The 288,358-nt window shown below is 40.1% G+C and overlaps 2 protein-coding genes and 1 long non-coding RNA gene across 13 annotated transcripts; 1 reads left to right on the forward strand and 2 right to left on the reverse strand.

The window, feature by feature from the left end:
• Window positions 1-18,326: 18,326 nt before the first annotated feature.
• ppp1r21 (protein phosphatase 1, regulatory subunit 21) lies at window positions 18,327-103,125 on the reverse strand. Of its 5 annotated transcripts, none has more exons than XM_072264937.1 (22): window positions 102,589-103,125; window positions 100,541-100,609; window positions 97,051-97,197; window positions 91,873-91,974; window positions 76,282-76,446; window positions 74,135-74,193; window positions 73,940-74,034; window positions 72,774-72,826; window positions 68,684-68,833; window positions 66,899-67,000; window positions 66,699-66,787; window positions 61,017-61,153; window positions 55,871-55,963; window positions 46,854-46,981; window positions 41,319-41,471; window positions 40,206-40,298; window positions 39,482-39,736; window positions 37,335-37,370; window positions 36,895-37,011; window positions 28,464-28,562; window positions 25,170-25,298; window positions 18,327-21,376 (listed from the first exon to the last, which is right to left on the reverse strand). In XM_072264937.1, exons 1-22 carry the CDS (start codon window positions 102,640-102,642, stop codon window positions 21,347-21,349), a joined length of 2,355 nt encoding a protein of 784 aa, XP_072121038.1. In that variant the 5' UTR covers window positions 102,643-103,125; the 3' UTR covers window positions 18,327-21,346. The 5 variants fall into 5 exon arrangements, with proteins under 5 accessions (XP_072121038.1, XP_072121037.1, XP_072121039.1 ...); XM_072264936.1 differs by having other exon boundaries at window positions 91,873-91,977; XM_072264938.1 differs by lacking the exon at window positions 91,873-91,974.
• Window positions 103,126-109,773: 6,648 nt separating this feature from the next.
• Window positions 109,774-173,859, reverse strand: foxn2a (forkhead box N2a). Of its 6 annotated transcripts, none has more exons than XM_072264944.1 (9): window positions 173,609-173,859; window positions 172,270-172,421; window positions 170,241-170,282; window positions 155,588-156,140; window positions 138,550-138,677; window positions 133,490-133,554; window positions 126,729-126,794; window positions 123,919-124,033; window positions 109,774-117,302 (listed from the first exon to the last, which is right to left on the reverse strand). In XM_072264944.1, the coding sequence occupies exons 4-9, from the start codon at window positions 156,125-156,127 to the stop codon at window positions 116,894-116,896; spliced, it is 1,323 nt and encodes a 440-aa protein (XP_072121045.1). In that variant the 5' UTR covers window positions 156,128-156,140; window positions 170,241-170,282; window positions 172,270-172,421; window positions 173,609-173,859; the 3' UTR covers window positions 109,774-116,893. The 6 variants fall into 6 exon arrangements, with proteins under 6 accessions (XP_072121045.1, XP_072121043.1, XP_072121044.1 ...); XM_072264942.1 differs by having other exon boundaries at window positions 170,202-170,282; XM_072264943.1 differs by lacking the exon at window positions 173,609-173,859 and adding an exon at window positions 173,441-173,456 and having other exon boundaries at window positions 170,202-170,282.
• A 280-nt stretch (window positions 173,860-174,139) lies between these two features.
• On the forward strand, window positions 174,140-231,205 carry LOC140201211 (uncharacterized). Of its 2 annotated transcripts, XR_011886792.1 has the most exons (4): window positions 174,140-174,340; window positions 175,253-175,416; window positions 208,883-208,962; window positions 230,601-231,205. It is a non-coding gene; the product is annotated as an uncharacterized lncRNA (long non-coding RNA). The 2 variants fall into 2 exon arrangements; XR_011886791.1 differs by lacking the exon at window positions 208,883-208,962.
• The last annotated feature ends 57,153 nt before the right edge of the window (window positions 231,206-288,358 follow it).

Genomic DNA, 288,358 nt, shown 5'->3' on the forward strand with positions numbered 1-288,358 from the left:
TCCTTGTGACATCTGACCCACTACTGAAGTTGACTGTCAACAGATATTTGTTAATCCTCGATTCCAGACAATTGGAAGTGGGCAATAAACGTCAGAGACTCGCAGTGAGATAAAACACAGAAACAGGTCCTTTGACCCACCAAGTCCGCTTGTCAGGGGTAATGTTAGGGGCAAGTACATTAGGTCCATTCAAAGGGCTGAAAGCCACGTGGATGAAAGAATAGAGGGCTATGTGGGAGGGAAGGATTAGAGCAGGTGAAACGGTTGGCACAAGTTCATAGGTTGTACTGCATTGTAATCTTCTATGTTCTAACATTCTTAGCGACTGGATGTACTTATATCTTGGGGGGGGGGGAATGGACCTATTGGGGATACTAAGATTAGTTTTGTTCAGGGGAGGTCCTGTCAAAGAAATTTCATTGAGCTTCTTGAGTAAGTGATTGAAGAAGATTGGGTAGTGGATGTTGTCTAGGTAGACTTTAGTAAAGCTATTGACAAGGTCCCTCAAAGTAGATTGGTCCAAAAGATTAAGCTTTTAGCTGGATGAAAAAATAGCATAGTCATTCAGGATGAAAAATTAGCATGGTCATAAAGCTATAGGCATGTTTTTTTCTGACAAACGTGATTCAGGTGAAAATGTATGCAGTCTGATTAATAAGAGTGCAGATGTCACTAATGTTGGAGGGATTGTGGATGATGATGAGGGTTGTCAAAGGATACAGCAGGATATAGATCAGGTGGAAAACTGGGAAACAAAAATTGCAGATGGATTTTAATCTGGGGAAGTTTGAGGTGATGCCAGGGTAGGGGGATTGGGAGGCATGAGTGGATCAGGTAGTCAAGTAGAGAGTGGTCACTGTAAAGCAGAAAGGGAGGAAGATGTGACTAGCAATGTGGCAAGGTAATTCTGTCACTAATCTCTTTTGGGATTGAAAGGACAGATTTGTAATGATGGCATGAACATTGACTTCTCTAACTTCCGCTAATGCCCCACCTCCCCATCGTACCCCATCCATTATTTATTTTTATAAACACATTCTTTCTCTCTCTCTCTCTCTCTCTCTCTCCTTTTTCTCCCTCTGTCCCTCTGACTATACCCTTTACCCATCCTCTGGGTTTTCCCCCTCCCCCTTTTCCTTCTCCCTGGGCCTCCTGTCCCATGATCCTCTCGTATCCCTTTTGCCAATCACCTGTCCAGCTCTTGGCTCTGTCCCTCCCCCTCCTGTCTTCTCCTATCATTTTGGATCTCCCTCTCCCCCTCCCACTTCCAATCTCTTACTAGTTCTTCCTTCAGTTAGTCCTGACGAAGGGTCTCGGCCCGAAATGTCGACTGTACCTCTTCCTAGAGATGCTGCCTGGCCTGCTGCGTTCACCAGCAACTTTGATGTGTGTTGACAGATTTGTAAACCTGCTAGGGGCAACACACAGACGGGTTGGGCTGTTTTCATGCAGTTTCACTCTATGACTCCAGTGGTTAGCATAACAGTATTACAGTGCCAGTGACCAGGTTTAACTCTGCCACTGTCTGTAAGGATTTTGTATGTTCTCCCTGTAACCACGTGGGTTTCCTCTGTGTGCCCTGATTTCCTCCCACATTCCAAGGATGTATGAGTCAATAGATTAACTGAACAAATGAACACTGGAGGGGGGTGGTAATAGGGCAGCGTGGCCTCATTGGGCTGGAAGGGCCTGCTACCATACCATATCTTTAAATAAATATGTATAAACTGATTGGCCGCTCGAGATATGATTTGCAATGTGATGTGACCATAAGACATATACATCAGCCAATCAGAAGACAGTGGAGGTATGTTATTTGATCTACAGTACGTCAAAGAGACAACACTAGCTAAGTTATTTGTATGATTGTAATTGAGATCAGGGAAGCTTTCAGACCAAACTGATTTTGTTACCTAGTGCATCAAACATAGTCATGGGCATATTTGCTCTTTCGATAATTGGAATATTTATGTATTCAGAGAACTAGTCCTCACAATAGCAATCAAGAATATCTGAGTTCTTGGTCTTCAGAAGCTTTTAGACCATTGATGTGAATTACTTCGACCCAACAGAAATGTTTGAGCATTTGGAAGTGTCGTCCTTTGTAGATATATATCTCAATGGCAGCACTGTCAGACTCAAACTATTGAAGGAAACAATGTCATTTTAGCTTTCTAAATTGTAAGGAATCACCTGCTGTTGCCTTTGTTCTTAAGAGGGTAAAATCGTGATTACTTTGAGTCTTCTGCCAAGAGAATGCCTGTTTGTCACAATGAATGAAGACCATTTATGTCAATAGCTTCAGTGTCTCCAGTGACTCAGGTCCCATTCACAACAAAGAAGTGTCAGAAATGATCCAAATGAATTTGAAGGTAGAGTGGAAGTTGGTGACATAATGTGATAAAAGTAACAAGTTCCACACAAATTTAAGAAGTAACACCAATATGGCAATCAATATAGCTAAAATAGAATTAGGGAGGGGTTACCAGATTAGATCGGTACATGGATTGTTTCACATGGTTAAACAAAAAGACAGGCATAGCTAGGTCTCAAGTGAGTGCATATGGCTATATCCTTGACTAGTCAAAACTGGAAGTAATCAAAAGAGAAACTGTTGCCAATGAGAATAAGTTCTGCCAGGTTGCTGAAAGGAAACTTTCGTTGGTCCAGATAGATAAAGAGGGACCTAAAATGTTCTTGATGGGAGGATAGAGATGTTATAAAGATTGGACATCCATGGTTAAGATGTAGCGGTGGGGGCTAGGAATTAGGAAGTGGTTAAAATGGTGTTGAGCTTAGGAGGTGTCCCAGATATTGGTGGGAAGGGATTGGATAAAGGGAGACATGACAGGGTCAAGGCATGAAGTGGATAGTCCTGTTTGTGGATCTTGGGTAAGAGATAGAAACAGGCAATGAATGGTTTGGGTACTGTCAGACTATGGAAGGGACTCCTGATGTGATGAGATCTCTAACTTTGTCGGAGACAGTGGCATGATGTTCATTGGTAGTTCATGGTCCAGGGAAGGTACAAGGTATCTTGAGAGTTGTTGCCTGGCTCTGCAAGGAGGTGGTCAGTCTACCAGAGTACAATGGCACAGTTCTTTTCTGTGGGTTTGATGATGACTTTGGGATTGATATTAAGTGACTGGACTGCCACATATTCAAAGTGGGCTAGGTTGGAGTAGGGAAGGGGATTGGAGAAGTCAACTTGGTTGATGTCACATTAGCAATTGGAAATGAAAAGTTCAAGAGAGGATATAAGGCCAGAGGAGGGTCTCCATGAGGGAGAGTGTGGAGATGCAAGAAAGGGTTGTCAATGTGGGGGAATCCTTGCTAAAGAAATAGGTTTTGAAGTGGAGGCAATGGAAAAAAGAGCTTGACATCAAGTCAGAGACAACATTTGTTGAGTTGCAGGTATAGGCATAGGGGGAGAAAGATGAGACTTCTGCAGGGGAAAGACTGCTCAGTGTCAGAGAGGGGTAGTTGGAGAGGGAGATAGGATAGGAGAAACGGTGAAGACAACGCAGGGTTTGAAGCTGGGGTAGGGAACAGATCAGAAAGGGGCAATGGGAGAGAGGGCTCAGGGAATTGTGGGGAGAAGGGAGTTCGGAGGAGAGAGGGGAGGGAGAAGGGTAGAGGATGGTGAGACTGTGAGTAGGGTATGGGATAATAGGTCTGTGCGGTGGAGTGTAGTGGGATCCCTGGCAGGGAAAGGGTGAAGGAGCATCCTGTGGAAGGGGGTCAGTGTTGTGAAAGCGTTTGTTTTTCCATGTAGCCATCTATTACTCTCTCTCTCTCTCTCTCTCTCTCTCTGTTCCAGCTCTGTGGCCTCCCCACTTACCCCAGTTCTGCCAGACCAGACCCACAATTCTTCCCATCACTAACTGGAACCTCATGTCGATGTGTTGACCCAGTCACAATTTATAGCTTGAAACATATCTCAGCTGTCAAGAGAGGCAGGGAAGGGAGCTATTCATTTCCTCATTGGTGGTTCTATTATAATAATTGTAAGCAGAATCAGTAAGTTACTGAGATAAGTAAGGGCAAGGAAATGGCAAAATATCACATGATACACCAAGTACTTGTGACAGAATGAGTTTTTTTGGGGGGAAATACTGAACAATTTCTTAATCATCTAGCTTATATTTTGCCTATATTACTCTCACAGTTTTTGGTCAGTAAATTGTTAATAGTCACATAAGGATCATTGAAAGAATACCTCACAATCTATGTCTATGTTTTCTTCCAAAGTCATCAGACAACGTAGCCTCATTCCAATCTAAAATGGCCAGCTGGGTTTGCCTCAATATAATTTCCGGTTGAATTATCTAGATCTTTTCAAACATGTGGCTTTCAGCTCGAGGTAATAATTTATAAATAATCTTCTATATTTCCTGGTACTGAGATTCAATTTTCTTGATGCTAGCATTTAAAATTAAGGATCCTGGATCCTTACCAAATCATGAGGCCAAATTTCTGGGGAAAAAAATTGAAATATTTCAGGAATTTTGTTTTCTATGGCCTGCTCATTTCCTTCCATTTCCATATGATCTGCCAATTTGCTGGCTTCAGACATTCATGTAGAAAAGTTTAGTATAGACATTAAACTAGACAGTTTTCTCTCCCATTGCCCTAAAGCCCTTTCTATTCCTTCAGAATTGTCAAGGATACTTGTTAATCTTTTGTAGCTTTCTAAAAATGCAAATCATCTGTTAGACAAGGAAGCAAGTAAATACAAATCACTTGGCCATGAGTTTTCAAGTTGGACCCAACATCATTTTCCACAAAATTCCTTTGGTATATACTTATAAGGAAGAATGGCCTTAGTTTGGGAGCTAATGAATTCTTACACCACTCTGAGATAAGTTATGTAGCTGAAGGGCAGGTTAACAGAAATAGGTTTTTTTAAAAAAAAAACCTGGGAGCTGCTGTCAAAGCCGGCATTTATTGCTGAGCCTTAATTGCACTTAGTAGTGAGCTGCCTTTTAGAAGGGCTATAGGCCTTCTCTTTCCACAGTGCCATTTGGCAGGTGGCTCTGTGCTTCAGGTCCAGCTACAATGAAGGTCTTGCAAAATATTTCAGAGTTAACATATACAACTTTAATGGAATCAGCAGGTACCATACATTTATTGCCTTTTTCCTACTTGGTGGGTAGAGGATGCAGGCTTGGGGGCAATGGTGGAGGGAATGTAGTCTATGTTAACAGTTCTGTCAGTTTAACTAATCCTGTGTTAGCAAGGAGGATTTTGCTAAGTAATGTCAAGGAGAAATTTTTCCATATCCATATTTGCACCAACATTGAGATCTCATAGTCATACTTTATTGATCCTGGGGGAAATTGTTTAATCTGATGATCTGTCCAGTTTTGCTCCTCCTTTGTTTGAACATATCACTAATGATACAACTGAGTGATTTGCCAGGCTACTTCAAAGTGCACTTAAGCCAACGACATGGGGTGGGTCTGGAGTCAAATGCAAACGAGATTGGGAAAAGAGGACAAATTTCTTCTTGCTGGATATTAGCAAATCAGATCTTTATTGAATTGAATTGACTTTATTACTTACATCCTTCATATTCATGAGTAAAAATATTTACATCTCTGTCTAAATGTGCAATGTGCAATTTATAATAAATAGTATGTACAACATATTATTGGTCTTTATGCCAATCTAACAGTTTACATGTTTTTGTTATAAAGATTAGTTGATGCTTTTTATCCTTACAAATTATTAACCACATTCAAAACCAGATTATAATTTGGTTATTATGTCACCATCATATCTATCAATAGTGAGATATTGACTATTGGTAAGTATGATGGTGGCATAATAGACAACTTTTTCACCATAACTTTATAAATGTACAGTCTGGTCACTCTGTTGTAAGAAAGAAGTAATTTAACTGGAAAAAGTGCAGAAAAGATTTACAAGGATGTTGCTGGGACCAGAGGACCTGAGTCATAGGGAGAGGTTGGCCAGGCCTGGTCTGTATCCCTTGGAACAAAGGAGCATGAGAGGTGACCTATAGAAACATGTAAAACTATGAGGGGCATAGATAAGGTGGATGGTAACAGTCTTTTCCCCAGGATAAGCAATGGAGATTTAGAATGAGAGGGGCAAGATTTAAAAGGGACCTAAGGGGTAACTGTTTCACTCAAAGGGTGGTGACCAAGCTGGCGCCAGCAAGCAATGTGACCAAAGGCGACATCCTTCAGACAGTTCACAAAACTACTTCTTTCACTTTCTTCATTTACTTCAACTTTTTCCTTCATTTCTGCTACTGTTAGAGCCTGTGATCTACATTTGGGTTGTGTGTTTTTGGGCCAAATGAGTTCAGAGACATTTTAAGTGAAGGTGGCCAAGAAGCCTGGAGATTGGGCATAAGCCCATGATTGACTCCATTTCTGGCCGATCAAAGTGTTGAGGAAGACTGAAATCGATGAGAGCGGAAAGCTGGTGGTGTTCATCACCGTCTACCTGCGTGTAAATGGTCTCTGTCTCTCCCTTTCGCTCACTGCTCCCAGAGGAAGGTGCTTACATACGAACGGTGTGTGTGTCTCTCTCTCTCGCCAGGGCCCATAGGTCTTGGGCAAGGTTTAATTGAAGCAGTTTGTGAATTGGATTCTGTAGTTCGCGTTATGATTTGTTTCTGGTCATTCTTTTTTGTTGCAGTTTTGTGTGATTTTGATTGGGGTGGACTGGCGCTCCGGCTTGCAAATAGTGAGGAACATGGTGCTGGATTGAACTGAACTGAACATGCCTGGACTCTTTTAATGTTTTCGTGATTTGGTTGTTTTGTATTCTGTGTTTTTCACTTTTTTTTAACCATTCACATAATTTGTTTTTTTTTTGCACATTAGGGGTTTTGACTTTTTACTTTAAACAGGTTCCAGTGTTTTCTTTGTTTCGTGGCTGTCAGTGGGAAGACAAATCTCAGGGTTGTATACTGCATAAGTACTTTGATAATAAATGTACTTTGAATCTTTGAATATATGGAATGAGCTGCCACAGGAGGTGGCTGAGGCAAGTACAGTAGTGACACTTAAAAACTACGTGGATAGGTGCATGGAGAGGTGGGGCTTAAGGGGAGATGAGCTGAACTTAGGGATTTGGAACTAGCTGGCTGGGTACCATGGTCAGAAGGACTCAATGGGCTGAAGGGCCTGTGTCCATCTGTATTGCTCTATGATGTGGTAACCTACTAGGCAAAAAACCCCTGAAACTCACAATTTAATATGGTATTTGAATATCTTGGTGTTTTGCAACATAATGCTGCAGCATTAAATTTAGAATGTTTTGGTTAATTGAAGAAAAATCTGAAATATTGCCAATAACTGTACAGTACTCTCATTACCACAGCTAGTGGTCATGGGAAGCAAGTCTCACATTTTCCAATTACATCGTAAATGACACAGAGGCCAATTATAACATATGTCGCATCCAGGAAAACAGCAACAGATCAGTGGTCAGGAAGTCAAATAAGGTTACATGATCTATGTGGGTTCATGTCAGATTCAATGCATGATAGTGTATCACCTTAAATAGTACTAAATTATACTGTACAAATTTATGAAAACCATAGACTGTAATGATAATGTTGCAGTTTATACATTTGATATAAAACAGATGGCAAAACTATTGCCCCAGCATGAGTGAGAAGGAATTTTGTCCATTTCAGTCATAGTATGTAGTATGCTGGGATCTTGCCAATTTTGTATTTAGCAAAGAAAAGTAAATCAAACTTATGTCTCGTATACACAGACATTTTAAAAATATTTTGGGTTGGGACAAAACAAAGATTCAAGTCAACAACTTGCATAGATATAGCACATTTTATAATAAAAAATAGATGGATAATGAACAGAAGACTTTATACAGGCGGCCAAAAGTCATAAAAGAAAGCAAGGTGGAGAGTTATAAGTATTCAGGTCCAGAACATATTGGCCAGGAGATCCAGGATTAGAGCCAAGGGCGAAGGAAGGCTAATAAAGCAACTGAGTGCAGTGGTCTCAGCTGTTGGGGGAGGTGAACTCATTCTGTGGCATAAGGCATTTGAATGCATACAGTAAACGGAATAAGGAAGAACAATTTGTAGCACCGTTATAGATTGGCCCGTATGACATTGTTGGCATCACTAAATCGTGGCTGAAAGATTATAGCTGGGAGCTTAACATCCAAATATCAAAAGGAAGGCGGGTAGGCAGAGGGTTGGGGTGGTTTTGTTGATACAACATGAGATCAAATCATTAGAAAGAGATGACATAGGATCGGAAGGTGTAAAATCCGTTGTGGGTAGAGCTAAAGAACTGCAAGGATAAAAAGACCCTGATGGGAGTTATATACAGACCTCCGAATAGTAGCAAAGATGTGGTCTGCAAATTACAATGGAAAACAAAAAACTCTAGTCAAAAGGGCAACGTTACAATAGTCATGGGGTATTTCAATCTGCAGGTAGATTGTGAATATCAGCTTGGTGCTAGATTCCAAGAGAGAGAATTTGCAGAATGCTCACAAGATGACTTTTTAGAGCATCTTGTGGTTGAGCCCACTTGGAAATCTACTATTCTGAACTGGATGCTGTGCAATTAACCAGAATTGATTAGAGAGCTTAAGGTAAAGGAACCCTTAGGAAACAGTTATCATAATATGATAGATTTCACCCTGCAATTTGAGAAGGAGAAGCTAAAGTCAGATGTACCAGTATATCTAACGAGGATGTCATGAACAGAGCAAGCACAAAGAAGAGAAATAATGTGTGAGATCATGAAAAGGAAATGTAACTTCATTGGACATTGATTAGGAAAGAGGAGTTAGAATGCACAGTAATTATGAGAAAAATTGAAGGGAAGAAAGCAAAAGGAAGGCAAACACAAATGATGATGGAGACAGCAGCCAGAGAACTGGAAATGAATACCAATGAATACCACTTGACCCGAAACAGGAGTGTGTGGGCCATGACAGTCAAAGCTCAAACTGGGCATGGCACCTGGTGATGATGATGATCAGTATTACAGTGGAGTAAAAGGAATTACAGAGGCATGAGAGAGGAGACAGCCAAAATTAATTGTTAGGGCACACTAGCAGGGATGATGGCAGTGCAGCAACGGCTGGAGTTTCTGGGAGCAATTCAGAAGGCACAAGATAGATAAATCCCAAAGTAGCAGTATTCTAAAAGCAGCATGACACAACAATGCTTAAAAGCCAAAGAGAGGACATATAATACAGCAAAGATGAATGGAAGTTAACAGATTGATCAGCTTTTAAAAAAACATAAGGCAACCAAAAAACTCAGAAAGGAGGAAAATATGGAATAGGAAGGTAAGCTAGCCAATAATGTTAATGAGGATACCAAAAGTTTCTTCAGATATACAAGATGTAAAGGAGAGGTGAGAGTAGAGATCAGATTGCTGGAGAGGTAGTAATGGGGACAAGGAAATGGTAGATGAACTAAATAAGTACTTTGTGGAAGACATTAGCAGCATGCTGAAAGTTTGAGAGTGTCAGGGGGCAGAAGTGAGTGAAGTTGCAATTACTAGGGAAAGGAGTTCCTGGGAAACTGAAAGGTCTGAAGGTAGAATGTTATTGCATGAAAGAAGTCACCGAAAAGAAGCACTGGTACACATGAAGCAGTCACTTTATTTGACAAAATAAGGTACACCAGGCATCATATTGAAACTTCTTTCAGTGGAAGAAGGTCTGCTTCACCCAAAACTAGCAGACATTTTATATGCTAAAGATCAAAGAAAAATTCAGGACAATTCAAACAAATCCATATTTACAATTCTTCCTTTGAACTTCATGTAGCAGTTTCAAATGCCTGGATTTTCCCACTATCACAGAGAAAATAAGTGTTAATTACTGCTGTGTCCAGGCAATGGGATATTGATTGGGTTCATGCATATATAGACAGTTAGTTAAGTGCCTGTTTCCTGGTCTGTCTGGTATGCATTTTACTGCATTTTAAATTTAATCTTCAATGCATAATCATATCTGAAGATTAGTGGCTGAAGTTAGTTAAATTTATTTGCTACATGTGCTAACCCCAAAAATTGCTCTAACAGTAGATCTCACCTGGACCAGATGGTCGAGATTAGATTCAACTTTATTGTCATTGTGCCAAGTACAGATACCAAGCCAATGAAATGCATTTAGCATCTGACCAGAAGTGCAAAGAATGGTGTTATTTACAAAATAACTGAATAAAAAGTGCTACAGCACACAAATATAAAAGTACTGAGACAGTACAATATGGGTGCATTACTGCTTAGCACTGTGATGTGAGGTTCAGCAGGGTCACAGCCTCAAGGAAGAAGCTCTTCCTGTGCCTGCTGGTGTGGGAGTGGAGGCTCCTGTAGCGCCTACCGGATGGGAGGGTGAGATGCATCCTTGATAATGCTTTTTGCCTTTCCCAGGCAGTGTTTATGGTAGATGTTCTCAATTGTGGGCAATTGGGTGCCGATAATCCGCTGGGCAGTTTTCATCACCCGCTGGAGTGTTTTGCGGTCCGATACGGGACAATTGCCATACCACACCAAGATGCAGTTGGTGAGTATGCTCTCAATGGTACAGCAGTTAAAGTCTGTCAGTATCCTGGGACAGAGGTGAGCTTCCTTGATGCTCAGCAGGAAATAAAGGCGCTATTGCGCCTTTTTGATCAGGATGGAGAGTTCAGGGACCAGGTGAGATCCTCGTAAGTGTGGACACCAAGGAATTTGAAGCTTGATACATGCTCCACTACAGCGTTGACGTAGATGGGGACATGAGTGTGGCTCCTAGCATGCCTGAAGTCCACAATGATCTCCTTGGTCTTCTGGGTGTTAAGGGCCAGGTTGTTGGCACACCACGCGGCCAGGTGCTGGACCTCATCCCTGTAGGCCGTCTCGTCATCCCTTCGGATCAGGCCAACCACCATGGTGTTGTCTGCGAACTTGATTATGGAGTTAGAACCATGTACAGGAATACAGTCATAGGTGAAAAGGGAGTACAGAAGAGGGCTCAGCACACAGCCTTGAGGCACGCCGGTGTTCAGGGTGAGAATGGAGGAGGAGAGGTTATCTAACTTAACTGATTGGGGTCTGTTAGTCAGAAAGTCCAAGGTCCAATTGCAGAAGGATGAGCTGATACCAAGCTGGTGAAGTTTGGAGGGGATCACAGTATTGAATGCCAAACTAAAGCAATGAACAGCATTCTGACATAAGAGTTGGGGCTGTCCAGGTGGGTCAGGCCAGAGTGAAATGCCGTGGAAATGGAATCCTCTGTTGACCTGTTGGTGCGATAGGCAAATTGATGGTACAGGGTGGTGGGCAGACAGGATTTCAGATGTGATAGAACAAGTCTCTCAAAGCACTTTGCAATGATGGGGGTGAGTGCAACTGGACAGAAATCATTCAGGCCCGTGGCAGTGGAATGCTTCAGCACTGGCACAATGGTAGCGATCTTGAAGCTTGTGGGGACAACTGCCTGGGCCAGGGACAGATTAAAAATGTTCGTGGAGACCCCAGCCAACTGCCCTGCACAGACTCTACACCCCGGGGTTCTAAAATAGGTGGCTGAAGAGATTGTGAAGGCATAAGTAATGATCTTTCAAGAATCAATAATTCTGGAATGACTCCAGAAGACTGGAAAATTGCAAATGTCACTCCACTCTTCAAGAAGAGTGAGAGGCAGAAGAAAGGAAATTAAAGGCCAGTTAGTCTGACATGACTCTCCAATGGAATCCCAGATGGGGGCCCCCCCAGGGCTGTGCGCTCAGTCTACTGCTGTTCACTCTGCTGACCCACGACTGTGCTGCAACACACAGCTCGAACCACATCAAGTTTGCCGATGACACGACCGTGGTGGGTCTCGTCAGCAAGAATGAGTCAGCATACAGAGAGGAGGTGCAGCAGCTAACGGACTGGTGCAGAGCCAACAACCTGTCTCTGAATGTCAACAAAACAAAAGAGATGGTTGTTGACTTCAGGAGGATACGGAACGAACACTCTCCGCTGAACATCAACAACTCCTCCATAGAGATCGTTAAGAGTACCAAATTTCTTGGTGTTCACCTGGTGGAGAATATCACCTGGTCCCTCAACACCAGCTCCATTGCAAAGAAAGCCCAGCAGCGCCTCTACTTTCTGCGAATGCTGAGAAAAGTCCATCTCCCACCCCCCATCCTCACCACATTCTACAGAGGTTGTATTGAGAGCATCCGCATCACTGCCTGGTTTGGAAATTGCACCATCTTGAATTGCAAGACCCTACAGCGGATAGTGAGGTCAGCTGAGAAGATCACTGGGGTCTCTCCTCCTGCCATTACAGGCATTTACACCACACGCTGCATCCGTAAAGCAAACAGCATTATGAAGGACCCCACGCACCCCTCATACAAACTCTTCTCCCTCCTGCCATCTAGCAAAAGGCACCGAAGCATTCAGGGTCTCACAACTAGACTATGTAACAGTTTCTTCCCCCAAGCCATCAGACTCCTCAATACCCAGAGCCTGGACTGACACCAACCTACTGCCCTCTACTGTGCCCATTTTCTTGTTTATTGTTTATGGTAATGTCTGCACTGTTTTGTGCAGTTTATGCAGTCCTGGATAGGTCTGTAGTCTAGTGTGGTTTTGTGTTGTTTTACATAGTTCAGTTTAGTTTTTGTACTGTTCATGTAGCACCATGGTCCTGAAAAATGTCTCTTTTTTTACTGTGTACTGTACCAGCAGTTATGGTCAAAATGACAATAAGGAGTGACTTGACTTGACTCAGTGGTCAGGAAGATGTTGGAGTCAATTGTTAAGGATGGGATTTTGGGGTACTTGCAGGCATATAATAAAATAGGCCAAAGTCAGCATGATTTCCTCAAGGGAAAATCTTGCTTATCAAATCTGTTGGAATTCTTTCAAGAAATAACAAGCAGGATAGACAATTGACAATCAGTTGATGTGTATTTGGATTTTCAGAAGGCCTTTGAGAAGGTGCCACATATGAGACCACTTAACAAGAGCCAATATTATTACAGGAAAGATACTAGCATGGATAGAGCATTGGTGGAGGCAAAAGTGGGAATAAAGGAAGCCTTTTTGGATTGTTTGCTGGTGGCTCATGGTGTTCCAATGAGGATCTTTTTACATTATATGTTACTGATCTGGATGATTGTATTGATGGTTTTGTGGCCAAGTTTGCAGATGATATGAAGATAGGTGGAGGGAACAGGTAGTGTTGAGGAAGCAGAGAGGCTACAGAAAGACTTAAGACAATTTAGGAGAATGGGCAAAGAAGTGGCAGATGGAATAGAGTTGGGAAGTGCACTTTGGTAAAGGAAATAAAAGCATAGACTATTTCCTAAATGAGAGAAAACTCAAAAATCTGAGGTGCAAAAGGACTAAGAAGTCCTCATGCAGGATTCTTTAAAGGTTAATTTGAAGATTGAGTCTGTGGTGAGGAAGGCAAATTCAATATTAGCATTTGTTTCAAAAGGTCTTGAATATAAAAGCAAGGATGTAATGTGCCTTACAAGGCACTGGTGAAGTTTTACTTGGAGTACTGTAAGCACTTTTGAACCCCCTATCTAAGAAAGGATGTGCTGACGTTGGAGGAGGCACAAAGGATGTTCACAGAAATGATTCCGGGATTGAAAGGCTTATCATATAAGAAGCTTTTGATGGTTCTGGGCTTGTATCCACTCAAAATCAGAAGAATGAGGGCAATCTCATTGAAATCTATCAAATGTTGAAAGACCTTGATAGAGTGATTTGATCAATCTAAGCACCAGGCCAATTTGGAAAGAATCGTGCAGTGGGGTCCAGGCCCAGAGCATATCGTTGTGACTGGGCCTAGGTTCTAGTTCAAGGAATGACCTGATGTTTGGACGATTTAAGCGCCGGGCTAGATGGATTGAAAAGGCAAGTTTTTGGGTCAAGAAGCAAAGGTTGGGCCAGTTCTGCCTGCTGCTCTGCGACAGTTATTCAGCTCTGCACTGAACTGAGGCGGAGGATGTGGCCTGCTCTGGACTTCATGTCTATGGACTCACTTTTGATCTGAATGCTACTTCCTTACTTTTACTGTTTGCACAATTTGTTGTTTTTTCTTCTTGTTCATTGCGTGTTTGATAGTCTTTTTTTAAATGGGTTCTTTTTGGTTTCTTTCTTTGTGGCTGCCTGTAAAGAGACAAATCAAGGTTATATAACGTATACATTGATGATAAATGTACTTTGAACAGTAATTTTATATATTGCACTGTATTGCTGCTGCAAAAAAAAATTCATAACGTGAGTAATGATAAACATGATTCTGATATGGGTCTCTTAAGTGGGAAAAGTGCAGGGAGAGAGGAATCATGGTTGGGAAAAGAGGAAAGGAATGGGGAGGGAATGGGAAACACTGGAGAATCACTCTGTAATAATCAATTAACCTATTGTTTAGAATCAAGTGATCTTGCCTGGTGTTTCAGGGCTGGGTGTGTCTGCAGCTGCACCAACCTCAATCCCCCCCCCCCCCACCCTCCTCGCCCCGGCACTCCTCCTCTGCTACCTGTCCAAGTCTCACCATTCCCAACATCCTTTGCTCCCGCCAGATTTACAAACTCACTCTCCAGTCCATATTAACATATACAGTACTGTGCAAAAGTCTTAGGCATCCTTGCTATATACAGTGCTTTTAAAAAGTATTCACTCCCACCCCCAGGGTGGCTGAGATAGGAGAGACTGTGCATACAACAACTGCTGACCGTGTGGCTTCACCTGTCACAGTTTTATGGGAGAGTCACAAAGAGAAAGCCGTTGGAAAAAACTCAAATGAAATCTTGGCTAGAGCTTGCCAGAAGGCATATGGGGTACTCTGAAATCAGCTGGAAGGTGGTTCTTATGGTCTGATTAAACCAAAAATGACCTTTTTGGCCAGACTAAATGCTCTATTTGGGATAAGCAGAACACTGCACATTATCAAAAACACACCGTTCCTACTGTGAAACATGTTGGTGGCTGCATCGTGCTGTGTGAATACTTCACTACAGCAGGCCCTGGAAGGCTTGTGAAGGTAGAGGACAAAATGAATGCAGCAAAATATAGGAAAATCCTGGAGGAAACCCTGATGCCGTCTGCAAGGGAACTGCGACTTGTGAGAAGATTTGTTTTCGAGCAAGATAATGACCCCAAGCAACAAGTCAAAGCTACACAGGAATGACTTAAAGAAAAAGCACAAGTTAATGTTCTGAAGTGGTCAAATTAGAGTCCAGACCTCAACCCAATTGAGAATTCGTGGCTAGGCTTGAAAAGGCTGTCCACTCGCAATAAAACAATAAAACATGAAAACTTCTGGGGAGGGGGGGTGAATAATTTTTATAGGCACTGTAAATATGCTCAAGACTCTTGGACAGTACTGTAGTATGTGACCACACAGATCAATACATGTGATGGCAGAGTGGACCTGGAAATCAAAAGGATTGGCACTCTTTTTTTTTGCTATGAAATATTTTCCAATAACTTAGCTGAGATAATAACAGTGCAGCAACAAATCAAGTACAATTCCAGCTGTTTACAATTGCATTAATAAAGGCTTGTGGTGCAAAACTGTGCAATTTAAACTAATGAAATGTTACTCCACAAATCTTGTCAGCCCCCATTCTTTTGTCAGTTGCTGATTCACAAATGTACATTCCACCCTTTTGTTTTTAATTGGGAGTCATCATTTACAAGTTTTGATTTTCTCTCCTCATAGTACCTTGTAAATCAAGGTATGATATCTATATGGTGACATGGGGAATGAGGCCATCTAAAACTCACAAGCTGGTTATTTGACATTTAGTATTGAAAGAGTCCAATGGGTACAACAATGAATTGGTCCGAATTATTGTACTGAAGACAGCTGATAACACTTGAAACCTTTCAGCCTGGATATAACAAGTAAGATCATGATACTTTCATCTATTATTACTTTGGTGCAGATAAACTAATTAGGCGGTCTTACTGACTCTTCTGGACTTATCCTTGAGACGATACGCATATTTAAAATTGCTGTAAAAGTATTTAAAATATGGAAGATAAAATAGAAATGTTGTATACATAATGTATTGATGTACATAATTCAACAATTCTAGTGCCTCAGAAAAGAAGCCAGTGGCCCCTCCCACCCCAGATATTCTTTCTCCTCTCCCCTGTCATCAGACAGAAAATACAAAGGCTTAAAAGCACACCATAGATTCAATACCGCTTCTATCCCACTGTTATAAGACTCCTTACTGATGGTATAAAGAACTCTTGACCTCAGTCTACCTCATCATACCCTAGTACCTTATTACACTGCACTCTCTGGGAAAACTACATTCTGTTATTGAGTTTCTCTTGTACAACCTCAAAGTACCTATTTTTTAAATATCTATATGCACAGTTTGCAAAACTCAATTTTTCAGTTTATCTTGGTACATGTGACAATAATAAACCAATACCAGAACAGTCTCAAGGAGTGAATTTGGGTTACTCCTTGTAATCAAATTTCAGATCCTAAGCAGTCATTAAGGATCTGTATTGGTGCAGTTTGAAGAAAAATATTCTATGAATAACATGCAAACATAGAATTATTACACTGCCGAATCCTTAAAACGGCACTATGACATTGATTAGTTTCCACTCAGTTGAACTGTTTTCTTTTCCTTGTTGTTTCCATCTGCCCAGCATTCCTGCCTCATCTAGTTTAACTCATTGTCTGTTCTTATATTCACAATGTGCAACCATTTGTTGTCTCCATTAACCACCTGCCAGCCTCTCCATCTGCCCATCAACTCCTCTTTACCTAGACTTAGCTATTATTTGCCAGCTCCCATCTCACACCCCTTCCCCCCCTCCCTTTGACATTGGCCATCATCCCTCTTCACTTTCATCTAGTCCTGATAATGGATCTCAACCCAAAATAAAGAACCGTAGTCTTGGGTCCTTCTGCTACCAGATGCAGAAAGGGTCAGTTGGGAGGGGAACCCCCCAAATATTGAAAGGGTATACTATCTTTGGGGGCCACTTGAGCAGCAATGGTTTAAAAAAGTGTTAACACTAAATGTATTGACCAGACTTCAAAGTACGAAGTACATTTATTATCAAAATATGTATACATTATACAACCTTGAGAGTGGTCTCCTTACAGGCAGCTACAAAACAAAGAAACTGCAAAAGAACACATTTATAAAAAACTGTCAAACACAATATGTGGAGAGAAAAATATCATGCAAACAATAAAAGTAAACAACTAGCATTCAGAACTAGAGTTTTATGAAAGACACAAAGTCAGACATCACTGCAACAGCCACAGTTCATAACAAACCTGAGTAAACGTTGCAAGACCGCAAACACGAAGCCAGGCATCAATGCAGGCAGCACTGCAGTTCAGTGCAGAGCTAAGAAAGCATCTCGAGGCAGCGAACAGTACCAGCGCTCGCCTCTGGCCCCAACATCAGCACCATCTTAAACCCTGCTACACTAAGAATGTACTGTATAAAGATATTGCACTGCTATTTATTTCACTTTTAAGCTGATCTTTGAAATAAGAATACCACTTTGTCTCCACAGATCCTGTCTTTTAGCAGTTTGTGTTTTGCTCCAGATCCCAGAATCTGAAGACACTCTTTCCTTTCTACTGCTCCATACTTCACATCCGCTGACTTATTTACTACTGTAGAAAAAAACAGATAGAATGCCCATAACTTTTTGTTCAGCTTTACCGGGTGCTGCTTGGAAATTCTGTACAGCAGCCAAAAGAAATGCTTGTTCTCTTTGTGGTGGTGGGGGGGGGGGGCACAACTGGCCTCCATTGTTTTTCCCTCAACATATTAAAATAAGCACATCAGAACATAGCAGGAAAGATATCTTCTTTAAGGAAACTTCAATGCCAGCATTGAACCAGCAGATACATTACTCAGTCACTCCAGAATTTAAATCTCATTAATTCTAATAGATTTATTGTATAGAATCCTAAATATACCATAATTTTGCCAGAATATTTGTAACATTTTAGCAGTGCATGCAAGTAAAAGAAAACAGCTGAATCCTTTCCTCTCTATTGATAGAATTTTCTGGAGTTGATGGATCAATTTAAGTTAAAAATATGACTGATGACAGAGTCTGCTTATTGAAACAGGTTTATAGTAACCCCTACTTCCATTAAATTTGGGATTGAGTTTAAAGTTCATTATTGGCTGTTGGGTAAAAAAATTACATGAATTCTAAGAAAGTCATTAAATTATAAACCAAAATATAAAAATACAATATAAAATTAGGCACAAATAATAGGTATGTTACAATTCTGATCCAGCAATTTATTGAAGCAAGCTTATAAGCAACTTAATATCACCATAAGCCAGCATTAATGAACTGAATATAAATTATAGTAGTCAAATTGGTAAAATTATTCAAGTAACTTCTTAAATAACTGACAATTAGTTATTATCAAAATATCAAATGATTAACAAAGCTTTGTAACCTGCTTTTCATGAGTACAGTTGATTAAATTTCTATTTGTGTTGACATACTATTGGAAAACTAATATAACGCAGATAGTGATATACTCTTGGGGGGGTGGGGTAGAGACTTTTGGATGCTATTTCACCCAAATTTTCTGGCCGTGCTGAATCATTCTTTAATCTTAATCAGCTACATCCATTCTGGTTTCTTAACATCAGTCTACTTGCAACTCTGTCTTTCATCCAGTTACAGACAAAGGGGTTTAATTTGATTTTGATCGTTCTGCCCCAAGTGATTAGATGCTAGAGAACACAAAATCTCTATTCAATAAAATTACATTTAAAAATTGTTAAGAAACCTTCTGCTCCAACGGGCTGTAGATGGTGCAAACCCCTCTATTGTTATGAGAAAGCTTCATAGATTCACAGAGCTCTACAGCACAGAAAAAGGCCATTCAGACCATCAAGTCCATGCTGAACTAGTCTCATTGACTTGCAGATAGACCACATTCCTCCATATCTCACCCAATTTGGATATATACTTATCCAAGTTTTTCTTAAATGTTGAAATCGAACCTGCGTCCACCACTTCTACTAACAACTCATTGCACACTTGCACCACCCTCTGAAGATGTTCCCCCTGGGTTTCCCTTTAAATATTTCACCTTTCATCCTTAACCAATGACCTCTAGTTCGTGTTTCACCCACCTTCAGTGGAAAAAGCCTCCTTGCATTAATCCTAAAATCCATAATTTTGTATACTTCTATCAAATCTCCCTTCATTCTCCTGTATTCCAGGGAATAAAATCTGACCTATTGAACCTTTACTTATAACTCAGGCTCTGGCAACATCCTTGTATTTTTTTTCTATACTCATTGAATCTTATTGATGTCTTTCCTGTAGGCTGGTGACCAGAACGGCTTGCAAAATGTCAAATTTGGTCTCACCAATTTCTTATACAACTATATCATAACATCCCAACTCCTGTACTTAATATTTTGATTTATCCTTTCTTCCCTTTTCTTAATTAGCCAATTGAACTATCTCTACCCTACAGCAATCAGAAATGACAAATGGGAAATTTTAATATTTGCAATCATCTTGCATTTTATTTTTTCACCTCTCACAATGCTCTACCCAAGCAGAAATGGAAATACATTGCATTTATAAAACTTATCATACCAGCAAGGGATGTCCATAGTATGGATGAATAAAGAAAACAGAGGGATATATAGAAGGGTTAGATTGATCTTGGACTAAGTTAAAAGGTCAGCACAACATTGTGGGCCAAAGGGCCTGTACTGCACTATACTGTTTTGTTCTATGTTCTATAAAAAGAGTTCTTTCTGGATTCCTCGCACAGAGTTTTATATGAACTTAATGCTTTTAAGCTTTTTCAGTTCAGTTTCAAAGATCTTATGCTAGGTCCTGAAAGGTCTTTGCTAAGTGCAACAACATACTGAATATTCTTACTATTCAGTGCTCATTCAATATGAAATAATGAAAATACACTGATAACCAAATCACATTAATTTTTCAATTATTATCAGTGACTGAATGTCGTATTCACAACATACTGGACATTTCCAAGATAACTCAGTGAATGAGCAAATTAGCTATGTGAAGGAAGAAAGTGGAAAAGATTGAGCAGCAAGACATAAAACTGCTAGAGTAATTAATTTAGGTTTTAAAATGTATCATTAGAAACATTTAACTTAATGAAAATATATTATTAACCAATTTGAAACACAAAAAAAGCAATTTTAAAATAACTCCAGGGTAAATTATTTTACACAGCATGTGTACTTAATGAATGACTAGGGAACAATACTTCTGTTTGAATAAATTTCTGTTGTAGAAAATGAAAATCCAAACTATCAAAGGAAGCTGACAGGAAGAATAAAATGGGATTTGTGCAGGACTGGTGCATATGGATGTCCCAAAGGGTGCTTTTTCATGCTATATGACTCTATGATAATAAATATTGTCTGTGAAAGTCTGCATAAATATTAAGATAGATATTGTCTTGGTCAAATATTGTATCATTCGACAATAAAATTATCTAGTCATTATATCATTGTTGGAATGTGTTCAGATTGGTTGAGAATTCTGTAAGTAATTATATTTCAAAAAGGTATTTTGTTAAAGGTCCCAAAGTGCTTTTTAGTCAGAGGTTGTGAAAAGGTGCTGCGTGGATGCACCTTTCATCTAAATAGTGCTGAGAAATGCACAACAAGCTGGTGTTTCAGTTGTATAATAATGCAAAACTCTAAATGTGCAGTACAGTGTTCTTTTTTATTGACTACTTTCCCATTAACATTATTCCGTGAATAGATTTTTGCAGTCAGATGTTCTTGGGGGTGGGAGGAGTAATGGGGAGGAGGGAGGAAACAGGAGGAGAACAATGTGAGTCATTGGAAAAAATTGCAGGATGAGCAGTCTATAGACATTCAAGAAGAAAAGCAAGGTAAACCACAAAGGTTATAGTTGTGCTCCACATTTCAAGAAAACATCTGCCAGGCACAATATGCTGGATTTTTTCAGTTCAGAAATAGTTACATAATTACCACACAGTTTGTCACATAATTCAATGTACAAAACCATCTTTATGGATTTACACAAATAAAATGACTTAAAAGCTACCATTACAAATTACACAGTGGGTGGAAATTTCACAGGTACATTTTTGGATAGGTCTTAAGTGCCAGAATATGTTCCTAAAATTTTAGGGAATGGTATATAAAAAATCCTGTGGATAGAATATTTTGATTTCTCAGCTCTACAATTCCACTATCATTACACACCTTTACTCCCAGAATGAAATCATTACAATTCTTCATTTGGCATCAAACTTCCCTGTGGAAAACAATATTTGCATCTTTTGTGTATAAATCTTCAGTTGAATGATGCTTCAGACATTATCGATTTCTGTTTTTCTTAGCATTACCCTGAAGGACAGAACAAAAATACAAATGGTTGATCATTGAAGAGTAACACACATCAAAGTTGCTGGTGAACGCAGCAGGCCAGGCAGCATCTGTAGGAAGAGGTGCAGTCGACGTTTCAGGCCGAGACCCTTCATCAGAACTAACTGAAGGAAGAGTGAGTAAGGGATTTGAGAGGGGGAGGGGGAGATCCAAAATGATAGGAGAAGACAGGAGGGGGGGGGATAGAGCCAAGAGTTGGACAGGTGATAGGCAAAAGGGGATACGAGAGGATCATGGGACAGGAGGTCCGGGAAGAAAGGCAGGGGAGGGGGAGACCCAGAGGATGGGCAAGAGGTATATTCAGAGGGACAGAGGGAGAAAAAGGAGAGTGAGAGAAAGAATGTGTGCATAAAAATGAGTAACAGATGGGGTACGAGGGAGAGGTGGGGCCTTAGCGGAAGTTAGAGAAGTCGATGTTCATGCCATCAGGTTGGAGGCTACCCAGACGGAATATAAGGTGTTGTTCCTCCAACCTGAGTGTGGCTTCATCTTTACAGTAGAGGAGGCCGTGGATGGACATGTCAGAATGGGAATGGGATGTGGAATTAAAATGTGTGGCCACTGGGAGATCCTGCTTTCTCTGGCGGACAGAGCGTAGATGTTCAGCAAAGCGGTCTCCCAGTCTGCGTCGGGTCTCGCCAATATATAAAAGGCCACATCGGGAGCACCGGAAGCAGTATATCACCCCAGTCGACTCACAGGTGAAGTGTTGCCTCACATGGAAGGACTGTTTGGGGCCCTGAATGGTGGTAAGGGAGGAAGTGTAAGGGCATGTGTAGCACTTGTTCCACTTACACGGATAAGTGCCAGGAGGGAGATCAGTGGGGAGGGATGGGGGGGGACGAATGGACAAGGGAGTTGTGTAGGGAGCGATCCCTGCGGAATGCAGAGAGAGGGGGGGAGGGAAAGATGTGCTTAGTGGTGGGATCTCGTTGGAGGTGGCGGAAGTTACGGAGAATAATATGTTGGACCCGGAGGCTGGTGGGGTGGTAGGTGAGGACCAGGGGAACCCTATTCCTAGTGGGGTGGCGAGAGGATGGAGTGAGAGCAGATGTACGTGAAATGGGGGAGATGCGTTTAAGAGCAGAGTTGATAGTGGAGGAAGGGAGGCCCCTTTCTTTAAAAAAGGAAGACATCTCCCTCATCCTAGAATGAAAAGCCTCATCCTGAGAGCAGATGCGGCGGAGACGGAGGAATTGCGAGAAGGGGATGGCGTTTTTGCAAGAGACAGGGTGAGAAGAGGAATAGTCCAGATAGCTGTGAGAGTCAGTAGGCTTATAGTAGACATCAATGGATAAGCTGTCTCCAGAGACAGAGACAGAAAGATCTAGAAAGGGGAGGGAGGTGTCGGAAATGGACCAGGTAAACTTGAGGGCAGGGTGAAAGTTGGAGGCAAAGTTAATAAAGTCAGCGGGTTCTGCATGCGTGCAGGAAGCAGCGCCAATGCAGTCATCGATGTAGCGAAGGAAAAGTGGGGGACAGATACCAGAATAGGCACGGAACATAGATTGTTCCACAAACCCAACAAAAAGGCAGGCATAGCTAGGACCCATACGGGTGCCCATAGCTACACCTTTAGTTTGGAGGAAGTGGGAGGAGCCAAAGGAGAAATTATTAAGAGTAAGGACTAATTCCGCTAGACGGAGCAGAGTGGTGGTAGAGGGGAACTGATTAGGTCTGGAATCCAAAAAGAAGCGTAGAGCTTTAAGACCTTCCTGATGGAGGATGGAAGTATATAAGGACTGGACATCCATGGTGAAAATAAAGCGGTGGGGGCCGCTTGAATTGAAGAGTGTTAGTAATAACAAAGTAAATATTTTTTTAAAATGTCAGTTGGGATTTTTAGAACATGCAATGCTCAATGCTGAGAACAAAGCTATGCACATTAATTGTGCATTTTCTTCACGTCCTTTTTAACAGGAAAAATTCAATTCAAGTGGAAATATCAGACAGTTGCTGACTTGCTACAGAAGGTACAGTAAGTTACAGTTTACATGGTGTATATCTTATCAAAACAGTATAGGCAGATTGGGTCTAGATTCCTTGAGGGTTAATGATGGGCAACCTTACTTAAATATACACAATCCTGTAGGAGCTTGACCAGGTAGTCTTTGAAATACTTTCACTTGTGGGAGAATAACATCAGCAAATTAAGAAGCTGGTTATTTACAACTGAGCTGTGCAGAAATTTCTGTCATCCGAGGGTAATGAATTTATTCAATTCTCTGCCAAGGGTGGTGGAGGTCAAATTAAATATTTCAGAAGTTTTTTTAAAGTAGGGATAGATGAACATTAAGGATCAAGGAACTGAAGGTTATGGGAAATGGCACAGAAGATGGATTGAGGCCAGCATGGATTAGCCATGATCATACTGAATGGCACAGTAGGTTTGAGGAGCCTCTTGGCCTACACATGCTCTAGTTTCTAGCGTTCTTGTCAAGATTTCACAACCTGCAATTATCTGTCTTTAGGTTACTGGGGAACACTCCATTCAATGCAGGTTGGCACTTCTATTATATCCTGGATTATGGACTACCTGACTGACAGACCACAGTTTGTGCGGCTTCAGAGCTGTGTGTCAGACATAGCTATAAGCAGGAATGGGGCCCCACGGACTGTTTTGGCTCCCTTCCTGCTTACCATGCATTCCTCTGACTTCAGATACAACACTGAGTCAGGTCATCTGCAGAAATTCTCCCATGACCCAGCAATAGTATAAAGAGAGGATGGGAGGATGACTACAGGGCCCTGTTGGAGGATTTTGTCAAATGATGCAAGCTGGATCATCCGCAGCTCAGCATCAGTAAGACAAAGGAGATGGTGATGAACTTTAGGAAGACAAAGCCTGCACTGCTCCCTGTAACTATGGATGGTGAGGAGCTACAAGTACCTGGAGATGGACCTGGATGACAGACTTGAGTGGAGCACCAACAGAGAGGCAGTGTATAAGGGCCAGTGTTGCCTCTACTTCCTGAGGAGACTGAGGTTCCTTGGAGTATGCAGGTCTCTCCTTCACATGTTCTACCAATCTATTGTTGCCAGTACAATCTTCTATGCGGTGGTGTGCTGGGGCAATGGTATCAACACAGGTGACGCTAACAGGCTCAATAAACTGATTAGAAAGGCTGGTTGTGTTATAGGAGTCAAAGTGATTACACTGGAGACTGTGGTAGAACAAAGGACCCTACAGAAAATCCTGGCAATTCTGGACAATGTTTCTCACCCTCTGCCTACCACCTTGGCTCAACAGAGGAGCACTTTTAGTCATAGACTAAGACAACTACGCTGCTCCAAAGAGCACTATATGAGGTCATTCTTGCCCCCTACCATTAGGCTCTATAATGAGTCGACCTATAGCCGGAGAAGTGATGACCCCCTCTTGTCAGACTGTTTGAGGTGACTGATTTTTTAAAATTCTTTCTTACTTCTCTTCTAATATTTGAGTATCTGTGCACTTGTAATGCTACTGTGACACTGTAATTCCCTTTGAGATCAATAAAGTTTCTATCATCAATTTTCAGTTCGTCGTGATAGATCTTTGCTTGTTTCATGATCAGCATGCTGTTAAGCGGCACGTATTCACTCCGATGTTGACGAATTCAGTACCCAACCTGTATTATATTCATTAATATTGGGATCAAATTTGCAATTTTGTAGTGGTTTATCAGCTCATTGAGCAAGCTAACGGAAAAATAACTTTTATGATCAAAAGACACAATAAAGGAAACTAACAAGCCATTGTGCACTGGTTTACCTTGCTGCCCATTCGAAGAGAGTCAATTTCTTCCTTTTGTTTTGATAAAGTCTCATTTATGCTGCAGAGGTGATCACTCATCATACTCAATTGATCTTCATAACTTCTTTTTGTTGTAGTCAGCTCATCCTACATCAAAAGGCAGACATATTAAATAGATTGTTCTGCCTCAAAATCACCTCTCCTGAAGCTAGTCATGTGTAATAAAATGGATCCTATTAAATTCATTCTATGTTGCATAGAGATTATGTCAGAGTATTCAGAAAGTATTCCTTGAAAATATTATATTATTCAAAAACATTAATTTATTGTTTATAAACACTCAATGATACATTTCCAGAAAATTAACACAACAAAAACTTTGGCTAGGTGAACTGCATGAACTGCCGTGAGGACTGAATTTTGCACTCTGGTTTTTATGTGTACACTTCTGTCTTCCTTCATTGTGTCTTTGTTCTGGGTCTGTGCATAAATGCAGAAAGTTGCACTACTATAACAAATACTAATAGGCCTGAAACTTGTGACCCTGTTCAGTTGTAGACACCTACTTTATTAATAAGGAGGCTCAGCAGATATTTACAACTACAAATCACATAAATTTGAATCATAAAATAGAAATAGTTTGATTTTCTTCCTGGAGGAAATGCAATAATGACCATTCTCAGGCAATTTTCCAATCTAGAAATTCAACCAGGCATCCTTGTGCTTCTGTGATTTCCAACTCAGGAACACATGGGATGATGTTACTTCATATAAAAATCTCTTCTGAAGCATACAGGAGACTAGGATGTTCCTAAAGTAACTGTTGTTAGGTACTTCTGAGACACAACTGGCTATCACTGTATACCTTTGAACACAGACCCTTTATCAGATAGATCATTAATAAAACTTTTCATCCTTTGCATCCCTCCACTCACCACATTTTCAACACTGCCCAACAAGGTCCACTACTCCCCAACCCCATTTCAAATGGCATTCAGTCTTCACCCTGAAGTCATCCCCACCTTCTATCTGGACATTTTCCCAATGGGTACTCTGATCGTTTAAACTCCAACCTATGTGCAGAATTGATCAGAATGTGGATAAAATAAATTGGGAATTAAGGATGAGTACAAATCTGGCAAACTCAAGTTTATGTTGGCAGCTTTGGTGTATAAGAATGTATGCTAACATTTATGTAAAACTCTAATTTCTTGGCTATTTTGGCTTCAAAATATTTTCACAAAGGTGCCACCATTGATATTTGAAAAATACCCTGACATGTAACTAAAAACTACATTTATTCTTGTCCATAATTGGAAAAAATCTTAATAATTGCTATTAATATCATTTTTAAAATATCACATTTTTGATAGGTTGGAAGGTTCTACTTCATACTTAACTAATGCCCTATCCAAAATACTAGATGTATACCAACACTGTATACATCATAAAAGAATGAAATGATCAATATCATTCTAATTTAATGCACCAAAGCTTTAGCTTCTGTGATTTATTTCTATTTAATGACAATTTCCGTTTCATTGTTATTTATCACAAATTCTCTATTCATCTATGGATGTTTCCAATCAAGCTTTCAATAACTAAAACAGAATGCAAGTGACTTCTGCTGAAACAAAAACAGAAGATGATGGAAACACTCAGCAAGCTAGGCAGCACCCAGACAGAGAGGGAAACAGATTCAACACCCCAGACCAAAGACAAAAACATCATTAGTCTAGGGTATTTGTTCTTTTCACTCAGAAGTACTGCCTGGCCTGCTGAGTACTTCCCACACCTACACTTTTTCAATATAATCATGGACTTAAGTGTGAGATTCTTTACAAAACATTGAGAAATCCTGTCTCTTTCACCATTCCATATAAAGTTGTGTTAGCTGCACTAACACAATGAGTTACTTTTTGAATGTTGAACTCAATTAAGTTAGCATTTCAAATGGAAGCTGTCATTCTTTTTATTTTAAAAATGTGGCTGACTGTAAAAGCTGGATGGAAATTTGAATGCTTAAGTGCACATGCATCCAGACAATTTAAGTTACTGGAGATGTTTCACCTCATCTTAAAAATAATTTAGTTACATACATGCACATGGACTAGATCTAAAAATAGTATATTATATGAAATTGCAGGTTATATTAGACAAGATTTGTTTAGAACTCCATATTCTTTTTTTGACACCAAGACAAAAAGGGATGATATAAGAAATTTGACCAATGGTGAGAGGGAATGTAAGTTAGCAAGACCATTAAGCAAGTATGGACAGTGAGATCCAATCCTTAGAGCAGTGCCCCAATAGTGTTTAAATGTTTTATTCAAGATTAGATATACAGAGTTCATTTAGCAATTTTGTAAATATAAATATTGTGATAAAATAGAAGTTTGGGAACAAATAAACATGTAACTTATTCGGAATTAAGTTAAAGCAAGACTGGAAAATAACCTGATTATTGTTAATTGTGTGTCTCATATATAGTTCCAAACAGGTAAAAGATACTTTGACAGAAAGATGTCGAACAATTTGTTTCAGGATCTCAACCCAAAACGTCAACCATCCCTCTGCCTCCACAGATACAAACTGACCTGATGAGTTCCTCTGGCAGTTTGTATTTTTTAACTCCAGATGATAACATCTTATGTATTTGCTACAGTTTATATCTGCTGCAGTTTAGAACAATGAACAACAACTTGAATTGAAACAAATTCTGTGTGGCCCTGACAGGGTGAATACAATGATGTTTTCACTTGTGGGAGAATCTGGGGAAAGGGGTCATTTTAAGACAAGGATCTTCCACTTAAAGAGCTGAGATATTAGTTTCCTGTCAGAGGATACCAAAGTCAAGGGAATAATTTTCCTTAAAGGGCAGTGGAAGCAGAGCCTTTGAATATTTTAAAAGCAGAATTAGATAGATCCTTGACGGGGGATGAAGAGGTTGGGGGAGGATAGGTCCAAGACTAGACAGAAATGCAGAATGAGTTTATAATCAAATCAGTTATGCTCTCATTTATAGGGGAGCAGAGATGATGGGCAGAGTGGTTTCTTTCTAGTGCCAATTGGTATGGTCAAAATTGGGGACAGCAAGGAAATGTGGCTGTTGGATTGCACAGCAAGGATTTGGCACAGATTCAATGATGTGACAAACCACCTCCTCCACTGTAACTATGATTCTACAGTTTAGAAATAATACTCCACAGTTTAATCCACAAATACACACATCCAGGCAACAAAATGTACAAAAAGCTCACTTGCTATTGCAGTTAGCCATAAAACTTACACAGGCTTCTACTTCTTTCTTACCTGCAATCGCACAATGTTCTGATTGGCAACTTTTACTTCTTCTGAGAGGGCTTCTCTGGACTTCTCTGCAAGTGCTAAGCGTTTAGCAAGGGCTCGGCACTACAAATTTAAGATGACAATAATTCTGTATCAGTGCTTCCAATCTCACACAGTAAAATACACTGTTGTCCTGTGGATCTATTATAGGATTCTGTGTTGAGAAGTCCAAAAGGAAGTCTGCAACACCATTTTACAGCTGCAGGAGTGGTGGCAGAGGACTCTGCTCTCAACCAGGCTCCCAGTGCAACAGCATAGAAAGCAGAGATTTGTGATGTGTCCAGCACAGCAGCATCTACAGTAAAATGTCAACATGATATAAACATAACACTATATTTATCACTTCAGTTGCTGATTCTGTTGGTGCTCTCAATCCAGGGAATTAGCATCACCATGGTACCTGTGTAACCAGAAAGCATGTATACTTTGCAAACTGTCGCATTTGCTGGAGCACAATGGCATTAAGATATCTCATAACACACCTGGAAGGTATTATATAAAAATTTATATACAGGTTGAGTATCCCTTACCCAAAATGCTTGGAGCTGGAAGTGTTTCAGACTTTTTCAGATTTTGGAATATATAATGAGATAGTTTGTGATTGCCATCATTTCCAACTCAGAAATTATGTGCTACTGGTCAGCAGTCTTTGTCTTACACTTGTTCATCACGCATATGTACTTAACAGTAAGAACTATTACAACCCATTAATATAACAAAAGTATAATGTGTGCAGGGTAACAAAAGCAGCACATAAGCATCAGGAGAATACGTGAATCTGCCATTGAACAACAATAAACAACAGTAGGCTTTCAGACTCCGCCTACAATGCTGTGTTTTGATTAAAAGGTTACAGTACACTATTTGTATTTTACTTTTTTTTTTAGGTAAGGTATAAAAACAATCAGCATTGTAGACTTGTTCTGGTGTTAAAGATTTTCAACAGCGACAATCTTTAAAATTTTTTAAATCTTTAAAAATTAAATGCCGTGTCTTTTCTTAAATTTTTACAACCAGCCTGCTGAATATTCATAATCACTTTCAATTTTCAGTTCATCATGATAGATCTTTGCTTGTTTCATGATCAACATGCCATTAAGCGGTGTATGTTCATTCGGATGCTGGCGAATCCTTTCTTTCAATACACCAACAAAATCTTTATTTTTCGCTTTATGCCATGTTTTTCTATTTTTCATTAATTTATTTTCATTACATGAGGTAACTCCTCCAAAATATTTGTGACGCAGAGACCTACACATTGCCTGGAGCCTTCCCAATGCCTTGTGGAATTTTCAATTTGTAACATCGTGTCAGCACTCAAAAAAAAATTTTGGAGGCTTTGGGATTTTGGAATTTGGGATAAGCGGTACACAACCTGGAGTATCTTTCAGAGTTCTAAGGTCACTCCATTATGATGTACAATTCACAGTAATCATGTAATTATAAATTGGAACACCCAGAATAACACATTTGCTTTTTTTAAATTAGCACCTTCTTTGAAACTTACTGGAACTTAAGGTGACACTCCAATTTAACATCATGCCCAAAAAACGGAACTATTTCATTAATTTTTCAAATACTGCGTATCGCAGTCAGTAACAGTATTTATTATACACTGTTAATTACCCTCAAATTGTTGTTGTGAGTTGGACTGCTGGTAAAGGGCTATTTGGTAGAGTTCCATGATTTAGAGCATAAAATGTTGAAAAAAAAAAAGGAGATATTTCCAAGTCAGGATAGTGTGCGACTTCATGGTGGAATATACATGTTGGAAAATAAATGTGTTTAAACCCTTATCCTTCTTGGTGGTAGAAGTCATGGGTTTGACAAATCAATTAAAGTTGCCATAGTGAGTAAGGTCACTGCATCTTATAGTGGGTACACATTGTAGTTCCATTCAAGTGAGCTGTTTGGTTCTGGATGAGATTGAGCTTTACGAGAATTGTCAGAGCTAGACTTAAACAGGCAAGGAACAAGTATCTTACCACTCTGGATTTGCATTTTGCAAATGATGGAAGAGGTCTGGAGTGCTACTAGGCAAATCACAGAAATGTCTTTAAATCCACTGTATTTACGCAGCAGCCCAGTTGAGCTTCTGGTCATTGTTGAACCTAGGATTTTGAAGCTGGAAAACTGGCAATGGTAATGCCATTGAATACAAGGAGTAGATGGTTAAACCCATTGTTGTATATGGTCAAATTCTGGAATTTCTATACCACAAAAGTGTATAATGAAGCCAATGAACAAAATGCAAAGTCTTCCACAGATAGGACGGATTGTGGCAGGTAGAGCGGACAGACAGGTAGATGACAGGTTTCCCCCACCATCCGAAGGTACAGCGTTCCAATGAAACGGTTCACAAGCCGAAATGTCGTAAGGTGAAGAAGCAATTACCATTTATTAATATGGGGAAATTTTTTGAGTGTTTCCAGACCCAAAAAATAACCTACCAAATCATGCCAAATAACACATAAAACCTAAAATAACAGTAACATATAGTAAAAGCAGGAATGATATGATAAATACACAGCCTACATAAAGTAGAAATACTTTTCTGCAATCATTGAAGCACTGTCTAGTGCAGTGAAAATCTCACGCAAGCGCTGTTGGCGGAAGCACTGTTGGCGCAGGCGCTGTTGGCAGAAGCACTCTCTCCAGTAACCTTTAAGCTATGAGGCTGCCAAATCATACTAAATAACACAAAAATACACAACCTATATAAAGTAGAAATAATGTATGTACAGTGTAGTTTCACTTATGAGAATCTGGATGGTGTGTTAGGCTGAGTTGTCTGAAGTTGGGGTGGTGGGAAGTGTTTTCTTATCAATGCCTTTAAGTGCCCTCGGATTTTCTGAATTGTACACTAGTAGAGGCTTAAGGACAGCATCACCAGTGGCGTTAATGATAGGCATTAGGGTAAACCTGTCCTTCCATACCTTGTGTCCCTTCGCCTGCTTTTCTTCTTTGGAAATAAATGTCTTACTCGGCAATTTTTTCCAATAAACTGCAGTTTCGTCACAGTTAAACACTTGCTTATACGAATAACCACCTTCTGTAATTATTTTCTTTAGTTCTGCTGGGAACCTTTCGGCAGCTTCAGTATCAGCCGAAGCACTCTCTCCAGTAAACATTAAACTATGAAGCTGCCCTCGCTTCAGAAACCGATCAAACCAGCCGTGACTACCTTTAAATTCCACTTTCGCAATACTTTCATCACCATTGGCCAGTGCTTTCTGCTTCAGCTCCTTTCACTACTGTGTGCTATTGATGCAGGGCCTTACTATGAACCGAAATACTACTCCCGCACTTACAATGGTCAGGAACCAGAGTTTCTCAAGGGGTATCAGTGGAGATGTTCAAAGAGACTTTATCATGGGAAGAGATTATCAGGAAAACAGAGGAAAGGATTCAAGTATATTCTCAGCCTTGCAGGTGAGTGTCTCATGTTGGTGTGATAGTTTTCTCTGATTTGACTTAAGCCCAAGCTCTTTATTTTCAAATGGCATTGCTACCAATTAAGCCACTGCTGAGACAAAACTTGAGACTGATAAATAAGGAAATATCAAGCCATGTAATCAAAAGCTGAAAAATGGAAATAGGACAGGGGTCCCCAACCTTTTTTGTACTGTAGACCGGTTTGATATTGATAATATTCTTGAGGACCGGCTGACCCGGGGGGGGGGGTTGTTAATCACGGCCAGAATATAGGTGGTAAGTTAACTATTAGCCACTTATAAGTGACTTATAAACTCACTTTTGTTTCTAAAAGGGTTTATCTAACGAATTTAATATTAAACACACAGCACATATTTTCCTGGCATGAATATAGTGGTAAGTCAATTATAACAGTGGTTCCCAACCTCGGGGCTGCGGACCGATACATTGCTGCGAAGAATGCAGCGGTGGCCGGAATGCACCCAGCACACCTTTAAGAAAAAAGCCGAAATAAACAAACTAATTAATTAGGTGCCGCCCGGCACGTAAATGTTGGCCCAGATCAGAGGCGACGCAATCAGCTATTGCCTCTGATCTGGGCCGACATTTACGTGCTGGGCCGCACCTAATTAATTAGCTTGTTTATTTCGGCTTTTTTCTTAAAGGTGTGCTGGGTGCATTCCGGCTACCGCTGCATTCTTCGCGGCAATGTGTCGGTCTGCAGCCCGGAGGTTGGGGACCACTGAATTATAAGTCACTTATAAGTCAATAGCATCATAACATTTTAAATAACGTTTGGATATTAAACACACGGTGCATATTTTCCTCTTATGAACATATAAAATCATTGCAACACACCAAGATTGCTGAATCAGTGGGAGCCCTGGGCTTGTTTTCCTGCAACAAGACGGTCCCATCGAGGGGTGATGGGAGACAGTGATACTCGAAGCAACACTCACAACATGTTGAAGGAACTCAGCAGATCAGGCAGCATCCATGGAGACAATCAGTCATGTTTCGGGCCGGAACCCTTCGTCAGGACTGAAGAGGGAAGGGGCAGAGGCCCTATAAAGCCTCCAGCGTGTTGTGAGTATTGCTTTACCCCAGCATCTGCAGAGTATTTTGTGTTAGCCGTACTTGAAGGGGGTTCCTTATGTCCAGTCTATTCCGCAATTTAGTTTGCATTGCATTCATTGCAGAAAACTCCGCTTTGCAGCGATATGATGTTGGAAATGGAAGCAACGTTTTCAGTGCTTTCGTGGCTATCTCAGGACATTCAGCCTTGACTTTGATCCAGAATGCCGGAAGAGATGTTATGTCAAACATACTTTTCAGCCCACTGTCATTTGCAAGCTCGAGGAGTTGATCTTCTTCCCGCGCTGATACGGATGATTCACAGGGAACATTCACAAATGGGTCACGAACCCATTCCTTTGCATGCCTTGGGTCATTTGCGTCTTGGGTCACTGATGACCTCGCGTGTGTAATGACCTCGTGTGCGTTCAAGTTCAACAGTAGGTGTGATAGGGAATGAGGAAAGGTGCAGCTGACTCCTATTGTTTCATATCGCCAAACCATATCGTTTCCTTGCAGCCCGGTAGCACATGCTTTGCGGCCCGGTGGTTGGGGACCACTGAAATAGAACACTAGCACTCAGGCAACTGGCAGCTTAAAGTATGATCTCAAATGATGGAACCATTAGATTTGGAAGATCAAGATACCAAAGCTGGAAGAACAGAAAACTAATGCTGGAAGGGGTGACAGAAAGTGGTGGGGGGGGGTGGGGTAAAGCCATGGATATTATTGAAAACAAGGTAAGAATCTTTATATCAAGTGGTTGCGTAACTGGGATAGAATGTACGTCAGCAAGCACAGTTATAAAACATACATGAGACCTTGCACAAGTTGGAACACAATTTTGAATTACCCAGTCTACAGAGGGCAGAATTGGACAAGATAACTGGTAGCTTATTGGAATAGTGAGGCATGATCTAACAAAGGCAGGGAAGAGCACTTCAGATGAAGGTGAAGCTGGCCAAGGGCAGCATTAAGGAATTGAAAATGAGAGTGTGGTGGGTGTTAGTCATAGTCATAGTCATACTTTATTGATCCCAGGGGAAATTGGTTTTCATTACAGTTGCACCATAAATAATAAATAGTAATAAAACCATAAATAGTTAAATAGTAATATGTAAATTATGAAATAAGTCCAGGACCAGCGTATTGGCTCAGGGTGTCTGACCCTCCAAGGAAGAAGTTGTAAAGTTTGATGGCCACAGGCAGGAGTGACTTCCTATGACGCTCTGTGTTGCATCTCGGTGAAATGAGTCTCTGGCTGAATGTACTCCTGTGCCCACCCAGTACATTATGTAGTGGATGGGAGACACTGTCCAAGACGGCATGCAACTTGGACAGCATCCTCTTTTCAGACACCACCATCAGAGAGTCCAGTTCCATCCCCACAACATCACTGGCCTTATGAATAAGTTTGTTGATTCTGTTGGTGTCTGCTGCCCTAGCACACAACAGCAAACATGATAGCACTGGCCACCACAGACTCGTAGAACATCCTCAGCATCGTCCGGCAGATGTTAAAGGACCTCAGTCTCCTCAGGAAATAGAGACGGCTCTGACCCTTCTTGTAGATAGCCTCAGTGTTCTTTGACCAGTCCAGTTTATTGTCAATTCGTATCCCCAGGTAGTTGTAATCCTCCACCATGTCCACACTGACCCCCTGGATGGAAACAGGGGTCACCAGTATCTTAGCTCTCCTCAGGTCTACCACCAGCTCCTTAGTCTTTCTCACATTAAGCTGCAGATAATTCTGCTCACACCATGTGACAAAGTTTCCTACCGTAGCCCTGTACTCAGCTTCATCTCCCTTGCTGATGCATCCAACTATGGCAGAGTCATCAGAAAACTTCTGAAGATGACAAGACTCTGTGCAGTAGTTGAAGTCCGATGAGTATATGGTGAAGAAAAAGGGAGACAAGGCAGTCCCCTGTGGAGCCCCAGTTATTACACATCTCAGGGATGAACATGATACCAAGGCTTCAAAGTTTCTGGATCAGTTTTGAATTATTTCTAACAAGATTGAACAATAGACAATAGGTGTACGAGTAGGCCATTCGGCCCTTTGAGCCAGCACCGCCATTCACTGTGATCATGGCTGATCATCCACAATCAGTACCCCGTTCCTGCCTTCTCCCCATATCCCTTGACTCCGCTATCATTAAGAGCTCTATCTAACTCTTTCTTGAAAGCATCCAGAGAATTGGCCTCCACTGCCTTCTGAGGCACAGCATTCCACAGATCCACAACTCACTGGGTGAAAAAGTTTTTCCTCAGCTCCGTCCTAAATGGCCTACCCATTATTCTCAAATTGTGGCCTCTGGTTCTGGACTCCCCCAACATCGGGAACATGCTTCCTGCCTCTAGCGTGTCCAATCCCTTAATAATCTTATATGTTTCAATCAGATCCCCTCTCATCCTTCTAAATTCCAGTGTATACAAGCCCAGTCGCTCCAATCTTTCAACATATGATAGTCCCACCATCCCGGGAATTAACCGTGTGAACCTCCGCTGCACTCCCTCAATAGCAAGAATGTCCTTCCTCAAATTTGGAGACCAAAACTGTACACAATACTCCAGGTGTGGTCTCACCAGGGCCCTGTACAACTGCAGGAGGACCTCTTTGCTCCTATACTCAACTCCCCTTGTTATAAAGGCCAACATGCCATTAGCTTTCTTATTCCCCTTGAAGTCAGGAGTTAGGGAATAGATTGCAACAGGTAATTAAGACATCAACTTTGATCTTTTAAACTATTTGTTGTAGACAATCTCGACTCATCCAGTGCTGAATGACAGATAAGCAATTTTAATATTTCCAAAGCAATGGAACAGTTAAGGCATCGAGTGTGAGGCAAAGTGGTCGTCATTAGTGTATTTAACGATGGAGTAAACAAGTTGGATATGAGCAGGTGTGGCTGTAATTAGTGGAATGACAGAGTATTTTTGCATGATTTTGCTGAAGGGAATAGAAGGGAGATAAGAATAAATTTTTGGGGAATACAAAGATAGTGAGTATGGTTAACTAGCTAAGGAAACCAAATGAAAATAATCCCAACGAACGAAACTAGAGAAGCAATGAGACAGAATTAATTGTGTCTTTGAAGCCCATCAAATGTTGAAAGGCCTCAGAACAGTGAATGTGGAGAGGGTGTTCCCTATGGTGGGAGTGTTTCAGACCAGAGAACACTGCCTCAGAGTAGAGGGGTGTCCTTTCAGAATGGAATTGAGGAGGAATTTCTTTAGCCAGATAGTGGTGAATCTGTAGAATTCATTTCCATACGCAGCTGTGGAGGCCAAGTCATTGGGTATATTTAAGGCAGAGAATCATATATTTTTGATTATTCAGGGCATGAAAGGATACAGGGAGAAGGCAGGAAAAGAAATGATAAGAGGCAGGAAAAGTAATGATTGTTGTGGAAGCAAGGTCAGAAAACATAAGATTGTTCAGTGCATGCTTTGGTACTGGAGTGGGCATGAGAAGGAGACAGACTAGAGAAAACAACAAACAAGTGTGTAAGTTCAGGGCTTAGACTGGCAATTTCATTTTACAATTCTGGCCTGAAAGGGAAGAAAAAGATGGCCACACTGTTCTCAATCACAGTGGCTGTGCCAGGCTTATCGCCCATCTTGGATGTGATTATAAAAGATATAGAATGAGTGGCAGAACAAACTATAATAATAAGATAAAGAGTGAAAAAAATGAAGTCTTGAATTGCTTTATACAAATATAGGTTCTTTCTTCACTGTAAAAGTGCAAAATGCAGACTCATCGAATCTGAATTCTTGTGCAACATGTTCAATTTTTTTTCCATTACCTGAAATGAAATCTTTCACTTTGAACAAAATTGTTTAAGTGTTCAACACCAAGAACCTATTACATTAATATTACCTCTGCATGAAAATGCACCGACTTGCTATCTGCTATCTGAAGCTGTGATGTTAGCTCTGCCACTCTCATCATGTAGTGACTTTTGATCAAGTGTTCCCGTGAGTCCTCATCTGGAATCTAAGAGTACAAACATGGAATATTCTTTCTTACAGAAACTTCAAGACCTGTTAAGTCATTTCAACTTTAAAAATACTTCATGCATTAACATTAAACCATTAGTCCATACAATGTCAAAGCTAAAATTTCATGCACTTTTATACATAAACCTCTTGATTTGACACATTAATCTCAAATTTTACTCCCCCCCCCCACACAAATTCTTTTAAAGTTCCTTAACTTGGTCACAATCTAATATTAGTGCATTCACATAAGAAACTACAAGCATTCCTGGTACATTTAATTCAATTAACTTCGTAAGAGTTTGAATGGCGTCACTGTACCTCATTGTTACTTGTGTAAGTGGTCAACATTCCAACCTAACAACAAAAAACACATTCAATTCACGACAAAGTTCAAATTGAAGCTACAAAATACGTTAAATGGATTATTATATGGCAAATGAAATATCTAACTTGAATATGTATTTGTTTTGTAAGGGATCATCTTTAAAATAATCCTTTTTTTCCCATGAGCAATTAAATACAAACCCCATTTCCAGAAAAGTTGGGATATTTTCCAAAATGCAATAAAAACAAAAATCTGTGATGTGTTAATTCACGTGACCCTTTATTTAACTGACAAAAGTACAAAGAAGAGATTTTCAATAGTTTTACTGACCAACTTAATTGTATTTTGTAAATATACACAAATTTCTAATTTGATGGCTGCAATACATTCAACAAAAGTTGGGACAGAGTTAAAATAAGATTGAAAGGTGCACAGAATATTCAAGTAACACCGGTCTGGAAGACTCCACATTAAGCAGGCTAATTGGTAGCAGGTGAGGTATCATGCCTGGGTATAAAAGTAGCGTCCATCAAAGGCTCAGTCTTTGCAAGCAAGGATGGGTCGTGGCTCACCCCTTTGTGCCAAAATTTGTGAGAGAATTGTTAGTCAGTTCAAAAGGAACATTCCTCAACGCAAGATTGCAGGGAATTTAGGTCTTTCAACGTCTACAGTACATAATATTGTGAAAAGATTCAGAGAATTCAGAGACATCGCAGTGCGTAAAGGGCAAGGTCAGAAACCACTGTTGAATGCGTGTGATCTTCGAGCCCTCAGACAGCACTGCCTAAGAAACCGTCATGCTATTGTGACAATTATAGCCACCTAGGCTCAGGAGTACTTCAGAAAACCATCGTCACTCAACACAGTCCGTCGCTGCATCCAGAAATGCAACTTGAAACTGTATTACGCAAGGAGGAAGCCATACATCAACTCTATGCAGAAACGCCAGCGAGTTCTCTGGGCCCGAGCTCATCTCAGATGAACCGAAAGACTGTGGAACCGTGTGTTGTGGTCAGAGGAGTCCACATTTCAGCTAGTTTTCGGAAAAAACAGGCGTCGAGTTCTCCGTGCCAAAGATGAAAACGACCATCCAGATATTCATCAGCGAAAGGCACAAAAGCCAGCATATGTGATGGTATGAGGATGCATCAGTGCCCACGGCACGGGTGAGTTGCATGTATGTGAAGGTACCATTGACTCTGAGGCATATATTAGGATTTTAGAGAGACATATATTGCCATCAAGGCGATGTCTCTTCCCGGGACGTCCATGCTTATTTCAGCAGGACAATGCCAGACCACATTCTGCACGGGCTACAACAGCGTGGCTTTGTAGACACAGAGTGTGTGTGCTTGACTGGCCTGCTGCCAGTCCAGATCTATCTCCTATTGAAAATGTATGGCGCATCATGAAGAGGAGAATCAGACAACGGAGACCACAGACTGTTGAGCAGCTGAAGTCTTATATCAAGCAAGAATAGACAAAATTTCCAATTGCAAATCTACTACAATTAGTATCCTCAGTTCCAAAACGATTAAAAAGTGTTATTAAAAGGAAAGGTGATGTAACACAATGGTAAACATGCCTCTGGCCCAACTTTTGTTGAATGTGTTGCAGCCATCAAATTCTAAATTTGTGTATCTTTACAAAATACAATTAAGTTGGTCAGTAAAACTACTGAAAATCTTTTCTTTGTACTTTTGTCAGTTAAATAAAGGTCCACGTGAATTAACATATCACAGATTTTTTTTTATTGCATTTTGGAAAATATCCCAACTTTTCTGGAAATGGGGTTTGTACATCATGAAACACAATTTAGATTATAATCTCACAAATTTCTAAACTGCCAGCGTTTAAGACATTCAGATGTGATTCCTTAATAATTTGCTAATAAATTATTGCTCAATATAAAACTATGCCACAGGATTAATATGGCCTTGTAAGATTCAATACTCTCACCCAATATACACAATGAACTAGGAGTGATTTAAGCATTTGGGCAATTTGTACAGATTGCAGGGGGTTGAAGTGGAAATGATAGATGGGATGGTAAAAACCAACTAGTTCCCTCTCCATTACGAGATCAAATATAGACATTTGGTTTGATTGTTATATCACGTTAGTAAAAAAAATCACTCACTTGACTAGTACTTCGGATTGGTTCATTAGAGTCCTTTTCAACACGCTCCAAATCTTCAATTTTGGAAATAGTGCCATTTGTTTGTAGAGAATCAACTGAAGGCATCTGCCCAGAAAGTGTTAATCTGTATTGATTTTCTAAGTCATTTATACGCTGACTCTCCTTCTCCAGTTTTATTTTGGCTAACTGAGCCTCCAACATCCAATGCTCTTTCTCCTGCTCCAGTTTTGTTATCTTCTCTTGGCTTTGTAGCACCTGCAGAAATTGAAAAAAAAATACATGGTTATAAGTTTCTTCTAAAGGTAACCATGCTATCTTTCAGACCAAAGGTAATGGAACAGGGCTGAACTGTTCATGTGCATGATCTACTATCTGGGAAATAAAGAAAGCTTCTCTACTTTTATTCCTTGCCCCACTACATTTAAGAAGCACCACATGGGAGCATCTATTAAGTCACTCCCTTTAAATAAAACTTTTCTGTACATTAATTCTGACACAAAAATCACTCTGTGATATTAGCTAATTTATAATCAAAAAGCAAAAAATGAAGAAACTAAAAATACAGTCTTGATAGTTCAGTTTAACTGATGTCATATTGTCTTTAACTACACAATTTTATCAAAGATTACTTTATGATTTCAACAGGATCAATAATTTCAAGTGTCGGTTTTTATACCAACACTTGAAATTATTGATCCTGAAGCAACATTAGATGCACCTTTACCTGTTGTGAAAGTCCCTCGCGGCTCTCAGTGGAACTTAAAATGATCTTGCGATTTGCTAGAGCTTCAGCGTATGGTACTGATTCTGGACAAGACTGTAACAAAACAACTCAATTGTATTACCTCCAATAATTTAATAACTCTACACTACAAAGCAAATAGTATTCAATGAACATTCCAAACTCTTCAAAACATAAGTTCCACCAACTATACCCTTTGTCACTTCAAGCTCTTCTAATAAAAAAGTTCTGAATATTAAAGCTGACCATGGCTTCACCCACTGATGTTACCCAAAAATTATTTGATCAATTTCTACAATTCCCATTGTGTCTCCAAATTTACTCCACATCAAACACTCATTAATGAGCATAATGCAACAACCATTGTTTGCCTGTTACCCCAACAATACTAATGTCAGCATTTGTACATACAACACCCAAAATACTGCAAAAACTCAGCAGGTCAGGCAGCATTTATGGAAATTAATAAACAGTCAATGTTTTAGGCCAAGACCTTTCATCAGGAATGGAAAGGAAGGGGGTGGGGTGAAGAAGGGGTACATACAAAACAGTTCACATATTAAGTGCGTTATTCATACATTGCTTTTAAAATTCACTAAATTATATGCATCAGCCATTAGAAAATTTTAGCAATTTATTGACAGAGGTGACAGAGAAATAGAGAATAATGTTAGTCAAGGCCTTCATAATCCAGTTGATCACTACGTGGTGTTAAGTATCAGCTAATCTGTAGCTCTTAAATACAAGACATCAGATCTATACTGGCATACATAAAAGAACCTGTTACAGATTAGAAAAAAATTGCAGTTGCTGCAAATCTGAGAGAACAGAAAAAGTGCTGGAAATATTCAAGTCAGGTAGCACCTGCAGGGAAACAGTTACCTTCTCTGCACATGTTGCCCAACCTCCTGGGTATTTCTACAATTTTCTGTTTTCATTTCTATTTCAAAATATCTAACTATTAAACAGAATTCTCATTAACAAGAGCACCATAAAACACTTGTTCTATTCTGTGCTGTTTCCTTCCCCATTCCCAGCATTAAACGTATCATAAAATTACATGAATAAATTTAACATATTTATATATTTACAAACCTTCTTTAGAGACTTAATGTAAGCAGCTGCTTTCTTCTTATTCTCCAACATACACTCTGCTGAAAGAGGATCTATTACACCCATTCCTCTCTTTGAGCCATACACTGAAGGAGCCGTAAAGAAATCTAAGTTGTTGCTGAAGAATGTACAAATCTGGAGACAAAAATATGAATCAAAACTATAAATTAATGCAAAGAGATACTACTGAGATTCATCAAACACAATACTTTTCTCTAACAGTAAAACATGCTCTAATCAGTGCTGTATCGCCAGTGTCTATCGGAATGACCTGCCCAAGCTCATTAGAATGAGCACCTGTCCAAATTTAACAGTACTGACACAGAAAATCATAATGAAATAGACAGAGTCACTTACCCACCATTCTTTGAAACAGTCATCCAGATAATATATTCATTGATATATAATCTTCTTGGCCAAAATATACAGTGAACAGTTTACTCCAATGTCATAAAAGTTTATACAACCCTATTTAGTTTTTCCAATCATCTGATTTGAAAATATATTTTTCCCCTCAATTAATATTTCAACAATCAAGACAAACAATATTTTCTTGCAATATAAATGCCAATGTAAGAAGAGAAGAGATGCCTTACTTCAATTATAAAGGCCCCTGGAATATTGTGTACAGGTACAGTGGCAGGCAAATGTTTGGGCACCCCTGGTCAAAATTACTGTTACAGTGAATAGTTAAGTGAGTAGAAGATGAACTGATCTCCAAAAGGCGTAAAGTTAAAGATGAAACATTCTTTTCAACATTTTTAAGCAAGATTAGTGTATTATTTTTGTTTTGTACGATTTTAGAGTGAAAAAAAGGAAAGGAGCACCATCCAAAAGTTTGGGCACCCCAAGAGATTTGAGCTCTCAGATAACTTTTACCAAGGTCTCAGACCTTAATTAGCTTGTTAGGGCTATGGCTTGTTCACAGTCATCGTTAGGAAAGGCCAGGTGATGCAAATTTCAAAGCTTTATAAATACCCTGACTCCTCAAACCTTGTCCCAACAATTAGCAGCCATGGACTCCTCTAAGCAGCTGCCTAGCACTCTGAAAATTAAAATAAATGATGCCCCACAAAGTAGGAGAAGGCTATAAGAAGATAGCAAAGTGTTTTCAGGTAGCCGTTTCCTCAGTTCGTAATGTAATTAAGAAATGGCAGTTAACAGGAACTCTTGAGATCTGGAAGACCAAGAAAATTTTCCGAGAGAACTGCTTGTAAGATTGCTAGAAAGGTAAATCAAAACCCCTGTTTGACTGCAAAAGACGTTCAGGAAGATTTAGCAGATGCTGGAGTGGTGGTGCACTGTTCTACTGTGCAGCGACACCTGCACAAATATGACCTTCATGGAAGAGTCATCAGAAGAAAACCTTTCCTGCGTCCTCACCACAAAATTCAGCAGAAGTTTGCAAAGGAGCATCTGAACAAGCCTGATACATTTTGGAAACAAGTTCTGTGGACTGATGAAGTTAAAATAGAACTTTTTGGCCGCAATGAGCAAAGGTATGTTTGGAGAAAAAAGGGTGCAGAATTTCATGAAAAGGACACCTCTCCAACTGTTAAGCACGGGGCTGGATCGATCATGCTTTGGGCTTGTGTTGCAGCCAGTGGCACGGGGAACATTTTACTGGTAGAGGAAAGAATGAATTCAATTAAATACCAGCAAATTCTGGAAGCAAACATCACACCGTCTGTAAAAAAGCTGAAGATGAAAAGAGGATGGCTTCTACAAAAGGATAATGATCCTAAACACACCTCAAAATCCACAATTGACTACCTCAAGAGGCGCAAGCTGAAGGTTTTGTCATGGTCCTCACAGTCCCCTGACCTAAATATCATCGAAATACTGTGGATAGACCTCAAAAGAGCAGTGCATGCAAGACAGCCCAAGAATCTCACTAGAACTAGAAGCCTTTTGCAAGGAAGAATGGGCGAAAATCTCCCAAAGAATTGAAAGACTCTCAGCTAGCTACAGAAAGTGTTTACAAGCTATGATACTTGCCAAAGGGTGTGTTAATAAGTACTGACCATGCAGGGTGCCCAAACTTTTGCTTCAGGCCCTTTTCCTTTTTTGTTATTTTAAAACTGTAAAAGATGGAAATAAAAAAGCAATCTTGCTTAAACTATTAAAGAAATGTGTCATCTTTAACTTTATGCCTTTTGAAAATCAGGTCATCTTTTACTCACTAACTATTCACAGTAACAGAAATTTTGACCGGGGTGCCCAAACTTTTGCACACCACTGTATCTTCTTAACTGTGGCAGAATGTATTTTCAACTAAAGCAGCACAGCCAAAGGTTCACCTTATTGATTCCTGAGAAGCAAGACTGACTATGAACAGAGATTGTACCATACAAAGTTTTAAAATGAGTAAGGGAAGTCAACACAGAGTTGATGATTCCCATTGCAGAAAATACAAAATCAAAGAGTCCACAGGAAGTATTGAGTTTTTAAAGAAGTGCCTACTCAATGGGTCTGTGTGGACTTAGTTGCCAAATATGTTCAAATCAAAGATCAATAGATTTTTAGATACAAGAAAATAAATGAAAGAAAGCTTACTCTCAGAAAACAGTGCCAAAGTAGCTATAATTTTATTGAAGGGTAATTTGATTTTTTTTGTATGGTAAAATGCCATCAGAAATTTCTGCGTATGAGAAACTCTTCCTTTTCTAAGAAAACTTCAAAAGGTTATTATTGCTTGGGAATTTTTGGCAATATCCACAATGCAAAGTTACAGTTATAAAGCAGATTAGTTAGTGTTAGTCATTCTCAAAAGGAATTTACAAAATTGATGAATACCAGCTAAGCTGAAAGCCTATCTCTCAAGTGAACAAGAGGCCTCTGGAACAGGCTAGCTGCTTGCTTAGAAGCCAAGTTGAATTCTTTCAAAGATTTAGCCAATTTCTAACAGATCAAAATTCAGGCTCTCCCCATAACTCACATCTCTAATGTAAAGAGTCAAGCTTTGACATTCTTTTCATCAGCAGCTTCAACTTGTCAATCTGAAATGGATGTAGCACTTGGAGCATAATCTACCAGTACTGGTGCATCTTCCATTTTAGAATCTACATTTTTGACAATGAAGCTCAATATTGTTTATTGACTTTTTATTGACTGATTCTCTGCAACAGTTAGTCATTCTTAGTTTAACAGTCTGAGGTCTTACCAATTTCATCATTAATAATGCCAGTTGAGGAATACACACATTGTTTGCTTTCACTACAGAAGACTTTGACCTTGTCTGTATTATGTTTCATTTGCCTACAAATTATTGTATAATTGATCTGTGTAATTCTGTCCACAAGGGAAAGAACAGTTTCTTCAGTTTTCACAGTTCTTTATGTTTGCTATCAGCAACATGTGTTTAATTAGCACTGAATAATTAAATTCAAATCATAAATGCAAATGAACAGCAAGTCATTTAATCAATCCAATTCATCCACCCAAAGGATGCAAACACTGTACACATCATTTCTCAATGGGACTGAATTTTGCAGTGTTGACACTGCAGTATTGTGCTGAATAGTTGCTTACACTCACATTCTTCCAATTAATGCCATATACATAACTATTAATAAAAGTATGCTTGAGACAGTGGATGGAAGTGGAATAGAATGATCACATTTGTAAAATGTGGCTTGCAAGTAAACTGACTTATGATCGGTAAATTGCAAGCTCCAATTAACTGGCTGGTTTAATGACCCCATCTTCCTCTTTGCAACTGAATAGATCTGATTTTGTTTGAGAGTGACCCTTCACCCCAATACAATTTTACTTATGTCATGAATAGAATGATGCCCAAAGCAGATTTAAGTAGCTCACTGACAGCTAGTGTTATTTTATAAATGTAATTATAGTGAAAGACAGTATTCAACTGCTCATAATAAAAATGAAGATACTGCATTGAAAATTCTCTAGCTACAATTAGTTAGCCAACTAGTATGAACAGAAGACTGGCTGCCTAACAGGAAAGAAGGGATATGAATGGGTCTTTTTGGTTGGCAAGATGTATTTACCACAGGAATTGTTGTCTTGGACTTGCTTGAGTGACGTGGATGAAGGTATTGAAAGTGTGATAAAATTTGCTGATGGCACAAACTTACATAAGAAAGCAAGTTGCAAAGAAGACAAGAATGCTAAAAAAGAATATTGATAGGTTATGTGAGTAGGTAAAGATCTGGCAAATGGGGTACAATGTGGATAAATTTGAAACTGTATATTTTGGTAGGAAAAATAAAATCTAAAATGCAGAGGTGAGATATAGCTGGGTAATGCACAATTCACAAAAAGCCAGTATAAGAAGTGCAAGCAATTAGGAAAGCTAATAGAACATTATCAATTACTGCTACATAAAATTAATAGGACATTAGAGGGGAGGGGTTTAGTAAGCTTCAGGTAAATAGGGTTTAACGCGAGCAAATCTCAAGTAAAGCAGTTTCCTTAAAGAATTATGCAAATACATTAAATGCATAGTGAGCAGTTCAGATCAGTTTATTAGACTGATACCTGGAACTAGCAGTTTTGGCATATGACAGAAGGTTGAACAGAGCATGTCTGTATGCTGTGGAGAAAAGACAAGTTATAGGAAGCCTAAACAACAGGAATTCTGCAGATGCTGGAAATTCAAGCAACACACATCAAAGTTGCTGGTGGACGCAGCAGGCCAGGCAGCATCTCTAGGAAGAGGTACAGTCGACGTTTCAGGCCGAGACCCTTCGTCAGGACTAACTGAAGGAAGAGTGAGTTATAGGAAGCCTGACTGAAAGGTACAAAAGCCTGAGTGGTCTTGATTTGGTGGATGCTGAGAGGGTGTTTCCCCTTCTGGAAAACTCTAAAACAAGGAGTCACTGTTGAAAAACATGTTGTCACCTATTTAAGACAATTGTGAGGCAATTTTTTTTCCCCTCTCAGGTATTTTTGGAATTTTTCTCTTCAAAGTGTCAGTGAAAGTCCAGTTTTTCAATATTTAAGGCTGGAATAGATAGACTTGTGAGCAAATTGGGGAAGGTTTCAATAAGGAAGAAAGAATGTGGAGTCGAAATTACCAGCATCTGTCCTATGATCTTATTCAATGAGGGAACAGATTCAAAGAGAAAAGTGACCTATTCACACTCTCAATTTGCATTTTCATGATTTTCCTACATGCCTCTGTTGCAAGTGGTTAGTCAAGCATACACATAGAAAATTGTTAGGAACATTTCCACAAATAAAGTTAAGAAAAATGAAAGGTGCATTAACATTTCAAAAAGGTATTTTCAGTTTTGAGTTCTGTACTACTTTTTTTCTACTCTATTGGATGAAGGTGTACACAGACAATACAATAAACAACCACCCTCTGTTCTGAACTCCCCATAAGGCTGGGTGGCTACTTGAGCAGATTACACACTTCAACTGGCTTTAAGTTGGTCTTGCAAGTTATAATTCAAATAATAACGTGTTTGCAGAGAAAAACACCAGCCACTTAAAAAAATGTATAGCATTTGCCCAATTTTGCAGCATTTTGTGGTCATGAATAGTTACCTTTCCTGTGACATTTGACAGTGCTACAATAGAAGATAAAATGCAGTCATTGGTAGTTTTAAGCTTCTGTGTAATGGTGGGTAGTTCTTGTTCCAATGAAACCTTCTGATTGTAATGTTTGGAAATATCTAAGGATTAAGAGAAACAAATCAGCTCTACAAATACATTTGTCAAAAGACAGTAAACAATATTTTTTTGGATTTTAAAACAAAAGATTTTGTAGACTTCAATGATACACATTAAAATTTATGATATATCCATTCCTACAGAAGATGGTGAGTGTCATACTGATAGTATTACCACTTCAACAAGGAAAAAGGAAGGTCATTCTATCCAATAGGCACCCCTGTGGAAATCAGATCTTATGTCCACTAAAAATGCTCCCATCTTTTTGCAGAGTTAGAGTTGCTCTAGGTAGCCAAAGATGCATTGATCTTATCCTTGAATATACAGTAGTTCATTTCTTAAACACTCTACATGGGGAAATCTAAAAGATTCATGACTGTCCAGGTGTTAAAATCTCTTCATGATGGTTCTAGCTCCTCAAATTGAAATTATGATCCATAAATGTGAACCTTGAGAAAGATTTCTCAAGGGCATGATGAGATACTCACCACTTCTCTGGATAACTGCAGAGCCAACAACTCGGAAGCTCAGCAGCATCCAGAACAAAGACAGCTTGTCCAACACCTCATTATCTACCCAAAACATTCATTTCTTCTACATCATCTTACATCAATGTACATAATTTACAAAAAGCACTGCAGTTACATCCAAGAAACTCCAGCTGTACTTCCCAAACCTATAACCACCATCACCAAACAGGCATGGATGAAGTTAACAGACAAAGGTACCATCACCTGTGGATTCCCCACCAACTCCAACATCTTCAGGGCATCAAAATCTGTTTCTTGTCATTGGACTTAAAGTCTAGAGCTCATGAATCAACAGCACTGTGGGAAACTTTAATGAAATGACTACGAGGTAGATGCTCACCACCAGGAAGCAAATTTAAAAAATAGCAAAATATTAAGTACTTAAGCCAATTCTGAAATATTCCTGACATTGATTTCTGAGTGATTCAATATTGTTACTGCAATGGAACAAAGGCTACCAAAACAAAATGACATGTTATAATTCTGCATTAATACAGTAAAAATAGAGAGGCAAAGTATCAAATAGTAGTGTAAAGTTAGCTAAGCGGCTTAACTGAAGGGACTTTTCATGATTACAAGTCACCGGAGGTATGTGTGAGAATCACCAATTTATTAAGTTGTATTTAGTACCAAAAAAAAAAATTTGACAATTAACCAATTTGCAACAGAACAAATTTGGACTGTGGGGCAACGTTTTCTAGTTTGACAGTAAGACAGGGACAGAAAATCTACCAGGAACATGCTAATAAAGTATAGTCCAAATGGAGCCAGGGTACAGAACAAAGGAGGGATAAAATATTTAAAAGAGCCAGTCATGGAATTTATATCAGAGTCCTATTCAGTCCTCAAATAATAGCAACAAATAGTTCAGCATGCAGGGAAGTAATAGATGAAACAAAGTATATTTTTGAAAGGAGGGTTAAGATTATTTTGGGAATTGGTAGATAGCAAATAAGATCAAAGAAAAAACATAAAAAATGAGTTCTGAGAGCGTAAGTGAGAGCATGCAAATGTAAATAGAAAGAAGGGAATCTATAGTCAACAGAAGAATGCGTAAAGAGAAAAGATTTGCACCACAGTTGCTCAGAGGGAAAGCCTCTGAGAATTTGACGAATGGACAATGACTGCTACCTTTGTCAAATATTGCTTTTTTGTACTAAATACAACTTAATAAATTGGTGATTCACACACATACCTCCAATGGCTTGTAATCATGAAAAGTCCCTTCAGTTAAGCCACTTGGCTAACTTTACACTACTAATCTTTCAAGGGCAATTAGGGTTTCTACTCTTGCCTGTAGCACCCAGATCCCAAAATTAAATTTCAAAGTGACTAAGAATGCAACTTAAATCACAAGAGTGCAGTTTTGTTTTCAAAACATCTGGCTCAATTTTAAATGACTGAAATGTTCATAACAAACTGTTTATACATAGCTGCAGTTCACTGGACTCTGCTAGTGGTGGTATCACTTGCTGTTAAAATACATTGTGGAAAGGGCCCAAACAACAGCACTGTAATCTAAAACAACTTGGATAAAATTCAAGTTTTAAAAGGAACACTCTCCATTTCAAAATCAACTTTAATTAGAGATTATTGCTTAGAACACCTAGTTCTGAGAGCCACAGTCTCAAAATAAGAAATCAGCCATTTAGGCCGAAGTTGTGAAGAAAAACCTCCACACAGAAAAAAGTGAATCTTTGGAATTTGCCTGCAGAGTGGTGAGAACCATCAATTTTTGAATACAAATGATATCAAGAGACATGTGATTAGAACTGAAAACTAAAAAATTTTCCCCAAGAAAAAAGAAATCAGGCTCTAAAAGATCAGATAATATCTAAACATGCATACACATTATTTAAAACTATGGGCAAGATTACATTTTACCCAAAACTTGATTACTTCAATAACACCCTGACCACTGTCACACCATGTGAGGGTCACATGTCCTCATGAAGGTGTGGGCTTGAAAAATCAGACGGCTGGCCACAATAGCACATTCAGTGCAAAGGCACTAAATGGTATGCTAAGAGGTGAAAAACTTTTAGAAAAAGTGCAAAAATATTTATAGTGCATAAAATGGCAAAATAACAAAAATGACAAAAAGAGAAAATGCAGATACATGCCAGATCATGCAGATTCGGGCTGCAGCTCTCAACATCGGTCAGAAGTAATACACACCTCACCCCCTCTCCCCTCACTTACACCAAAATGAACCTTTAAGAAGGGATCTCCTTACTTGAGGAGAAAAAGGATATTCTATACTTTGGAATTCCGGGAATTGTTACCATGAGCCAGAACAGTTACACAAAACCAAACTCAGGAACTCACATCCTTCTTCACAATCACGTCCACATAAACATTCATCACAGTAAGATCACAATGACACTGCACAACAAAATCTATCAACAACAAAACATTTTCCAGGAGCTGCACTCTCTTCATCCCACAAAATGAACACTTTCACTGAACACAAAATACTCTGCAGATGCTGGGGTCAAAGCAACACTCACAACACGTTGGAGGAACTCAGCAGGTCGGGCAGCATCTGTGGAAACGAACAGTCAACGTTTCGGGCCGAGACCCTTTAGCAGGACTGAAGGGGGAAGGGGCAGAGGCCTTATAAAGAAGGTGGGGGGAGGGTGGGAAGGAGAAGGCTGGTAGGTTCCAGCTGAAAAACCAGTAAGGGGAAAGATAAAGGGGTAGGGGAGGGGAAGCAGGGAGGTGATAGGCAGGAAAGGTGAAGAAGGAATAGGGGAAAACACAATGGGTAGTAGAAGGAGGTGGAACCATGAGGGAGGTGATAGCCAGCTGGAGGAGGGGGCAGAGTGAAATAGGGATAGGGAAAGGGAGGGGGAGGGAATTCCCTCCCCCTCCCTTCCCCATCCCTATTTCACTCTGCCCCATCCCCCATCTGCCTTTCACTGAGTTAGCACAGAGCCTGTGCCACCACAAACAGGCACTTCAAAAAAAAAAACACCCACCCATCAATCGGGTCCCCTGTCTGAAACTGGAAGCAACAACAAACAGGACGCACAGAATGGCCCCGTCCTGGAGTGTGCAAGTACAAACAAAAGTGTCCATGCTCCAAGTTAGCCTAGTGTGTGTACCCGATAAGCATAACGTCAGCACTGCCATACAGGGATAATGAGAATTATGGGGCTTCTGGATGGTGGGGGGGGGGGGGGTGGTAAGCAGGGGGAGAAGAAATCACTTGTGGCAGATCCGCTCTGTCACACCAACCTTTTCCCAAGTAGAAGAGGAATTTGCATAGGGACACCAAAAATAGGCAATACTTCTGGTGTGGTCTCACAATGGCCCTAACTAAGATGGCCCAGCTCCTGTACGCAAATCCTCTTACTATTAGGTCCACGTGTTACTTACCTATTGCAATTTTTTGAGGAAATTACAAATAGGCTAGACAAGGGAGATGCAGTGGATGGTGTGTATTTGGATTTTCAGAAGTCCTCTGACAAGGTGCCGCACATGAGGCTGCTAAACAAGATAAGAGCTCATGGAATTACGGGAAAGTTACTTATGTGGATAGAGCGTTGGCTGATTGGCAGGAAACAGAGTGGGAATAAAGGGATCCCATTCTGGTTGGCTGCCGGTTACCAGTGGTGTTCCACAGGGGCCCGTGTTGGGGCCGCTTCTTTTTACGCTGTACATCAACAATTTGGATAATGGAATAGATGGCTTTGTGGCTAAGTTTGCTGATGATACAAAGATAGGTGGAGGGGCTGGTAGTGTTGAGGAAACAGAGTCTACAGAGAGACTTGGATAGATCGGGAGGATGGGCAAAGTAGTAGCAAATGAAATACGATGTTGGAAAGTATATGGTCATGCACTTTGGTAGAAGAAATAAATGGGCAGACTATTATTCAACCAATTTCCCCCGGGATCAATAAAGTATGACTATGACTATTTAAATGGGGAGAGAATTAAAAGTTCTGAGATGCAACGGGGCATGGGAGTCCTCGTGCAGGATGCCCTTAAGGTTAACCTCCAGGTTGAGTCGGTGGTGAAGGCGAATGTAATGTTGGCATTCATTTCTAGAGGAATAGAGTATTGGAGCAAGGATGTGATGTTGAGGCTCTATAAGGCACTGGTAAGACCTCACTTGGAGTACTGTGTGCAGTTTTGGGCTCCTTATTTAAGAAAGGATGTGCTGACGTTGGAGGGGGTTCAGAGAAGATTCACTAGAATGATTCTGGGAATGAGAGGGTTAACATATGAGGAACGTTTGACCGCTTTTGGACTGTACTCCTTGGAGTTTAGAAGAATGGCGGGGGGGGGGGGACCTCATAGAAACATTTCAAATGTTGAAAGGCATGGACAGAGTGGATGTGGCAAAGTTGTTTCCCATGGTGGGGGAGTCTAGTACGAGAGGGCATGACTTAAGGATTGAAGGGCGCCCATTCAGAACAGAGATGCAAAGAAATTTTTTTAGCCAGAGGGTGGTGAATCTATGGAATTTGTTGCCACGGGTGGCAGTGGAGGTCAAGTCATTGGGTGTATTTAAGGCAGAGATTGATAGGTATCTGAGTAGCCAGGGCATCAAAGGTTATGGTGAGAAGGCGGGGGAGTGGGACTAAATGGATCAGCTCATGATAAAATGGTGGAGCAGACTCGATGGGCTGAATGGCCGACTTCTGCTCCTTTGTCTTATGGTCTTATTTGCCTTCTTAAATGCTTTCTGTACTTGTATATCTGACAAGTATACAAGAACAACCAAGGCTCTTAATACTTCAATATCTTTCAATCTACTATTAATTGAATAATGTGCATTTCTGTATTTCCTATAAAAATGGATAACTTCACATTTATACATATTATATTGCATCTGCCAAGTTTGTGTCCATTCATTCAGTCTGCTAGGGGCCTCCTGGGTCTCTGACACTATTAAAAAGCTACCCAATTATATTTTGTTCCCTCAGGCAAAGCATTAATATGTATTTTGAATTGCTCGGGCGCCGAACATTGATCCCTGTGATACCCAACTAATTACCTCCTGCCAACTTACAAAGACCCATTTATTCCTTTTGTTTTTTGGAAAAGGATTTTTGATCCCATGCCAAAGCATTCCTTCCATATCATATAGTTAAACTTTATATACTGACCTCTTGTGGACTGCAAAAGCTTTCTGAAAATTCAAGAACAGCTCATCCATTACCTTTCCCACATCTTTTCTATACAGGTTGAGTACCCCTTCGAAATTCCAAGATCTGAAAACCTCAGAAATGCAAAACTTTTTTTGAACACTGACATAACATCAAAATGGAAAATTCCATAAGGCACTGGGAAGTTACCAGGCAATGCGCAGGTCTCTGCACACCGGACAGATCTGAGAGGTGACCTCACATACGTAATGAACAGAAGTTAATGGAAAAGTAGAAAAACACTGCATCAATCAAAGAATGAAGATCTCAATTATGTACTGAAAGAGTGGATTCGTCAGTGTTGGCGTTAACATATGTTGCTTAACAGTACGCTGATCATGAAACAAGCAAACATCTATTACTACAAACTAAAAAATTTAAGTCAATTATTTCATGCACAAAATTATTAAAAATATTCTATAAAACTACCCCTTCTCCCGTTGTAGTTGTTGTGGAACAGGCAGCTGTTTGAAAGCTAATCGCAGCTCTGGAACCCAGTAATAGATACTGTTATTCAACTCCAACAGTTTGTGGCGGACTCAATTCAATCACATCAGACTGTGTTCCGACTGTAGACTACACACTGTGAGCTTCCACCAGCTATACACAAGTTGCACAAATCATGTAAATGTATTGTGTTAGACTTGAGTCCCAGCCCCAAAGTATCTCATTATATACAATGCTTATCAAAAGTAATCATCCTCCTTGGAAGTTTTCATGTTTTATGGATTTACAACATTGAATCACAGTGGATTTAATTTGCTTTTTTTGGCACTGATCGACAGAAAAAGACTCTTTTGTATCAAAGTGAAACCTGATCTCTACAAATTGATTACATCAATTACAAATATAAAGCACAAAATAATTAATTGCCTAACTATTCACCCCCTTTAATATGACAAACCAAATCATTACTGGTGCAGCCAATTGGTTTTACAAGTCATATAATTAGTTAAATGGAGATCACTGTGCGTAGTCAAGGTGTTTCAATTGATTATAGTAAAAATACACCTGTATCTGGAAGGTTCAACTGCAGGCGAGTCAGTATCCTGGCAAAAACACCATGAAGGAGGACACTCTAAGCAACTATGCAAAAAGGTTATTGAAAAGTACAAGTCGGGAGATGGATACAAGAAAATTTCCAAGTCACTTGGAGTACAGTTAAGTCAATCATCAAGAAATGGAAAGGCACAGCCGTAAATCTGCCTAGAGCAGGTTGTCCTCAAAAACTGATTGACTGTGCAAGAAGGGAACTAGTAAGGGTAGCCACCAAGAGACCTATGACAACTCCGGAGGAGTTACAAACTTTAGTGGCTGAGATGAGAGAGACTGCCCATACAACAACTGTTGCCCGGGTACTTCACCAGTCACAGCTTTAAGGGAGATTGGCAAACAGAAAGCCACTGTTGAAAATAAACTCACATGAAATCTCGGCTGGAGCTTGCCAGAAGGCATATAGGAGACACTGAAGACAGCTGAAAAGGTTCTCTGGTCTGATGAAACCAAAACTGAGATTTTTGGCCATCAAACTAAATGCTATGTTTGGTGTAAGCAAACATCGCACATGAAAAACACACCATTCCTACTGTGAAGCATGGTGGTGGCTGCATCATGCTGTGGGGATGTTTCACTGCAGCAGGCCCTGGAAGGCTTGTGAAGGTAGAGGGTAAATTGAATGCAGCAAAATACAGGGAAATCCTAGAGGAAAACCTGATTCAGTCTGCATGAAAACTGCGACTTGGGAGGAGATTTGCTTTCCAGTAAGACAATGACCCGAAGTATAAAGCCAAAGCTATATTGGAATGGCTTAAAAACAAAATTGATGTCCTGGAGTGGCCAAGTCAGAGTCCAGACCTCAATCCAACTGAGAATTTGCGGCTGGACTTACAAAGGGCTGTTCATTCACAATCTCTGTGCAATCTGACAGAGCTTGAGCAGCTTTGTAAAGAAGAATGGGGAAAAATTAGTGTCCAGATGTGCAAAGCTGACAGAGACCTATCAACACAGACTCAAGGCTCTAGTTGCTGCGAAAGGTGCATCTATTAAATACTGACATGAAGGGGGTGAATAATTATTCAATCAATTATTTTGTTTAATAACTGAAATAAATTTAGACTAATTTGTAGAAAATTATTTTCACTCTGATACAAAACTGTCTTTTCTGTTGATCAGTGTTAAAAAAGCTAAATTAAATCCACTGATTCAATGTATTAAAACATTAAAACTTCCAAAGGGAAAGTAAATACTTTTTATAGGCACTATTGATGCAAATATTCCAAAATCTGAAATAGAAACACTTCTGGTCCCATGCATTTCGGACATGGGATGCTCAACCTGTAGTTTCACCTTCAAAAGTCTCCAGAAGGTTGTCAAACATGATTTCCCTTCCATAACTCTTAATTCTACAGATATTTTCCCAAGTGCTTGTAACACTGGAGCTCAATTCATCAGTGTGTTGTTTTCAATTTTATCATGATGAACTCAAAATACTACCACCATGTAGGGATCGTGTACTCAGAAAGCTGTCCTTCCTACAACTTCCCAAAAAACAAACTCTTCTCCCCCAACTGACCCTCATATTATAATTGGAGATGTGTCCCAACTGGCAGCTTTCCTCTTAGCAGTGATGTTGATGTAGGGGTACAGTCTATATGCAAGGAAATTCTGACTGCATTGTAGGCATGAGAAAAGGTTGTTTTAATTATTGATGTTAAAGAGATGTTACATTTTTTGAAAAAAGTAATATTGTACAACTATAAATAGAACTGATTTGCCTTGTCAGTTTCCTAAGCAAGTCCCTTGGGTGGCTTCCCACTGTGAACTGATAGCTTGCAATCATGACCTTGGTAAACACATTCGTCATTTCCCATTTTCCACCTCCCATAAGTTCCATACAAGCAAATTTTTATTCCACATCTCAAATGTTTCAATAATAATTTGTGAAATCCATAAGGACGAATTAGCCTTATCCCAACTGTAGTAATGCAGGGTACATTGTAATTGTGTTTGACTGAACAGAAATATCATAACTTCAGTACTCCAGTTTCTAATCTAGTATTATGGTCATTTAGTTCAAAATTCTATTGCCACAGCAAAACCTCTACATAAGCACAGGTAAAAGAAATTCAGCACAACCATTCTTTATAAGTTGCCGAGGTCAAACAAGGTCACCATAAAGCTTTCATTCCATTGCTTTTAGACTTGCCTTTCATAACATCATGCAAGGAATGAAGACAAGCAGCAAGCTGTGTAAAAACTACGTTGTAGTTTGTCTGAAGCAACATTTCAGGATTGGTACCTAAAAGGAAAGAAAAGATGCAGTGTTTAATACCATTATTTTTCATAATTGCCTTTTATGTTAAATGGTAACCTTCCTACAGCCAAAAGCATAAAACTTGATCAGTATTAGCTTGTCATTTACATAGCTATCATGTGGGCTATAGGGAAACAATAATCTCACTTTACCATCTACGTGGCATACACTGAATTATTTCACGCTTCCCAACTTCAGGTATGAAATCATTCAATATGGGTAGACAGATTTAGATGACAGCTGCTCTGACTCACATTACAACAAACAGGCAATTCTTTAGTGAGTCCATTCTTCTGATTTCTCTTCCTGATTTTCCATCCACTATGTGGACATAAAATTTCCCCAACCTAAGCATCTCAGGAATTAGGGCAGGGGCTAGTCAAAAACAATTCATCCAAGTGTGTGATGGAAAATCAAAAAGGTGGTAAAGTAAAGAGTAGAATGTGTGTATGCAGCTAGGCACAACGCAAACTTAAGTTTGTTCACGACATCACCGTTGTTGGCAGAATCTCAGTTGGCAATAAGGAAGTATACAGGAGTGAGATAGTTCGGCTGGTTGAGTGGTATCCCATCAATAACCACACACTCAACATCTGCAAGAGCAAGGAATTGATTCTGGATTTCAAGGAATTGAAGTGGAAGTCAGGTGGACACACACCAATCCTCATTGAGGGTTCTGCAGCTTCGAGTTCCTGGACATCAGCATCTCAGAGGATCCATCCTGAGTCCAACCCATTGATGCAATCACGAAGAAAACATGCCAGCGGCTCTACCTCATTAGCAGTTTGATAAGATTTGATATGTTAAAGACACTTGCAATTTTTGCAGATGTACTGGTTGCATCTCAGCAAACTTGGGAGGCTCCAAGCATCGGATGTGATTCAGATTTATTTATCATGTGTACATCAAAATGTTGGTCTTAACTAATACACCCAAGGATGTGCTGGACACATCCCAAGAGTGGCACCACACATTCCAGCATCAACATAGAATGCTCACCATGCTTCATCACAAAAGACTGTTGAGGATCGTAAACACAAAATAATCTGCAGATGCTGGGGTCAAAGCAACACTCACAACATGCTGGAGGAACTCAGCAGGTTGGGCAGCATCCGTGGAAAAGATCGGTCGACATTTCCACGGATGCTGCCCGACCTGCTGAGTTCCTCCAGCGTGTTGAGAATTTTGAGGATTGTAGGTTCAACCAGTTCCTTCATCTACCATCTCTACCATCAAGGACATCTTCAAGAGGCAATGCCTAAAAAAGGTGGCAATCATCATTAAAGACATATCCTCTTCATGTTACTACCATTGGGGAAAATCCTGAAAAGCCTCACTCAACATCTTAGGAACAGATTCTTCTGCTCTGCCACCAGATTACTGAATGATTCATAAACCCATGAACACCATCTAGTTATTTGTCTTTTGCAATATTTATTTGTGTAACTTATAGTAATTTGTCTTGCACTGTACTGCTGTTGCAAAACAATAAGATTCATGGCACATGTCACTGATTCTGATTAAGTCTGCTAACAAATATAAATTGGTTGGGTGGAGAAAAAGGTGGCAGATAGTATAATGTGGGAAAATTTTTTGAGTTTGAGCTTATCAACTTTGCTGAGAACAACAGAAAATTATTTAATGTTGTAAGACTATAAAACTGACATTCAGAAAAGAGCAACACACATCAAAGTTGCTGGTGAACGCAGCAGGCCAAGCAGCATCTGTAGGAAGAGGTGCAGTCGACGTTTCAGGCCGAGACCCTTCGTCAGGACTAACTGAAGGAAGAGTGAGTAAGGAATTTGAAAGTTGGAGGGGGAGGGGGAGATCCAAAATAATAGGAGAAGACAGGAGGGGGAGGGATAGAGCCAAGAGCTGGACAGGTGATTGGCAAAAGGGGATACGAGAGGATCATGGGACAGGAGGTCCGGGAAGAAAGACGGGGGGTGGGGGGACCCAGAGGATGGGCAAGAGGTATATTCAGAGGGACAGAGGGAGAAAAAAAGAGAGTGAGAGAAAGAATGTGTGCATAAAAATAAGTAACAGATGGGGTACGAGGGGGAGGTGGGGCCTTAGCGGAAGTTAGAGAAGTCGATGTTCATGCCATCAGGTTGGAGGCTACCCAGACGGAATATAAGGTGTTGTTCCTCCAACCTGAGTGTGGCTTCATCTGTACAGTAGAGGAGGCCGTGGATAGACATGTCAAAATGGGAATGGGATGTGGAATTAAAATGTGTGGCCACCGGGAGATCCTGCTTTCTCTGGCGGACAGAGCGTAGATGTTCAGCAAAGCGGTCTCCCAGTCTTTGCTTTTCTTCAATACCTCTTGAAGATATTCTCGATAGTAGGCAGGATTATGCCCATGATAAAGCTAGCTGAGTCAACAACCCTCTGCAACCTTTTTTGATCCTGTGCATTTAAGCTTCCATGCTAGGCTGTGATGCAACTGATCAGATAGATCTCCACCATACATTTATGGAAATCTGGAGGCTTTAGTAACATACCAAATCTTCTCAAACTCCCGATGAAGTATTGCTCCTGGCATGCCTTCTTCATGATTGCATAAAATGCTTGGGCCCAGCACAGCTCCTCTGAGATGTGATGCCCTTGAACTTGAAGCTGCTCACCACTTCCATCGATGACCCCTCAGTGAAGAACTGGCATATTCTCCCAACTTTCCCTTCCTGAAGTCTGCAATCAGCTCCTTGGTTCATAGTCATATAAGCATTGCATCAAGCCCTTCAGTCCACCATGCCAATTTGGCCATCAAGATCCCAGCAATACTAATCCCACTGTGCCTTAATAAATAAATATTCAAGATATTATTCAAATGCTGTAATATCTCTGACTCCACCCAACTACTCAGGCAATGCATTCCAGATATGAACCATTCTCCATGGGAGAGAGTAAAAAGGAAATTGGCCCTCAGTTTCCCTCTAGAATTCCTGCTCCTGTTCACGGCCTCTAGTTTGAGACATAGTTGCAACTGTGAAGCTTTCACGATCTGCTTCCCTCATAATTTTGTACATCTCTATCAAATTCCCCTTTAGCCACCACAGAAGAAAAACATTCGCCAATAACTAAAATGCTTGCAGGTAGCTGTTAGCCAGAGAGAACTACAGTCTACAAATCAATTTGTAAAGTGAATTTGAATTAATCAAGGATAGTCAAAGGAGACAAAGCAGTTGTCTTTGTTCTTGCCAAGTGCTTGAAGGAGATGGATTTTGTGAGACCATCCTCACAGCCCCCCGTTTTGTGAACTCTGATGAACTGATTCTTGCTCTGGGATAACTTGATCAGAGCAAGTGAATGTGGACACAACAAGTTTTAGCTAATAACCTACTAAACCATTCTCAGACAAGTAGCTATGTATCATGTAAAGTGGCAGTGTGTGGGTCACCTGGTTTGAACCTGAGTTGATAAAAACAAAGGCATGATGCTGAGGACAGAGACAATCCTGTTTGTAGCTCGAGACCAGAGCCAATAAGGTGACCTGTCGGTCAGGTGACCCTGAGTCAGTGGGATGGTGATGCATCATTTGAATCGATAAGGCACACGACAAGAGTTCAGATCATCAAATGCAAAAGAGCGACAACTCTCCAGAGACCAACCATCGCAGATGTGGTATGCCCCACGGAGACTTGGACATTGGAATGGGACTATGAAGAAAACATGGCCAGCGTAAACTCCTTTCCCGGTATTCACATTTTCTGTTCTTTGACTGTTCATGGGGGTTCAGGAAAACTTCGTAGGTGTGCACACAGGTAGTTAGTTTGTGAACCCATAAGCTTTTTATTTAAGACAACAAAGGTTACTTGTTGGTAAATACAGATTCTCTCCATGCCTCTCTGATCATTATTATTATTAAGGGAATACTTCCCTATAACAGAATATAATGGTCGATGTCCATAACACACCAGCAGTTCTTTATGCCATGGACCAACACCATTATGCAAGGAGTCCATGCACCTCAAGTTGGGAACTCCTGCTCTACACCTTCTGCAATTCAATTACATCCTTCCAATAATTTGGTGATGAGAACTACACAGATTACTCTGAAAATAGGCCAACTAATGTTTATAAAGTTGTCTCAATCTCCTTATATCGGTTAACATTATGTAACTTCTTGATGATAATGCCACTTCATATCAATGGTGGGTAGATAGACTCCATCCCCAAAATGTAATTTTCTGGCACGTCAACTAAACAGGGTAGAAATGGGAAAACCTGTAGTAAAAATACAACTCAGGTCTCATTTAAAAAATGTTTATCTGACCTCAGCAGTGATGTCACTGTCAGTTCACTGTCAGTTACTCAGATAAAAAAGCTATCCCAAGGAAGTATGAGCAGAGTGAGCCTATGTTCTCTGGTGTTTAGAAATGAAAGGTTATTTATTTGAAAGGGGTTTGACTAGGTAGATACTGAAAAGATTTACCTTTTTATGAGAATCTAGAATTAGGCAGGCTCAGAGACCAGGGGACGCTGTCAAAGAAGATTGAAGGGAGGATTCCTCTTAATTTGCAAATCTTTAGAATTCCCTACCAGACAGAGCATGGGTGTTGAATCAAGCAATATATTCAAAAGCAAGAGATTTTTGGCTATTAGAGATTACAGATCCAACAGGAAGGTAAAGTCCAACCAAAGATCAGATGAGCAAAGGGTTTTATTGAATGGTGGAACAAAATCAAGAATTCTAGCATCATTAGACTATGAATAATTGTTTTGCCGCACAATATATTTCAAATCATTTTCTGTGTTTAATTTCTACACTATTATATATTCTATTTACAGCTAAATTTCCCTTCTAATGACTCAGGCCAGAGATTAGATAATTAACTCATTGCTCTTATTACTCCCCTGCATTCCACGTGTACATACTCTGTCAGTTCTCTTGGCTTGCTATACCTAAATAAATAAACAGAGGTATATCTAACCAGTCATGAAAGCAAATTGTAGGATGGATCTTTTCAGAAACGTACATGGCAAGTTTTGTATTGAGCTTAAATGACAAAACAAGGATGCTGTTCTGTGAACTTACTTGGCAAGGCAAGAAGGTTTATGTAAATTTGCAGCTTTTCAAAGATAGCAGTAATCTTTTGCATGTCACACCGCAGTTCAGTGTTCTGTTCTCGTAAATTAGTAGTGCAGAGTGAGTATTCACATTCCTCTTCCAAACTACCAGTTCAGAAAAACAAAATAATGTTTATCAGCATCCAAGTCAAATTACTTATTTCATAAAACATTTCTGAATAGACTATTTGAGATATTTCTACAAAACCAAGATTTTCTTTTTAGATAATTTCACTGACACAATGGAGGGAGTATGTGTATGCAGATGAAAAATGCATGCACAATTAAAGAGTTTTAGCAACAGAACATATGGTATTTGTAACTTGAAGTGAACAAGGTTCACAAATCCCATGGTGAAAGGTAGAATGGGGATTCTAAAAATAAGTCAGAAGGAATCCACTCAGAAAAATCTATTGCAAATTATAAATTTTAATTAGCTTGATAGTGCTGTACTTAAATAAATATTTGGTGATGGTGCAGCTTTGCACCTAAATTCTGGGTATATATCTGCATCATCCAAATTTTCAGTTGATTAATGAAGATAGGATCAGAATCAAAACATTTCAGCTTCTACAAGTGTATGAATGATTTTGATTAAAAATCTTTTTGACAAGGTTACAATCTGTTAATCAAAGTCACCCAACTATTTTAAACCTATATATAGCTCTGGTCTCCAGTGAACCTCTTTCAATAAGAAGTCACCTTTCAAGTTCAATGGGTGGGAAAAAAACTTGCCTTTTTCATTTTTCTCTGCTGTATGGTGCTACTGGACCATTCATTAAGCGACAAGTTCTAAACCCTGAGGAACTTGATTTTAAGTAACTAAGCAACTCATTAAGTTTTCGAAACCAAAACAAACTAATGTCAGAAACTGAGAAATAAAACTACAGGAGTATCATGAAAACAGCAGTATAGAACAGTACAACACTGGACAGGCCATTGGGCCCACAATATTGTGCCAGCCTTGATGCTAATTTATACTAAACATCTTTCTCTTATGTATCATGCATATCCCTCCATTTCATTCATATTCATGCATCTGCCAATCTAAAAGCCGCAACACCAATCTTCCCGTTTTGAACACTATGCCTGACACTTAACCCTGTGTAAAAAAAAATGCCTTTCACATTGTCTTTAAATTTCTCCATCTAAACTTCAAAGCACGTCCTTTAGTGTTTGATATTTCTACCCTGAGGAAAAGGTTCTGATGTCTACCTTATCCATGCCTCTCAATTTTCAAAGCCTCTTTCAGGTCTCCCCCTCAGCCTTCAATGATCTAGGGAGAACAACTCAAGTTGGTCAAACCTCTCCTTAAAGCACTTGTCTTCTAATCTAGGCAGCATTCTGGTAACCTTTCAGCATCCTCTCCTGTCTCGACATCCTTCCTATAAGGGGGCAAACAGAACTGCATGCAATACTCTATGCAACGTGGTCTGACTAAAGTTTTATATAACTTGATAGCGGCTATATTTCATAAGGAATTGGAGGAGAAATGGTGTGTCACCAAAGACACTAGCAAATTTCTACAGATGTAACATGGAGAGCATTCCAACTGGTTGTATCACCATCTGGTATGGAGGGGCCACTGCACGAGATTGGAATAAGCTGCAGAAAGTTGTAAACTCAGTTAGCTTCATCATGAGCACTAGCCTCCCCAGCATGCCTACCATTGGAGGCAAGCTTTCCTAAGCCTTCTTGAATTTAATTTGAATTGGATTGACTTTATTCCTTACATCCTTCACATACTTGAGTAAAAAACTTTACATCTCTGTCTGAATGTGCAATGTGCAAATTATAGTAATTTGTAATAAATTGTATGTACAGTAAGATATACAATAGAACAGTCAATATAGCTTAGAAATACAAGTGTATCAGCGTCAATTAAGCAGTCTGATCGCCTGGTGGAAGAAGCTGTCCCGGAGCCTGTTGGTCTTGGCTTTAATGCTGCGGTACCGTTTCCCGGATGGTAGTGGCTGGAACAGTTTGTGGTTGGGGTGTCTCGGGTCCCCAATGATCCTTCAGGCCCTTTTTATGCACCTGTGGCTGTAAATGTACTGAATATTGGGAAGTTCACATCCATGGATGCGCTGGGCTATCCGCACCACTCTTTGCAGACCCCTGCAATTGAGAGAAGTACAGTTCCCATACGAGGCAGGGATAATTGAGCCAGTCAGGATGCTCTCAATTGTGCCCCTGTAGAAAGTCCTTAGGATTTGGGGACTCATGCCGAATCTTTTCAACCGTCTGAGGTGAAAGAGGCAATGTTGTGCTTTTTTCACCACACAGCCAGTATGTACAGACCAAGTGAGGTCCTCAGTGATGTATATACTGAGGAGCTTGAAGATGTTCACCCTCTCAACACCAGATCCACTGACGTCAATAGGGGTTAGCCTGTCTCCATTCCTCCTGTAGTCCACAACTTGCTCCTTTGTTTTTGCAACATTGAGGAGGAGGTTGTTTACTTGACACCACTGTGTCAGGGTAATGACTTCATCTCTGTAGGTGGCCTCATTATTATTTGAGATAAGGCCAATCAATGTAGTTTCATGTGCAAATTAATTAGCAGATTGGAGCTGTGGGTGGCAACAAAGTCATGAGTGTACAGAGAGTAAAGGAGGCGGCTTTTGACACAGCCCTGGAACACTCCTGTGTTGAGGGTCAAAGGTGAGAGAGCCCACTCTTACCACCTGCTGGTGATCCGACAGAATGTCCAGGATCCAGCTGCACAAGGCAGGGTGAAGGCAAAGGTCTCTGAGCTTCTTGTCAAGCCTGGAGGGAATCATGGTGTTGACAAGCCTGGAGGGAATTATGGTGTTGAATGCTGAACTGTAGTCCAAGAACAACATTCTCACATAAACATCCCTCCTCTCCAGGTATGCAAGGATAGTGTGTAGAGCTGCAGTTATTGTGAAATCTGTCGATCAGTTCTGTTGGTAGACGAATTGTAGAGGTTCAGTGGGCGGCAGCATGCTGCAGGTGTAGTCCTTGACCATCCTCTCAAAGCATTTGCTTATTATTGAGGTGAGTGCGACAGGATGATAGTCGTTCAGCCATGTTACCTTGGTCTTTTAAGGTACAGGGCTAATGGTGGATATTTTGAAGCACTGGGAGAGGGAGAGATTAAAAATGTCTGTAAACACACCAGCCAGTTGTGCTGTGCACACTCTGAGTACCCGCCCTGGGATGCCATCCAGTCCCGCAGCCTTGCGGCTGTTCACTCGTTGGAAACACCCGCATACTTCAGCCTCAGAGATGACCAAGGTGCAGGTCGCATCAGCGGCTCTTCTCGGGGGCTCAGTGTTGGTGATATCGAACCAAGCGTAAAAAAAGATTTAGCTCATCTGGGAGAGGCAGCGATATTGGCAGTACCGCTGCATTTAGCTTTAGCATTTAGCAGACCGTGCCATAAGCTGCGTGTGTTGTTGGTGGAGAGTTGTGTCTGGATCTTGTCCCTATACTGTCGTTTCACTGCCTTGATGACTTTGCGTAGATCGTAGTTGCATTTCTTGAGTTCCCGGTGGTTACTGGCGGTAAAAGTTCTGTCTCGTGCGCTGACTGCAGTGTGAATGGAACTGTTGACCCAGTGTTTCTGGTTTGGATAGACCTTGACCAATTTTTGGGGGACAACGTTCTCGATGCACTTCCGGATGAAGCTCGTGACCCCTTCCATGAACCCGGAGACATCCTCATCACAAAAGACATTCTAGTTGACATCATCAAAGCAGTCCTGTAGCATAAAGACTGACTGGTCGGAGCAACAGTGGACAATTTTAACAATGGCCACCTCTTGTTTCACCTTCTGCCTGTACACAGGCAGAAGCAGGATGGAGGAGTGGTCAGACTTCCCAAACAGTGGACAGAGCAATGCTTTGTAAGCCTTGCAGAAGGGAGAGTAGCAGTAGTAGAGTACGCCATCTTCCTGGGTGCTCACTTGGATGTGAGACACTCGATTAAAATCTCCAGCAACGATGAAAGCAGCCTCTGGGTGTACAGTCTCCAGGGTGCTGATGGTCTTGCATAGTTCCTTGAGAGCCAGATCAGTTTCAGCCTGTGGCAGAATATATACAGCTGTAATGATAATAGCTGTGAAATCTCTAGATAGCCAGAGATGTTCATACAGCAGCACAAGGTACACTAGATCTGGGGAACTAAAGGATTTGAGGCCATGCACACCAAGTATTATTGACCATGAAGAATACCCCACCTCCTTTACTCCTCCCAGAGAGGTTTTTAAGACATGTTCGCCTGGAATAGGGAGAACCCTGAGGGCTTGACGGTGTGATCCAGTATCTCCTTCATCAACCAGGTCTCCACGAAGCACAAAACGTTCCTTCGTTTCCTGCTAGTGGCTCAGTTCACACAGCTTGTTGTCCAAGGACTGAACATTAGCCAGGAATATGCTAGTGAGTGGCGCGTTCTTCTTTGCCACGTTATCTACTTGTACAGCCACGTGCAGTGAACTATAGACCTGGACTCCAAGATTCAACTGCATCTCAATGCCATTAAAATGTCTACCATTAATTGCATACTTTTTCCTTTCATTTGATCTGCCAAAGTACAACACCTCAATTGCCCAGATTAAACACCAACTGCCATTTCTCTACTCATGTCTGAACTGATCTACATTCTAATGTACACTTTGATTGCTCCTTACACTGTCCACAACTCCATCATTCTTGATGTCATCTGCTAACTTGCTAATACACCTGTTTTTATCCAAATCACACCAGTCCTGTGGAACACAACTGGTTAAAGACTTCTAACCAGAATAATAACTTCCCATCCTTACTAGGTTTTCCGTGGGCAAGCCAAATCTGAATCCAAACTTACAATTCACCCTGAATCCCATGCATATTTATCTCCTGAATCAACCTGCCACGAGGGGTCTTTTAAAATATCTTAGTAATGTCCATGTAGGTAATAGCCAATGCCTTACCCTCATCAAGCTCCTTTATTACCTCCTCAAAAAGACTCGATTAAGTTCGTAACTTCTTACATTTTATCCCCAAGTGACTCCAAAGCCACTTACTTACATGATTGATACTCAACTGGCTCCAAAGTTTGAGAACAACTGAAGATGGACAACTAACAATGACATTGTCAGTCAATACCAAGTTCAATTATCTTCCCCATTCAAATAAATTGGAGACTATCAAGCTTGTGGAGAAAAAAAAGATGGAAGTTTTTACAGGAAGTTATTAACCATCCATGTGAAATGTACAAATCAAATATGAATAGATAATTTGGACATATCAATTTCAAAAGTAAATCATGAACAGCATGATTTTTTTGTTAAATTTGTTCAGAAAAGGGAAAAAAATAATAGTATCTAATTAACACACACACACACAATACTGGAGATGATCATCCACCAGAACCTCATTGGAATTCATTAGTCAAGCATGTCATTTAATAAATAAATGGAAGTAAGTATTCACATAGAACAGTCCTAAACAAAAAAAAAAAAAAATCAATTTGGCTGTCTGGTTGTCCTACAATCATGTCCATGGATAACTGAAGAAAAAGTCAGTATGACTTGCACACCAGAAAGATTTTGAAGCAAGAAGCTTGAAACAGAAACACTGTATTAGCTTGCACAGAAAGACTTTCATTCTGTTAGTTACAAACTACAAGAATCAACTGAGCTCACCTTTTTAATTGATACGGTAGAATTTTCTTTAGAAAACAAACGTAAGTAGTAAAGATGTCTGAAAATGGTTTAAGTTTCACAGCAGTTTCCTACGATAAAAAATTAGGGAAAAGGAGTATTCGCAGTGGTATATACAATTCACAGTAATGAATTTTAAGAAGGATTAATATCTATATAAAAGCCATCTTTAATAAACTTACCAGTGTAGTAACACTTTCTTCAGTAATACTTTCAAATAAGTGCAACATTCCTTCCTCTAGTGGACGAACATATGAGGCATTTTCATGCAGGTATTCAGAAAACTAAAGAAAAAATAATATTTTCTATATGATTCTTTTAAAAAAGGTACCATTTTATTTGGAATGCTGCAAAACATTCTAAGGCTTCATAGAAAAAGCAGATGTAGTTTTTATTATCAGATTACTGAAACAGAAATCCAAATACCAGGACTAACTAGTTTGCTCACTGCAGTACTAATTGAACATTAGGGTTAAATGGACTATTCTGCTCATTCTTAATTTTCTTGAAGAATTTAGGAATACAGAGATTAAGTAAATTTGGATCCTTGGTCCCTAAAAAAACAAAATTTTCCTTCATGGGGGTTTGTGTCATAGGCCTGGCTCATTAAAGAGCAGTTAGTAGAGCGTGACTGGTTTAGTTCACCAACGGCTTCACTTTTGCATTATCATGACAGCACAAGTAAAACTACCTATAGATCTCATTAATAATGGTATGCATGTCAATATAACTGCAAACAAATTCAGATTCTATTTTCACAAATTTGCTAGGGAAAGTAATAGTCACAGGATATCAAGTTAAATCTATTTATTTATACTTGAATTTTATTTGTGGAAGTAAGGTTTCAAGAGATACAAGATGTAAATTTTTATTCAGCTCACCTCTCCCTCTCCCCAATCATTACCATGTAGAAGTTCAGAACTCTTGCAAAAAACAGAAGGTAATAGAGAAGGATAGACTGTTTCTCTCCTTTTCTCTAAATTGCCAGGGTGAATTTGTTTGACTTATCTGGCAACTTACAGACTTCTTTAGGTTCTCTCCTATTTATCCTCAGGGCTGGTCCACAAACATGGGATTTATAACAGTTTCAGGGTGTATGGGGTGTCCAGGAAGGGATGGTATCTCTGGTGAAGGGGCTCGTCATGTCCAATCCAGGATAGCTGACTCAACTTTGGTCCCCAGTGGACACTCAGCTTTCACCTGTGGCTCCAAGTAGCTGTCTGTATGTGATGGCAGCCTCCTCCCAGACACCACTTTGACAGGTGGGCTAAACCAGGAGAGGCTGGCTGGTGGCTTCACACCCCAGTGAGATAGGGACATGCCTGTCCTAGCATGCAAAGTCAGCTCTAGCAGACTGGGTGGATGAGATCTACAGTGAGATCCAACGGCCAGGAACGCAGAACTGCAACACACTGGAGAGTGAAAGGCATGACAAGGCACAGAAGACATCATGGTCATCCACTGCAACCAAGGAAGACCACAGTTTGCAACACTTGTTCATAGCACTGGACCTATACTTCTGAGATCAGGGGAGTAGAACTACCCCAATGCAATGGCTTTTCCATTTCAATAACTCTCCCACACAGGTTTCCCATCATCGTCAGAAACTATAGACAACCAACACATAAGCCATCAATTTTTAAATTATTTACTTGGTTTAGAAATCATCCTATGGTCTTGCCTCTCCATTTCTATGTAACTTTACATGTGCCTGTGTTCACTTTCAGCAATCTAAGTATCTGCAGTTTTAACTGCTGCATCGTTGGTGGCTGTGTCATAAATTCTCAAGGCCTTAAGGCTCCCTCCATGCCTTTATCTTCCTCTTCTTAAAATCTCAGATGTCTCCTCCTTATTTAGATCAGAGGCAATTTCCATTTCATTTTGTTTCTATCAAGTGCCTTGGACTATTATATTACATTTTAAAAAGGCATCTGCAAATACCCTCTGTTGCCACACAAAAAGTGTACCTTTTGGTTCAAAGGCGAAATGGTATCCATTGCAGAATCTATGGGGTAGATCTGAATTCTTTGTTCTGTATAGGTATGAAAGTTCAGCAGCGCTCCCACCAAATCTTGACAAAAAGCTAGTGCTTGCCCACTCACATCACGAGCTTTTAACTGAAATACAAGTCAGTTTTACATGCCATATAATTAGTTTTATATTTCAGCAGATTTTTCTATTCTATTGCTTCCACCATTATCCAATCCAACCACAATTCACAAGTTAACTCATCACAGAACTGATATGAATACAAAGATGTATTGAAATTTAGAGTTGTCAATTCCATCTGGATGGAGACACATGATGTTTCAATATACAACATCCGGTTTGTACATAGTTAAACTCAGCACTAATAAGTAATTTGATGTGAGATACTTTGAGAAACTTGACAAAAAAAACCATTTAAAATTATTAGAACTACTACGTTAATTTGGGATCAAGTCAAAATGAAACTTCAAAATATAACATAATGATAACATCACCGAAAAACAGGAACATATGCAAATACTGTTGAATACATCTTTAATTTCTTCATATTTAGGAACCAAACAAGTTTATTTTCTCAAGTAAAAGAAAAGCTAGACAAATATGTTTCTCCCGAACATGGAGGCCTCGTCTTCAGTAATATGAGAGCTTCCTTCACATGCATCATCTACATAAAAATGTAGACAAAATATTTCTGGTTGCTATGTTACAATGTGTTGCTGTACAAGCATTAGATAGACTTCCAGTTTAAATTTTAAACTTCACAGCCATAATGACAATAGGAGTCACGAAAACCTTTACGTCTTAACAATGGTTCCAGAACGAACAAATTAAAGTATCAATCTGAAATGAGAAATATCACAGCCTTGAGATAACTAAAACACTGAATACTCAGTATAGCACTTTATACACTGTTATTTCAGATCCACAGAAATGCAATAACCAACTTGCGCAAACCACAAATATGAAAAAAGGCAAGTTCAAACATTAAGCAACGTGATATTTAACTAATTAATTTATTTACTTATTGGCATACAGCAGATTAGGTCCTTCCAGCCCCTCAAGCCACGCTGCCCACAAACCCCCAACCTAACCCTAGCTTAATCAAGGGACAATCCACACTGATCAATTACCCCACCAACCGGTATATCTTTTGGAATGCCAGAGGAAACGAGAGCTCCCAGAGGAAAACTTACAAAAAACTTAGAAACTTCTTACAGGCAGTGGCAGGAATAGTCCAGGTAATAGTTGTAATAACAGTAGCTTGGAATAAGTTACTTACTCAGATGCTCAAATTACAGGGATATTTTTTCCTATAGGTCACTTAGCAGCCACCAGATCACATAATATGGATAGTTTCGAGCACGAAAGTGGTCTTACACTTCAGTGAGGTACTGAGGGAATCCTGTAATGTCGGGGTGCATCTTTCATATCTGATACAAAAATTAAATCATCTTCTTCTCTTACAGAAATAAGAGCACTTCCAGTGTTCTTTCTGACAGGCTATTTTACTCCCTTATAATTGATTTGTGCTCAAATCTGAGAAATAAAATTTGAACTTGGTGTCTGAACTCATGCACTCAAGGATATTTCTACATCCAAACAATCAAGTTATAACAATTCGTGAATGTGTCACAATTCTGAAAGCTTGTGTTTTGTTTTTTAAATCTCTGAAAAATAATCTGAATATTATAGTTTACCTTTATAAATCTCCTTTACACATCACTTATGGAATTAATGCAGTTATTTCCAAGTACGTGCAAAACACTCATTGGTTTTATTCTGCACATCTGACTTCAATGAAGCATATTTTTTTGGCTAAGCAAAAGGAAACAGATGCTTAAAACCACATTGACTGGGATTACCAATTTAGCTCTAGCCCACTAGACTGAAATGTCAGCTTTATGTTATCAGTGCATAACATTGACAGTCATGAAATAATATGTTTATTTTAACACTAAAAAGGGAACTTACTGAACAGCAATGGTTAAATATAATTTACCAATTCAAATACTGGTCATGAAACATGCTTTGGAGTTCTATTTCATAGTTTAAAATGAAACAAAGCCAAAGGATGAATTATTATACTATTACCTTGCTTTGCGGTATACTCAGAGTGCCAATTTATTATAGCTCTGTTGATATTTTAAATGAACATCTGAAGCTATGTGCTGTTATGATGTGAATTTTGTGTTAGTTCCTTCCCTTCATACACAATTGCCTGTCTTCTGTTGATGTGCTGCCAGTAATGAGTGTCCCACAGCTCACTGATGTTACAGGCCATGGCAAATAGTGTGTCTACTTGGTACAGGCAGCTCATTGCTAGGCACTAGCACCATTTGCTCCACGTGTAAGTAGATCACCCATATAACACAGCTGATGTGAGAGAAAGAGCCATCTTCTTTTCTCAACTGAGATTATAGAGGCATCTGAGCTAGCAAACTGAGAAAGAACAGCTTCCACTGTATTGAACATATGGCGATGAAAAAGACCAATTAACACATCGAACAGGTGCGGTCAGTTCATAACAATGGCTTCACTCATCTTACTGGCCATAGTACAACACCTCAGAGGCAGCCTCGCCACAGAGCTGTGGGATGATTTACTGCTTGACTCACACCAGATTCCCAGTACATTAGCTCATAGCAAAGCAGGGGCAGGGGCTCACACAAAGTTTCCAGCTCAGCAGTGGGGCCAGCAGAAGTACACAACAGTCCTGAACAGAGATAGATTCCTATCTTATGATAACCCCTTTTAGTGCTGAATTCCTTAGCATTCTTAATCCACAAAAAGCATCCTGAGAGGTAAGCAAAGTACTTCTGTATTCTCATTTAAACTTGAGTGTGCAAACACATGAACCATACCGTTATTCAAGAATGAAAAATAACTACGTGTTCATAACATCAGCCTCCTAATTAAATTTGGAACAACCAAAAGAGCTGAACAGCATTTTCATGCACTGAACTTAAAACTAGGATAATTTCAAAACTTCGATCAAAGTTAATCAGACTGTCTCAAAAATAGATTTGAGACAGCTGTATTAAATTTATTCACAGAACTGAATGTAATTACTAGCTTTCACTGGTTAGAAGTCTATGATGAGTGCCCTTTGGCAGGATTCTATATTGGGATCTGTACCATTTGTGATATAAATGACTTGGGTGAAACGTATGGCCAGTGGGTTAGTACGTTTACAGATGACATAAAGACTGGTAGTATTGTAAATAATGTAGAAACTTGCCAAGGATATAGTGGGATGTAGATCAGATGCAGACACGGGCAGAGAAATAGCAGGTGAAGTTTAGTTCCAGGCAAGTGTGTAGCGTTGCACTTTGTGAGATCAAATGTAAAGGGAAAGTACAGTGCTACAGGCAGGATCCTTAACAGCACTGACATTGAGGGATAAAAGTCTAAAGCTCCATGAAAGTGGCTGCAAAAGAATTGAAAAGCTGATAATCAAGGAATTGAGTTCAAGACTAACATTCTGGTTGCCCCACTACAAGAAGGGTACGGAAGCTCTGAGAAGTTGCTGACGAGATTTTCAAAATCCTGCCTGGATTAAAGGGCAGATTCTAAGGCCAAACTAGGGTTGTTTTTCTGGAATAGTGGAAACTGAGGAGAGACCTCAGAGAAGTCTCTGAAATTATCAGAGGCTTAAATAGAGTAGACAGTCAGTAACTTTCTCCCAGAGTCAAAATGTCTAAAACTATTGGTATTCAAAGAGACGTGCAGGTTAATTAAAAAAGAGTAGTAGGTACCTAGAATGCACTGTCGGAGGGTAATGGTGGAGAAGGGTATGACAAAGGTGCTTAACATGCTCTTAGACAGGCACATGGATAGGATATTGTCCATGTGCAGACAAAGATTTATGTAATTAGGTATTAGTCACTTAATTAGTTCAGCACAACTTGGGCCAAAGGGCCTGTTTCTGAGCTGTACTGTTCTGTTCTAGGTTCTAACTTTGAACAGTACTGAAGAACAGTTGTAATGTCCACACCAAAAGATTTTTTCTGTATTCAAAAGGTTAAAATCTGTGAAATATTTCCCTATATCAACTCCTTGATTACATACCTGATGCCTCCTATCATGAATGGGTACATCCAATGTGTAGTACTCTGCAAGCCCTATTTAGGAATTATATTAAAATTAATACATTTCAAGCAATTAGAAATACTTTGAAAAAATGTGCATACACTACCAATTTCTGTCTTCATGCCTTGTAGTCTAAATGAGCAATATGAAGTTAGAACGGCTAACAAAACTGAATTCATCCATTATGAGAGATAATCAAGCAAAACCTATTGCCCTCATGCAAGTCTTCACAAAATGTCCAATACATCTCTGGTACACCCAGAATATAGTTTTAGTATATTCATGTGCTCTTAATAGATTATGCAAAATCACTTGCATAAAACTGGTGCTTAAAACTGGTAGAATCTTAAAAGTTAGAATGATTCCGTTTATTTCCCCCCTCCACCCCACCTTCTGGTCCCAATAAAATGACTTAGTGATATACAGAATAGATGTAATACTCAGTTATTTGTTTGTTTGTGATCCAGACCTACGAGGTGTGATTGGTAAGTTCATAGCCTAAGGTAGAAGGAGCCAATGTTAGAAAACCTATCACATTTATTTTTCAACATAGTCCCCTCCTACATTTACACACTTAGTCCAGCGGTCCTGGAGCATACGGATCTTGGACCTCCAGAAGTGGTCCACAGCAGGGGTGATTGATAAGTTCATGGCTTAAGGTAGAAGGAGATCAGTAAAACAGCTCTCGTTACATGCACGTTCAGTTCAACTCTGAGTGATAATGCAGAAAGTTTGAAGTTAATAACTCATCAGGGGTTATTGATAAGTTCGTGGCCTAAGGTAGAAGAAGATGAATTGTTAATTTCAAACTTTCTACATAATCACTCAGAGTTGAACTGCATATGCAAATGACGAGAGCTGTATAACTCACCTCCTTCCACCTTAGGCCACGAACTTATCAATCACCCCTGCTGTGGACACTTTCTGGAGGCAAGATCCATATGCTCTAAGACTGCTGGACTAAGTGTGTAAATGTAGGAGGAGACTATGTTGAAAAATAAATGTGCTAGGTTTTCTAAAATTGAGTCCTTCTACCTGAGGCCATGAACTTATCAATCACCCCTCGTAAGTGTACAGATTTTCATATGAAATTTCATTACTGAAATAATGTGCATTAAGACTGCAATCACAAGATAGAGACGTACTTGTATCATTGAAAGGTAACTTTTCTTGAATGATGTTTGTTGACTGGTCTAATCGCCTGCTTAGGTCAGCATGTACATTTTTTAGTTGTTGTTGGCTACATTTAAAAACAAAGAAATTAACATGGTTCAACTGATGTGCTATACCACAAAGATTTAAGCATTATCAAAACAAAAATAAATAATGGCTTGTCTTACCATTCTTCTGCTCGGAGTCTACAGTCTTTAGCTTCTCTTTCCAATGAGTGCGACTTGACCTGACAAATTATTCCAAGACAAATCTTTTGAATTCTATACATGCACATACCGATGGTCGTCCAAATTCCTTACTCAGTGCCGTTGCAAATTTACTTTCGTCAAGCCAACGGCTTAGTGTTTTCACAAAGTCTCATCTTGGTACAATAAATTACCACATCTTTAACCTGGCTTTGTTACCCCCATATCCTTGAAAGTGTTATCACACTGGCAAAAAAAACCATCTTTCCTAAAACTCTATTCTTGAATATCACAGGTCACATTTGCAACCTTCCCAGACTGGTGAAATGGCACAGAAGATGTATGATTTTTATCTAATTGTCTATCCTCTATGGACCATAACCATTTTTTCCAACCCATTTTGAAATCTCCACTGGTGACAATTCAAATAGACAATCCTTACCAAGTTCCAACCATAGTTAAAATTTCCAGTGACAACTTCTTTTCCTTCCCTCAAAATGTTTACCCTGGCCACCTCCTTTTCATCTATGTGCAGCTCATTTGGGGTTGGGGGTGTGGAAAAACAAAAACATCAGATTTGACCCCAATAGTACCAAAATCTCTTTCCAGCACATCGCCCAAGCCTCAACAACACTGATGCTGAAAAATTGCTGGCAAACAACCAGACTTGGATGAGTTGAAATTTCCTCCAGTCAAGCAACAGGCAGACAACAACCTCTGTATTCAACTGCACAAAACATTTTTCATCTTTTGCAACATTTTCATAACAATTACCTCCAGTTTTCCTGCATCCACACAACTTATTCAGCTCCACATTCAACAACTAACTCTACTACAAAAACCCTTCACTTTTATCTACTGCTTCCACTCCATAGTTATGTTTGTGGACTAGTAATCCTGATGATTTTTCTAATTACATACCTGGAGACAAGTTCTAGTTGTACTGCAGCTAGGTAAATTAAACTCCATTAATTAAGTAAATCTGAAATTAATAATCATCAGGAGATTATGATGACCGGAGCATGGGATTTAGTGGACAAGCAAGTCTACTTGGTAGCACTGTCAATGACATCCATTTTGCTGACAATGTGACTGCAGATGGTTGGGTGATAATTAGCTGATTTGAATGTGTCCTGTTTTTGTGAAAGAGACAATTCTCCAAGTTATTGGTAGTTTCCAGCATTGGTAACTCTCAGAGAACAAATTCATTCTTAAAAAGTACAAGCTCTTTAAAAAGGGCAGGGTAAGAATTTGACTCTTTGGGGTTCGTCAGAGAAGGATCGGGATGGTAGAACTAGAAAGTTATTCATACAAAATTCACAAACAAGGTGGTGGCTTGGTGTCAAGAAGAATTTTTAAATGTCTGCAATTATTGGACTTGTCCTTTCCTTTAGCCTTTTATAAACAAAAGTATTCATGGTCTTGCAAATATTTTAATAACTGATTTGTTTACAATTCTCAAACTTCAGATTCGTATTTAGCACATCATGGAAATTTCATGGATCATTTGCAAAAACTTTACTTAAAAAATAAAACCAAGCCAAATAATTTTGCAAGTGCTATTGAAGGTGTAATACACTGGAGTGATTCAACCTGTAATGTTAATGATTTGTCTGATATAACTTTTGGATCACATTTATATCCTCCTTTTTATAATTGCCAAGCAATACACAAAAGTGAATTATTTGCAGCAACACACACAAAATGCTGAAGGAACTTAGCACTGTGGAAATGAATTAACAGTCAACGTTTTGGGCTGAGATCCTTCATTGTTTGTCTTCTTTGCATATTAAAATAATTCTTACTATACCTCGTGGCCCACATCACCAGAACATCCTGCAAATTGTATATTTCCTTTCTCGTTTACTGCAAAGCAATGCAATACTGAGAACAGAAGCTGATTAACTGAAAAATGCAGAAGGACACCATGAAGTACAGGTCTCAAGATTCCATCTTTGCAACGACACAGGAGATTTTGTATTTCTCTCTAGAACAAAAATCCTCAGCTTGTTGGCTTTGATTTCTTTAACAAATTCCCTCCCTGTCAGCATATTGCAGAGTTTAAAATAAAGGAAAGATAATTTAGGACAAAACCTTATGTGCAAAAAAAAAAAAATGAAAGGTCTTACCTCTAAATTTGCTTTGTCATTTTGAAGTTTTGCTATGGTGTCCGTGTATTTTTGTTTTAAGCCATCAACCACATCATGATGTTGCATGGCATCTCTCTCCAACACCATTAATCGTTCCCTGAGCTCAGTTTCAATTCGTTTATGTCTTTCTTGAGCTTCTTGAACCTATATATTCAAGGAAATACAAAATGGAAAATCACTGCCATTAGATTTGTGGATTAATTTAATATAAGCAGTTTATTAATATAATAAACATAGTTGGACTCAAAATTGAGGGGAAATAAAAACAACCAAAAGCATTGTTTAAAAGTGAAGATTAATTATTAAAACACACACATTGTAGTAATAAATGAAAATACTATTACCTAGGGCTTGAACTACAGAATATATAATGATCCAGGCATGTTCTCACAAAGGCCTTGAATAATGGTAGCAAGATATCCTTCTTCTTGTTCTCAAAGCCTCTTGCATATTCCTCATACACTTTGCATTATTAAGCATTTACTTTCACTAACTAGAATAGGACCAATAGATCCCTTTAATATAAATCAACATTTTTCCAATCTGTAGCTAAATATTGGCATTTTGTTTATTTGTACCAAAATGAGTAATATTTATCCTGGTAATCCTGCATCCATCATGTTTTTGTGCACTCACTTAAATGATGTAAATCACCTTGAAAACTCTTTGCATCCTTCTCATAATAATATATAATTTTGTACAGCTTTCTGTCTTCAGCAAATTTGTAAGTATTAAGTTTGGTTCCTCATGTCAGTCATGGATAAATATTGCTAATACCTTGGGCCCCAAGCTATGATCTCTGTTTTAGTCACCAGACGTCAAGCTTTAAAAGACCCATTTATTTCAACTGTAATCTAATTTTTAGTCTATGCTAGTATATTATTCCAAATTCATGTGATATATATTTGCTAAACACCTCTTCATTTTTAAATTTAAAAGCCTTAAAACACAAATATATTACATCCGCTGATGTTCCCTCATAACTACAAATATATTACATCCACTGATGTTCCCTTATATATTCTATCAGTTAGATACAGGTTTCCCCTGCCATCCAAAGGTAGAGCGTTCCTATGAATTGGTTCGTAAGCCGGAATGTCGTAAAGTGAAGAAGCAATTACCATTTATTTATATGGGAAAAATTTGTGAGCGTTCACAGACCCAAAATATAACCTACCAAATCATGCCAAATAACAGATAAAACCTAAAATAACAGTAACATATAGAAAAAGCAGGAATGATATGATGAATACACTGCCTATATAAAGTAGAAATACTTTTCTACAACCATTGCCGCACTGGTCTCCGTAGTGAAAATCTCATGCAAGCGCTCTCAGCAGAAACATGGAGCAAGCGCTCTCGGCAGAAATACTCTCTCCAGTAACCTTTAAGCTATGAAGCTGCCAAATCATACCAAATAACACATTAAAACACACACAGCCTATATAAAGTAGAAATAATGTATGTACAATGTAGTATCACTTACAGGAATCTGGAAGTCAGCACCGAGCACACTGATGATGGTGTGTTAGGCTGAGTCGTCGGAGGTTGGGGTGGTGCAGTTGTCCCCAACCTCCAGGCAGCAAACCGATACTGATCTGTGGAGAATGCAGCAGTCCAGCAGTAGCCGGGACGCACCCAGCACATCTTTAGGAAAAAAGCCGAAATAAACAAGCTAATTAATTAGGTGCCGCCCGGCACGTAAATATCGGCCCAGATAAGAGGTGACGCAATCGGCAATTGCCTCTGATCTGGGCTGACATTTACGTGCCGGGCGGCACCTAATTAATTAGCTTGTTTATTTCGGCTTTTTTCTTAAAGATGTGTCGGGTGTGTCCCGGCTACCGCTGCATTCTCCGCGGCAATGTATCGGTCCGCGGCCTGGGGGTTGGGGTGGTGGGACACCGGGGTGTCATCTCATCGTCGTCTGTTTCCATCAGGGCAGGAAGGTCATCTTCTTTTATGTCTGCCTGCCTCGAAGGTCGAGATTCGTCGTTTGCTGTGGAAGGCTTGAAAAATGACAGTATGCTTGACTGCTTAGCCTCGTGCATTTTTCTATCATACAGTTCTTTGTAAGCACTCAAACCATCCTGCAAATATGCCCTAAAGCTACGTACCCTTTCAAAATGAAAGTCGTACTTTATCGTTGCAGCGAAAATATCACGCAGTTGCTTCACGTTCAGTTCCTGGACGACTTCACTTTCGGTCCGTTCGCTACTGCATTCAGTTTTGATTGTTATCCTTTCCTCTTCCAATTGCATCAGCTCTTCATCTATCAGTTCTCGGTGATAGGATGCCAAAACCTCTTCAACATCATCTTCGTCAGCTTCCACAAGCCAAAGTCACTTTGTCCTTACTTCGTTCACCACGATCGAAACGCTTAATTATGTCTAGTTTTACGCTAAGTGTAACACCTTTACGAGCTCTTTTAGGCTTTTCCGATACCTTAGAACTCATCTTGCTAATGCCGCTATATTGCAGTCCTGCGGGAGGAGCTTGGCTGCTCGGGGCGCGTGGGCCTTTTTTCGTAACAGTGAAAAAACCTTCTGTTAGCGAAAACAGGTAACTAATGTAGGTCTTTCGTAACAGCGAGGTTTCGAAAAGCGGAGGACACCTGTATTCAATTAAAAATGTAGTAGATTTGTCAAATATGATTCTCCTTAGTTAATACTCTTAAACTTGCCTAAACCTAATAAATAAATAAACATTTCTTTTTTAAAAAGACTTTATCACATATAGATTCTGGGATTTCTCTACTATTGATGTTGAATTAACTGGTCTCAAATTCCCAGTTGTCTCTCCACCCTCCAATCTGCATGAACTGTTGCAAGTGCAAAGAATTTTATAAAATGACAATCAATGCAACCACTTAATTCTGTATGTACTGTCCAGTTAATGAAGGAGCTTGGTTCAGAAGACTCTTCACTGTGCCAAAGTCCATATAGTGACAGTTCCAGAAAACTCAACTTTCATAGTTGCTATAGTGGGAAAATGGCATAAACTAGTCAATTGCCTCCCTGTAAGGATACAGTAAATCAAAGCAAACAGTGTTTCTATTGACAAGCTGAAACACGGCTCATTCAATCACTTTTATTGGCAGACAGAACAGCTCAGATGCTTACAGATTTTCTCCTGCCATTTTGAAGTATTTATCTAACAGACAACTCCTATTAACATAATCAAAAACTACCAAATGTTACTGGGTCATATGAAGTTGCTTGAAAGACAGGTTCCAAATCTTTCGACTATCCTTTGACAGACAATATGAAATTTGGGTTACAACCCTTCTTCTGCACAATCTGTTAGTACCAACATGGACCACAACCTTTGGCTATATACAAGCTTCCCAATTACTATGGCAGTTTATTTGAAGTTGATTATGAAAGCCTCAGAGAAGTAAGCCTGTGTGTCAATATTTTTCAGTCATGTTACACAGTCAAAAGATAAGCAACTTATGATTTCAATTTAACTGCTCAATTAAATCAACAAGTTAACAGGATAGAATAAAAAGCCAAACAATTCTAAAGGAAGGAAGATTCAATATATTAAAAAAAATGAAGAAAGGAAAAAGTCTGATCCAAAGGGAAAGAAGCATATGACTAGGAATTCCCCGGTGGGGGAAGAACTTTTATTAAAATGATGCCTTTCACAACCTGAAGTAGAGATTGTTCAAAATTCCCCACGAACCCAAATTTATTTTGTAGAAAATGAGATGACCAGTTTGGCCATTGCATATTCCAATAAACAAATACCGTATGAGCCAGGAGTTTACAACATCTGTAGACAACAGATATTAGAATACACAAGTATATAGCAAGGATGACATTGTTTTCAAATAACAGTCTCTTTTTGAAAAGTCTAAGCTACAATTAACATTAAAAGAAGTAGCATACATAGAATTTACAGCACAGAAACAGACCTCTTATCACACTCCTAAAACAGCAAAAGCGGTCAATTTAGTACTTTCTCAACAAGTAAATTAAATGTTAAATACATTTGAGGTTGATCAAAAAAAATGAAAAATAACCACCAGAACATTCATCAACTTCTCCCCTTCAACCAGGGCTGCGGAAAACATCGCAGTCAAACAAAATATCAATCTAATAGCTCTCAAGAGACCTATTTGGGAAGAATACCTAGAAAAACTTTGTTTATGGATAACCACTATATTCTGCAAACCATAAATACTTGTCAAACAGTGAATGGGGTTCGGAAATGGAAAGAATCTTGGTTTATATCCTCACCATATCACGCATAAACTACTCATGTATTACTTGTTACCTGGCTCTGGACAAATTGTATTGTGTGCCAAAACTCTAAATTTGCTCTTAACAATCATCAAAATAAAAAGCAGTTTCTGGAGTTGGTCATGGAATGCTGGCAAGCGTACATAAACAGGATGCTTATACGTAATGACTCTTGGCCCAAAAGATCTGCATCAATTTAACTGATTTAAGCCAAGATCTTTATTTTAAAAAATCAATTTCTTGATTCAGTGTGGAACTAGGGTTAAGTAATCCAAATATGGAGCCAAAAAATATGGCAACAGTGAAAAAATTTGTCCATGCACATAATGGCTGCCAAACACTATTCCACACATTTGAAGCAAATAGAAGTAAATTAGCACAGAAGCATAGGCAGTCACGATTTCTCAAAATAATCTGTTTTCTTATGTAAAATGTTTAAAAGGTGAGCAATTAAATGGGTAATGTTAACAGTCAAAGGGACATGGGTGTCCTCTTACTTGAGTCATAAAATGTCAACATGCAAGTGCTACAAGTAGTTGGTGATAAATGATACAATAACTTCTATTACAAAAGGGAACGTACAGGATAAAGTTGGCTTCCATTATTTATAAGGGTTTTGGCAAGACCACACTTCGAGTACTGTGCCAAGTCTTGGTGTTTTTACCCAAGTAGTAAATACTTGCCAGAGGGAATGCAGTGAATATTCACCACTCTGGGTCCAAGGAAGACAGGCAAGACTACATTGAGAATATAACATTTAATTTTGAGATTCAGCTTCAGGAAGGGATGTTTGCCTTTGGATGGTAGGAGAACACAATGGATTTAATATAGGTATAAATTTGACCTCTGTTCTTTCTTTCTAGATTCACTGATCTTAGATATTCCAAAGCCATACGGGTTACGGTTAGTAAGCTGTGGGCATATACTATGTTGGTGCTGGAGGCAATGCGACACTTGTGTACTGGCCTCATCACATCCTCAGATCATGTTGACGATAGATGTAAAAAACATTAACATTTTGCTGTATGTTTTGATGTAGATGTGACAAAGCTAATCTTCAAATGTTTAATAAATTTGAAATGTTAAAGTTATTTTGGGTGAATGCAAACAATTTCCTTGGATGATGGAATCTGGAAGAAAGCTTAACCTTGCAGTTAATTAGATCATGAAGAAAACAATAGGCACTTTTTCGAAACAAAAGTTTTTGGAAATCTGAAACTACCTCCCCTAAAACACTGACAAATTAATACAAAATGCAATTATCAACATAGTCTGATCAATTGTTTTCTGAAAGGCACACTCAAAGGCAAGCAACTGATAAGGTAAAAAGCAGCTATGATTGAAGTAAGGTTCTAGCTATTTTATGCTAACTTCTCAGATAACATGCTCTAATACTACAACATTTGCGCACAATGTTTTTTAAATATTCAAACTGAAAACCTACAACAGCTCAGAAAAAAACATCTGGTTTTCAATTCCTGACATCTTGCCAAATGCAAGCATCAGCAAATCGCTCAATGGTACAGCCTAAAACAAACTTTCACTGCAAACAACTTAAGTAAAGCCATGCATGAAAATCTAAGTATCAGCAAGTTTATTTTGTTACTACTAAAAATACTAAAGGTTGCATAATACAAAGTTTAATAAGAGTATGGCAGCACAAGTGTTAATAGACACAATTGCTAGTCAATTTCTAATGGCCTCCAATGGTAAAACTGGTAGCCTATGTACTTCAGAACCAAATGGCGCCTGATTACTGAGGGAGGTTACATGTAAACTGTTCCTTTTCAACCTCAACTCCCCAAAACTACAGCACCTCCCCCACCCAGTAAGACAGCATTCTCACAACACGCTGGAGGAACTCAGCAGGTCGGGCAGCATCCATGGAAACGATCAACGTTCCAGCCCAAAACGTTGATTGATCGTTTCCACGGATGCTGCCCGACCTGCTGAGTTCCTCCAGCGAGTTGTGAGTGTTGCTTTGACCCCAGCATCTGCAGAGTATTTTGTGCTTAAGACAGCATTCTTCTCTTGAAATCACCTTAAAGCTAATTCACCTGTGTAACAGTGCTCCCAAATTCATCCATTGCATTATAGCCAATTGGTCTCAAGGAACCATATGTTATAGAACATAGAACAGTACTGCACAGTACAGGTCCTTCAGCCCACAATGTTCTGCTGACCCTTAAACCCTGCCTCCCAAATAAACCCCCACCTTAAATTCCTCCATATAGCCGTATAGTAGTCTCTTAAACTTCACTAGTGTATCTGCCTCCACCATTAACTCAGGCACTGCATTCCACGCACCAACCACTCTGAGTAACAAACCTTCCTATAATATCCCCCTTGAACTTCCCACCCCTTACCCTAAAGCCATGTCCTGTGTATTGAGCAGTGGTGCCCTGGGGAAGAGGCGCTAGATGTCCACTCTAGCTATTCCTCTTATTATCTTGTATACCTCTATCATGTCTCCTCTCATTCTCCTTCTCTCCAAAGAGTAAAGCCCTAGCTCCCTTAACCTCTGATCATAATGCATACTCTCTAAACCAGGCAGCATCCTGGTAAACCTCCTCTGTACCCTTTCCAATGCTTCCACATCCTTCCTATAGTGAGGTGACCAGAACTGGACACAGTACTGCAAGTGTGGCCTAACCAGAGTTTTATAGAGTTGTATCATTACCCCACGACTCTTAAACTCTATCCCTCAACTTATGAAAGCTAAGTTTTCTTAACTACCCTATCTATCTGTGAGGCAACTTTCAGGGATCTGTGGACATGTACCCCCAGATCCCTCTGCTCCTCCACACTTCCAAGTATCCTGCCATTTACTTTGAACTCTGCCTTGGAGTTTGTCCTTCCAAAGTGTACCACCTCACACTTCTCCAGGTTGAACTCCATCTGCCACTTCTCAGCCCACTTCTGCATCCTATCATTGTCTCTCTGCAATCTTTGACAATCCTCTACACTATCCACAACACCACCAACCTTTGTGTCGTCTGCAAACTTGCCAACCCACCCTTCTACCCCCACATCCAGGTCGTTAAAAAAAAAATCACGAAAAGTAGAGGTCCTAGAACTGATCCATGTGGGACACCACTAGTCACAACCCTCCAATCGGAATGTACTCCCACCACCACGACCCTCTGCCTTCTGCAGGCAAGCCAATTCTGAAACCACCTGGCCAAACTTCCCTGGATCCCATGCCTTCTGACTTTCTGAATAGGCCTACCGTGTGGAACCTTGTCAAATGCCTTACTAAAATCAAATCCATGTAGATCACATCCACTGCACTACCCTCATCTGATTGCATCGTCTCTGATCTGGGCCGACATTTACGTGCCGTATGGCACCTAATTAATTAGCTTGTCCATTTCGGCTTTTTTTTCTTAAAGGTGTGCTGGATGCATCCTGGTTACCGCTGTACCCTGCATTCTTCGCGGATTGGTATTGGGTTGCTGCCAGAGGGTGGGGGCCACTGCACCACCCCAGTCTCCGATGACTCAGCCTAACACACCGTCATCAGTGCGCTGTCCCAATTCCGGTAAGTGATAATACACTGTACATACGTTATTTCTACTTTATATCGGCTGTGTATTTTTATGTATTATTTGGTATGATTTGGCAGCTTCATATCTTAAAGGTTACTGGAGAGCGCTTGCGCCGTGTTTTTGCTGAGAGCGCTTGCGTGAGATTTTCACTACGGAGAACAGTGCGGCAATGATTGTGGAAAAGTATTTCTACTTTATACAGGCTGTGTATTCATCGTATCATTCCTGCTTTTACTATATGTTACTGTTATTTTAGGTTTTATGTGTTATTTGGCATGATTTGGTTGGTTATTTTTGTGTCTGCGAACGTTCACAAATTTTTCCCGTATAAATTAATGGTAATTGCTTCTTCACTTTACGACATTCCGGCTTACGAACCGTTTCATAGGAACGCTCTACCTTCAGATGGCAGGGGAAACCTGTACATTAAAGCACAAAAATATCTTGTGCACCAGCATTAGAGTTTTCCAGTTAGTGCTGCTAGAGAGAAAACAAATGGGCAAGAAAGAACTCCACTGTATTCGCTCAGCTAACTGAACTGCAGTCAATTCTTCGATTTTCATTTACTATTGCTGCAAAATATTAGCCAGATCTGTTTCTGTTTTGAACCGGGAATTTCAGTAACACATTGAAAAAGACAATATCTGGTCACATAAAATAAATCAAATAATATAGATAAGAATTTATTTATTTTTTTTTTTTGCTTTCGATTGTCCCCTCCGTCCTCTTCCACCACCTCAAAAACCTTGTTATCCTCTACTAATAGGATAACAACATCATTGCATTCCTTTTTCCCTTGCTCTATTCGTCTGGCTTTGATGGACAGCCACTTATATGCCCTCAACAGAATCCCACATGAGACACTGATTAAAACAGGGAACAATCAGGATCTCCTCAGCACTTTCTTATAAAAAATTGCCACAACCCCACTGCTGTAAATCATTGGCCCGCGACCACTCAAAATGGACAGCACACAATCTCAGAAAAACTGTAGCATGCACACCTTTCAACTTACTCACCTCATTAAGCACCTGCTGCCCCACTGGTGGTAGAGACTACTGAAACAAAATTACATATTGCTGTTTTCCTCAGCCCAGCAGGATAAGAATCAATTTCTCACCTTCAAAGAGTGAACTATAACAATGACCTGGAGTTTTTCAACCGTTCAGCATGTTCTTTAAGTCATCCTGAACTAAGTTAATATCTACATCAAGGACACACAGAAGAATCATTTGACCAAACACAGCTTTTCTGTAGTAGAGTAGCAATTAGCAAAACACTATTACAGCTCGGTGTGCTCCAAAGTTCGGAATTCAATTCTAGCACCATTTTGTAAAGAGTCTCTGTACATCCTCCCCGTGAAGTGCACGGGCTTTCTCTGGGTCCTTCGGTTTCCTCCCACAGTCCAGGTAGGTTAATTGGTCATTGTAAATTGCCCTGTGATTAAGTTAGAGTTAAATTGGAGTTGTTGCGGGTTGCTGGAGCAGCATGGTTCGAAAGGCTGGAAGGGCCAACTCAACCCAGCATTGCTAAATAAATAAATAAAATCAACTGTACATGATTGTGCCAGGAACCACAGAGGAGCACTGATAGGTCAATGTCATGTTCCCAAAGGAATAATGAACTGAGACTTGCTCCCTTGGGTGTCTCTTTCCTAGCTTTTATTCTTCAAAAACCTGCTCTGCATGAACTCTTGTGCTCAGCATATCAAGACCCAATCACTTTCCAAGTTTGGAATTTACCAGCCCCACGCATACTGCTCTAATTCTTTTTCCCCCCTCGTGAAGAGTTTTCAGAACTTCAACTGAACAGCCACATGGATTTGTACATCAAAACTCCCAAGTAAAATATACCACAGGCATGGAAAGATTATTTATTAAGTGTAGATTATGTAAAGCTTAAGTAAAAAGGTAGGTTTTAAAAGAAAGTTCGAGAAAATTTGAATGTTTCGACTAATTAAATGATACAGCATGGAATTGATGTATACTTGATATACGATTGTCATCAGATGTAATTCCCTTAAATTTTACTAACAATAATCTTTTCATTCCATTGAAGAATTTATTTTCAGTGCTCAAGTTGGGATATCAATAGAATTGTACGCTATTTAAAAGGCTTGCATCGGTCATGATCTTTCAAGAATCACTTGATTCTGGCATGGTCCCGGAGGACTAGAGGATTGCAAATGCCACTCCACTCTTTAGGAAGAGAGGAAAACTAAAGAAAGGAAATTATAGGCCAGTTTGCCTAACCTCAGTGGTTGGAAAGAGGAGGTTTTGAGGTATTTGGAGATTAATGATAAAATAAGTCAAAGTCAGCAAGGTTTCTATGAAGGGAAATCTTGCCTGACAAATCTGTTAAGAGTTGTTCGAGGAAGTAACAAGCAGGGTTGGCAAAGGAGAGGCAGTGGATGTCATTTACTTGAATTTTCAGAAGGCATTTGATAAGGTGCCACACGAGGCTGCTTAACAAGATAAAATCCGATGGCACTACAGGAAAGATACTGGTATGGATAGAGGAATGGCTGACAGGCAGGAGGCAATGAGTGGAAATAAAAGGGGTCTTTTCTGGTTGGCTGCCAGTGACTAGTGGTGTTCCTCAGGGGTCAATATTTGGACCGCTACTTTTCACATTGTTTGTCAATGATTTGGATAATGGAATTGCCAGCTTTGTGGCAAAGTTTGCAGATGATGCAAAGAGAGGTGGATTGGTAGGTTGTGCTGAGGAAGCAATGTGATTGCAAATTGGAAGAATAAGCAAAAAAAAAAAAAGAGGCAGATGGAATACAGTGTTGGGAAATGTACCATAATGCATTTGGTAAAAGAAACAATAGTGCAGACTATTATCTAACTGGGGAGAAAATTCAAACATTAGAGGAATTAGAAGTCCTCATGCAACACTCCCAGAAGAATTTACAGGGTAAGTCTGTGGTAAAGAAGGCATTTATTTCAAGGGGAACAGAATATAAAAGCAAGGAGATAATGCTGAGCCTTTATAACACTAGTCAGGCTGCACTTGGAGTATTGTCAACAGTTTTGAGCCCCATGTCTCAGAAAGGATGTGTTGTAATTGGAGAGTCCAGAGGAGGTTCATGAGGATGATTCTGGGAATTAAGGGGTTAACAAGAGGAGTGTTTGACAGCTTTGGGCCTGTACTCACTGGAATTTAGAAGAATGCAGTGAAATCACATTGAAACCTACCGAATGCTGAAAGAACTAGATAGGGTGGATGTGGAGAGGATGTTTCCTATGGTGGGGTTATCCGCAGCCTGAGGGCACAACCTCAAAATTGAGGGGCAACTCTTTAGAATAGAGGCAAGGAGGAATTTTTTTTTTTAGTCAGAGAGTAGTGAATCTGTGGAATGCTCTGCCACAGACTGTGGTAGAGACTAAGTCCGTGGGTATATTTAAGTTAGAAGTTGATCGTTTCCTGATCGGTCAGGACCTCAGAGGATATGGTGAGAAGGCAGGTGTATGGGGCTGAGTGGGATCTGGGGTCAGCCTTGATGGAATGGCGGAGCAGCCTCAATGGGCTGAATGGCCTAATTCTACTCCTATGTCTTTTGGTCTAAGCTCATTATTTGTGCTCATTCCTACAGCAAAAAATTGTAAAATAACCATATAACGATTACAGCACAGAAACAGGCCATCTCGGCCCTTCTAGTCCGTGCCGAACGCTTACTCCCACCTAGTCCCACTGACCTGCACTCAGCCCATAACCCTCCATTCCTTTCCTGTCCATATAACTATCCAATTTTACATTAAATAACAATATCAAACCTGCCTCTACCACTTCTGCTGGAAGCTCGTTCCACACAGCTACCACTCTCTGAGTAAAGAAGTTCCCCCTCATGTTACCCCTAAACTTTTGCCCTTTAACTCTCAACTCATGTCCTCTTGTTTGAATCTCCCCTCTCAATGGAAAAAGCCTATCCACATCAACTCTATCTATCCCCCTCATAATTTTAAATACCTCTATCAAGTCCCCCCTCAACCTTCTACGCTCCGAAGAATAAAGACCCAACTTGTTCAACCTTTCTCTGTAACTTAGGTGCTGAAACCCAGGTAACATTCTAGTAAATCTTCTCTGTACTCTATTTTGTTGACATCTTTCCTATAATTCGGTAACTAGAACTGTACAAAATACTCCAAATTTGGCCTTATCAATGCCTTATATAATTTCAACATTACATCCCAACTCCTATACTCAATGCTCTGATTTATAAAGGCCAGCATACTAAAAGCTTCTTCACCACCCTATCCACATGAGATTCTACCTTCATTAACCTACTTCATTATCCACAACACATTCATCTGCATTCTTACTAATCCAATTTATGACCCCATCATCCAGATCATTAATGTATACCACAAACAACATTGGACCCAGTACAGATCCCTGAGGCACACCACTAGTCACTGGCCTCCAATCTGACTAACAGTTATCCACCACTACTCTCTGGTGTCTCCCATCCAGCCACTGCTGACTCCATTTTACTACTTCAATATTAATACCTAATGATTGAACCTTCCTAACTAACCGTGTGGAACCTTGTCAAAGGCCTTACTGAAGTCCATATAGACAACATCCACTGCTTTACCCTCATCAACTTTCCTTGTAACCTCTTCAAAAAATTCAATAAGATTTGTCAAACATGACCTTCCACGCACAAATCCATGTTGACTGCTCCTAGTTACACCCTGTCTATCCAGATAATTATATATACTATCTCTAAGAATACTTTCCATCAATTTACCCACCACTGATGTCAAACTCACAGGCCGATAATTGCTAGGTTTACTCGTAGAACCCTTTTTAAACAATGGAACAACATGAGCAATACGCCAATCCTCCACCACCATCCCTGTTTCTGTTAACATTTGAAATATTTCTGTCAGAGCCCCTGCTATTTCTACACTAACATCCCTCAAGGTCCTAGGGAATATCCTGTCAGGACCCGGAGACTTATCCACTTCTATATTCCTTACAAGCACCAGTACTTCCTCTTCTTTAATCGCCATAGTTTCCATAACTTCCCTCTTTCCCTTACCTTACACAATGCAATATCCTTCTCCTTAGTGAATACTGAAGAAAAGAAATTGTTCAAAATGAGAGGGGAGAGGGAGGAGGGAGGAGGGAGGAGGGAGGAGGGAGGAGGGAGGAGGGAGGAGGGAGGAGGGAGGAGGGAGGAGGGAGGAGGGAGGAGGGAGGAGGGAGGAGGGAGGAGGGAGGAGGGAGGAGGGAGGAGGGAGGAGGGAGGAGGGAGGAGGGAGGAGGGAGGAGGGAGGAGGGAGGAGGGAGGAGGGAGGAGGGGGCCACCCTTAACTCCGAGTGGAGTCATCGGGATGCCGTCATGACGGCATTTTTTTATAGCAGGTTTTCTTACTTTTATGAGGCCGAGTTGCTAGCTTGACACTGAACCCAGCAAGGCTGGATTCAAACTCGGGAGCCTCCACTCCACAGTCCGGCGCTGATGCCACTACGCCACCAGCCGGCACTGTAAAATTATATAGTGATGAAAATGTCATCCTGTTAAAATTCTATCTCCTGTACAGCAGCTTTTTCTGAACTTGATTTTTAAAAATGGATTAAAGACTAGAATGCACTTTCGACAGCAAGATTAATTAACTGTTTTCTAGGCCTTCGAGTTTACATATTCTCAACTAAATAAGCCATTCAGCCCACTGAATGAATACTTGATGTCAGCAATGATTTTCCTGTGAACTACTCCCTCAACATCTACATACCAATAAACCACATGCTCCACTTCTCTCACCAGCTACTGCCTTCTTTCTAAAAGTCAGTTAAACTACCAACCAATCTTCTTAGTGATTTGCTGCTAAGAATTCAAAATCTACTGTGCTCTTACCAAGCAGATTCACACAAATGCAGGTAGCTCAAAGCTGCCCAACAGTAGAGCAAGAAAAGGCTTGGATTTTAGTATGTGCATGATTAACAATTTTGTTTGCCTTTGTATTAGTTAAGGGACATTGGTGGCAGTACAATAACACTGCAAGCAGAGTTGCTGCCTCAATTCTAGTGGCCTAGTTTCATTCCCATCCATTAATGATACTTGTACAGGGTTTGGAAGTTCTGTGTGATCATGTGGGTTGCGCCTGCTGCCCTATCAACCCACCGCAGGAATGTGGGAGATTAACTGTAAATTGCCCTGAGCACTCTGAGTGAGTGGTAGTATCTTCAAGTTATGGGATATGGAATGGACACTTGATTGTCAGCTCAAACTCAACTGAAGAGTCCGTTTCCTGTGTGGAATGACTTATCTACACAATACAGTTAGTTTTCTCATGTCTTTTTTGTCCTCCCTTTTCTTGAAAAATTATATTATACTCACTGAATGAAAATAGATCCTTCAGCCGATGAACACAGAAACTCCCAATTTCATTTATTTTATTCTCTCTAGATTTCTGAGAACAGCTCTTGTTGTCTGTGCCACTGTGCTTACTGTTTTGTCAAATAGACTTAAACAAGAGTTCTGGGCCAAGAACTCATTCAAAAATGAGGATCTTAAGAATACTGCTTACTATTGCAGTTATCAATGTTTTCAATTTCTCATATTTATTGTTCTACTAGACAACGGGGTGACCCATTGGGGCACCCTTTGAGAGAAGGGTAGTGCAGTCTGATGTGACCAGAATGAACATTAAATTTTCCTGAATGCTATTGGTATCGCTTTGCTTTGGAAACTGAAGTAGAAAACCTCAGTTTATTAAAGAAGAAGGATGCGTAGCAAAGAAAATATCGCTGATCCTCATTTAATGGAGGACACTTTTGATGGCATCATTTCTGGTTCATCTGCCACCTTGTGCCTCTCGTTGTCATTCTGGAGACATGCAGCCCTTTCATCCCCCGTCTCTTCGTCTCTTCTGCTGTTTGTTGTTTGTCTCTGATCCTGGAGACGTGCATGCCCCTCCTCCTCTGTCTCTTCTTCTCTCATCTTTTTTTTTGTCCTGACTCTTTGACCCTGGAGTCATGTGTCCTGGTCTGATCCAATTCTTGTTCCCTCCCTCTGTTTGCCGCTTCCCGACCATGTTTAGTGTCACCTCGTGACCATAATGTCTCCTTTCCCTTTCCACGCGGCATAACTAAGCCGACCTTTTTTTTTTTTACCCTAATGCTGGATAGAAAATACAAAGCAGTAAGACTGAAGGATGCTGATTATTCTCGATGATGTGGTTGGCGCTCTCCTAAATGGACGTGATATAGTCACCTCTGTCCTTTGACAGCAGCAAAGAGTTTTATGGGTGTCTCAAAGTACGTCATTACAATAAGATTAAATGATCTCTTATTGATGGGTGGCAGTTAGATCTGTCCCAATCCTGCACATGCTGATGGTGATTAGCAGAATGTGACCCCTTGAAATAGAGCTGCCCTGCCCTTTTGCTCCGGTAGGTGTCGCTGCTGAGCCTGGCCGTGTGCATGCGTCGGGCTGCCGCGACTCGATTTCCATGACGGCGGATCGGCTCTCGGGTTAAAAGGAAGCCTGTTGATTTTGGCGAATGAGCAATCGTATATGAAAATATAACACTGAATTTTGTTTGCATTCTGTAAGTTAGCGCATTTAAATTTGATTTAGCCAAAAAAAGTACCGCTGTATTGCACCGTTTGCGCTAATTGGAGGTCACAAACAGACAGACAGAGCATGAGAGTTTTAGAAAGATAGAAACATAGGTGCAGGAGTAGGCCATTCGTAGTATATCGACTAGCTCTTCATGTAGTTGCCAATAGAAAACTCGGATACTATGGAATTAACTCACTTGCTTGTGCAATCGTTCATTTTCTTCTATCTTGTTCTGCAGATCTTCATCAAAAACACTCTGTCTTTGCTGGTTTAGCTGAGATGGAAAATCAGCACACTTCTGCTGTAAAAAAATAGTCAGATCCTATTTACAACAGAAGGCATTACATCACTACACACTTGTACATTCTATAAGACAGAAATAATATAAAAGTATCTAAAAGTGACAAGTATCTGCATACATGAACATCAAGTGCAATTATTATTATTCACCACTAGGTGATGCTGAAACCACGCAAATGCTGAACTGAACAGAATTTGCATTTACATCACTTTTAACAGTAATTATGACCAATCAAAAAAAAATTCTATCCATAATAATTCTATGGAAATATATCCAAAAAGGGATGGTAAGGAGTTGGATTTTAAGAGCAGCTAGGAAAATTCATATTAACTAAACTCTCGCCCAGTCATGCTGTTCATTCCTCACACAAAATAGTTAACACACTCCAACTTAATGCTGTCAATCTAGACAAATCATGGCCATATGTGATAGAAACATCGACCAAGTGCACCTTGACCTTACCAAAAGAACATCAACTAGCAAACTGTACCAACAAATACAAACTTTGCCCAATTAGTCTGAGAAATACTTCTTCCAAACTCAATTCAGACAAACTCCAGACCTTCCATCATATTGAATGCAATCCTACTCCCCTTGGACTCATAGCAATAATGTGTCCAACATCTGAATACAATCTAAACTTACCTACCCCAGCAAATATATGCTGATAATAAAATTTTAGTACATTAACAGTCCAAATTGCCTCTTTCTACATTGCATCATTCTACGATAATAGCCTGGTTAATTCAATAATTGATCAAAGACAAAATGAATTTGATAGAGGTGATTTTTTAAAACTGTAAACTTAAATTAGTAAAAAAAATCCAGAACTAACAATACGATACAATAGCCCACAAGACACAAAAGCACAATTAGGTCATTCAGCCCATCAATTCTGTTCCACTAGTAGGTTAGCAGATTTTGCCACATGCCTGCAGATTGGAAATTGCATTACATGTTTTAGCATTATTTGAGCACTGTGGTACAATTCCAGGACCTTGATCAAGCTCTCAACAAATTATAGGTTCAGAAACCCACATTGAATTCTGTCAATTCCTTTTATTTCCCTTTTCACTTTATCATGTCGCCACCAAGAAATAAAAGCACTCTGGCATTGAAAAAAGGATGCAGTAAGCATTGGATTTACTTGAAATGTCTTGGAATTATGATCCCCAATTCAATGCACAATATTTGAACGTTCAACCATCACTTTATGACTTCAGTTACCTTATTCAAAATCAACTGCAAGCCTACATCTGAAAATTATTTTTCTATGTTTGTTGAGTAATGTTGATTCTCACTATCCATAAAAAAGTACCAAAAGGAGTCCAATGCTCCAGGGCAGCCTTGGTAGCTGAAACTTTATATCATTTATCTCCAGCATACATTTCTGACTGACCCAGTCCTGCCGAAGGGTCTCAGTCCCAAACGTTCACTGTACCTTTTTTTCCCCCCATAGATGCTACTTGGCCTGCTGAGTTCCTCCAGCATTTTGTGTGTGTTGCTTGGATTTCCAACATCTGCAGAGTTTCTCCTATTTGTGACCCATTTCATTTCCTTGTTTCAGTACAGAAAGCCATAAGAACAGAAACAACATTTTGAGGCACCTGAAGATTATATAGATATTATTTCCAAGCATAATTTATTGAAATAATTTAAGGAAAAATTTTTTTTTTTTTTTTTTTTAAACTGTCCTCTGGGGAATAGTTTTAGCTGCAATACAAAATGACAAGGTAGAACAGCACAAATGAGCCAATGCAATGATAACCAAGACAGATCTCAAGGTGACTGGAACCCAAAAGCCCATGCAGGAAGGTGGAGGGGGGCGGGGTTGGGGGTAGGAGAAGAATAAACGGGGAATTAATTTGGTAAGGAAAGATTAAGCAGGTTGGCCTTATATTCAACTTCAACACGTAAAAGCTGATACTTGAGCGTGATAGAGGGAACTTATTCGCAGGTGACATTTCAAAATAATTTGAGGGTCTCCACCTTAGCCAATTTTATTTGTTATGTATATATAAATAATATATTCATGTATTTAGATAAGATAGCCTCAAAATTTGCAAGTGATACCATAGTAAAAGTCAGGACTACACCTACCACTAATCCAGGCATTTATGGAGGATTTAACCATCCCATGCACCAAACGGTTGCTTGAGAAGCTCCATTCAAACATCAAATGGGCCCAAATGATGACTAAAACAAAGTAGTCTTGGAGCAATTCTATAGTCAAGGGAAGGCTGGTCAACTACAAGTTCCATGTGGATGGGAAAGTAATTCTTCGTGTGTCAGAAATACCAGTTAAAAGCTTGGAGCATTGGTACAATGTAAACCTCAGTGATACAAATGAGTGAAATTGCTATGAGAAGAAATCAAAGGGCTTAATGACATTGATAAGACCTTGCTGCCAGGAAACTTTAAGCTCTGGTGCCTTCAGTTTGAATTGCTCTTCGGGTGTTGTGGCCACTGACTCTATATGAAGTCCCTATCACTCATGTTGAAAATCTGGACAGTTAGTTCCTTTATTAAGAAGTGGATGGGCCTACCAAGATTGCTAAGTAACATCTAACTGTAAGGCAAAGGAGCTCTCGAGTTGCCTGTCACGGGGCTGACTGAAGAGTTCAAGTGTGTCAAGATGAGGCTTGAGATGACTCTCTCGGAATCTCGTGACAGTGTTATCCAGGATGCTGCACCCGGGACCTTAACAGGGAGAAAGTGGTGTCCAGCAGAGTCAGTAAAGCATGTAAAAAGAGCACTCAGGTTTTCAGATATGGTGGGCCAAGTGCAATCTGGAAGAGGGGGCCTTGGCACAGGTTCAAATAGGCCCATTTGGCAAAAGGCGACAACACTAAAGCAAAGGCGAGCTATGGGGGTGGAAAAAGTACAGCGACAGGAGGAGCAGATGAGGTATCTCAGGTAAATCACAACAGTGTCTCAGGCAAAACAGGGACAGTGAACAAGGTGGGAAAACATTGAGGAAAAAAAAATTCAGCTGGAAAGACTTATGGGAAAAGAAAGGAAGAAAGATTAGTTTGTAAGAGCTGTTAATGCTGTTCTCCCAATTCCCAAAAATCTGAACCAGTGGTTCAGTGAAGACCCAGCTTGTCCACTCTGTGGAAGAACAGCAAACCTCAGGCACATCCGCTCATCTTACAAAGTAAGCCTCACTCAAGGAAGGTGCATATGCAAGAACAACCAGGTCCTCAGACATTTGGCATCCACTGTGGAGAAGCAAAGGCTGAACAACAACTCTAAGCTCCATATGACTGGAAGAACAACCATCCCCTTTGTCCGGCAAGGACAGACAGTGCCACCCTCAGCAACACAGTTGGTGTCAGGCATACTGGAGCCTGCTCATGACTGGAACACAGCTGTCGACCTTGACAAAAGGCTAATATTTCTCTGGAGATAGCCGCTACCGCCCTGAGACCAGATTTGATTTTGTGCTCCAGCAGTCTGAAGGCTGTAGTAATCTCAGAGCTCACAGTGCCCTAAGAAGATGCAGTCTGCAAGGTGTATGAGTGGAAACATGCAAGATATGCTGAGCTGGCCACAGAGGCTAAGCTGCGTAGATGGAAGATATTCACGGTAGAGGGTGGTTACAGAGCATCTGTGGCGACTTCCATGGTAAGATTGCTGAAGGACTTGGGTGTTCGAGGCCAGGGCCAGCAGCAAGCTATAAAAGGAACTCTCGCTCTCGGAAGTAGCCGAGCAAAGCAACCACTGGTTATGGATGAAGAGGAGTGACGGCAACTGGGCCCTAAAATGTCCCACTGGTGGCCAGATGTGAAGGGGAGTGAACCTGAGAGGCCGGGTCTCACTGTTGAGCCCTCTGGAGATGTAGTGATGGAATTCATGGAACATCTAAGAGGGGTTCCCACCTGATGGCCCCTGGGAAGCATCTGCCACCCACCAAGCCCTTCCTCAAGATCTCTATACTATGACCCAAGTTAGGATCTGCTAATTAAAGGGATTGAGGCAACTAATCCAAGGAGCTTGAATTCCATCTATAGTTTCATTCACAACCCCAAAACACCCAACCACATTGTAACAAAGTAATGCAACAATTTTGTCAACAGCAAGATTACACACAGAAAACAGATAATTTGGTACAAAGAATATCAGCAAATGCTGGGTATACTCAACAGGTTAGGATACATCAGTGGAGAGAGAGAAAGAGTTTATATTTCAGGAAATGATCTTGATTCAGAAAGCCAATGACAAGAAACAGTTAACATTTCTTTCTCTATAGGCACTACTTGAACTGTTGAGCATTTCCAGTACTTTCCTATAATTTCAGATTTACAGTATGATCCTGTAAAATTTATTATAGTTTTTGTTTTAAGGATAAAATATCACACAGAACAAGACAGAACTCACAGATCATCTTAGTGTGAGGCTTGCACGTTAACATGAAATCATTTTTGACAAAAGCAGATGTATTCTACACATATTCACCAAGATAATTTCAGTTTTGGGAAACTAAGATAATGACTCTTCAGATACTGGGATTAGTTTCACGGGGCATGAGAATGCCAAGATTTAATATAGTTGAGCAATAAAGAGTTCTTGCAATACAAGTAGGCAAGAAGAGATGGGAAAAATGATTTTTATGTAGGAGGACTATGGAACATGGAATATTTCAGCAGAAAGAGTAGATGAACTTAGGGGAAGATTCTTTTAAAGGGAAGATTCAAATTATTTTAAAATCAGAGATACATGACTGTGAAGAGGTAGAGCAATACATTCAATATTACATGTTTGAGAAAATTATCTTTATTTTCAAGCTGTTAAGTTCTATGGATTCATGGTTTATCATAGTTAGTCTAATTTCCATTAATCCTCACGTCAATTCAATTCAACTGTCTACTCAATTCAACTGCTTTGACTAACCACATGTTATTCACAAGCTTGAAAAACTTCCAAAAGTATACAGCAAGATAAAAATTTCAACTGATGTATGGAAAATAAATGTGGAAACAAAAGATAACAAATGCTTATGCATTTACCTTCTGAGTTCAAAAAGTCAATCATCTTTGAAGACGGGATCTTTACATATTTCGTAGTATTTACCTTGCTCTTCTTCCCTTTGGCCTCAGTGGTCACCAGCTCCTCTTGAAGTAGCTCAACACGCTTTGCCAGCTGCTGATTTCGGAATGTCAGACTGTCCATTTCCTGCTGCAACTTCCTAACACTTTGATCCTTCATTTTTAGCTCCTCCTGTGGCAGGGAAAATCTTTGTTTTAAATTAATTTCTATAACACAAAAACATTGGAGGAAAATGTTCTCATCCAGCTACTCCTAGGCGAAACTTAGAATTATTGAAGTAAAGAATTAATTAAATAATGCCTAGCATTTTCAGCAGAAGGCTTTTCTAAGTTAGTTCAAACTAAGAAAGTCGTCCTGACAATGGTGGCGATAACTTACATTTATTGAGCAGCTTTACCACTGTAAAAACATCACTAGACACTTTATAGGAACATTAGTAAAAACTGAGGTTGAACAAGAGGAGTATTTAGGAAGTTAACCAAAAACTTGTTGAAAATTAGTTTTTTTTTAAAAAAGGACAATCTTCAAAGACAGAAAACATAAAGAGGCTTGCATTCCATATACCACTTCTGAAAACATGGTTATCAAAATGCTTTACAACCAATGATGCTTTCGCTATTGCAGAGCTAAAAAATGTGTCAGGGAATTTGCACAAAACAGTCTTCCACAAACGGTAATGCAAGTTGTAATAAAATAGATACTGATTCCAGAGCTTGGTGTATTAATACCAGTGTCATCAACAAACTTGGCTACAGTCACATGATCAGAAACCTGTTATAGTGCTTGAAGAGACTGCATAATTGATGTGGGATGAAGTTCAAAGTTCACAATTTCAAAGATATATGTCACCATATACTAGGCTGAGATTCATTTTCTTGTGGGCATTTGTGGTAATACAAAGAAACAATAGACTCAATGAAAAACTGCATACAAAGGAGGCAAACAACCAATGTGCAAAAAGCAACTGTAGAAATACAAAAAGAAAGAAAACAAATTAATAATCATTAAATATCAAGAACATGAGTCTTGAAAGTGAGTCCATAGGTTGTGAATAGTTCAGTGTTGCGATGACTGAAGTTATCCCCTCCACTTCCAACACTTCCTTAGTTTGTGAAGATTTGGCATGACATCTAAAACTTTGGCAAACTTCTGTAGATGTATGATGGAGAGTATATTACCTGATTGCATCATGGCCTGGCATGGAACACTAATTCCCTTGAATGGAAAATCCTACAAAAAGTAGTCCGGTCCATCTAGGGTAAAGCACTCCCCACCACTGAGCACATCTAAATGGAGTGCTGTCGCAGAAAAGCAGCATCCATCATCAGGGACCCCCACCATCCAGGTCATGCTCTCTGCTCACTGCTGCCATCACGAAGGTGGTACAAGGGCCTCAGGATTTAAACCACCAGGTACACTGAGTGGTGTTAACTGTTTCTGAACCTGGTTGTGTGGGTCTTGAGGCTCCTCTAACTCTTTCCTGACGGCAGCAGTGAGAAGAGAGTTTGACCTCGATGGTGGGATTCCTTGATGTTGAATTCTGCTGTTCTGTGACAGTACTCCTTGTAGATGTGCTCAATGGTAGGGAGGGCTTTATCCGTGATGGACTAGGCTGTACCTACTACTTTTTGTTGGCTTTTCTGTTCAAGGGCATTGGTGGTTCCATACCAGGCAGTGATGCAACCAATTTGTATACTCTCCAGTGCACATCTATAAAATTTTTCAAAGGTTTAGGTGACATGCTGAATCTTCACAAATGAAATAATAATGAAGAAAACAATGTGGATGAGAAAATTGAAGCAATTTTCAATCCCGTGCTAATATTAGTCAGCAAGCAGTAGGGTAATAGATAAAAAAGAATTATATGACTAAGGATAGCTTTAAAATCATACCAAATTCTGTTCCCTAACTAAAGTTTAGAAACAAGTGAACAGCCAGGAAGTTGTTAGAATACATGAGTCAAGAGGTAATATTCAATAACAAGTCGTATATTCAATATCCTGTCGTATTCAATAACAAGTAACAAATGATAGCAAGTAGCCTAATACAGCAGAAGTGAAAACAACTGCTTTAACGATTGCACAGATAAATAAAGGAAGCTGCTCTTAGGACATGAAGAGCTCTGGATTGGAAACAGTTTTAGACAGTTACTTGGGAAGGGGATGGTAGCAGGGCAGAGTTTGCATTTGGGGAAGGAAATCAATGGCTTCCTAATGTAGAGTTGAATGTCTAGTACTACATTTTGGCCAAGCTGATGAAGAATTTAGTGGAAGGGTTACAAGTGACTTAGTGTTCATGAAGAAGCTTACACTGTCTAAGAGCAGCTGAGTGATAAGCAATAAGCAGAAAACATAGGGATGGAGGAGTTGTCCTGTTACAAGTGATTCTGTAGTCACAACTGGTTAGATATGAAAGATACCATGCAAGTGCAGGCAAAAATAAGAATGCCCCATCATCTTCGCTCTATTACAATAAAAAAAAATGGAGGGTGTTTAGTGGCAGCAGGTTTTGAGGGAGTGATAATTGGATACTTGATTGAAAGGACAGAATTTCTAAAGGAGACAATATAATGCAGTTACGTTAAGGGGCTAAGAGCTGGGTGTCAATAATTGCATGAGAATAAGTGTCAAAGAGCAGGAAGTTGGGCTCTAAGACAGGTGAGCTTACACAAAAATAAGGAGAGATAAAAGGAAAACTAAAGGACAAGAGAACAAAACATTTGGCTCACTGAGTTGTGAGAAGAGAAGGAACTAAAGCAATTTAACTGCTGTATTCAATCTCAGTGACTGTGTTCAGGAAGTGAATTGTGCATCCATGGTGCTCTAAATGCAAATTCTCAATCTTAGATATATGATTAGTAGAAAATAAAGACAAAAACACGAGCAAATGAAATAAAAGATCAGATTGTGCTATCCAGAATTACAATTAGTTGTCTCTCCACATTACACTTATAAGGTCAAAATGAGAAAGCTCACTCTCCTGCCTAAATCATCCTAAACTCCAGTGACTTGGACTGAACAGTGGATATAGTTTTCTGTCAGCTTCCTGAAAGTTCTGATACTGGCGAAGTCATACCCTGGCTTTAGCAGCTATAAAGGTTATGGGTAATAATTAATAACTTTTAAATATCTCCAGAGACAGTTGAAAATATTTAAATATAAACTTCTTACAAGTAAAAATATGTAATTTAAAAATTATAAATTAAAGAAAAACAATTAAAAAAAGAATTTGCCTTCCTCATTGCCACCAAACCCTGCACTAAAATCAATAGGTCTCAGGTCACCATCTGAGCTAATGTGATAAAGGCACTGAAAAGCAAATTTTCAGAATCTAAGAGGGTTCCAAACCATCAAAGGTTTGAGACAAATACCCGACAGCACATCTGTGGAACTTACACACTTACTGTCCCATAAAAAAGTTAAAATCTAGACATTCAATTGGGAATCTGTGGCATAAGGCAGCAAGATCTAACCAACTATATTTTTATCACTCATATGCAATTTCTGGACTGTACCTTTAAAGAAGCGCCATGACCCTGTTCGTCCACAACTGCTTTCTTCAGAACTTGGTTCTGAGCTCGAAGCTGAAACATTTCCAACAGTAAAATAATTTGAATATTAGCAATAATGTCACTAAATATCAAACAGTCATAATTTTAAAACAACAAATTGTGTCGGAAACATTCAGCACACCAGGCAACAAATGTGGAAAATCAAGCTTTGAGTTCAAAACCCTTCTTGGAACTGAGGAAGAGAAACAAATTTGTAAATACTAGGGAAGTCGTGGAAGGCTTAATAAAAAAAAACAAAAACAAAGATATGAATCTTCAGAGTGGAGTTGTTTATTCAGGAACCAAATCTGTGCTAGTGGAAGAAATAGGTGAATAGGACCTGGTTGAAATCAACACAAGAGCAAAGTTTTCAGCAATCTTGAGTTTAAGAATAGTAGAATAAAGGAAAGAGTTTACTGCAATAGTCAACTGTAAGGACAATAAAGACAAGGATAAACAATTACCTTCACTAAGAATGGAGTTGCAGGAACATCTGACCTGCTATTCAATTATGCAAAAAACCTGGATTCTCTTAAGATCTTGAGCACACTGAGTGATTGAGCCTCTTTGGCTCTCTTGGGTAGAATTCCAAAGATTCAGTAATTGCTGGGGAAGTCACAAATTCTTACAGGAGATGAATAAGTAACATGCAGGTATGTGTTCTGAAGCACATGCTAAAATAAATAATATACCATTGTTCTAACTAACAAGAAACATTGAGGAAACTGAGTTTTTAGGAAGCACCAAATACCTCGGCTTTATTATTCCTAATACTTAAATTATTCAACTATCATCTAGTATTTTATTCAGGCACTTTAGAAACAAAGTCAAGAGAGATGCTGGTGACATAGAGCTGGGTATCATCAGTTTACATGTGGGAACCATTGTCGATGGGTTGTAGGTACCAACATGAGTGCAAGTGATTCTACAAATTTTATTAAAAAACAATCAAAACATTATTTTACAATAATTTCTGTACTTTGCAATAAAAGTTAGTGATCGAAAACATTTACTATTTCCCTCCACAGTTACCATCTGACTTGCTGAGTATTCGTTTTAATTTCAGATCCACAATATGTATTGCTTAAATTTCCTTCTTTCAATATATTACACCACTTTCTCAATGACATTCAAGAATTTTCTTTTTGTTTAATCTTCAACTGGTCATTTAATAACTGCATGAAACAGTCAGAGGGATGTAATACTCTCCTCCGATACTCCGCTCAAGCAACATTTAATCTTACAGATGCTTCGACAGTTGTGACTAAAATTACATTACTTATCTATACCCACACAACCTTTAACTTTTAATTAACCATGTCAAATATATTTCTAAATACCCAAATTATAAATTAGATGTATCTGAATTAACCAAATCAATACAATTAATTTTAAATTTCATTTTCAAAATCTAAACGGCAGTCAAATCAATACACACCACCTATAGATAGCAGTTAGTATCAGTGAACTTTCTTATAACATTTTAAATTAGGGGACAACTTTTAGTTTTTTTACTCTACTTGCAATTATTCTATTAACATTGTGGAACATAAAGTCTTCCATCTGCTTTACTTCATTAAGTTTGAATGCAAGGTTACCTTGCTATATATTCCCCAACCAACACCACATACTGCAAAAAAACACACTAAAACATCATGCTGACCAAAATCTTAATTCTAACAAAAATTGTTCACGAAAAGGAATTAATCATTCACTTTTAGAAATGTTACACTTCCAGCTTTTGCAATGTGCATATTTTCAAATACTTCTCAATATATCCAAAGGCTAAGTCACAACTAAAATGCAACTCAACTTCATTAAGAAAATGATTTAATTCCCAGTTATTTTTCAAAATTTTAGTGACGATTAACAAATCAATCCAACAAATATGCAAGCCCATAATTCTTTAAATGGATAATAGTGATTCATCTGCTCCAAAGTAGATCAGAACAAAAATAAATGAGCATCGTGAAAAACAACACAGGAAAACACAATGAAGCCAATCCACCAACCTTGGAATACTCCTGAGCCAGTTTCTGATACTTGGCTTGCAAATCTGCGGCCATGGTTGAAGGATAATTATAAAATGGGCGGTCACAACCTGGCTCATCACCCAAGAGTACCGGGGGGCTCTCTCCTCTCTCACTCAGATAGCGTGAATGACATCAAAGCATCTTTAGGGAGAGGACGAGATAGTGGTAGCCAACCAGCGGAGATTCAGCAAAATGATGTTTCTCAGCTTCCTCCACTTGTTCGCTACCACTGCCCCTTCGGCCCGTTCACTCTGTTCGTGGCCACTACCCCTCCGGCCCGTCCACTCCACTTTTTGATAGAACTGCGCCCTCGATTCAATCGCACTCTCAGGACAATTCTTGATTTCTTTTCACGTCGAGGCCTTTTACCCCCCAACGAATACTTCAGCTGGTTTTGTTTCCTTTGATTCGGCGTCAGGTGTAACTCAGATCCGACAGGTTTCATCAGATAGTGCTAGGGCCCACTTCAATGCTCGCACCCCAGGATTAACAATTTCCGGCTCTGCGAGCTGGTTCAAACGGCAAGGCGCAAAACACGTTGACGTAACCACGCGACTCGTCGGACGGCGTCACCACAGCAACGAGTCCGCGTGCCCGGAATTCGGTCACGTGCGTTGCAGCATTGCTCTGCACCCCACGTGACTAGGACGCTGGAGCACCAAATTGTCATGGCAACGAGCTTGTAGTCGGTAGATTGCTTCAGGATAAACACAGCGAAACTCCTGATAAAGTATTAATCACAGAACGGTTGTAAAGATCGCCAATAGTGCAAGTCTGAGAGGAGCTCGAAATAAAAATCAGGTAGGTTAAATTATAAAAAAAGAAATACTATTCAGAAATCTTGTGGTGGTGGGGGTTATAAAAGAGTTATATTTTATTGTGACCATTTGGATTGCATATATCTGTTGCTTCGTTCTATCATTTAAAAATAACTCAACACTTATTGATAGCTCGTTATAATGAATACTGATATATTAAATCACGACTTCGTTGTAGTTATGTTGTTTATTACTTTGCCTGGCGTTGCATCAGGGAGTCAGTGACATCTTAATATACAAGGCCTCGAAACATACATCCCTAATGAATTTTTTAATAATGCTGAATTCAAGTCGTTGACAAGGGCTTCCTTATAGTTTTGAAAATAATTTTTTTTTTTATATTGTCTAAGTTACTTAAGTAGTGACCTAACAAAAAAATAAAACTTGATGTGAGAGCTGGGGAGTGTGGGTGGTGGAGGGAATCAACAAAGTGCTTTGCAATTAATCTGGCAACTTCCAAAACCCATAAGCTCTACCACCAAAGTAGATAAGGGGAGCAAGTGAATGTATATACCACTATCTGTGGGATCCACTGTATATCATACAATATCCTGATTGGGAAATGTATAACCATTGTATCAACACTGGGTTAAAAATCCTGGTTCTCACCAACCAAAAGAATTGTAGGAATACTGTGACCACGATGGTGGCAGTGATTCAGGATGGTGGCTTACCACCATCACTTTAAAGGAAAATGGTTTGGGGCAAAAATTGCTAGACGTACCCACATCCCAAACCACGAATCAATAAAAAGATGAGTAGGAAAGGTGCAGAAGAATTGTATTTGTATTTATTTAATTCTTATATCCATGGAAGTAGAAAATCTTTATGTTGTGTCTCCATCACAATGTACAAGCAATAAGGAGGGAAAATGTGTAAGATTGCATACATAATCATTTTGTACACATATGTACAGTCAAGTACACAATCAGATCAATGTCTATTGATAAATCTGATGGTCTGGTGAAAGATGCTGTCCCAAAGCCTGTTGGTCCTGGCCAGTACTATTCCCCAGGTGGTAGCAGCTGAAACAGTTTGTAATTGGAGTGGCTGGAGTCCTTGATAATCTTCTGGGCTCTTTTTACACTGTAAATGTCCTGAATAGAGAAGAGTTCACATCCACAGATGCGCTGGGCTGTCCGCACCTCTCTCTGCAGTGCCCTGCAACGAGGGTAGTGCAGTTCCCATACCAGGTGATGACACAGTCAGTCAGGATGCTAAAGCATCATTCTGACTATTAACTTGGCTGAGTACTCTGCATTGTACCATTGATAACTGGAGTTTTAGACTAATGGATAGAAACCCCTAAGTATTGATGCATTATTCATTCCTTTTGTCTTCATAAATTATTAATCATCTAAATGATTTCATCTGATGTACAGTAGAATGATTATAAATTGGAGGAGATGGAGGGAAGGCTGGGTGAAAGAAAGATGTTTTGGAAAAGGATATGTTGATGTTGCATAGAAGATTAGGTGTAATGGATTTTCTGGAGAAAAATAATAGAATCAATGTTAGTACATTTTATTATATTGGAGAAATTCTATGATTGTGTAGGGGGGGTTGGATGGGAAAAGGAATAAAACAGGACCAGGAGTTTATTTGCATTATGAACAGTTTCTCGGAGTCATTTTTGGTGTACATTGAAGTATTTCAGTCCATTAATAATTTTCCTGTAACTGAGAAATAAATGGAACATGAATCTGACAAAGGGTCACGGTCTGAACTGTCGACTGTTTATTCAGTTCCATAGATGCTGCCTAATTTGCTGAGTTCCTTCAGCATTTTGTGCATGTTGCCTTGGATTTCCAGCATCTGCAGACTTTCATGTTTATGAATCTGGACTGATTTATGGGGAGATAGCCAATAGAAAAATACAGCTCCTTCATGGAAAAAAACTGGTTTAGTACAGTATTTCTAAGTGGAATATTAATTCTTATTGGGAAAAAAATAAATTGGAATCATTGTACTAGGGAAAACATTAGCTAAATATTCCTCTTAAGGAGGGATTACCATTCCTTATTGAAGATTGCTTCAGTCAAGGTTTTGCAGTGTGAGGAGCAACACCCAGAGGGAGGAATATGCTAATTAACTGGAATCGTGACTAACCTGGTGAGATGGTGATGAATCTTAGATTATTTATGTAGAAGGCAAAAGGAGTTGACATGAGCTAGTGAAAAAAATCACTGCAGGTGCTGATCATCTCAGATTAAAAACAGAAAATGTTGGAAATACTCAGCAGGTCACACTCCATCTGTGGATATATAAACAGGGTTAAAGTTTCAAGTCAAAGACTGAAACATTACTTCTCATTTTCACATTTGCTGTTTGACCTGATTGAGTGTTTCCATTATTTTTTGCTTTAATAATATTAACAGGGTTTGTATCTTGTTTTACGGGGGTTGGGTTGGCTGCTTAAATGGCCGATGCACAGGTGCATTATTGGTGTGAGTTATATGGCAATACATACTACACTTTGTTTCAAACATAGGCAGTGTTATTTTCAAGTAACATATTAATGGGGACTCCTTTACTTACCTGTACGGGTATGGTTGCAGGTTGGAAATGTAGTTAAGGGGAATTCCTTTACTTACCTGTACCAATATGGTTGCAGGCTGGAAAAGTAGTAATAGGGACTCCTTTACTTACCTGTACCAATATGGTTGCAGGCTGGAAAAGTAGTAATAAGGACTCCTTTACTTACCTGTACCAATATGGTTGCAAGTTGAAAAAGTAGCAATGTGGACTTCTTTACTTAACTGTACCAATATGGCTGCAGGTTGAAAAGTAGAGGCTCAAAATGTACTTTGCTCCATAATGACACTCAGTGGCCATAACCTGTAACTGTATTCAGACACTATCATTTTCTTATTTATTCACCATTATGGCAGACATCTTACATGGCATGTGGTATTAAAAAAACCTGGTTAGACATGATGCAGATAAATATTAGCACTTCTATAAAACATTCTACCATTGATGGAGCATTACATATGAGTTTTTAGTGCATTTTGCAATGGAACATTGCAATCCACATAGCAGCTTTATAAAGTTTAAAAACTTGAAATTAAGGCCAGTGAAGGCTATTTCACATTTCAAAAAGTACCAGTAATCTCATAGTATGTTGTTTCGGGTTTAGGTGTGCCACAATTGTCAAATGGCCATCCTAGGTTGGTCTTTGTCATCATCCTCCTGAGACACATTTGTGCTTTAAAATGATAATTTTTTTCTGTGGCATGGAACCAATATGACTAGGAAGATTGGTTCATAAATTGAGCAAACTCAAACAATACATGGTGTGGTGATAAATATACACTTAATTCCTGAGGGTGAACAGGGTAAATTGTAAGTTATACAGATGACAAATTCTTGTCTTAAGATTGGTATTGGCATATTTAGTTTAGGTAAATAATGTGCAATACATAAAATGATTTGTCATTATTTTTGGCAACTTAATATGGTTTTCAGCTTAACTGCTGAGTTAATTGCACATTAGCTTTGGTTCAATATTAGAACCCTCACTTTGGAATCAGCTAGTGGTGAATCTGAGCATCATTTCAGATCCTTGAGTGCAACTTTAAAAGTGACAGTTAACACTGTAATGACAAAGTATATAAAGTGTTATTTTACGTTTGAGACGTTAAACAGAAGTTCCATCTGACCCCAATGGTTCCTTAGCACCACTGCAAAAAGAGTAGGGGACTCCATACCAAATTCTGTCTTGAATAAATATAATTTACACAATCATTTATCTCATTGTTATTGACATCATACTGTGCATACCCATAATCTGGTAGATCATCAACTGATCTGCAAGCATACTTGAAAGAGAAAATTATTTCATTTTCTTGAATTGTCTTGATATGCTGAAAGGTGCTATTTAATTGGGGGTTCTTTCTTTCTTAATGATCTATATTATAAAAGATAAACCACTAGGTGGCATCCTAATTGCAACAGTGTACATGCATGTAGTGGAGTAGGAAGGTACAGGTTTAATCATGCATCTAATTTGAAGTCTCAGCAATAATAAAGATTAAATTGGTTGTTGTTAAAATTCACTCAGGCCCAACAGAGTGAGAAATTATGGGGGTGGATTAGTAGACAAAATTCCTTTACCATTTATTATTGTATTCTCCTTTACACTTGTGTACTGGAAATGACATTAAACAATCTTGAATCTTTACACATAGGTTTACTGAATATCTTGTAGAAATTAACCACATGTTTATTCTTTCCTTCTGTAGATTTTGCATCAGTCAGCCAGATTGACAGGCTAGCTATCTATTCCAGAGTAACATAAGAGGCCATATGTTACTGTGTTTATATGTGTTTATACTCAGAAGCAAATTACTGCACTTGCTCAAAATCTGAAATTTTCTTAAAAATTAGAAATTGCTGAAAATCAGCAGATTGACCAGAATTTTGGTTAAAGAACATTTTGAGTATCTTTCATTAGAACTAATTATGTGTTTAACTGTGTTGCCAATCTGTAAATTGGTGTGCAAAATTAAGGATTAATCAACCTAAAAGCTTAACAAAAGTCAAGAAACCAAGTCATTTTGAAGCTGGTTTACCACTTTACTAAAAACAGCCAAACATATCAATAAATATCAAATTATTAATGGATAAAGAAAAATCATCAATATTGATGGATAATAATCTGACCATATTTCCCCTCCCCTCCCAGGGTCCCAGAAGGTGTAATTTGTTTACATTTTGTCAGGAAGTTAGAGATTCATCAATTTTATTTGGGGTAATTCATAAACTAAATTGTTGCTCAGTTAGTTTCACCAGTGAAAATATCTTGAGCTCTTGACATAGAGTATATCATATGCTTCAATGATGGAAAAACATCTAAAATTTAACATAACAGAATTCATAATTTTCAGACACACTCTCTTCAGGTTAAGTGTTACTGGAGTGAGATGTAAGGGTGGCTCTCTGGCCTTTTCTCAATTCCTGAAACTGATCCAATGATAATGTGCTGTCAGAACTCTAAGTAAACACAGAACACAATTAAATGCATAACCTGACAATTGAACAATTTGCCTGCTGCTGAAAAAAAGTTCACAGCATTCGCCATTTCGCTGGCCCTACACTCATCTCTGGAACATCTGGACAGTAAAGACACCTGCATTAGACTACTGTTCATTGACTATTGTTCTACCTTCAATACTATAATTTCAAAGAAACTCATTTCCAAATTCCTTGACCTGGGATTGAACACCTCACTTTGCAACTGGATCCTTGACTTCCTGACAAAAAAAGTCAGTACGGACAGGCAACACTTCTACCATGATTATTCTCAACACTTGATGCTTCATAACGCTGCACCCTCTGCCCCTTGCTCCCTCTATACTTATGACTGCAGGACAGATTCACGTTTGCAGATGTTATCACTGCGGTGGGCTATATCACAAATAATGATGGAGTCAGAGTATAGGAAGGAGATAGACAATCTAGCAACATGGTGTCATGACAACAACCTTTCAATGTCAGCAAATCAAGAGAGTTGGATGTTGGCTTCAGAAAAGGGGTCAGTCCTCATATTCCTGTTTACATCAACAATGCTGAGGTAAGTAGGATTCAGAGCTTCAAGTTCCTTGGAGTGAACATCACCAATAGCATGACCTGATTCAACCTCGTAGGAACCATAGCCAAGAAAGCTCACTTGTGCCTCTACTTCCTCATTCCTCAGGCTGAATAAATTTGACGTGTCCCTGTTGACCCTGACCAATTTTTAATCAATGCACGTTGAAAGCATCCTATCTAGATTTATCACAGCTTGGTATGCCCATGACTGCAAGAAGCTACAGAGAGTAATGGAAACAGCTCAGCCCATGATGGAAATCAGCCTCGCCTCCATGGATTCCATCTAAACTTTTTGCTGCCTCAGGAAAACAACCACTATAATCAAGGACCCCTCCCACCTGATATTCTCTATTCTGCCCCTTACCATCAAGCAGAATACAGAAGCCTGAAAGCATGCACCATCAGGCTCAAGGACAGCTTCTAGACTAACTGCATAGTTCTCTTGTATGGTAAGATGGATTCTTGACTTCACAATCTATCTTGTTATGACCTTGTTCCTTATTGTCTACCTGCAGTGCACTTTCCCAGTAACTGTAACACTTCATTCTGTTGTTGTTTTATCTTGTACTCCCTCAATACACTGTTGTAATAAATTGATCTGTGTGAATAGTATGCAATACAAGTTTTTCCCACTGTACATCAGTACATGTGATAGCAATAAACCAATTTACTATATTTACCAAATATACAATTCATATGAATAAATTTAGGAATACATAGCCAGAAACTTGCAAACTAAAAAGGTTTATTCAGTAATTCCATATGAATGCAAGTTGTGCATCTTTGGTGAAAATAAGCATTTTTAATAACAAAGGGTAATATACATGTTTTGTGTGGTAAAATTAAATTTTTAAAACAAACTCCAACAACTTTTGCTGGAAAGAATCAGATTGGCAAAAGGTTCTGTTGAAAAAAAATTACACTGTAGGCACGAGGCAATCAGCACATATTTTCTAACACAGGAAGTCACACATTTCTTTCCCTTCCCCCATTATGCTAAAAGCAATTATTTGCTGATTAATCAAAGAAACAAACCAGTTATGTTGGCATATTAAATTTTCAGCAGGTATTTTTGGTTAGAAAGTATAATTACAGGAAGTATTGAAAAAACATTTTAAATCCTTACAATTGCTTTGTTACCTCTCTTGAGTTTCAAGTTCTCAGTCCATTTCACTACTAGTTTAGCTTAAAAGTGTTTTATTATCCTATAGCAACCCGAGCACCATTCAGGTTTACTGCATGTAACATTCAACAAAATAGAATAAAAGATATAACTCACACAATGTCAGGTCAAGCCAATGCTAGTTTGATGAATAAAATATCAATGTTTAACAAAGCCAAATGTTTTCAGATATACAGCTCTGGCAATAAGATACCATGGTAAACATTAGCTTTGCCAATTTTGTTCATTGAAATCACAGAATGCAAAATATACTGACTTTGTCCCATTGCATTTGTTCCATTGGCAATATGTTGAGAAGGGTTTTCACGATTACAAAACATCAGAAGAGGTGTCAGAACAAATCTCAGAGCATAAAAACATGCGCATTCAAGCAATTAATTCTTTAGAGACACATCCCAGACATGGCTTCTCACTTTAATGGGTAACGAGTTTTAAATTTTGAAAACCTTGGATGGAAAATTTAAAACTCTGAATCATTTCGAAGGGGAGAAAAAGGGCTCCATATTTAATACCACACACTGCAACTCAAGCTAGAATGATTGGGCTGAAAAGAGACATCATGAAAGCTATTCATGATCCTACCCAATTAGTGACCTGTTGTGCAGTTATTGGGTTATTTCTATCAGTCTCAAACTTGATATCATCTCCTTAAAGTGAAATGGCATTTGCTGTTAATTCCCACAGAAGTATATAGCAATTTGACCCGCAACCTCGCGCAAAAGCACAAATAATGAAAAAGAGATTCACTCAAGTGAGAGAATCACCTTTGTCTTCACTGCTAATTAAAATAAACACATTTAGGATCGGGAAAGAATTTTTGGCAGTCCTCTGTTTTACATGACAGCTGCTATATTCACTGTGGCTGATTTTTGTTTTTGGCCATGGCAGGCATCTGAATAGAGATGTATTTGCTACAGCAGATTGAAGGCCAACAGTACTGGTTTGGGAACAAACTAGCTCTACCCTGCATGCAAGCATGTCTGTAAATTCCCTACCAGATTGCAATCTGAACTGCATGCTGTCCCAGTCCAGTGATGCAATGTAAACATGCTGATTATGCACTCCTACAACGTGGAAGAATCAAGTTTAAAATCTTTTGTATTGTTCTTGAAATTAGTTGTAAATGTCGCCAGTTCTTGTGAAGAGAAGACGTTCTATAGTTGTTGCTCAGATGGCTAGGATGCAGCTAGTCAATGCTAAATGAACTGATTTCAGTGGGGGGGGGGAATTGCTGAAGGGATGCTGCACTAGGCTCAGCATGACTGGTCTATTGAAGGAAATCAGCTATAATTCACTTTCCTAGTTCTAAGAAGTACTATGCTACAGCAATGTATATGTTAGGTGCTGTCAGCATCAAATACCCTTGATAATACCTGTGAAACTGTATCCAAGTAATTAACAGCTTTGGAGCGTTGCTCGGGAGAAAATTGTCAAGCCAAAATTTCTGCTCCATCTACCATTGCCTCTGAAGCTATTAATTCATTGTAACTGTCCAGAAGTTATGGCCTTAGTTTCAATTGTCAAATTATCTCTTCAGATACGAATGTATGCCTGGACAAAGTAATCAGCATGGCCAGCCAGTGTCATACAATGTAAAAAGTCTATTCTGATGAGGGAAACATGCATTTGCCCAGCACCAAAACATTCTTGCCAATAAACATGTACAGAAAGTAAACATTGAGACAACAAATCAAATAATAGTTCTTTTTAATTGATAAATAGCTTGCTTAGAAGATTTCAAATTGTTCAGCGGATAACAAAGGCACATGTAAACAAACATCATCTTTACTCCTGTTGTACTAATAGCCATTTTACCTGCTATGGCAGCCATTTTAATCAATAATTATTGATTTGATGTTTTGTTTATGAACAGTATTTATTTTGTAGCTCTGTATAACCATTGTACATTAAAGAATGCAATGGTGGGGTGCTGGGAAGGTTAGGATGATGTTAAGAAAATTCATGCAGGAGGCCACATTTTGGTGTGCAATAGTCATTATATACATAGTTGTGTATTGCCAGATAAGCTGTAAATAGGTTCCACACCTAATAAACATGTGAAAAATTGTATTCAGTTATCTGATTAAATTTCAATGTGGCCCAAATCTTGGCAACAAAATGCTTACAAGATTCTTAGTAAGAAAGTCTGCTCCATGTGCATTCTATAAGCAACCAAAAGAAAATAAAGATATTGATTTCTCAACCTTTGGCAAGGAGGCACTCACAGGACAATGGTGCATTAATAAACCAGCTGATTAAGTATGTCCTATTTGTATTGACACTAAACTACTGCCAACAGATCAGAAAAGGGGGAAGACTGTGCAGGGGAGTTGTGCTGGTACAATTCATTGTACCAGTTAGCAGTGCCACATTTACATTTTTGAAAAGTTAGAAAGGAAACCATTTCATTTATTTCATTTCTAACTTTACCGAGTTCTACTGAAAGGTCATTGTCTTGAAACTATAGCACTTGTTTTTTTTTTTTGCAGCTGCCTATCCTAGATATTCTAACGTTTTAAAATATATTTGAGAAGCATAATAGAAATGCTCACTTTCCCAGGTTGAAGTTGATAATTATTTAATTCCAATTTAAAATGGATTGAGCATATACAGGAAAAAGAGAAAAATGTGAAAATAATAGTCTTTCAAATTTAGTTTCTTATTAATAAATTGCATTTTAGGACACTGTGGAAGTGGAGCATTAATTAAATAATTTGCTAAATGTTAACATAGTAAATGATATAATGTCACATTTCCTCTGTATGCGTTACAATTTTCTTAGGAGAAAATAATTGAATAAACTATCAGGGCACTTAATCTCTGTTCTGTGGCAAAAGTTGTCAAAACAGACATCAACTTGGTTCAGGAAAAAATACGGAAATTAAAATCAAGCAAATTAAATTCCAGCACACCTTAAAGTTGCCAATAGCATTTGAAGTAGTATAATGGACATATCCTACTATATTATTTGTAGAAGGAAAGTCATTGGTCATAGTACTTAATACATGAGAAAATTAGCTGTTCCATACAAGGAACTGAATATGCAGGGGAGTGCATAACTGGAGGCCGCTATTCTTGCCCAGGCTTAGCTCTACTAACCAAGGATGAATTTTTCAAACATACAATTTGCCTCCATATAGATTTCTTTGTGAAAACTAGAGACTGGTTAAGATATGCCAGTTTACCAACAGGAATTGCCTATTGCTGAGCACCTTGAATACATGGCCATCGTCATTACAATGCAACATGAAGCTATAACCTCCTTTGCAAAGGACATGTATTTTTGCTAGTCTTACAGGATTTCAGAACCATACAGAAACTACTGAAAATCTTCCAGATTGGATACTGATAAGAGAATTTTAAAAAATAAAAATAATAGAAAGGCAACTGTTCTTCAGTATTGGCAAATAGTTCTTTGTGCTATATATTACATAAAGCTGTAAGACCAACTGCAGATTAAATTTTGTGGCAGTTGCCTTTTGCTCTTTTAAATGAAGGAACCTTTTGGATTATATTTATACTACCTCCATTGACACTTCCCCAAAAAGAATCTCTTCAAATCTCCAAAATGCACAGGATCAGAAAATGTTCCAAGAAAGGATATTTACATAAAATAGCACACATTTATTTCCAGGATTAAATGCTGCAATTTCAGAAAAGATTCATGTTTATCATTTTCAACTCAATTTCTCCTAAGAGAGCCTGATGTGATGGCCCCAAAACATTCATTGATAATAAAAAGGTATAACAATGACAGTGAACTCCTGAGTGTGGAGAGAGAAAATTCTGTGATCGTTTGAAATCTCAAACAACAAAAAAATGCTGGAAATGCTCAGCATTTCTTGTATTTGTAGAGAAACACACCGAGTTACTGTCTCTGGTTGATGATCAGAGACATTATGCTGATTGGAAAATCAATGGTTTGAATTGTTAACTCATTAAAAGAGGCACATAGTGGAATTTTAATCTGGGATAAAACAAAATTAACTATTTACTTCTGGTGACTACCCACAGATGCTATCCGATTTGCTGAATGCTTCTTATGTTCTCTTTTTAAAATATTAACTTCCATATCCACAAAGAGATTCTATAATGTGGATTTAATGTCACTTTAAAATGGATTTTTAATTTCCATTCAACTTCAAGGTAAAAGAAGTTGCAGATACACTCACTGGCTCAAATTTCAGATCGGTGTAAAATCTCTTGTGCATCACTCATCTGCTTGGTACTTCTTGGTTGCTCATCTGACATGGGCAAAAGTAGAAGTTATTTGGCAGATACAGTACAGCTTCATTCAACAACACCAGTGTGGGCAGCAAAGGTAGGTTTGTCGTTGAAGGGCAAATCAAGGAAACGGGCTCTAGCAAAGTTTCGGAATAGAATACAGGGCAACAAAATCAACATATTCCGTACAATAACTACTGCTGCTCTTTGTCACATAGACTCTGACTGATCTTGAAAGGTCTCCTGTTCCACCTGACAACTACTGATCTGAATCTCAAGGTTAAGAAGTACATTCTTTAATCATACCCACGTTTATGTAGATAAGCACAGATTTATGAGATCCTCAATGAGAAACACATCAAGTTGCAGTGCACAATAGAAATGCAAGTAAGTAGGATTCAAAGTGAACAGGATGTTGAAGCAGGCTATAATATGATTCTCCTCTTTCCCCTTTTCTTTCACCCATTTGTTCCACAAAAACCAGTAACTAAATTTAAATCCTAACCCTTGGATTTAGTACTGCCAATGACAATTAAGCGTATCAGAAAGTATGGATTTACAATATTATATTTTTCTAAAAATATAATATCGCTGCTTCAGCAGTAGCACATTAACAATGCATAACAGTGCAATTTTTTTTCAAACAAGAATGGAACACTATAAAATTATCCTAACGTACATTGCTAAGTGAGCTTCCAGAGAAAGTGTCAGCAGTTCCTAGTTACCTCCCGATAACAAACAACCACAAAAAAAGTTCTGCCACTGTAAGTAGGACTGAATATTGTGAAATATTCAGACAAGATAAACATCAGACCATATCTGAACAGGGTTGCATAACTTGAGGCATGATCAACAATCCAAATAAAGGATGTTAAAATTTGCACAAAATAGTACAGTCCTAACATAGTATAAATGCTTTGCAGCAAGTTGATCTTTCATTAGTGGTTTCTTATTGTGGTGAAGATGAAAAACAATACTCATTTCAGGTATTGGTAAAGGTTAATGTACAGCTGACCAACTCTGCATCCGTTACAGTGTGGTGCAGAACAAAAAATATTTTTAAGGAGCATCATAATTAAGAAGCAAAATTAATAAGCACAACTGAATGAATTAGAAGTCTCAATTCTGGCCAGTGGATTTAGAGGAGGTCATAAATCATTCCCATAAGCATTAGAATTTTACGATTCAGTAGCATGTACCTCAACATTTTTAGTAACTTTTTAATATAAAAAACGTGGTAGTAAGATGCTTTTGTTTTGCATGCTGATTTAAATTCTAAATTACATACCATGTTGAGAGGTATAGCTTGCTTAATATGTGAAGATAATCTACCCTCTTTGTTATGATCGATATAGTAATGTCTTTCAATAGTCACTACAGAGCTGTGCTATCATACAACTCCAATATATGCATTTTCAGTTTAATATAGCCAACTGAGATTTTTGTTTGAACAATTTAAAATATACAACCAATCTTCTCCCACCAATATTTTTTGCAAATAACCAACACAGTCCAACAGAATCATGGAAGCATGACTAGGCGACGACATATTTTAAAAATGATAAACTGCATAGCATTCTCAACTTTGTTCCATTGTAAAGTGCAGCAACATCATAATCTTCATGAGTTTATTCAAATGGCCTGGACTTCAGTTACGGGATATCATGAATTGCTGTATATGGAGGAAAATTAAACCACTTTCCAACACATATAGTGCTGCATGTTGGAAAATGTTAAGTATTTTATATATTTATAAGAACTGAATTGCTGTGATATCCCACAGTCGTATGGTTAGCTGAGTTCATCTATGCATGAAGAACTGTATTTAATGATGGCTGCTCATGTCAGTGAAGTCAGCACCTTAGAACTGTTGGTACAATTCCTCATTGAAGTCAAGGGTTATTTAATTGTGGTGTGCCACTGGCAATAAATCTGTTCACTAAGAACCAAGATAAGCATATTTGGGGGAAAAAAGGGGGAAAAAAGTGAGAGATGGTTAACTTTAAGCATCTTTACCAACATGCTAGTTTTAGAAAATACTGTTTACAATCTCCGAGATGTCTAAAATATTGCAAAGCCCCATCACCCCTTTACAACCCTATTCAATTTTTCATTAAAAAATCTTCTCAGTTTGCACCCAGTTGCAGTTTTAACCAATAAAAGTTTGACCTCTTACTGTGACATGCAGACTGATTCATCGCATGTGTTGTGGACTTGCAGCAATCAGTGGGTGCTTTAGAAGTCCACATTCAAAGAATTGATACATCTAAAGAAACCGGCTTGTTTTCAGAAAAGGTGCAAACATATGGCAGTTTTTGCAGAAGAACAAACACCTCTGTCTTTGTATGGCTTTTATCTTCCATTCAAGGATTCCATTGAAGAATATTGCCACATTGACACACAATGGGGGACAAGTAAGGAGACCAGCTATTTTGCACAACATCTTTCATGTCCATTTTTTACTGGTTTACTGACTGAAGAGTCCAGCAAGATGCAGAAGTGAACCAGCAGCTTCCTTCAGTTCTTCATCAACTTCATGCTGCATTGTTCTGCAGCTATTTCCTGCTGAATGTAACACATTAGAGGCACTGGCACCTAGCAAGTTATTTGACTCATTCTCACAATCATCTGCTTCAGACTCTTCATCACTATGGAAACCTTCACTTCCATCACTTCCCTGCCGGCTAGTTTTTGGAATAAATTCATAGACTTCATCCACCGAGGAGAAGGATGAGACACTAGACCTCGATTCACTGCGAAGAGAGACGGTTCCATTTGCACTGTAATTGTGATCTTCCTTTGGATCATTGTTGATAATTGGTAAGCCAGATAGACTTTTGCCATCTTTCTGTAACGGAGAAGTTTCCACATTCTCTCTAAAATGCACAAATATAAAATATCAATGAGGGAGATTCATCTTCAGAACAGCACAAATAACCCAAAACTCTTCCTAGAATCCATTAAGAGTAAACGTGAGGGTTATCTGCACAACAATCAATGCCATTTCAGAGGAAAAAATATTTTATTGTTTTTAAATAATTGGCGTCTTACATGAATGACTGATAATCTAGGGATCAGGTTAGATGGGGATAGAGCAGAAACCTACTGGCTGTTGATGGAGTAGCAGCGTTTTTATAGTTGTTCCTACTCTACTTAATTTACTGTTTCCAACTTGTTTTGAAAACTTACTTTTACGATGAGTCGTGCCAAAGCTACTAAAAAAGAAGAGGACCCTCCTATAACTTTGGAATCTATTATGGAGACACTTCGGGAGCATAAAAATGAACTTTTGGAGGAGTTCCAGCAGGAATTCTGGCAACTCAGCGCTGAATTTAAATGAATGGATGTAAAATTGGATTCTATTCAAAAAACTTTGTGAACACGATAAACGGATAACAGAGAATGAAGACACTTTGACGATGTTAGATGCGAAGATTGATGATCTGATAAAGATCTGTGATAAACAGTCAAAGGTTAATGAAAAATTAAGACAGAAGTTTATCGATTTAAAAAAATAGAAGCAGAAGAAATAATTTATGTATTCTGGGTTTTAAAGAGTTAATAGAAGGCAATCAGTCTTCCGAATTTTTCGCAAACCTTTTGGCTAACTTATTTCCAAATATTTTAAAATCTCCACCTGAAATAGACCGAGCTCATAGATCGCCAGTACCAAGACCTCCTCCAGGAGAATGACCCCGTTCAGTGATAATTTGTTTTCATGACTTTCAAACAAAGGAACTTTTAATTCGTGAATCTCGTCTGGAAGGTATGATTGATTATGAAGGCCAGAAGATCAGAATTGTGGAGGATTTTTCGACCAAGGTGTTGAATGAATGCTTCAAGTTTAAAAAGGTTATGTTGGAATTGTACAATAAAGGTTTTAAACCCTCTCTTTGTTACGTTGCTCATCTTAGAATCATTTTGAAAAATGACTCTCAGAAATGGTTCCGTTCAACTCAAGAGATGAAGGATTTTTTAATTTCCGAATCAGTATCAGAAGTTTAACTGCTCAATAATTCCCTACATAAATCTACGTTGCATCCGCCTGATGGATTCTTTTTTTTTTAGAATCAGCAGTCTAACTGTTCATTACTTTCTTTTATGAACAATTGTTTTTTTTTACTTTTGATAAACCGTTGTTTCTAATTTTTTTTTGTACTTTTATTTCTTTGCTTAGGAAATTAAGGACTAAACATCAGAATGTTTTCATTGAGTTAATACTTTCCAAGTTGATATGCTCTGAATTTTCATAGTTCTTTTTAATATTTTATACTATATTTTTTCATGATTTTTTCATGTTTTGTTTTAATAAGTTTAATTTTGCTCTGTTTTTTGTTGTGTCTTGTTGGAATGCAGTTAGCCTTGAAAACTTTTTGGAGCTCAGCCAGTAGATTGTTTTGGGAGGGTAATGTTGGTATGTTTAGTTGTCGACTGCCCTTTGGTCGACTTCCTCTCTTTGGGTGGGGGGGTGAGTTTCTTCTTTTCTATCAGCTGTTTGGTTCTCTTAGCTTCATTTGTGGCTTGGTTACTTTATCTTAAAGCTCATTGTTTAGATTTAATATACATTCTAGCGGTTTTTATTCTAACCTCTCTTTTAAGCAATATTTAAAATGGACCATACTATTAATTTACTTAATTTTAATGTGAAAGGATTAAACCATCCTGTGAACCGTGATAAGGTATTAAGAAATTAAATGTCTCAATTTTTGTTTTCACAAGAAACGCATGTTCGTAAATGTGATAATTTGCATCTTTTCAGCCATTGGTAGGGCTTATTGTTTCATTCCTCCTTTCAGGCTAAGGCCAGGGGAGTGTCGATTCTTACAGACAATTCAGTTTCTTTCATTCAACATAATGTAGTGTCTGAAACCAATTAGCATTTTGTTATAGTGTCAGGGAAATTGGATAATAAATTAATGGTTTTTGCTAACTTGTATGCCCCGAATATAGATGATCCAGGTTTTTTTGAATGCTTTTTTTCGCTTTTACCAGATTTAAGTCTGTATTCTCTGGTTTTAGGAGGAGACTTCAACTGTTGTTTAGACCCGGTTTTAGATCGCTCATCTTTTAAATGATTGACTTTTAGTAGATCTGCCTCCTTTATCCAATCCTTTCTAATGAAATGTGATATTGTTGATGTTCGGCACTTTTTTGTATCCAACAGATAAAGAGTACTAATTTTTTTCTCATGTTCATCATACGTATTCCAGGATTGATTTTTTTTTTGTTGATAGTCAATTGATTCCATTGGTTCAATCTTGTGAATATAAAGAAATTGCTGTTTCAGATTATGCTCCTGTGTTTTTATCTTTAAATCCTCCGGGTGTCTCCCAAATAAACAGATTCTGGCGTTTTAATCCAACTCTGTTATCAGATAAGGATATCTTGAAATTTTTGGAGCGGCAAATTACTCTTTTTTTTATATAGAGAGAATATGCTAGAAGAGACTTCTGGTCTTATTTTATGAGATGCTTTTAAGGCTTATATTAGAGGATAAATTATTTCTTTTACCGCAAGTGTTAAGAAAAAAAGCTAATAAGGAGAGAATTGAATTAGCCAATCAGTTGAAACAATTACACCAAAAATATGCTTTGGTACCAGATCCTGTTTTACATAAAAGATGTATTGAAATTAAAACTAAATACGATCTGCTTTTAACTTATCCAATTGAAACTCAACTTTTAAAAGATAAAAGTCAGTTTTATGTTCATGGAGATAAAACAGGTAAACTACTGGCTAACCAATTAAAGACCTTTATAGTTAATTGCCAAATTAAAGAAATTTGTAAAGCTAATGGTGATAAAACATCTGATCATTTAGAAATAAACAATACTTTTAGAGAATTCTATTCTAAACTTTATAGTTCTGATCCTCCTAAAGATAATACTGTAATGAATAATTTCTTAGATCGATTAAACATTCCTACAGTTTCTGATGATAATCGGAAATTGCTGGATCAACCCATTTCTTATGAGGAAATTGCCAAGGTTGTTCACTCTTTGCACGCGGGAAAGGCTCCGGGTCCTGATGGATTTTCTGGAGAGTTTTATAAGGCTTTTTCCTCTTTGCTTATACCTCACTTATATTCAGTCTTTTCGGACTCTTTTTAAATTAGGTAGGTTGCCACAATCTTTTTATGAAGCCTATTTCGCTTATTCTTAAAAAGAATAAGGATCCAACTGAATGTTCTTTCTTATAGACCCATTTCCTTAATTAATGTTGATACTAAAATTTTATCTAAATTTTTGGCTCGTAGGATTGAAAAATATTTTGCCATCTATTACTTCTGATGATCAGACTGGATTTATTAAAAATCAATACTCCCACTTTAATATTTGTCGTTTATTGAATGTTATTTATTCTCCTTCTAAAGAGATATCGGAATGTGTGATATCCTTAGGTGCTGAGAAAGCCTTTGATCGGGTTGAATGGCATTATTTATTTAAATCTTTAGGAAAATTTAACTTTGGGCCCAATTTTATTCAATGGATTAAATTACTTTATCTATCTCCCTCCGCTCAGGTTCTTACTAACTCTCAGAATTCTAAACCACTTAAATTTCAACGAGGAACTAGACAAGGTTGTCCTTTGAGTCCTTTGCTTATTGATTTGGTCTTAGAACCTTTAGCTATTGCTTTCCAGGAATCTAATGATATCACTGGTATTTTAAGGAGGGGTATTACTCACAAAGTGTCGCTTTATGCTGATGACCTTTTGCTCTACATTTCTAATGTGGAGTCTTCTTTACCTTCTGTACTTTCTTTACTCTCCTGCTTTAGTCAGTTTTCAGGATATAAACTTAACTTTCATAAGAGTGAACTTTTTCTTTTGAATAATTTGGAATTAGTTAATACTAACCTTCCTTTTAAAATTGTAAGAAATCAATTTACTTATTTGGGCATAACAATTACTAGGAATTATAAACTTTTTTAAAGAATTTTTTTTTACACTTCTGAATTATGTTAAGAAGGCACTATCAAATTGGTCACCCCTCTCTTTATCGTTGATTGGCCGAATTAATTCTATTAAAATGAATATTTTGCCTAAATTTTTATATTTATTTCAGGCCGTACCTGTTTTTCTTTTCTTCTTTTCAAATCTTTTGTTATATTATACAGAAAAAATAACATGAGTACATTGAAGTAACAACACTTACAATGTCTCAAAAAAGGCATTATCTTAAAGAATGAAAAAAACTGTTGTGATAACAAAGAAAACCTACTAAGCAGAAAAGTGAGAAAAAAGAAGAACCCATTAGGTGTACAACCCCGGAGTCATGTGTCATACAAAAAGCTTCTAAAAATAAACATCAAACCGCCAACAAGAAAATATACCAAAAAATTTACAATTAGATAGTGAAACAAGTGCAATAACATGTTGGTCAGACACAGAAATACCATGAATATTTTGAGGAATTTTTCCTAAATCCTTTTTTGATTCTCTGGATTCTATCATATTTTCTTATATATGAAAAAATAAAATTTCTCAATTAAATAAAGTTCATCTTCAAAAAGCTAGAAAGAATGGAGGTTTAGTCTTACCCAATTTTATGTTTTATTACTGGGCAGTCAATTTACGGAATCTTACGTTTTGGTTATATTATATTAATCGAGAGGACTGTCCAGTCTGGGCTTATTTAGAAGCTAATTCTGTTAATAAATTTTCTATCATTTCTCTTCTCGGATCCTCAATTCCTTTATCTTTAAGTAATTTAACTGATAATTTTGTAGTTAAACGCACTTTGAGGATTTGGGTACAATTTAGAAAATATTTTGGTTAATTGAGTTTTTCACTTTCAAGTCCTATTTTTTTTAAACTATTTTTTTAAACCTTCTATGACTGATGTAGCTTTTAAAGCGTGGAATAGATAGGGTATTAAATGTTTTCAGGATTTGTTTGCTGGAGATAGTCTCTCTTCATTTGAACAACTGTCAGCTAAGTATAGCCTACCTAAAATCCACTTTTTTCGATATTTACAAATTAGAGACTTTTTGCGTTCTCATGTACATACATTTCCTACAAGTCCAGATAAGAATTTACTTGATACAATTTTTAACTTGAAACCCTTCCAGAATGGATCCGGTAATTTTTTCTGGTAGTGGGTTTAGATTTTTTTTTGTATAATGAAATTATCTCTTTTCAATATTATGTTTAAATTTAATGTATATGGATATGGGGTAATGAGACTATATTTGTGATTCCAATATATTGTAATCGATATATATTATATACCCTACTGTACTCTGTATTCTTTTATGTAAGAAATCAATAAAAATATTGAAAAAGTAAAAAAAAGATGAGGATAGGGAAGAAGATGGTACATCAGCTGAAACATCCATGATCTGATTAAATGATAGAGAAACAACAAGGGGCCACATGGCCTACTTCTACTTTTTATTCCTCATGTTTAAGTATTGTGTTTTTTTCAAGGGTATAGATTTAAACTTTGAGAAGTTGATAGATAATATAAATCAGTTTGCTCTTATTTAAATTTCTGACATTTTTAATCTTATAGAGCCACACAGCACTACAGCACAGAAACAGACCACACTGCAACACTTCAAACTTGTCTGCATTAAATTCCATCTGCTGTTTTTCAGCCCATTTTTCCAGCTGGTTCAGATCCTACTCAAGCTTTGATAGCCTTCCTCACTGTCCACTATATCCCAAATCCTTGTGTCATCCACATATTTGCTGATCCAGTTTACCACATCATTAATATACAGCAGATGACAAACAACAATGGACCTTGCAGCATACATGGTATGTACCATTTGGTACATGCAGCTTAGAAAAATAAGAGGGCTACGCAGTAGGGAAATTCTAGGCAATTTCTAGAGGAGGTTACATGGTCGGCACAACATTGTAGGCCCAAGGGCCTGTAATGTGCTGTAGATTTCTACTTTTCTATGTTTCAAACCACTGATCACAAGCTTTCAGCCAAAGGGGCAACCATCTACTACTGTTCTCTAGCTCATCCCACGAAGCCAATGTTGAATCTAATTTACTACTTCATCCTTAATGCCAAGTGATGGAAATGATCTTCGTGACAGAGAGAGGAAGATGCATGGAAATACATAAATTATTTTGCCAGTATTTTGATGGAAACTTGTAAACTACAAAGTTAAAAAACATCTTAATAACATTCTTACCACAAATTAACTGAAATAAAACCAAAAATGCTCAATAACCTAATTTCTAAATTACTCTATGAAGCAATTCACTCTGTTAAATAGGATATAATCTGCAGTCAACCTAACTAATTGTACTCCTCCCTATAAATACCCATGTCATATGTAGTTGCATAGGGACTGGCTGAACTCATCTAAATATACCCAGCCTAACAATGAGGTCAAAGAACCTCTTGCTTGTTATGACTGATTCTCATAGATGAATTTTACTTTCATAATTTTTCCAAGCAAGGTAAAAACACAGAACATTCAAACCCAATTATTGAAATCAGCCACTGTGCAACAGTAAGTTTTGTCTTACCTTGTTTTGTGTGTGGTTTCAGTCATTTTCACTGTAATAGGGGCATGCTTTGAAAATGCACGTTTGTGACTACGTTTTCTGCTTAGCACTGGACTGTGTTGCTGAGATGAATTACCTGTCAAAATAAAGAATGAAAACTTTGATTCCTACTTAGTGAAGCTGATAAGAAGGGAACAATTTGGTTTTATACATTGAATAATTTGAATAATGCCTTTTCCTTAAAACAAATATTTTAAGAGTGATGGGGAACTGGATTTATTGACGGAAAACTAGATTACAAGTTCACACAAGAAAAATGATATTATTGTATTATCTAAAATTTTCCTTTACCATTGAAATCTTCTCAATTCACATCTAACCCGGTTGTGCTCTCCACCCTCAAAGTTTTTAATCAATTTCGCTGCCACTATAAGTTCATATCAGCTTCAGTTTTGGGCCCCATTCATAAAAACCATTTATTTCCTCCCTCCACATTCGATTCAGCTTTTAGACAATGGGGTTTGAACGGTCTTATGCGCATTAAGGATTTGTATACTGATAACATATTTGATAGTTTTGATAACCTGCGTGGTAAGTATGGCCTTCCGCATAATCATTTTTTTTTTAAAATACCTGCAGATTCGTCACTTTGTCAAGGAAAAATTTCCCTCTTTTCCTGTTCTACCGCCTGCTATGTTATGGGAAAAATTCACTCTTAGCTTTAACAATAAGGGGCTGATTTCTGAACTATACTCTCAGCTGATGTCTTTGGGAGTTCAAGATCTAAACAAAACTAAGATTAGGTGGGAGGATGACCTCGGTATGGATCTTGTGGAAGAATACTGGGCAAAAGTATTGAATAGGGTTCATTTCTCATCATCGTGTGCTAGACTGGGGCTCATACAATTCAAAGTTTTACACAGGGTACATTTAAGTAAAGCCAGACTTACAGACATATACCCTGGGACAGACGCTGGCTGTGACAGGTGTTCCTTCTCTCCGGCTGGTTTAATACATGCATTTTGGTCATGCCCTCGGCTTGATGACTATTGGGCACTGGTTTTTAAAATTATCAGTGAGGTTTTGGGGGTGACACTGAGACCTTGCCCGCTTATAGCTGTATTTGGTGTGGCAGATGATGATTTGGGTTTAAATGCAAGCCAGTCGGATATCATTGCATTTACATCGCTATTGGCCCGTAGGAGAATTTTGCTGGTTTGGAAATCTGCCACTCCCCCAACTGCTGCTGCTTGGTTAGAAGATGTAATGTTTTTTCTGAAATTAGAAAAGATTAAATTCACTTTGAGGGGGTCTGTGAAAAAGTTCTATTCGAAATGGGGACCTTTCTTATCATATTTTGGGAGTCTTAAGGAATTACCTACTAGTTGAGGGCATTTGATTGTACTTAGGAAGTTGCCTCCCATTTAACACACTTATAATTTACCTCACAGGGTGGTTGATGAATTGTAAATATGAGTGTATTTTGGATCATCTGACATGTTGCAGATGTGTATGAGCTGTCATATTGAAGTAGTGTGGGGGTACGGTTGTGAAATGTCCGTACTTGTATTTGTGAATTGTTGTGTTGTAGATATATTAGCTGCCATGATATGTTCGGGGAGGGCGGGTGGGGGTGGGGGGGGGGGGAGGTTTGTTTTTGGGGTACGATACTAAAGCAAAATGGAGGAATATGTAATCCATTATATATTCTGTATTGTGTCATTCCTTCAATAAAAATAAAAAAAAATTTAAAAATTCCAATCATTGTAGCTGCAATACCAGAAAATAAACCATTGATGCATGATTTCTTAGTTGCTTCTCAGTTTGCCAAATTTCTAAAGGTAATCTTCAATGTCGATACACTGGAATCCTCATGTATGAGGTTGGAATGGTTAATAGATTTACTCTGTGATTACCCAGGAGAAAAAAAAAGCATGTTTTGCCACAAAATTAGGATTAGGGATGTACAGAAGTACCTGGCAAATTTGAATTCCTATGCACAGTTGCGCAGATTATGCGGCAAACACTAAAAACTTTTAAATGTGATTATGGTAGGTGCAGAACCCATGCTTCTAGGCATCAACTTCTGGACACCCAACCGTCAGCTCAAAAATATTCTCAACTGCTCTCTAATCCTTCTGCCAGTTATTTAAGATTAATAAGGACAATAATCACTGTCCAGGCTTTCACCTGAACATCTCGCACTTGAGCTGCTAGTTCTTTTGAAATCACAGTTACCAAAAACATTTGTAAACCTTCACTAATAACTCACTAACTAGGATTCGACCTAAACAGATATATGAGGGCAGAAACAAGATAGTGGGTTTGTTATTTCTCAAAATACCTGAATTAATGTGCACTTGTTAGTAAAAATGAAACCAAATGTAGAATATTTTATTGCAATCTTTGTGAGCGCTTTACTTTCTTATTTACTAAATGGTGCTGTTTCTTTAACTGAATATTTACATGAAATTCACTTGCCCATGCTGTCAATGTCCGTGCAAGTTTTCTTTTGCTTGGTTCTGATATTGGCACTCTCTTGGGGTAACCAAATCTATGGCTAATCAGCAATACCTAGTGGACAAAGCTAGATATTTTAAACAATTTTGGAGTCAATAACCTGAGAGTTGGAGTTCCTGATTATTTTGGTAGAAGGAAAAAGAACATATTTTGAAATAGATGCCTAGATGCCTTCATTTATTTTGTAGTGATAGGAACTCAATTTTATACATTTTCAAATAAATGTCCTCAATCTGACTGCAGAAATAGATGCTACAGGCGATATTAACTTAATCTACCCATGAAGAAAAGAGAAATAAAAGGTGGCTTACACTGAGGAAGTCTTTGTTCTGGAGAATTCAGCAACATCATAGCAGTGGCAGCATCAATATCAGAACCTAAAAAATGTAATTGTGAACAAATAAATTGAGATAAATCATCAGTTACACAGCCAATCTATTTCGGCAGAGGCATACAAAACTAACTGAGACAGTATCTTGCCTCTTTAAGTCAAGTCACTTTTTATTGTCATTTCAACCATAACTGCTGGCACAGTACACAGTAAAAACGAGACAACGTTTTTCAGGACCATGGTGCTACATGCTACATACTTCAGAAGGAGTAGCGGACTGCACCACCCAATTTACATCGGTGGTGCGCAAGTGGAACAGGTCATAAGCTTTAAATTCCTCGGGGTCAATATCACAAATGACCTGACTTGGTCCAACCAAGCAGAGTCCACTGCCAAGAAGACCCACTAGCGCCTTTACTTCCCGAGAAAACTAAAGAAATTTGGCCTGTCCCTAAAACCCTCATTAATTTTTATAAATGCACCGTAGGAAGCATTCTTCTAGGGTGCATCACAATCTGGTATGGAAGTTGTCCTGTCCAAGACCGAAAGAAGCTGCAGAAGATCGTGAACACAGCGCAGCAGATCACACAAACCAATCTTCCATCCGTGGACTCACTTTACACCGCACGCTGTCGGAGCAGTGCTGCCAGGATAATCAAGGACACGACCCACCCAGCCAACAGACTTTTTGTCCCTCTTCCCTCCGGGAGAAGGTTCAGGAGCTTGAAGACTCGTACGGCCAGATTTGGGAACAGCTTCTTTCCAACTGTGATAAGACTGCTGAATGGATCCTGATCCAGATCTGGGCCGTACCCTCCAAATATCTGGACCTGCCTCTCGGTTTTTTTGTACTACCTTACTTCCCATTTTTCTATTTTCTATTTATGATTTATAATTTAAATTTTTAATATTTACTAATATTAACTGTGTAATATCTCTAATATTTAATATTTGTAATCCAGGGAGTGTGAAGCACAGAATCAAATATTGCTGTGATGATTGTACATTCTAGTACCAATTGTTTGGCGACAATGAAGTATAAAGTATACATGAACAATACAAAAACTACACTGAACTACGTAAAACAACACAAAACTACACTAGACTACAGACCTACCCAGGACTGCATGAAGTGCACAAAACAGTGCAGGCATTACAATAAATAATAAACAAGACAATTTGCACAGTAGAGGGCAATAGGTTGCTGTCAGTTCAGGCTCTGGGTATTGACGAGTCTGATGGCTTGGGGGAAGAAACTGTTACATAGTCTGGTCGTGAGAGCCCGAATGCTTCGGTGCCTTTTGCCAGATGGCAGGAGGGAGAAGAGTTTGTATGAGGTGTGCTTGGGGTCCTTCATAATGCTGCTTGCTTTACGGATGCAGCGTGTGGTTTAAATGTCTGTAATGGCGGGAAGAGAGACCCCAATGATCTTCTCAGCTGCAGGGTCTTGCGATCCGAGTTGGTGCAATTTCCGAACCAAGCAGTGATGCAGCTGCTCACGATGCTCTCAATACATCCTCTGTAGAATGTGGTGAGGATGGGGGGGGTGAGAGATGGACTTTTTTCAGCCTTCGCAGAAAGTAGAGACGTTGCTGGGCTTTCTTTGCTATGGAGCTGGTGTTGAGGGACCAGGTGAGATTCTCTGCCAGGTGAACACCAAGTAATTTGGTGCTCTTAACGATCTCTATGGAGGAGTCGTCGATGTTCAGTGGAGTGTGGTCATTCTGTGTCCTCCTGAAGTCAACAACCATCTCTTTTGTTTTGTTCACATTCAGAGACAGGTTGTTGGCTCTGCACCAGTCCGTTAGCCGCTGCACCTCCTCTCTGTATGCTGACTCATCGCTCTTGCTGATGAGACCCAACCCGGTCGTGTCATCGGCGAACTTGATGATGTAGTTCAAGCTGTGTGTTGCAGCATAGTCTTGGATCAGCAAAGTGAAAAGCAGTGGACTGAACACACAGCCCTGGGGGGCCCCCGTGCTCAGTGTGATGGTGTTGGAGATGCTGCTTCCAATCTGGACCGACTGACTTCAACATTAAGTCAAACACTTATGAATTCTATTCGCCTGAGAGAGCAATGATATAAATTATGAACAACCTACTATAACTGGCCAAATTTTCAGTCAGCTGCCAATAGCCAATTGTAGTGTTAGGTTTTAGTAGTCACAGTTACAAGTATAGGCATAGAAATTTCAGACACAAAAGTAGCTGCATTGCCAACAATTATTTAAAAAATCCAAATTCAAACTTCCTCATAAAGTACAGAATCTAACCTGAGACTTCAGAATAGAAACTTTCTATCTTCTGTGTGCTTTGGCGAATCTCATGATCAATTAACTGCAATGGTTTTCAGCTATGGAAATGAAAATTCATTCCTCAAACATATGGGATTATCAATTTGTTTTGCTATTAAAAGGCTTAAGTAATTTTCTTCATTGGATTAACTGGTGAAAGAAGCTTAAAACAGTTCTTCAAAGCTGAATTTCCAAAATGAAATTCCCATTCCACGAAAGCTTGCGTTGCATGTCTTTCATACAGATCAATCATTATACAGTGCATTGAAGCAGAACAAGATAAGACAATAACAGAATGCAGAATAAGGAGTAACAGAGAAAGTGTGGTGCTGGTAAGCAATAACGTACAAGATCATAATGAGGTGGATGAGAGTTCAAGAATCCATCTTACTGTTGGAGTCCCTTTTATTCTTGGACAGACTGTTTTACAAGTGATTTGGTCATGGCACTATTGTTGATGAGCCCACCAACACAACATTAAAAGTCACATGAATAATTGAAGAGCAATTGAATGCTTACAAGTGTACCCAAGCAGAACTACTAAACTAGTAACAGTAAACACTGCCTGATTGACTTAGCGAAGGAAATTCGAAATGGGCTGCTGTGAATTAGACATTTTTCTCTGCAAGACACATACAGCTGTCCAAGTTCTATTTCAATGACATTAATGTTAAATATGTGCCAGTTTGTTAGACACATATCTTGAAGATTATCATTGCCTGGCACTTTCCAGCCCATGCCTATACAATCTGGTAATCATATGGCATATTTTCTTGGATTGCTTCATTTACTAAGGATGTCCCTCTTTTGCTATTGGTGAACTTAAGTAATCTTTATTGATCACAGACTGCAATTTTTTAATTATGGACATGATTTACATCTGTTTCCCTCTGTGGAATGGAATCTTCCATCAAAAGACTGATAATAATCTGATTGATCTTCATAAATAAATTATAAAGGGAGCACAGTTAGAAAAATCATTGTCTGTGCATCATCTCTGATAACGCTGCCAAACTGTGAAGGGAACATTTTATGATTCAATGGTTGTTAAAATAATTCTTGACATGGATTAAGCTGAATGGTAAAGTTCCATTTGGGCTGAAAGACAACATATTCTAAACAGCTCACACAAAATGCTGTAGAAACTTAGCAGGCCAGGCGGCATCTACGGAAACAAGTAAACAATCGACGTTTCAGGCCAAGGCCCCTCATTAAGATTGGAAAAAAAGATGAGCAGTTAGAGCAAGAAGCTGGGGGAGGGGAGGAAGTAGTATAGTGGTGCTAGAAAGTTTGTGAACCTTGTAGAATTTTCTCTATGTATTTATTGAAAAAGTATGTGAACCTTTGCTTTCAGTAACTGGTGTGACACCCTTGTATAGCAATAACTTCAATCAAACATTTTCGGTAACTGTTGATCAGTCCTGCACGTCCGCTCGGAGGAATTTTAGGCCATTCCTCCTTCCAAAATTGCTTCAACTTTGGGATGTTGGTGGGTTTCCTTGTATGAACTGCTTCCTTCGGGTCCTTCCACAACATTTCTACAGGATTACGGTCAACTTTCATCTCATCCGTCCACAGAACATTGTCTCAGAAGAATTGTAGAACATTCAGGTGGTCTTTTGCAAACTTGAGATGTGCAGTAATTTTTTTTTGGAGAGCTGTGGTTTCCCCTTTGATGTCCTTCCACGAACATGATTCTTGTTCAGTGTTTTTCTTATAGTGGACACTTGAACAGAGACTATAGCAAATTCTAGAGATTTCTGCAGGTCTTTTAGTATTACCCTTGGGTTCTTTTTCACCTCCTTCAGCATTGCATCTTGTGCTCTTGGTTTGATCTTTGCAGGATGCCCACTCCTAGGGAGAGTATCAACATTACTGAGTTTCCTCCAATTGTAAATGCTTTCTCATACTGTGGACTGAAGAACAATCAGGTCTTTAGAAATGCTTTTGTAGTCTTTTCCAGCTTCATGCATTTCTACAATTCATCTCCTAAGGTCCTCTGAAAATTCTTTTGATTAAGGCATGGTGTACATCTTCCTTCTTGATAAGAGCAGGCTTAGTCAGTAACCTGACTTTGTGTGTCTTTTTTTACGTGGCAGAGCAACTCTACAACTCAACTTCAATCTCATCTCATTGATTGGAACACTTGACTTCAAATAGCTTGTGTAGAAGACGTTACCCCAGAGGTTCACATACTTTTCCCAACAAATACATATTCTGGTGGATCGTTTTTCTCAATTAATAAATGAACAAGTATAATGCATTTTTGACGATCTGATCACATTTTGGCTCATATTAATGCAGAAGTAGAGAAAATTCTACAGGGTTCACAAACTTTCTAGCACTACTATACAAAGTGATAGGTGAAATCGGGAGAGGAGGAGTGATGAAGTAAAGAGCTGGGAGGCTGATAAGTGAAAGAGATAAAGGGAGAAGGGGAATCTGATAGGAGAGTAGAAGAGCATGGAAGAAAGGGAAGCGAGAGGAGCAGCAGAGGAAAGTGATGGGCAAGTAAGGAGATAAGGTGAGTGAAGGAAAAGGGATGAGAATGTTAAACTCTAACCTAATCACAGGACAATTTACAATCATCAATTAACCTACGAACTGATTCGTCTTTGGACTGAGAGGAGAAACTAGAGCACCTGGAGAAAACGCACATCATCACAGGGAGAACATAAAAACTCCTTACAGATGGCGCCAGAACTGAACTCCCTACGGCAGTGCCTCAAGCTGTAACAGCATCACTCTTACCACTGCACTACTATGGCACTTATAACCTGTATAAATGTAATGAAATCTTAGTATACTCTGCAAGAGTTGATGACACAGCACAGAGTACGATAATAATAGTCTTCTCCAAGTTTAAAAAACAAAGCTTTTCCAACCTTTTAAGCATTAATAATGTGGAGTTGTTAGATTTAGAAAATCCTTGGTGTATGGCCTATCCCCAAAGAAGAACCTTGAATGCAGTGAATATAACCAATAATGTGAAGCAGAGGGTAGGGAAGATCAGAAATTACTTTAAACTTAGCTGCATTGACAGTGTTTCTTCCAAGGATGCATGAACAACATTTGACCATTACTTTCTGTTAACAAATACTTCACTTCAAATGTGTAGCCTTCATCACTCTTTCAGTCAATGCGTTTCCGCACACACCCACCCCCCCCCCCAGCCCAATCATTCTTTGGGTGAAAATATTATTTTATTTTTAATGAAAAAGACAATTCTCTGAAACAAATAACAATAATGATAACAATAATAATTAAGATGAAGAAGAACATTATTGATCCTGAGTGGGAAATTCTTTTGTCACAGAAGCATCATTTAAAAACACACTTGGCAGTGTGCAACCTTAAGTGTTCAAAAAGCAGTGACTTTTTTCACTGATAGTTGATGAAAAATAAGTAGCAAGACAATTCAGAACCGTTTTGCTCACTGTGGTTTTAAGCATTCAGGCTTGGAGAAGTGAGAAATGGCCCAGAGTGAAAATAAAATGATTTCACCATTTCAAGTTAGGAACCACAAAGGAGTAGAAGGTATCAACAATCATCTTGAATGTTACAATGAAAATGAAGATTTAGAGGACATAATCATCGACAGCATTGTTTGAACGCAGTCCATTATGCGCACTAGGTGTCTGCATTGATTTTGTTCATTTACTGCCAATCAAAAGAACATGGTAGTGCACACTGGACGAATTCTTCATCGATAACTATTAGGAACGAACACACAGTTTTAAGTATTGCAATAGTGTTCTAATTTGTTCTATATTTAATTTAAATACATAATTCTTTACTCAGTTAAACATTAGTTTGTCTTTTTCTCTACGTTTTTAAACTATTTCCATGAAACTTTTGGCTAAATGGAGAAGCCATTTATTGGGCCAAAATGTACTGGTCCTGATGTGTTCCTAATTGGAATCCACTGTATTTTCACCGAAAGAGCGATGGGGAGAAGGGGAGGGGGGGGAGGATCTGAAATACACTGAATTATAGAGTTTTAAAGCTTCCACACCCTTTAAAATAAGCACTCAAATTGCCTTAAACCATGAAGCAGTAAACTGACAGCTGGGTTTCTTACACATTGAAACAAGAAATCCTAGAATATTGAAACAATGTGAAGATAAAGGTCAGTCACTATTACATTGAGTTGTGGAGTGGGCTGCAGTGGCTCCTAGTTGTTACATTGTCATCAGAATCAATTCAGTTAACAGTACAGTATGTGTCAGAATAGGTGCAAAAGTGGAAAATAAAGTAGATTTTCATTACTGTTTTCAAAATAAAACAACAATGTTAGTCATATTTTAGTACGACTTCATTACAAATGGTCAAAATGTTATTGCCAAGAAATGAATAAATACATTAGTTCTTGAATTTATGTATTATCAGTTTATCCAAATATGCACATTTTCTAAAAGAAACACTTGAAGAGGAAAACTGAACTCACTTTTCTGTAGGCTATCTTGGAGCTGTGGTGATGTTGATGTGAGGTGGTGAGGAGGTGGTGATGCACTAAAAGAAACATAATCATACATATAAAATAATCACCAAGTGCTAAAGATGCTGGTTCGCATTGATACCCTTTCAAAAGTGATACTTTCTATGTATGAATTAAATTGTCAGGCTACTTAGAGAAAAATCTCAAGTTCAATCATTGCTTATCTGACATCCATAAATAGCCAAAGACTACCATGCTTACAAGAAACAACATACCCATGGAACTATGCATACAGGATAAATGGAGCGAGCAGTGACCAAAAAATTTAACTTGTCAAAAAGCTTGGTTGGGAAAAAAACAAAATGTAGAGAGTCATGTCACATGCGCCTTTAGATGGAATGGGAACCAGAGTGATAGAGCTGAGAATGGGGCAGTTGGTATTTAAGTCAATGCTGTGTGTAGTGAGACTGTGAGGAAGGACAAGCAGATGGTAAGGCAAAATTGCAGTCAGTGATATGAGCTCAAATATAACATGGGGGCAAACTCAAAAAGGGTGATAAATACTGGACTGAAGATGTTATATTTGCATGCACACTATACAGACTAAGGTAGATCTTGTAATGCACTTATAGGTTAGCAGTTATGATGTTATGGGCAATGTTGTGGCTGAAAGAAGATCAAAGTTGGGAGCTTAACATCCAAGGATGCACAGTAGTTCAAATGGACAGAGGAACAGGGGTTGGGGTCACTGTTGGTAACAAATGAAATCAAATACTTCGGAAGATGTGACATGGGAATGGAAGATATAGAATCCTTATTGATAGGAACTACAAGAGTAAAAAACCCTGATGGGAATTATATATAGGCCCCAAACGGTAGCCAGGATGTGGGATATAAATTCTAATGGAAATAGAAAAGGCATATAATAAGGGCATTGTTATGATAGCTATGGGGGATTTCAAAATGCAGGTAGATTGGGAAAATCAGATTGGAACTGGATCCCAAGAGACAGAATTTGTAGAATGCCTACGAGATGGCTTTTTAGAACAGCTAGTGGTTGAGCCCACTAGGGGAAAAGCAATTCTGGTGTTATGCAATAAACCAGATTTAATTAGGAAGCTTAAGGTAAAAGAGCAGTTAGGCAATGTTCACAACATGATAGAATTCACCCTGCAGTTTGAGAGGGAGAAAATAAAGTCAGATGTATCAGTATTATAGTACAGTGAATTACAGAAGCATGACAGGGTTGCTGGCCAAAGTTGATTGGAAGGGGACACGAGCCGGCATTTTGGCAGAACAGTAATAGCTGGAGAGAGTGTGGAGGCATCAGTAATGATCATTCAAGAACCAATAGATTCGTGAATGGTTCTGGAGGACCAGAGAATTGAAAACATCACTCTATTCTCTATGGAGATAGAAAAAAGGAAATTATAGGCCATTTGGCCTGTTCTACAGTAGTTGGTAAGATGTTAGTCCATCATTAAGGATGAGGTTTAAGGGTACTTTGAGGCATATGATAAAGTAGGCCAAATGTCAGCATGGTTTTCTTCAGGGGAAATCTTGTCTGACAAATCTGTTGGAATTCTTTGAGGAAATGGATGTTATGTACTTGGATTTTCAGAAGGCCTCTGACAAGGTGCCACACATGAGCCTGCTTAACAAGATAAGAGCCCAAGGTATTACAGGAACGATACTAGCATGGATAGAAGGTTGGCTGACTGGCAGGAGGCAAACATTCGAAACAAAGGGGCTCTACTCTGGTTGGCCACCAGTGACTAGTGGTGTTCTGCAGTGGTCAGTATTGGGACCACCTCTTTTCACGTTATATGTCAGCAATTGATGGCTTTGTGGCTAAGTTTGCAAATACAAAGATAGGTGGAGGGGCAAATCATGCTTAGCAAGCAGGGAGTCTGCAGGAAGACTTGGACATATTGAGGGAATGGGCAAAGAAGTGGCAGATGGAATAGAGTGTAGGGAAGTATATGGTCATGCAATTTGGTGGAAGGAATAAAGGGGTAGACCATTTTCCTAAAAGGGAGAAAATTCCAAAATCAGAGGTGCAAACGGATTTGGGGGTCCTTGTGCAGAACGTCCTAAAGGTTAACTTTCAGGTTGAGTCAGTGGCAAGGAAGGCAAGTGCAATGTTAACATGCATTTCAAGAGGGCTAGAATATAAGAGCAAGAATGTGATGCCGAGACTTTATAAGGTATTGATCAGACCACACTTGGAATACTGTAAGGAGTTTGGGGCCCCCTAAGAAAGGATGTGCCGGAATTCAAGAGGGTCCAGAGAAGGTTCACAAGAATAACTCCAGGAATGAACGGGTTAAGGTATGAGGAACATTTGATGGCTTAAGGCCTATACTCCTTGGAGTTTAGAAGAAAGGGGGTGGATGAAGGATCTCATTGAAACCTATCAAATATTGAAAGGCCGCGATAGAGTAAATGTGAAGAGGATGTATCCTATAGTGGGTGGTGAGTCTAGGACCAGAGGGCATAGTCTCAGAAGTGTGGGTCGTCCATTTAGAACAGAGATGAGAGGAATTTCTGTAGTAAGATGGGGTGAATCTGTAGAATTCATTGCCAGGGACTGCTATAGGAACCAAATCACTGAATATATTTAAAACAGAGTTTGATAGGTTCCAGGTTCATGAGGGGAGGGTCAAAGGTTACAGGGAGAAGGCAGGAGAATTGTGTAGAGGGGGAAAATAAATTAGCCATGATGAAATAGCAGACAAGACTCAATGGGCCGAGTGGCCTTATTCTGCTCCTATGTCTTATGGTCTTATTTAGTTTGGTCATATCTTTGCCTCATGTCCTTAACACAAGGTTGTTTAAACACAAGTGCGTTCCCAAAGATATATACCTGGTGATTTTAAACACTTGTATTTTTATTAATCCTAATTCTTGGTCCCCTACTTCACTGTTGTCCTAGCTAGCTTCCTCAAATCCATCATCTAGACCTTTGAGAGATATCTAGATGCTGCTCAAAAGTAGATTATGTATAAAGATGGGACTTGGAATCCAAGTCCTTAGCTCCTTGAAAGTGTCATAGAATAAAGCAGTGGAGGCTACCTCAGTAAATATATTTAAAGACAAAGTTGGATAGATTTTTGCACAGTAGGGAAATTAAGAGTTTACGGGGAAAAGGCAGGTAGGTGGAGATGAGTTCATGGCCAAATCAGCCATGTTCTCATTGAATGGCTGAGCAGTCATGACAGGCCAGATGGCCTACTCCTACTCTTATGTTCTTATGGAATTAGAGAGGTGTAATGGGATATATATTTGAGGTAAATGCGGCACTAGCAGGCTTGCCTTCACTGGTCAGGGCACTGAATGTAAGTGTAAAGAAGTCACGTTGCTGCTCTATAAAACTTTGGTTAAGCTGCATTTGGAGTAATATATGCAATTCCGGTAGCCACATGACAGGAAGGATGTGTAAGCTTTAGAAACAGTACAAAAGAGGTTTACCAGGATGTACCTGGATTACAGAGTGTTAGTTATAAAGGACAGGTTGGATAAACTTGGATTGTTTTCTCTGGAACTTCAAAGGCTGAGGGAAGACCTGATCGAAGTTTATAAAACTGAGAGGCATAGATAGTCGAACTTTTTTTTCTTCAGGGTGGAAATCTCAAATGCTAGCAAGCATAGTTTTAAGATGAGAGAAGAAAAAGTGCAAGGTGATGTGCAGGACATTTTTTTTATATATAAAAAAGAGGCAGTGGTGGAACCAGAGATGATATTGGCACATAAGCAGCTATTAAGATAGGGACAGAAAGTGCACGGAATGGAGTGAGATCGATCATATGCAGACAGAAGAGCTGAGTTTAATAATGACATCAAGTTTAGCACAGACATTGTGGATCAAAGGATTTGTTTTTGTGATGTATGGTCAATGTTCTATGCTGTACAATCAGGCCAATACTGAGATCTAATATTGCATTTCAACGTCAGTGGAAGCTGTCACTTGCCAACCCAGCACAGTCCGCAGTTCCACAGGGTTCAGCAGTGCACTGGAGCATCTAAACATATCAGAATATCATAAGATGAATAGGATGCCTCCTGAACTGAGGTATAATTGAAGTAGGGTTTTGATTACCTCTAGTTATCTACAATCCTAGATTTCATAACCAAGGTGAGAAAGTAAGAAACAAGACAGTTCATGAATTCAGTCACAGCATTTTTGAGTTAATCTGTCAATGGTGTAATGTTGTCCTTATGCGGCAACATCACCACACCTAAATACCACATTCTTAGTACTATACACATCCAGCAGCAGGCACAGAGGATTGGTAATGTTGTTAGCAAACACCATTTTAAAGGAAATGACCCAAGCTTCTTAGTAGAAAAAAAATTCTGTACAATTTCCAAATTTGTTAATTGCAATCACATAAATCTCATCTTTCAGATGAGAAATGTAAAAATGCAATTATGCTAGTTACCAAGCAGCAAAACACATTTATATTGATATACTTATTTCCTAAAATGTGTTGCCATAGTAACATTACAACTGGCTCATTTATTATCATTTCTGTGTCTTGATGAACCATGATGGATCGCTGTACTCCTTTCTCCAGGTCCTTTTCACAATGGTTAAATGATGCCAACGTACACAGTATCAGTAGTAATATAGGGTTTACTTTGAAGTTGTGCAGCAAGTCATTTCATAGCAAATTTAAATTGCATGATTGAGCCCACCTTGAAGAGTATTACATTGAAGAAATAGACAACTAAATGCCACCCTTCACATATTGCTGTTGTTATGGATATGCGTCCTCTTCCCCACCTGGCAAAATGGTTTTAAATACCCAACAATAGGCTTTTAATTAGTACTAGACTACTATACAAATAACAATCACCTGATGGTACAAATCAGCTATCAAATTCTGGAGAATCCAGAAGTTGGTCATGTCTGTATGGACTCATGGGATATATAATTCAGTTCGATCCATGGGTGTACTTAACAACAACTTCAAAGAGATATTGCAATGATTGTTTTAAAATAATTATTCTTGTTGTTGTGTAGATTATAAAACCTCCTTCAGTAGGTTGTGGGAGATTATTCCTACCTTGGAGGAGAGGCTGGTGGTGTATAGAAGATTTGCATTGTTGAATAATATGGAGTCTTCATGAGAGCCTGTATGAGGTTGGGCCTGTACTGTGGGTCAACACACCACAGCGAACCTTTTCCAACAGTCTGGTAAAGAGATCAATGACAAAGAGCAGATTACTTCATTGAGTACACATCAGTCACATGCTGGCTAGTAGTTGAGAACAAGTTGGTAAGTTAATAGAACAATTTTCAGCATTGCCTATTGGCATATTATTTCAGTCATTAAGCCAGTTTGTTTCCTTGCCAATAATACCTGTATTATCTATATTCATCTATTGAAGTTATGGACTTCTCTAAAGAAAAAAAATAGTAGAAGACAATCCAGATAAACATATGGTACTCCCATATATTCAATGAGTCCCAAACTAGCTTTAACAAGTAACAATAAACTTTTGAGTCAAGAAGTAGGATTTTTTTTTCCCCCTCAACAAACTTGGTGTTAGAGATACTTTTAAGAAGAAATATGGTCTGAGATATTAAAAAGTAATTGCCGTATATACTCATAAATCAAGTTACAAACACTCTGGACCATGCTATTTGGCTCAACTAGCATTTATACTCCAAGAGCTTCTCCCAGATCTGCTTATTTAATCATGCATCTCTTTCTCACCAGCATCATTTCATTGTCCTTAAATATGTTCATGTTATGCTACTCCATGTTCTACTTTCTCGTCATTCAGAGGTTTCAAACGAGCCATTTTCTTTATGATTTGTGAACATTCACCTTTTTTGCTACACTCCCTCTCCCATATTCCTGCAGTCCAAATACTATGTGGCCTCTTTGTTCTTCCTACCTAAATGCCCCACAAAGTCCCTTACCCATACATGCAACTACTGCGGTTTGTGTAATGGAAAACTGCCGTTATAGAATTCAGAGCTTACGACCAAAAATCTGGAATGCTAAATAAAAAATTGTTCTTAAGAAATTAATGAGGGAAAAAAGAGCAAATAAACAAAGAATTCTTCTTTTCATTTTGCATTTCTTCATAAATGCAGATAACAGGGTTTTGCATTGTGGAAAATCATGATATGGACCATTTTCTAAGAAGATAACATTCTCACCCCTTCCCCAAATGCAAGGGTCACCTGTATTATTTGTCAGTTATATTCCCATTTTCTAAGTTTTAATGTCTCAGATTTTTCAAATTCTCATTGGACTATCTGGTATCATCTGAAAATTTCTGATTTTCAAATCCAGATTATTCAATTTAAAATTTGAATAACAGTGGCTTTAGCAACCATCCCTGAGCAACATTGCTTCCCACCTTACGCCAATCTAATCGGCTGCCCTAATCGTTCATCACTTTTCTGCTTTATAGACAGTTTGCTCTCTATTGGGCTGCCCATTCCCTTGACTCCAAGTGCTCTATAGTCATATCAAAAGGTGTTTGAAAATCCAAATGTCTTACATCCATAGTTAATCCATCTACATTTATTCTGATTCATTTTACTTCGATTTAGATTTACTATTGGCTCATTATTCAGGGGTTATCTTTATTGGCCAATTGGTCCCTTTATAAAAAGAAAGGCAGATATCTTACACCCAGGTTTTATCATTTTGGATATATCTATTATCATCACTCTTCACCAGTTAAAACAAATGTTTTCCACCTTGCCTTCTTAATTCCATTCTCATCCCCATCAAATTAACTTCTTTGCCATCTGTTAGTTTAGTTCTCTTACTGGCATGTTTCCCAATTGATATTTCAAACTGTGTTATGATCTCTTAGATGTGGGAAGTAAGATCTGTTACCTCATACTTACTTCCCACACGTAGGCAACACTTCCTCTTCTTGAGATTCTCACATACTGGGTAAGAGAAGATTTATCTCAGTTTAATATTGATTCCAGTTATCAAAAATATTTTTAATGAAACTGATTCCAGAAATACTCCAATGGTAGATAGAATATACTGCCTGAAAATTTAAAAACTCTTTCGAGCCAAAGACTCTTCATTGGAACTGAATCGAAGACCTGAAACATCTAACTCTTCACAGCCTGACCTTCTGAGTGCTTCGAATATTTTCTGCTTTTATCCCAAACTATTCTCTGGAAAATATAAATCATACATTAATTACACAGATGTACTTTGTGATCTGATTATTGGCAGGCATGATCCTCAAATTAGGTGTGAAGTCAGAATTGTGACAAACTGCTCATGATGATTCAGGCAAATCCAATGATTCAGAAATAACAGAATTTAGCACAAAATGTGAAAGGCATGTGTGAAACACTTTAGGAAACAGCACAGTACTGCAGAAGGGAAATAACTGGAATTAAGTCTAAATGGAGTACTCTCCTGATAAATAGCTTTTCTCCCCGAAGATTCTTGAAATAAAAATACAGTAAGTATTTTGGTGAAGTAAAATTGTACTTGTTTCTCATTTTGATATCTGAAGCATGCAATGGCTTGATATTTTTTGGTACTTTGGGTGTCATGGTAGTGTAGTGGTTAGCTCAACACTACTACAGTGCAGAGAATTCAGAGTTCAATTCTGGCTCCATTCTATAAACAGTCTCTGTACGTCCTCCTCATGGATTATGTGCATTTTCCCCATGTGCTCTGTTTTCCTCACACAATCCATAGCTTTATTGGTCATTGTAAACTGTCTGGTGATTAGGTTAGGGTGAATCAGGGTTGAGGGGTTGCTGGGGGGGGAGGGGTGGCTTAAAGGGCCAGAAGGGCCAACTCCGTGCTGTAAATAATAAAAATAAATGTTTACACAAATGTCTATTCCTCAAGTGTAACCAAGAATGTCCATTGCTTCTACACTTGTGTATAACTTTCACTTGTGTATAAACAAGTGAAACCTCATTTTTATCTTTGCATCAGTTCATAATCCTTTTATGTCTAAATAAAGAAATAATAGTTCAAGTCGTGATCCCTAAAATAGGACTTCAAATTTAGCCAGATTCCAGTTTAGTATTAAAGACTACTGTTTCAAGAGTAGCTTTATTTGCAAAGTATTTCAGACGTGGGCAATTTCAGACACGACTTGCTCTAGCATACTCCTGAAGATGTCAGAATCACCATGATTAATAATATTGCTTCCAGATGTTAAAACTGGCCATTAAACTGTTGCAGGTTTGAAGTGCCATCTTTCAGATGAGACATTAAATTCAAGTCTTGCTTGCCCTCTCAGGTGGGTGTTGAAGATCCAATGGCATTATTTTGAAGAGGGTTTAGAGGTAGGTGGGGGGGGCAGGTGATCATCCTCAGTATCCTGGACAATGTGTCTCTTAAATAATGCCATAAAATGAAATTCGGTATCCAAAATAATTGTAGTTTTTCTGGTGAAATTATGCCCACATTGTCATTGGGTAGGGAGTTCCAGTATATCAAACCTGTGACAATGAAGTGGTGCTAACTTGGAGCAGAACTGGAAAATAATGTTATTCTCATACTTGAGCTGCCTGTCTAATACTGAAATAGTGTACATATGCTTTAAAGATACTTAATAGGTCATAGAATACTGTGGTCTACAGTACCTATAAAAAGTATTCACCCACATGTGAATACTGAATCACAGTGGCTTTTGTTGTCACTGATCAACAGAAAAAGACTCTTTTGTGTCAAAGTGAAAACTGATCTCTACAAAGTGATGTAAATTAATTACAAATATAAAAACACAAAATAATTGATCGAACAAGTATTCACCCCCTTTAATATGACACAGCAAATCATCACTGGAGCAGTCAATGGTCTTATTAGTCACATAATTAGTTAAATAGAGATCTGTTTTTGGAGACCCGAGACCTGCGTGCAGTCAAACTGTTTCAATTGATGGTAGTAAAAATACACCTGTACCTGAACAGTCCGACTGCTGGTGAGTCAGTATCCTGGCAAAAACTACACCACGAAGACAAAAGAACACTCCAAGCAACTTCACAAAAAGATTATTGAAAAGCACAAGTTAGGAGATGGATACAAGAAAATTTCCAAGTCACTGAATATCCTTTGGAGTGCAGTTAAGTAAATCATCAAGAAATGGAAAGAATATGGCACAGCTGTAAATCTGCCTAGAGCAGGCCATCCTCAAAAACTGAATGACCGTGCAAGAAGGGGACCAGCGAGGGAGGCCATCAAGAGACCTATGACAACTAGAAGAGTTACAAGCTTCAGTGGCTGAGATGGGAAAGACTGTGCAGGCAACAACTGTTGAACAGGTGCTTCGCCAGTCACAGCTATATGAGAGTGGCAAAGAGAAAGACACTGTTGAAAAAAAACTCATGAATTCTCAGCTGGAGTTTGTCTGAAGGCACGTGGGAGACACTGAAATCAGCTGGAAGAAGGTTCTCTGGGCTGATGAAACCAAAATTGGCCTTTTTGGCCATCAGACTAAATGATATGTTTGGCATTAAGCCAAACACCGCAAATCAAAAATACATCATCCCTACTGTAAAGCATGATGGTGGCTGCATCATGCTGTGGGGATGCTTCACTGCAGCAGGCCCTGGAAGGCTTGTGAAGGTAGAGGGTAAAATGAATGCAGTAAAATACAGGGAAATCCTGGAAGAAAACCTGATACAGTCTGCAAGAGAACTGCAACTAGGGAGAACACTTGTTTTCTAGAAAGACAATGACCCCAAACACAAAGCCAAAGCTACACAAGAATGGCTTAAAACAACAAAGTTAATGTCCTGGAGTGGCCAAGTCATAGTCCAAACCTCAATCCAATTGAGAATTTGTGGCTAGACTTGAAAAGGGCTGTTCACGCATGATGCCCATGCAATCTGGCAGAGCTTAAGCAGTTTTGTAAAGAAGAATGGGGGAAAAAGTGCAGTGTCCAGATGTGCAAAGCCGATAAAAGAGCTGTAATTGCTGGCAAAGGTGCACAAGACCATAAGGTGTAGGAGCGGAATTAGGCCACTCAGCCTATCAAAGTCTGCTCTACCATTCCATCATGGCTAAGCTGGATCCCAGTCAACCACATACACCTGCCTTCTCACCATATCCTTTGATGCCCTGACCGATCAGGTAACAACCAACTTCTGTCTTAAATATACCCATGGACTTGGCCTCCACAGCAGTCTGTGACAGAACATTCCACAGATTCGCTGCTCTCCAGCTAAAAAAATTCCTCCTTACGCCTGTTCTAAAACGTCATCCCTCAATCTCGAGGCTGTGTGCTCTAGTTCTGGATACGCCTACCATAGGAAATATCCTCTCCACATCCACTATCTACTCCTTTCAACATTCAGTGCTTTTCAGTGAGATTCCCCTGCGGCCCCCCCCCCCACATTCTTCTAAACTCCAGTGAGTACAGGCCCAAAGCAGCCAAACGCTCCTCATATGTTAACCCTTTCATTCCAAGAATCATACTCGTGAACCCCCTCTGGACTCTCTCTTTCAATATTTTTTATTAGTTTCTACATAGAAGGATACAGAGTACAAGAAAGTATATATAAAGGTTAAAAAAAAACTACCAATTACATTAAATCTATTCATAATAACAATCTCATTACCCTGTATTCATGTAGGTTAGTTAAAGTTCTATTGAAATATACTAATTTATTACAAAAAAAAGTCTAACTTAAGAGTTTTATTATGAGCCTTAATAAACAGCTTTGGTCTTATTGAGGAAAAAAAAAGGTAAAATATCTTCTCGTATAATAAAAATTAGTAACAGCCAACATCTAAATTTAAACAACGAATTGAGGATTTTGAAAGTTTTGAAAATAATTCAAAAAGGGTCCCCACAATGTTTGAAAGTCTTGACGAGATTCAGAAATCGAACAACGAATCTTCTCTAAATCTAAGCAAGACATAACGTTGCATAACCATTGAGCATGAGTAGGAGGAGAAACATCTTTTCATTTAAACAAAAGCGCCCTCCTAGCTATAAGGCGGCCAAAAATTCTCAGTTGGATTAAGGTTTGGACTATGACTTGGCCACTCCAGGACATTAAAGGACAAAATAAGTAATGACTTATTTTGTAATGGACTCTCTCCAATGACAACACATCCTTTCTGAGATATGGGGCTCAAAACCGTTGACAATACTCCAAGTGCAGCTTGACTAGTGTCTTATAAAGCTTCACCATTATCTCCTTGTTTCTAATATTCTATTCTCTTTGAAATAAATGCCAACATTGCATTTGCCTTCTTTACCACAGACTCAACCTGTAAATTAACCTTCTGGGAGTCCTGCACGTGGACTCCTAAGTCCCTCTGCACCTCTGATGTTTGAACCATTTAGATAATAGACCACACTATTGTTCCTTTTACCAAAATGCATTATCATACATTTCCCAGCACTGTATTCCATCTGCCACTTTTTTGTCCATTCTTCCAATTTGTCCGAGTCCTGCTGCAATGCTTCCTCAGCACTAACTACCCCTCCACCTATCTTTGTGTAATCTGCAAACTTTGCCACAAAGCCATCAATTCCATTATCCAAATCACTGCCAAATAATGTGAAAAGTAGCAGTCTCAAAACTGACTCCTGAGGAACACCACTAGTCACTGGCAGCCAAACAGAAAAGGCTCCCACTCGCTGCTTCCTGCCTGTCAGTCATTCCTCTATCCATGCCAGTATCTTTCCTCTAACACCATAGGTTTTTATCTTGTTAAGCAGCCTCATGTGTGACACCTCATCAGACACCTTCTGAAAATCCAAGTAAATGACATCCACTGCATCTCCTTTGTCCACCCTGCTTGTTACTTCTTCAAATTTGTCAGGCAAGATTTCCCTTTACAGAAACCACACTGACTTTGACTTATTTTATCATTAGTCTTCAAGTACCTCGAAACCTTATCCTTAATAATCGACTCCAACACCTTCCCAACCACTGAGGTTAGGCTAACTGGCCTATAATTTCCTTTCTTCTTTTTTTCCCCTTCTTAAAGAGTGGAGTGACATTTGCAATCTCCCAGTCCTCTGGGACCATGCCAGAATCAAGTGATTCTTGAAAGATCATGACCAATGCATCTGTTATCTCTCCAGCAATTTCTCTCAGGACTCTGGGATGTAGTCCATCTGGTCCAGGAGACTTATCCACCTTTGAGATGCCTAGCATTTTTTTCCTTTGCAATAACAATGGCACTCACTCATGCTCCTTGACTCTCACGGACCGCTGGCACACCGCTAGTGTCTTCCACAGTGAAGACAGATGCAAAGTACCCATTAAGTTAATCTGCCATTTCTTTGTCCCCCATTACTACCTGACCAGTATCATTTTCCAGTGGTCCAATATCAACTCTCACCTCCCTTTTACTCTTTATATAACTGAAAAAACTTTTGGTATCCTGCTTTATATTATTGGCTCATGTACCTACTTAATACTGACTTGAAGGGGGTGAATACTTGTGAAATCAATTATTATGTGTTTTACACACAAAATGCTGGAGGAACTCAGCAGGCCAGGCAGCATCTATGGAAAAACAATACAGATGACATTTCAGCCCGAAGTGTCGACTATACCTTTTTTCCCCATAGATGTGTAAAGTGCTATCTCTCACCGAGAAATAAGAAATATTTGATCTTTTGAAAAGTGGCATGTCGCATTCCGAAGTGGGCCGTAAGGTCAGTAAGAACGAATCGAGCATTCGCACAATAAAGCAGAAAGAAGCTGAAATTTGTGGAAGTGTTAGTGCTAGGGATGGCTGGCTAGCTGGCTATGTAAAGCACTACAGCCTCAAGAACTTAAAGATCACAGGAGAATTGGGATCGGCTGATGCCAAGGCGGCATCACCGTTCCCAGTAGAGCTACGATGGTTGCGTCTGTACTAAACATGTACAGACTTTTTTCTTGTCACTATTCCCTAAACAATACAGTATAACAACTATTTACATAGCATTTACATTGTATTAGGTATTATAAGTCAACGGAACGGAAACACTGCAGGCGGCAGGTCCTGTGCTGCCCTGGGTCCTGAAGTCCACCCGCACTGAGACAGGTTAAATAAGGGACTTGAGCACCCATGTTTTTTGGTATCCGCGAGGGGTCTCGGAACCAATCCCTCGCGGATAAGGAGGGCCAACTGTACTGTATAAGAGGATATAAAAGATACTGTAAAAATCCAAGTTTTTTAATTTCACATTTATAGTCAAGACCAAGCTCATTTCAATTCAAGGGTTATAAATATGTGCTTCCCAGTAAAGTAGAAGGTAGGAGTTGCCTCCAAGATTGGAATTCAGAAGTGGGCATTGAGCTAAATAGAAAGCACCAGCTGGAGTTAACTCATTTGGTAGGAACTAGGATAGTACCTACATTGTAAAACAGTATTTAAAAAAATGAGAACATTGTTACAAAGAAAGCAATCTATCTCAAAAGTTCACATTTTAGAAAATCCTTATTTGCTCTGAAAATAATAACCACTTTACTGACTCCTTTGTGTGTCAACATTTATTCTTTTTTAATTCCTATATTCATCAACAAATCCAGTTTCTTCTGTATTACTTCCCACTTCCTGTTGTAACCCCTTTGCTCTATTATTGCCTGCAGAGCTTCAGCTAATTGAGATTTCCTCATTCCTTCACTATCTTTCTCCCATTCATCACAAGTTATTTCACAGCCTACCCAGACTTTTTTGGTTGCCTAACAGTTTCCCATTTATTTTTCAATTTCCAGTTACATTTTGCTTCTCTTGGAATCACTTAATCTTCGTTTCTTGGTAAATTTTATAGAAGTTGTTCAAAAATAAAGAGAACACATTTCTATTCTCAGAAATGAAAACAGGAAGTACTGGAAATACTCAGCAAGTCAGGCAACTTCTGTGGGGAGTAAAACAATTTTTATGTTTCAAATCAATGATTCCATCACACAACTGGAGGAATAAAAAAATATCCAAAATTTGACTTGTGGAAACCAGTTTTCGCTCATCAATTTCTAACTTCAGCTTTTTTCACAGCTATAATGTAGCACATTTGTTCGGTGTAATTTAATATCCTTGCCCTCAGCTGTCTCATCTTGGGCATATGGCACATAAAAGCTTGTAGGGGAAAACATAACAAAGGTAAGGTACTCTTCATATCTTAGTTACTTCCTTGATTTCCAGCTACTGTTGACAGCCTGAGAACTGAAATAGTCATATCTTACTGATAAAAAAAAATCCCTGAAAGAAGTATTACCTCAGTTCTTACACATTCTAGTTTTAAACCACAACCTGTTTTTTTTTTTATTTACATGTTTGTAACAAAATTTAAATTGCCCAGCCTCCTTGGTCAGATTCAAAATCTAGCCCTCTGGAAAGCAAATAAAACTGCAGATGCTGGAATCTGGAACAAAAACAGAAAATCTGAGAACAACTCAGCCAGTCAGGCAGCATCAGATTGAAGACTTGGATCAGGGTACAGTATTGAAAAGTGTTGGTGCTAGGACTGGAATAGTTTTGCATTCTTTCCTAGTCCAGTAATCTAGTCTCTCTTAACATAGATTTTTGTAAACAGATATTTCTTTTAAAGTGTGGAAGCAGGCACTTACGCTTTGTGGAAACACCACACTTCACTGCAGCTTGCATAAACAATATGCTCCACAGTGTTCAATACAGTAAACAGGCCCAAAACAATTCACACAGCCTTTAGAGACACACACCATTTAAATCGTACAGTGTTGGGATTAATCAGGAAACAAATTCATATTGTGACACAGTGCCAAATTAAAATTGTTTGCTCTTCCTCCTTTTCCTGAGTTTTTCCAGTTCCCACACATTAACTCTGTTCTTTCTTGATGGATGAGGCCTAATGTAATAGTTTCTGTTCTTTTTAAATTGGCAAGTTAAAATGTTGCTACTGGTAATAGTTCCCACTATTTTAGACTAATCACAATCATGTTTTAGCCAGTGGATTTAACTCCATTTTAATCTCAGCTAATAAACTGGTAGGCAGAATTATAAACAAGTTGCACACAAAAACTTCGACCACTGACCTAATTATTGATTGGCATACAGCGAATGACTGTGTTACACAGCAATATCCTTAGTTTGTGCAAATTTAGCCATTGACTAGCACTTCAAAATATGTAGTCGACATGAAGTCACACTACTAAGGGCTGCATTCTACACACACACACTAAACTGAACGCCACTCCACTCTCTTTGCAATTTTTGCTCATTTCTTTCTCAATTCCTGCTAAACATTGTTTACATTTACATCATTTATTATATTGTAATTTGTCCTTTACTGTGCCTATTGTCTTGTTTATTAATTATTGTAATGTCTTGCACTGTTTTGTGCACTTTATGTAGTTCCATGTAGGCCTGAAGTCTAATGTAGTTTTGTGCTGTTTCACGTAGTCTAGTGTAGATTTGTGTTGTTTCAGGTGGTCTAGTGTAGTTTTGTGTTGTTTTATGTAGTACCACGGTCCTGGAGGATAGCTGTTTCATTTTTACTGTGTACTGTACCAGCAGTTATGGTTGAAATGACAATAAAAGCGACTTGACTTGAAAAGTACTGAAATAAATATCAGGTATATTTGTGAACCAAGAGAGAAATCTGCACAATTCAGAAATGAGGGATGAAGTTGTATAGCTTAGCTGGAGAAGAGAGAATCAAAAACTGTGTATAGCAGCATGTAGATTTGCATTACTTATCACTACATTTACATGGAACCCTTCATTAAATGGCCTGAATCAAGGAACAAATTTTGACAAACAGGAAGCACATGGTTTGAGTAAGAGCATTAATACTCTTATCCAGTTAAGCCAGATCAGTTGTGTATTATGTTACTGACAGGTCACAAACTGATAGAGCAGAAGGAAACGTTGCCATAGCAACACAAAACCAGGCCACAAAATGAAACCCACACCCTGTAAGCAACTTCCTGACTGCAAATGAATCCAATCTTAAAGGTTTTCATTTACAAATAAGATGAAGTAACATTAAGATTCTAGCAATTAAAGTCAGGAAATATTTATCAACAGAAACACAAAATTCTTACTAATTTAAACAATTCTACAATTGCCATCTGGATGCATAGTAGTACAGAGTAGCCTTCTGCTGTGTATGTACCCAATGCCTCAGATCTATCAAAGACCTGGATGGGTTGTAAATACCTACAGGAACTTTACAGTTTACCTGCCCAATAACCATCATAACTAGGTTAAGTAAGCTTAACTGTATTTGTTACTGTCAGCAAACTAAGCAGTGGAATTGGATGTACCACAAGCTTACAAACATTAAACTCCAGCAGATAATTGAGGTTTCATCATTAACTTAAATCATCCAGAATTATTGCTTCTGAACACTGAATCTTATTGCAGTGAGTTAATATTTGAGACTGGAGCATTTTCCCCTTTATTTACGCTACCTCAGATACAAAATAAAAAGATGCATGCCAGATCGAGATAATGATGTTAATCAGCTGACCATATTATCCGTACCGAATGGTACAATTGAAAGCGTGTCAATAAATAATGGTATTTAATGTTGAAAAACATCAAGGTGTTTTATAGGACATAGTTAAATAAATAGACAGCAGTAAATGATATAAAAGCAAATAAATGATAATGGACAAGTAGAGGGATCAAGGAATATTGTGTTTGGACTGACTGCCAAAGGGACATTGCAGAAAATAATATTTGAACATAATAGCAGCATGGTATGGCAGCAGAATTCGGCCATTTGGTACATCAAGTCTACTCCACCATTCAATCATTCCTCATTCTCCTGCCTTCCCTCTGTAACATTTGACACCCTGTCAAACCAAGAACACATTAACCTCCTCTATAAATATATCCAATGACTTGGCCTCCACAGCCATCTGTGGCAATAAATGTCAACAGATTTACCACCCTCTGGCTAAAGAAATTCATCCTCATCTCTGTTCTAAATGGACATCATTCTATTCTGAGGCTGCACCCTCGGGTCCTAGACTCCTCCACTACAGGAAACATTCTCTTCTCATCCACTATATCTAGGCCTTTCAATATTTAATAGGTTTCAGAGGTTACCCCTCATTTTTCTAAACTCCAGTGAGTACAGGCCCTGAGCCATAAAATGCCCCTCATACGTTAAACTTTCCATTACCAGAATAATTTCCATGAAACTCCTCTGTACCTTCTCCAATGTGCTGGCAGCACATCTTTTCATAAATAAGGGGCCCAAAACTACTCACAACATTCCAAGTGAAATCTGACCAATGCCTCATAAAGTCTCAGCATTACATCCTTGCTTTTATATTCTAGTCCACTCAAAATGCATGCTAACATTGCATTTACCTTCTTTACCACCAACTCAACCTGCAAGTTAACCTTTAAGTACTCCTGCACAATGACTCCCAAGTCCCTTTGCACCTTGGATTTTTGAATTTTCTCCATTTAGAAAATAGACTACGCCTTTATTCCTTCTGCCAGCATGCATGACATGCACATCCCTACACAATATTCTATCTACTACTCCTTTGCCCATTCTCCTAATCCAGGGGTCCCCAACCTTTTTTGCACTGCGGACCGGCCGACCCATGGGGGGGGGGGGGCGGGGGGTGTAGGGTTGCCGACGGACAAGAATAGCAGTCAAATAAGTTATGTTTACCCCGAGAAAGACTACAATGACCATGAAGCCTTGCGCGGGCACCACTGCGCATGCGTGTACGTGACGATTATTCTTCTACAAATAGTTGTTGGCGGTTCTGTTCGGGGGTGGGGGTGGGGGGGTGTTAATCACGACCGGAATATAGGTGTGCACTCAATTTCGTTTCCAAAAGGCTTTATCTAACGAATTTAATATTAAACATACAGCACATATTTTCCTCACATGAATATAGTGATAAGTCAATTATCAGGGGAGGGCAGGGGAGCTTGAAGTAAGTGTTGAACGAACTTCCAGTAGAAGTGGTCGAGGCAGGTTCAATATTATCATTTAAAGAAAAATTGGATAGGTATATGGACAGGAAAGGAATGAAGGGTTATGGGCTGAGTGCAGGTCAGTGGGACTAGGTGAGAGTAGCGTTTGGCACGGACTAGAAGGGTAGAGATGGCCCGTTTCCATGCTGTAATTGTTATACGGTTATGTAAGTCACTTATAAGTCAATAACATCATAACATTTTAAGTAACGTTTGGATATTAAACACACAGCACATATTTTCCCCGTATGAACATATAAAATCATTGCAACACACCAATATCGCTGAATCAGTGGGAGCCCTGGGCTTGTTTCCCTGCAACAAGACGGTGCATCAAGGGGTGATGAGAGACAGTGATACTCGATGAGGGTTCCTTATGTCCAGTCTATTTTGCAATTTAGTTTTCATTGCATTCATTGCAGAGATATGTTGGAAATGGAAGCAACGTTTTCACTGCCTTCATGGCTATCTCAGGATATTGAGCCTTGACTTTGATCCAGAATGACGGCAGAGGTGTTATGTCAAACATACTTTTCAGCGCATCATCATTTGCAAGCTCAAGGAGTTGATCTCCTTCCCATGCTGACATGGATGACACGCAGGTAATGACCGCGCATGCATTCAAGCTCAACAGTGGGCGTGACAGGGAACGAGGAAAGGTGCAGCTGACTCGTATCGCCAAATCATATCGTTTCCTCGCGGCCCAGTAGCACATGCTTTGCAGCCCAGTGGTTGGGGACGACTGTCCTAATCTATCTAATCTTTTTGCAGACTCCCTGCTTCCTTACTTGCCTCCACAATCTCTTTAGCCATCTTTCAGAAGCCCATATTCACTTCTGCCTCCTGACCCTCTCAAATTTCTGGCATACTGCCAATGTCTTCTACCGTAAAGTCTGATGCAAAATACTTAAGTTCATCTGCCATCTCTGTCTCCCCATTGCTACCTCTTTGCATCATTTTCCAGCATTATCCAGCATACAATGGAAACCTGTTTCTGTTTATCCTATAAATTTACTGAAAATTGCAATCTCAGCTTTTGGTTTTACATGAATCATCATGTATTTTTTTTCTCCTTCCTTCTAACCACCTCACCATCCTCCCCAACCATAGGGTCAGATCCTCATAACAAATCCCAGATATTTAGGTACATTTCCACAGAGCAGCTTGATTGTTTAGTCAAGACATTCTTTCCATTTGGTCTTGTGATATCATCCAATTCTCACATAGGGAGTTGAAAGCAGATATTTGTTCTTGAGTCAATGAAAATTGCTCTTGTAATACAAACCCCATTTCCAGAAAAGTTGGGATATTTTCCAAAATGCAATAAAAACAAAAATCTGTGAAGCTACACTGTTGTAGCCCATGCAGAATGTGGTCTGGCATTGTCCTGCTGAATAAGCATGGACGTCCCGGGAAGAGACGTCGCCTTGATGGCAACGTGTCTCTCTAAAATCCTAATATACACCTCAGAGTCCTTCACATACATGCAACTCACCCATGCCGTGGGCACTGATGCACCCCCATACCATCACAGATGCTGGCTTTTGCGCCATTTGCTGATAACAATCTGGATGGTCATTTTCATCTTTGGCACGGAGAACTCGACGCCCATTTTTTCCTAAAACTAGCTGAAATGTGGAGTCATCTGACCACAGCACACGGTTCCACAGTCTTTTGGTCCATCTGAGATGAGCTCTGGCCTGGAGAACTCGTCGGCGTTTCTACATAGAGTTGATGTATGGCTTCCTCCTTGTGTAATACAGTTTCAAGTTGCATTTCTGGATGCAGCGACGGACTGTGTTGAGTGACGATGGTTTTCCGAAGTACTCCTGAGCCCAGGTGGCTATAATTGTCACAGTAGCATGATGGTTTCTTAGGCAGTGCCGCCTGAGGGCTCGAAGATCACGCGCATTCAACAGTGGTTTCCGACCTTGCCCTTTACGCACTGAGATGTCTCTGAATTCTCTGAATCTTTTCACAATATTATGTACTGTAGATGTTGAAAGACCCAAATTCTCTGCAATCTTGCGTTGAGAAATGTTCCTTTTGAACTGACTAACAATTCTGTCACGAATTTTCGCACAAGGGGGTGAGCCACGACCCATCCTTGCTTGCAGACTGAGCCTTTGATGGACGCTACTTTTATACCCAGACATGATACCTCACCTGCTACCAATTAGCCTGCTTAATGTGGAGTCTTCCAAACCGGTGTTACTTGAATATTCTGTGCACTTTTCAATCTTATTTTAACTCTGTCCCAACTTTTGTTGAGTGTGTTGCAGCCATCAAATTCTAAATTTGTGTATGTTTACAAAATACAATTGGTCAGTAAAACTATTGAAAATCTTTTCTTTGTACTTTTGTCAGTTAAATAAAGGTTCACTTGAATTAACATATCATAGACACAGAGTGCGTGTGCTTGACTGGCCTGCTGCCAGTCCAGATCTATCTCCTATTGAAAATATATGGCGCATCATGAAGAGGAGAATCAGACAACGGAGACCACGGACTGTTGAGCAGCTGAAGACTTGTATCAAGCAAGAATGGACAAAATTTCCAATTGCAAATCTACTACAATTAGTATCCTCAGTTCCAAAATGATTAAAAAGTGTTATTAAAAGGAAAGGTGATGTAACACAATGGTAAACATGCCTCTGTCCCAACTTTTGTTGAGTGTGTTGCAGCCATCAAATTCTAAATTTGTGTATGTTTACAAAATACAATTAAGTTGGTCAGTAAAACTATTGAAAATCTTTTCTTTGTACTTTTGTCAGTTAAATAAAGATTCACGTGAATTAACATAGCACAGATTTTTGTTTTTATTGCATTTTGGAAAATATCCCAACTTTTCTGGAAATGGGGTTTGTACATTAACGGAATGAAAGATCGTCTCCCACGCACCCACACGCACACACTTTCTCCCACAAAATAGAATCAGTCCTGGTTTCAACTACTTTTTTTTAGATCTTACCTGTCTCCACCTATCAGTCTGTCTCTGAACTCCACCCCTCCCCCTCCCCACCTGACTCAATCTGCCAGGCATCTTTCATCCCTCCACAATCTACCTATCATCATCCTCTGGCTCCACTACCCATCTTATTGATGTATTCCATCGTCTGCATACATTTTCTCCTAAGGTGAACCAATCTTGAAGTACCATACAGCGCAGAAAGACACTTCAGCTCATCACATCCATGCCAACCCTTTTCTTTATGCATGTTAATTTCATGTGTTACGTTAGGACTGTATCCTTCTGCCATGCTTATTAATAATCTAAGTGCCTTTTAAATATAGCAATTGTATCTGATTCCACCACTTCTGGTTTCAGATTCAGTTATATGCCATTGAAATGAGCACTCCTCATTCTCACCTTAAATCTCTGCTCTCCTGCTTTTGCTCCCTCTGCTATAGAAAATAGATTTGATTATCTAACCTATTCTATGCCCCTCATAATCTTTCATATTTCTACTAGATTACCTCTCAATCTCTGCCACTCCAGTAACATTAAGTCTAGCCTATCCAATTTCCTTACACTGCTTAAGTCCTCCAGTCCAGGGCACCATCTCCTTTGCACTCTGTCCAGCACAATCACATTCTTCCTGCAGTCTGCCACATCAGAAATCTAAGTGGGGCCTAACCAGTTTTATCAATCCTGTCTTTACTACTGTAAATCTTTGCAAACACAATAAGGATGACAGGAGAAATATTTTGAAATGTGTAATTTGACTGTTGCAAACAAATCTGATACCTGTAATTCTAAAATACTGAATTAAAATATGGGGAAATGGTTAGCTTAGTTACACATATTTGATGCTTCAGAGGTCACGTTTAAAGGAACACGAGATACAATTGTAAGAGATCTCCTGACACTTCAGCTGGAATTCAGTTCTACAAATGGGAAATTCCTCCCGTATTGCCCCACTCCTTCAATTCCTCCATTCCGAAATTTTGCACTTGGGCAAGGATTCAGAAAATATACCATAAGAAAACTCTTGTCATCAACTTACATATCTGAACCAACAGCCTCAATCTCATTTTCACTAGTCTTTGTCTTTGTTTGTTGAAATGCACCTCAGTACCAGTTCAGATCAGTTAGTTTACACAGACCGGGAATAAAACCTTGATGTCTATGACTCACTTGATATACCAGCTGAGCAACTAACAGTCTGTCCTAATGGTCCAATTGAGACATTGAATAGTGTGCACTAACCTTGCCGTGACCCTTCTCCACTTTCCGGAAACATTTGTTCAAGGAAAGATTATGCCTTACAGAGTTCTTCCAGCCAGTGGGTGCATTGGTAAAATATGGAAAACGCTCCAATATCCAATTGTAGATATCCTTGACTGGCAGACATTTTCTGGCTGAATGGTCAATCGCCATAAATATAAGGCAGCTAAATGAATACGGAGGTTTGGAGTTCAATCCACGCTTGTCATTATTCAGCGAATCAGAAAGTGGCAAAGGTGAAGTGTCTTCTTCAATGACATCACGTGTAGGACTAACACTACGTAGCATCTCACTGCCAAGGCTGAAGTTTTTCAATAGGTTTTTATTCTCATGAAGCCAGTTCAGATTAGTAAGTTCCTCATCATCTGTCATTTCCTTCTCTCCAAAAATCACCCCTGGCTTCGAACCAGCTGTTACCTCTGAAAGAACTTCTATGGAACAATTTGAATTCAAGACGCAAGGCTCCCCTGTGCCTGAGATCTCTGCTTTCTTCGTTGGAGACATGCTGCTAATTGGACCCATTTAACTTTCACATCTGTAAGGCAAAGAAAAATGAATATAGTCAAAGATACTGCCTGTTGTTCTCATGTAGAAGCAGGACATAAAGAAACCTTTGACAACACCAATGTAAAAGTGGAACAACTGGGCCTGTTGTGGTAGCCATAACTTCTCCCAGGGTAAATTTTCCATATTAAACTGTTTAGATTGGACAATATATCCATCCTTGCCTTAAGGAGGAATTGTGTTTGTAGAAAACCATTACTACTATTTTCCCTAATGAACAAGGGTTAGTTGCCAAGCTTAATCTTCCAAGTCACCTGTGAGTGTCTATGCGAGGGAGGATTAGTGATCATTTGACACTCACAACTCAGGAGTGTGTTTTCACTCAAACTCAAGCCACACAAATACATAATATAAAGTAAGAAAATCTCTGAAACTGTATTTCATTGGATATCAATAGATTTGAGGAAAGAGATTGGCAAAAATTTAAATACTCAACTTTAAAACCTGTGAATGGTGTAGTGAACTGCATTCCCCTTATGTTAAACAAATCACAATTTGTATTCACTCCTTTAATTAGAGAAATGCCTCACATCACTTCACTGGATACACCATTGTGCAACCCAATGCGTGACACATATTCTATCATGCTTTAAAGAACAGTAAATATCATCTGATGTCTCCCTATGTCCTCACTAATTATTTTCTCAATCAGGTTTGCATTAGTGGTAATATCATTCAGTGTCCTCATCCAATTGGGTTTTGCAGATTGAATTTTGCAGAAAATAGTGTAAAGAGGCAACATAATGGCAAGAATAGAAGATTGGCCGGCTAATAGAAAATGAGAGGCTAAAAGCTTCTTTTTCTTGTTGGCACACAGATTGATGCTGGGGTCTAACCCTTTTACAATTTATATAAATGAAAGGATTGAATGTGTGGCTGCTGAATTTTCTAAGTGACTGTGGCTAAGCACCATCTATAAACTGTTGTTGATAGAACCTCAGGTGGCAATGAGGAATATAGGGATGAGATGGAACAGTTGGTTGAATAGTGTCATATCAACAAGCTCTCACTCAGCATCAGCAAAGCAAATTGTGGACTTCAAGAAGGGGAAGTCAGGAGAACACACATCACACATATTGCTTTCCACATAAATTAAAAACATATCTAAATTATGAGAGATTGCTGAACTCTTTAATACAGGAATCTAGTTGTCAGCGCACATTCACAAAAGCTGCTTATACACATACTGCATGCAATGAAGTTAACACAATATTATTTAGTTTGAATGGAATGGAATATTAGAGAGATTATACATCAGTTATATAGGGCACTGATAGGACCACATCTGGAGTACCATGTGGTCTTTTCTTACAGGGAATGATGTAGGATTGTGGGAAGCCAATCAGAGAAGGCTTATTAGACTGTTACCTAGAAAAGGTGGGTTGCCATTGGGAGGAACGCTTGAGTAAGTTATGCTAGAGTTTTGAAGAACAGAAAGTGACTTCAATGAACATGCAAGCTCTTGGGATGCCTTAATAGGGAGAATGCAAAAAAGAGGTTTCCTTTTGTGGGATTAAATATAGCAAAACTTTAATGGTGTCCATTTAAATCACAGTGATAGTGAATATTTTTTTCTCATGAGTAGTGAGTCTTGAGAACTCTCCTCCTTAAAAGATGTTGAAGGTAGAATCTTTGAACATTTTAATGGAAAAATGAACAGATTCTTGTTAAGTTACAGGGTGAAAGGTTACCAGGAATGGGTAGGAATACACAGATGAGCAATGAGTTTATTAGTTGGCAGAGCATGCTCAAGGGTCTACTTCTGCCTCTAATTTCTGTTCACACCTCTGCCATTTCCTTATACCCTGTACCATTTTGCCCACCAATGTCCCAATCTCCTTTTCACAACTGTATAAACACAATCCATCTGTTTTTATTTTAAGTATACACAAATTTTGCAGAAGAAATAAGAGCCAAAAAAATCTTTAAAGATGCTGAGAATCTGGAGGCAAACTGGAAACAGTTCGCAGATCAGGCAGTGTATATTAAGAGGAACGTAGTTAATATTCCAGATTAAAGTTCAAAGTACAACCCTGAGATTAATTTTCTTGCAGGCATACCCAATAAGTCCAATAACAATAGTAGAATTAATGAAATACTGTACCAACTGGTCCTACAACCAGTGTGCAAAAGACAATAAACTGTGCAAATACAAACAGAAATAACAATCAATAATAAGTATCTAGAACATGAGATGAAGAGTCCTTGAAAGTGAGCCCATAGGTTGTGGGAATATTTCAGTGATGGGGCAAGTGAAGTTACCCTCTTTGGTTCAAGAGCCTGATTGCAGCAGTGAGAAGAGAGCACGTCTGGGGTGGTAGGGTCCCGAATGATGGATGCTGCTTTCCTGTGACAACACTCTGTGTAGATGTGCTCAAAGGGGAAAGGGGGGGGGGGGGGGTCTTTACCCATGATGGAACTTGGGCTTGTATTATAAATTAAAATAATGAACAAGGCATAGTCAACCCCAGTGTCTGAATTTCAGAAGTAATTAATAGTATAAAGGTACCCTGCACATTCAGATGTCAGGCAGAGCATAGTGTAAATGTACAGTTTTCTTCTCACAACTTCACTATTGTGTTTTTGTTCGAGACACAGATTTAAAATGAGGGGTATGAAAATTACAACTGGGATTCTCCACTGCATGGTGCTGGAACCACTCATTAGTCTCCACATGTCAAAAATAATAATACCAAAGGGGCCAAATTTATGCATAATGATAAAATCAGTAGGGTCAGTGGAAACAAGAGATTTGACTCAGAAATTCTGGAGTAAATAGGACAGAATAAGTACACAAGTCCAACAGCGTCAGATAAAATTACTCCATAGGTACTTGTTAGGAAAAAAAGCTTATTCTAAGATCCAATGAGTCCATGGAGTCTTGGTGGTTCAAAGGTACAGAGCACAAAATAAGTACTAGTCGCAGGGAGTAGACCCAAACTCAAGAGAACTCAAGGAGTGAGGAAAATATAGTTACCAGTCTGATATCAATATCAATACTTTGATTTCTGAGAACAAGTATTTTTCAGCCTGAGGAAAACACGTGTCTGTGAAGTGATTTCATGGAAATGTGTGCAATAGTTAAGTGAATGAAATATTTCATTCTGGAATATTAATAATGAAAATCAGAAAAGAGAATGAACCCTTTAAGTAGATAAATTTAATGGGAACCAAAAAAAACTGCAGATGCTCGATTTCTAATATAAATACAGAATTTAGAACCGACTTAACTACACAACCTACAAGAGGACCACAAGCTTGCTGTTGGTTTTGGAGGCTTGCGTGCCTCAATGACCCAGAGAGCTCTGTTGGCTGGAGTCAGGGCTTTATGCTTTGGCTCTAGGTAGGGTCACCCATGCCAAACAGGTCAAAGAGTAGAGGCCAGACTAAGAGTGGTCCACCAGTCCTCCAGGTTCAGGGTACAACACTGGACAAACAACCCTGCTTGGTCAAAGAAAATTGTTACGAAAACAGCAATGAAGAATTCTTCTACACCGGAGTGCAGTGGTATTCCTGTGCCTCAACCGGAACTTACATGGCTGACAGTAGTGAAAACAGAAAGGAAGCTACTGACACAATGAAGGAAGCTCTGAAAACCACCACAGATGGAGGACCTTTGTTGCTGTCCTAAACACCAGTGGCATAATGGGCAGTAGTTAACAACACAAAAATAATCAGTATACAGAGCAGATAAAAACTTTAAAATGATGAAAGGTTATCTCAGAGATGGGGGAAGTTTAGAATATCACTGGAATTCGGAACCAACACCTTCCTCACCAGTATCTTGCAGTTCACATAGCAACTGAGAGAACTCCATACAATTCCTAGGAAGAGGTACAGTTGACGTTTTGGGCCAAGCCCTTTTGTCAGGACTAACTGAAAGAAGAACTAGTAAGAGATTTGAAAGTGGGAGGGGAGGGGGAGATCCGAAATGATAGGAGAAGACAGGAAGGGGAGGGATGGAGCCAAGAGCTGGACAGTTGATTGGCAAAAGGGATATGAGAGGATCATGGCACAGGAGGTCTGGGGAGAAAGAAAAGGGGGTGGGGGGAAAAGCCCAGAGGATGGGCAAGGGGTATAGTGAGAGGGACACAGGGAGAAAAAGGAGAGAGAGAAAAAGGAGAGAGAGAAAAAGAATGTGTATATGAATAAATAACAGATGGGGTACATGGGGGAGGTGGGGCATTAGCGGAAGTTTGAGAAGTCAGTGTCATGCCATTAGGGTGGAGGCTACCCAGACGGAATATAAGGTGTTGTTCCTCCAACCTGAGTGTGGCTTCCTCTTTACAGTAGAGGAGGCCGTGGATAGACATATCAGAATGGGAATGGGATGTGGAATTAAAATGTGTGGCCACTGGGAGATCCTGCTTACTCTGCTCCCCCTTTTCTTTCTCCCTGGGCCTCCTGTCCCATGATCCTCTCATATCCCTTTTGCAAATCAACTGTCCAGCTCTTGGCTCCATCCCTCCCCCTCCTGTCTTCTTCTATCATTCCGGATCTCCCCCACCCCCTCCCACTTTCAAATCTCTTACTAGCTCTTCTTTCAGTTAGTCCTGACGAAGGGTCTTGGCCCGAAACGTCGACTGTACCTCTTCCTAGAGATGCTGCCTGGCCTGCTGCATTCACCAGCAACTTTTATGTGTGTTGCTTGAAATTCCAGCATCTGCAGATTTCTTCGTGTGTTCATGGTTCCATGCAATTCCTGCTGAGTTGACAATCCTGGAGACTCGGTACGCACAGACGATTCCAGTTACTTGGGATACATCAGGACCAGTACACATTGGCCCATTTAGCCAAAGTAGTTAAAATTGAAATAGTTAAAAAAGTATAAAAAAGATGAACTACTGTTTAACTGAGTAACAAATTATGTATTTAAATGAAATACAGAACAAATTAGAAATACTACAACTAAAACTGTGTCGTTCCTATTAGTTATTGATGAAGAAATTCATTCAGCATATGCTACATTTTTCTTTTGGGTCCGGTGTTCTGTGAAATTCATTGCTACAGACAGCTGTGAAGGCCAAGTCATTGGGTATATTTAAAGTCAAGTTGCTTTTTATTGTCATTTCGACCATAAACTGCTGGTACAGTACACAGTAAAAACGAAACAACATTCCTCCAGAACCATGATGCTACATGAAACAACACAAAACTACACTAGACTACAGACCTACACAGGACTACATGAAGTGCACAAAACAGTGCAGGGCAGTACAATAATTAATAAATGAATAATAAACAAGACAATAGGTACAGTAGCAGACAATTTCAATATAATAATTAATGATGTAGATGTCAGTCTAGACTATGGGTATTGAGGAGTCTGATGGCTTGGGGGAAGAAACTGTTGCACAGTCTGGTTGTCAGAGCCCGAATGCTTTAGTACCTATTGCAAGAAGGCAGGAGGGAGAAGAGTTTGTATGAGGGGTGCGTGGGATCCTTCACAATGCTGTTAACTTTGCAGGTGCAGCGTGGTGTAAAAGCCTGTAATGGCAGGAAGAGAGACCCCGATGATCTTCTCAGCTGACCTCACTATCTGCTACAGTCTAGCGATCTGAGATGGTGCAATTCCCAAACCAGGCAGTGATGCAGCTGCTCAGGATGTTCTCAATACAACCTCTGTAGAATGTGGTGAGGATGGGGGGTGGCAGATGGACTTTCCTCAGTCTTTGCAGAAAGCAGACACTGCTGGGCTGTCTTGGCTATGGAGCTGCTATTGAGGGACTAGGTGAGATTCTCCGCCAGGTGAACACCAAGAAATTTGGTGCTCTTAACGATCTCAACGGAGGAGCCCTCAATGTTCAGTGGAGAGTGGTCATTCCGTGCTCTCCTGAAGTCAACAACCATCTCTTTTGTTTTGTTCACATTCAGAGACAGGTTGTTGGCTCTGCACCAGTCCGTTAGACAAAAGACAACAGACAATAGACAATAGGTGCAGGAGTAGGCCAGTTGGCCCTTCGAGCCAGCACCACCATTCACTGTGATCATGGCTGATCATTCACAATCAGTATCCAGTTCCTGCCTTATCCCCATAACCTTTGATTCCGCTATCTTTAAGAGCTCTATCCATCTCTTTCTTGAAAGCATCCAGAGTCTTGGCCTCCACTGTCTTCTGGGGCAAAGCATTCCACAAATAGCCACTGCACCTCCTCTCTGTATGCTGACTCATCGTTCTTGCTGATGAGACCCACCACGGTCGTGTCATCGGCGAACTTGATGATGTGGTTCAGCTGTGTATTGCTGCACAGTCGGGGTCAGCAGAGTGAACAGTAGTGGACTGAGCACACAGCCCTGGGGGGGCTCCCCCATGCTCAGTGTGATGGTGTTGGAGATGCTACTCCCGATCCGAACTGACTGAGGTCTCTCAGTCAGGAAGTCTAGGATCCAGTTGCAAAGGGAGGTGTTCAGGTCCAGCAGTTTCAGCTTTCCAATCAAGGTGGCATTTAATAGTTTCTTGATTAGTCAGAGGATCACAGGTTACAATGAAAAGGTAGGAGAATGGGGATGAGGGATAATAAATCAGCCTTGATGGTGTGGCAGAGCAGATTCAATGGGCCAAGTAGCCTAATGTGGCTCCTATGTCTTATGGTCTTAAGTGAAAAAATTAGTACAGACAATAGACTGCCTTCGTACAATGCTTTTGATGATTTCATCCTCCAAATCTTCATTTTCATTGTAACATTCAAGGTGATTGTCGATACTTTCAAATTCTTCATAGTCCCTAACATTGAAGTGGTGAAATCATATCATTTTCACTCCCAGCCATTTCTGGCATCTCCAGAATGTTTGAACTCTCAGCGAGCAAAATAGTTCTGAATTGTCTTACTGCTCATTTCTTGCCAACTATCAGTGATTTAAAAAAATACTGCTTTTTGAACACAAACACATGCAATTAATGATATTTAGAAACTATTTCCTCTAAGCACAGTGTAGGGTCTTACAGCCACATAAATGCAGGTGCCCGATGCTAGTTAGAAACTGTTCAGCAACAGTCACCTGCCCCAATTAAGTGGCATAGTGTCCCAAATAAACAAAGGGAATCCTGCCTATCTTCTCAATTAGTTTTTATTCTTTAAAAGTCATCCCATATAATTGGCTCCCTCAATAAATTGATGGCCCAATTAATCAGAATCCACTATACATGTTAAAACAAGGTGACAAAAGTAGACAGTCATTGCTCGTTCTTTTATTGTAAACTGTATCCATTGTTAACATAATCTTTAGAAATAAAAATTGAAAGATAAAAAAGAAAATTTAATTATTTAGGTATCCAGGCATCTTAGGGTCTGGGTTTTGTCAAGACTGACAAAAATATAGATATGCAAGGAAAATATAGTGCGTTGTGCCCATTTATTTTTTTCTTAATAATTAACGAGTTGAAGGTTTCAGTCTCCTTGTGAGGTTTTAATATCATTTACAGTGCTCCAGAATTCTTAAATTCATTAATCTCTTACCCATTTATCCTGTACGTATAAATGCACATTGAAATTTTCCAGAAATAGTGAATAATTCAGTGTACAGACTGGATTCAGTTTATATTTAATCTAGTCAGCTCACTATCGTGAATAAAATTAACTTAATTCAACTGTTCATTAAGCACCAGACACCAATGGCAATTTAAGCTGGGGAAAGGGAAAAAAAACAAAGAACTACCTTATTTAAATAGTAGTCTTATTTAGAGCCAAAGCTCCCATCACTTAAGTTAAATGCATACTTGACACCAATTCAAAAATATGTTCTTAAACCATAGAGTAAATAGTGTAACTTTCTTTCATTTTCTATTAAACTGATAACTGAGCAGTTGAAAAATATTCAATCTTTTATATGATGCACAACTGAACAACATATTTAATCAAGACAACACCATATGTAAAAGCGTCTTATTTACTGCTCTGTCCTTTACCCAAGAGCTTTTCCATTAAAGACATCAGCCATGCTGTTGAGTGGCTATTTAGTTAAATACCTAATTAGCAACACAATGCTCACCTGCTTCTGCAATTCAACAGCCAACCATTAAGTTATGCCCCACCTATTTCATTTCAAATAAGAACATACAAAAACAAATCCAAAACCCAAACATCCTTGTTTTTCTACACCTTCATCACTTTACATACATGGAACTTGATTTTGATGTCTATCTATTACACTGTTCTAACATTTATTCTTATTCTCCCACTGTTTTTCATTTCCTTTATTTGCGTGTGTCTCTAGTACGATTTGAGTCCCTGTAGTGCCCACTGGTTGCAAAAGGCGTGGAGCATAACATCAGCATACACAACCTCCAGGGGAAAGCCAGACACAAATGTGGAAAACGTGGAGCCATTTGAGATGGATGATAACAATTTGCATTTATAGACTGAAATATTCTAAAACACTTCTGTTACAGCCGTTTAGTACCCTGGTCAGACCCCACTTGGAGTATTGTGCTCAGTTCTGGTCACCTCACTACAGGAAGAAGGTGGAAAGTATAGAAAGGGTGCAGAGGAGATTTACAAGGAAGTTGCCTGGATTGGGGAGCATGCCTTACAAGAATAGGTTGAGTGAACTTTGCCTTTTCTCCTTGGAGCGACGGAGGATGAGAGGTGACCTGATAGAGGTGCATAATGATGAGAGACATTGATTGTGTGGAAAGTCAGAGGCTTTTTCCCCAGGGCTGAAATGGCTAACACATGAGAGGGTACAGTTTTAAGGTGCTTAGAAGGAGGTACAGAGGGGATGCCAGTGGTAAATTGTTGTTATTGTTGTTGGCTTTTTGTTTTCACGCAGAGTGGTGAGTGCGTGGAATGGGCTGCCAGCGACTGTGGCGGAGGAGGATACAATAGGGTCTTTAAGCGACTCCTGGATAGGCACATGGAGCTTAGAAAAATAGAGGGCTATGGGTAACCCTAGGTAATTCTAAAGTACATGTTTGGCACAGCATTGTGGGCCGAAGAGCCTGTATTGTGCTGTAGGTTCTCTATGTTTCTACTTCACAGAAAAGGTGGAATGCAGACAGACAATGAGGTACAAGGCCATGATGAGGTCAACTGTAAGGTCCGGAGTCCATTTGATAATCTTATGAATTACGAGCTATTTTCAGTTAAGATTCTAGATAAGATTTTTAGATGTTATAGGGATCATGGGATATGGAGGAAAGCCTAGCAGGGATCATGTACAGTAACTGATCTTCCACCTCTTCTAGATTTTCCTGCACCATCTCCATATGCCATGATTCCTATATCTAAAAATCTTATCTAGAAATGAATTGACCAAGCTTAAAAGGCCAGATGGATTACTCCTATTCAATACTCCTCCCCACTGATTTTTATATATAAAAAAATTATATCTATCTCTATACATACACACCTTTCCCTTGGTCTCCTTAATTTCAGAAAATTGAATTTCCATCTCAACACCCCTTTCATAGAACATAAAACACTCTTGCACAGTACAGGCCCTTTGATCCACTATGTGCCAACCTTTTAACCTACTCTAAGATCAATCTAACCCATCCCTCCTAGATTACCCCTACATTTTTTCTAACATCCATATCCTACCTAGTAGTTTTGTAAATGCCCCTAATGTGTCTGCCTCTACCACAACCCCTGGCCACTCTGTGTAAAGAACCTACTTCCAACATCCTCCACATACTTGCCTCTAATCACCTTAAAATTATGCCCCTTTGTATTAGCCATTTCTGCCCCGGGAAAAAGTCTCTGGCTATCCACTCTATTTATGCCTCTTATCATCTTGTACACCTCTATCATATTTCCCTTGCTCCAAAGAGAAAAGTCCTAGCTTGCCCAACCTATCTTCATAAGACATACCCTTTAGTCCAGGCAACATCCTGGTAAATCCCCATTGCACCCAGACTAAAGCTTCCACATCCTCCCTTTAACAAAGATATCAGAACTGAACACAATATTCCCTGTAGTGTAACCAGAGTTTTAGAGACATTACCTCGAAGTTCTTGACCTCAATTCCCTTCCTAAAGAAGGCCAACACAGCACATGCCTTAACAACCCTATCAACTCGCGCAGGTACTTTCAGGATCTATGGATGTGGAGCCAAGATCTCTCTTCTCCACACTGCCAAGAATCCTGCCATTAACCCTGTATTCTGCCTTCAAATTCAACCTTTCAAAATGAATTATTTCACACTTTTCTGGGTTGAATATCTGCCACTTCTCCGCACAGCTATGCATCCTGTCAATGTCCCGTTACAACCTACAACAACCCCTATCCACAACTCCAATCTTCATGTTATCTACAAACTTACTAACCCACAGATACCTGTAGAACACCACTGGTCACCAACATCCAGACAGAATAATCTCCATCAACTACCACCCTACCACCCTCTGCCTTCTATGGGTAAGCTAAATCTCTATTCAAATCTGTTTCCTCCTTGGATTTTGCTTCATTATTCATATGAACTCTTTCCATATAAACTCTCAAATTTATAACTGCAGCTATGGCATCCCATTTTCAAGATCATAGATAGAGCCATGTTGATTTTTTTTTCATTATTATACTCACTGATATTGACCCCTCCATCCAATTTCAAATCAATTTCTTTCAGCACATTTTAATACTTGCTGGTTATGCCTTCAGTTGGACCTTCATCTTACACTTAAGCATGCCTGGTCCATTATCAGTTTAACCATTCGTTGTCAAATTTGTTACTTTCCCACGACAAAAATAACCTGTTGTTCCAACACCAACCTGGAGTTTAAATGCTTCATCTGTTTGTTCCTCTCCACTTACAATTTTCCCTGTAGATCCGTCTGCCTAGCTACTTCTTGGTCACAAGTTGTATCAACATCCTTTCTATTGTTATTTCGTTGTGCCAATCCCATGAAAACAAGTGCCCTCCCTGGATCCACTGCCTGAGCACCAATTCTTGTCCCCTCTTAGTTTCCATCCCGTTCTTCTATATGGCACTTACATGCTCCCCAATTCTCCCACTTCCAAAAAAGTACTGACTACCCCACTGATGCCAAATCAGCTGACATTGTAACAGCATTCCTCTCCTTTAGTATTGCCCATCTTAATTACCAGCTCTGGTTCCAAATTCCCATTTCTGCTCCATCCATGGGCAGATTGTCACCTTCCAAATCTGCTCAAAAACTTAGTCACAAATTTCTTTTTAAATCTCGCCAATTAGGGCTTTATCTCTGTCATTGAAATAATCCAAAACAAGGCCATAATTCAAGAATTCCTTATGTCCATATGTAAATGGAAAATTAGCTGTCCTGTAGTAAAACGGTAAATGCCATACCTCATCCCATTCTTGATTTTCCCCAAAAGAGAAGGAGCCAGTGGTTGTTTCTGCAGCCACTGTGATAGAATCAGAGAAGGTTTTCCAATTTTCCCCGGAGTCTTTCAGCTTACATTTACCTCTGACCTCTCACTTAAATGGCCAAGACATTTTGGGGTAGAATGGTGTGCTGCTAAAATGGTAGTGCTGATGATCCTTCCCTAGAAATCAGCCAGAGTTGGGAGAAAGACAGCAAAATTGACTAACGAGTGTAGGAATTGACGGAAAAGAGCCTTTGGTCCTTCCATTTATCACATATTTTGTATCTTGACATGAATGAGGGAAAAAGAAAAGCTGCTAGCAATTCCATAATGCTAATAAGCTATTTTTTAAATTTTTTGGTTCTTAGCCATTTCCTTTACTTTGCTTCAGTTTTGGTTTGGGCTAGTCTGGCCCAAAAGCTGGAAATAATCTCAGGATCTGTGTTCCCTGGTTGCTCAACTAGGCCCCAGATTCCTGGATTCATTTCAAGATTTGTGATCCCAGGAGTTAGCTGGGCAGTTTGTGGGAATAATTCCTTCAATTATTGCTCACTGTGGTGCAAGATAGACTCCAAACATTCCCAGTCTTGTGGACAATATCCCTATGACTAATCAATCACATTTTGCACTAGATATCAAACTTACTAAAATCAATTCTCTCGTCTTAACATGAAGAACTGTTTAAAAAAAACTCAAAAGATCTATAATATTTAAGTCTAAAAAAGTGCCATCTGTTTTACATTACAGAATGCACAGTGGAAGATGTCCTTCTACTCTCTGATAGAACAGGCATTATTTAAGCACCATCCATAATGCTTAAATAACACGTCAAAAATGGTCATAGAAGGAAGGTACGAAAGACTTTTTGCACAGGAGATACTCAATTTAAAACAGATCACTTTTTGAATAAGGCAAATAATAGAGCAGCTGTATTCTATAATTCAATAAAAAATTATATTTGGCTTCTTAATTAGAAGATGAACTCTTGACGTCACTATCCAGCTTGTTATATGAACTTGCACTATATTGTTGGCTTGTACTATCTCTGCCTGCTACACTTTTTCTGCATTCTATTATCAATTTATCTCGAACTACCTCAGCACACTGTGTAATAATTTGAACAGTTTGCAAGATGACCTTTTTACAGTACCTCAGCACCTATGTCAACAATAAACAAATTCCAATTATTATGAACATAAAATACACTTTTTACCTGTCTGCTTAATAGTAGTTAAAAAAGTGGGGAACTTAATTGTAAACATTTTCTATTAATAGTATGAACCACAAAAACACAAAATCCACAAACCCTACAAAATTCCCATTGGACAAGTATCAATCAATTGCAACCTCAGGTGCTGTGTAGAGTTTTCACACTTTCCCTCTGACTGCGTAAGTTTCCTCTGGGTTCTCCCACTTCCATCTGCGTTCCAAACAGGTGCATACTGTAGTTCCATGCCATCAAAGAATATGATTAGATGGGCCTTGCCCTCAACATCTAAAACACAATGGTCCCAAACCAATTTGACTAAAATGGTGCTGCTAAGTGGTGACTCTTTACGTGCAGCTGCAATGGGAATCATCAAAAATTTGGAACTACTATAGCTGAAATCCAGTCACAGCCATGGGTACTTCAGTAAACAGACTACTTAAGTTTTTTTTTAATAATACACTCATTGTAATTTGTAGTACTTTAATTATTCTGCTGGGTGCAAAATAATAAATCCATGACACCCACCAGTGATATTAAACCCAATTCTGATTTTGATTCCAATAGAACCACATTGCTGTCCAACAATAAAAATTCACCATTAGATCCTGAAAAGGTGGGAAAACACCTCATATTTGCAAGTTGAAATTCACTATTGCCTTCAAAGTATTAGCACAGATATTATCCATTGAGTAAAAGATCAAAACCTCAGACCAGGCACTAAGGTTATGGTCCATTAGGTAGAAGTAATCCCTGCATTTCTGTGTTCCTTTGGGATATGAACCAACCTACAGTAAGCATCTCAAGGCACTGAAAAGATATCACCAATGTCATCTCTACCAAATCCTCCAAATTCACAGTTAGAACAAACAAATCAACCATTGTGTCCTTTCATCCGCCAACAGACAACTTGCTTTTTTTCTGTCTGTAATGGAACTGATTCAAAGGAGTAAACAAATTCTCTAAAGCATTTCACAACCTCAGCTGTTGTAAAATCACTTCATAGCCAAGAAATACTGCTAAAACAGTCATTTTGATACATGGGAAAAGCAGCAGCCATTTTGAACACAGCAAGATTAATAGTTGTTTTTTTTTTGCCTTGCTGGTTGATATCACAGTATTGGTCAGAACATTAAAACCATTCCTCTCACTGAAAAGTGTCATGGGATGTTTTACATGCACCTGTGAGGAATATTGAGAAATCTGTTTTTCCTGATGAAACAGAACTGCACTGTAATTTCACACATCTCTGAAGTGGGTCAGCAGTCCACAGCTATCCAATTTAGTGACCAACAAGCCACTGGGTATCACAAATCTCAATCTTGCTGCTACTATTCACCATGCGCACTTTGCCTTTAAGGAGAAATTGGTTAAACGTACATATTATTATAAAGAACTTTATTAGCGATATGGGGAATCTAACAATGAACTAGCATACACCACTGACCACAGAGCAGCCAGCAATGGTGACAACAGCTGCAAGGTTGGTACAGTGGCAGAGCAGCAAAACAGCTGTCGAAGACAGCATTCCTCTGAAACTCACCTAAGAAAAGTATATTCTAATTGATTCAATATAACTTAACTTGATCAATGTCAGCACAAGGTAGTCATTTCAATCCGGAACCTATAATGTAAATAAGAAAAAGAATCAGACATTCTGAGGTTTTATATATAAAGAAAAGTCTACAATGTCTTCATGTCTACAATGTAACATTGGAATAGTTATAAATGTTCTCTGTTCTAAAGTAATTACCCCTCTTGCCTGGTTGCCTTCAAGTACCTTCCACGAAAATATAGACAATGAGTAAATATTAGCCAGGACTATCTGACTAAGGAACTTAACAGCTATACCTAATTACTTATCTGTTGTTTCCTGGAGCCTCTCAATAGTGATTATTATTGTGAATGTAATGTTTTTCCTCCCCGGTTAGGGGCCAATTGTGACCAAAATTGCAACTTAACCATTACTTGGTAGAGCAATAAAACCTGGAACTCTTCTGACTGTATTGCTTTTTTGACATGGTGTTTAAAAAAAACATGTAGCATGTGGGAAGTTGTTCTCAGACTATTGAATGTCTTGCATCAAGAAATTTGGTTACATCCTCTAAAAATGTGCAAGAAATGTGCCAAGATATTGTTTGGAAGAGGACTTCAATGAGAGATTGGAAATGCTGGGCAAAGGAGGCCAAGGTATGTTTTAATAGAAATAAGAAAGATCATTCAATAGATAGATAGGGTAGATAGTCAAGCTCCTTCTCCCCCAGAGTAGAGGTATCAGTTTAATGTGACAGGAAGGAGTTGAGGGTCTTTTCTTCAAAAAAAAACGCAAAAGTGGTCAATGACCATCTCGAATGCACTGCCACAGGAGATAGTGGAATTAGATACAAGTATTATGCTTAAGAAGCATTTAGACAAATCATTAAATGATAAAGCAGTTGGGGTCTAGTGCAGTTGGGGGGGGGGAAATAAATGTTTAGCATAAGCATGGTGAGCCAAATGGTGTTCTTTTTGTGTTGAATGACACTAAATTAACTTCATGCAAATTCATTATAGTATTTCTTACTCATACAAATTGTAAAGCCCAGAAAACACAGAACTACCATACCATCTCTCCCATTGAATATCAGGGATTATATGACATCTCTTGCAACAGGATTTGGGAATCAGCATATTGTCACATTTGCCCCTGTCTCAAGGCTCAGGAACATGTATCATATTTACTGACTTAGCATAGTGCTTTACGTGTGTTACAGTGTACTTATACAGACTGCTGAGGGGCATCCAACTGGACTCTCTGACCAAAGAGTCATTCCAAATGATTGGAACTACACTCATTCTATTTCTGGTGTTCCCATAACCAATGGTCTCACATTAAGGACTCTATCTTGTTATTCCACGCTCTTGTTATTTATTGCTATTTATATTTGCATAGTTTGTTGTTCATTAATCCTATTTACAATTACTGTTCTACAGATTTGCTTAGTATACCTGCAAGAAAAAGAATTTAAGGACTGAATGTGGTGACGCATTTGTACTCTGATAATAAATTTTACTTTGAAATGTCTGCAAATACTTAGATCTAGCATGGGCACTGAAGCACTTTTAGAACCAACTTTGTACTACCATTAACTACCATAAAATCTTACATTGACTAATTAGGGGCACTAGAAATAAAAACGGGAAATACTACAAACCATCAGCAGTTCAACCAGTGTCAGGGAAGAAAGAAAGTGAACAATTGACTGAAAATGCTAATTATATTTGTTTCATATGTTTTTGACTTGTTAGGCATAACATCAATTACTGTTTATATTTCAGATTCCCAGCACCTATCATAAACATTATTTGAAAGACAATGAAGGCCAGTCATTGCTCAAGAACCTAATTTATTGTAATTGGGAGTAATATTAATGTGTAGAAAAATCCTAATGATCATAACACTGTAGTATGTAAACTTTGTGTTGTCAATCCTGTGTGTATATGCAATTTTACTAATAATTTTATTAAATTGATGGCAGGGTGATAACAGTTTTAATATTCGGGACAGCACTGTGACTCCGCTAGTAAAATCGCTGCCTCACAGCGCTCAGAGACCCAGGTTCAGACCTGACCTCGGGTGTTGTCTGTGTGGAGTTTGCATGTTCTCCATGTAACTGCATGGGTTTCCTCCAGGTGCTCTCCTTTCTTCCCACATCCCAAAGACGTGCAGGTTGGTAGATAATGAAAAACAAAACAAAAAAAAAAATCTGTAGGTGCTGGAAATCTAAAATAAAAACAGAAAATCTTGTAAATATTGGAAATTGATGGGGACATATGGAGAATAAAATGGGATTAATGTAAATGAGTAATTGACAGTGAGGACATGGTGAGCTGTGCGCCTCTTTTTGTTCCGTTTCTTATTTATGATTCGGTGCATTCTGACAAGAACGTTTCACAGATTTACTAAGTACTAAAGAAAAAGTGTTCAAAACAATCTCCGCAAAGGAATTGATAACACACACGGTAGTAGTTTGGCCAAGCTGTTTGTGATTGGGCACAATACATTTTGGATGGTGAGATACACGGAAATGACGAAGATCCAGCCTAGGGTATTTTTAGGGGAGAAAAAGAGGGCCATCTCAGAGAGACCGGGCGGTGGCGCTTCCTGTCTCCTCGATCCGACCACGTGGACCTGTCAGTTTTCAGCGCTCTCTCGACAAGCTGCAACATCTCATTCAGGAAACTGACACGATCGAGAACTCAGTGGCTTATCATTCTCGGCAAGGCCTACAATTCTGGGCCCCCGTTATTGAACAAACTCAATTTTAAAAATGGTGAAATCTACTTTTTTTTCTTTCCAACTAATGAAAACGCTTGCCCTACCAAATTAAATCATAAAACAACACTTTCACTATCCTAAAATATATACACAAAATGATTTCTGATCGAAAGTTGAACCTTCAGAAACCCTAAAGTAGAAAATACTACGTGCTTCTAAACGCAACGAATTTTTGCACGCTTACGACGTTCTCATATAAACAAAAATATTAAAGTTTGTATCATTTTTCTTTTAAAAAAAAGCCCTGCTACGTTGTAAATAACTTCACACGCAAATATTTCCCAAATTTAAAAAAAACACGAAAGCAATGTAAAATGGGGACTGGTGAAAGCAGTCAAAAATCCACCCACTACACACGTTTCACATAAAAATAAGAAAGATTTTCGATGTGAATACAAAGTGCAAGCTCAGCCTGGCGACGTGAAACGTGGTGTGAACGCAAGCGCCCCGGTCGCAAAACTTACGTTCCATGATTCCCGGGAATCGAACGAAAGAAAAAGAAACCACTCGAAGCACGAGGGAACCCCGGTGACTGACACGGCTCTCATTATATTCACAGGCTAACTGCTCTTCCATTCGCTCGTGAGAGACCTAAAACCACATTCTGGGGGGAAAAAAATAAATATACTCACGATCTTCCGGCATGTAACACTGCAGCCCAGGGAACTGCTGCTTGTATTTCGAGTAATTTATTTATATTTGTTTTCCGAGTGTTCCGCTAACAGCTGCCTCTCATCCGAACCAAAAAGCGAGAGAAACTCCAAAGAACGCCACGAAATCCCCTGGCGTTGCCATGGTAACGTGCCGCCGCCTGGAACCCCTCCCCTGACAGCGGCAGATGGCCCCGCACCCGTCGCTTTGTGCGCCTGTACTGTATCCCAATAAGGCAGTTCCTCCTTCGCAGACGTGGGGCGTGCGAGATGCAGGCATGCGATTTTGCATTGACCAATAAATAATAACAATTTCAAGATCAATTATCTTTTATTTTTTATCTATGTAAAAAGGGACTGGTGGAAATAGGGTAATGTAATCTGCCGAAATGCAGTTGGCAGGATAGGCCAACCAATGATAACGTAGCCTCGGGGTTCCTCCGCGTCATTTTGGCGGTAAAGCGTTAAGGTTTTTTTGTGTGGAAATGATGATGACGAATCGGTTATTCAGAAACTGTAATGCGCTTAAGGGCTTTTAAAGAGACTTGTGTAGTTTCGGATAGGGTGGCATATTCAATTTTACATTTCACGACAGGGATCGAGTGTAATGGGAGTTCCTATCGATTAATATCACTTAAAATCTATCAGGGTGTATTTTCATGCATCTCAACGATTAAGGCACACGGGAAGATTGCACCCTGGGGATATTGCCATGTGAGTACGTGTTTATGGAGACAGCGAGTACCATATAGCGAAGTTAACTGGTCTTGCTAATATAGACATAATAAATCTCCGAGTCATTTTGGAGGGGTAGGGAACCAGCTTCTGTTAACATGCCAATGATTAATATTTGAAAGTGCGAAAGATCAGAGTTGGAGGACCTGTGAAGCAACAAAATTGATCGGAACGAACTACTATAAACGCCTCTGTGTATTTATAATTGCGTCGTATAAATTTGAATTATGAAGTGGCACAAATTGACAGTTCCCTTTCCATCGGTATTAATAAAATCACAATGTATATGTAAAAAGAATGATCCTGGTATCCCAACATTTGCTGAGTTTATTTCAGATTTCAAACATTTGCAGCTTATTTTCCAACCGAAAGGAGAAGTCTTGTACTTAAGCAGCAATTTTTAGATTTATGGATGCCCTGGAGTGTTTTGCAATTTGAACTTTGTAATACAGGAAAAATGGCAACCACTGTCTGCACATTGCTGGCAAAATGATAACGATTAAATAATGCATTCATTTTGATAACTGTTTTACCACAGCACCATTTTTGATCATTTAAGATAACAGACTGGGCCTCAACTTATCCTTGTCCTGTTATATCTGTGTTGATTAAAAGAAAAAAATAGGCTTGGATGTATAACAGGTGGCATTTATGTTGCCATCTGCTTTATACCCCCATGATTTGAACACACCTTACATTGAATTTATAATTTAGTTTATTATCTTGATTGCAAGTTATCAAACACTAAAATACTCAAATTTCAAAGTAATAGCGATTTATAAATGCAAACTTGTTTGAATTTTTTTTCTGCTTTTTGTTGTATATTTCATCTTCGTTTGAAATTAACAGAGTTATACTGATATATTGATAGCTCTCTGTTATGTCATCCAGGTGTCATTTTTCATAGCTGAATCCCAGGAGCTAACTACAGACAAGAAATGACAATGTTGTGGAGAAAGGAGGAGAATGGGACTAATTGAAAAGTGCTTTCAGGTTGCACAGATGCAGGGAAGAGCAGTTTCCATCTCTGCCATCACTTTATGATAACATTGGAGGTGAGCCTCAAACGGTCATATTGCTGAACTATGTATTCATAAGATGGCCATCAGGATTTGAGATTTGCCCCATCAGCTCTCATAATCTCATTCCGCATAAGATTTAGAATTTGCTTAAATATTTTAATAAAATTCTATTGATTTATTTTTATGTCCTATACTGTCCTGAATGAACGCACATTCTGTGGGTCAGTTATTTCAAATTCTGATCATGCCCTATTGAGCTGTTTAGTGTGCGGGATTCTGTATGTTACAAGGAGTGCAGAAGGCCTGTAGCTTTAATTGCTTAAAAATCTGCTTCATTCTCATCTCACTGACAGCCTGATACAATGAGCATTTCAAAACAGAAATAGAATGAGCTTTATTTTTCAGTGTCTGCAGTCAGGCTGAAGTGAGACACTGGTAGAAGTATATATAGCCTAGTTCATTTTAAGAGTCAGCTTGTTAATAAAATGCTGCTCCAAAAATGAAACCACTTTACTTTTTCACTCTTGTAGTTAATTTCACCTCCATTTTTCAGTTCAGACTTCAAAGTTCAATTTATTATCAGAGTGCATACGTGTCACCTCATACAGCCCTGAGACTCTTTATCTGTGGGCATACTTAGCAAATCTATATAACAGTAACTGTAAGCAGGATCAATAGACAACAATCTGTGCAAATGCAAACATAAATAAATAGCAATAAAAACGAGCACAAAATAACAAGACAAAGAGTCCTTAAAGTGAGACCACCGGTTATGGTAACACCAGGAGTAAAAAGTGTGGTTATCCCTTTTTGTTTAAGAGCCTGATGGTTGAGGTTCTTGAACCTGGTGGCATGAGTCCTGAGGCACCTGCACCTTCTACCTGATGGCAGCAGAGAGAAAACAGCATGGCCTCGGTGGTGAAGATCTTTGATAATGGATGCTGCTTTTCACGTGGACGTGCTCAATAATTAGGAAGGTTTTACCCGTTATGTACTGGACCAAATCCACTACCTTCTATAGGATTTTCTACTCAAAGGAATTGGTGTTCAAATACCTGGCCTTAATGCAGCCATTCAGCACACATTTGGCCACACATCTATAGAAGTTTGCCAAGGTTTTTGATGACATGGTGAATCTCTGCAGACTACTGAAGATGTAGCAGCACTGTTGTGCTTTCTTTGCGATTATATGATTTTAAGAGATTTGTTAAATTCCATGGTATAGCACATGAAGTTCACTCTGCCTGACGAAGCATTGTAGGAGAAAGGAGGTTCTTAAGGATCTCACTAGAATATAAATAACTTTCAAACATTTAAATTTGTATCAGCTTGGCCTATTGTAACTGGAGCACAGGAGGCTGAGGTGTATAAAATTATGAGAGGTTTAAAAAATTAATATGTGGAATTAACATCTTTGGTAGAGAGATGGAATTCGTTACCTGAAAGGATGTTATAGGTAGATAATCTCATCATCCTTAAAAAGAACTTGAGAAAATGATTTAATGGGTTATATTCCATGCCTTTGGAAAAAGGGCTCCAGTGCTGCCCAGAGTTGTGTTTTCCTTTTTTATTCTGAGTTGTAGAGTCATTTACACATTGTTCTTTGTGCTATTGAAACATAATTTCAGCAAAATATTAAATAAGTTTCTTTTGACTTTAAATGTGGAGACTTGCAGATGAACCAGGGTCTCTGAGCATTATGCCTTTTCAAGAATCTAACTAACTGGTGAAATCTTCCAATCATGCCAAAACATATTAGCATTTTTCTCCCAAGGTTCCATTGAAAAGCTGCCTGGAATCCACACTAATTTTTTAAACTCCTCATGCTGTGGTGTTCTACAGACAAGCATATAGGCAGCTTTTCAGAACAACCAAATCAGCACACAGAATAAGAGTTTAGGGGTGGCACACCTTGTAGCACTGCACCTCCACAGCTCCAGCCACCTGGGTCCAATTCAATCTTTGGTGCTACTTACACACAGTATCCTTACTGTGACTGCACAGGTTTCCCCAGAAGTTTCCATTTTCTTCCACATCCAAAAGTTGTGGGTGGTTAACTGGCCATTATAAGTGTCCCTAGTGTTTAGGTGAGTGAATGGGAATGAGGGAAAATAAAAATGGGATTAATGTAAGTAGGTGTTTGATGGTCAGGTTATGCTCTGTAGGCCAAAGAAGTACATCTCCGTGCTCTGGCTCTGTGGCTCTATAAATGTGATATTATTTCAATGGCTGGTCTTAGAGTCATGACCACTATTATTAACTCCCCCCCCACTTCCTAACAACTGTCAATTTAAAACAAATTTAATTAGTAATAGTGATATTTAATTAGTAATTTTCTTTTCAGGTATTTGCACAGTTTCTTATGGATATCCTAAGGGAAAACATCAGGGGAAATGTTAACAAAAACATCTTTTATCACTAAAGGAAAGTTATGGATTTTGAAAATCTGAAATAAAAACAGATTATACTGGAAACTCTTCAAGTCCAGCAGCATCTGTGGAAATGGAAATCACTTTCCACAAAACTGGGGAAGAGGGAGAGAAAAGTTAGTTTTAGGGAGTAGAGAAGAATGAAGAGGAGTGGTTAGAACAAGGTGAATGTTTCTGATAGGCTGAGACTAGATGACAATGTGACAGTTAAGCTGCAGTTAAAATCAGATTAAATTTCTTTGCATAATATTTTGCTTGGTGATAGGAAACAGGGCAGTCGGTGAGGATTGTCTTTCTGACTGTACCACAGGGATAGATGTTGGGACTTTTACTTGGGTGAAAGTGGAAGGTGGTTTGTAAAAGTGGTGGAGTCATGAACAGCAAAGAAGGTGATCTGAGGATACAGTACAATGTTTCAGCGATAAGGTTGGGTAGAGTGGTGGTGTATGAAAGTAAATCCATTCAAGTGTGAGGTAATGCATTTTAGGGTATCAAATTCTAGCAGGAAGTAGACAATAAATGCAGAGACCTTAGGAGTGTTGATGTACAGAGAGACCTTCGGATGCCAGTTCATTGTTCCCTGAAAGTGGCAACACAAGTGGATAGGGTAATGAAGAAGTCATTTTGATGCTTGCACTCATAGCCGAGGCACCCCGTCTGAGAATTGGGCCATCATTTTGCAGCTATATGAAATATTGGTTCCAAACCACACTTGGAGTATTATGTACAGCTCTGCTCACCACTCTGCAGGGAGTAGGAAACAATGCTAGAACGACAATCAGGAAATTTTGAAGGGAATGATCCCTCCATCATGTCTTGTGGTGGAATCTTACAGAAGTTGGTAGAAGTTGCAAAGGATGATCTATTGAATGTGGGGGCCAGTGTGATAAAGGAATGGACAGGAAGTTGTGCTTGTTACAGCAGAGACTTGGGAGTAGAGGTGTGGAAATAGATGGGATGCAATCAAGGGATCTAATCCAACATGTAAAGGGCAAGCTATAGTTCAGGAAGACTTTAATCAAATTCTCCAACTTCAGGTAACTTGCTTCTTTGTCTGCATTGGAAGTGGACATTTTTGCCATTCATCATTTTGGGTCATTTTTTTAGTGTGGCTGCTGGGCAAGTCCCACAGCCTTAACCATTTCCAACACATTACAAGGACAAGGAAGTTTAATCTGATTTTAACTGCTATTTAATACTGGGCCATCTGGTTTTACCCATCTCTACCCCATCATTTCTGCTATCTAAAGCCAACTTGTTTTCAGTCTTAAACTGTTCTGAAAAAAGGATCCTGGACCTACAACTTTAACTGTTTCTCTTTTCATCGATGCCACTTGACCCGCTTTGCATTTCTTGCTTTTATTTATCTCCACCTTTGTCAAGATCAGTGTGAGTTAGCCTGATGCAAAAGAATTCTACACATCAAAATTCAAGTATATGTATTATCAAAGTATGTATATGTTACCATAGATTAACTTGAGATTTATCTTCTAGCAGGTGTTTATGGGGAAAATAAATTAATTAAATTTTACAAGATACTATACAAGACCAACTGCAAATAAAAATAATGCCCAGAACATGTGTTGTAAAGAGTCTTTGAAAGTGAGTCTGTAGGTTGTGGAATTAGTTCACATATACTATGATTTAACTGTAATCTCCAGAAAATGGTTTTTAAATTCTTTCTGCATGATGTTGCTACAGTATCTTGCAGTGGGCACTTTTTAAATTCAAATTTGTATAACGTCACATTTTTTGATGACAGAGAAGAACATTTTTCCCATTAAGCTGAACCATTTAGCAAAGGTGGAAGGGCAGTGTGTTTACCAATTCTACAAGTAATGCTGAACCTCCTTATGTTCACAATTTACACTGTAGCTAATGATATAACTTTTAATCGAGTGGAAACATATTCTAATGCACACATTTATTTAACACAATGCTCCCTACCACAGAAATACGATTAAACCAGAACAACCTGGGGATGAGTACTTATTCAACATAATTTATGTGTTTTGATGTTTCGGAATTTAGTATTTATTGACGAGGACTGTTGTTAAACGGCTCTTTGGAGCAAGGATGAGATTTATTTTGCTTGTTACTTGTGCAAAATTATGAACTGACCTGAAAATGATACCCTTGTGCTGAAGGTCCAGTTACTACTCACCTGTTTGTTATAAATACATTGGTTAGACAATTTTAAAATCAATTACCAAAATGAAGTGCAACCTGTAATTTTAATTTTCAGTATCTTCTTTTAAAGATTATCTGACAAGTTCATGGTAAGATTAGTGAAAGCAGCTTTGTGAGACACTGTAATTGTCCAAGCGCTACAAAAACTAGTGGAATCTGCTTTTTGATGGCCTTAAACCCACAGGTTAGCCAGCCAGGCACATAAATAACAGCACAGATCTAACTGCTTTGTTATTTATCAGTAGGTTGATGAGATTTTTGACTACTTACTATTTGAATACATTTGAAAGTAGGAAATCTCGTTAGATTTTGATTTGTTTGAAGACTGGAGAATAGCAAGTGTTGTTCCTTTGTTTAGGGACAACAGGGACAAACCTAGGAAATTAAGCCTAACATCAGTGATACAGAAATTGGAGTAGTTTCTTAGGGACAGGATTTACTCACATTTGGAAAAGCGTGAATTTGTAGGTGAAAATTTGTATGGGGCAGGTTCTGTCTCACAACTGTGCTGAATTTTTTAGGAAGGTCATAAATATCATTGATGTTAGGGTTATGGATATTGTCTACGTGGACAACGTGGTGAAGCATTGGACAATAGACTGGTCCCAAAGATGAAGTCATGTGACAAGTTGGTAAATTGGATACAAAATAAGCCTGGTTATAGAAGACAGAAGGAAGGATTTTTCTCTGATTGGAGGTCTGTGACCTGTGGTATTCTGCAGGGACCAATGCGCCGACTTCTACTATTTTGTGATATCTGGTTCTGGGTGAAAATATAAATCGGCTGATTAGTAAATTTAGAATGACACAAAAATTGGTTAAGTTGAATACAGTGAAGAATGTTGTCAAAGGATACAGCAGAATGTAAATTAGTTTGAAATTTAGGTGAAGAAATGGCAGATGGAGTTTAATCCAGACAAATGTAAGGTAATGCATTTTGGAGGTTTAGTGGAAAAGGCAAGAATACATTAAATGGCAAGACCCTTGGGGAGCTTTGATGTAAAAAGAGATTTTGGATGCAAGTACATAAACCCCTGAAATTGGTAACGCAAACTGATAGGTTAGTTAAGAAGGTACATGGTCTGTTTGGCTTCATTGTTTGGGTCATTGAGTATAAAATTTGAAGTCATGTTGTAGATAACTTAAACTTTGGTTCAGCTGATTTGGTGTATTGTCTGCAATACAGGAAGGACATTGAGGCTTTGGAGAGGATGCAGAAGATGTTCACCAGGATGTTGCCTGGATTGAAGTGTATAAGAAGAGATGGAACAAACTTGGACTGGAGTGTCAGTGATTGAGTGGGGATATAATAGAAGTATGAGAAGAATAAATAGAGTAGATAAGAGTCCTTCTTCAAGAAGGGAAATGTAAAAAGTTGGAGAGCGAGAACATTCAAAAGAGATTTACAAGGGAAGTTTATTTTACCATGTTAGTGCCTGGAATGCAATAACAGATAACAGAGTGATAAAGACCATGTACAGACAAATGGGATTAGGTGGGTTGGCATTTTGGTCAGTGCAGGTGTGATGAGCCAGAGGGCCTGTTCCCATTCTGTACTGTTCTTTGTTCTAAAATAGGTGATAATGCTCAAAGCATTTGTGTGGCTTCACACCACACTAGCATCTTCAGGTGCCCAATTTAGCAGCAATTAAATTATGCAACTTTAATCAGATGTCTTTGCAGTTAAATGCGATATTAATAATCGTGCTTTTCATGCAATCATTTTCATAACTTCTAGGCAGAGGTGCTCCATCTTCTTGACCAAGTAGAGTCACCTAAAGCCTTTGATATAAACCTGCACATACAAAATGTCCATTAGACAAAAAGTTAACAATATCAAGTTGCCTAGAAGCTAGTGAAAAACACATCACCATATGATAAATCTGTCTTGTTAAAACTTTTTCCTCGCAACATATGTGGCACTTTACTTCTTTGTCATCAAAGTGATATTTGGCAAATGGGTTCACTTTTTTTCATATTTACCAGCAACAAAAATGAACACTAAAAGGGTGACTTAATTTACAAAAGCAAAAACATAACCGTGTAGACATTGCAGTAAGTTTTAATTATGTAGCAATTTGGAAGTCTTCTCTTGGCATAGTGCTTACAGTTGTTGGCGTAATTAATCGTGTCATGATGACTGGTTCTTCGCTTGTGAACATCAGGAGGGAAGAAGAGTCCTCAGAAGCGACGGCACGATCATTGGTAACGGCAGAGGCCAGTTCTGGATCTGCAGACTCTGGAGCAGTAGGGACACGGGAACAGCTGGGATGCAGGTGCTTGGATCCTTCCTTCGCCGCCTCCTCTCTCCAGCATTTGCTCTTCTGGATTCCTCAAATTTTTTAGCTGCTCCATGGATCAGCAGTCTCTGTGACAAGCCAACTGCTGCCACTTGTTGATATTTGTCCAAGAGAGCTGCTGCTTAAGTTGGTCTTTGTACCTCTTGCATAGGGCACCATGATCTCTCGTGCTCTGCAAGAGTACTCTGTAGAATACTGCTTTCGGTAACCTGAAGTTGTCCACGTGAGACACGTGGCCTGACCAGTAGAGCTGCTTGAGCAGCAAAGTGACTTGGAAGTTGAGTCTTCTATTGTAGACACCTGCCGGCTGATACCAATGTGGAGCAGAGGGAGAGCTGATGGAAACGCTCAAACAACCGGATTTGCCTGCGCTACAAGACCCAGGCTTTGGAGCGGTATGATAGTGTTGTGATGACGACAGCCTTGTACATCTGGCTTTTTGTGGACAGACGCTGCTGGTGGTTCTTCCACACACATTTCTGGAGGCACTGCTGACTCTGGCAATTCGATTGTCAAAGTCCCAAGTAAGCACCAAGTAAGTTTCCAGTAAGTTTCTTTTAATATGTTAATACATAGCTAGTATGCTGAGAATAGGTCCAGAGTTACTGGTATGTTCCTTGTGTGAGATGTGGGAGCACTGGGAGACCTCCAGTCTCCTTGATAACTACATATGCATGAACTGGAACTGCAGCTCAATGACCTTCAGCTCATACAGGAGAATGAAGAGGTGATAGATGGGAGCTTTCAGGGAGCTAGTCACCCCTAAGTTTTAGGAGGCAGATGCCTGGTTGACTGTCAGGAGAGGGAAAGGGAATAGGCAGCCAGTACGCAATACTCCTGTGGCCATTCCCCTCAATCACTTTGTATGCTTCTGGCAGGGAATGACCTACCAGGGAGCAGCTGCAGTTAGCAGGTCTCTGGCACTGAGTCTGGATCTGCAGCTTAGCAGGAAGGGGGAGAGAAAAACGAACTGTAGTGATAGGGGATTTGTTGCTTAGGAGAGCGGAAAGGAGATTCTATTGATGACAACGAGATTCCCAGATGGCTTGTTGTCTCCCAAGTGCCAGGGTGAGGGACATCTCGGATCATGTCCATGGCATTCTTAAATTGGAGATTGAGCATCCAGAGATCATGGTCCATGTCAGTACCAATGACATGGATAGGATGAGTAACGAGTTCCTGCAAAATGAATTCAGAGAATTGGATGCTAAGTTAAAGGCCAGACGTCCAGGGCTGTGATCTCAGGATTGGGACCCATGCCAGGTGCTAGTGAGGCCAGAAATAGGAAGATCATGCAATTTAACACGTGGTTAAGGAGTTGGTGCTGGAGGTGGCCGGGTGGGGGGGGGGGAGCGGCAGGGAAGATGGAACCTGTACACAAGAGATAGTTTGTACCTGAACAGGAGTGGGACAAATATGCTAGCAGGAAGGTTTGCTGTGCTGCCCTGCAGGGGTGGGGAGAGGGGTAAACTAAAGTCGCAGGGAGATGGAAACCAGAGTGTTGGAACAGATAGTGGAGTGGTTGTGGAGAAAGCTGTTCTGAAGCCTAAATACAAGGTCTGCAATCAAATGGTTGAGTATGGTGGGACTAATGTTCTAAGCTGCGTATATTTCAATGCAAGGAGTATTGTGGAAAGGTGTATGAGGTTGGGGCATGGATCAGCTCATGGAATTATGATATTGTAGTCTTTACTGAGATTTGGTTGTAGGAGAGGCAGGATTGGCAACTCAGTGTTCTGGGATTCAATTGTTTAAACGTGATAAAGCGGGTGGAGCTAAAGGAGGAGAGGTGGCATTACTAGGCAGGGAATATGTCAAGGCAGCGCTCCGTCAGGACAGACTGGAGAGCTTGTCTAATGAGGCTGTCTGGGTAGAAATGAGGAATAAGAAAGGTATGACCATGTTGGTTGGATATTATAGACCACCCAGAATTCTGCGAGATTTAGTGGAGGGAATTTGTAGCAAAATCACATGCTGTTGCAAGTAGGTGATTTTAACTTTCCACATATCGCCTGGGACTCCCATACTGTAAAAGGGTTGGATGAAAAAGGGTTTGTCAAGTGTGTTCAGGAAGCTTTCCTTAATCAGTACATAGAAGTCCCAACAAGAGAGAGTGTGATACCAGATCTCTTACTAGTGACTGAGGCAGGGCAGGTGACAGAAGTTTGTGTAGGGTAACACTTTGGATCTAGCGATCATAATGTCATTAGTTGGAAAATGGGCTGAAAAATGCAGATGGAATTTAATGCAAACTTGTACTTTGGGAGGACTGACCTGGGTAGGGTATACACAGTGATCAGTAGAGCACTGAGGAGTGTGGTAGAACAGAGGGATCTGGGAATACAGATCCATAATTCCTTGAAAGTGGCATCACAGGTAGATGGGGGTCATAAAAAAAGCATCTGGCACATTGGCCTTCATAAATCAATGTACTGAGTTTAGATTAGATTAGATTAGACTCAACTTTATTGTCATTGTGCCGAGTACAGATACAAAGCCAGTGAAATGCAGTTAGCATCTAACCATTAATGCAAAGAATAGTGTTATTTACAAAATAGCTGCAAATAAAAAGTAAGTGCTATAGCACACAAATATAAAAGTACTGAGACAGTACAACATGGGTGCAATACTGTTTAGAGCTGTGATGTGAGGTTCAGCAGGGTCACGGCCTCAGGGAAGAAGCTCTTCCTGTGCCTGCTGGTGCGGGAGCGGAGGCTCCTGTAGCGCCTACCGGATGGGAGGAGAGTAAAAAGTCCATGGTTAGGGTGAGATGCGTCCTTGATAATGCTTTTCGCCCTGCCCAGGCAACATTTATGGTAGATGTTCTCAATTGTGGGCAATTGGGTGCTGATAATCCGCTAGTGTAGGAGTTGGGATGCTATGTTAAGATTGTATAAGATGTTGGTGAGGCCTAATTTGAAGTATTGTGTGTAGTTTTGGTCACGTCCCGACAGAAAAGATGTAAATAAGATTGAACGAGCGCAGAGAAAATTTATTATGATGTTGCTGGGATTTGAGGACCTGAGTTATAGGGAGATGTTGAATAGGTTGGATCTTTATTCCCTAGAATGTAGAAGATTAAGGGGAGATTTACTAGAGGTATACAAAATTATAAGGGGTATAGGTAGGGTAAATGCATTCAGGCCTTTTCCACTGAGGTTGGGTGTGACTACAACTAGAGGTCATGGGCTAAGGATGAAAGGTGAAATGTTTAAGGGAAACATGAGAGGAAACTCCTTTGTTCTGAGGGTAGTAAGTGTGTGGAATGAGCTGCCAGTGGAAGTGGTGGATGCAGGGTAAATTTAGACATTTAAGAAAAATTTAGATAGGTACGCAGATGGTAGGTGTATGGAGGGCTATGGCACAGGTGCAGGTCAATGGGTTGAGGCAGATTAATGGTTTGGCACTGAACAGATGAGCTGAAGGGCCTGTTTCTATGCTGTAGTGTTTTATGACTAAAGGCAGTGTCCATTATTAAGGACCTCCATTACCCAGGGCATGCCCTTTTCTCACCGTTACCATCAGTAGGAGGTACAGAAGCCTGAAGGTACATACTCAGTGATTCAGGAAAGGCTTCTTCCCCTCTGCCATCCGGTTCCTAAATGGACATTGAACCCTTGAACACTACCTCAGTTTTATATATATTATTTATATTTTTGCACGATTTTTAATCTATTCAATATATGTATACTGTAATTTATTTATTATTATTTTGTTTTTTTCTTCTGTGTTATGTATCACATTGAACTGCGGCTGCTATGTTAACAAATTTCACGTCACGTGCCAGTGATAATAAACCTGATTCTGATACTTGAGTCACACAAGCTGGGAAAGTTGGGTTCTGACTTTCAATCTAAATTTTTGAGATTTAACCAGTACAAAATTAAGGTATAAAATTATTTTTTTATGTTAGGATTGGAAAAAATGTTAGTTTTTAAAATGCAAAAGTCTGTTAAGTCATATTGAAGCATATCCACTGTCAGTAGAGCAAGGTTTTCTGATTTGTTATCCTGGTCATTCCCTATTCCACTTCTTTTATGAGGCACTGATTTTGTTTCATCCACCACCTTTAAAGGCTTGGATTCCACATCAAATCACTCTCTGTTTTCAGTTAGTTCAGCACAGGTCTTGGATTAAACCAAGTACTAAACTACCTCCATTGTTCCATAGGTTATGTATTTACCCATAAACCATTGCAGTCCAATTATTTCATAATCTGTTGGAAATACTGCCCAGTTGATATACAAGCTGCAAATACAGTATATGGCCTGGATTTTATCAGTCTTGATGGCTGAGGACATGACAAGGGAACTGGTGGCGTAAAAATCTGCAGTTGTTCATGGGACGTTGTAACATTCATCAACTCACTTACTTTCTCATTATGAGCATTAAATTCTGTACATAAATTGTACAGACTTTTTAATCCCTTTTAAAATTTTGCTTCAGAAATAAGAACAGGAATAAGCCATCTGGCCCATCAAGCCTGCTCCGCCATTTGGCAAGATCATGGCTGATCTGGTCATGGACTCATCTCCACCTACCTGCCTTTTCCCCATAGCCCTTAATTCCCCTACTATGCAAAAATCTATCCAATCTTGTTCTAAATATATTTACTGAGGTAGCCTCCACTGCTTTATTGGGCAGAGAATTCCACAGATTCACCACTCTCTGGGGAAAAGCAGTTCCTCCTCACCTCCATCCTAAATCTACTCCCATGAATTTTGAGGCTATGTCTCCTAGTTCGAGTCTCACCTACCAGTGGAAACAACTTTCCTGCCTCTATCTTATCTATCCCTTTCATAATTATATTTGATTCTATAAGGTCTCCTCTCATTCTTCTGAATTCCAGCTAGTACAGTCTCAAACAACTCAATCTCTCCTTCTATGTAATGTAAATCCTTTGTAAATTGGAAGCAACTGTCTTTCTGAAGAAAACATAATTGATTCACAGTCTCAATGTACCATGCTTAGAAATGGAGAAACAAGAGTCTGCAGATGCTAGAATCTGAAGCAACAAACACGAAGCTGGAGGAACTCAGCAGGTTGGGCAACATCTGTGGAAATGATCAGTCAACGTTTCAGGCCAGAACCCTTCGTCAGGACTGAAGAGGGAAGGGGCAGAGGCCCTATAAAGAAGGTGGGGGGAGGGTGGGAAGGAGAAGGCTGGTAGGTTCCAGGTGAAAAACCAGTAAGGGGAAAGATAAAGGGGTGGGGGAGGGGAGGCAGGGAGGTGATAGGTGGGAAAGCTGAAGAAGGAATAGGGGAAAACACAATGGGTAGTAGAAGGAGGCGGAACCATGAGGCAGGTGATAGGCAGCTGGGGGAGGGGGAGGGAATTACCAGAAGTTGGAGAATTCTATGTTCATACCAAGGGGCTGAAGACTACCTAGACGGTATATGAGGTGTTGCTTCTCCAACCTGAGTTTAGCCTCATCATGGCAGTAGAGGAGACCATGTATGGACATATCTGAATGGGAGTGGGAAGCAGAGTTGAAATGGGTGGCTACTGGGAGATCCTGTCTGTTTTGGCGGACGGAGCAGAGGTGCTCGACGAAGTGGTCCCCCAATCTGCATTGGGTTTCACCGATGTAGAGGAGGCCGCACCGGGAGCACCGGATACAATAGATGACCCCAACAGACTCACACGTGAAGTGTTGCCTCACCTGGAAGGACTGTTTGGGGCCCTGAATGGTGGCAAGAGAGGAGGTGTAGGGACAGGTGTAGCACTTACACTTACAGGGATAAGTGCCGGGTGGGAGATCCGTGGGGAGGGACGTGTGGATCCGGGAGTTGCGGAGGGACAGATCCCTGCGGAAAGTGAAGTAGGTGGAGAGGGAAAGTTGTGCTTAGTGGTGGAGTCCCGTTGAAGGTGGTGGAAGTTGTGGAGGATAATGTGCTGGATCCGGAGGCTGGTGGGGTGGTAGGTGAGGACAAGGGGAACTCTGTCCCTGTTGTGGTGGCGGGAAGATGAGGATGGGAGGATGGAGGTTAGTTTCTCCAGCGTGTTGTGAGTGTTGCTTTGACCCCAGCATCTGCAGAGTATTTTGTGAATTGATGTTTCGGGTCAGACCTTTCACCTAGATTTGGGAAGTTAAACCAATGGCAGGATATACACAATAAATAGCAGGGTCCTGACGAAAGTTGTTGAGCAGAAAGATTTGATTCCCTGAAAGTGGTGGGGAAGGCATATGATGGACCTGCTTTCACTGATCAATTCATTTAGTGCAAGATTTGAACCTTATGTTGTAGTTGTTAAGGCACACTTTGGAGTGTTGTGTACAGTTCTGGTCACCGTACTATAGGAAAGATGTGATCAAGCTGGAGAGGGTGTAGCAAAGATCCACAAGGATGCTGCAGGCTTGAATTAGAAGGAGAGACTGGATAGGCTGGGACTGTTTTTGCTGAAACAAAGGAGGCTGAGAAGACAAAATAATGAGGGGCATAGATAGGATAGATAGCCAGTGTCTGTTTCCCATTATATGGATATACTGTGGATATCTGGAATGAACTGTCAGAGGAGATGGTAGAAACATCAACGGTAAGAATGGTTAAGAGCAATCTGGACAGGTCATGAATAAGCGAGGTACAAAGGAGGATGGAATTAATGTCAGCAAGTGGGTTTAGTATAGATGGGCACCATGGTCATAGAGCTTGTCAGATCCTCTCCCATCAGATTTCCCCCTCCTCCGTCTCTTTATCTTTTTGACCAAGCAACTTCCCAATTCTTTACTTCATCCCCTCCCCTTCTCCCTGTTTCACCTATCACCTACCACCTTGTACTTCTTCCTACCCTACCCCCACCTTCTTACACTGATTTCTCAACTTTCTTTCCAGTCCTGACGACGACTCTTGGCCCAAGATGTCAACTGTTTACTCTTTTCCATAAGTGTCACGTGGTCTGCTGAGTAACTCTTACTGATGTCCAACCCCTGTACACCTCCATTATTCCCCATGAAGAAGGCCTCAAAGCCCTCCGCTACTTTCTGGATAATAGACCTCACCAGTTCCCCACCACCATTACCCTCCTCCGGCTGGCGGAACTGGTTCTCACACTCAATAACTTCTCTTTTGGCTCTTCCCACTTTCTTCAGACTAAGGGTGTAGCTACAGACTTGCATGGGCCCCAGCTATGCCTGCCTCTTCGTTGGTTATGTGGAACAGTCTGTGCTTCAAACCTATTCTGGTACTGCTCCCCAACTTTTCCTTCACTACATTGACAACTACATTGGTGCTGCTTCCTGCACCCATGCTGAGCTCGTCAATTTCATCGACTTTACTTATAACTTCTACCCAGCCCTCAAATTCACTTGGTCTATCTCGGAAACTTCTCTCCCCTTTCTCGATCTCTCGGTCTCCATCTCTGGAGACAGACTGTCCACTGACATCTTCTACAAACCCACTGACTCTCATAACTACCTCAACTATACCTCTTCCCACCCCGCCACATGCAAAAATGCCATTCCCTCTTCCCAGTTCCTCCATCTCCGCCGCGTCTGCTCCGAGGATGAGGTTTTCCATTCCAGGACATCTCAAATGTCCTCTTTCTTTAAGGATCGTGGTTTCCCTTCTGCTGTCATTAATGATGCCCTCACCCACATCTCCTCCATTTCCCGCACTTCGGCTCTCACCCCATCCTCCCGCCACCACAACAGGGATAGAGTTCCCCTTGTCCTCACCTACCACCCCACCAGCCTCTGGATCCAACACATTATCCTCCGCAACTTCCGCCACCTGTGGACCCCACCACTAAGCACATCTTTCCCTCTCTACCCCTCTCCGCCTTCCGCAGGGATTGTTCCCTCCGTGACTCCCTGGTCCACATGTCCCTCCCCACGGATCCCCCACCTGGCACTTATCCCTGTAAGCGCAAGTGCTACACCTGTCCCTACATCTCCTCTCTTGCCACCATTCAGGGCCCCAAACAGTACTTCCAAGTGAGGCAACACTTCACTTGTGAGTCTGTTGGGTTCATCTATTGCATCCGGTGCTCCCGGTGCGGCCTCCTCTACATCGGTGAAACCCGTGCAGATTGGGGGACCGCTTCATCGAGCACCTCCGCTCCATCCACCAAAACAGACAGGATCTCCCAGTAGCCACCCACTTCAACTCTGCTTCCCACTCCCATTCAGATATGTCCATACATGGCCTCCTCTACTGCCATAATGAGGCTAAACTCAGGTTGGAGGAGCAACACCTCATATACCGTCTAGGTAGTCTCCAGCCCCTTGGTATGAACATAGAATTCTCCAACTTCCGGTAATTCCCTCCCCCTCCCTTCCCCTATCCCTATGTCACTCTGCCCCCTCCCCCAGCTGCCTACTTCCTCCCTCTTGGTTCCGCCTCCTTCTACTACGCATTGTGTTTTCCCCTATTCTTTTTTCACCTTTCCTGCCTATCACCTCCCTGCCTCCCTTCCCCCACCCCTTTATCTTTCCCCTTACTGGTTTTTCACCTGGAACCTACCAGCCTTCTCCTTCCCACCCTCCCCCCACCTTCTTTATAGGGCCTCTGCCCCTTCCCCCTGCAGTCCTGACGAAGGGTTCCGGCCCGAAACGTCGACCAATCTTTTCCACTGATGCTGCCCGACCTACTGAGTTCCTCCAGCGTGTTGTGAGTGTTAACTCTTACTGAGTTATGTGTGTTGCTATGGTCATAGAGCTGCACAGTAGAGAAAACATTCCTTTAACCCAACTGACCCATGCTGGCCATGACATCCTCCGGAAAGTCCCAGTTTCCCACGCTCAGCCCATAACCCTACAAAGCTTTTGACTCTTTCGTATCTATCCAAAAGCTTCTTGAATGTTTCAGTCATACCTGCCTTAACTACTTCCTCTGGCAGGCAGCTCATTCCAAATACTCACTACCCTCTGTGTAAAGATGTTACTTCTCAGGTCTCTTAATCCTCTCCCTTCTTATCTTGTATCCATGCCCTCTAGTTTTTGGACTCACCAACCTTGGGGAAAATCCATACCACTAATGATTTTATAACTTCTATGAGATCACCCCTCATTGTCCTGCGCTCCAAGGAATAAAGATCCAGCATGACCAACACCTTCCTATAACTCAGTCCCTCTTGTCCAGGCAGCACCCTCGTAAATCCTTTCTACACCCTCTTCAGCTTGACAATGTCTTTTTTATAACCGGATGATCAACACTGCACACAATACTCCCAAGCCTGGTGTCACCAATAATTTATATAACTGCAACATAATGTCCCTACTCCTAAACTCAGTGGCCTGACCAAAGAAGACCAGCATGCTAAATGCCTCCTTCACCACCCTGTCTACTTGCCCGGTCACTTACATCAAACTGTGCATTTGTACTCCCAGGTTCCTCAGTTCCATAACACTCCTTAGTGCCCTGCTTCTCCTGTTTCTGAGCTGTACAACTCTATGAATGTGTTTGTAGTGCAGTGTTCTAAGTCTTAGCTATGCAATTGGGAAGAACCCTGTGGAGAAAATGAGAAGACTTGCACTCTGCTGCTGCCAGAAGCCTTGAGATGGCCAGTATCGCAGCATGAACATCCATCTTGGACACAGGCAATATGCAGCAGAGACCAGGGGAAGTAGAAATAGAAAATAATTCAAACAAGTATGAGGGTTTCAATTCCATTTATTTTGTGGTTGGAGGTTTTGAAAGCATTGAATTTGTATCGTAGTTACTCAGTTGTCGTAAGCATACAGTTGCCACCTTAGGTGAATTTCAGTTCTGGCCACCTCATTACGGAAAGGATTTAAGAGGGTGCAGAGGATATTCACCGGGATGATGCCTGAATTAGAAAGCATGTATTGTAAGGACAGGGTGAATAAGCTAGGACTTTTCTCTTTGGAGGGAAGGAGATTGAGAGGTGACTACATAGTAGTGTACAAGATGATAAGTGGCACAGATCAAGTGGACAGCTGTACTGTTCTATGCTCTAATGATAGGTGCTTTTCTTTTCTGCAGGTACAATTTTGGATGAGAGCTGGAAATTTGTCCAGTGACTATTTTCACAGGAAATGCAAAATAAGTACTGAAAACTGTGGGTGCTGTTTATCTCGGTGTGATGTGGCAGTGAACTTTATGGATCTATATAATTCTTGCTTCTTCTGCACTAATGCAGTCACTGGCTTGTACAGAGAAAGTGAACCCCACTACTAGTCTCTGTTTAAGTGCCATTTTTCACATGCATTTGCGTAGAGCATCACAACTGTTGTCACTGATGATCTGCTGGCAGATCATCGACTCGGTGAAAGATGCTCTTTGGGTGGCCCGAAACTTGATGGTCTACCAGCACATCGAGATGTCCGTGGCAGAATGCTGCCGACTGGCACATTCTCAGCTGCAGGAGCACGTTCTAAAGGACGCACTGAAAGTTGGTGCAGCCACCGCAAGGGTGCGGTGGGGAAGGACCATGGTATAGGGTTTTTCTCCCGTAGGAGTGGGAGGGGTTGGGTGGCAGGGTGTAATACCCCTCAACAATGGTTGTACAATATGAACCAGCAGAGTGCCACATGAGTGGCTGAAATTGGTAAACTGTATAGAATGTAATGCTAATATCTGTAAAGTATTCAGAGTTATTGAATGGTTTATTGTAAGTAATTTTATTATAAATAAAGTATATTTTGTTGAAAAAAATCAGTCAAATGCTGTCACACTAAAAATATAGTCCAAGACTCTTGAGTCCATAAATATTGCAGCAGTCTGCAGTTGAACAGAATATGGCTGGGGAGCAGCATCAATTCCAGCTTGGACACCGTGCCACACTGTCCCCAGTGTTCCGGTGGAGCACACCAACTCTACAGCCTCTCTCCTGGACAGCTGTAAACGAATAACACATCTTACAAGAGCAAAGTTCACTCACTTCAAAGGTCTGCCTTGTGTGGGTTTGACTATATACTGTCGTAGTCATTCTCACTTTAACATTTGTTGTCTTTAACATTTGCCTTACTGGAGCTTTCACATAACCAATCACAATATTTTTATATCAAAATTGTGTTTATTCATAATATAATTATTTACAAGAATAAACAGTGTAATGCCTTTTCATTCTAACATTCATAATCAATGTGATAAGTAGTGTTCCATTACCTGGGCTGTTACACTGCTATAACAATTGAGGGGCTTCCTCACTCAATCCCAGTAACAGAACCACCCTGTACTGTGGTCCTCAACCAATCACAGTCCTGTTCATTGGGGTTAGGATTGAATGAAGGACTAGTTCATTTGATTTTTCTGATTTTTCCTCCTTGGCCAACATGGGTTGAGATCAATTGATTCAAGGAGAGGATGAGAGATCCACTGTTTCCCTTTCTCGTTTCCTCATTTTTTCTTACAATATAACTTGTACAGTATTGGGAAAAGCTTCTAGCTTAATCCATTGATTCAAGAACACTAAACCCTCAGTGGTCTTGCAGAGTAAAGTGTATTATAGGTTACATCTTCATATAAGGAAGAAAAAAAGTTGGAATGTTTCACAATGTCCTAGGGCTGTGTTTACATTGAGTTGTTGATGGAGCATTCAAATGCTTTTCCTTCTTCAGATCAAGATCTTTAAATGTGAATGAGTTAGAGAGTTTAATAGACCATCTGCCAGATCAGGAAACAAAGGAATAAAGAGCAAGAGAACAAACATCTACTCAGATGATTCAGTGGACCACAGCTGGAGTGCAAACAAGAGAAATCAGCAGGAGTGGTACAGGAAACAATTCAGCTGGTGATATTTTACATTCCAGACCAGGCTAATGATCTGGTTCTTGCTAAGTGCAAAATGAAAAAGAGGAGCTTTATGCAAATTAGGGAGATGTAGACACTCAAGTGAGAAACTTCACGGTTTATTTTGGCTTTGCTGTCTCAGATCTCATTCCTTTATTGCCACTTGTACTCCACCTTCATCTCCAGTTTTCTTCATTTTCAGAAGTAACTTTCTTACAGTTGAACTTCTTGGTGCATTGGTGACCGTGTTTGTGTTATCGAGCTTGGGAAACAGGTCCACCACATCCCTGCCAGCCATCAAATACTTTATTATCAGAAGTGGAAAGGGTGAGCAGTTTCAGGTTGCTGGGTGTCAACATCTCTGAGGACCTATCCTGGGCCCAACATATTGATGCAATTACAAAGAAGGCACTGTGTTGTTAGGTGCGTGCATAAGAAAGAAATTCAGTTCCCAGTGTGCAATGCGGGCAATTCAGCCAGAACTGTAACGACATTGGTGAGCTAGTCACATGAGCTCAGGTCACACTGGAGCCATCACTGTTAATAAATGTATTAGTTTTTACCCACACTGTTTGTTCTTATTAAAACAAACATAACATGGTGACAGAAGTCAGCATGAAGTCTTAAATACAGAGCATAAATGAATACTGCAAGTGACTAAGAAAGAGACACTAGTGATGGAGAAGTTGGCCAGCAAGGCGACAGACCACATTGTTCCCGAAGTAACTGATAGAGATTCAGGTAAGAACTTGAAATGGATAACCTAGGCCTTCCCACACCTATGCAGTTTACCGGCAATCAAACTGAGAGCTGGAAACGCTTCAAACAGCGATTCAGCAGTGAGTAGAGCAGGAAGGACTGATGAACATCTGAAAGAATCTCTACATATAATTGGGGAAGGTGCTTTGGGCATCTACAACAGCTTTCAAATTGATGAGACAGCCCGTACATTGGACACTGATGACAAAATTTGAAGAGTATTTTGTCCCAAGTAAAAACATCACATTTGAGAGATACAAGTTCTTTTCCTGTGACCAGAAACAAGGTGTTAGCTTTGAGCAATACTTAACTGAGCTTCACACACTGAGTAAGTGCTGTGAGTTTGGAGATTTGAGAGACTCACTAATTAGAGACAAAATAGTTTGTGGAACTTCAAATAATGGGCTCAGAGAAAGATTGCCCCTTGAAAAAAGATATAACGCTGGAAAAGTGTTATGTGTAGGACGGCAGAGACCAAGCTAAGGAGCTGCACAGGATAGAAGCACCAGTGCAAACTGTGAAAAGGGGCAGAGCGCATGGTGTTTCCCAAAGCAAAAAGTTAGGGTTAAACAGCAAATGGGGAGGTAGGCACATTCCAAAGACGTGTCCTGCTTATGGAAGGTTCTGCAATAATTGTGGGAAGAAGAATCGTTTTGTAAAGTGCTGCAAAGATGGGGAGGTACTACCAAGAGAAAGGTGCACACTGTTGCTGAAGAAGTGGAGGAAGTCTTTAAGATTCTCTATAGACTGTGTGCTGGTAAAACAGAATTAGATCATTCCAGTGAATGTGAATGAGACTGTAATTCCATTCAAGCTTGACAGTGGAGCCCAAGCGAATCTGTTTTCCATGGATGATTACAAGACCCTCCCAATAAAGAGCAAGATTTACTCAGTAAAGTTAAAAAGTGGCAAGCTGTACTGGAGTGTCCCATGAGGATACTTCGTATGTTGAAAGAATGTTCCTGTAAAAGGGGGCTATATAGTGACCTTCAAACATGCGGGGCAGCACCTAAAGTCAAAGCTACTGATTGTAGAAAATAAAGTACAGCCAATATTAGGTCTGAGTGCATGGGAAAGGTTCAAACTGGTGAAAAGAATTTTTGTAGTGGTTTCACAGTCCAAAGATGACCACACTTGACTTACAGAAGAGTATGCAGATGTCTTTGGTGGGCTTGGATGCTTACCAGGTATACATAAAATTCATATACATGAGACAGTGGCTCCTGTGGTCCATGCATGCACAAAAGTTACTGTTTGCACTTTGAGACAAACTCAAATAAGAACTAGCATGGAATGGAAAAATGTCATACAGAAAATTGAAGAACCAACAGATTGGGTGAGTTCACAGGTTATTGTGTAAAAAAATGGAGCATTGTGGATATTTCTAGACCGAGTGATCTCAATAAAGCCATCATGAGAGAGTATTTTAAATTGCCAACACGGAAGGAGATCATGTCCCAGTTTGCAGGTGATAAGTGTTTAGCAAACTCCACATGTTGTCTTGGGTTTTGGCAGGTGAATCTGAATGAGCCAAGTTCGAGACTGGGTACTTTTAACACACCAGAGGGAAGATATGGCTTTCTTTTGTTACCATATGAGATCCTGTCTGTAGCAGAAATCTATCATAAAACCATCCACGCGATCTTTGAGGGTATACCTGGTGTCAAGACCATGATGGATGACATCATCGTTTGGGGGTCCACCAAGGATGAACATGGTGCATGACTGAGTAAGCTAGATGTGACATGAAGTGTCAATTTGAAATTAAATAAAGAGAAATGTGAGTTTGGTGTTAAAACACTGCTTTCATAGGAAATGTCCTATCGGAAGAGGGAGTGAAGCCTGACCCAGGAAAGACGTCAGCCATTGAGAACACGAGGAGGTGAGATGTTTCCTGGGGATAGTGACTTACTTGGTTAAGTTCACCTCTTGACTGTCTACAGTGCTAGCACCACATAGTTCACTCCTTGAGCAGTTTTGGTCTCACGAGCAAGAAGAGTGTTTCCAGAGGCTGAAAAGAATCCTAACTGAAGTTTTATGATCCAGAAAGGTGTACTAGAATCTCAGATGATGCATCCCAGTATGGCCTTGGAGCAGTACTACTGCAGCAGCATGATGACACATGGCAACCTCTATGCAGAGATAGAGAAAGAGCTTCTTACCAGCACATATGCATGTGAAAGGTCCCATCAGTACATCTATGGACAAGTTTTTGAAGTGAAGACAGACCATAAGCCGCTGGTCTCAGTTATGTCCAAACCGCTGAATGACTGTCCCATGAGGATACTGTGTATATTGATAAGGCTGCAGAAATATGATGTGAAGATGATCTACACACCAGAAAAATTTATTTTTGCTGCTGATGCACTGTCTTCAGGAAAGAAAAGAGTGACCAAGAGAGTAATGCTGATACAGAGGCCTAGGTTGAAATGATTGTTACCATCATGCCAGTATCTCCCAATAGAACATGGAAGATTAGGGCAGCAGCAGGGACAAATGAAACGATGAAAGTATTCAAAGAGACAATACAGTGAGGATGGCCGGTAACTAAGAATGACTGTCCAATGTGTATTCGGGATTACTGGGCATGCAGAGCTGGAGGGTTAATAGTGGAAGATATGGTCTTAAAAAGGAACAGATTTGTGATTCCACTGTTGCTATACAAGGAAATGCTCCAAAAGATACATGAAGGGCATCTCGCTGAGGAAAAATGTAAATGACGAGCTCATGAAGTGATATATCAGAATCAGGTTTATTATCACCGGCATGTGACATGAAATTTGTTAACTTGGCAGCAGCGGTTCAATGCAATACATAATCGAGCAGAGTAAAAAACTAATGTTAAATTAAAAAAATTTAAAATAAACGTAAATCAATTACAGTATACATATATTGAATATACTTACAAAAACGTGCAAAAACAGAAATACTGTATATTAAAAAAAAAGCGAGGTAATGTCCAAAGATTCAATGTCCATTTGGGAATTGGATGGCAGAGGGGAAGAAGCTGTTCCTGAATCGCTGAATGTGTGCCTTCAGGCTTCTGTACCTCCTACCTGATGGTAATGGTGAGAAAAGGGCATACCTGGCTGCTGGAGGTCCTTAGTAATGGACGCTGTCTTTCGAAGACACCACTCCCTGAAGATGTCCTGGAAACTTTGTAGGCTAGTGTCCAAGATGGAGCTAGATTTACAACTTTCAGTCCTGTGTAGTAGCCCCTCCATACCAGACCGTGATGCTGCCTGTCAGGATGCTCTCCATGGTACAACTATAGAAGTTTTTGAGTGTATTCATTGACATGCCAAACCTCTTCAAACTCCTAATGAAGTATAACCGCTGTCTTGCCTTCTTTATAACTACATCGATATGTTGGGCCCCGGTTAGATCCTCAGAGGTCTTGACACACAGGGACTTGAAACTGCTCACTCTCTCCACTTCTGAACCCTCCATGATGATTGGTATGTGTGTCTTAACCTTCCTGAAGTCCACAATCAGCTCTTTCATCTTACAGACATTGAGTGCCAGGTTGTTGCTACGGCACCTCTCCACTAGTTGGCATATCTCACTCCTGTACGCCCTCTCGTCACCACCTGAGTTCCTACCAACAACGGTTGTATCATTGGCAAATTTATAGGAGGTATTTGAGCTATGCCTAGCCACACAGTCATGTGTATATAGAGAGTAGAGCAGTGGGCTAAGCACACACCCCTGAGGAGCGCCAGTGTTGATCGAGGAGGATATGTTATCATTAATCTGCACAGATTGTGGTCTTCCAGTTAGGAAGTCAAGGATCCAATTGCAAAGGAAGTTACAGAGCCCCAGGTTCTGCAACTTCTCAATCAGGATTGTGGGAATGATGGTATTAAACGCTGAGCTATAGTCGATGAACAGCATCCTGACGTAGGCCTTTGTGTCGTCCAAATGGTCTAAAGCCGTGTGGAGAGCCATTGAGATTGTGTCTGCCCTTAACCTATTGTGGCGATAGGCAAATTGCAATGGGTCCAGGTCCTTGCTGAGGCAGGAGTTCAGTTTAGTCATGACCAACCTCTCAAAGCATTTCATCACTGCCGATATGAGTGCTACTGGGCGATGGTCTTTCAGGCAGCCCACATTATTCTTCTTAGGCACTGGTATAATTGTTGCCTTTTTGAAGCAAGTGGGAACGTCCTTGAATATTCTCGCTAGTTGGTTGGCACAGGTTTGCAGAGCCCTACCCAGTACCCCATTGGGACCTTCCGCCTTGCGAGGGTTTACTCTCTTTAAAAGACAGCCTAACATCAGCCTCTGAGACAGAGATCACAGGGTCATCAGGTGCAGCAGGGATCTTCACAGCTGTAGTCATATTCTCCCTTTAAAAGTGGGTGTAGAAGGCATTGGGTTCATCTGGTAGTGAAGCATCACTGCCATTCATGCTATTGGGTTTCACTTTGTAGGAAGTAATCTCTTGTAGACCCTGCTAGAGTTGCCATGCATCCGATGTCGCCTCCAACCTCGTTCGAAATTGGCTGTACTTCAAAGTTGGAGTGGATTCTGTTTGAATGTAATGGGCAGAGTCATATTGTTTGAATGTAATTGGCAGAGTCATATTGTCATATTATAGATTACTTTTCCAATTACTTAGAGGTTGCAACACTACAATCAACATCCAACAAAGTGGTCATTACCTTCCTAAAAGCTATGTTTGCGAGGCATGGAGTTCCATGTGAAGTGGTATCAGACAATGGTCCACAATGAATAAGCTCTTATCGGGCTTCCAGCCGGGTATCGGTATCAATTTTAACTGATGTTTTGATGACAAACTCTGCCATCTTTATTAGGAATGATGCCTGGGCACATATAGTCCAGTGGTATTTATATTCCTGTCATCTGTCCCTCCTGATTGGTTAGTCCTCATCCAATCGGGAGGGACAGACGATAGGGTATGCATACCACCGGATGAGGCATCATCCCTAATGGCAGAGTTTGTCATTGAAACATCGGTGAAAATCAATATTTGTACCCGGTTGGAAGCCCAAGAAGAGTTTATTCATCATATATGCCAGGAAAGCATTAAATACTTTTTCAATGGTCCACAATTTTCAAGCAGTGAATTTGAGTCCTTTACCAATGATTGGCGGTTTCGACATATAACTTCAAGCCCACATCACCCAAAATCTAATGGCCTAGCAGAGAGTTCAGTCAAGGTAGTGAAGGGCTTCATGAAGAAGGCACAAGATGGCTGAGAGGACTTACACAACAGTCTGAAGATTTTCAGAAGTGCACCACTGTAGAGTGGCCTTTCACCAGCCCAAATGCTGGCACGTTGACACATATGCACCAATCTTCCAATGCACAAAAACCCGTTGACAGCTAAAAGAGCTAAGGATAAAGGGAAAGAAAAAAAAGAAACTATCACAACGACTGTGAAAAGCCTACCAGTCATGAAGTCTGGAGATCAAATGCGAATCCAAGATCAAGATTCTGGTACATGATACCTGCAAGGACAAGTGCAAGGGGAAGTTGCTCCACATTTCTACCAAATCCAGACATTGAGAAAGAACCGTGTGAATCTACGACAGCAAGCTCCATGGTTGTGACATGTCATCTGTCAGTACACCAGAGGGGCTCGCAGATGTGAAAAGTAAGCCTGTTCTTCACAGTTCTCAGAAAGACACTAAGACAGGAAGTGAAAGCAATACATCTGTGGAAACAAACAGCAGACCAAAAAGACTTATTGAGAGTTACAGAGTGAATAAGGGACTGTATTTGCTCATTACAATTGAAGTTAATATAAATACAGTATCTTTGTTGGAAGGCGTTATTGTTTCTTGCAGATTTATGAAGAAGCATTGTGTTTGTTTTTTACTTTAAACAAAGGTCAAGAAAGTTGAACTGCCCCAGTGGAAAGTATTTTCCACTTTAAAAACTCTCCTGCACAAGTTTCCTGCCATCATTGGATATGATGGACAACCAGCAGTGGTACTTGTAGTGTTCTCATTTGTTCTGTATTTCATTTAAATACATAATCTGTTCCTCAGGAAATGGTAGTTTGTTGTTTTTATACCTTTTTAACTCCTGTATTTCTATGAAACTTTGGCTAATTGGGGCAACCGCTTAACTGGGCCAAAATATACTGGTCTTGATGTGTCCTCGTTAACCAGAATCCACAGAACTTATCGTAATTTATAGATTTTATTATTATGTTTTGCAATGTACTGCTGCAAAACAACAAATTTCATGATACAGTATATGCCAGTGATATTAAACCTCATTCTGATTCCATTTTGTAGTACCCAACACACACAATGCACACAAAATGCTGGAAGAACTCAGCAGGCCAGGCGGCATTTATGAAGAAGAGTAAACAGTCAATGTTTTGGGCCGAGGCCCTTCAGCAAGACTGGAGAAAAAAAGATAAGGAGTAGAAATAAAAGGCAGGGGGAGGGAGGGAGAAACACAAGGTGATAGGGTGATAGGGGGAGGGATGAAGTAAAGAGTTGGGAAGTTGATTGGTGAAAGAAATACAGGGCTGGAGAAGGGTAAGTCTGATAGTAGGGAACAGAGGCCATGGAAGAAAGAAAGGGGGAGTAACACCAGAGGGAGGCAATGGGCAGGCAAGGAGGTAAGGTGAGAGAAGGAAAAGGAGATGGAGAATGGTGAGCAACCCACACAAAATGCTGGAGCAACTCAGCAGGTCAGGCATGACCTATCTTTAGGTTTCACCTATCACCTTGTGTTTTTCTCTCCCCTCTCCCCGACTTGAAATCTACTCAGCATTTTTTAATTCAGTCCTGCCGAAGGGCTTCGGCCTGAACTGTTGACTGTACTCTTTTCCTAGATGCTCTCTGGCCTGCCGAGTTTCTCCAGCATTTTGTGTGTGTTACTGGGATTTCCAGCATTTGCAGATTTTCTCTTGTTTGAGGGGAATGGTGCAGGAGGGTGGGGGGGGGGCATTACCTGAAGTTTGAGAAATCGATGTTCATGCCATCAGGTTGGAGGCTACCCAGGTGTTGTTCCTCCAACCTGAGTGTAGCTTCATTGTGACAGTAGAGGAGGCTGTGGATAGACGTATCAGAATGGGAATGGGAATGGGAAGTGGAATTAAAATGGGTGGCCACTGGGAGATTCCACTTTTTCTGGTGGACGGAGCATAGGTGCTCGGTGAAGCGGACTCCCAATCTATGTCGGGTCTCACCAGTATACAGCGGGCCACACCGAGAGCACCGGGCACAGTATATGACCCCCACAGACTCACAGGTGAAGTGACGCCTCACCTGGAAGGACTATTTTGGGCCCTGAATGGTAGTGGGGGAGGTGGTGTAGGAGCAGGTGAAGCACTTGTTCCACTTGCAAGGATAAGTGCCAGGAGGGAGATCAGTGGGGGAGGGGTGAATGGACAAGGGAGTCGCGTAGGGAACAATCCCTGTGGAAAGCAGAAAGTGGGGGGGAGGGAAAGAGGTGGGATTCCATTGGAGTCTGCAGAAGTTCCAGAGAATTACGTGCTGGACATGAAGGCTAGTGGGGGTGGTAGGTAAGGACAAGAAGAACCCTAACCCTGGTTGGGTGGTGGGAGGATGGGGTAAGAGCAGAAGTGCATGAAATTGAAGAGATGCAGTTGAGAGCAGCATTAATGGTGGAGGAAAGGAAGCCCCTTTCTTTGAAAAAGGAGGACATATCCTTCATTGTAGGATGAAAAGCCTCATCCTGAGAGTAGATGTGGTGGAGACAGAGGAATTGAGAGAAGGGGATGGCCTATTACAAGTAGTAAGGTGGGAGGAGGTATAGTCCAGGTAGCTGTGAGAGTCCCTGGGTTTGTAATAGACATCAGTCTCCAGAGATAAAGACAGTGAGAGCAAGAAAGGGGAGGGAGGTATCAGAAATGGACCATGTAAATTTGAAGGCAGGGTGGAAGTTGGAGGCAAAGTTGATGAAGTCAACGAGCTCGACATGCATGCAGGAAGCAGCACCAATGCAGTCATTGATGTAGCACAGGGAGAGTGGGGAACGGACATCAGTGTAGGCTCCCACATAGCTGACAAAAAGGCAGGCATAGTTGGGACCCATGCGAGTAGCCGTGGCTACACCTTTTGTTTGAAGGAAGTGGGAGGAGCCAAAGGAGAAATTATTAAGAGTGAGGATGAGTTCTGGTAGATGGAGGAGAGTGGTGATGGAGGGGAACTGGTTGGGTCTAGTGTCCAGCAAGAAACAGTGAGCTTTGAGGCCTTCCTGGTGGGGGATAGAGGTGTACAGGTACTGGACATCCATAATGAAAATAAGATGATGGGGGCCAGGGCACTTGAAATCATTGAAAAGATCCAGAGTGTGTGAAGTGTCACGGATGTAGGTAGGAAGGGACTGAGCTGGGGGCGGGCGCGGAATAAGACAGAGTCAAGGTATGCAGATATGACTTCAGTTGGGCAAGAACAAGCTGAAACAATGGATAAGCGGGTTTATGGATCTTGGGTAGGAGGTAGAAATGGGAGTGCAGGAACTATGAGGTTGGTGGCAGCAGATGGGAGATCCCAAGAACTAATAAGATCAGTGATGGTGTGGGAGATAATGGCCTGGTGCTCCTTAGTGGGATCCTGTTCAAGAGGTAAGTAAGAGGAGGTGTCTGAGAGTTGTTGTTGGGCCTCAGCAAGGTAGAGGTCATGAGGTTTGGATTGGTGCAGGGGATGGAGATTAGAGCATTCAGAAGAAGTGAGGTTGGAATTGAAGAGAAGAGTGCTGAAGTCAAGGTGGTTGATGTCCCGTCGGCAGTTAGCAGTGAACAGGTCTAGAGCAAGCAGAAGAGGAGGAGGGTTGAAGACTGTAGAAGGGGTCATCAGTGCAGAGTGGAAAGGCCTTGCTGAAGAAATAGGCTCGGAGATGGAGGCAGTGGAAGTACTTACTCTGGTGTCCTCATTTGCAGTGCTGTCTTAGGTGTTTCAAATGCTCTTTCAATATTGTGAGACTACCTTTCTCTACCATCTACTCAGCTGGTGCTTTACAAATTTCAATGACCCTCTGGGTGAAAAAAATTATTTCTCAAATCCCCACTAAAACTTCGACTTTAAACCCATTTCCTCTGGTGTAGACATCTCTGCTAAGTGCAAACGTTTCTCACTATAAATGCTCCCCAAAATTTTGTTTACTTCACTCAGGTTCTCATCCACCTCCCCCACCAGGTTTACCAGTCTGTCCTTATAAGTGAAACTGGGCAACATCGTGCTGAATCTCCTCTGCATCCTCTCCAATGAAACGTTTTATGCAATGTGGCAAACAGGTTTATTGTCACGCATGCTGTGAAATTATTTTTTTTGCTGCACCTGTACAGTGCAAGTTACTGTTACATTAAGAAATATAAACAATAAATAGTGCAAAAAGGGAGCAATATAGTGAAGTAGTGTTCATGTTATCATGAACTATTCAGAAATCTGATGGAGGAAGGGAAGAAGCTGTTCCTAAAACATTGACTGAGTCTTAAGGTTCCTGTACCTCCCTACTGAAGGTAGTAATGAGAAGAGATCATGTCCTGGGTGGTGAGGGCCCTTAATAATGGATACCACCTTCCTGAGGCATCGCCTTTTAAAGATGTACTCGATGGTAGGGAGGCTAGGGCCCATGATGGAGCTGGCTAAGTCTACAACTCTCTGCAGCCTCTGTTGATCCTGTGCAGTAGAACCTACATACCAGGTGGTGATGCAACCCGTTGCAACTGCAGACAACACTTGCAATGTAGCCTAACTAGTTCTTGTAACTTCCCAACCAGGTCTACCTGTGCTGCTGCCCTCAGGGGTATTTGCTCAATACTTGCTTGGGCTCTATCATTCAATATATGTATCTTAGTAGTCCTCCTAAAAGACATCACCTCGCATTTCTGATGTCCTGATGAGGTATTGTGTGTTTATTCCTCTCTATAGATGCTGCCTGACCTGAGTGCCTTCAACATTTTGTGTGTGTCACTTCACATTTTCTCAAGATTAAATTCTCTTTGCACCATTTCAGTTATTTACATTATAATTGCTTTCCTTTGACCCAGACATTAAATCTGTCCTAATTTTAACCAGGTTACCACTAATAGGACACAGGACTAAACAGGCCCTTTGATGGTGTCAGGAATTTCTTATACACTGCACTGAAATATAAATGGAGTCTTGGGGGCCGGGGGTGGGGGGGGGGTTCTTGGATCTTTGATCTATTGCATTTGAATGAAACACCCTGAATCAATTAACTACCAATCAGAATTCAAAAGGTGAGCTTTTCTTTTGGCCTATGTCAACTACGACTCAGTTGGCCTCTGAGTCAGAAAGTTGTGTATTCAAGTCCTACATTATGACAAATCCTAGGCTAATAGTCTACATATTGCAAAGTGAAGATTGTGGTTTAGAGCTACTGACATTTAATTGACCAAGCCTTTTCTCTCATTAATGTGAGAAGCACTGTAGTATCAAAAACAGTGGAATTGAACCTAGTATGTTTTTCTAGACAGATATTTCAAAACCAGACTTTTTATGATTATCATTTAGCTGATGTTGCAGTTTTCTGTGCTCAGATTGGTCTTCACATTCCTTTCATTATAACTCTGGTACTACCCTTCAAAAAGTACTTCATTGACCATATGAAATCACGAATCATCATGTAAGAGAGATGAAAAATGTCATAAAACAAACTTTATTTAATTATTCATCTTGCTTCCAAGATAATGACTGTTCTGGATAATTATAGTTGTGACTGTGAACTTGGTATTAGTTTGAAGCATTGTCCCTTCAAAGCATCAGCTCTTTCTGCTGATCTCCCGCCGAGTAGATGAAATCTTTCTAATATTTGTGGCAAAGCTGTCCTTAATAGTATGACCATGCGACCTCTTACTCAAACTAAGAGTCTTCTAGAACTACTTCTTTAACCTAGTTAAGTTAATCTTAAAGTTCCCTTTCAAGATATCTCTGTTCAAACTTGAAGAGTGTCATCAAGTCTTCCCTAAACACCGGGATCTTACATGTTGATAAGTAATTGTTACATGGCTGTGGAGGCATTTATTCTGATTTATTTTCACATAATCCTCCAAATTATTAAATATATGAGCATATTCCATCAAAAGTAATATTAAATTGTAGACTTCCACTTTCTACACTTTTATATTTATATTTCTACACTAATTTAAGCAATTATATTCATGCTAAAATCACTGTTTGTCATTCATAAAGATATTGAAACCCCTTCAACACCCAATACCAAATACTTGGCTGTAGATCTCAGCATCTGAACCAAGTGTGTTACAGTAAATGAACTCTTTCCTCTGTTATCATCATCATCATCAGGTGCCATACCCAGTTTGAGCTTTGACTACCATGGCCCACACACTCCTGTTTTGGGTCAAGTGGATCAATTCATTGGTATTCCTTTCCAGTTCTCTGGCTGCTTTCTCCATCATCATTTGTCTTTGTCTTCCTCTTGCTTTCTTCTCTTCAATCTTTCCCATAATTACTGTGCATTCTAACTCCTCTTTCCTAATCACATGTCCAATGAAGTTACATTGCCTTTTCATGATCTCATACATTATTTCTCTTTTTGTGTTTGCTCTGTTCATGATGTCCTCATTAGATATTCATTTCGTCCATGATATTCTTTGCATTCTCCTCAAAAACCACATCTCTGCTGCTTCATTTCCTCAAGTTACTAGATATTGTCCAACATTCTGAGCCAAATAACATAACTGGATAAATGTAACATTTCAGTACTCTGAGGTGGGTTGAAATGCCTAGTTTAGTTTGTCTGTCTGTCTAGGTACCATATCTGATGTGGACTTTGGTGACCATGGTTTTCCATATAGATCTATCCTTCGTTTTTTGGATGACTTCCATTTCCTTGATGTGTAGCCACCTGGCTATGCTTTTGATGTACATAAGCCGAGGTCTTCCTCTAGGTTTACTCCCCTCAATCTTTCCTGAGCGTATGAGTTTTTCTAGTTCATCCTTCCGCATGATGTGCCCTAGGAATCTGAGTTGTCTTTCTCTTATTGTTGGTATGAGTGATTGAACTGCTTGGGCCCTTCTGAGAACTTCTTCATTTGATCTGTGTGTGGTCCATAATATTTTTAACATTCTCCTGTAGAACCATAATTCAGCTGCTTCTAGTCTCTTTTCCATTGCTGGAGAAATAATCCAGCATTCACTTCCATAAGTCAGGATAGAATAAGTGTAGTACTGCAGTATTCTGTTTTTAGTGTATGTGCTCATCTTTCTGGCTGTCAATATGGTGTTCAATTTTTGGAAAGCTTCTTTTGCCATTGCTATTCTGTATTTGATATCTGTGGCACACCTGCCATTGCTTGTTATTAGGCTGACAAGATATTTGAATTTGTTGACTTGTTTGATGTTTATATTTCCGATCTTGATCACACATTGCGGGATGTTTGTCTTTCTGGAGATGATCATGCTTTCTGTCTTCTTGGAATTGATTGAGAGGCCTCTGTGATTACTTGCTGCTGCCACTATAGTGAGTAGTTCTTGAAGTTTTGTTTCTGAGTCAGCTATTAGTACGATGTTATCAGCATATCTGATGTTATTTATATTATGGCTTCCAATTGTGAATCCTTTGATGTCTTTGATACTTCTCAAGATATTTTCACTATACAGGTTGAATAAGTCTGGCGAAAAGACACACCTTGCCTGACTCCTCTCATGATATTCACATACTCACTCACTTCTCCTTCTATTCTGATGGATGCTGTCTGGTCCCAGTATAAGTTTCTTAAGAAATGTATATCTTTCCCATCTATGTCAAGATCTTGAAGCATTTCCAAAAGATCTTACTGTCTGACAATGTCAAAAGCTTTTGTATAGTCAATGAAACGTAGGTAGATGTCTTTTTGTACCTGGATGGCTCGTTCGCAGATCATCTGTAGCATGAAAATTGCATTTTTGGTTCCAGTGTTTTCCAGATTTCTGATTAGGCGGAGATCTTTCAAATCTAGATCTAGAGTTTTCTGTAATATTTCAAATATCTTATTGTGCTTCACTTTATCAAATGCTTTTGTGTAGTCGATAAAACAAACAAACAAATCTTTTTGCACTTGAATAGCTCGTTCTGATAGTATCCTGTTGCGTTTCTTGTACCTTTGTCTTTCACAAAACCACATTGTTCTTTACCTATTTCAGTTTGTATCTTACTTTTAGCTCTTGTCATCAAAATTCTAGACGTATCTTGGTGATATGACTCATTAAACTTATGGTCCTATGTGATTCACATTCTATTGCTCCAGGTTTCTTAGGAAGAGTGATAAATACTGATTTTTTCATCTCTTCTGGTATTATTTCAGTCTCATAAATGTCATTGATTAAATCAGTAAGTTTTTCAATTCCATAATCTTCAAGGGCGACAATTTGTTCTATTACTAATTCATCAGGACCTGCTGCCTTTCCTTTCATTTTATTTATTGCATTACGAACTTCAGATTTTAAAATATTTGGACCTTAAATGTTTTTCTTAATTTCTGGTTTTCACCTTGATTGTCTTCAAACAATTCCTGAATATACTCAGTCCATCTGTTCATAATCTCATCTTTTTCCATGATAATGGTACTGTCCTTTGCTTTCAAACATCCACCTGAAGAACAGAGGAGCTTTTTACCAGTGATATTCTTCATTTGTTGATGTAACCTTTTTGGATCAGTAATAGGGATTCTTCCTATTTGCTCACATTCCTGGTTTAACCATTCTTCTTTGGCTTTTTGACATAAACTTTTAACTTTTTTTATCTAAGGACTTATATTCTATAGGATTTGCTTTCTTCCTTCTCCTTTCTTCCATTAGATTTTTGATTTCATCTGTCATCCATTTATTCCTTGTGCTTTTTTCTTTTTTAGGAATCACTGACTTTACTGATTCTACCAAGGCATCCTTTAGAGAGTTAAACTTAATTTCTACATGATTGCCATCATCTTCAACAGATTCTATTTCTTGACTTTGAAATCCATTCCCCTACTTCAATTGTAAATTTTTGTCTTAAATTTTCTTCTTTAAGTAATTGCAAGTAGTCAAGGGATTGTTCAGGTTTTTGCTTCTTTAGTTTTTTAAGTTTTACTTTTACTGGGTTATGTTATAACATATCTCAAATATATAGGTGCATTGTTTCAAAATAAAACTATTGTTTGCTTATGTTACTAAGGTGGACCTGTTATTGAAATGATTCAGCTCCTTCGATGGCATTTATGAGTGATTGAGCTGTACACGCCAGGAACATTAAAGGTTTGAGGCATTTTCTGCACTGTTCATTGATCTCGGTCTGGGTGGTGGTTGGAATGCAGCAATTAGCCTTAGGAACCTATGATTACAGACTTGTAAGTGGCTAAGATTCCTGTTCCTTATTGTTATCTGCTGCAATTAATATATATCCTTGGATGTCAGCCTAATGTATGATGGTTGAACAAGTAATACCAAATGTACAATGTACAAACTTTACCTATGTGCAATTAATGACTTGCATTTACTGAGTCTTCTTTTAAAAATAGAAAAATATAACTTATGCTTTGGGAGACTTGTATTAAGAAAGTTGATAAGGAAGTTCTAACAAAAATATTATCCACAGGGCACAAAAGATTATATATTTTATTCAGGCTTTCTTTTGCAACAACATGTGATGGTTATGTCATTTCCATGAGGACATCGTTACATCCTGTAACCACTTGAATTAATTACATATAAGAAATAAATAGAACACATAATGTTCCAAAGTGAATTTCTGAAATGTAATTCAAAAAACTTCATGATTAACATAACAAATACTTGTGGAACTTCAGAGGAGCCAATAGGTTTGGAAGAAGTGGAGACAGGAAACTGATTAATAAATATTTCTTTACCACTACTTTTCACCTAACACCACCCCATCCCTCCCAGTATCCCATCATCATATTCCACAGATGCATTCCCCTTTCCTCCTAACAGCTATACTCCAACCCAGTTCACAAATCGATGGAAGAATGTCAGTTCCTGTTTCTGATCAGTATGGTGCACAGCAGAGACATTTATATGCACAATGAAAAGTGCATGACAGAATTGTTCTCCGTTGTGCCGACAGGAGTTTCCATTATGATTCCATAGAAGAAAACTTTGCTACTGCTCAAGGCTGAATGCATCAGGCAGCAGCACTCCTCTGCTGTATACTTAATACACGAAGTCTGGGATGCTGGCTGTCTCCAGGTGGGTCATGGACCCGCTGGGACACAAAGGTGGATCTGGTAGCAAATGAGTAGAGAGTTCAGTAAAGTGCACAAGTTCAGGATTGAAGCCTGGGCCATTGGAGATAGATCAGTGAGCGTTGGGTGAGGATTGGTATAACACTGGGGGTGGTCCAAAAGGAAGTAATGATTTTCCCCTATGCATTATTAAAAACAATGATGGTCACTCGTCTGATTAATGCCCATTAATTTCCACTGTAATACTCCAAAAACATGCACAGGGAATAATCTCATTCAGTGGGTCTCATGCAGGGTTGATTTGTCACCCGAAATGCTTACTTGAATTTCTGGAACACTACCATATAACCTGGAAAGGGTTGTATGCAATAAAAAGAATAACATATGATGCAAATAGCATAGGTGTGGATGTTATGTTTTGTAAACTCCAAGACACAAAACTAATTTTCAAAAAACAAAGAGAGCCCAGAATATGAGTCTAATTTCGTTTTTATGCCGGTGAATCACATAGTGGCATGATGACATGTATCACTTACGTACTTTTACATCTAACCTGCAATGCATTATTTAAACAAACAAGAACGCTTTATCAAATTATATATGTACTATATTAGTCAAATATCACTGAAGTATTAAATACACAACATTCCTCCCTGCTTAGCTTTTAACTCCATCTCAACTTTTATTTATATACAGTGCCTGTAAAAAGTATTCTTCCCATTTGAAACTTCTCCTGTTATAATGTTTTACAACATTGAATCACAGTGGATTTAATTTGAATTTTTTGACACTGATCAACAGAAAAAGACTCTTTCATGTCAAAGTGAAAACAGATCTCTACAAAGTGATCTAAATTACAAATATAAAACACAAAATAATTGATTGCATAAGTATTCTCCCCCTTCAAGTCAGTATTTAGTAGATGCACCTCTGGCTGCAATTACAGCTTTGAGTCTGTGTGGGTAGGTCTTTATCAGCTTTGCACATCTGGACACTGCAATCACAAGGAATTCTGCAGATGCTAGAAATTCAAGCAACACACATCAAAGTTCATCAGGGTCCTGACGAAGAGTCTCGGCCCGAAACGTCGACTGTACCTCTTCCTAGAGATGCTGCCTGGCCTGCTGCGTTCACCAGCAACTTTGATGTGTGTTGCTTGGACACTGCAATTTTCCCCCCATTCTTATTTACAAAACTGCTCAAGTTCTGTCAGATTGCATGGGAATTGTGAGTAAACAGCCCTTTTCAAGTCCAGTCACAAATTCTCAGTTGGATTGAGGTCTGGACTCTGTCTCGGCCACTCCAGGACATTAACTTCGTTGTTTTTACGCTATTCCTGTGTAGCTTTGGCTTTATGCTTGGGGTTATTGCCTTGCTGGAAAACAAATCTTCTCCCAAGTCGCAGTTCTCTTGCAGACTGCATCAAGTTTCCTCCAGGATTTCCCTGTATTTTGCTGCATTCATTTTACCTTCTACCTTTACAAGCCTTCCAGGGCCTGCTGCAGTGAAGCTTACACCAAACATAGCATTTAGACTGATGGCCAAAAGGCAGAATTTCGGTTTTATCACACCATAGAACCTTCTTCCAGTTGACTTCATAGTCTCCCACATGCCTTCTGGCAAACTCTAGTGGAGATTTCATTTGAGTTGTTTTTCAACAGTGGCTTTCTCTTTGCCACTGAAGCTTGTAACTCCTCCAGAGTTGCCATAGGCCTCTTGGTGGCCTCCCTCACTGGTCCCTTTCTTGCATGGTCATTCAGTTTTTGAGGATGGCCTGCTCTAGGCAGATTTACAGCTGTGCCATATTCTTTCCATTTGATGATTGACTCAACTGAACTTCAAGGGATATTCAGTGACTTGGAAATTTTCTTGTATCCATCTCCTAACTTGTGCTTTTCAATAACCTTTTCGCAGAGTTGCTGGGAATGTTCTTTTGTCTTCATGGTGTTGCTTTTGCCAGGATACTGACTCACCAGCAGTTGGATCTACTAGTTACAGGTGTATTTTTACTACAATCAATTGAAACACCTTGACTACACACAGTTATCTCTATTTAACTAATTATGTGGCTTCTAAAACCAATTGGCTGCACCAGCGATGATTTGGTGTGTCATATTAAAGGATGTGAATACTTGTGCAATCAATTATTTTGTGTTTTATATGAGTAATTAATTTAGATCACTTTATAGAAAGAACTGTTTTCATTCTGACATGAAAGAGTCTTTTTCTCTTGACCAGTGTCAAAAAAGATGAATTAAATCCACTGTGTTTCAATGTTGTAAAACAATAAAACATGAAAACTTCTGCCGGGGGGGGAGGGCTTTGCGAGGTGAATACTTCATATAGATGAAACACCCCAGTTTCTTGGACTGTGTAAGTCTAGGGAAGACGACCTCCGGCCCTGCAAAACTCGTGAGGTTGAGGCATGCTTGATCCCAGCCCAAACTTCAGTTTGTGTGGATGGTTTGTCATTTGCTACCCTGTTAGAAATTAATGCCACAGAATAACAGACAGTACACTACATACGATCAAAGGACTTATATTTATGGATCTTAACTGAGGGGTTAGTAAGGAATAACAAAAAGAAAAGGGCCCATTCTCGTTAAACAATCAAATGTCCAATAGTCGGAGCTCATCTTGAACTTCTCAGTCACTCACGCGCTGGGCCCTTGGACAACATGAAAGCACACACCACCTTCCGAGCGTCACTCACAATCCATCTCGAACAAACGGGTCTCACATCGGATCGTATGCTACGACCGGTTCTCCCCAGCGTCTTCTCTCTTCATCTCCACTCAAACAAAAGAAAACCTCAAGCCCAACCTATTGTCCCTCATCAAGAAAACCTCCCGCTAATTGGATGGCACACATTCCACATCATCTCTTATCTTCAACAATAACCCAAACAGGCTGAAAGCAGAGCAGCAGCTCTTACAGAGCTGCTAAATGAGATACCTACAGCTTAATAGTAAAGACATGAACCAGGGCATTACATATGTATGTATGTATTTTAATGGTAAATCTTAAATTCGGGCCTAAAGATTTCATAATTTAATTGCTGTGTAGGATTTCTTACTCTTGTGGGATGATATCTTTCCTGACAAAGGTGATCACTCTGCTTGACAGGTGAGACTTGTGGCTGAGAAAGGTCACAAAGCACAATGGGGTAAAACATACCCCAGTGTCATCCTCACCCTGATGACCATCTTCGTGTGTGGCTGCAACAGGTCATTTATGTGGACACCAAGTACCATTTCATGCTGAGGTTGTATCTGTCCCGAGTGTTGCCGGGGATGGTTCTGGCCCTGTTGCCACACAATGTGCCAGTCAGCTGGATGTCGCCGCATTACCTGCCTTTCGTGAAATAGTTCTTCCTGACTATCACCTTTGACCACAGGTCCATCAGGCAGTATTCAGCACAGAAAGTCCTGCAGACACTGCAGGAGAAGGATTCGATGGACACAGTGGGGAGTCTAGATTGTCTGGTAGAATGCCTCCTCAAGGGCTCGGTGGGGAGGACCACAATGTAGGTTGTTTCTCCTAATGGAAACCGAGGGGTCGGGTTGGAGGGGAAACCCATCAATTATTGTAATAGGATACCATCCCGGGGTCTACATGAGTGACAGCAGTGCTATTGATTGATTGATTGATACGTAGGAATGTAATGGAACAGAACTGAAATCATTGACTTTGAATGTAAAGAATAACACAGTTTATTCTTGTATATTTTTAATTATGAATAAAGTTTATTTGTTTTTAAAAAAAGATTGCAACTTTTTCCAGAGACCCATGGTTTTTTTGCACCCATATCCCAGGCATGCACTGATAAGCTGAATGGTTATCATAAATGAACCCTAATGACAACAGGATTGAAGGAGTGCTGCTGAGCATGTGAGAGAAGGTCACGTTGCTGGGCTACAGGGAAATAAGTAGTGGGCATGGGACTGATAGGTTTAATCTGTTGGGATGTCCTTAAAATAAATGAAAAAGATAGGATCCAGCTTTGGTCAGGCTTTCTATGGTAAAATCATTCACCCCATCTGTATTTACACAGAAGGATTAATAACTAGAATCATAGAGCACAGAAATGCAAGCCCACTGTAATGCTTACTTACACTCATCCCACCAACCTACTTAGACCCTCTAACATTTTCTATTTCAAGTACCTGTCCAAATGTCTTTTCAACATTGTAATTATATCTGTCTCAACACTAACAATGGCATCTTGTTCCAGGTAACCACCACCCTCCATGTGGAAAAACTTGCACCTCAAATCTCCTTTAAGTTCCTTCCCTATCGTTAAATCTGTGTCCTTTAGATCCAGACTCCTCTGCATAGGAAAAAGGCCCTGACCTTGACACTAACTACACCCCTCGTAATTTTTAAGCATCTACATTCTACAAGGTCTTTTCTCAGCCTCCTACATTCCAATATGAATAAACAACCTGTCCAATCTCTCCTTCTGACTACAGCCCTCATATTTTGCCTGTAGTGTAGTGTAGTGACCAGAACTATACACACTGCCAAGTGTAATCTAAGTAATGGCCATGAGATACTGACAACATTATGTTGGACTCCATTTCTTTTTCTCTCTCTGAACATCCACTAATGCTGTTATACTTCACAATGGTGTGTGATGAGAAATTTGTTAAATTTGCAGCAGCAGTGCAATGCAATACATGATAAATATAGAAAAAAACTGAATTACGGCAAGAATATATATGTGTATTAAAATAGTTAAATTAAAGTAAGTAGTGCAAAAACAGAAATAAATTTTTAAAAAGTGATGAGGTAGTGTTCGTGTGTTCAATGTCCATTTAGAAATCAAATGGCAGATGGGAAGAAGCTCTTCCTAAATCACTGAGTGTATGCCTTCAGGCTTCTGTACCTCCTTCCTGACAGTAACACTGAGAAGAGGGCATGACATGGTGGTGGGGGTACTTAATGATGAACGTCAGCTTCCTGAGGCACTGCTCTTTGAAGATGTCTTGGATACTGCAGAAGCAAGTACCCATGATAGAGCTGACTAATTTTTCAACTTTCTGCAATTTCCTTTGATCCTGTGCAGTAGCCCCCCCCCACCGCCCCCCATAGCAGACAGTGTTGCAACCACTCAGAATGCTCTCTGAGGTACATCTATAGAAGTTTTTGAGTGTTTTAGGTGACAAACCAAACTTCCTCAAACTCCTAATGAAATATAACCACAATCTTGCCTTATTATAGCTGTATCAACTATGTTGCAACCAGGTTAGGTCCTCAGAGATATTGACACCCAGGAACTTGAAATTGCTCACACTTCCCACTTCTGATCCCTCTATGAAGATTGGTTTGTGTTCCCTCATTCTACCTTTTTGGAAGTCCACAATCAGCTCTTTAGTCTTATTAATATTGAATGCAAGGTTGTTGCTACGACACTACTCAACTAGCTGGAATATATCACCTCTGTACGTCCTCTCATCACCATCTGAGATTCTGCCAACAATGGTTGTATCATCAGCAAATTTATATGTGGCATTTGAGCTATGCCTAGAAACACAGACGTGGGTATAGAGAGAGTTGAGCAGTGGGCTAAGAGCGCGTCCCTGTGGTGCGCCAGTATTGACTGTCAGCGAGGTGGAGGTGTTATTTCCAATCCGCACAGATTGTAATCTTCTGGTTAGTAGTCTGGTTGTGTTTCATCTTGTACAGTAATTTAGATAGATAGATAGAAATACTTTATTGACCCCAAGGGAAATTGGGTTTCGTTACAGCCGCACCAACCAAGAATAGAGCATAAATATAGCAATACAAAAACCACAAACAATCAAACAACAAAATGCAAACTATGCCAAATGGAAGATAAGTCCAGGACCAGTCTATTGGCTCAGGGTGTCTGACCCTCCACGGGAGGAGCTGCAAGTTCGATGGCCACAGGCAGGAACGACCTCCCGTGCCGCCCAGTGTTGTATCTCAGTTAGACCATAAGACCATAAGGTATAGGAGCAGAATTAGGCCATTTGGCCCATCGAGTCTCCTCTGCCATTTCATCATGGCTGATCCACTTTTCCTGTCAGCCTCAATCTCCAGATTTCTCCCCGTATCCCTTCATGCCCTCAGCAATCAAGAGTCTATCAACTTCTCCCTTATATGTATATAAAGGCTTGACCTCTGAAAGCTGCCTGTGGCAACGAATTCCACAGGTTCGCCATTCTCTGGCTAAAGGAATTCCTCCGCATCAGAATTTTAAAAGGATACCCCTCTGTTCTACGGCTGTGACCTCTAGTCTTAGACTTTCATTCTTCTGAATTCTAGTGAATACAAGCCCAAAGTGATCAAACACTCTTCATAAAACAAGCCATTCAAACCTGGAATCATTTTTGAGAACCTTGTTTGAATCCTCTCCAGTTTTAGCACACCCTTTCTAAGATAACGGGCCCAAACCTACTCACAATACTCCAAGTGAGGCCTCACCAGTGCTTTATAAAATCTCAAAATTACATCCTTGCTTTTATATTCTAGTCCTCTTGAAATGAATGCTAGCATTGCATTTGCCTTCCTCACCTTAGACTCAACCTGCAAATTAACCTTTAAAGAATTCTGCACAAGGACTACCAAATCCCTTTGCGTCTCAGTACTTTTATTTTCTCTCCATTTAGAAAATAATCAAACTTTTCATTTCTTCTACCAAAGTGCATGACCATATACTTCTCGACACCATATTCCATCTGCCACCATTCTCCTAAGTCTTCTGTTGCCTTTCTACTTTCCCAAAACTACCTGCCCCTCCACCTATCTTCATATCATCTGCAAACCTGGCAATAAAGCCTTCAATTCCACCATCCAAATCATTGACATATGACGTAAAAAGAATTGGTCCCAACACAGACCCCTCTGAAACACCACTAGTCACCGGCAGCCAACGAAAAAAGGCTCTGTTTATTCCCACTCTTTGCCTCCTGCCAATTAGCCACAGCTTTATCCATGCTAGAATCTTTCCTGTAATACCATGGGCTTGTAGCTTGTTAAGCAGCCTCATGTGTGGCACCTCGTCAAAGCCTTCTGAAACTCCAAGTACACACCATCAGCCGATTCTCCTTTGTCTACCCTGCTTGTTATTTCTTCAAAGAATTCCAACTGATCTGTCAGACAAGATTTTCCTTTGAGGAAACCATGCTGACTCCAGCCTATTTTAGCATGTGCCTCCAAGTACACCGAGACCTCAATTGACTCCAAGTTTAAGTTTATGTTAACGTATGTTTGTCCTGTTTATTGTACTGTGCTGTGGCAAAAAGCCAATTTTCATGGCATTTATGATATGTATACCGATGACAGTAAACTTGACTTGCCTCTACCCTCAGATGGTGTCAGAAGAAGTGGAAAGAAAAGTCTCTTTTTTAAAATGTCCCTTCTGTGCGCTGAACAGTGGATACAATAATAAACATGTTTTCAATTCTGCAGAATTGTTCAGTATTCATGCTTTACAATTTGGGTTGAAGAAAATTTTTGGTAAAGAACAGCCCTCACCTGTACCAGAAAATGTAAATGGTTGACTTGCTCCATGAGATCAGTATACATTGTTTCAAGCCAATGTCCAATAAATCACGGGAATGTAAATGAGAAAGTTGAAGGCAGAATATTGGTAAAGTATCAGTGTGAAACGTGTGGAAGGAAGAGAAGTTGCTTTAATTTCTCTAGTAGTAGCTCTCAACTGCTCCTTAAATATCCAAATTGCAGTCACATCCTCATTGTATCTTTTGTACATTTGTTTTGGCATTTGATTTTTTAAAAAATAACTGTGTACATATTAAAAATCAGGGTGATGGGTCGTGGTCAAAAGTGCAAGCCGAAGTTGGAAACAGGAGTGGCAAGCAACAACTTATCACAAGGAACTTTACACTCTGGCATAGAATGTCCTTTGCATGCCCACAGACAATGTTTGTGCACAATGTACAGATAAGGGGAATTTGGCTGCTTTGGACTTTAACACCTTTCTTTCGTAAGCAAGCACCACCAGATACAAAACTGAAAAACATGCTTTTAGTTTGGGTGCTTGTTGTCAAAACAGTGTGAGTATCATTCTAAGTGCAGTTATTGCCTTTTTAATGTAGGTCTGAAATAAAAAGAAAGAAATCTATCTCCACCTTATTGATTTGCAACAGGTAACCAGTGGAACTGTGTATATGGCATTAAAATAGGCAATTATTTGGTTAAGGACATGTGCACTTTTTGACCTTGAGTCTAAACAACTCATAACCAAGGTGATTGCTGAGCGCAGAATAACGTTTGTTTGTTCAGACTGCACACCCATAACAGGAGAGCTCTGACTGGTGGGATTCAAACTGTGGCTTCTGAAGACACTAAGTGATTTTCATTCAGTCCAGTGTTGCACAACACAGATTACACCACGCCGGGATTGAAGCCACTCGAGTTTCTTTCTAAATCCTATGTCCCTTGCTTTCCAGGGCTGGGAGGGTAGTGTGCAAGGGCAGGTTGTCTAAATAAGCTTAAAATGCTTCAGGTGCTGGAGAGGAGGGGAAAAGGTATTGGCTGATACACGCCTTCAAAAAAAAATCTGAAGGGCAGAAGCTGTGGATACACTTCCTCTAGTGACATTACCATGCCTTTACCACCTGATCTCTTTGTTCCCACCCGATCACAGCATATCCCTTGTTCTCTGCCGCTCTTTCAGTTCTCTGCAAGTTTGCTCATGTCTGGCCCCGAAAAGCCTGAGTCTGAATTCCACGACAAAAGGATATAGAGCAGACAAGATTCTTCAGAAATTGGACTGACCCCGGATTTGCTCATGTCTATTTTCAATTTTGTTCTTAGTTCTAATTAAAGACCATTGACCTGTAAAATCACCTCTGTTCAGTCTCCACAGGAGCTGCCTGAACAGGCTTGGTAACAATGTTGAGATTGGTCCTTAGTGATCAGACTGCTGTGATTTCAGTATCCCTTCCTCTTTGTTATTTTTCTTTACAGTTGCATATGCCAATAGTGGAGTATGTAGCCTTTCTAATATTTGCCTTCCCTCTCTTGTATTCATTCCATCGAACTCCTCCATTTTCCCTGCAGAGTTCAGAGAGGTCATTTTCCCTTTATCCCACTGTAATTTGTTTGTTAATCCAGTTAGTGTCCTGTTTGTTTAGCCTAAACAAATCGATTTTTGGCTGTTTGTCCTACATACTCAGTCAAGGTTCATGTGCAATATTAAAGGAAAAATTATCTTAACAACATGGAGTGGAATTCCATGATACAAAGGTATTTGTTCCGTTGATCTAACATATTTTAAGGCGCAGTTACTCAGAGGTGAAACCTGCTGACTCATCTGGAGAAGTAATTATCACATGTTTGCCTTTATGGTTTGTTCTTCTGGTTCTTTAAATCATTGCTGAGTTATAATAAACAAGGATCCTCTTAAAGTCACAGAATCATACAAGTGCTTTAGTCCACCATGTCCATATCTACCATTAACTACTTCACATTAATCCCATTTATCACCACTTGGTCTGTAGCCTTCAGTACACTGGTTATTCAAATCATTATCAAAATGCTCTGAGAGTACTTGCATCCACATTTATCCAAGGAGATTCCAACCATCCACTGAGTGAAATAGTTCTTTGTTAGATCCCTTTTAAACCTCTTGCCCTTTACCCTAAACCAATGCTTTCCAGCTTAACATACTTAATTTTATTTATTTATTTATTTATTTATTGAGATACAGCATGGAACCAGCCCTTCTGGCCTTTGGAACCGTGCTGCCCAGCAATCCCCAAATTAATCCGAGTTTAATCACGGGACAATTTACAATGACTAATTAACTTACCAACCAGTAGGTCTCTTGACTGTGGAAGGAAAGCAGAGTACCCAGAGGAAAACCATGTGGTCACAGGGAGAATGTACAAATCCTTAAGGTGGTGGGAATTGAACCTGGGTCACTGGTACGATAAAGCGTTGTGCTAACCACTATGCCACCATGCTGACCTACTTCTGCTATGGGAAAGATTTCCTATTATCTTCCCTATATGTGCTCCTCATAATTTTGTATTCCTCCATTAGGTTCCCCCTCAGCTTCACCAACTCCAAGTTCAGCCTATCCTCTCTCCCTCATTCCATCCAGGGCATGCTTTCAGCACTAGTGACCACGGTTCAATTCCTGCACTGTCTGGAGGAAGTTTGTACATTCTCCCATGACAGCGTGGTTTCATTCTAGGTGCTCCAGTTTCCTCACACATTCCAAAGACACAGTAGGTTAGTTGATTAATTGGTGTAATTGTGTTGTGGGGGCTCTTTTGGTTGGAAAGACCTGCTACTGTGCTGTATAATCTCCTCTGCATCCTCCCTAATGCAATCAATTCCACTTTATAGTCTGTTGAAAGAAAATTGTACAAAGAGAGTTGAAAAAGAATTATTTCTATTGTTTTGCACTACTTGTTTAATTTAGCTATTATATATACTAACTGTAATTCACAGGTTTTTCTTTCTATTATCATGTATTGCATTGTACTGCTGCTGCAAAATTAACAAATCTCATGACATATGCCAGTGATATTAAACCTGATTCTGATTCTGAGTACTCCAGTTGTGATCTAACCAATTTTTTGTAAAAGTTGTACTATAATGTCCCTGCAAAATGAAATTAGCAAGGCTAAGAAAGGAGGGTCATGATAAATCACTGGCAGACAAGATTAAGGTAAATTCGAAGGAACAGTATAGCAGAGGCAAAAGAATAACCAGGGAAATAAAATGGCCCATTAGCAACAACCAGGACAATACCAGAAGATGTCTATGCTCACAAGAAAATGAATGTCAGGGCTGCATATGGTGGCATATATGTAATTTGATAATAAATTTGCTTTGCACTTTGAAAATGAATCAGATTACATATTTGTCACCATATGCAGCCCTGACATTCATTTTATTGTGAGCATAGACAGTAAATCCAAGAAACATAATACAATCAATGAAAGACCGCAAAAACAAAGGAGCTGGTCGTAGACTACAGGAGGAACGGAGACATCAATGGATCTGAGGTTGAGAGGGGAAACAGCTTTAAGTTCGTCGGTATAAGACCATAAGATATAAGACATAAGACGTAGGAACAGAATTAGACCATCTGGCCCATTGAGACTGCTCCACCATTCAATCATGGCTGATCCTTTTTTACTCTCCTCATCAATCCCAGTTCCCATCCTTCTCCCTGTAACCTTTGATACCATGTCCAAAAAAAACCTATCAATCTCTGCCTTAAATACACCCAGCAACCTGGCCTCCACAGCTGCATGTGACAACAGATTCCACAAATTCACCACCCCTTGGCTAAAGAACTTTCTCTGCATCTCTGTTTCGAATGGACACCCCTCTAGCCTGAGGCTGTGACCTCTTGTCCTAGACGCTCCCACCATGGGAACCATCCTTTTCACATCTACTCTGTCTAGGCCTTTCAACATTCAAAAGGTTTCAGTGAGATCTCCTCTCATCCTTCTAAATTCCAGCAAATACAGACCCAAAGCTATCAAACGTTCCTCATATGATAACCCTTTCATTCCTTGAATCATCCTTGTGAACCTTCTCTGGAGGAGGAATTTATTTTGCCAGAGGGTAGTGAATCCATGCAATGCTTTGCGACAGACAGTTGTGAATACCAAGTCATTGGGTATATTTAAAGCAGAAGTTGTTGATTAGGCATCAAAGGTTACAGAAAGACGGCAGGAGAATGGGGTTGAGAGGGAGAATAGATCAGCCGTGTTCATATAGTGGAGCAGGCTTGAAGGGCTGAATGGCCTAATTCTGCTCTTATATCTTATGGTTTTATAAATTCCCCAGGACCAGATGGGATTCATTGCATGCTGCTTGAGTAGTAAGGGAAGAGGTTGCTCGGGTTCTGGCTGAGATTTAAAAATCTTTGGTGGACACAGGCGAAATACTAGATCAGAATCAGCTTTATTATCACCAGCATGTGACGTGAAATTTATTAACTTAGCAGCAGCAGTTCAATGCAACACATAATCTAGCAGAGAGAGAGAAAAAATAATAAATAAAATAAAAACATAATAATAAATAAACAAGTAAATCAATTACATATATTGAATAGACTTTTTAAAATGTGTAAAAAACAGAAATACTGTGTATTAAAAACAGTGAGGTAGTGTCCAAAGCTTCAATGTCCATTTAGGAATCGGATGGCAGAGGGGAAGAAGCTGTTCCTGAATCATTGAGTGTGTGCCTTCAAGCTTCTGTATCTCCTACCTGATGGTAACAGTGAGAAAACGGCATGCCCTGGGTGCTGGAGGCCCTTAGTAATGGACGCTGCCTTTCTGAGATACTGCTCCCTGAAGATGTCCTGGGTACTTTGTAGGCTAGTACCCAAGATGGAGCTGACTAGATTCACAACCTTCTGTAGCTTTTTTCAGTCCTGTGCAGTAGCCCCTCCATACCAGACAGTGATGCAGCCTGTCAGAATGCTCTCCACAGTACAACCATAGAAGTTTTTAAGTGTATTTGTTGACATGCCAAATCTCTTCAAACTCCTAACAAGGTATAGCCGCTGTCTTGCTTTCCTTATAACTACATTGATATGTTGGGACCAGGTTAGATCCTCAGAGATCTTGACACCTAAGAACTTGAAGCTGCTCACTCTCTCCACTTCTGATCCCCCTATGAGGATTGGTATGTGTTCTTTCATCTTACCCTTCCTGAAGTCCACAATCAGCTCTTTCATCTTACTGACGTTGAGTGCCAGGTTGTTGCAGTGGCACCATTCCACTAGTTGACATATCTCACCGCTGTACGCCTTCTTGTCGCCACCTGAGATTCTACCAACAATGGCTGTATCATCAGCAAATTTGTAGATGGTATTTGAGCTATGCCTAGTCACACAGTCATGTGTACACAGAGAGTAGAGCATTGGGCTAAGCATACACCCCTGAGGTGCACCAGTGTTGATTGTCAGCGAGGAGGATATGTTATCACCAATCCGCACAGACTGTGGTCTTCTGGTTAGGAAGTTGAGGACCCAATTGAAGAGGAAGGTACAGAGGCCCAGGTTCTGCAACTTCTCAATCAGGATTGTGAGAATGATGGTATTTAATGCTGAGCTATAGTCGATGAACAGCATCCTGACGTAGGTGTTTGTGATGTCTAGGTGATCTAAAGCTGTGTGGAGAACCATTGAGATTGCATCTGCCGTTGACCTATTGTGACGATAGGCAAATTGCAATGGGTCCAGGTCCTTGCTGAGGCAGGAGTTCATATATATATATATTAGCAAAATTCAAGATTCAAGGTTGTTTAATGTTATTTCCAGTATACAAGTGTAAAAGAGAACAAAATAATTGTTAGTCTGGATCTGATGCAGCACAATAAGATAAAGAACACAATAATAATTTTAAAAAAACACAATAAATATAAATACATAACATTGTTTATATACATAGACTGATTGTATGTCCTTAAAGTAACACTTGGCACAGGAGTGTCTGTACATAAAAGTGGCTGACAGAAAATTACAAAGTTGTGGTGGTTGGGGTGTGGAAGGGTGGGTTAAGCAGGTGAAGGTGTTGATCAGACTTACTACTTAGGGAAAGTACCTGTTTTTGAGTCTGGTGGTGCTGGTGTGCAGGATATGTAGCCTCCTTTCTGATGGGAGTGGGACAAACAATCTATGAGCAGGGTAGGTGGGATCCTTTATGATGTTACTGGCCCTTTTCTGGCACCTTTCTGTATATATGTCCTTGATGACGGGTAGTCTGGTGCCAGTGATGATGGCAGTTTTGACTATCTGCTGTAGAGCCTTCCTGTTCACTGCAGTCCGTTTTCTATACCATGCAATGATACAGCTTGTTAGGATGCTCTCTACTGCCCACCTACAAAATGATGTGAATGTAAATGTGCATAGTCCAGCTCTCCTCTGCCTCCTCATAAAGTAGAGCTTCCCTCATTGTATAGAACTCTGTTCTTGGACCGTGTGAGGTTGTGCGAGATGTGCACTCTCAGGAGTTTGAAACTGCTTGCAGTTTCCACTGCTGTCTTATGATGTAAAGAGGGGTGTCAGTGGTGCAAATTCTCTTGAAGTCAATAACTATCTCCTTTGTCTTGTTGATATTGCAGAAGTGTTTATTTGCCTGGCACCAGGCCTCGAGCTATTCCACCTCCTCCCTGTAGGCTGCCTCATCGTTGGTGATCAAACCGACCACTGTCGTGTCATTGGCAAACTTGACAATGCGATTATGGGTGTTTGACCTTGCAGTCATGTGTGAGCAGAGTGTACAGCAGAGGGCTCAGCACACAGCTCTGGGGGGCACCAGTGTTGAGGATGATGCAGAGGGAGGAGCAATTGTGCAGAAGAGGGAGTTGTATGACATGTATAGGAAACAGGGAGTAAATAAGGTGCTTGAGGAGAATAAGAAGTGCAAGAAAATACTTAAGAAAGAAATCAGGAGGGCTAAAAGAAGACATGAGGTTGCCTTGGCAGTCAAAGTGAAGGATAATCCAAAGAGCTTCTACAGGTATATTAAGAGCAAAAGGATTGTAAGGGATAAAATTGGTCCTCTTGAAGATCAGAGTGGTTGGCTATGTGTGGAACCAAAGGAAATGGGGGAGATCTTAAATAGGTTTTTTGCGTCTGTATTTACTAAGGAAACTGGCATGAAGTCTTTGGAATTAAGGGAAACAAGTAGTGAGGTCATGGAAACGGTACAGATTGAAAAGGAGGAGGCGCTTGCTGTCTTGAGGAAAATTAAAGTGGATAAATCCCTGGGACCTGACAGGGTGTTCCCTCGGACCTTGAGGGAGACTAGTGTTGAAATTGCAGGGGCCTTGGCAGAAATATTTTAAATGTCGCTGTCTGCAGGTGAGGTGCCGGAGGATTGGAGAGTGGCTCAAGTTGTTCCGTTGTTTAAAAAAGGATCAAAAAGTAATCTGGGAAATTATAGGCCGGTAAATTTAACATCAGTAGTAGGTAAGTTATTGGAGGGAGTACTAAGAGACAGAATCTACAAGCATTTGGATAGACAGGGACTTATTAGGGAGAGTCAACATGGCTTTGTGCGTGGTAGGTCATGTTTGACCAATCTGTTGGAGTTTTTCGAGGAGGTTACCAGGAAAGTGGATGAAGGGAAGACAGTGGATATTGTCTACATGGACTTCAGTAAGGCCTTTGACAAGGTCCCGCATGGGAGGTTAGTTAGGAAAATTCAGTCGCTAGGTATACATGGAGAGGTGGTAAATTGGATTAGACATTGGCTCAATGGAAGAAGCCAAAGAGTGGTAGTAGAGGATTGCTTCTCTGAGTGGAGGCCTGTGACTAGTGGTGTGCCACAGGGATCAGTGCTGGGTCCATTGTTATTTGTCATCTATATCAATGATCTGGATGATAATGTGGTAAATTGGATCAGCAAATTTGCTGATGATACAAAGATTGGAGGTGTAGTAGACAGTGAGGAAGATTTTCAGAGCCTGCAGAGGGACTTAGACCAGCTGGAAAAAATGGGCTGAAAAATGGCAGATGGAGTTTCATACAGACAAGTGTGAGGTATTGCACGTTGGAAGGACAAACCTAGGTAGAACATACAGGGTTAATGGTAAGGCACTGAGGAGTTCAGTAGAACAGAGGGATCTGGGAATACAGATACAAAATTCCCTAAAAGTGGCGTCACAGATATATAAGGTCGTAAAGAGAGCCTTTGGTACATTGGCCTTTATTCTTTCTTTTTAAATCTTTTTATTGAATTAGTACACAAAAGGTAAACCATATAGGCACTGATACACTGTTGCAATATAACTTTACAAGAAATATTAATACACAAAAAGAAGTTAGTACAAACAGTGCAGTTTAGATATAAAATAACAAGGTAATATAATAGTATTACTAATTTTCATACATGTCAATAAGGAAAAGAAAAAAAACCCCAAAAAAACCCCCAAAAAAACCCTACAGTGCAACTAATCTAAAAAGCAAAGCAAAGCAATGGGCTAACTAGGTATCAAGTAGAGTTAAACAACTTAAAACAATCACGTCCTCAAACCCAACCTCCATTAAAAACAGTTAAAAAGCAAGAAGGGAATATAAATATGGACAGAGAAAGAAAAAAAGTTACATTAAATGAAAATGTTGAATAAAAGATCTCCAAGTCTTTTCAAATTTAACTGAAGAATCATAAAGATTACTTCTAACTTTTTCCAAATTTAAACATAGTATTGTCTGGGAAAACCAAAAGAACGTAGTTGGAGTATTAATCTCCTTCCAATGTTGTAAAATACATCTTTTCGCCATTAAAGTAAGAAATGCAATCAATCTACGGGCTGAAGGGGAAAGATTACTGGAAATTTTAGGTAATCCAAAGATAGCAGTAATAGGATGGGGAGAAATATCTATATTCAATACCTTTGAAATAATATTAAAAATGTCTTTCCAAAAAGTTTCCAAAGTAGGACAGGCCCAAAACATATGAGTTAAGGAAGTTATTTCCCCATGACATCTGTCACAAAGAGGGTTAATATGAGAATAAAAATGAGCCAATTTATCTTTAGACATATGTGCTCTATGGACAACTTTAAATTGAATTAGAGAGTGTTTAGAACAGATAGAGGAAGTATTGACTAGTTGTAAAATATGCACCCAGTCATCCACCGAAATAATAAAGCCCAATTCCTTTTCCCAATCTGACCTAATCTTATCGAATGGAGCTTTCCTAAGTTTCATGATAATATTATAAATAATAGCCGTTACACCTTTCTGAGATGGATTAAGGTTAATTATAGTATCTAAAATATATGTAGGAGGTAGCATCAGAAAGGAAGAGAGTATAGTACTTAGGAAATTTCTAACTTGGAGATATCTAAAAAAAATGTATTCTTGGTAAGTTATATTTGTTAGATAATTGTTCAAAAGACATAAGGGAACCATCTAAAAATAAATCCAAAAACTGTGAAATACCATTAGCCTTCCAAATTTGAAAGGCACGGTCCGTAGAAGAGGGAGGAAAGAATATGTTGCCTAAAATAGGAATCGCAAGCCCAAATTGATTAAGATCGAAAAATTTTCGGAATTGAAACCAAATACATAAGGTATATTTAACTATCGGGTTACAAACCTGTTTGTAGCGTTTCAAATCAAAAGGAAGAGAAGAACCTAAAATGAAGCCAAGTGCATAACCTTGAGCAGATTGTAATTCCAATACTACCCATTTAGGAATGGATAGTGTATCTTGATCAAGTAACCAAAATTTCATGTGTCGAATATTAATTGCCCAATAATAGAATCTAAAGTTAGGTAATGCCAAGCCTCCATCTCTCTTAGCTTTCTGTAGATGTATTTTACCCAATCTCGGGTTTTTATTTTGCCAAATAAATGAAGAAATTTATTAATCAAAGTATTGAGTATAAGAGCTGGAATGTTATGATGAGGTTGTATAAGGCATTGGTGAGGCCAAATCTGGAGTATTGTGTTCAGTTTTGGTCACCAAATTACAGGAAGGATATAAATAAGGTTGAAAGAGTGCAGAGAAGGTTTACAAGGATGTTGCCGGGACTTGAGAAACTCAGTTACAGAGTAAGGTTGAATAGGTTAGGACTTTATTCCCTGGAGTGTAGAAGAATGAGGGGAGATTTGATAGAGGTATATAAACTTATGATGGGTATAGATAGAGTGAATGCAAGCAGGCTTTTTCCACTGAGCCAAGGGGAGAAAAAAACCAGAGGACATGGGTTAAAGGTGAGGGGGGGTAAGTTTAAAGGGAACATTAGTGGGGGCTTCTTCACACAGAGAGTGGTGGGAGTATGGAATGAGCTGCCAGACGAGGTGGTAAATGCGGGTTCTTTTTTAACATTTAAGAATAAATTGGACAGATACATGAATGGGAGGTGTATGGAGGGATATGGTCTGTGTGCAGGTCAGTGGGACTAGGCAAAAAATGGTTCAGCACAGCCAAGAAGGGCCAAAAGGCCTGTTTCTGTGCTGTAGTTTTTCTATGGTTTCTATCCTGATAGCCTGTTAGTTTCACGACTATCAGGGAACTATCTACTTCTAGATCTCTCTGTTATGCAATACTCTCCATGGTCCTGTCATTTATTATGTCAGTGTGGCTTGGTTTAACTTCCCAAAATGCATCATTTTGCTCTTGTCTGAGTTAAATTCACCTGCCAATTCCTTTACTCACCTTCCCAGTTGACCACCACTACCTCTCCTTTCCTAATGTCATTATATTTCAGGACATTACTGTTTTCATCCTTGAATTCCAATCCTTAATGACGATAAATACTGACCGGAAGCGTTCATTTAAGGCCTTTCACATCTCCTGAGGTTCCACACATTGACAGCCATACTGATCTTTAAGGGGGACCTATTCTCTCCCTGGTTACCTTTATGTTCTTACAGAATTTCTTTGATACACTGTTGGTCATAAGGTTCCAATCACAAAATCAACCTTCCATCATCAGTCTTTGCCTCCTATTAATATGCCAATTTTAGTCCAATTGCCTGTTTGCATGAGTCTCATGGCCTCTGACCTTTTGTAGAAGTCTCCTACGTCAATTTTATAGAAGTCAAAATAGGCTACATCATTCACACTTCCCTTGTCAATATATTTTCTTCATGAAATCTATGCTCTTTCACTTCACCAAACAATTGTAGCAATTGTGCCCAGATATTCTGTGGTCCAATTATTTATACATATAAAAGCCTTGGTCGCTTGGGCTCATTTTCTATCCATGCAGCTTTAAAACTTTTTATTCCACTACCTTCAGTGTAAGTGATAAGTACTTGATTTGGTGCTACATCAAGAGTCAGCTGACAGAGAGAACTCTCTCTCTGTTACATGACCAGAAAACTATCAATTTTAGATAGGTATGACTTGCATTTAGTAAATCCAAGCTGGTTTTCTCTATTCAATCTACAATCCGAAAATTCTGCCCCTGATTAGAATTTCTAAAAATTTCCCCACTATTGTGGTTAAACTGCCTGGTCTGTTGTTCCTGAGATCTCCACACCTTTTGTTTGAAGAAGAGTGTAGCACATACAGTTTTCCAGGTCCTAAGCACCACCTAGAACCAATGAAGGACGAGGGTCAGGCCCTCTGAAACTTCCTTACTTCCCTCAGCATCCCAAGCGGACTTGGTGATTTCTGTTCAAATACTTATCTATTCCAGAATCTCAGTTGCATATTCCTTTGAAACACATACAAAATGCTGGAGGAACTCAGTAGGTCTCGACCAAAAACGTTGACTGCATATTCCTTTCCAGAGATGCTGCCTGAACTGCTGAGTTCCTCCAGCTTTGTGTATGTGTTACTCCGGATTTCCAGCATCTGCAGAATCTCTTGTGCATATTCCTTTGCTGAAGAGCTGGTTGCATTGTCTTCCTTAGTGAAGTCAGATGTAAATAATGCATATGGATTTTTTTTTTACTTCATCATTAAACTTCCTGTAATCAGTGTGATTTTACTGGTGTTAACAATCTGCCATTTACCACAAATTGTTTTTTCTGCATTTTTTAATTTCTAACTTCTTTTTTCCATATTGGAATATACCTAGACTGTAGCTGAAATATTTGCATTTTAAAGACCACCACAGTTCAATTACAGTTTATACCAAATCTAGACATGTTCTCATCATTTTGAAATTGGCTGAATTAACTGCTTTTATTTGGGTATTTTCTATATCCTGTTCTTGAAGATTTTATGATTGGCATTTCCTAGACATACCCCACTGATTCTTGTTCAACTTGGTCTGGCTGTTTTTTTCAAATCCAAGCCCAGCAGTATTGTTTTCTTCATTCGGCCAGAAGCATACTGATCCAAATCTTTGCAAAGGCCACCAATGAAGGAAGACTGCCAAGATCCTGGCACAGGACCAAACTTGGCAGAGATCCAAACCAGGTATCCAGGCCACCAACCTGATGTTTGAATGGACATGTTGTATGTCAATTCACAATCACATACATATTCCTCAGATGTTCAGAGTAAAATTTTTATTAGTGTACATACATGTCACCACATACAACCCTGAGATTCTTTTTCTGCGGGCATACTTAGCAAATCTGTAGAAGAGTAACTGATAACTGTAAACAAACTGCAAGTGCAGATATAAATAAATAGCAATAAATAACGAGTATAAAATAACAATATAACAGGGTCCTTAAATTATGTAGTTATCCCCTTTTATTCAAGAGCCTGATGGATGAGGGGTGGTAACCGTTCTTGAATCTGGTAGTGTGAGTCCTGAGGCACCTGTACCTTCTACGTGATGACAGTAGCAAGAAAAGAGCATGGCCTGGGTGATGAGGATCTTTGATGAGGGATGGTGCTTTTCTATGGCAGTGTTTCATGTAGAAGTGCTCAATGGTTGGGAGGGTTTTACCTGTGATATACTGGGCCGAATCCACTACCTTTTGTAGGATTTACCTGTAATGTACTGGGCCAAGTCTTTTAGAATTAGCTGCATTAGATGTGTAGATTAACTGCATTTGTGTGTCTGTAGAATAAATTACTGTGGTGGAATGTAAGTGTTTGCTGTAAATATGATATATGTTAAGGCCTTATCATAATAAATTACGCAAATTTTACCTTGTACTGAAATATGTAAAATGAACTATAATACGCCATATTGTTACACAAGAATGGTGTTCTTCAAAGTTCAAAATTCAAAGGAAATTAAAATACAAAGTACATACAGTATATGTCCCTATAAATGACCTTGTGTTTCATTTTCTTGCAGGCACTTACAGGAAAACAAAGAAATACTTTAAAGACTCCTGAGAAGAAAACCCTTGAAAGCTTTTACCTTTGACCACGGAGCTCAAAATCTTATCTTAACAAAGGGTACCGAGCATTGTTTTAAACAGTAAACCATGATAATTATATTCTCCTTTCTATCTAAGGCAAGGAGAGAAGTTTACTGCGGAGCTCAAAGGTTTAAAATAAATGTTTAAAGTTAATTCAGTTGAAAGAGAGGACACACTGAAACCTTCCTGGAGATCCATGATGTAACTGCAGGAGGAGCAAAAGTCTTGTGGACTAGTAATTAAAGAAATACAATCATGGCTGTTGAAAAACCTTTGGCTGTGAAGCTATAAATACAACTCCTTTTGAGCAACTGGTACAAATAGGAAGTGTTTTGTACCATTTATATTTCATTTTTGTTTCTCACCCCATGCGCCAGCTATTTTGTCGTCAATGCACTTTTGTTTAAAGACAGTCAGCATGTTGTATCCCACTGAAGCTGGTTGGCTCCTGCCTCATATTGTAATCAACAGAGAGATGAAACACAATATATGTTCTGTACTTTCTGGCTGCCTGAACAAGGAGAAATAAACAATAAAGCATTCACTTCATTATCAATAATTTAAGGATAAATGTTCTATGTAATGGGTGAAGAAAGGGGACTTACTTTGTTACAATTTACCTCTCACACCTCACATCTAATTAAGCAAACTAATACATTTGATAGAAGACTTCTGATTTTTTTTACATTCACTCATTCTGGAGGAGGGAGAGTTGTTGCCAAAACTGGTATTGATCATCCATCCCTGCCTGCCTGTGAACTTAGGGTTGCTAGGCCATTTAAGAGAGCAGTTAAGAATCAATGCTGCAAGAGGACTACAATCTTTGATCATTGGGTTTGGAGGCTTGAGTGCATCAATGAGCTCTGTTGGCTGAAGTCAGCACATTATGCTTTGACTCTTGGTAGAGTCCATAAGACATAGGAGCAGAATTAGGCCATTCATCCCATCAAGTCTGCTCCATCGTTCCACCATGGCTGATCCCAAATCCCACTCAACCCCATACACTTGCCTTCTCGCCATATCCTTTGATGCCCTGACCAATCAGGAAACTATTAACTTCCCCCATAAGTATACACATAGACGGCCTCCACCGCAGTCTGTGGCAGAGCCTTCCACAGATTTACTACTCTCTGGCTAAAAAAAATTCCTTCTTACCTCTGTTCTAAAGGGTGGCCCCTCAATTTTGAGGTTGCGCCCTCTAGTTCTGGATACCCCCACCATAGGAAACATTCTCTCCACATCCACCCTATCTAGTCCTTTCAACATTTGATAGCTTTCAATGAGATCCCCTGCATTCTTCTAAATTCTAGTGAGTACAGGCCAAAAGCTGCCAAACACTCCCCATATGTTAACCCCATTCATTCCTGGGATCATCCTCGTGAACCTTCTCTGGACTCTCTCCAATAACAACACATCCCTTCTGAGGTATGGGGCCCAAAACTGTTGACAATACTCCAAGTGCGGCCTGACAAGTGTCTTATAAAGGCTCAGCATTATCTCCTTGCTTTTATATTCTATTCCCCTTGAAATAAATGCCAACATTTAATTTGCCTTATATACCACAAACTCAACCTGTAAATTAACCTTCTGGGAGTCTTGCAGGAGGACTAAATCCCTCTGCACCTCTGATGTTTGAAGCTTCTCCCCATTTAGATAATAGTCCATACTATTGTTCCTTTTACCAAAATGTATTATCATACATTTCCCAACACTGTATTCCATCTGCCACTTTTCTGCCCATTCTTCCAATTTGTCCAAGTCCTGCTGCAGTCACATTGCTTCCTCAGCACTACCTACCTCTCCATCTATCTCTGTATCATCCGCAGACCTTGCCACAGAACCATCAATTCCAGTATCCAAATCATTGACAAACTATATGAAAAGTAGCAGTCCCAATACTGACCCCTGAGGAACACCACTAGTCACTGGCAGCCAACCAGAAAAGGCCCCTTTAATTCTCACTCTCTGCCTCCTACCTGTCACTCTTTGGACTCCTTCCCTCCCTAGACTCCTCATACAGGTGCAATAATTAATTAACTGAATTTTAAATTGCACGCTGGCTTCACGAAATCTAACTTCCAATCACTGGATCATTAATCCAAACATGAAACTCTGGGTTAGTATGCCAGTAACATAACCGATATGCCACCACAACCAGAGGTTATTTTCAGCCACCACGTTTCTTTCCCCCATCTAGTACATAAAATTACCTTTTGTTCTCCCTTGTAAAGCATTCGTGTTTTCACTACTACTCTCGGGAGGGAGGTACTGGGGCCTTAGGTCCTACACCACCACGTTCAGTCCCAGCCACTATCCTTCTCACTTTCAAGAACTCTACAACTCACGTTTTGAGTATTATTTATTTATTTATTATTGTTATTTGTTTCTTTTTGTATTTGCACAATTTATCTTTATTTGCACATTGGTTGTTTGTCAGTCTTTATGTGTCGTTTTTCATTCATTCCATTGTATTTCTCTATTCTACTACGAATGTCTGCAAGAAAAATGAATCTCAGGGTAGCATGTGGTGATGCGCGTACTTTGATAGTAAATTTACTTAGAACTTTGAAGTTTAAAAGATGGACATCTAGAGTTAGAGGTCACTAATGTGATTTTTGCAACATTTTTGAAAATAGCACACCACAGCACAGAATAGGCCCTTTGGCCAATGATGTTGCATTGACATTATAACCTACTCTAAGATCACACTAACCCTTCCCTCCTGCATATCACTCCATTTTTCTACCACCTATGTGACTATGTAAGAATTTCTTAAATGCTCCGAATGTATTTGTCCCTACCACCATCTCTGGCAGAGTGTTACACACCCAGCACTCACTGTGTAAAAAAAAAACTTACCTCTGATATTCCCCACCCCCCACGTACTGTCCTCCTATCATCTTAAAATTATGTCAAACAGGTCAAAGGGTAGAGAACAGGCTTAGGATGCCCGCCAGTCCTCCAGGTTGTGGGGTTCAGCCCAGGGCTACCAACCCTGACTGATAAAACAACATTGTGACAGAAACAGCAATGAGTGTGACGGTATTCCTGAGTCTCTACCCAGGACTTGCATGACTGACAGTAGTGAAAATCAAGAAGAAGCTACTGACATGACGAAGGAAGCCCTGAACACCACTGGACATGGAGGCCCTTCATTGTGTCCCTGCATGCCAGTGGAAATGGGCGGTAAGTAAGTCAAGAATCAACCACATTGGTGGGGGTCTCGTGTAACATATCGTCCAATCCCAGCGAGGATAATAGATTTAGGTATGTGAATTAAGTACACTTATTAGCATAATTATCATTACTGAAACAAGATTTTTTAAAATTTCTGATTTATTTATTTACCTAAATTTAATTTTATTAACCAATGTGTGGCTTGAATACATCTCCCAAGATCAATGATTCAAAATTTTGGATATTAGTCCATTAAATTAATCTTAAACTCCTCTCCAAGGAATTACATCTGTCAACTCGGCTTAAGAAACCTGGGTTCATTCCCAGAATTTGTGTCACCTGGAGAGTCAGCATCACAAGGGCCATAAATAGCATCAATGCACAAAGTCTTTTCCCTAAGGTTGGGAAATCAACAACTAGAAGACATAGATTTACTGTGAGAAGGAAGAGAGTTAATCGCAATCTGAGGGGCAAGTTTTTCAAACTGAGGGTGGTCGATCTATGGAATGAATTGAGGCAGGAACATTAAAAACATTTAAAAGGCAATTGGCTTGGTTAGTAGATAGGAAAGGTTTAGAGGGTTACAGACCCAATGTGGCAAATGGGACTAGCTTTGGTGGATACCTTGGCTGGCATGGATTGGTTGTGTCGAAGGATCTCCTTCTGTAGTGTATGTTTTGTAAGATTGGGAAATACAGAACCAACTGATCTATGGCAAGTTGCTAAAGAGCAATAAGATCATGAATAAACTCTTCTTGGGCTTCTAGCTGGGTACAGGTATCATTCTTAACCAAAGTTTCGATGACAAACTCTAGCATCTTCATCAGGGATGATGCTGGGCATGTCTAGTCCGGTGGTATTTATACCCCCATCGTCCATCCCGCCTGATTGGTTAATCCTCATCCAATCAGATTTTCGCTGTCCCACCTTGTTTACAATCGATTTCCAGTTCTTACTTAAATTCGATTCTAAAATTCAATTGTAAACAAGATGGGGCATGGATATATAAAAATGATGGTCTCTCAGAATGAGTTGGGCTGAATGGCCTGTTTCTATGCCTTATGATTATGAAATTCAAGGTGAAATGATGCAGCACATGATCTATATTACAATACCAATACATCGCAAGTAGTCACTCCTAATTATTAAGGACTTATGAATTTGGCCAGTGAGTTTGGCTTGACTCTACAAGACAAATCAGTGGCAGGTGGTTAATTACCCTGGACTATATAAAGTTCACTATGTGTAGACAGAAATGTAACTAAGCAAATTGCATCTGTAACCAAGCATATATTCCTGCCCTATGAAAGGCATATTAGTCTTTCAACATCAAATAATTTTGTGCATCCATAATGGATAATGGCAACAAAGAGCACTGATTTGGTAGGTCTCAGGACAAATGACACAAATCAAAACTATCAACATGAGCTGTAGCTTTACCAGTTTTGTGTACTGTGCAAGGTTTTGTGATCATTTTTAATTCTGTACACTTTTCACCTCAAGAGCACTGGACAAGTAATAAATACTTAACATGGATTGTTAGTTCAGCTGCAGTTTGAACCCAGAATATGTCTGTATTGCTGCTACATCATACAGAAAGCTCAGTTGCTGGGCACAGATTTTTAAATGAATGTTACAAAATAAGATATTAGGTAATTAATAGTAGTATCTTTATTGCTGCTTTTGGGATCACAGTTCTCTCTTCTTTCTTACACTCTAGTTTCCTCTAGTTTCTTACACTCATGAGACAAATGGTTTCATGGGTATCATCAAAGGTAAGGTAGTATGACTCCCACTCTGAAATGTAGGTAGCCAAGTTGTACAGCCATTCGGCATGTGTGAGCCTTGATGGTGACTTACAACAATCTATTTCACCAACTTCTGACAACTGCGCTTGATACAGACCTGTAAACTGGACTAAAATATTGCACCTGAGCCCAGCCCCTCAATCTTAAACTAATGGTGTGAGTGGGATGTAAACACCATCCACACCATTTGGGAATCATTCTGAAGGCTGAATGTGACCAAGATATGCAAATCAATATACTCCATGCAAGTCAAGTCAAGTTTATTGTCATTTAACTACATACATATATTTAACGTACTAATGCATATAGAAACGTGATAATGTTTCTCTGAACCCGGGTGTAAAGCAGATTAATACACATAGCACACAATAACTTATGTAGGTAGGGATAAAATCGACAGATGAGTCATGCATAAGTAACAAACTAAAGTGCATAAATTAAATCCTGTAAAGTATGGAACAGATTAACCAGTGACACTTCAAATACGATGCGGCAGGGAGTTCAGAAGCCTACTGGCCTAGGGGAAGAAACTGTTTCCCATCCAGATCATTCCTGTTTTTATGCATCAGAGTCTCCTGCCTGATGATAGAAAGTCAAAGAGGATGCTGGGTAGATGGGTGGGATCCTCATTCAGACTGAGATTGTTCTTCTCACACCAATCCACCAGCCGCTCCACTTCCTTTCTGTACTCTGCAGAAGGCTGCAGAGTACAGTGATACTATTCTAAGCCAAAAAAAAATCAGATTGACCTTCAAACTAAGAACTGACAACATAGGCTATTTCCTGAAGTCCAATATTGCTCCTTGGTAAAGGCCAAAAGGAGTTTCAGATGATAATGTATATACAGTGGTACTAAACAACTAAATTTTGGGTCGTTTATAGAAATTGATCAGAACTAACCAGTTGAGTGCAGATGTCCAATGAAATGGAAATGGGTCTTGTTACCATAAGACCATGAGATATAGGAGCAGAATTAGGCCATTTGGCCATCGAGTCTGCCCCCCATTCAATCATGACTGATCCTTTCTCCCTTCTTCAGCCCCACTCCCTGGACTTCTCCCCGTAACTTTTGATGCTGTGTGTCAATCTCTGCCTTAAATACACCCAGAGTCCTGGCCTCCACAGCACCCTGTGGTAACAATTTCCACAAATTCACCACCCTCTGGCTAAAGAAATTTCTCTGCATCTTTGTTTTAAATGGATCTCTTTCTCTCTCTGGAAGCTGTGCCCTCTTGTTCTAGACTCCCCCATCATGGGAAACATCCTTTCCACATCTACTCTATCTCAGCCTTTCAACATTTGAAAGGTTTCAATGAGATCCCCCCCCCCATCCTTTTAAATTCCAGCAAATGCAGACCCACAGCCATCAAACATTCCTTGTTTGATAACCCTTTTATTCCCAGAATCATCCTTGTGAACCTGTCATACGGGGGGAGGGGGGTGCGTTGGGAGCGGACCCAAATGCAAGACACAGACACTGAAGTACTAGGAACAGGACTCGGAGTGTCAAGAAAGCAAGGGAAGTGGGGAAGAAAGGATGCTGGACATTGACACAGGCCCTGGATGACACTAGGATGCAGGGCCTGGGCTAGGACATGGACAAGAAACATGGAACCTGGACAAGGAACTAGGAACAAGGAGCCTGGACTAGTGGCACGGAACTCCGGAACCAGAGCCTGGACAAGGACCCAGAACCTGGGTCTTAGTTGGGACTTGGAACCTGGGTCTTGACTGGGAACCGGAACCTGGGTCTAGGCTAGGACTCGGGACAAGGATCTTGGCAAGGACAGGACATGGAACTCCTGCACAGGATGAGGCACATGGACAGGACGAGAACACAAAGCCTTGACTTGGACAGGACGAGGTTCTTGGACGTGGCTTGGACAGGACGAGGGAACCCCAGCACCGGGCTGGGCGAGGCACATGGACAGGACGAGAACACGAAGCCTTGACTTGGTCGAGGAAGACAGGAACGCAGAGCCTTGGTCGAGGGAGAACAGGAATGCAGAACACAGAGTCTTGGTCTTGGGGGGACAGGAACACAGAACACAGAGCCTTGGTCTTGCGGAGGACAGGAACACAGAGCCTTGGTTGTGAGAAAACAGGAACATGGAACATAGAGCCGCGACCACTCCTTGGGAACAGGACTTGGGGCCGGGACTCAACACAGAGTCAGGACCCCTCCGAGGGAGCCAGGACTCATACACAGAACACTAAGAGACAGATCTCCACTCAAGGTAGCGGCAAGCGGCCGGACCTACCCAGCGGAGGTGTGGGCACAAAGAGACGGTTCCTAACACAAGGTAGTGGCAAATGGCCAGACCTACCTAGCGAAGGCATGGACACAGGGACAGTTCCTAACTCAAGGTAGCGGCAAACAGCTGGACCTACCTAGCGAAGGCGTGGGCACAAAGAGACAGTTCCAAACAACGAAAGACAGTTCTTTATCAAGACATAGCAAGGCTCCGGTCTTGCTCTGGTGGTAGAACTTGACAGCGATACAGGCGAGGACGTAGGCAGAGGCTTCAGAAGGAGGGGGAAGGGGGGAAGGGGGAATGGGGAAGGGGGGAAGGGGGAACGGGGGAGGGGGGAGGTCGGGTCCAACAACTGAAGCTGAACCCAGGAGCTGTTTATGTAGCCAGACCAAAATGGGAATCATGTGCCTCAATTAAGGCACACAACAGGACAAGGGAAAACTGGAAAACCTGGAAAAAGGAACATTGGACTGGACCGTGAGCCAGAATGCGGACTTCATAGACCGGACCATGACAGAACCTCCTCTGAACCCTTTCCAATACCAGCATATCTTTTCTTATATGATGAGCTCAAAACTATTCACAATACTCAGGTGAGTCCTCACCAGCGCCTTATAAAGCCTCAGCTTCACCTCCCTGCTCTTGTATTCTAGACCTCTTGAAATGAATGCTAACATTGCATTTGCCTTCCTCACTACTGACTTAATCTGCAAGTTAACCTTTAGGGTGTTCTGCACAAGGATTCCCAAGTCCCCTCGCATCTCAGACTTTTGGATTTTCTCCCTGTTTAGAAAGTAGTCCGCACATTTATTTCTACTACCAAAGTGCATGACAATGCATTTTCCAACATTGTATTTCATTTGTCACTCTCTCGCCCATTCTCCTAATCTGTCCTTCTGTGGCCTACCTGTTTCCTCAACGCTACCTGCCCTTCTACCAATCTTTGTATCGTCTGCAAATTTGGCTCCAACGCCATCTATTCCATCATCTAAATCATTGATATACAACATGAAAAGAAGTGGTCCCAACACCGACCCCTGCAGAACACCATTAGTCACTGGCAGCCAACCAGAAAAGGATCTTTTTATTCCCACTCTTTGCCCCCTACTAATCATCCAATGCTCTAACATGCTAGAATCTTCCCTTTAATACCATGGGCTTGTAGCTGGTCCAGGTGATTTATGTACCCTTAGGTCTTTCAGCTTCTTGAGCACCTTCTCCTTTGTAATAGTAACTGCACTTTTCTTCCATCACACCCTTGAATATCTGGCACACTGCTAGTGTCCTCCACAGTAACACAGACGCAAAATACTTATTTAGTTCCCTGCCATCTCCTTGTCCTGTTATTATTTCTCCTGCCTCATTTTCTTGCAATCCTATATCCACTCTCATCTCACTTTTATTTTTTACATACTTGAAAAGGGTTTTACTTTGATATTGTTTGCTAGCTTGCTTTCATATGTCATCTTATCCCTCCTAAAGATTCTTTGTAAGTTTTTAAGAGCTTCCCAATCCTCTATTTTCCCACTAGTTTTTGCTTTGTTGTATGCCCTCTGTTTTGCTTTTACATCAGCTTTGACTTCCCTCAGATGTACTATTTTGCCATTTGAGTATTTCTTTGTTTGTGGAATGCATCTATCCTGTACCTTATTCATTTTTCCCAGGAACTTACACTATTGCTGCCCCGCTGTCATCCCTGCCAGCATTTCCTTCCAATTTACTTAGGCCAACTCCTCTCTCACACCACTGTAATTTTCTTTACTCCACTGAAATACTGCTATGTCAGACTTTACTTTCTCCCTATCAAATTTCAAGTTGAACTCAATCATATTGTGATCACTGTCTCCTAAGGGTTCTTTTACCTTAAGCTCCCTGGTCGCCTCCAGTTCATTATGTAACACCCAATCCAGTATAGCTGATCCACTAGCAGGCTCAATAACAAATTACTTTAAAAAGTCATCTCGTAGTTACACATACGCAGAGCAAGAATGATGACAGGACAGTTGGATTAAACCTTTTAAATGAGTCATACTAATCTCTGCACATGCTGGGCAATTTACAGTGCAAAAGTGATGAACCAGACCATAAAGCTGAAACATGCACACTTGAAAGCCTGTGTAAAAAGGGAGGCCCAATTGATTCAAGCGGCGATCAATTGGCTGGCCACATGCACACTTGCCATACCCCTGCAATCAATTCAGATCTGTGTGCGAGTAATAAAATGATACCAGTAAATGGGAACTCATTAGTAAGATGAAGTGACAAATAGCAATGGATTCCGGTCCCTTTTCCTCTGGTTACCAGCTCAAGCTAGCTTCAGTAAACTGAAAACGAGCATTTTTTTCCCTCTGTTGACATGATTTGCGCAGCGTTCGCAAAGCCGGCATCTTTTCACTTGTGTCTGATTGTCCTTGAGAAAGCAATAGTGAGCCAATGTAGTTAGCTGCTGCAGTCCATATAATGAAAGTACTCCCATTCTATGAATGCATAGGGAGTCCAGGATTTTGACCCATTTCTAGGAGCTGATAGATTCCCACTCGTAGTGGCTGCTGGAAATGGGAACAAGAGATTCTGAAGATGCTGGAAATCTTGAGGATCTTCCAGACTGATAACGGGTTTCTGCCCGAAACAAAGACTGTTTATTCCTTTCCATAGATGCTGTCTCACCTACTGAGTTCCTTCCACATTTTTTGTGTGTTGCTGGAACTGGGCTAATTTTCCTAGAAAACATAAGACTGCGAGGTGACCTGTCAGAGGCCTTTAACATTACTGAGAGGTTTGATAGAATGGGTATAAGAAGGCTGTTCCTACTTCACTAGAGCTTTCTGTAGTTGTTAAAACTACAATCGGAACTTCTCAACAGACAAAATGCTCAAACTGAGACACTTGTTGTCACAAGGCGGAGCTGAGGTGAAGAGAACAGATGCCCTTAAGGAGAAGCTCATTAAACACATGAAGGAGAAAGAAAGGAAATGTTATTGGGGTTAGATGAAGGAAGTATGAGAAGAGGCTCATGTGCAGCACAAGCACCGGTCTGATGACCTGATTCTGTACTAAACATTAGAAATTATGTACATTTATAACTTTCCTTGCATTAATTAAACCAGTTCTTCCTGTTACCTAGCAACATGACCCTGTTTGGTTATCAATTCATTGCCAGAATTAACTTTGAATTATTTTGTCCCAGGACCTCACTGGAGACCTTCCTCCTATAGTGTCAGCACTTCCCCAGGGGAACTTTAGTTGCAGCTGGCCTTGGTTAAGGACATGTCTGTCAGTGTTAGATCTCTCAGGTTTCTTTCTGAGTATGATTCGCGTTTCCCCCTAGGCACTAATATACTGCTTTATGGATTTAAACATTTTCATTACTGAAAGACTCTGCTGTTGGCTTTTAGTACCATGGAAGAAAGAATTGAGAACAAGTGCTGAATAGTCTGTTTTCTTTCAGGAATGTTGTTGTTTTGTATGGTAGCTGTATCCTCTTCACACTTCTAATTGTTTGGCTTGATTCACGATGAAGTGTCGCCCGTGAGGGGCAGGCGCGAGTGTGTCTGTTGGCCAGATCGATCTTCGTCTGGCATCTCGTCCACAGGCGTCCCAACATGGGTGGCCCTGAGCTGGCATCGCCTGATGGAATCCTTGAAGTACGCAAGCCTCCATGCAATGTCAGTGTGTCAGTCCAGGTTGCGGAAGTTTTAGGGAATTGAAAATAGTAAAATAGAGTGCGTAAGGATAATGATAAATGATGATCAATCACACTAGTATACTCTCAGTGGCCACTTTAATAGGTACTTCGTTGTCCTAATAAAGTGGCTACTGAATTAATGTTTGTGGTCTTCTGCTGCTGTAGCCCGTCCACTTCAAAGTTCAATGTTCTGTGCATTCGCACATGCTCTTCTTCACACTTCTGTTGTAATGCATGGTTATTTAAGTTACTGTCAGCTCGAACCAGTCTGGCCATTCTCCTCTGACCTATCTCATTCACAGGGGTTTTAGCCCACAGAACTGCCACTTGCTGGATTTTTTTTGTTTTTTGCATTATTTTCTGTAAACTCTAGAGACTGTTCTGCATGAAAATCGAGGAAATTAGCAGTTTTTAAGATACTCAAACCACCCTGTGTGGTACAAATAATCACTCCATGGTCAAAGTCACTTAGATCACATTTCTTCCCCATTCTGATATTTGGTCTGAACAACAACTGAACCCCTTGACACGCCTGCATGCTTTTGTGCATTGAGTTGCTGCCACATGATTAGATATTTGCATTAACGAGCAGGTGTACGGATGTACTTAATGAAGCTGCCACTGCTTAATAGTCATAGAAAGAGGAAATAACATACATTATATAAAATACATTAAAATATGGAATAATAAACATGAGTGATTCCTACCATTATTATAATACATTGAAGTGAGGAGGTAGACAAAGATGATAGGGTATATGATTCTTGCAATGCAAACATTAATTCTATTTCTCTCTCCATAGATGTTTCCTTATCTGCTGGACAGTTCAAACCTATTTCACAAATAACTGTTCGAAATTTTAAAGAGAAAATGATCAAGAAGAAGTTCACAATTGGTATTACAATGAAAAGATCTGCTGGAGCCATCTTGCAAGGAGTTGTCATGCTCCAGTGATGTCTTGGAGGACCACTGTCAGCCCTTTAAAACAGTCAGCTATTGCAAACATTCGGCAGAGTATACAGGCCTACATTGACTGTGAGCCAGGATCTGCCTCGCCAAGAGATGAAGGTGAAGAGGACCCTTCTTGAATAAGGGCGAATAAACTGAATTCACGAGCTTGGAGATCTCACAAAGGCACTGTTTCCTCTTTATTCAGCACAGCTTTAAATTGCCTTCACAGCTACATCTCTGAGATGGAACAGATAGTTATGTTGCTGAGAGACAATATCTTGTCAGGATTTTGGATTTAAATGACAGTTTTCTATCATCTAACCCAGGCAGCAATAAAAATCTATTCATGTGTCTTTATATATTTAGAAAATAGACTCAAGGAAAAGTTGACACATGTTCTGTCCCATAATGTTTACACTGAGCCACTATAATTATCATGGAAAAGGATAGAATCAAAGAGGACAGGAAAATTTTTAATTGAGGAAAGGCAAATTATGAGGCTATAAGGCTAGAACTTGCAGGTGTGAATTGGGATGATGTTTTTGCAGGGAAATGTACTATGGACATGTGGTCAATGTTTAGAGATCTCTTGTGGGATGTAAGGGCTGAATTTGTCCCAGTGAGGAAGATAAAGAATGGTAGGGTGAAGGAACCATGGGTGACAAGTGAGGTGGAAAATCTAGTCAGGTGGAAGAAGGCAGCATACATGAGGTTTAGGAAGCAAGGATCAGATGGGTCTATTGAGGAATATAGGGAAGCAAGAAAGGAGCTTAAGAAGGGGCTGAGAAGAGCAAGAAGGGGGCATGAGAAGGCCTTGGCGAGTAGGGTAAAGGAAAACCCCAAGGCATTCTTCAATTATGTGAAGGAAAAAAGGATGACAGGAGTGAAGGTAGGACCGATTAGAGATAAAGGTGGGAAGATGTGCCTGGAGGCTGTGGAAGTGAGCGAGGTCCTCAATAAATACTTCTCTTCGGTATTCACCAATGAGAGGGAACTTGATGATGGTGAGGACAATATGAGTGAGGTTGATGTTCTGGAGCATGTTGATATTAAGGGAGAGGAGGTGTTGGAGTTGTTAAAATACATTAGGACAGATAAGTCCCGGGGCCTGACACAGTATTCCCCAGGCTGCTCCACGAGGCGAGAGAAGAGATTGCTGAGCCTCTGGCTAGGATCTTTATGTCCTCGTTGTCCACGGGAATGGTACCGGAGGATTGGAGGGAGGCGAATGTTGTTCCCTTGTTCAAAAAAGGTAGTAGGGATAGTCTGGGTAATTATAGACCAGTGAGCCTTACGTCTGTGGTGGGAAAGCTTTTGGAAAAGATTCTTAGAGATAGGATATATAGGCATTTAGAGAATCATGGTCTGATCAGGGACAGTCAGCATGGTTTTGTGAAGGGCAGATCGTGTCTAACAAGCCTGATAGAGTTCGTTGAGGAGGTGACCAGGCATATAGATGAAGGTAGTGCAGTGGATGTGATCTATATGGATTTTAGTAAGGCATTTGACAAGGTTCCACACGGTAGGCTTATTCAGAAAGTTAGAAGGCATGGGATCCAGGGAAGTTTGGCCAGGTGGATTCAGAATTGGCTTGCCTGCAGAAGGCAGAGAGTGGTGGTGGAGGGAGTACATTCATATTGGAGGATTGTGACTAGTGGTGTCCCACAAGGGTCTGTTCTGGGACTTCTACTCTTCGTGATTTTTATTAACAACCTGGATGTGGGGGTAGAAGGGTGGGTTGGCAAGTTCGCAGACGACACAAAGGTTGATGGTGTTGTAGATAGTGTAGAGGATTGTCAAAGATCGCAGAGGGACATTGATAGGATGCAGAAGTGGGCTGAGAAGTGGCAGATGGAGTTCAACCCGGAGAAGTGTGAGGTGGTACACTTTGGAAGGACAAACTCCAAGGCAGAGTACAAAGTAAATGGCAGGATACTTGGTAGTGTGGAGGAGCAGAGGGATCTGGGGGTACATGTCCACAGATCCCTGAAAGTTGCCTCACAGGTGGATAGGGTAGTTAAGAAAGCTTATGGGGTGTTAGCTTTCATAAGTTGAGGGATAGAGTTTAAGAGTCGCGATGTAATGATGCAGCTCTATAAAACTCTGGTTAGGCCACACTTGGAGTACTGTGTCCAGTTCTGGTCACCTCACAATAGGAAGGATGTGGAAGCATTGGAAAGGGTACAGAGGAGATTTACCAGGGTGCTGCCTGGTTTAGAAAGTATGCATTATGATCAGAGTTTAAGGGCATTAGGGCTTTACTCTTTGGAGAGAAGGAGGATGAGAGGAGACATGATAGAGGTGTACAAGATAATAAGAGGAATAGATAGAGTGGATAGCCAGCGCCTCTTCCCCAGGGCACCACTGCTCAATACAAGAGGGCATGGCTTTAAGGTAAGGGGTGGGAAGTTCAAGGGGGATATTAGAGGAAGGTTTTTTACTCAGAGAGTGGTTGGTGCGTGGAATGCACTGCCTGAGTCAGTGGTGGAGGCAGATACGCTAGTGAAGTTTAAGAGACTACTAGACAGGTATATGGAGGAATCTAAGGTGGGGCCTTATATGGGAGGCAGGGTTTGAGGGTTGGCACAACATTGTGGGCCGAAGGGCCTGTACTGTGCTGTACTATTCTATGTTCTATGTTCTATAAGCAGCACCTACAGAAATATGGTTGTGTTTTGCACTGTAACCAGGATCATGTCTCAATACAATTAACTTAAAAAGGAAAGTTGGTATTTTGGATGTTTTCATTGTTTAGGGCTGCTTTGAGCACCAAAGCAACTCTCTAAAACAGATCATTCTTTCTCTGGTCTCCTCCAAGAAGCTCACTCTGCTGGCAAACAGATAACGGCAGCTGCCTGAATCCAGACAGAATATAGAGGGAATCTATGCAATGTGATTAATGGAACGCATCATGGTTACTTTTATTCAACCTGTTAATTTTCCAACAGGAATTTCTGGATAGGAGCAAGACTCCTGACACATGATAATTATCTAAACCAGGAGGCTGCTGGGGGAACATCATTACTGTGGCTGATAATCAGTTTCTGTTAGGGTATTCCTTTGTAATGTAATCAGTGAAGGTTTCCGTAATGAAATTAGTAATGAGTTAGAGATTAAATAAAATAAAAAGTATCCTGTTTATGCACTTTAAATTTTAGATTTTAGATTAGACTAACTTATTTGTCACATGTACATGGAAATATTGAGACATACAGTGAAATGAATCGTTTGTTGCAGCAAACAACACAGTCCAAGGATGTGCTTGGTCTGGGGGCAGATGGTAAGTGTCCCCATGCTTCCAACACCAACATAACATGCCCACTACTTATTAACAATTTTGGAATGTGAGAGGAAACTGAAGCACCCGGAGGAAACCCATGCAGGTAAAGGGAGAACATACAAGCTCCTTACAGACAGTGGGTCTGACAGGTAGTCTATCTAATCTAAAATTTTTCAAACTTCTCTGCTGTAAGGAGAACCCCAATTTCTCCAAATAAGTGATACCGGTCTCTGTGTTCCTACTCCATATCATCTCTAAGGTCTTCACATCCTTCCTAAAATGAATGCTCAAACTTGTAAATAAAATTCTAGCTCTGGTTGAAACAATACTTACATGAGGTTCCATATAACTTTCTTTTATAGTTGGATCAGTCGTGATTAGATTCAGCTCCTGAATTTCATTTGCCCATTAAAAGAGGTGCAAAATTGACAGTGGGCAGACAATGGATCAATTTGTCCCAGTGCTGCTTTGTGTCATCTTCATACACATCAGGTGAAAGGACCTGTTTGCTGAGGAGGTGCCAACTGGCATGTTTGCTTCATATCAAAGGATATTCACCACAGATCACTTCATGAGTCTCGCACACCAGCTGAAATAACATCCCCGTACTCAGAAACGGGAAATCACTGAATCTACATCCTACCACAGTTCACAGACTCAGCAGCCAACATGGATGAGAACGCTACCACCGTCATATGGATAGCAGGTGTGTACTGAGGGGTCCATTCAGGTCGTCCCACCAAAACCTAAAACATAAGAATTGTGATGTTCAAATCAGGTAAGACTGACCTATATAAGAGATTGAGATACATCATCTATTAAGCTATCAGAGATACCAAGAGGCAATATAAGGGAAAAATCAAGTTCCAGACCAATCTTCAGATGTGGCAGGGCTTGCATGCTGTAACAAAGCCTTCTTGATGTGTGTCACGCATTCAATGCGCACTTTAAACAGAAGGGGATTGGAAAGTTACCTCCCACCTCAACAGCGCAACTGAATCTACTGTTGCAGATGTAAGAACAGTCTTCCAGAGAGTGAAGCCGCGGAAAGCATCGGGCCAGGTGGAGCCTCGTCCACGTCCTTAGCTCCTGTGCTGATCAGCTGGCGGGGCTAAATGCAGACATTTTTAACCTCCTCCGCTTCAATGTGAAGTTCCAACTTGCTTTAAGGAATATCATCCTGGTCACTAAGAAAAACAAGATAATGCACTTCTATGACTACTGCTGAGTGTCCCTGACATACACCATCACGAACTGGCTCAAGGGGCTGGTTATGGCACACATCAACTCCAGCTTCCCAGCAGAAGTAGGCCATTCAGCCCAGTGAGTTTGCTCTGCCATTCAATCAAGGTCGATTTATTTTCCCACTCAACTCCATCTCCTGCCTTCTCCCCATAACCTTTGTGCCTTTATTAATCAAGAATCTATCAACCTCCGCATTAAATATACCCAATGACAACCTTGACTGGCTCTAATTCGCCTAACTATGAGAAAGGTTCATGGTGGACTCCAATTCCCTGGCCCTACACACATCTCTGGAGCATCTGGGCAGAAAAGACGCCTGTGCTAATTTATTGTTCATTAACGATAGCTTTGTATTCAATACCATAATTCTAAGAAAACTCATCTCCAAACTTGTAGACCCGGTACTCAACACCTCTCCTAGCAACCGGACCATTAACTTCATGACCAACAGCAGAGCAGCAGTTGACTATTCTCAACAAAGGCGCCTCAGATGGTAGTGTCCTCAGCCCTCTACTCTCTTTCCTGCACACTCATGACTATGTGTCCGGTTTCTGCTCTAGCTCCATCCACCAGTTTAGGTGACATCATAGTGGGCCAAATCTGAGATAACAGTGAGTCAGGGTACAGGAAGGAGACAGGGAGCCTAGTGACATGGTGTTGTGACAACAACTTTTCCCTCAGTATTGGCAAAACAAGCGAGCTGGTCATTAACATCAGGAAGGGAGGTGGTACACAGGCTCCTGTTTATATCAACAGTGCTGAGGTTGAGAGGTTTGAAAGCATTAAGTTCCTAGGAGTGAACATCACTAGTAACTTGACTGGATCTAACCACCATGATGCCATTTCCTAGAAAGAGCACCAGCACCTTTACTTGCTCAGGAGGTTAATTTGGCAGGTGCCCTTTGACCTTCACCATAGAAAGCATCCTATCCAGTGTGCGTCACAGCATGGTTTAGCAACTCCTCTGCTTGTAACTACAAGAAACTGCAGAGTTGTGACTACAGTCAGTCTCCCTCCATGAACTCGGTCTACACTTCTTGCCTCCTCGGTGAAGTAGCCAACATAACCAAAGGGAACACTCGACCTGGACATTTTCTCTTCTTCACCCTCCCATTGGGCAGTAGATATAAAAGTCTGAAAGCACCTACCACCAGGCTCAAGATTATAGAGAAACAGAGAGAACCTACAGCACAATACAGGCCCTTCGGCCCACAAAACTGAGCCGAACATGTCCTTACCTGAGAAATTACCTACGTTACCCATAGCCCTCTATTTTTCTGAGCTCCATATACATGTCCAGGAGTCTCTTAAAACAGTGGTCCCCAACCACCGGGCTATGGACTGGTACCGGGCCACGAGGAAACGATATGAGTCAGCTGCACCTTTCCTCATTCCCTGTCACGCACTGTTGAACTTGAACATAGGGATGCCAACTGTCCCTTACTTGACAGGACATCCCATATATTGGGCTAAATTGGTTTGTCCCATACAGGACCGCCCTTGTCTCGTATTTCCCCCGCTAAGGTAGAGTGTGCCTATAAAACTTTTTGTGCCGAAATGGGGTAAAGTGAGGAAGCAATTACCATTAATTTATATGGGAAAAATTTTTGAGCATTCCCAGACCCAAAAAAATAACCTACCAAATCATACCAAATAACACATAAAACCTAAAATAACTCTATCATGTAGTAAAAACAGGAATTATATATGATAAATACACAGCCTATATAAAGTAGAAATAATGTATGTACAGTGTAGTCGGGAAGACTAAGCCAAAACTGATATGTGGAAAATAAATCGGCACGTACACGCTTATGCATGTCACATATGTGCACGCAGGTGCCTGCGCAAGGCTTCATGGTCATGGTAGTCTTTCTTGGGGTAACCACAAGTGTCCCGTCAACACACACAAAAAATGCTCGTGGAACGCAACAGGCCAGGCAGCATCTATAGGAAGAGGTACAGTCGACGTTTCGGGCCAGGACCCTTCATCAGGATTTGACTGCTACTCTTGTCCCTTATTTGGGAGTGAGAAAGTTGGCAACCCTAACTGTAAGAGATATGTTGAGGTGAGTTTAACCCTAATTGAACACCACCCCCCCCACCCCCCGGGGTCGGCCAGTCCGCAAGAATATTGTCAATATTAAACCGGTCCGCAGTGCAAAAAAGGTTGGGGACCCCTGTCTTAAAAGACCCTATCGTATCCGTCTCCACCACCATCGCCGGCAGCCCATTCCACACACTCACCACTCTCTGCATAAAAAACTTACCCTTGATATCTCCGAGACTTGGATGGCTCAGGGGCAGGAATGGTTACTTTGAGTGCCAGGCTTTATGTGTTTCAGAAAGGACAGGGAGGGAGGCAAAAGAGGTGGGGGCATGGCACTGTTGATCAGAGATAGTGTCACGGCCGTAGAAAAGGAGGAAAACATGGAGGGATTGTCTATGGAGTCTCTGTGGGTGGAGGTTAGGAACAGGAAGGGGTCAATAACTCTGCTGGGTGTTTTTTATAGACCACCCAATAGTAACAGGAACATCGAGGAGCAGATAGGGAGACAGATTCTGGAAAGACGTAATAATAACAGGGTTGTCGTGGTGGGAGATTTTAATTTCCCAAATATCAATTGGCATGTCTCTAGATCGAGGGCTTTAGATGGGGTGGAGTTTGATAGGTGTGTTCAAGAAGGTTTCTTGACACAATACGTAGATAAGCCTACAAGAAGAGAGGCAAGAAGATGATAAGGCTAGCAGGAAGGAGCTCAAGAAAGAAATTAGGAGAGCCAGAAGGGGCCATGAGAAGGCCTTGGTGGACAGGATTAAGGAAACCCCAAGGCATTCTCTAAGTATGTGAACAGCAAGAGTATAAGACGTGAGAGAATAGGACCAATCAAGGGTGACAGTGGAAAAGTGTGTATGGAACCAGAGGAAGTAGCGGAGGTACTTAATGAATACTCTGCTTCAATATTCACTATGGAAAAGGATCTTGGTGATTGTAGTGATGACTTGCAGCAGACTGAAAAGCTTGAGCATGTAGATTTTAAGAAAGAGGATGTGCTGGAGCTTTTGGAAAGCATCAGGTTGGATAAGTCACTGGGACCGGACAAGATGCACCCCAGGCTACTGTGAGAGGCGAGGGATGAGATTACTGAGCCTCTGGTGATGATCTTTACATCTTCAATGGGGACAGGAGAGGTTCCGGAGGATTAGAGGTTTGCGGATGTTGTTCCATTATTCAAGAAAGGGAGTAGAGATAGCCCAGGAAATTAATCGTCTTAAGTGGTTGGTAATTTGATGGAGAAGATCCTGAGAGGCAGGATTTATGAACATTTGGAGAGGCATAATATGAATAGTCAGCATGGCTTTGTGAAAGGCAGGTCATGCCTTACGAGCCTGATGATGTTAGAGCAGTAGATGTAGTGTATATGGATTTCAGCAAGGCATTTAACAAGGTACCCTAAGCAAGGCTTATTATTATAGAATGGTACCATAAAATGGAATCTTGACGTCACAATCTAACTCACTATGTCCTTGCCTGCCTGCACTGCACCTTTTCTGCACCATTTTATTTTGCACTCTGTAATTGTTTTCCCTTGAACTGTTGTAATGAAATGATCTGGACGGGTGGCATGTAAAACTAAGTTTTACACTGCAGTTTGGTACATGTGACAATAATAAACCAATTTACCAGTCTGAAATACAATGTAGCCAAGGGAACACTCACCAGTGCATTGGCAGCACAGATGTGGGAGGTGGTTCAGGGCTCATTGTCTGCTGGCCACCTCTTGTGCAAGAACATTGGTGCCTGAGAGGAATTGGGTGTGCTCCATCCTTCTACACAGAACTGCCTACAGTGAACAAAGGCTTCTGTTAATGAACACTTTCCCTTAAGGAGATGCACCATCTGCAGTTTTTTTCTCATGTGTATTCTTCAGGTATGAAGAATACACAGTTTTAAATCAACTTTCCCCAAAGCCCTTCACAATTGGAGGAAGAGGCTCACATCAACAGCCAAATGCCTTCCTATTTGATAGCTATATCTCCATTTTTTTCCTGTCATGTCTCATGAACAGTGCAGCAAGATTCCTCTTCCATTCCTCAGTCACGAGCAATTACTTTTTCCTCAAAACAACCCTGCCACCAGATTTTAGATTTATGACTGTACAATGGCGTCATCCAGTGGCAGGGGAAACAAACTGCATTGGTTTGCAAGGCACCACTCCGACCAGATCAGCAGGTATATGTTGTGTATTTAATATCGCAGTCATATTTGTGTAATATTGTAAATATGTTGTTTGATTGAGCATTCTCTGTTTGCTTATATAATTCATTGTGGGTTGTAAGAAGTACGTAAATGGCATTCATCATTACACCACCACATCACATGCGAACACCTCACTGAAGAGAGGGAAAGTAAAACTAAGTAGACACCATCTCGGCTCAGTGTTTTACATTTGACTAGTTTATGGAGTTACAAAACTTAACAATATACAAATTATTCTTCATCTAAATTAAACTATTCTTGAGCTCAACACCTTTTATGCACGCTTTGAAATGGAGAATAAAACTACAGCAATGAGGACTCCTGCAGTACCCGGTGACCCTGTTTTCTCTGTCTCAGAGGCCGACATCAGATTGTCTTTCAAGAGGGTGAACCCTTGCAAGGCGGCAGGACCCTATGGGGTATCCACCAGGGCTCTGAAAACCTGTGCCAACCAGTTGGCAGGTGTGTTCAAACACATTTTCAATCTCTGATGGCTACAGTCAAAATTTCCCACCAGCTTCAAAAAGGCAACGACATACCAGTGTCCAAGAAGAGCAGGGCGAGCTGCCTTAATGATTATCATCCAGTGGCATTCACATCTACGGTGATGAAGTGCTTTGAGAGGTTGGTTATGGCTAGAATCAATTCCTGCCTCAGCAAGGACCTGGACCCACTGCAAATTGCCTATCACCACAATAGGTCTACAGCGGATGTGATCTCATTGGCTCTTTGTGTAGCCTTGGATCACCTGGGCAATACTAATACTTGTGTCAGGCTGCTGTTTATTGTCTGCAGCACAGCAGTTAACTCAATCGTTCCTACAGGTCTGATCAAAAAGCTCCAAAACCTGGGTCTCTGTACCTCCATCTGTAACTGGATCCTCAACTTCATCACTGGAACATCTGCGCAGGTTGGAAATAACGTCTCTGCCTCACTGATAATCAACACTGGCGCAGCAGAAGGATGTGTGCTTAGCCCACTGCTCTACTCTCTTCATACCCATGACTGTGTGGCTAGGCACAGCTCAAGTGCCATCTATAACTTTGATGACGATACAACTATTGTTGGAGTAAGCTCAGATGGTGACGAGAAGATGTGCAGGAACTAGATATATCAGCTAGTTGACTGGTCTCACACTAACAACCTTCCACTCAACGTCAGTGAGACTAAAGAGTTGGTTGTGGACTTCAGAAAGGGTAAGATGAGACAATGAAACAATGAAACAATAGCTTTCACAGAGAGATCAGAAGTGGAAATGGAGAGTTCCTGGATGTCAGCTGCTCTGAGGACCTATCCTGGGACCAACATATCAATGCAGTTATAAAGGAGGCACAACAGAGGATATACTTCATTAGGAGTTTGAGGCGATTTGATATGTCACCAAAGACAGTCGCAAATTTTCACAGATGTACCATGGAGAGCATTCTAAGGTGAGACCTCACTTTGAATATTGTAAGCAGGTTTGGGGCCCTTATCTTAGAAAGGATGTGCTGAAACTGGAGAGGGTTCAAAGAAGGTTCACAAAAAATATTCCAGGATTGAGTGGCTTGCTATACAAAGAGTCTCTGATGTCTCTGGGCCTGTATTCACTGGAATTCAGAAGAATGAGGGGTGACCTCATTGAAACCTATCAAATGGTGAAAGGCTTTGATAGAATGCATATGGAGAGGGTGTTTCTGATGGTGGGAGAGTCTAAGACCAGAGGACACAGCCTCAGAATAGATGGGTATCAGTTTAGAACAGAGATGGGAAAGAATTTCTTTAGCCAGAGAGTGGTGAATCTGTGGAGTTCTTCTGAGCTGTGGAGGCTAAGTCTTTATGTACATTTAAGACAGAGGTTGATAGATTCTAGATTGATCAGGGCATGAAGGGATACGGGGAGAAGGAAGGAAATTGGGGCTGCGAGGGAAATTGGATGAGCCATGATGAAATGGCGGAGCAGACTTGACCTAACGCATCCATCATTAAGGAGAATGTTCACCCAGAACATGCCCTCTTCTCATTGCTACCATCAGGAAGGAGGTACTGGAGCCTGAAGACACAGACTCAATGATTCTGGAACAGCTTCTTCCCTTCTGCCATCAGATTTCTGAATGGACTATGAACCCATGAACACTACCTCACGACTTTCATTCCCCTCTTTTTGCACTACTTAATTAATTCAACTTAAAAAAAATATATACACTTACTGTAATTTACAATTTTTATTATTATGCATTGCAATGTACTGCTACCGCATAACAACAAATCTCGTGACAGCGATATTAAACCTGATTCTGATTCTGACTTGCGATCTGATGTTCACAATGAAAAATAACATTAAAGCGAACAAAAGATTTGAAACATTATTATTTATCCCTCCCCCTACCACTGCTACCTAAAACAGATTTTCTCTTACCCAGTTCTGATGAAAGTTCCCTGACTTGAAACATTGATTATAGTATTTCTCGTCCTGGCCTGCAGAGTGTTTCCGGGACTTATTTGTTTTTATTTCAGATTTCTCGCAACTGCAGTTTTTTGATTTTCTGAACATTCCTTTTTCTTAGGCAGTCCCGGGGGATTGAGAACAACTTCAGCCACAGAGCAATCTATACTAATCACGTTGCTTCCACTTTATCTGGCTGGACTTTGAAGTGACTGATGAGACCAATGTGGGAACCACAGATTCTTGCACAGACAAGGCAGAAGTTATCTGTAAGGTCAGGAAAATGAGTATTTTCTGTGGTGATTTGCTCCTTAAGAAGAGCTCTCAATGCCTGGCCTTTAGATTCTCAATACCACCTGCAATATTTTGTTTAGTTCGAGATGCAGTATGGTAACAGGCTCTTTCAACCCAGTGATAGCACACCGCCAAATTACACCAAGGTGACCAACTAATCCGTACAAAATGCTGGAGGAACTCAGCAGGCCAGGCAACATCTATGGAAAATGTACAGTTGACGTTTCGGGCAGGACTGGAGAAAAAAAGCTGAGGAGTAGATTTAAAAGGTGGGGGTAGGGGAGAGAGCAACACAAGGTGACAGGTGAAACCTGAAAGGGGAGGGAGGAAGTAAAAAGCTGGGAAGCTGATTGGTGAAAGAAATACAGGGCTGGAGATCCCTCCACCAAACTCATCTTCTCCCTCCCCCCACCTCCAGTTTCTGCTTTCCACAGGGATTGCTCCCTATGCGACTCCCTTGTCCACTCATCCCTCCCACTGATCTCCCTCCAGACACTTAACTTTGCAAGCAGAGCAAGTGCTACACCTGCCCCTACACCTCCTCCCTCACTACCATTCAGGGCCCTAAACAGTCCTTCCAGGTGAGGCAACACTTCACCTGAGAGTCTGTTGGAGTCATATACTGTGTCCTACTGTATACTGGTGAGACCCGACATAGATTGGGAGTCCATTTCACCGAGCATCTACGCTCCGTCCACCAGAAAAAGTGCAATCTCCTAGTGGCCAACCATTTTAATTCCACCTCCCATTCCCATTCCAATATGTCTATCCATGGCCTCCTCCACTGTCACAATGAGGCCACACTCAGGTTGGAGGAACAACACCTTATATTCCGTCTCGGTAGCATCCAACCTGATGTCATGAACATTGATTTCTCAACCTTCTAGTAATGTTCCCCCCAACTTCACCATTCCCCATCCCCTTTTCCCTCTCTCCCCTTATCTCCTTGCCTGCCCATCGCTTCCCTCTGATGCTCCTTTCTCCTTTTCTTTCTTCCATGGCCTTCTGTCCTCTTCTATCCAACTCCCCCTTCTCTAGCCCTGTGTCTCTTTCACCAATCAACTTCCCAGCTCTTTACTTCATCCCTCCCCCTTCAGGTTTCACCCATCACTTTGTGTTTCTCTCTCCCCTCCTCCCACCTTTTAAATCTACTCCTCAGCTTTTTTTTCTCCAGTCCTGCTAAAGGGTCTCAGCTCGAAATGTCAACTGTACTGTTTTCCATAAATGCTGCCTGACCTGCTGAGTTCCTCCAGCATTTTGTGTGTGTTGCTTGGATTTCCAACATCTGCAGAACTTCTCTTGTTTGTTAACCAGTTAACCCGTACACCTTTGGAATGTGGGTGGAAACTGGAGCACCCAGAGAAAAATTATGTGGTTATGGGGAGAACGTTCAAACTTCTTACAAAGATGGAATTGAACTTGGGTCACTGGCACAGTAATAGCATTACGCTAACTATTGTGCTTCCCCTAAATTTTTTCTCCACTCTCAGTGCCACAGTCAGAGATTTCCAGTAGCGAGGGGATGGTGCATTTCTTCAAGGGTTTTGTGAGCATGTCCTCGAACCATTTCCACCTGTCTGGTAACTTATCTTGACAGAGTTTGGAATAGACAGTCCATTTTGGGAACTTGGTGTTGGGTATGCCAACAACGTGGCCTGCCCAATAGCATAACTAGAATCTCAATGTCTGGAATATTGACCTTAGACAAGAAACCTATTCTGTTTACTTGGATATGGAAGATTTTGTGCAGACAGCTTTGGTAATGTCATTCAACTGCATTGAGTTGCTGCTGTAGTCTTGTCACATACAGGAAGGTATAGTCCACTACAAGTGGGTGGTGTAGTTTTGCACCAAATTTGAGATGTTCATCTTCAACCACCCTTGTCCTCAATTGACCAAAGGCTGTGCTGGTTGAAGAAAAGACAATGGTGTATGGTGCAGTGAGGCAGTTTGCTCGAGGACCTTGGTCTTGCCCTTGATGAGTGAAAGACCAGTCCTCTCAAATGACGTAATAAATGAGTCATTGATGGTTTCAGGTGCGACCTCTGAGTGTGCTGTAACTCTTCTCCATACTACAACTGAGACAGAATCAGGTTCATTACCCCTGACATATGATGTGAAATGTGTTGTTTTGTGGTATAGTATAGATACAATGCAAAGACATAAAAATTACTACAGATTACAAAAATAAATAGATAGCCCAAGAGGTAACATTCATGGACCATTCAGAAATCTCATGGCAGAGGAGAAGATGTTCCCAAAACGTTGAGTGTTGGTCTTCATGCTCATGCACACCTCCCTGATGGTAGTAATGAGAAAGGGGCATGTCCTGGCTGATGAGGATTCACCGCCTTTTGAAGATGTCCCTCATTGTGAGGAGGCTTATGCAAGTGATGGAGCTGGCTGAGTTTAGAATCCTCTGCAGTCTTTACAATCCTTATCATTGGAGGCTCCATACCAGGCTACAACCAGTCAGAATGCTCTCCACCTCTCATCTGTAGAAATTTGGAGGTATCTTTGTTGACATACCAAATCTCCTCAAACTGTTAATGAAATATAGCTGTTAGCTTGCTTTCTTTGTGATTGCATCAGTTTGTTGGACCTAGGATAGATTGTCTGAGATGTTGAGGTCCAGGAACTTGAAGTTGCTCACCCTTTCCATTGCTGACCCCTCAATGAGGACTCGTGTATGAGTCATCCACATATTGACTCATCAACTTGACCACTGAAGTTTTGTTGAACCGGATTTGAGAGTGCAGCCACCATAGGCTGAATAATTTCTCCTTAGTTCTGAATTAGCTGTACTTCTGAAAAAAGGTTACTTGAGGTGAGCTGCAGCATGAGATGAGAAAGTAGGAATGCAGGATAAAGCAATGATGCAGCTTTGAATCAAATATGGAGACAAACGTGTGTGGGCAATTTAAATTGAGAAACGTGATGGAGATAAAGCCTTTAGTGAGATTGAAGAAGTCGATGTTATTGTGGTTCTTGCTGTCCCATGCGTTCTTCATGCAGTTGTTGCATGGTTAAAATTAATTTCCACTGTACCTCCAAGTGGCTATTATACCTTCAAGCACGTCTTCTTCCATCCTGCTGTTTGTTGGGATCTATGGTCATACAGTCCAAAGTAGCTCTATCTGTCATAATTTTCAAAATTCTCCCATCTATCTACATTCCTTTTTTGTATCTGCCCAAATGCATCATCTCACACTGCTGATGGGACATCAACCGTCTCGACTTCACCACACCTTGCTCCCATTCCAATCTCACTCCTTCCGAATGCGCTGCTCTTCACTCCCTCTGCACTAATCCTAACCTTACTATAAAACCCGCCGATAAGGGGGATGCTGTTCTAGTCTGGCATACTGACCTCTACCTTGCCGAGGCACAGTGACAACTCACGGATACTTCCTCTTATTTATCCCTCGATCATGACCCCACTAAGGAGCACCAGGCCATTGTCTCCCACACCATCACCAACTTTATCTGCTCAGGGGATCTCCCATCCACTGCTACCAACCTTATAGTTCCCACACCCTGCACTTCCCGTTTCTACCTCCTACTCAAGATCCACAAACCTGCCTATCCAGGTAGACCTATTGTCTCAGCTTGCTCCTGCCCCACCGAACTCAGTTCTGCATACCTCGACACTGTTTTATCCCCCCTTGTTCAATTCCTTCCTACCTATGTTCGTAACACGCTCTGAAATTTTTCGATGATTTTAAGTTCCCTGGCCCCCACCGCTTTATTTTCACCATGGATGTCCAGTCCCTATATACTTCCATCCCCCACCAGGAAGGTCTCAAAGCTCTCCACTTCTTTTTGGATTCCAGACCTAACCAGTTCCCCTCTACCACCACTCTGCTCCATCTAGTGGAATTAGTCCTTACTCTTAATAATTTCTCCTTTGGCTCCTCCCACTTCCTCCAAACTAAAGGTGTAGCCATGGGCACCCGTATGGGTCCTAGCTATGCCTGTCTTTTTGTTGGCTTTGTGGAACAATCTATGTTCCACACCTATTCTGGTATCTGTCCCCCACTTTTCCTTCGCTACATCGCTGACTGCATTGGCGCTGCTTCCTGTGCTCATGCTGAGTTCGTTGATTTCATTAACTTTGCCTCCAACTTTCACCCTGCCCTCAAGTTTACCTGGTCCATTTCCGACACCTCCCTCCCCTTTCTGGATCTTTCTGTCTCTGCTCTCACCCCATCCTCCCGCCACCCCACTAGGAATAGGGTTCCCCTTGTCCTCACCTACCACCCCACTAGCCTCTGGGTCCAACATATAATCCTCTGTAACTTCCGCCACCTCCAATGGGATCCCACCACTAAGCACATCTTTCCCTCCCCCCCTCTGCTTTCTGCAGGGATCACTCCCTATGCGACTCCCTTGTCCATTCGTAACCCCCATCCCTTCCCACCGATCTCCCTCCTGGCACTTATCCTCGTAAGCAGAACAAGTGCTACACATGCCCTTACATTTCCTCCCTCACCACCATTCAGGGCCCCAGACAGTCTTTCCAGGTGAGATGACACTTTACCCGTGAGTCGGTTGGGGTGATATACTGCATCTGGTGCTCCCGATGCAGCCTTCTATATATTGGCGAGACCTGACGCAGGCTGGGAAACTGTTTCACTGAACACCTATGCTCTGTCCGCCAGAGAAAGCAGGATCTCCCAGTGGCCACACATTTTAATTCCACGTCCCATTCCCTTTCTGGTATGTCTATTCACGGTCTCCTCTACTGTCAAGATGAAGCCACACTCAGGTTGGAGGAACAACACCTTATATTCTGTCTGGGTAGCCTCCAACCTGATGGCATGAACATTGACTTCTCTAACTTCTGTTAATGCCCCACCTTCCCTTCGTACCCCATCCATCCATTATTTATTTATTTATTATATATATAGATATATATATATATTTTTTTTTTCTCTCTCCTTTTTCTCCCTCCGTCCCTCTCACTATACTCCTTGCCCATCCTCTGGGCTTCCCCCCTCCCCCTTTCTTTCTCCCTAGGCCTCCTGTTCCATGATCCTCTCATATCCCTTTTGCCAATCAACTGTCCAGCTCTTGGCTCCATCCTTCCCCCTCCTGTCTTCTCCTATCATTTTGGATCTCCCCTCCCCCTCCCACTTTCAAATCTCTTACTATCTCTTCTTTCAGTTAGTCCTGATGGAGGGTTTCAGCCTGAAACGTCGACTGTACCTCTTCCTATAGATGCTGCCTGGCCTGCTGCGTTCACCAGCAACTTTTATGTGTGTTGCTTGAAATTCCAGCATCTGCAGATTTCTTCATGTTCATCTCACACTTCTCTGGATTAAATTTAGCTTGCCAATTGATTTTCAATATTCTCCCAAAGTCAGAAAAAACAAGGAAACCACAGGACCTAGTACTGAGCCTCTTGCAACCAAACCAATAGTAGTGTTTCAAGCATTAAAACAGATGTCAATCATAACTCTTTATTTCTTGCAACCAACTCAGTTTTGGATATAATTCATCACTCTTGAATCTCAAGCGTGTTTACATTTTTGACCAGCTGGCGCACTGGAAGTATGTCAAAAGCCTGGCAGAATTCCATTGAATGTTCCCCATCCTCATTGATTCTCCTTGTTATCGCTTCAAAAAAAATCAATCCTGTTTGTCAGCTCTGTCCTTCTCTTAATGAAGCCATGCTGACTTTCTCAATTAATCCATGTCACTCTAAATGAAGGTTACCTTGCCCCTCAGAATTGATTATAATAATTTTTTCACTGCTCAAATTACACTAACTGGCCTAACTTGACTTGTTTTTTTCTCGCTCTTTAAACAACAGCACCACAGACCCCAACTCCTCCAACACCACTTCCTTGGTCAGGGATAACTGAAAAAGGATGATCAGAGTCTTGCCAATTTCCTTCTTTGCTTCTCTTAACAAGCTGGTATATACTTCACCCTTGCCTGGTAATTTAACCACTTTCAATGTGGTCGACCTTTTAAAACTTACACTTCTACTATTCTTCTCCTGCACACTATCTCATACATTTCATCTGTTACTACAAGATTGGCCTTGTACCTCTCTTTGTCAAATATTCATAAAGGTCTCCCCATGTCCACAGGAAACCAGCAGAAGTGGGTCACCAGGCCCTTCAAGCTTGTACCACTCCTACCACTCATGGCTGACCCACGCTGTCCTCGATCCCTTTTCTCTACCAGTCCTCCATAGTCTTCAGTTAATCTATTTTCAAATATTTATGGGTGATTCTTAAATTAGGGTAACTTTTCTGTCCCTGGGGTAGATTTTCAAGAAAAAAGTAGGTTTTACAAAAACAAGTACTGTAATTTTATAAGTTAGGTAATATTAACTTTTTTCAGGATGCTTCATAAATAATATTTTCTTAATTTTTTTAGTGAATTAAAAACTTGAATGTGCCAGAATTTCACTATTTTGGGCTTGTCCCCCCTACCCAGTCTCTGTAACTTTGTCTTCAAAATAAACTAATAATAGGTATTAAATTAATGAAATGTTTAGTTTGTATTTTCTCACAGGAACTTTTAAAACACATGTCAAATTCATGTTTTTATAAAATTTGTACATTTTTTATGTCAAAGAACTGCTGTCCCCAACACTTTCATCATTACCAACATGCAACACGTTTTAGAGACCAATCAAGTTTTTTCAAACATCTGCTTATGCGGTCGCCATGGAATTGAGAAGTTAGCAGGGCAGCATGTGGTTGTTATGGCAGAAGACTGGCATTCTGATGCCCAGAAATGTGAGTAATTTAAAGATTTATACCTCCTGATGTAGGAGTATGTTTATTATGTATCATTACCAAATGAGTTACTATTTGAGTGTTTTAACTGAGAAATAAATAACTCAACTTTATTTCTGTATATTTAAATTAGTTTACAAGCCAGCTATCCAGTCAAGTTAGCAAGTGTGAAACTTAGCCAATTTTTTCATTAAAAACAGAAATGTCATTACCGTCACATCCTTAAAATCACACAACTGGCAGTGAAGTTGTCAAGATGGCCCCGAAAATATCAGCAGACCGATCAAAAAATACAGAAATACAATTAAAGAAGACCCAGTGAAATATCAGCAGTACTTTTAAAGAGAAAGAGATACAAAAAAAGAAGGGAGACAGGAAAAGTTAAGATCCTCTCACAATTACCAAAGCGCAAACAGATTCTGAAGAGGCGACAGTGGAGAGTTAATCAAAGAAACAAAAGGACTGCTGATGAGAAAAGTCAGGCAGTACAAAGTCTGATAGCCGAGGACACCCTGCAAGAATCTCTAGTAGACCAGCAACAAGAACAGAATGACCCCCATCCTCCTGAGGCGTCACCTATGCACTAATGGAGACTATAAGAGGGTGCTTTAAATTTCATGTGTTGTTTTTTCCAGAGTTGTTGAGGTTTCTGTGAATGTTCCAAAAGTCTTACTGATTAAAAAAACTGTGTAGAGAGTTGAATAATGTTTTGTCAATATTACTAAGTGTTCTTTCTTATGAATAGTTGAAAAATAATGATCTCTATAATCTGTTTGAAATTTGAATTGCTGCTTATTCCAGAGTTGAGGAGGGTTAGATTAGATTAGATTATGAGGACACGCAGTCCTCTTTTATTGTCATCTAGTAATGCATATATTAAGAAATGATACAATATTCCTCCAGTGTGATATCACAGAAACGCAGGACAGACCAAGAATGAAAAACTAACAAAACTACATAATTATAACATATAGTTACAACAGTGCAACAATACCATAACTTGATGAAGAACAGTCCATGGCACAGTAAAAAAGTTCAAAGTCACTTGAAAGTCCCACATCTCATGCAGACGGGAGAAGGAAGAAAAACTCTCCATGCCATGCCCGACCACAGTCCGACTCTGAGTCGTCCGAAAACTTAGAGCTCTGATCAACCTTCCGACACCGAGTACCGAGCACCATCCCTATCCGAACGCTTCAACCTCAGCCTTGGTGACCAGCAGCAGGCAAAACCAGGGATTTTGGGGCCTACCCTCCGGAGATTCTCGATTGCATAGTTAGGCAGATTGCAAGCATTATTGTTTTTTTTAACAAGACTAGACAATGTCTAGTTTAGCTGGGCTGTTTATGTTCATGTTTCACATGGAGATTTTTAACAAGATTCTCTGGCTACCTGCCTTAAAAACTGTGATCTCTTATTGAATTTTGATAAATAGTACAGACTGTAAGGATAGGTTTTTAATTGTAAGTGTAGCTTCTTCTAGTTGGACAGATGTTTTGTCAGAGTTAATGTTAAACTAAAACCATTGTTTTTCAATGTCTAAAGTATTTTGTCATTACCATCATGGGAAATAAAATTTTGTTTAGTAATATTGGTCTGAACTCATTTGCTGGAGTTAAGTGCTTCGATGCTAAAATCAGCATTCTGTCAAAAAGGGTTAAAATTCCAATAGTCTAATTAGTGAACAAATATTTTGTTGTTTAGCCAAGGAAAATATTGACACGCTTAAGAAAACATCTCTCAAAATATATTCTGAATGTACTTAAAAATGAGTTGAAACATATTTATTAAAGGGCTGTTTTTTATTTGCAGGATTGACTTTGAAATCTTTGTCATTTCATTTTCATAAACAAAACAGCATTTCAAGAAATTTCATTTTTCAGAATTTCATCTGGTCAAAAGTGTCCCTAATCGAAGAATCACCCATATCTATCTCTACCTTAATTATACCTGATGGTCTGGCTTCCACCACACTCCAGGGCTGAGAATTCACCACACTCTGAAAGAAGAAATTTCTATGTACCTTAGTTTTAAATGATTGGCCTCTTGTTTGAGATTCTCTCATTGGTGAAAACGTCTCAAAATCTATCCTGTCATTTTAGAATCTTGTATGCTTAAGTAAGGTTCATTCTTCTAAACTCCAAGGTTATTCTCTCTTAATAGGACACCCTTTCAGCCTGAGATGTCAGATTCATGGTTTAACCCTGCTGTTACTGTATAAGACTAGTAAATGGTTCCCAACAACAATAAGATGGACTCTTGACCTCACAGTGACCTTGCACCTTATTGTCTACTTGTACTGCACTTTTTCTGTAGTCGTTACACTTTATTACACATCATGTTATTGTTTTTTACCTTGCACTACCTCAATGCACTGTGTTATGATTTGATCTGCATGGACAGTATGCAAGACAAGTTCTTCACTGTATCTCAGTACATGAGGTAATAATAAACCATTTCCATTTTGTGACTTTTCTCTTGTTTCAAACGAGGGGGAACACTGCTATTATCTACAAAATCAATTGTGAACTTTCCTGTCCCTATTGTCCATACATTCAGATGTTCCCAACTCAGCAGTACCAATCAGAGATATTTCAAGTTGCAAAGGCAATAGAAGAATATAGCAGCCAGTCGGTCCCTGCAAAGGACCATTACAAAACACTAGCTCCACACTTACAAATACAAATGTGACTGAATGAAGCTGTAGCATCAGGCATGTATTAAACTTTAAGGAGGTTTGGGAAGAGTTGAATAAACTAAGTTAGAGTTTTGATTACAGCGGACCACACCGTGAGATAAAGGGTTTATTGGATAGCAAGTTTCCTTCAGTATTAATGTACAATAAAATGAAAATCCTTTCTCAGTACCTAGAAATTAAACAGTGAATTGACTGAGGTATACAACAGAATCATTCCAACATCCATGGACTGGTGTCCAAAATCAGCATAACTGGTAATCATACAAAAATGTATTAATGACCTGATCTAAATACCTTTTGACAATAGGCTTGTGAGTGCACTAACAATGAGCCAAGAGGTTATCAATTGTTGCATCAAAGGTCAGGGGAGTATCTTTCATAGATCATTAATAAAGATAAGATATCAAAACTGTACACAACACTTATTTTATAGCTGTTGCAATGAAATCTCTTGCAAAGAAATCTAAAATACCATTTGCCTTCTCAAATGCTTGTTGCACCTCTGTACAGTATTTGCTTTCATTGACTAGTGTCCTCAGGATACCCAGATCAATACTTCACTATCTGTGATCATTCTAGTAATACCTTGTCCTTCTAGTTTTCAAACTAAGATGGAAAACTAACATTTCATCTTATAAAATCACAAGATGACCATTCCTGCCTTGACAATGAATTGAATTCATTTTTGCTGTTTACAGTGTTGATGGAAAATTGAGTTACACGTAAGAGAAATAATAAAATTGCAAAACTGACCAAAATAGAATTGATTTATTATTGTCACATGCACCAAGGTACAGTGAAAATCTTTCCTTTCAAACTGCTCATAAAGATCAGATCAGTGCATTGAGGTAGAACGAGGTAAAACAGTAACATCGCAGAACAAAGCATAACAGCGACAGAGAAGGTTCAGTGCAGAGAAAAATAAAGTGCAAGATCACAATGAGGTAGATTGTGAAGACAAGAGTCCAATTTCTCATATTAGGGAACTATTTAATAGTCTTATAACAGTGGGCTAGAAGCTGTGTTTAAGCCTGGAGAATTCACTCTGAAACAAGAGGTGGATCAGTGCTGGAAAGGGTCAGCAACTTTAAATTTCTTAGTGTAATTATTTCAGAGGACCTGTCCAGAAAGTGCAGTTATGAAGAAGGCACAGCAGTGCATCTGCTTCCATGGGAGTTTGTGAACCACAAGTTTTGCATGACATCCAAAACTTTAACAAGCTTCTATAGATGTGTAGTGCATCATAACCTGGTCTGGAAACACCAATGTCCTTGAACAGAAAATCATACAAAAAGTAGTGGATACGACCCAGTCAATCATACTCCACCACTGAGCACATCTGCTTGGAAAGATGCAGTATCCATCATTAGGGATCCCCACTACCTAGGACATGCTCTCTTCTCACTGCTGCCGTCAGGAAGAAGGTACAGGAGCCTCAGGACTTAACCCACCATGTTCAGGAACAGTTACTGCCCCTCAACCAACAGGCTCTAGAACCGAAGGGGATAACTTCAACTTCAGTTGCCCCTTCATTGAAATGTTCCCACAACCAATGGACTCATTTTCAAGGACTCTTGATCTCATGTTCTTGATATTTATTGTTTATTTATTTATTATTATTATTTCTTTCTTTTTATACTTGCACAGTTTGTTGTCTTTTGCACGCTGGTTGAATGCCCAAGTTGCTGCGGTCTTTCATTGATTCTGTTAATGTTATCATTCTATGGATTTATTGACTATGCCTGCTAGAGATGAATCTTAGGGTTGTATGAGGTGATATAAATGTACTTTGATAATAAATGTACTTTGAATCTTGAACTTGAACTCTCTGGTGGCTTGCAACCAGAACCTTATCCACTTTTACACATCTCCTGATACTTTGCTGTGTGGTAATCAGTGAAGGACATACCTCGCATGGCAGCCATGCAGAAATGGCACAGACCTTGACTGCTGAAGAAAAGACAGAGAATGCAGATGAGAGGGAACATCTGTCACATTTATGCAAACGGATATGCACATCAGGGTGACAGGTTACATGCCAGGAGAAAGGTCCTGTGCTATACATTGCTGAAAGTAATTTCATAAAGTCACAAAACGTATCAAGGTGATATTCACTTAATGTTTTTACAGCCGCAGAGATCTTCACAGAAAGTGTTTTATATGCAGAAATCTGAGTGATGAGTCCCTCATCAGGAAATGCACTTCAGGTAATTGGACCTGGGATTCTTCTAATCATGCGCAATATTCACTTCAGTTGGATCTGCACACCAGGGTTTTAGTGGGGCTCATGTCTTCAGTCTGATTATCATGTGAAGGACTGTAGTGGAGAGGATTGTTCGCATTATTTCTTGTTTATATTTCCTCCTGCAAGATCATCTGTGATTGACAAGCCTTCACCACCCCTTGTCAGCTGGCATCACCGCCACCAGCTGTGTCATTCAGCCTCTCACCATCCACCTTGTCAGCAACATATATTTTGTTCTCTCAGACCTCTCCCCTCTTCTCTGAAGTTCACAACATACTTGATACTAAAGAGTCCTCCGTCCTGATAAGAGGTAATCGGTCCAAACTGTAAACTCAGTTCCTGAGCTGCTGAGTATTCCCAGCATCTTCTTTTCAAGATGATTTTTATACAATGGTGTGTTTGAACACTTAACATCTTGTTTTTTTACCACTTTACTGTAAAGATATCTTGTCTTCTTCACTCTTTAAGAGATTCTGCAGACTGAAACAAATCTGGCCAAAAAAAGCGTAGGCAACAAAGCAGTATGTAAATCTCAGCCAATTCCAAACAACTTTCATGTTTGAACTGTTAATTTATATGTAACATTAATACCAAAATGACAATAACAATAGTAATACCTCAATGATTATTGACCAATAGCATTCACATCTACCATAATGAAGTGCTTTGAGAGGTTGGCCATGGCTAGAATTAACTCCTGTCTTTGCAAAGACCTGGACTGCTGCAATTCACCTACTGCTGCAACAGGTCTACAGCAGACACAATTTCACTGGCTCTCAAAGCTAAGTGCTTTAGAGCACTAAGATAACAGCAAAACGTACATCATAATGCTGCTTATCGATTACAACTTAGCATTCAATATCATCACCCCCTCCCCCAAGCATTAAGCTTCTAAACCTGGGCCTCTGTAACTCAATTTCAATTTCAACTTCAACTCCAAGTTTATTGCCATTCAACCTCACACATGTATGCTGCCAAATGAGACAACGTTCCTCTGGACCAAGGAGCACAACGAAGTACATATACGACACGAAGTAATATTACCACTAATAAATTAACAAGTAAAAAGGTGCACGTGCAAGTTAAAAAGTAAATAGTGTAACGTTACCAGCGCTTCATGTGTGATGAGACGTGGGTGGTGGCAAGGAATTCAGTTGTCTTACGGCCTGAGGGAAGAAGCTGCTTCCCATCCTAACAGCTTTTGTCCTAATGCCTGATCTCCTGCCTGATGGTAGGGGTCAAAGAGATTGTTGGATGGAAGGGAGGGATCATTGACAATGCTAACGGCCTTGCATATGCAGTGCTCCTGAGAAATATCTGTGATGGGTGGAAGAGAGACCCTGATGACCCTCTCAGCAGTCCTCACAATCCTACGGAGGGACTTGTGGTCAGAAGCCTTGCAATTTCCATACCAGACAGTGATGCAGCTGCTCAGGACACTCTCAATGGTGCTCCTGTAAAAATGGTTAAAATGGGGTGGGGGGAGCCTCAGTTGCCTCAATCTCTGCAGGAAGTGGAGAGGCTGCTGAGCTTTTTTGACTGAAGAAGTGGTGTTGAGGGACCAGTTGAGATCGTCCGTAATGTGCACTCCCAGAAACTTGGTGCTCCTAACTCTGTCCAAGGAGGGGTCGTGTATGTGCAATGCGGAGTGGTCAGCCTGCACCTTCCTAAAGTTCACAATCACCTCGTCAGTTTCGTCCACGTTCAGACTCAAGTTGTTGAGCTCATACTATTCTATCAGCTGCTCTACCTCTTATCTGTATGCTGTCTCGTCACTCAGCTCCTTCTGCAAGTGGATACTCAACTTCCTCAATGGGAGCGCACACTCAGAATGGATCAGTGACAAAGTCTCCTTGCTGACAATCAACACAAGTGTACCTCAAGGATGTGTGCTTAGCTCAGTGCTTTACTCTCTACTCATGGCTGTGTTGCTAAGCACAGCTCAAACACCAAATTTGTAGATGTCACCACTGTTGTTGCTAAGATCTCAGATGGTGATGAAGAGGCATGCTGAAATGAGATAGATTGAATGATTAAGTGCCGTCCAACAACACTGTTACACTCAACATTAGCAAGAACGAGGAAGTGATTGTGAACTTCAGAAAGGGGAAACATGCAATGTGTTCTCACTGATGGGTCTGCAGTGGAGAGGGTGAACAGTTTTAAGTTCCTGGCTGGGCTGTCAGGATCTCAGAAGACCTGGGCCAAAGCATTGATGCAATCATGAAGAAGACACACCAATGGCTTTACTTTGTTAGGAGTTTGAGGAGATTAGGTACGTCACCAAAGACTCTTGCAGATCTTTATGGATGCATGGTGGATGTATTTGGAATCATTGCATCACAACCTGCTGTGGAGGATCCAATGCACAAGATCGCAAGAAGCTGCAGATGTTTTTATACTCAGCCAGTTCCATAACGGGCACTGAGGATATCCTCAAGAGACAGAGCCTCGAGAAAACACATCCATCGTTACGGACCTTAACCATCTGGTTACTACCATTAGGGAGGAAGTACAGGAGTCTTATTATTCCTTTTTTTAAAAAACACTATTTATTTATGTTTATAGCTTATAAATTTTAACGTCTTTGCATTGTACTGCTGCTGCAAAAACACAAATTTCCCGATTTATGTCAGTGGTAACAAATCTGATTCTGCTTCTGTAGTCAGAGGGAGAACATGCAAATTTACACAGAGAGTTCTGGAGGTCAGAAACACACTCGGATCATTGGAGCTGTGTGACAGCCGCATGGCCCAGGGAGCCACTCAGCTGCACAATGAAGCTGGTGAACCACGTACAGCCTTGTCGAAGTATCTGTCCTCGCTGATAATAAAAGAACTAAAATAACTGGGCCCAGGACACACACACTCTTATGACCCTCAAGCATTCTTTTTATTTTACTTGGAGAATGGCGTGGGCCACTGTCACCTTCATTGATCTGAAATCTGAATAGAAAATTTATATCTCATCTGTCTCCAGCATCTCCTATTCTGTAAAGGGGCGCTATGATTCAGGGAGACCTTTTTGGAAAAGTCTCACTACAGAGGCCTCCCTGGTTTGGCTTGAGTACACAGTGCTGCAGTCACCCCTGCCCACCTCATCTATAGTAAGCAAAGGAGTCCCCAGTGACCTCACTTCAAAGATCTCTTGACCACAACTGCCTCAGGATATCCTTGCCTTGCCGCAGCTTCCACACCCTCATGTTAAATCCTACAATGCAATGGAAACTTGAGAGCCAAGAGCTAATGGAGGATAAACTTGACTTTAGTCACCTGCGTGAGAACATTGGTTGTCAGCATTCTGCTGAACCAGTATTCTACCTTGTCATCTTTTAAACAAAACTTAATAATGTATTTTAGTCCAAAAACTAATACAATTAATATATTTTGAGTATTATGATATTTTAAATATAACTGTTGAAGTTAAAGTACAATTGAGTCAAAAGGCAAATATTAAACAAAATGATTTTTTCAGACTTGCCAAATACTTCGAAACAATGAGTGCAAGATTTTCTTTCCATTAGCTTCCCAGCCTTTCCAAGGGTCCTCACAAAGTGATGATAGTTTATGTACTGCCTTTAAGTTTCCTGTGAGTGAAAAAGAGATATTAAAACAGAAAAAAAGGTCAGGTAACACACACAAAATGCTAGAGGAACTCAGCAGGCCAGGCAGCATTTATGGAAAAAAAGTACAGCCAACGTTTCAGGCCAAGACCCTTTGGCAAGAGGCCGATTCAGATTTCAGGACCTGGAGTTCGTCCACAAGTAGGTGGACTTCAGATAATTTGCTTGAATTCACAGAACTTTGAGGTGAAACCATTAGATTTACAAGTCTAATCAATCTACCCTAATATTGCCTCGGTATCAAATTCAGTTTACTTGCACTCCCAGAAACGTGTGCTTGGAGCATCATAAACAGATGTCATTTTTTTGCTGAAGTTTAGGATTTTCAAGCCCAGCTGTTTAGACCATAAGACAACTAGACATAGGAGCAAAATTAGACCATTTGGCCCACCAAGTCTCCTCTGCCACTTGATAATGGCTGATCCATTTCCCTCTCAACTCTATTCTCCTGCTTTCTCCCTGTAACCATTCACACCCTGACTAATTAAGAACCTATCAATCTCTACCTTAAATACACCCAAAGACCTGGCCTCCACAGCCACCTGTGGCAATGAATTCCACAGATGTACCATCCTCTAGCTAAAGAAATTCCTCCTCATCTCCCTTCTGAATGGACGTCCCTCTATTCTGCAGTTTTGCCCTCTGGTACATGATTCCCCCACAATAGGAAACATCATCTCTGCATCCATTCTATCTAGACCTTTCAACGTTCAATAGGTTTCAATGAGATCTCCCTCTCATTCTTCTAAACTCTAGCCAGTTCAGCCCCAGAATAATCAAATGCTCCTCATTTGATAAGCCTTTCATACCCAGAACCGTTTTCATGAGCCTCCTTTGAACCCTCTCCAATGTTGGTACATCCTTTCTTATATGAAGTGCCCAAAACTGCTCATAATACTCCAAGTGAGGCCAAAGTGATAGAAAATGCATGCCAAAATGGCAACGTTACCATAGTCAAGGGGGATTTCAAAAATTTGGAAAATCAGGTTGGTGCTGGATTCCAAGAGCAGGAATTTCTAGGGTGCCTACAAGGTTGCTTTTTAGAGCAGCTCATGGCTGAGCCCACTTGGGGATCAGCTATTCTGGATTGGTTGTTGTGCAATGGACCAGAATTAATTAGAGCACTTAAGGTAAAAGGACCTTTCGGAGCAAGTGATCATAATATGATCGAGTTCACCCTGAAATTTGCAAAGGAGAAGGTAAAGTCAGATGTATCAGTATTACAATGAATTACAGAGGCATGAGAGAGGAGTTGGCCAGAATTGATTGGAAAATAACATTGGCAGGCTTTGACAGCAGAGCAGCAATGGCTGAAATTTCTGGAAGCAATTCAGAAGGTACAGAATATATACATTCTAAAAAGGAAGAAATATTTCAAAGGCAAGATGACACAACCATATCTAAGAAGGGAAGACAAAGCCAACATAAAAGCCAAAGAGAAAGCATATAATAGAGCAAAATTAGTGGGAAGTTAGAGGATTGGGAAGCTCTTAAAAACCAACAGAAAGCAACTAAAAACGTGATGAAGAAGGTAAAGATGGAATATGAAAGTAAGTTAATAGTATTAAAGAGGATACCAAAAGTTTCTTCAGATACATAAAGCGTAAAAGAGAGGCGACAATGGATATTGGACTGCTGGAAAGTGATGCTGAAGGGGTAATAAAGAGATTAAGGAAATGGCGGATGAACTGAATAAGTATTTTGTATCAGCCTTCACTGTGGAAGACACTAGCTGTATGGTGGAAGTTCCAGGTCAAAGTGTGTGACATTACCATTACTAGAGAGAAGGTTCTTGGGAAACTGAAAGATCTGAAGGAAGACAAGTCACCTGGAGCAGATGGTGTAAATCCTAGGGTTCTGGAAGAGGTGGCTGAAGAGATTCTGGAGGCATTAGTAATGATCTTTCAAGAATCATTAGATTCTGTAATGGTTCTGAAAGACTGGAAAATTGCAAATGTCACACCATTCTTCAAAAAGGTAGAGAGACGAAAAAAAGGGAACTATAGCCCAATTAGTCTGACCTCAGTGGTTGGGAAGCTGTTGAAGTCAATTATTAAGGATGAAGTCTCAGGGCATTTGGAGGCACATAATAAAATAGGACATAGTATGGCTTCCTCAAGGGAAAATCTTACCTGACAAATATATTGGAATTCTTTGAAGAAATAACAAGTAGGATAGACAAGGGAGAATTGGTTGATGTTGTGTACTTGGATTTTCATAAAATTATGACCAGATGCCACACATGAGGCTGCTTAACAAGCTACATGTCCATAGCATTACAGAAAAGATTCTAGCATGATAAAGTAGTGGCTGATTGGCAGGAGGCAAAGAGTAGGAATAAAGGGAGACTTTTCTGGTTGGCTGCCAGTGACTAACAGTGTTCCACAGTAGTCTGTGTTGGGTCCAATTCTTTTTAATGGCATTGAATGGCTCTGGGCCTGTATGCAATGGAATTCAGAAGACTGAAGGGAGACCTATCGAATGGTGAAAGGCCTTGATAGGGTGGATGTGGAGAGGATGTTTCCTATGGTGGGAGAGTCTAAGACCAGAGGACACAGCCTCAGAATAGAAGGGGCGTCTTTTTAGAATGGAGATGAGGAGGAATTTCTTTAGCAAGAGAGTGGTGAATCTGTGGAATTCTTTGCCACATGCAGCTGTGGAGGCCAAGTCTTTATATATATTTAAGGCAGAGTTTGATCGATTCTAGATTGGTCAGGGCATGAAGGGATACAGGGAGAAGGCAGGAGATTGGTGCTATGAGGAAAATTGGATCAGCCTTGATCAAATGGTGGAGCAGACTCGATAGGCTAAATAGCCCAATCCTGCTTCTCTATCTTATGGTCCAATGGTGTTAAACAGTCTCATATGAGGCACTTTGTCAAAGGCCCTCAGAAAACCCAAGTTCACAACATCCATCAATTCTCCTTTGTCTATCCTGCTTGTTATTTCCTCAAAGAATTCCAATAGATTTGTCAAGTTATTTATTTAGTTCTATGGAAAGTGTCATGTAGATCTGTTGTAGAGCACATTACCCCTTGTTCCTGGAGAATGTGGCTGTTTTAAGTAAAGTAGAAAGTAAAGGTCCTATATGTGGTTGCTTCACAAAGCTGACAGGGGCTCAGGTTCAGGCATGAGAAGTATAAAATTGCAACTACATGGGGATTCAATAGTATTAATTGGTAAATAACAAATCTCAACAAAGAAGGCAAAAGTAAGTCAAATATTCGAAGAATACACAGCTACTTACAGCCAATAAAACTTCAGTGAAATAAAGTTCCAGTACAGCAGATTAAGAGTTGCATTCTCCTGCAGACCTATCTCTGGCCTTGTTTACCACAAAACAAAGGACTTGACAGCCCAAGAATACCATTATAGAATATATGTATGGACTGATTCCAAGGTAACAACCAGGAAAAGGCCTATGCTATTACTTCAAATATCCTACACTGCCATCAAACCAGTGAGGTTTAACTGCCTTTGATAAAGTAATAAATCATCCTGAAGGGGTTGGATTAATGTCTTCGGAATTTGGTTCCCTGTCAACATTATAGGTGTTACTCCATCACCTGATCAATGGAAGGTCAAAGAAGTGTACCCACTGACCCTTTTTAAGGGCATGGGAATGGGCAATAAATATTAAAGATGCTTGTCACTTTACATCACTTGGCAATGTGGTGCCACTGGTGAAAGCAAAGTTTAGGTCAACTTGGAGGTTGTTGAAGATGACTTTCTTTAAGAAAAATTGCCTCTGCAGTAATTCAGTCCTTAAGCTAACCATGTTATCTGTATTTAACTCCGATCTGGGTTTCCTGCTGCCATTTCTTGCAAATGCTTTCTATTCTCTGTTGCTCCATCACTTCTACCTTTATATAACATCAATTTTATTTTGAACTTTACAGCTAAAAGCTAATTGAGCTATTTTTAATTAAAAGACGTGGGAGTGGAAGCTTCCTGGTAAAAGAAAAAGATCTAATGGTCTAGAGTGAATAATTTGTAAGATACTGCTGCAGCTTTAAGATCAACTTTACCCTTTTATCTTTGCAATCAGGTGAGTATTATTAACATCCACTGTGATTGTAGAAGATAATGGGAAAATACTTTATGATACCATTAAGGCAATAAATGTTGGCTATCTATAATGCCCCAGTTATCAAGAACAAAAAACAAACTGCTGGAGGAATGCAGCGTGTCAAACAGTATTTGCAGAGGGAAATGGACAAACAATGATTCTAGCGCCTGCAGTCGCTCGTCTCCCATTTATCAAGAATTAGTTATTTTAAACTAGAGAATGATATGTAGAGGAAGGATTCAAGGGCTGATTAGCAGTCAGATAGTTTTAAAACCATGATTCTCTTTGAACCGACTATGTATTGGAATAAGCTGCAGACCTACCTTAGACTCTGCACAGAATTTTTGGGTTTCATCCCCCAACAAATCAATCAAAGAAGTGAACTAGCCTAGGTGCTAAGGATATCTGGGGAATTTAATCAAATGAGAGGTTAAGCCATGGTTAAGTGCTACTAAGTTAAAAAGTTCATCTAATTCAAGGGTTCCAAAACTTTTTTATGCCATGCACCAATGCCATTAATCGAGGGGTCTATGAACACCAGGCTGGGAAATCCTGATGAACAGAGTGTGATTGATTCTTGTGTCCGACTAACACAACAAGTATTTCCAAGCTTTGTCCTAGAGAAGAATTTACATATTGATGTTGTAGAAACACCAATACCGAGGAACAGAAAAGGCTACAAAAAGTGGTGGATACAGCCCAGTCAATCACAGGCAAAGCCCTCCCACCATTGAGTACATTTTCATGGAATGCTGCCAGAAGAAAGTACTCGTAACAGTCAGGCCTTGCACTTTTCTTGCTACTATCATCGGGCAGAAGGTACAGAAGCCTTAGGTCCCACACCAACAGGTTCAGGAATAGTCATTACCCTACAACCATCAGGCTCCTGAACTGGCATGAATAACTTCATTCACCACTAGTTCAAACCAATTCTATGACTTAAAGACTCACTTTCAATGAATCTTTAAAATTCATGTTCTCAGTATTATTTTATTTGTAGTTTGGTATCTTTTCCACATTGATGTTTGTCAGTCCTTGTCCACGTGTAGCTTTTAGTAAAATTCTATTCTATTTCTTTTTCCTTTTCCCTATAAATGCAAAAAACTGAACACCCCAACACAGAACTGATTCTGCAAACTGTGGACTTACTTTCAAGGACTCTTCATCTTATGTTCTCTATATTGTTAATTACTTATTTGTCACTATTTATTTATTAATTATTATTTAGCTTTTTTAAATATATATTTGCACAATTAGTTGTCTTCTGCACATTGGTTGTTTGTCCATCTTTGTGTGTAGTTTTGTATTGAATCTATTGTGTTTCTTTGCATTTATTATGAATGCCCACAAGAAAATGAATCTCAGGGTAGTATATGGTGACATACTGTACACGTACTTTGATAATAAATTTACTTTGAATTCTGTACTCAAGGTAGTTCATGGTAGCATACACGTACTTACTTTGACTGTAGGAACTTGACTCTTCACATATTCAAAGAAATTCAGAATCAGAATCAGGTTTAATATCACTGGCACTTGTCATGAAATATATTCATGAGCAATAATCAGAAAGCTAATTCTGAAAACAGAAATGGAAAGGGGTAATAAATGTTTGCTGAAAAAAATAAGATCTTTAGCTGACTTTTAAAGCTTAATGGAAAATGACATGACAGAAAATGTTATGGAAGGATGTTCCAAAAGCCAAGATGAGTTTATTGCCATATGCAATATTTTCATACAATGAAAAACTTGCCTGCAGCTGCATCACAGGCATGTAGATTTAGGCAACAAACAGGGCATAAATTATACAACAGTGAAGATACAGAATGCAAAACATGGCATTAGTGCAAAAACACAACTGGAAACAAAACATTAGTGTAAAAAAACATTTAGATAAAATACTGGACCATAGTGTCTGAAGGCTTTGCTTCCGGTGTTGAGACAGGGGTGAGGAATAGGCTAGACCACACGTGGAGGCACTTAATGGCTGCAGGAGTCTGTTGAGGAATTGTTCAAAATAAAAACCCTTGGTAGGATCTGGAAACAAACAGAAATCTTGAAATCAACTCGCCATGATGGAGGAAACAAGTGGATTTTGACAAGGGGATGGAGAAATTAATAAACTTTTGTGTCAAAGTTTAAGACTTACATTGGCTTCTTTTGGGAACTCGTGATCCTCTGTTGTACAACACTGCCATCTGATAAAATTAGATTATACATAGCCGATGACTGGATCATGACTCTTTTGTAGGTGTCTGCCTGCTAGTGGCTGGTATCTTGTTGACGATTTGAATTGCTGCTATTAAGGCTCTAGCAGTATGAAACATGACATAATTTTAAATATCAGGCTTAAATACGCATATCTCTTTTCAGTCATTTGGGATGCAGAAGGGGCTTAATCATAATGCAGAATGTGATGTCACCCTGCCATAAATGAATTTACAGTTAAACCTAACAATTTAAATATTCTGGAATGCAATACAAGGACGCTATGCCATATTTGGTGCAGTTCATCTTTGAAATTCTTGCATACACTTCATTAACATGGTAGTACTATCTGATTGTAGAGGTTTTGTACATGCTTGCTGGGTATAATTTTAAGAATCACCAGAATCTCTGGATCCAACTGGCAGTGTTTGCAGGTCTTAAAAGTGAAGTACTCATTCCTCCCTAAACAATTGCTAGACACCAGGGTACAAATTTGATGACCTTGATAGAAGGGTGGTAGATTGAGGTGCAAGAGGGAGATCCTTAATTTATTGCTGCTCATTAGGGAGCTCTAGGATTTTTGAGAATGACTGCAGAGAATCAGATATATACATTTCCAAGACAGGATGGTAAGGGGCTTAGAGGTAATGTGCTGGTGGTCATCTTCCCATATGCTTACTGGCAAAGGTAATCATCATCATTATGTACCACGTTGTAATGACGTGGGTAATCATGGTCTTTGGCAGGTAACCCCAGCATTATCAATAATCTAAGAGATTGCCTGTCTGGTGTCAGTGATTGCATAACCACAACTCGTGATATGCACCACCTGCTCCCATGGCTTCATGTGACCCAGATCTGGTGGGGAGGGGGCAGGCTAAAGCAGGTGCTACACACTGCCCAAGGGTGAGCTGCAGGCTAATGGAGGGAGGGAGGGAAGAGTGCCTTGCACCTCCTTTGGTAGAGATGCATCTCCAGCTGGCAAAGGTAGCCTACACAAATTACTGCAGTGCATTTTGCAGATGGTACGCATTTTGATGGCTGGTGGAGTATAGTTCAAACAGCTACCATATCTAGAAAGTGTTGTAGCTGTTCTCATCCATTGTAGCTTCTGACAAGAGTTATAGAGCTGTAGGGAAGTGAATCACAGATTGCATGATACTAAGACTTTTGTATGTCTGTGTAGCCATAATATATACTGTATATGCTTGATCTAGATCAGAAACAGAATCAGGTTTATTATCACTGGCATGTGTTGTGAAATTTGTTAACTTAGCAGCAGCGCTTCAGTGCAATACACAATAAGAAGAAAAATAATGATAAATAAATAAATCAATGACAGTATAAATATATTGAACAGATTAAAGGTTGTGCAAAAAACAGAAATAATACATATTAAAAAAGTGAGGTAGTCAAGGGTTTAATGTCCATTTAGGAATCAGATGGCAGAGGGGAAGAAACTGTTCCTGAATCGCTGAGTGTGTGCCTTCATGCTTCTGTACCTCCTACCTGACGCTAGCAGTGAGAAAAGGGCATGCCCTGTGTGCTGGAAGTCCTTAATAATGGAAGCTGCCTTTCAGAGACACTACTCCTTGAAGATGTCCTGGGTACTTAGTAGGCTAGTATCCAAGACAGAGCTGACTAAATTTACAACCCTCTGCAGCTTCTTTCAGTCCTGTGCAGTAGCCTCTCCATACCAGAGAGTGATGCAGCCTGTCAGAATGCTCTCCACGTTACATCTATAAAAGTTTTTGAGTGTATTTGTTGACATACCAAATCTCTTCAAACTCCTAATGAAGTATAGTCGCAGTCTTGCCTTCTTTGTAGCTGCACCGATATGTTGGGAGCAGGTTAGATCCTCAGAGATCTTGACTCCCAGGAACTTGAAACCGCTTCCTTACAATACAATACTTAGTTAATCTAACATGTGTCATTGGCTGGAAAGTGAGGTTTTGTGGTCATCTCTTTGACCAAACAGGATGATGGTTATGAGAAGAGTAGGCTCAAAACATCCTGTAGGTGTAGGCCTCCATGGAATAGCTTTCTCTACATCTTCTTTGCAAATCCCATCTTTCTAGAGAATTATGTATTTTCCAAATCTGGCCTTGAAATCACCTAGGGTGATCAATTTGTCTCTTTCTGGGATGTGGGCCAGGGATTCAAGGTTCTCCTTGACCTCACACATAGCTTCCAAGGATGGGGTGCATACACCAATCATAGCATACTGTGAAATCTAGAACTGAGCAGTTCCATATTAAAGTGAGGCAGGGGTCATGAGGCATTCACTTATCCCACAAGGGGTGGGTTCATAGAGACACAAGATTACCTTGGTCTTGATGAAACGTTCACCCAAGAATTTTGTGTTTCTCTTCCAGTTTACCCTCCCACCTTTTTCTTTGAACTGGCCATCTCTTGTCTCACTCAGGTTGGGAATATCAATGTTAAAGCAACAAGCTGTGACAACAGAGTAATGTTCATGTCTGTCATTACCGGCCCATCTTTGAAGTCCTGGCATTTCAGGTCCTGAATCTCATACTTCTTCTATATATAACTTCTTTTAACGTGCCAAAGGAAAGCCTAAAACATCATCAGTTCCTCCACCCCCCCCCCCCACCCCACCCCACAGATGCAGCTTGAACTGCTGTATTTCTCCATAATATTGTTTGTTTCTCCAGATTCCAGCATCTGCAACTGGTGAGCACCTGCCTACAATATTCAATCAAATTTCCAGGCAGCCATTTTTAAACAAGGAACTTTGTTGCAGTTCTCCAACTCGTCAATGGTGTCACTCTCCGGCATTTCACTACAATTTATAACCAGCCAAAGATGAAGACCAACCAAAAACAGATGTGATCTAAACAAAGAGAAATAACACAATGAATGGGAAAATCAAAATAAAATTGATGTCATATATCAATATTACTGGACTATGATGCCTAATCCTACTACTTGTGTTTTCATTAATCTGAATAGCATATTGGTATGATAGAGATAAGGCTCTGTCACAGTTGTTTAGGAGTTTTCATCAACCTAATGAAGGAAGGTCAGCTAAAAAGCTCCTTAGATCATAAGACTTTTCTCCCCCACCCAATTATGTGACAAATTGCTCAAACTCAGATCACAAAATATAATTTTCTGGAAGAATTCTATTGTATTTATATTTCTAGCAATAGAGTTTTGTACTTTGAAAATCATGGTCTTCAGCACTAACTTCGGTGAGGCATACAGCAATTCTGTCCGATAAGAAGTACATAAAACCTGCAAACAATAGCTTACTACCTGCTGAAGTGAGACTTCACAGCTTTTTCATTCTTTTCAAGAGCTCCAAGATTATGTCTCATGTCAAGACCATACATCACAACATTAACAGGGCCACCACTAATATAGGTTACTGGCCTTAAATGGCTGCAGCAGAAATACTTTGCATGATCATAAATTCAAAAATGTTACAATTGTCATTAGGTTTAATGAGGCTTATGGTGACTAGGTCTTTTATCAGCTTTGGGAAGGATAATTGAGAGCTATAAATTGGAATTCACAGCATATGTCCATTAATTGATAGGTATTTAATTATTTAAAATGTGCTATGATGGAGCAATTTCCTTCTAAATCCATTGTTCAATATGTACTGTAATGATTAAGATAAATTGAACCAAACTAAACAATACCAATAGTTAACCTCGGTACAAGCTTCTTACAACTACCTTTATGTGACTATTTGCCAAGTCTTGTTTCTTTATTCTTTATCTGTTTCTCTAATTTCCTATCAAGTACATTAATGTAGATCATCTCTTTATATTGCAGTAAGCTCTGATATCAGGGTAATGATGTTTTTTTAAAAATTTGCCATTGGATTCTCTTATATTTATAGTCTAATTCTGATCTCCTCACAAGTGGAAACATTTTCCCTTCATCCACCTTGCCAACACTTGTTAAAACCACAATCAGTTCAACGGCTTTCTACAGAACTCTTTCAGTTATGTTATCATCCTTATAAATGTTTTTATAAGCTTTGCCTGTGTCTTTAAGTCCTCCTCTATAAAAGGAACAATAAACTGTTCACAATACTCAGAATCAGAATCAGGTTTAATAACCCTTGCATACGTTATGAAATTTGCTGTTTTGCAGCAGCAGTACATAATAACTATAAATTATAAGTACAGGTATATATAAAATAGAAAATTAAATTAATTAAGTAGTGTAAGAAGAAAGGGGAAAAATAGTGAGGTAGTGTTCATGGGTTCATTGCCCATTCAGAAATCTGATGGCAGAGGGGAAAAAGCTCTTCCAGAAATGTTGAGTGTGTGTCTTAAGGCCCCTGTACCTCCTCCTTGATGGGAGCAATGAGAAGATGGCATGTTCTGGGCAAAGGGTGTCATTAATGAAGGAAGCTATCTTTTTGAGGCATAACCTTTTGACGGTGTCCTGGATACTGGGGAGGTTAGTGCCCATGATGGACGTCAAAACTTTCTGTAGCTTTTACTGATCTTGTGCAGTGGTCCCTGCATACCAGACAAAGATACAACCAGTTAGAATCCTCTCCACGGTACATCTGCAGAAATTTGCGGCGAATTTGGTGACATACCAATTCTTCTCAATCTCCTAATGAAATATAGCCACTGTCATACCTTCTTTGTAATCGCATCAATATGTTGGGCCCAGGATAGATTCTCAGAGATGCTAACTGCCAGGAACTTGAATCTGCTGGCCCTTTCCACTTCTGATCCCTTGATGAGGACTGGAGTGTGTTCATTTGATTTATCCTTCCTGAAGTCCACAAGCAATTCCTTGGTCTTACTGGCATTGAGTGCAAGGTTGCTCCTGCAACACCACTCCACCAGATGATTTATTTCACTCCTATACCCCTTTAGGTATGTCTTAAAATAATTATATTCAAATTTAAGATAGGTTTGTCAATATTTTGAGATTGGGATGAGATTGCCAGGGCGATGTCCAATATCTTTGTCTCCTCTCTAACCACAGACGAGATCCCAGAGAAATGGCAAGGAGTTCGTGTTGTTTCATTATTCAAAAAGGGAAACAGAATAACCCTGGAAACTAACAGGAATTCTGCAGATGCTGGAAATTCAAGCAACACACATCAAAGTTGCTGGTGAACGCAGCAGGCCAGGCAGCGTCTGTAGGAAGAGGTGCAGTTGACGTTTCAGGCCGAGACCCTTCGTCAGGACTAACTGAAGGAAGAGTGAGTAAGGGATTTGAAAGTTGGAGGGGGAGGGGGAGATCCAAAATGATAGGAGAAGACAGGAGGGGGAGGGATAGAGCCAAGAGCTGGACAGGTGATAGGCAAAAGGGGATACGAGAGGATCATGGGACAGGAGGTCTGGGAAGAAAGACAGGGAGGGGGGACCCAGAGGATGGGCAAGAAGTATATTCAGAGGGACAGAGGGAGAAAAAGGAGAGTGAGAGAAAGAATGTGTGCATAAAAATGAGTAACAGATGGGGTACGAGGGGGAGGTGGGGCCTTAGCGGAAGTTAGAGAAGTCGATGTTCAAGCCATCAGGTTGGAGGCTACCCAGACGGAATATAAGGTGTTGTTCCTCCAACCTGAGTGTGGCTTCATCTTTACAGTAGAGGAGGCCGTGGATGGACATGTCAGAATGGGAATGGGATGTGGAATTAAAATGTGTGGCCACTGGGAGATCCTGCTTTCCTGGGTCCCCCCCCCCTTGTCTTTCTTCCCAGACCTCCTGTCCCATGATCCTCTCGTATCCCCTTTTGCCTATCACCTGTCCAGCTCTTGGCTCTATCCTTCCCCCTCCTGTCTTCTCCTATCATTTTGGATCTCCTCCTCCCCCTCCAACTTTCAAATCCCTTACTCACTCTTCCTTCAGTTAGTCCTGACGAAGGGTCTCGGCCTGAAATGTCGACTGCACCTCTTCCTACAGATGCTGCCTGGCCTGCTGCGTTCACCAGCAACTTTGATGTGTGTAACCCTGGAAACTATAGACTTGAGTCTTGCATCAGTGGTTGGGAAGTTGCTGGAGAGCATTCTTAAGGATAGGATTTCTGAGAAGCAAGGAAATCATTGTGGACCAGGAAGGTGTAGATGAACCATCTCTCTCTGTGAATACATGGCTCCTCCGTAGACAGAGTTAAGTGCACAAAATTCCTGGGAGTTCACATCACTGATGACCTCACCTAGTCCCTTAATATCATCTCCCAGAACAAGGGGCACAGCAGCACCTCCACTTCCTAAGGAGACTGAGGCAAGCCAGGCTCCTCCACCCATCTTAATTGCATTTTACAGCAGCACCATTGAAAATGTCCTGCATCTCCATCTGATATGGGAGCAGCCAAGCATTGGACTGGAAGTCCCTGCAAAGGACCGTGAGAATGGCTGTGAGGATTATACGGGTCTCCCTACCATACGTCGGGGACATTTATCAGGAGTGCTGTGTACACAGAGCCCTTAGTATTATTAAGGATCCCACCCATCCATCTAGCATCTTCTCTGACTTTCTACCATCAGGCAGGAGACTTCGATACATGAAAACAAGATCAGTCAGGATGGGAAATAATTTCTTCCCTCAGGCCATTAGGCTTCTAAACTCCCTGCCACATAACATTCAAATTGTCACTGGTTAATCTGTTCTATACCTTACAATATTTAATTTGTGCACCAGTTTATTTACGTGTAATCCATCTGTAGATTCCATCCTTACTGTCACAAGTTGCCATGTGTTATGTGTACTCCCTGGTTCAGAGAAATGTTGTCTTGGTTGACAGTATAAACGCATATAGTTAAATAGTTAAATGACAATAAAATTGACTTGACTATTGGAAAACCATGACCTAATTATGGATGGTAGATAGGGCTTTGTGTGTGGCAAGTAGTGTCTTTAATCTTGATTGAGCTTATCGAACGGGCAATGAACGTCATTGATGAAGGTCGAGCTGATGATGTTGGCCGTGTGGATTTTAGTAAGGTGTTTGCCAAGGCTCTCATGGGAGGCTAATCCAGAGGTTTAAGATGCATAGAATCCATAGTGAATTGGCCATTTGAATTCACAGTTGTCCTCGGAAGTCAGGGGATAGTGGTCGATGAGACTTATTCTGCCTGAAGGTTAATGATGAGTGCGCTCTGCAGGGATCCGTATTGGTAACTGCTGTCCGTGATATATACACATAAAACCTGGAAGAAAGCGTAGATGGCTGGGTTAGTAAGTTCCCAGATAATACAAAGACTGGTGGAGTTGTGGGTTGTGTAGAAGACTGGCAAAGGACACACCGGGGTATAGATCAGTGGCAGATATGTGTGGAGAAATGGCAGATGGAGTTTAACTCAGCCAAAAGTGAAGTGTTGCGCTTTCAGAGATCAAATGTGAAGAGACAGTACAATGTTAATGGCAAGAATTTTAACGGCAGTGATGAGCATAGGGATCTTAGGATCCAAATCCACAGCTCCCTAAAAATAGCTACACATATTATTAGGGTGGTAAAGAAAGCCTGTGGCAAGCTTGGTAAAAAAAAAAATCACCAAGCAGGATATAAAACCAGTAACTTTCTTTGTTGCACTTGATTTCCAGATCGATTAAAATTAGTTCTAAAAATAAAATTCACATCTTGTTTATTCAGAAGGAGGCTATTAATCAAGGAAATGTGTTGAAGACTGAGTTAAGTTTCAGCTTTATATGATGTTGGCCTCTTTTGGTTGAGGTCAACCACGGTCATTGCATCCTAGCTTTCGAAATCGATATGCAAGCCAGCATGGAAGTCAGGGCAGTACAATATGGAGAGCGAGCTGTTGCGCAAGTAGCAGGCTCCCCTCTCCACACAGCTGATGAATGCAAAGGAATGCCAGAGACTGATACAGGTTGACACCAGCAGCATTGCAGGAGTTGCCAATCAGCATTGAACTCAAAGTAGGACTGCCTTAGGAACTCCAGCTCTAGAATTTTCCTTGGGGTTTACTCCTGAAGCTTTCCCTATGAGTAGGTATAGCCTCCAAGGCAGCATAGGTTTGACATCAGAGTTTACCTTCTCTTAGATGAGCTACCAACCATAACTGACAAGCCCCATCTGCCCGAAGTGACTGGCTTTAAGTATCCAGCAACCTGCCTTTGCACCTTCTCCTGTCAGTAGAAATGGTTCCAGCGGGCTTAGTAGTTAAGCCACATGTGAAGGTCAGGGGCCGGGCTTGGTTGTCAGAGACTAATTGAGACGCATGCCACTGGGAGCATTTATTAGGTAGTGGGAGCTAATCCTCACTACCCCACCCCACTCCCAGCTATGACAACCTTAAGCTTTATTTCGTTCATTATGTGCCATGTCTATGATGAGGGTGATCATGGTCTTTTCATGACCATGATAGTTTTTGGCAATTTTTTCTCCAGAAGTAGTGTGCCATTGCCTTTTTCTGAGCAATGAATTTATAAGCCAGGTGACCCCAGCTATTATCAATAATCTTCAGAGGTTGCCTGCCTGGCATCAGCTTTCACATAACCAGGACTTGTGTTATGCACCAGTTACTCATAAGACCATCCATCACCTGATCCTATGGCTTCACGTGACCCTGATTCTTGGGGGGGGGGGCGGGTTGGCTAAGCAGGTGCTACACCTTTCCAAAGGTGACCTGCAGGTTAGTGGAGGAAGGATCGCCTTGCACCTCCTTTTATAGAGACGTATCTCCACCCCACCACAGCTTTATAAATGTTTATAAAATTCTAGTTAGGCTGCATCTGGAGCATTGTATTCAGTTCTGATCACCCAATTATAGGAAGGATGTGTCAGCTTTAGAGAAGGCGCAGAAGAGGTATATCAGGATGCTGTCTGGATTAGAAGGCACTTGTGATAAGGAGAAATTGGACAAACTTGGGTTGTTTTTGATGGAGCAACAGAAGTTGAGGGGAGATCTGTTGGAAGTTTATAAGATCAAGAGAGGCCTAGATAGAGTAGACAGCCAGTATGCTTTCTCCTGGGTTGCAATTCTAATACCAGAAGGCATGCACTTAAGTTGAGAAGGAGCAAGTTCAAAGGAGATGTGTGAGCCAGCTTTTTTGTTTCCATAGATCGGTGGGTGCCTGGAATGCACTGCCAGGAATGGTGCGGGAAACAAACACAATAGCACTGTTTAAGATGCTCTTAGATAGGCACATAAATGTGCATGAAATGTAAGGGTATCAACATTGTGTAGGCAGAAGGGATTAGTTGAGTGGACATTTAGTTAGTTTGGCACAACAAAATATAGGCAGAAGGACCTGTTCCTGTGCTGTACAGTTCTATGATCTAGTTTGTCTTAGAAAAAACCTGTTTTTTTAAATTATATATTGGACCTATCAAACCGCTTTCTGACTTTTTGTGATTGACAAATCTGTACCCAGTAGTTTCTCCTCTACTGCACTGCAGCAGTCCGAGGGTTAAAGCAGCTGTTACAGAACAGAATAATGAACAGTATGTAAGTGTTCTCAAACATTTGGAGATTTCTACATGCAAGAATGACTTTGAGAATGATAAGAACATAGAACATTACAGCACAGGCAATTCAGCCCGCTCTCTCTGTGCAGCCCATGATGCCAAATTGAAGTAATTACATCTGCCTGCACATTATCCATATCCCTCCATTCTCTGTACATTCATATGCCAAAATGCCTTTCAGGAAAATTCAGCAAGGAGATTGATAACAAAGGAATGCATTTCCAAGAAGGATTGATTACAAAAATGAACAAAACCTGCTTGACAATCCCCACAGGAACATTTTCTCAGCTTCACTGAGTGGTAGCCATAAATTGTGAAGTTAGCTTGCCTTAGTGAAAAAAAAAACATTATCTTAACGGTTTAGCAAACTGGAAGTAACTAATAGTCTGGTTGTGTTGAGATAACAATCAATGGAACCATTCCAATACATTTTCAAAGATATCTAGATCCTCTATGGCTGGCAGAAAACTAGTCATTACAATGGTAATAAGAGATAACCGCGGTTTAAGGTTAAAACAGGAATGGTTCTAAGCAAATAAGAGGCTTGGCCATAAGATCCACATGGATCTCTGTACGAACTGTAAAGAGCAATTAATTTTCTGTTGCTCTGCAACTGACTGGCTCAGGACCAATAACCAGGGTACTGTACAATTGGTGAGGTTAAAAATGGAGGGGATGCCCTAGAAAACAATAGTTCAGCTACTACAGAACGAAGATGGACAAAATGGATCAGACTTGGACTAGACTATTGATGAGATCTGTCTCATTGGAGGAGAAAAGTAGAAATCGAGGGGAGATGGGTTTTGGAAATAGGATTTGGCTCACCAAGTCCTAGAACAGCAAAGGAGCTGGAACTAGGGATTGCAGAGGATCCTAGGACCAACATTTGCAAGGACAGATCCTTGGAAAATGCATGATAGGGCTGAGGATTTATATAGAAGTAGACACAGTGTGTAATGAGACTGTGAGGAAGGACAGGCAGATGATAGGGCAAATTTGTAGTCAGTGGGAGGAGTTAAAGTGTCACATGGTGGCAAAATTAAAAAGGATGACGAATACAGTCTGAAGGTGTTATATTTGAATGCATGTAGTATACGGAATAAGGTAGATGGTCTTGTAGCACAGTCAGAAATTGGCAGGTATGACATTGTGGACTTCACTAAAGTCATGGCCGAAAGAAAATCATAGGAGCTTGACATCCAAGGATACACATTGTATTGAAAGGACAACGAGGTAGGCTGAGGGTGTAGGGTGGCTACCTTAGAGAAAAAAATATAAATCAAATTCTTAGAAAGAGCTGACACAGGATCAGAAGATGAGGAATTCTTGTGGGTAGAGTTAAGAAGCTGCAAAAGTAAAAAAAAAAACTGATAGGAGTTATATGCAGGCCTCTGAGCTGTAGCCAGGATATGAGATATAAATTACAAAGAGAAATAGACAAGGAAATAGGCAACTTTATGATAGTCATGGGCAATTTCAATATGCAGGTAGATTGGGGAAATCAGGGTGGTGCTGGATCCCAAGGGAGGGAATTTGTAGAATGCCTACGAGATGGCTTTTTAGAAAAGCTTGTGGATGAGCCCACTAGGAGAAAGGTAAAGGAACACTTAGGTGGTGATCATAACATGATAGAATTCATCCTGCAGTTTGAGAGGGAGAAGCTAGTCAGATGTATCAGTGTTACGGTGGAGAAAAGGGAATTACAGAGGCATGAGAGAAGAACTGGCCAAAGTTAATTGAAAGGGGGCACTAGCAGGGATGACGGCAGAACAGCAATAGCTGGAGTTTCTGGCAGCAAGTCGGAAGGCGCAGGATAGAATCATCCTGAAGATGAAGGAGTATTCTAAAGGCAGGATGAGGCAGCCATGCCTGACAAAGGAAGTCAAAGGCAACACAAAAGCAAAAGAGAAGTCATATAATATAGAGCAACACACAGAAAATGCTGGAGGACCTCAGCAGGTCAGGCAGCATCTATGGAAAAGAGTTTTTAAAAAAATTTTAAAATAAATTGGTATTTTGGGCTGAGATTCTTCTTCAGACTGGAAAGGAAGGGGGAAGATACCCTAATAAAAAGGTGGGCGGAGGGGAAAGAGGCTAGCTGGAAGATGATAGGTGAAGCCAAGTGGGTGGAAAAGGTCAAGGGCAGGAGAGGAAGAATCTGATAGGAGAGGAGGGTGCATAATATAGGGAAGGAGGAGGGGACCCGGGGGAAGTAATAAGCAAGTGAGAAGAAGTAAAAGGTCAGAATGGGGAATAGAGAAAGGGGAAGGGTGGAATTTGTTCACTGGAAGGAGAAGTTGATATTCATGCCATCAGGTTGGAGGGTACCCAGACAGAACGTAAGGTGTTTCCCCTTCACCCTGAGGCGCCTCATCTTGGCACAAGGGGCCACGGATCGATACCTCAGAATGGAATAGGAATCGGAATTAAAATGTCTGGCCACTGGAAAGTCACAGTTGTGGTGGATGGTGCAGAGGTGCTCAACAAAGCAGTCCTCCAATTTACAATGGGAATCAGCAATGTATCGGAAGCTGCATCAGGACACAAGAGACGACCCTAGCAGACTCACAAGGTGAAGTGTTGCCTCACCTGGAAGGACTGTTTGGTAGCACTAGACTGCTTGCAAGGTTAAGTGCCTGGAAGGAGATTAGTGGGGAGGGATGAATAAACAAGGGAATCAAGGGAATCACGGAGGGAGCGATCACTGTGGAAAGCTGAGGGGGGTGGTGGGGAAGAAGGTTAACTTAGGTTTAGTGGTAGGATCCCTTTGGAGATGGCAGCAGTTGTGGAAGATGATATAACGTAACAAAAATTAATAGAAAGTTGGGAGACTAAAAAAGGCAACTAAAAAAAAATAAGGAGAGAAAAGATGAAATATGAAGGTAAACTAGCTGATAATAGAAAAGAAGATACCAAAAGTTTTTTCAGATATATAAGGAGTAAAAGATATGGGAGGGTGAATATCATACTGCTGGAAAATGATGCTGGAGAGGTAGTAATGAGGGACAGAGAAATGACATATCAACTTGATAAGTTTTTGCATCAGGCTTCACTATGGAAGACAATGAATGCTATTTGCTTACCTTAATTGCACAATTTTTTTTTTCTCAGCACATAGGGTGTGTGATGGTCTTTTCTTTTTAAATGAGTTTTTTTGGGGTTTCTTTGTTTTGTGGTTGTCTGTGAGAAGATGAATCTCTAGGTTGTATACTTCGATAATAAATACACTTTAAACATTGAAATGTGAATTCATTTCTTCTCAGAACTCTAAATCTACC

This window comes from Mobula birostris, chromosome 8 (assembly GCF_030028105.1).
Source record: "Mobula birostris isolate sMobBir1 chromosome 8, sMobBir1.hap1, whole genome shotgun sequence".
NCBI lineage: Eukaryota > Metazoa > Chordata > Chondrichthyes > Myliobatiformes > Myliobatidae > Mobula > Mobula birostris.

What these genes read in the sequence shown, in the direction of transcription:
- ppp1r21 (XM_072264936.1), bottom strand. Translation starts at nt 102,642, where the DNA reads ATGGCCGCAGATTTGCAAGCCAAGTATCAGAAACTGGCTCAGGAGTAT. An exon ending in GTTACCTTTCAATGATACAA is followed by an intron (nt 72,827 to 73,939) that starts GTACGTCTCTAT and finishes ATTCCTAAATAG; the next exon opens with GGCTTGCAGAGTACTACACA. An exon ending in CTTACACAAGTAACAATGAG is followed by an intron (nt 37,012 to 37,334) that starts GTACAGTGACGC and finishes TTGTACTCTTAG; the next exon opens with ATTCCAGATGAGGACTCACG.
- foxn2a (XM_072264947.1), bottom strand. Translation starts at nt 156,127, where the DNA reads ATGGGTCCAATTAGCAGCATGTCTCCAACGAAGAAAGCAGAGATCTCA. An exon ending in TGGAGAAGGGTCACGGCAAG is followed by an intron (nt 138,678 to 155,587) that starts GTTAGTGCACAC and finishes TCTCTTTACCAG; the next exon opens with ACTGTTGGAAAAGGTTCGCT. An exon ending in GAAACCACACACAAAACAAG is followed by an intron (nt 117,303 to 123,918) that starts GTAAGACAAAAC and finishes TGTGCATTTTAG; the next exon opens with AGAGAATGTGGAAACTTCTC.